The 241,241-nt window shown below is 47.2% G+C and overlaps 4 protein-coding genes and 1 long non-coding RNA gene across 12 annotated transcripts; 2 read left to right on the forward strand and 3 right to left on the reverse strand.

Annotated features, from left to right (window-relative positions):
• Window positions 1–1,813: 1,813 nt before the first annotated feature.
• Window positions 1,814–26,107, reverse strand: RBM5 (RNA binding motif protein 5). 3 transcript variants are annotated; one of them, XM_073352609.1, is made up of 25 exons: window positions 25,999–26,107; window positions 25,672–25,735; window positions 23,932–24,112; window positions 22,032–22,199; window positions 19,128–19,197; window positions 18,576–18,649; window positions 16,007–16,090; window positions 13,890–13,950; window positions 13,650–13,715; window positions 13,040–13,200; window positions 12,210–12,307; window positions 9,561–9,648; window positions 9,224–9,301; window positions 9,050–9,122; window positions 8,275–8,360; window positions 7,822–7,900; window positions 7,482–7,573; window positions 6,760–6,921; window positions 5,970–6,116; window positions 5,820–5,891; window positions 5,021–5,200; window positions 4,731–4,805; window positions 3,514–3,611; window positions 3,301–3,430; window positions 1,814–2,399 (listed from the first exon to the last, which is right to left on the reverse strand). In XM_073352609.1, exons 2-25 carry the CDS (start codon window positions 25,686–25,688, stop codon window positions 2,274–2,276), a joined length of 2,466 nt encoding a protein of 821 aa, XP_073208710.1. In that variant the 5' UTR covers window positions 25,689–25,735; window positions 25,999–26,107; the 3' UTR covers window positions 1,814–2,273. The 3 variants fall into 3 exon arrangements, with proteins under 3 accessions (XP_073208710.1, XP_073208711.1, XP_073208712.1); XM_073352610.2 differs by having other exon boundaries at window positions 26,007–26,100; XM_073352611.1 differs by lacking the exons at window positions 7,482–7,573; window positions 9,561–9,648.
• A 4,916-nt stretch (window positions 26,108–31,023) lies between these two features.
• On the reverse strand, window positions 31,024–175,203 carry RBM6 (RNA binding motif protein 6). Of its 5 annotated transcripts, none has more exons than XM_073352605.2 (22): window positions 175,120–175,203; window positions 157,558–157,669; window positions 151,340–152,660; window positions 150,598–150,687; window positions 149,319–149,388; window positions 124,626–124,699; window positions 58,583–58,657; window positions 55,643–55,703; window positions 53,810–53,878; window positions 50,290–50,538; window positions 49,047–49,207; window positions 47,401–47,498; window positions 46,388–46,430; window positions 44,846–44,906; window positions 43,764–43,855; window positions 42,297–42,440; window positions 39,634–39,723; window positions 38,580–38,843; window positions 37,521–37,595; window positions 34,479–34,576; window positions 32,851–32,980; window positions 31,024–31,271 (listed from the first exon to the last, which is right to left on the reverse strand). In XM_073352605.2, exons 2-22 carry the CDS (start codon window positions 157,599–157,601, stop codon window positions 31,146–31,148), a joined length of 3,435 nt encoding a protein of 1,144 aa, XP_073208706.1. In that variant the 5' UTR covers window positions 157,602–157,669; window positions 175,120–175,203; the 3' UTR covers window positions 31,024–31,145. The 5 variants fall into 5 exon arrangements, with proteins under 5 accessions (XP_073208706.1, XP_073208707.1, XP_078709869.1 ...); XM_073352606.1 differs by having other exon boundaries at window positions 34,407–34,576; XM_078853743.1 differs by having other exon boundaries at window positions 37,521–37,619.
• Window positions 78,258–80,412, forward strand: LOC140915293 (uncharacterized). The gene is made up of 2 exons (XM_073354875.1): window positions 78,258–79,146; window positions 79,736–80,412. The coding sequence occupies exons 1-2, from the start codon at window positions 78,564–78,566 to the stop codon at window positions 80,269–80,271; spliced, it is 1,119 nt and encodes a 372-aa protein (XP_073210976.1). The 5' UTR covers window positions 78,258–78,563; the 3' UTR covers window positions 80,272–80,412.
• On the reverse strand, window positions 140,939–149,287 carry LOC140914558 (uncharacterized). Its single transcript, XR_012159894.2, has 2 exons — window positions 144,048–149,287; window positions 140,939–142,218 (listed from the first exon to the last, which is right to left on the reverse strand). It is a non-coding gene; the product is annotated as an uncharacterized LOC140914558 (long non-coding RNA).
• A 10,238-nt stretch (window positions 175,204–185,441) lies between the features above and the next one.
• On the forward strand, window positions 185,442–218,344 carry MON1A (MON1 vesicular trafficking associated A). 2 transcript variants are annotated; one of them, XM_073352613.2, is made up of 7 exons: window positions 195,442–195,605; window positions 199,380–199,426; window positions 201,866–202,013; window positions 209,570–210,037; window positions 210,941–211,700; window positions 213,943–214,090; window positions 215,912–218,344. In XM_073352613.2, the coding sequence occupies exons 3-7, from the start codon at window positions 201,887–201,889 to the stop codon at window positions 216,050–216,052; spliced, it is 1,644 nt and encodes a 547-aa protein (XP_073208714.1). In that variant the 5' UTR covers window positions 195,442–195,605; window positions 199,380–199,426; window positions 201,866–201,886; the 3' UTR covers window positions 216,053–218,344. The 2 variants fall into 2 exon arrangements, with proteins under 2 accessions (XP_073208713.1, XP_073208714.1); XM_073352612.1 differs by lacking the exons at window positions 195,442–195,605; window positions 199,380–199,426 and adding an exon at window positions 185,442–185,708.
• The last annotated feature ends 22,897 nt before the right edge of the window (window positions 218,345–241,241 follow it).

Genomic DNA, 241,241 nt, shown 5'->3' on the forward strand with positions numbered 1-241,241 from the left:
GCCATTTATGGAGCAATGCAGATCATTCTGTATCAGTGACTGGATGCAGTTACACTGGTGTAAGTGGCTGAGACCTGTATAGATTAATCCTGGATGGGCAACTCACCTCCGTGGACGCAGGGAGACCCTGGCATTTCCTTCCCATCCTGACCCTTCCTTCCAGCCCACAGCCTGGAGCATTTTGTTGCCAATATTGTTATGGTCGATGCCATCTTTACGGGGGCGTGCATGAGTCCATAGGGGAATAAGCTACAAAGGAATAAAGCTCCTTTTGCCTAGCATGGTTGCATCCATACTAGGGCTTGGGTTGCTTTAACTACATGGAGTGGGGGGAGGGGGGAGAAATAATACTCCTAACTATCATGGAGACCAAGCCTCAGGAGAGGAACAGGGAGAACATGCGCTGTGACTGTTCAACAGAACCCAGCCCCCAGGAGGGGGCCTGTAGCGAAGGAGCAGAGACGCAATGCAAGGGGTACTCTGGGCTCTTTTCAAGCTCTGTAACAATTCTGCAAGGACACAAACGCACAGGTAGGCGCACGCGCACACGCACACAGCCGCAGCGCTGGACAGATTTCCCTGGTGGCTCCACTGGCTGACTTGAAAGCTGCGTGAAAATTCTTTTCAGCAAGTGGTGCTAGGAAAGGTCAAAGGGGAGGAGGGGTGTCATTTCCCAGGCAGGTGGGGGACATGGAAAGGATGCAGCCACTTCTTTAGGACCAAAAAAAGACATCCTCATAATACTCCAATGGTTGTGGAATCCCTACTCCTGTCCCCTCCTCCCCCTTGAGAGCCCCCCAATTTATTACAAACATTTGAGAAAGTTTGCTACAGTTCTGAAAGCAGGGCAGAGGAGCAGTAGAAGCTGCAAAGATCGCAGTACGAGAAACAATAGACATATACATGTGTCATCTTCAATCAGTTAGGGAATGGGGCAAGCCTCAAGCTCTGCCCACAAGACAAGCTCCACCCACCCAGATCAGTAGGAGATTCCACTTACAGCACATTCTGTGCCTTCAGAATACACCCACCCCCTCCTTTGTTGCCAGCACTCAAATAGTTAATGACACTGACAGCCAACATTAGGTTTCAGAGTCAATACAAAGTAGAGACAAGCTGGGGAAGGTCAAGCTTTCAGAGCTATCATTCCAGGCTATCTGCAGACCCAGGTACATACATGGTGCTGCATTAGTAGTTTTTCTTCACAACCAGACTTAATTCCAGAGCATAAGTTGCCAACTCTGCCACTCACCCCCCCAAACAGAGCCCTGGGGCTGTGACAGATCTGGGAAGAAGAGAGGCAAAGTCACGGCTGTAGCCCTTTTTAAAGACTGGATTCACTGGCAGGGGGGCTGGAACCTTTGTCCATTGGCTGATGGAAGATAAGCTGGAGCAGTAACATCGGGTGTGGTATGATGGGGCTTGACAAAGAGCAGGGAAAGCCGCTTGGTGTCCACAGTGGGCTGGAGAGCATCTCCTCCGAAGCCACTAGAACTTCTGGAAACCCATGGGCTCCTTAAATGCAAAGCCCAGCCCAAGCAGCCTGAAGGCATGGAAGGGGCCTGCCCCAAGTGGGGTGTGGCTAATTCACCCTTCCTATGTCAGGAGCCACCCATTCCAGAGTGCAGCATGCTAGAGGCCCAGAAACCTGCACCCACCCTCTGCAGCTTCCTAAGTAGTAGCTGCATCAAGCTCTACAGCTGGATGGTGAGAATCCAGCATAGGCTACAAAGGATGATTTGAGCCCATGAGGGTGAACAGAGTCAGTTTTGAGTGTTTTTCTTGTGGAAAGAAGCCAAACTGGCAACTAGAATCAAAATCTTCAAAAAGTCTATACAAAGGTATATCATACAAAATATACAGGAAAGTTGTGCCAAAAAAAACCAAGACAATACAACAAAGGAGAGCACAGACAGTGTCAAACCACAGCTAACACATCCCTCACCTGCTCCAGAGACCTGGAGTGACATTGACACTACGCACTCTGAACTCAAAGTACATTATATTACACTATGTACAAGAATGTATAAAGATGCAGCATCCCCTGTGGCCTGGCCACAAGCTCCCCAGCATGAAGGTATAGCAATTCAGACAGTCCCTCATAGAAGCTACATGGTGGAAGGGAAGACAGTCCAAGGGAATGAAATGGTTAATCCTAACCCATACTCAGAATACAGCACTGCCACCAAGGTCCCAAGGTTTAACAGTCAGTTCCAGGTAACAGACAAGTCAAGTGCTTTGGTAGCTCGTAAGCCTCGAGGGTGTGGAACTCATCATTCCATCTCAGTGAAGCGAGCAAACATGGCTTTCCGCACTGCATCCTTGTACGAGTCGGCTGTGGAGACTCCGTAAGAACTCCCCTTAGCTCCCAAGCCAGCTCCTCGCATGCGCACTTGAGCCTGGAAGGAAACAGGCACTTTAGGATTGGGTGCACAGTATCCTGCACACCACACCCACTATAGAAATCCCTATGCTCGCTACCTAAGGGAATCTACTACAGTGGGAAGTACAATACTTATCAGGTTAGGAGAGAGGGGAGATGAGAGATTTGTTGCATTCTTTTAACAGCTATTTAAGTCCCTCTAGTAGATTTATTACTAGGTGGCCTGTCTCTGGGAAGGACCCCCAAGTCCACAGATACAGCAAGAGCTACATGCTTAGCTTTCACCTGTACACAGCTGACCTGCTGCCAGGATACACGCTGTAACAGGATGAGGGAATGTGCCTGACACATTAGCCAAGCTGCTATTCAAAACAGAAAACATGGCAGACGCAGCCCCGCTAATAGAATCAGAACAGATGTTAGAACCATGTGCATAGAAGTGACCCACCTTGGAGCAGTACAATGGGATAAGCACCTCTAGCCTTGCCCACTTCCATGTCATCTTAAAGTCAGAGAAAACTAGATTCTGAATTACAGTAAATTTGGTGAAGTGCAAACTGTTCTAGCCCTTAACTTAACCCATGACCCCAACACTGACTGCTGCACTACATACATGCACAAGTTTACCTTCCTGTTAGACAGCTTTTCAAAACTACATGTATGTCATCCTGTGCACACAGCTGCGGGACAGTTTCAGGAGCCCTAATCCCACAATGGTGCAGATCCTTGCTGACTGGGGAGGGGTGTCACAGCTGGGGGTTCATGCCAGTTCAGACCTTAGTTGCAGCATATTCTGCTCCAACTGTCAGGAAAGTACTTCTTCAGGGCATCTAATTGCTCGGGACAGCCTCCACTGTAATTAGCAAAGCCAACAGATCATACAGCCAGTACCTTCTCTCCTCCTACACCATGCTTACCTCAATGGGAGCTGTGATACCCTGGCATTTCCTTCCGAGCCCCGAACCTTCCCTCCAGCCCATGGCCTGAAGCATTTTGTTGCCAATATTACTATGGTCAATGCCATCTTTAGTGGGTTGCTCATAATTCCTACACAAGAGAATAAACCATTAGATTAAGGAAAGCTTGTTATGTACTCTAGAAAGGCACTACGGTGCCTGGCAAATACATACACTGTGCCAGCATCAAACACCTTCTTGCGCTTCGGCTCAGGGGGTTCCGGGATACCATATTTCTCTCGCCGTTCAGCAGCTCTGTCTCTGTATTTCATCTGCAATGAGATATATTCTGTAGGACTGAGTGCAAATGGCTGTAAGTGGGATGCCAACTCCACCAGACACCCAAAGTCAAAGAATTCCCTCTTGGCACTTTGATACAGCAAGAGCTAGGTGCTCAGAATACTACAAGTTACTGTTGGTTTGCACAGCTGCAGGTGCACCAAGTTCTGGGTTAATTGTTTAAGCCACCCTCATCTTTCATGGTCTATAATACCAAGTACAAGCATTAGAGATGCTGCTTTTGGAGCAGGCTGAACATTAACAGGAAACACTTTTTCTCTGCACATAAATACCCAGTCTATTCAACTGGGCAGTTTTGCCAACTGAACGGAAGATAGTTGGGAAGATTCACAGAAAGCCACAAATAGGAATCTATCATTCTGAAAAGCTTTTAGCAGTAAATAGAGGATAGGAGCCGTGTGTTTGACGACTTTGCATTAGCACAGAGGTTCTCTCATACACTCCACCTGTGACACCCACACCAGCTCAAATTTTGCATCATGACCAAAATGCAGTTTATAGTCACTCCACTAAAACTGAGGGTTGGTTTGGTTGAAGGGCTTCCTTTTCTCCCCTCCCTAGTGCTTGCACTATGCCCTGGACTTGACACTTAATCATGGTGAGGAGCAGGACAAGCAGGATCAAGGAAACTGGCTCCTCAAGATGTCAGAGCTGTGCATCCCTGGAGCATAACATGATGTGGCACAGGGAGTAATTACACTGGGGTGCGACTAGCAGGGCAATGAGGACACAGCTACTCCCCTCCCGAGTCCTGGCAAAATAAACAGAGCTCTGCAGTTGCTAAGATCCCCCACTTCCCAGCCCACCTTAGGGTCACTACCTCCAGCGTGGGAGCCCATATATAAAAATACTGCTGTATAGCAAAGAGTGAAAAAGCCACCCTCCCTTCCCTGATAAACAGAACTTATGAGCACCTGAATATTCAGGTCTTATTCACTGGGAAAGCCCCCCAAGCTTGTCACAAGGCAGATGTTTAGGATAATCTAGCTCCTGGTTATCCCCAGCTGGTGACATGGAACTGGAAAGAAACATCCCATCCATCACAAATGCATGTTCATCTCTGGATCCTGTCTTGCCACATGGCCACTGACCTCTCTCTCACGCAGCTCCAGTGCTTCAAGTTCCTGCTCCGACAGCCTAGATCGCCTGTAGATATCCATGTTTTGCTGTGTCAAAGGAAGTACATCACATTAGGAGGATGCTCAAGGAGGCCACATGGCTGCTGTTTTAGAACAGTAACACCTTGGTGGTATACCTGACAAACAGATGTTGGTGGTTTCTGGAAAGCAAAGCTTTCTAGTACAAGCAGTGCCACAGTACCTTAACTCCATTGTAAAACACTGCAACCTCAGAGATGGGAGCTGCTCCCACAAACAGTTACCTTGTGCAGGTCAGAGAGCTGCTGGTGTCGGACCAAGGCATCTTTGTTTGGAAACTGCCTCCTACACAGCAGACAGGCCAGCTTCTTCCAGTCAGTCAGCTTCTCTTCCTCATTCTCGATTCTTTCCAGCAGGTCCTCCTCATTATCGCTATCTCCACTGTAGGCAGCCACCAGGCCACGCTGGAAGGCAGGCAGGGCCACCATTAGCAAAGGGAACATTGTACAGGAAGGCAACTGCAGCAGGTGGCAAGATCCTCAGTTTAAAGAGTGGGTATCACAGAAATGGGCACAACTGAAGGAAGTGCATCTCCTCACCAGCAAACTTCCTGACAAGAGTAGGGCAACAACATCATGCAAGATCTCATGCCCTCCCCAATGGGCACAACTCTTCAAGGTAGTTTCACAGCTTAACATCAGGGACACCACATCTAGAGTCCAGCAAATCCACGGACATCCATTTTATATCCGCAGATGTGGAATCTGCGGACCATGTTTGTGGACTGGATGCGGATACAAATTTTATATCCGCACAGGGCTCTAACCATATCCTAGAAGTGGGAATGCAGCAGCCCTGGAAGAACTAATTATTCCTTCCAGCTGGTCTGCTACAACACTAACTAAAAAACTGTTTGCAGGGCCAGGACCCTTACCTGAGCCTATCCCTTTGCACAAAGGACCCCAGGACTTCAAAGCAGAACAGTATCAGCTGACACTCAGATAAAAGCTGGATGCCATGTTCCCACCAGCATTATCCAAAGCTGCAGCAATATGGGAATGAGCTGAATGTGTGTACACTTACTTTGAGTGGATTCTCCTCCTCTCCATTCTTTACCACCTCTGGCATGACCTGCTGTCTCTCAGACAATGTGCCCTAGGAAAGAGAAAGACATGAGCTCTGGGCTCTGCACAGCTTGCCCTGCTCTGTAACCACGCTCCTCCACATGACTACCTTTTTCTCGAAAAGAGCAAAGCCAGCATCTGCTGCTGCCGATTCCCTCCTTTCTTCCTCCCTGGAGCAGAGTGGCTGGAAGCTATTCTTAAAATTCTCTTTCTGTTTGTTTAAGCTCTTTGCCCAGCGCTCCATGTCTTTAGCAATCTGAAACACAGACAACAGGGACTGAGTCAGACAACTCACTTTGCACGATGCCTCCTGGGACTTTGGATCTAGTCATTCCAACATCTCTACCCCCTGTAGGAGGTGACACACACACTTTGACCCTATGATCTTTTAGGATCTTAATAAAGCCCTGTTATAGGATCATATCATCATCCAACTTTTACAGTGCTTTTCTTTGAAAAGGAATTTTCACTGTCTACAGTATGCCAGAATTGAAATTTACCCATTGCCACTTGAAAGTCTTTGAGGAATCTAGTAACCAGCTTTGACTCAAGCTACAGGAAAGCAAAATCTAGTAACCAGCTTTGACTCAAGCTATAGTGAAAGCAACAGTTTACAATTACCTCCTTAGCCCAGACACCAGCCCCTGTAGGCTGCTAGTCAAAGACTGTGGGGTGCTCCTGTTGTGTTAGAACCCCTTGGTTTTCACAAAACTTTCCAACTCCTCCCCAGTTCTCTACTATGCCTACTCTGAGGTGCAGCTACCCATCCAAATGGCTCAACCCAGATGTCCCCTGCTTCAAAAAGAACCCTGAGTTTAAGAGGTTACATGTGACCATTCAGTTCCAGAAAAGCTCACAGATTTCCCATCCCAGCTGTGATCTGATTTTCTTCTCCTCACCTGCTGAGCGGTTTTACTCTTGGGTTTCTCTTTCTTCTCCTTCCCTTCTTTGCTGGAAGGTGCACTAGTTTGCTGGTATGTTATACCCTCTGCAGCAGGCATGTAGGTCTCTTTCTCGCCATCCCAGTAAAGGTACTGCTGGGTTAGGGCATTGTAGTAATACTGAGGGAGAAGTGAAAAATCAGACAGTTATCCATCTGAGATGAGCTAAGTGTACAAGGGACAACTGCTACTCCCCAACCAAGAGGAATGTTAGATTCAGATTGTTAGATTTGAGTCAGAGTTTTTCACAGTATCCCAAATCTCCACAAAGTGGTCAACCAGATATCAGCCTGTTAAATCCCCTGCTTGCAACCACATGCATTCTAACCAGGTAGCATTACAGGAAGAACTTTCTCCTCTACTTCACAATTTCTTTTGGGACACCCCACTAAAGCCCAGAGCTAGACAAGTTTAACTAGATTCTGCAGAGCTAGAAGTCACACCAATAGGATCTATAGTTAGAGGCCTATACTCATATGGGTTGTTCAGGGGAAAAAAAAGCAATGTGAAAAACTGCTACACTGTCGGGAACAGACAGCAGCCCTGAATCACTGTTGAGGGAGTGTGCAGCATTCACTATTTTACCCCCCTCCCAGGAATGTCAGTTTCACTCACAGTTGATGAGGCATGAAACTAACAGACCTCAAAAATTATGATGGATGGGAAGAACTTGCGTTTACCTGGGAGTTAGGATCATAATAGAGCCCTGTTATGGGATCATAATAATATCCTGAAGACTCATCGTATTGGTAGGTAGAGGTGTCAGGGACAGCTGTAAAAATCAAGAATTGAAACAGGTACCTTTTCGTTTCAGTTAAGACAACCGTGATTATAGCAACTACAAGGATAGAAAAGGCTATAAAGCACTGCCATCTCATCAACACACGTTGCATTACCCCCAGGGATGGCTTCACTGCCAACAACATGGGAAGGAAACACTAAAGCAAGGGAATATATTTATCTACTACCACACAATCACAGATGTGCTTCTGCCAACAAGTATGACTCAGCATTGCTTACCACATTTGGTGCCAGGGACCACACCAGTTGGAGAAGCTGACTGTGCCTGGGTGCTGGTGCTTGGCTGTGCTGTTTCAGTCTGGAAAGAATAGAAACCTCATTCAGGATGTCCTTGCAGGGTCCATGGAAATCAAGACCAGCAAAGCCAGCCACTAGCAACATATTAGTATGCACACCAGCTGTTCTTAACCCACGTGCTCTATATATTCTCTCTCTCTCAAAGAGAGGAATCAAAGCCAGTGTAGAAAGAATGGCAGATAGCTGCTCTTTTGTAACTAAAAGTTCCCGATAGACTAATTTCAGTCTACAGAGAGATTAAAGTTTAGGAAGAAATGATTCCCCAGTTTTGCTACATGCTCAGTTGCAAAGCAGCACAGGAATGCCCCATGATCAATTCCAACCCTGCCTGCACAGAAAGTCAGTTGCAAGAGCTCTACAAAGTTCTATATTTACCGGAGAGTCAGGAGAGTTGGGCTGTTGATTATATAGCTGAGGACTCTGGGATACAACAGCTGCTGTAGTGGTAGTAACTGGAGCACCTGCCAATGTATAGTTTGTCAGTGAACTTATTTCCTGGAACTCTTGGGACAGCACCTCATGCCAGAGCTAGAGTAATTCCACTTACTGAAGCATGTATCAGCTCCCATTATCACCTCCAATAGTCCCCTTGGGCAAGAGCATTCAGAGAATTGTCAGAGATAATGGGCATATAATTCAATCTACACTGACGGAGAAATACTTTCTTTACAGAAAGAGATATAAACAGACTCTCTGGGAATGGAACAGTTAATACAGCATGGTCAATACATGCAGGATCTTTCTTAGCATGAATGTTACGCATTTACTATGCCAGAAGGCAGCCACCTTGCCTACATGCAACAGTAATTCCTGGTAAACAACAGCTGCTAGCATCAAAGATTAGGCTGGAGCAGCTCAGGTGTGGTTTTGAGACAAATGCATATCTGAGTTCTATAGGGGAGTCCATAGCTGCCCTCCATTTTAAATGAGTTGCAACCAGAAGAGACTAGAGGTCCCTACATGCTCCATCTTGAGCAGACCTTGGCCACCCTGGTTTACTGGAGATCAGAGACTCCTTTATTCCAAATGGCAGAATCAGCTAGAACTGCTGACACTAAATGGGATTCACTTGATTCTGCAGATATTAATACTGCTACACAACTCACATAACCCAAAAAAGAGCTACTCGGAAATGTAAAGAAGATATTACCTGATATAATAGCTGCTTCTGTGTCCAACGCTCCAGCCTGACTCTGGTAGTACTGCTGGTAGTCCTGCGAGTACTGTGAAGGGAAGCAAATGACAAAGTAAGCATCCAGTTAAACAGACTTTTGCCTCAGACAACGAGTAAACACGGTTAACAACATCAATCAACATTACCCACCTGCGCATACTGGGTATAACCATCTTGCCCTGGCTGGAGATAGCTGTAGTCAATGGTGCCTCCTTCTCCGCTATGAGGCTGCAAATTCCAGCAGAGAGTTTTCATCAGAGACAAGTCAGTTCCTTTATTTCACTGTTTCTAAAACGTGCTAATACTGTATCCAAGCCAACAAGCTCACTAACTGTAGTGACCATTTCCTTCCTTAGTACTCTGCTCTGTATCTCCATTTAGCCAAGTCAGGAATGTTAAACTGTCATTAGCGGGACTAAGAATTCTCTAGTTTCATTTTAGCAAAAGTAACATGCTAGTGTATGGAAGCCTCCCCACCAAATCCTACCTGGGTAGATGACCACTGAGCTGCAGCGATGGCTGTGCTTGCCACAGAGAAGGCACTGACCCGGTTACCATCTGGGAGAAGCAAATCTCTGAAACCAGGAAGATCAAGTCACAAGAATGAGCAAGCGATGCTTTCTCTCGGTCAGCCTCCGTGCAGGAAATCTCCCTGTATTCTATTGTTCCAAGGGGATTCACTGACCACGATACATGTGGATCTCTAAAGATACCTACAAACACCCTCTCAGATGTCCCAGCTGGCTAAAGTGCAGCCTGGCAAGTTTGGGGGAACAGGGGAGTTACTTTGAGGATCACAACTGCAATCCAGAAATACTGAACAGAAATTATTTTGAGGAAATAATTCTGCATCTCTTAAAAAAATCAGTAGCAGTGGCAATGACAGGCTTGAAATGCAGAGGAATAAGCAGCCGGAGTTGATGATCGTATTTTCGCTTCATGTGATATGATGGACAAACAACAGCAGACACTGGTTGAGTGAGCAGAGCCATTTCCCCAAACAGAATGTTGTACTAACAGCAAAGGCCATGATGACACCTGCAAGTCTTAGGCCTGGTCTACAAAACAGGGGAGGTGTACACACTACAAAGCTACTTTTGGCAGCAAAAGTCTGCTGTTTTGCAGACAAAATAGAACCACTTCAACGAGAGGCATAAAGCTCTTTGCGGCAAAGTAAAAGCGACAAAGCATCGATGTAGAGACTGCTGTTTGTTTCTGACATAACTGGCTTCCACCAGTATCCCACAATGCCTGCCGTGACTGCTCTGCTCACTGTTTTGATCTCTGCTGCCCTGCAGGCATGCACCCCTCCACTTTCAAAGCTCCAGAAGTATCTGACAGCTGAGCATGCTGCTCTGGAAACTAACCATTAACCTGGAATGCTCCTGTTCTGCCCTGCATTAGAAAGTGGAGAGGGACATTCCTCAGCAGGGAGAGCTGACAGAGCTGCTCAGGATGCCGTTCCCTGCAGCTGAGGAGGCTGTGGGAGAATTTGGAGGAAACTACAAAACCATGACGAGATAACTGGCTCTGTGGATGAGGGGAAAGCAGTGGACGTGGTATTCCTTGACTTTAGCAAAGCTTTTGACACGGTCTCCCACAGTATTTTTGCTAGCAAGTTAAAGAAGTATGGGCTGGATGAATGGACTATAAGGTGGAAAGAAAGCTGGCTAGATTGTCGGGATCAACGGGTAGTGATCAATGGCTCCATGTCTAGTTGGCAACCGGTATCAAGTGGAGTGCCCCAAGGGTCGGTCCTGGGGCCGGTTTTGTTCAATAGCTTCATTAATGATCTGGAGAATGGCGTGGATTGCACCCTCGCCAAGTTTGCAGAAGACATTGAACTTGGAGGAGAGGTAGATACACTGGAGGGTAGGGATAGGATACAGAGGGACCTAGACAAATTAGAGGACTGGACCAAAAGAAATCTGATGAGGTTCAACAAGGACAAGTGCACAGTCCTGCACTTAGGATGGAAGAATCCCATGCACCGCTACAGACTAGGGACCGACTGGCTAGGCAGCAGTTCTGCAGAAAAGGACCTAAGGGTTACAGTGGATAACAACCTGGATATGAGTTAACAGCATGCCCTTGTTGCCAAGAAGGCCAACGGCATTTTGGGATGTATAACTAGGAGCACTGCCAGCAGATCGAGGGACGTGACCGTTCCCCTCTATTCGACATTGGTGAGGCCTCATCTGGAATACTGTGTCCAGTTTTGGGCCCCACACTACAAAAGGATGTAAAAAATTGGAAAGCGTCCAGCGGAGGGCAACAAAAATGATTACAGGACTGGAACACATGACTTATGAGGAGAGGCTGAGGGAACTGGGATTGTTTAGTTTGTGGAACTAATGAGGGGGGATTTGATCGCTGCTTTCAGCTACCTGAAAGGGTGTTCCAAAGACTGTTCTCAGTGGTAGTAGATGACAGAACAAGGAGTAAAGGTCTCAAGTTGCAGTTGGGGAGTTTTAGGTTGGTTATTAGGAAAAACTTTTTCACTAGGAGGGTGGTGAAGCACTGGAATGCTTTACCTAGGCAAATGGTGGAATCTCCTTCGACGTTTTTAAGGTTAGGCTTGAGAAAGTTCTGGCTGGGATGATTTAGTTGGGGATTGGTCCTGCTTTGAGCAGGTGGTTGGACTAGATGACCTCCTGACGTCCCTTCCAATCCTAATATTCTATGATAGGCAGGCAGACAAAGACAGCTGCTTCAGGAGAGATAGGTGTGCCTGCCGAGCACAGCCAGGGGCTGACATGGGGGGCACTGGGGGTTGTGAGAAGTCGGTCAGCCTGCTGTCTCTCCCGTCCCCTTCCCCTCAACCCTTCAGTTGAAAAAGTGGCAGACAATATACTAGTATGCCCCTGGAACAATGGAATTAAGAAACCTGTATCATGTGATGCTGTACCTGCACCATGAGGCACTGCAACCCCTTCCCAAAGCACCCTGCTCTCTGTGTCGATGCAAGAGCTGTTAGTGTGGATGCACTTTGCTGACACAAGGAGCTAGTGTGGACATGCAACAGCGTTTTTAATTAACAAGCTTTAATTAAAGCGGCATAACTTTTGCTGACAAAACTTTGTAGTGTAGACAAGGCCCTAACAGAGTTAGGAAAAGTTAAGTGCTTATAACTCACTTTCTGGCACTCTTTGCAAAATCAACACCAATTGTTTTGCCATCAATTTTCAATGGTGGCTGAAGACTTTGTAAAATCTGCAACAACTGAGATGCATCCTAAAAAGAGAAAATACCTGTCAGCACAGTACAAGCTACCAACTGAAAAAGCAAGGTATTATTGAAGATTCAGTAGTGTTCATCCCAATTAAGTATCAAAAGTGCCAAACTCTAAGGAAAAGATGGATAAATTACATGCAATTGCACATACTATTTGCAAGTAGCTAAGAATACAAACATTTCCCCACTCCCTTCATACTACATAAGGGTAGATTTAGTGCTCTTGAGAGATGACTGCACTGATCAAAACCATGGTCCGTGGACAAGCTCTGAAAGACTCCCAGATGCAGCTTTGTCAATGTACCTTCTTCCTGATCTGCAAAACCCCTGGCTCTTCAATTCTCAATTGGTCAAAATGGTCTGTAATATGAGGTCCACAGGGAACTTATCTGAGACTAAACTACCTGTTTTTAGTAGACATGATCAGGATTCAAACCTAGTCTACAGAAACCAGAGCACAGATCCTACCCTCTAATACCAAAAAGCTTTCTTTTCTCCTGTATGTACATGTTTCATTTAAGGATCTCTAGGTGCTTTTTCACCACCATGAGGATAATGCAGAAATAGGCAAATGGTTAAGTGATACACTCACTGTTACAGTGAACCGGGCAAACCAGGAAATAGCAGCCAAGGTCCTAATTCCTCATTTCAGTCACTAGCCCACGTTGGCAATGCACTTCTCACAAGGCTTCCTTCATATTTTTAAATCAAAGTGCATTATTAAAATCTCACCATTGCAGAAGACAGCTGCACAAATGCAAAACCCCTATTCTGCTGGGTCTGCTTGTCTTTGATAAGGCGAATGTTATTGACTGCCAGCGAAGCATATGGAGTCAGTGCAGTCATGATGGAATCTACCACTGTGTGGGGAGCTATGTTTCGTAAAATGATAGCTGAGGAAGAAAGAGGCAAAGAGTTACAACAGTTATAGTCATAATTACTCCTCACAATACTTTTAGTTATTATGAAACCAACAGCTGTTGGAAGGTCCCTCAGCATTAGACCTTAAATAGCAAAAAGAAATGACTATTTTTAAAGAAAATTTACGAGAAATCTCTCTTATCTAGGAAGAGAAGGGGGGTAACTTTTTTCCAAAGTTTTATGCTACATGCAAATAAAACCTGCCTACACACATTATTAAATTTCTGCTATAAGTCATACCTAATGAACATGCGTCATGGAGCACACTACGCTGAACAACCTGCATTGAAAAGGGAACAGGAAGTGGGTCCCAAATACATAGTACAACACAGACACTAGCGAGGATTTTTAGCACTGCTGTATCTCCTGCTAGATCATACTAACACATGAAGTCAAAGAAAAAGCACAAACACTAACTTACTATCGCAGTAGTAATCCACAGACTGAACAGCCTCTGCTGATCCAGGTGGTACCTCCTGTTCTGAATCTTCACGGGAAAGAGGAATAAATTGCTGTTAGTCATACAGCATGGACCTCTCACTCATAGTTAAAACAGACTCTTAATGAGCCAGCCTAGGACCTGTGATCCCATTTAGTTTCCAACTGTGACAGGAAATATTCCACGTAACAAAACGTGCTCAAAAAGCTGAAAGTGACTTACCAAATTTATCTGCTCCACAGCGGAAGCATTTTAACCGTCTCCTGAAGTTGTAAAGGCAGCACTAGGGGACAAAACAATGGTACTGAGATTTTACAGAGTTCATACCCTATCTGGCATGCTATGAAATGTCCATATGATGTACTGTATATCTTCATTATGATGCTATAGTCAAAGAGACTGAACATGCCAGATTAGATTTAAGATGCATCACAGCTGCTACGCCACAAAGTATTAGAACAGCAGTTGTTAACAGGTGATTCTACCTTAAATTAAATTACTCAGGTATTTGATAGCCTCCAGTCTATGATCCCAGACATGTAAAATATCCATGTACTACTATTACAGGCTCATGACTGCCACGCTAAGCCATCCCTCTCTGGTAGGCCACAATGTGCTACTATTGCTTACTTCCTGATTAACTAGACATGGTTTGATTTGCCATGGAGTTTTGGCAGCTTGGTCTTGGGCAGTCCAGTCTCCACTGCAGATTACAGCATGCACAGGTAAATGAGAGGCAGCAAGCACTGGCTGGTACAACCCAGGTCTCCATATGGTTAACTCATATAACTGCCAGAGACAGCTGAGAATAACTTTTCTGTAAGATTTCAGAGTAACAGCCGTGTTAGTCTGTATTCGCAAAAAGGAAAGGAGTACTTGTGGCACCTTAGAGACTAACCAATTTATTTGAGCATAAACTTTCGTGAGCTAAAGTGAGCTGTAGCTCACGAAAGCTTATGCTCAAATAAATTGGTTAGTCTCTAAGGTGCCACAAGTACTCCTTTTCTTTTCTGTAAGAGACAAGAAACAAGCTAGAGTGATGTAAAGCTTGCATGGAATCAACCCATCTCAACACTGCTGCGGGTAGACAACAGACAAAGTATTTTAAGTTTCAAAGATTGGTCCACTGAGCTCCACAGAGTGATCGGAATGGTTCTTTGGGGGCACAAACATGTTGCAACAGAAAGATCTGAAAGTTTAGTTTCTCCATTAAAAGCTGGCATTTGAGCCTAGCCTAGCCTGCTCAAGGCAGGCATCTTGCTGCGAAGCAGCATCAGAGTAGCTCCCATATGGGTAGGGTCAATGAAATCTGGCCTGCAGATTACCATTTTAAGACTTGTTATTTACACAAGCGTCACAGAAAGTTACATCAGCATTGAGAGAGACTGGAAACAGATTTACTATAACTGCTGCTTAGACAGATCGGCTATCACCACCAACACATCAAATTTAGTTTAGTGACCTATGTCTTAAATACATCATTTAAACTGTATGCTATTTGCTGTGCAACTTGGAACAAAAGATAAATATGAATGGAAGCTTTCTTTAGTGCCATGAAATGCCATGCTGCCAAACGTGTGACCCAGGAGGCTGCTCAGCTACAACATCCTGCCTGCGGGCCAGAGATCTAGTCATGCTCATACCCCCTTTAGATAGCGTTTTATTAAAATGGGGGTACAAGGCTGGGAAGCAATATGGACAGAGCAATCCAGTTTTTGTTCTTGCTGGGTCATTTCCACTTTGGGCTCAGCAAAGAACATGAGAATATTTACTACTGAATAGTAATTCAGTACTGGGTTAGGGCGGTCATATCCTACATTAGCACTCAACCTCTACTATAGTAGAGGAAATATGGAATTCAGCTGACGAATTCTTAAATCTGATGTCAGATGAGAGTCCCATTAGCTCATCTCAATCCTATGCCAAGATACTCAACCGAAAATCCTCGATCAAGATTGGATGCCTTTCTGAAAGATACACTCCAGTTCAGCCACAGGTTACTAGACTCAATGCTAGAACTGCTGAGTGAAATTCCATGGCCTGTGTATGAAGGTCACTTTATAGTAGTCCCTTCTGGCCATAATCTGTGAATTGCTGTCCATGTCACTCCAGGTCTCTCTTGACTGAGCACCTCCCTTTCATTTGATCTATGTTTCGTTTTATTTGGCCCCAGAGATGACACATTTTAATCTTATTTTGTTCCTTAGTATCATCTGATCTCACATGAATTGGCAACATCTGCAAGGTTAACATACCTCTTTGCCCATATCATTAACAGTGGTAAACAGAACGGAACCCCAATGTTGATTAGAACTCTTTGCAGAAACCATACATCTTACCTTGTTACAAAGCCAGTCTTCAAATTTAGGCCTCGGGTTGCTGTAGTGCATTGCAATCTGCTTCCCTTGAATCACCAGTTTTTTCTGCAAGAAAAGCAGGTTTAAGTTATCCCTGTATCGAGGCACACGTGTCCATTTTCCCATGGCAGAGCACACTTCGGAGGAATCAGTGCTCCTGAATTAAATGGACAACATATGGGGAGGATGTGGAGGACCAACCACCGCCACCTACGCTCTGCCCATCCAATCCTGCAGAGAGGAGGACGTGGGCAGTAAGAGAATGGGATGTGGAATAAAGGTAAACGGAATCAGGGAGTGTTGACCAAGCTGTCAAATACTAAACGCTGACATGGAACAAGGAAGTGTCTCGAAGGAGACAGAGTCCTAAACCTGCTGCATTCAGTATCGCCAGATTTTAGGAGTTTCTTGCACCCAAGTATTTCTACTTCTGGTATACCACTGAGCAGCTTTTTAACCGTGTCCTTACTGCTTCACTTCTTACCCTACTCCAAACACCTACAGCTTTAAATGATAGCATTTTGAATCTTTTTTCCCCCTCAAGTGCTTTCTTCAGGATGTGTCCCTTGGAAATACAGTAATTTTCCCAAAGAGACCCTGCTTAGACTTCTTAGAAGTTGGATTATAAATGCCATCAACTGAAACATAGCTCAAAATGGATGCCTTTGACTAATGCACCAGTTCATGTGAAAGCCTGTGTAAGAGGTTTGTGTTCTTCATTCAGACAGCCAGGAACTCTCTTCAAAATGAGTAACTAGACTGCGAGTAAAGTTCTCCAAGGCGTAAGAAGAGATCATACTGCTTTCATCAGTGTCCTCTCAGTCAAGAGTGTGACATTACAAAGGGGCTGGGAGTTTTAATCTATTTCAGCAGCCAAGGTTCTGAGCTTCAATCATTTCTGAACCCTATGTATACAGAGTGCCCTTTCAAAGTATGGCCATTTACAGGCTTACAACTTAACAGTTAATTCAGCTGCCTCTTTAAGTGTGGCCCCAGGGACATGTGTTGAGGTAGCATGGGCCAAACCCCAGACATTTTATTCAATTTCTTTTTTTTCAAATGAGGGTTAAGCTTTATTATACAGGCACTAAAGAAACATCAGGACCAGTCCTTTTGATAACAGGATCTGACAGATCTAGGGTGTAGCACATGAACAGGGCTCTCAAGTTCTGTACTGCTAGACAGGAGAAAGCTAATCTTGTCCTGTGAGCAGAAGGGAGGATTGGAGGGCCCAGTACTCGCTGGATATGCACACATATGAAACAAAGATGCTCGCATTTTTACAATACATCATCTTTTCGTCTAACAGTCAGCAGCAGGGCCACTGGGGAGTCTCAACTACTTTTTTCCCTACTGCTAGGGTGGCTCTGGTTCTTTCGGAGTGAATTTGGATTGTATCCATCTCAATAAATAATACATTAACACAGCTTTGTATACATTAAAACTGGGGTGATTTAAAAATTTTTTTTTTTGCTAAAGTTAATTTCTTGCCACCAGTAGTTCTGGTGCATATGCTGCAAGCAATAGACATTATGTCAGGAAAATATGACTTGAACATTTTGTTGCTGTGGGGCTATGATATGAAATGCATGACACTCTACTCTAGGAGGCTACATGTTGTGACTTCTGATTACTGACACAAGAAGTCTCAAAATCCAACATGAATTTAATTTTCTTAAGTGTTAAAAATAAAGGACTATAATATTACGTGTGCCTCCCTTTTAACTTTAATGGTTTTCTAACCACACAAACAGAGCTCTCATTATATTTTGACTCAATGTGAGGAGAGCAATTTGATGAATTTTGCTGCAAGGACTGATAACCAATATTAAAATGCAGCAGAACTAAACATTCCCATTCATGTGCAGTGTAACAGGAAAAGTTAATTGTAAAATGGAATGAACTTTTAAAAGACTTATCTATTTTGGTTTTCAGCTCCTATTATTATCAGAAAAGAGGCCAGAAATACACAATATCACTTTGAGAGAACTGAGCTTCTAGAGGCCTTTAGCAGGTCCCATGATTTGAACGGACTCCAATAAAGAGTTCCCCCACTAGAGAGGGAGCTAGGGTCTGTCAGTTTACAATCAAATGTCAGTGCCTTCAGGGCTAGTACCAGTGATGCAGATATTCAACGTTACTACTGCACTCCTTTTAAAAGGTCTGGTACTTTGTATGGCAACAGTGATATGGGAAATGTCAGGTGGGAATAAAGAAGGATGTTTCAGAAGACTGGTCTAGGTAAGAGTTTTAAGAGCCAATTAGAACTGTACTATATAATTAAAACACCAGCACACAATTAAAGCAGTGGTTTATGCCTATTTGTTTAACCAGGGGTGGTTCAGCATAGCCAATTATTTTTCTCCTCATACTATCCTTGTTCCACTGTTACTAATTTTAATATATACAAAGCCTTTATTCTTTTAAGTCACTGTTTTGGAACAAACCACTCCTTCCACCTTTTGTTTATTCCTTTTCTTTTCTTTTTTTTTTTAAACTGTACAGACTTGTTCCATTTTCAGGAATATCTAGACTTGGTGAGTGAAGCAACCTGATTGGCTTCCATCCAGCTGGTAGCATCTTGAAAGTGATAAAACTCCACGAAGGCGAAACCACGGCTTACACCTAGAGACAGCATTCAGATATAGACGGGATACTTGTGTTAGTCAGTTCCTTTAAAACAGGTGAATCTCTCTCCAACTGCTTCATTACGTCATGATAAAGCAGCTTTACAAATGCGACGTCAACTGCTGGGATCTGCTTATTTTGCCATGGCAAGGAACCAAGCTGCCTTAACTGGCTACATTTTGCTTGATTTGAATCCATGTTTAAAGGTAACCATGCAACAGACTACATAACTGTCAAATGGGTTTATGCTAGTGTTACTTACCGATACCTTTTAACAAAAATCCCTGAAGACAGAGGTCTTTTACAGTGTTCTTCAGCTATCTAAAACCTATCAAAAGGCCACATTCCTTAGCCATGGCAAACCTTTTATTTTGGTTTTGTGTGCTTGCAGATTTGGGGTAATTCTGGATGTTCTTGTGTGTCTGGGGGTGAGGGGAGAGGAAAATGGCACCAACAGTCAGATTAGAGCACTCACCTGTCTTTCTCTTCATCAGCCTCACGTCTGCAGGCTGAGGGCCTTCGAAGGACTCAATAAGCTCTCGAATCTGTATGGAGTTTAGTCATCAGACAGTTAAAGTTTCAAATCTTGACAAATATCCTTTTTCTCACTGTGAACTGATTTGCAGCCTTCCACCCCAAATATTTACTCTGAATGAGAATCATTGTGCAAAATCACACTTGTGATTTTACTTTAGACTGAACTGAGAGAAAAGTACCACCTCTGTGTAGGAACTAATTTAAGAAAAGTAATACTTACTACACCCAACCAATTCTCCCCTTATTTGTATTTAAGTATTGTCTAGGAGATCCAGTCATGGACCAGGACTCCATGGTGCCAGATGCTGTATGAACAAGACGACTGTCTCTGCCCCCAGGAATCTGCAATCCAAGATATAATCTACAATACTCTTGTCTGCAAAATAGCTAGACCTGTCTCCCTTCCTCTCAAACTCAGAAGACTGAAGGGTATTTATATAAATACTGATCTTGGCTTGCAGCCACCTTCTCTTTTTGACCTACTCTCTTCACATTCTCTCAAGGGGAAGAAAGGGATTTGTGCAGAATACTAACATCAAAGAACAAGGCTAACAGGTTAATAAGGCACCACTTCCTCAACTGTACTGAACCTGCTTAAAGCTCCAGAGATGCCCAACGAGAAAGATGAAAAAACCATCAGATTAGTAAGAAGTTCCCCAGAAGGGTGAAGAAAAAGGTTACTATTGGCAGAAACGTTAGAAAACGTATTAAAAGCAGATGAAAGAAATCCCAACGTGGCTCAAAAGAAAGATATGTAACAGCTCAAGAACAGCCCTTACAGTACAGTGAAACCCAAAGGCAGATTTGATCAACAAAGCACAAAGACAGTACATGGCCATCCTGTAGCTTTGCGAGTCAAACTGACCCATGGTTGACTATTGTTGACAGTGGTGTCCTTTGGAGCTGACTTTTACATACATCAACATGCCAAAGAAAAATTAAACAAATAAAGATAGCCATTGCAACTGTCTTCCCTAACCACAAGGGAAGGGCTGCAAATTTGTATAGCAGCAGTTGTTGCATTTTGGAAAGTGCAAACTCAAAACAAAATATGACTAACTGGTACATAAATTAAAAGCCCTACTTACACATTAAAGATTTGTTCAAATTAAATTCTGATTCTAAATGACTCAACATTTTTCAAAGAAACTACACTACAGTCACTTTAGCTGTTAGCAGGCATACAAATCAATATTTAAAAACTGTTCAATACAGCTCAGCTAAATCCATTTAAATGCCTCAGAACAAGTAGCAATTTCACACACCATTTATGCCCGATACTCAGGATTCGAATAAAATAAACATCAAACTTAAATAAAAGCATTTACTGAAATTTTATAAAATGAATTGTTTGTTTCATACAAAGCATATATATACTCACATCGAAACTAACCACTATAGCATCAGACTAGTCATGAAAATCAGAAAATAAACTGGACTGGCTAGTCACTACTTTCCTAGCTAAGTGAAATGCAAAAATTTAAATAGTAAAAGTGGCACACACACAAAAATCTTGGTTTTAATAATCCAGGGAGACATTACTAGAACAGACACTTCAGAATTACAGATGTAGTCTGGTTAAAAAATCAAATATGAACAGTTCTGCTTTTGTGGGTTTGGTATTATTTTAACAGGTATTAGGATTAGATTATTTTGGTTACCCGGCCAACCTGGCAGAAACAGAAGAGATAAAAGAACACTGATAACTCATCACCTCCAAAGACTATTGGAATTTGCATGAACACTGTAAAGGCTCGAGAGTTATCAAAAAAAAAAAAAAAAAAATCTAGCTACCAAGCCCCCTTGTACTCCCATCAGCATTATGGCAGCCATTTTACCACTCCAAGAGCTGTTCTGACAAGAAATCTCTGCACCAGCATAATCTAACAGGCTGAGAAGATAAGTAAATTGGTGTAAAACAGCCAACACATTATCTTCGGCCTCCATCAAAACAGGAAAATAAATCCATATTTTGTCCCTGGAAAAAATCTATGTCAGCTGCGTCTTCCCTAAATTTATGGAAAAGTAAATAAAGAAAAATAAGCAGAATTAGCCCTGTAAGTAGTTACTTAATAGCATCTTTTCCATGCCTTAGCCAGGGATGGCTAATAACCACATGCAAAAGACTTATTTTTAGATAGTTCTATTTTAAAGAGGCACACATGGCCTTAGCTGACCCTTTCCCTTATTTAATATACAACAGCTACAGTTTAAACCCCTTCAAAATCCAAGGTTAATAATGGAAATATTAATCAGCCCTTCAAGATAGGATTGTTATCTTTGCAACCTTCAGGAAAGAGGCAGTGATAAATTGTACCTTTAATATGGCATAAGTAAGGCTAAGTTTATGTCATAGATGTCACCTGACCTCCTTGACATTCTCTGCTTCATCCCCAGGGGCTGCTGGACTCTGGAGCTGGCAGCCAGCAGGGGCCCCCTGCAAGATTCCAGCGACAGGTGACAGACTCCTGAGGGGGGCCCTTCTCAGGGCTCCAGCAAAGGGTGACAGCCTTGCGCAGGGGGAAAGGGGGGCCCCCCTCAGGCGAGCTGCTGGAGGTGTCCCGTTTTCTCCTTGGGAAATACGGTTACCCTGCAGCTCCCAGCTGCCGTGGGTAGAGGCAGAACCCCACAGCTCCCAGTCACCAAGGCGGCAGGAAAAACAGTGGAGCCACAGCAGCAAGTGCCACAGACAGATCACAGCTTACGTGAATTTTTGTTTATTGCCCATGACTTTTATTAAAATTACCATGACAAAAATCTTAGCCTTAGACATAAGTAAACCAAACCAATTTGGATCTCTTGGTAGCCTAGGTAAGCAAAGCCATTTTCTCTGGATACTTACATCGTTTTCTGTAACAGTGATAGGAAGACCACGCAACATGATGGTCTTGCTTTCTTTCTCATCATTAATGTCATTCCTGTAGTCGTGCTCTCCATAGTCACCATCAGAATGGTACCCATCTTCTGATTTATCACTATTCCGTCTCTCACGCTCCCTCTCCCTGTCCCTCTGGTGAGTGAATATCCAGATTAGCAAACATGCACACTGCTAATGGAGAAAGCTTATCACCCAATACAGAAAAAGAAATCCTAAAAAAACTGGAACAAGCTCCAGCAGACCTGGAGCTTTAATTTGCAATCAGACGGTAATTCCAAAGAAATAGTAAGAGATGTATCTTAAGTAACTAGCGAAATTCCATTCCTGAGGAGAGTGGGTCTTACACGACTAATAAAAACTGTACTGGAAACCTTAGGGATGCTCTGAAGTGGTTGTTTAAAACCAGATTTGGTTTCTATCATCTCATAATGCCTTCTCCATAAAAGTGAACCTATCAGTTCTGCCAGGAAATGGCTCCACGTCTAGTTGGCAGCTGGTGTCAAGTGGAGTGCCCCAGGGGTCGGTCCTGGGGCCGGTTTTGTTCAATATCTTCAGAAATGATCTGGAGGATGGTGTGGATTGCACTCTCAGAAAATTTGCGGATGATGCTAAACTGAGAGGAGTGGTAGATACGCTGGAGGGCAGGGACAGGATACAGAGGGACCTAGACAAATTGGAGGATTGGGCCAAAAGAAATCTGATGAGGTTCAATAAGGATAAGTGCAGGGTCCTGCACTTAGGATGGAAGAACCCAATGCACAGCTACAGACTAGAGACCGAATGGCTAGGCAGCAGTTCTGCAGAAAAGGACCTAGGGGTGACAGTGGACCAGAAGCTGGATATGAGTCAGCAGTGTGCCCTTGTTGCCAAGAAGGCCAATGGCATTTTGGGATGTATAAGTAGGGGCATAGCGAGCGGATCGAGGGACGTGATCGTCCCCCTCTATTTGACACTGGTGAGGCCTCATCTGGAGTACTGTATCCAGTTTTGGGCCCCACACTACAAGGATGTGGATAAATTGGAAAGAGTCCAGCGAAGGGCAACAAAAATGATTAGGGGTCTGGAACACATGACTTCTGAGGAGAGGCTGAGGGAACTGGGATTGTTTAGTCTGCAGAAGAGAAGAATGAGGGGGGATTTGATAGCTGCTTTCAACTACCTGAGAAGTGGTTCCAGAGAGGATGCTTCTAGACTATTCTCAGTGGTGGAAGAGGACAGGACAAGGAGTAATGGTCTCAAGTTGCAGTGGGGGAGGTTTAGGTTGGATATTAGGAAAAAAATTTTCACTAGGAGGGTGGTGAAACACTGGAATGCGTTGCCTAGGGAGGTGGTGGAATCTCCTTCCTTAGAAGTTTTTAAGGTCAGGCTTGACAAAGCCCTGGCTGGGATGATTTAATTGCAGATTGGTCCTGCTTTTGAGGAGGGGGTTGGACTAGATGACCTCCTGAGGTCCCTTCCAACCCTGATATTCTATGAAATCAAGAATAAGAATGTTACTATATTTAGGGTTACAAGTTTTGAAGAAATTGGATGCTCATCAATAACTTTTCAGGCCAGTACATTTCATCACTAATAGTTTGCTAGATATGTTACTTATGATCCTCAATTTTTGCCTGTTTACAGGAAGGTAGAATTGTGTTGTTTTCTGTTGTCAGCTACCTTGGACTCTTAGCTAAACAGAAAATATCCAACTAAGACACTTAATCAAGTTAATTGTATATCTGATTAGTACTTGCAATGGCAAGACATTTCATTGATTACTACAGACAAGTGGCAAGATCTATACTATGCTAATGACTGTGTTATCAGAACACTATTAAAAAATTCACTCACAGTCTGAGTGAATGCAAATGTTTTCACTTACCTCAGGGCTGTCATAATCCCGGCTGTCATAGTCCCGGCTGTCGTCATATCTCTCGCTCCTGCGCTCCTCACTGGATCTCTTGTAATCAGAATCCCTTCGCCTGCTTCTAGAGTCCCGATCATCCCGATCCTCTCTATCTATGATAGAGCCGTACCTTCCACTCCGTTCAGTCCTACTCACACTGCAAAAGGGTAGTTTGTTCAGTTTGAGAATTCTCTCTCAGGGAAAAGCAGCAATTCAGGGAAATGCCATGGTTCAGTTTACTTTCAATACCATATCATCTGTGTCAGCTCAGGAAATTCTAGCATTATCAGTTCAAAATTAACCAAATAAGATACAACACTGCTAAAAATGAATCAACTACCACCCACTCCTCCATTTCGTAGCATCAGATTATTCAACAACACAATGGTCAAATTTGGATGAGAAGCTCTTGTACATATGGAGAGTACACTAGTGTACACATTATGTGGAAGTGCAGAAATGTGTAAATTGAAGAATGTGTGTAACAAAATATACAGATGAGAAATGCATTGACAGAGATAGGTTACTAGGCAACCTAACAGGTCTCTTCCAAACACCTCTGATAACAACCCTAATAACCTTTTGCTATTTTTCTAATAAACTCTTTTAGATAAACAATTTTGTATAGGTCACCAAGCCTCAATAAAACAGGTACAAAACATCACTCAGATGAGAGATCCGAAATCCAAAAATACATTCACGTTAAGGTTTTTAGTAGAAAAATATTTATCAGGTTAAAATGTGATAACTGGATATAAACCAGTCACATCAACTGGAGACTACTTTTCAAATACAAGAGTTGATACTATTTTTATTACTTCCTTCAGAGAGAAGAGCAAGTTCGCTGCCAGTGAGTGATTTCAATTATTTTGGTGGCACTGACTGCTTCTCCAGAGCTGTTTTCCTCCAACCCACATGTAAAAGGAATGTGGAGGGTCCACATCATCTGACATTTTAAGCAGTAGTGGCTAAACTATTATACTAAGTGGAAGGTGTTTTCTTTTTCCAATTCCTAATTAATCAAAGCTGCTACTAAGAGTATTCTCAAAAGGTCTTACTGATTTGAAAACTTAAGACACCCTAATGGTTCTTTAGGACTACTAGATCCAGTTATTGAGCTGTATTCACCACTAACCCTGCCCCATAATGTGCCCCTCTAGAACCCCACCGCACATAAAGATTACTATAGTCACACCCTCTCCAGCACCAGTAGCTAGCTTTTTTTTAAATGCCGCTAGAGACTTCCCTCCTAATAGCCCATATAGAAGAACCCAATGCCAAACTAGTACCAATTTAACACGTAGTTCTGTTAACAGGCTTCTCTCCTTTTGAGGGAGCAATCTTCTTTGCTTTAGATTCTAATAAAATTCTCACTGGCTTGTGACCTGCCCCTCTCGTGAATCCCGGGGTGCTGAGGAACACTGCCCTATAACAAGTGCATTTCCCTACGTATTGGCGTGAGAATAAGTCCTGCTTAAGCCCTAAAGAGAGCAGAAGGGTGGCCACAGGCTGCCCCATAAACTAGCGGATTTAGATCTCATTCAGCCATCGGTGCGCTCGCGGGGATGGGCCCGGCTCGGGGAGCTGCCAGCGGCCTGGGCGGCTGCTCGGCGGCGGACTCCCAGTGCCTGCCCTCCGCGGCCCTACGTTCAGGGCCGAGAGGGGGAGCTCATCGGGCACCACCGATCGCTCTCCCGCGAGGAGGGCGTTACCTACCGTTTATCGGAGCCCATGGTCCCACGGCCAGCTAGCCTCCCAGCCCGACACACGGACGATCAGCCTAACGGACAAAGAAGAAATAGCGTCAGACCGCGCGCACGGGAGCGCGCATGGAGGGCGCTCAGGAGCGGCGCGCGAGACTTACGGAACCCGGGAGCGCGCGGGACAAGGGCCGAGGGAGGTGCTATGGACCAGCGCGCGGGACTAGGGGCGGAGGAGCTCCGCAAACGCGCGGGTCAGGGCCAGCGCTGGCCGGGGAGGGGGGAGCCCCTACCAGGCAGTGAGGTGATGGGGGGCTCTCAAGGCCGGGCTACCCGCACTTACCGACTCACAAGCTCTACCGACCCTTCTCTGCCGCTCCGTAAAATGGCGCCCAGGAAGCTCACCGTCTCCTGCCCACAATGCACCGCGCCGGCCGCCTGGAAGCTTCCAGCAGCTACGCGGGCGCAATCCCCCTCAGCCGCACGGCATGCTGGGAACTGTAGTGCCGGCGGCTGGAAGCCTGGCCCCATCCCAGAGTTGCTGCTGGAGGCTCCCTGGGGAGACCCGTTCGCAACCGAGCCCAAAGAGGCGGCGGCCCTTAGCCTGTCCCCCAGGATCTCGCTCCCCCCTACCGAGCTCCCTGGGTCCCCTCCTGCCCCATACCACCAACCCCCACGGGGCTGGCCACTGGATGGCCACCAACAGGACATGAGGCGCCCCGGAAGGCTGGGGAGGCTAGTGGGGTCAGCGCACCCAGTGCTTGATTTGTGCCGGGGCCGAGCCCCGGGCTTGGCCGATCACAGCCGGGCACTTCTGGCTTGGCGCATCAGTTATGGATTTAAATATATTGCTTTAGCCCAGCCGCTCTTCCATTACACACAAAGCCTGGGCAAGGCCGGAGCTCGCGGGGTAAGGGCCACCCGCGACACTGGGTTGGGGCACTGCGAGAGCAACAGTCGAGGGGAGAGGCCAGGAAACTGCAGCCTGGTGTGAGCTTGCTCCTGGGGCGGTCTCTCAGTAACCCGCCGGGGTCAGGCACAGTTCGCGGAGCAGCAAAGCGGACAAGACCGCAGCTGTGTTAGCAACTCGCCTACCCTGGCATGCTTAGCCCTACCCAGAGCTCGCTGCCCGGTGGCAAGGGCCCAACAACGTGGCCCTTTGCTCCTCCTTGCGCTAGGGCCTGGCCCCAAGGCGGTGGCGAGCTATAGTGGGGCCTGAGGCCAAGGCACGGGGCTCTTCACCCTGGGAACCGCCTGCCATCGGCCGCGCCTATTGCCCGAGCTGCGCACAAGGGAGCTGGCAGCAGCCCCTGTGCCACGAAGGCAGAGGCGAGACTACAGGTCCCAGCCTGCAGTGCGGCGGGGCGGAGCATTGCATGCCGGGAACCTCCTGGTGTCTGTGTGCCGGCCAGCGCCAGTACTGCACTGCAGGGGGCAGGAAACGTACCACCAGAGCCACAGAAGGGACGTGTTGGGGAGAGGGGGAGAAATGCATCGGCCCTCAGGTGCGGGCGGGGGGCTGTGTGCCCCCTCCTTCCCCAGTGCTGTGCCCATACCAGCTTGTGAGCCCCACCAGTCAGTACCTGCAGAGTGGGGCAGTGCCTTCCCCCGGAGGGCGAGAACATACAGCAGCCCCTCCCTTTCTGTGCACGTACATGGAGCAGAGAAACCACTGCAGCAGCCTATGCTCCTTCCAGCAGGCTGGCACACCCCATAAAGGAAAATACTCAGCTAGCTGCACCCCGAGTTCCTGGGCACCCCGAGAACAGTCAGTGCTGTGCAGAGCAACAGTGGGGGTGGGGGGACGTGTGCAGTGTCATTGGCAACCATGGATTGGGGGACGGAGTTAGGAAAAAACGCTGGAAATAAGCCTTCTGGCTTCCTGTCTCCCCAGGGAGAAATCGCTGTAGGCTGCTTAGATGCAGCTGTATGGGAGCTAGATAATAAAACCTGCAGAGCCTATAGATTTCATACCAGCAAATCCTCTTTGGCTATTCCCCTCCCCCAAAAAACCTAGGAAGCTGCAGGGAGAACAAAAAATACTGTACCGGAAGAGACAATGTAGTAGCTTGTCAGCCCCTGGTTGTGCGAGTCATCGTGCTGTCATTCTAGTGGTGGGTTTGCAAAGCAAGAGCTATGTTCATTTTGAGGAGGCCCTCAAAGCAAAGAGCTATGTTCATTCTGAGGAGGTAGGGCTGCATCTAGCTCTTTGTAAAAATGGCAGGTTGCGGGGGCAGCACCGGAGTGGCTGTTTGCCTCGCGGGCTTTGTGGTAGGCATTCCGCAGCTCCTTCACTTTAATCCTGCACTGCAGAGCATCCCAGTCATGGCCCCTTTCCATCATATCCCTTGATATCTGCCCAAAGGTATCATAATTCCTAGGGCTGGAGTGCAGCTGGGACTGGACAGCTTCCTCCCACCAAACACTGATGAGGTCCAGCACCTCGCCATTGCTCCATACTGGGGATCGCCTGGAGCGTAGAGGCATGGTCACCTGGAAAGATTCGCTGAGAGCACTCCACGCCTGGCTGAGCAAACAGGAAGGGGATTTTCAAAATTCCCAGAGAATTTAAAGGGCGGGTCTGACGGTTGGTCACTTGAGGGCAGGGCAGTAGAGTTCAAAGTGATGACCAGAGTGGCTAGAATAGGCATTGTGGGACACTTCTGGAGGCCGATCAGAGCGCATTAACAGACCAGGGTGTGCACACAGGCACCATGGCGCTCCAGTGGGGGCACATCAAACGTTATTCCACTCGCCGAGGTGGAGTACCAGGAGCGCTCTAGCCACAGAGTCAGAGCGCTCTACGTGCCTTGCCAGTGTGGATGCGTCGTGAGTTAGAGCGCACTGGGCTGCTTTAATGCGCTCTAACTCACAAGTGTAGCCATGCCCTAAGTAGCAGTTCAAGCCCCGCAGGTCTACTATGGGCTGCAGACCGCCCTTGTCTTTGGTGATTAAAAAGTATCAGGAATAGAGCCCCTTGTTCCTGGACTCCACAGGAACTACTTCCACCACACCCAGCTGTAGTAGACCCTCCACCTCCTGTCCGAGAAGATTCTCATGAGAGGGGTGTGACATTGCACCCCATAATGCTTTATGGAAATATGCTTACGAATGTAAATATGTCATGACTGGAATATGTTTTATGCTTCATATGCCTTGTAACATATCTCTGCAAAGGTTATGATCTACTGAATATATTCCTCCTATTTGTATGCATGTATCATTTTTGTATTCAAAGTTATTAATATTTGGCTATGTACTTGTTTAATTTTAAATAGCCTCAGTGAAGCAGTTGGTCAGCTTCCTGAGAAAAGACTATTCTCAGTAAGTGCCCAATCAAGAAACACTTAAGCCAACAATAAGAAAAGGAGGACTTGTGGCACCTGAGAGACTAACCAATTTATTTGAGCGTGAGCTTTCATGAGCTACATGCTCAAATAAATTGGTTAGTCTCTAAGGTGCCACAAGTACTCCTTTTCTTTTTGCGAATACAGACTAACACGGCTGTTACTCTGAAACCTGTCATTAAGCCAACAATGAACTTGGAGACACCAGTCCACATCTGAGCTTTCCCAGGCATGTGGCTTGGCTGGTAAGGAACTCAGTCATGCATGGACATGTGACTTGCCCATATGACTCCAAAAAGAAACTGGGACAAAGGACAGTAACTGCAGGGGGTGTGAGTGATTACGGGACCCAGACTAGAAGGAGGCTAGTCTGTAAAGGAGGCTTATTGGAACTTCTCTGAGGGTGAGATTTTAGCTGTATTCAGCTTCTTACTGTATTAGGTTTTATTTTATTTTTCTTGGTAATTCACTTTGTTCTGTATGTTATCACTTGGAACCACTTAAATCCTACTTTTTGTATTTAATAAAATCACTTTTTACTTATTAACCCAGAGTATGTATTAATGGCGGGGGGGACAGCTTTGCATATCTCTCCGTCAGTGTTACAGAAGGCAAACAATTTATGAGTTTACCCTGTATACGCTTTATACAGGGTAAAACAGATTTATTTGTGGTTTGGACCCCATTAGGAGTTGGGCATCTGAGTGTTAGAGACAGGAACACTTCTTACGCTGCTTTCGGTTAAGCCTGCAGCTTGTGGGATGTGGTTCAGACCTGGGTCTGTGTTTGTAGCTGGCAAGCATGTCTGGCACAACCAGGCAAGGTTCTGGGGTCCCAAGCTGGCAGGGAAGGCAGGGGCAGTCTAGGCACATCAGTTGGCAGCCCCAAGGGGGTTTCTGTGATCCAACTCGTTACAAGGAAGAGGGACGGGGAGGGTGTGCGTGAAGGGAGGGGGGTAGAAAGTAACTGAAAGGTGTAACTCTGTGCCACCATACTGAGGACCCATCGGTCCAATATTATAGACGCCCATGCAGGGAGGAAGGAAGAAAGGCCTGTGATGGGTTGGATCACAGAAAACCCCTTGGAAACTGCCAACTGATGTGCTGGGACTACCTCTAAGCCATTTTTCCTGCCAGCTTGGGACTCCAGAACCTTGCCTTGTTTGAGCCAAACACTCCTATTACAAACCCAGACCCAGGTCTGAACCACATCCCCCAACAGCTGCAGGCTTAACTGAAAACAGCTTAAGAAGTGTTCCTGTCTCTAACACTCAGATGCCCAGCTCCCAATGGGGTCCAAACCCCAAATAAATCCGTTTTACCCTGTATAAAGCGTATACAGGGTAAACTCATAAATTGTTTGCCTTCTGTAACACTGATGGAGAGATATGCAAAGCTGTCCCCCCCGCCATTAATACATACTCTGGGTTAATAAGTAAAAAGTGATTTTATTAACTATAAAAAGTAGGATTTAAGTGGTTCCAAGTAATAACAGACAGAACAAAGTAAATTACCAAACAAAATAAAATAAAACATGGAAGTCTATGCCTAATTCAGTAAGAAAGTGATTACAGATGAAATCTCACCCTCGGAGATGTTCTAGTAAGCTTCTTTTTCAGACTAGTCTCCTTCTAGTTTGGGTCCAGCAATCACTCACACCCCCGTGGTTATTGTTCTTTGTTCCAGTTTCTCAGGTATCCTTTTGGGGTGGAGACGCTATCTTTTAAGCCAGCTCAATACAAAATGGAGGAGTTTCCAGAGGCTTAAATAGACTTCCTCTTGCTGCAGGACAGTGACTCTGTGTCTGCAGAGCTGGCGAAAAAATCACGTGTGCAACATTCTGGAAGTATCACTGAGACTTAGGCCCATCTCTGCCACTCTAGTCCTGCGCCAGTCACCCAAAGGGCAGCACGAGCCCCAGGAGAGATGAGGAGTCATCGGCCGGAGAAGTCTTGGGAAGGTTCCAAAGTGAGGTTTGTTTTTAAAGCAGAGACTTTGGGGAAGGAGATAAGGAAACAGCACTGACAAATTTTCCATTTTATTTAAAAAAAAATTCTAGCAGCAAAACCAGTAACAATTTGAAAACAAAGAGAGACCATGACACAGAAAGAGAGAGGGTTGGGTTTTGTGGGATTCCACTTCATTCACTCAAGTTCCTTGTAGCGGGCAAACATGACTCTCCTGACAGCATCCCGGTATGTTTCATTGGACTGCCTTTTGCTGGGCTTCCCTTGGGTTCCTAAGCCAGCTCCCTTCTTCTGACCTTCTGCCTGAAAACAACACAGACAGCTTGTTTTCACAATTCTTTGTGTTCTCCTCATCAGCTCAGGCTGCCAGGGAGATTGCGTTGGCTTTATTTGACAGCTGTACTAATGACCTGGAAAAGGGGTTACATGGTACACTAACATGCCCAGAGAATACAGAATTGAGAGGAGTTGCTGATGCTGCCGTGGACATAGAAAGCCAGACAGCAAACAATCTAGGAAGACAGACTCCAAAGCATGGGCAGTCAGTGGGGAGGGAACAATCCAGGAAGCAGCGATGCTCAGAGCACCAGGATGGGTGGGAGCGGACAAGAGGCAGTGGCAGCATGTAATACAGCCAGTAATGGAGGCAGTCAGAACCAATTTGATTTGAGGAGGACACTGAGCAAAGGAAAAGAGGCTGAATCTCAGATCTCACAATCTTTCTCATTAGCCTGTCTGAACATCACAACTCTCAGTTGCTCTCCCATCACATGGGATTCCCACAGGCTCTCCTAGCTTGCTCTGAATTCTGACCTTGTGAACGATCAGTATCGTAGAGCCAGTGATTGTATTATGCAATACTGCCTGCCTAGAGCGACCCAACTAATTATTTCCCACAGCGTGGGAGTTGTGTTTACTTTTCAATGCTAGTTATTTGGATGCTATGGGTCTGATCAATTCAACCAAGGGATCCAAGTCTCCAGAGGCTGAATGAAGCACAAGGCCCTGTATTAACACGAAATGGGAGGAGAGGACCTTCCACCTTTGTGGCTTCTCCTTGAGAGCTTGACAGGATTGTCATGAGCGGAGGAATCTTGTTTGCAGGTCAGCCTCCCAGGGCTCATCTGAGCTGGCTTTTCTACAGTGCCAGGGGGCAGCTGCAGGGGTCTCCCAGCCAGGTCAGAGTGAGCACCTGGGGACATTTTCTGACCATGTTTGAACTGGAGAGGGAATGGTGTGTTTGCTGCCTGGGACAATGAGCGTTCAAGCACATGCGTTACATTCCAAGCCTCAAATGATCTGCTTTGAATTATACACTGGATCAGAACATGCAAAATTCACAATGCATGCTATGTTGGGGAGTTAAATACATCCTCCATTCAGGGGACAGAAAAAATACCATGTGACATACGTAACCAATACCACACATATTTCACATATAGCAGCCAGCTAGTCACGTGCTAGTCTCATAAGGCAAAACATTTCAAAGAAATCCCCACATTATTTCAAACAAATGCCATTTGAGACTGCTTGAACTGCAAGGGGTAAAATGCAATGACTACATTGTTCATTATGGCAAACTCCCTCCACTGTACTTGTCAACCACCACTGGCACGTGATTGGGCTCAATGCAAGTGAACCGGAGTGAAATTTCAGTGCCTGTGCTATACAGGAGGTCAGACCAAAGGATGTAATGGTCTCATCTGGCTTTGAACGGTACAAATCTACGAATAGGGGCTATTTCCCTCTTTCAGAAGCTGTGCACGATTCTGATCTCACCAGGCGGATCCCTACCCCCACATTTCTTTCAGATGGGAATGGGAAATGCTACCAAATTCAGGATTGTACCATCTGATTTTAAAAGGAAAGGAAGGTGTTTCACCTCTACTGGCGATGTCATGCCCTGCTGCTGGCGTCCCAGTCCTGAGCCTTCCTTCCAGCCCATAGCCTGCAACATGCGGCTTCCTTTGTTATTACTATCGATTCTTGCTTTACTCACAGGGTTATGGTCACTACAAAAAGAAAACAACTATAAGTATCCATACACATCGCTTTATTCTATTTTCCAACATGGTACCATGGATTTCAACACAGAATTGATTGCACCTTGGATAACATCAAGGGCTTTTTGCAAAGATGCTCCCATATTGCGTGCATGAAACATGCTGTTTGAGGCTTATTTTGGGTTCACTATGGTGCATTATGCATGCATAATTCAGGCACATTTTGGAAAATGTAGCTCCTGAAGTCCAGCTTCAAGGTGATCTGCAGGGGAGTGGGAGGGGAAATGGGTGCATATCCTTAACAATATATTCTTTAAGATACCCAAAGAAGGCCTGAAAAGTTTTACGTACACATGCGTATACATACAGGGTTTGGTTTTTATATATAAACTTTGGAAATATCAGGAATGGGAAGTCTGGCCCCTCCTTTCTTACTGGAGCTTTTCTTCTGAACACTGAGCTGGGAGGAATTGGGATCACACTCTCAGATTTGAGCTGAAGGGGTAAAGGTGTCCAATTTTTAACAAGGAGAGTTTTTCTTTCAACTGTTCTCACTGATCATTAGCAAGAACAAATACCTTTCAACAGTCTGAACAACAATCACTTCCCCTTTCAGTCAGGTTCCACTTTTTAGGTATCTATGCTTTCACGCACACAGTAAATTCTCCAGTCATCTAATCTCTTCCAGGAAGAACGGAGAAGACAAAGACCTGACTTTCTGATCCACAAAACACACAGGGAAAAGCCTCCTTCCAAACCTTCACATGTCAAAAAGAAACAGGGAGCACAAACCCATTTCTCCTCTTTGAAGGTCACTTTTAAGCCAGCCTAGCAAACCCAAGGGTTTTATTCTGCCTAGGGTGCCTTGGCACCTGCAGACACACCATGGCGCTGTGCCCCAAGCACAGGCAGTGCTCTCTTTGTTCAGCCACTCTGACCGAGAAGGAAAAATGCCAAGTGTGTCTGTCTCAGCCGGAGCAGATGAAAACATGGCCCTGCTCCTCCTCCTCCTCCTCCAGCCTGTTCTGCTCCCTTCTCTCTCTCTGTCATTCCAAACTACAGACAGGAAGACAAGGAGAGAACCAGTTGGAACAACATCCCCTGAGGAGCCTGGGAAGGGACACTCACCTGTCCCAGATACCTGGCTCCCAATTTCCTAGGAACAGGGTAGCCAGGCTCCTCTCTTCACCAGCAAGGATCTGGTCCCAGCTTTAAATCCCCCCCTCCCCTGCCAGCACATGTTGCTCATTTCAAAGGGCCCCACTGTACAATTGGCATCGAGGCCACTGAAAGGCCAGAAAATTCATGAAAGGCTAAAACTCCACGTTGCTTTACACAGAGAATGCAGCCAGCTGTCCAACCCTTCCCCCCCTCCTCCGGCTGCCCTGCTGGCCTCATCTCCTCCAACTACACACAATGTGACAGTCTGGCGCACCCAGCTGCTGACAGCACCAGCAGCTCTGAGGAGTCCCGGATGCCCTGAAGGAGGCGGAAGAGCAGCTGGTACCTCTCAGAGTCCCAGGCCTCCTTCAGTCGTTTTCTCTCTGGTGAGTCCAGGCGCTGGAATCTCTCTCTCCGGTCATTTCCCTTGTCTTTAATCTTCCCCTTTACAGTGAGCAGAAGAGAGTTAGCATTAGTAGAGAAGCTATGACTGAGTCACTGCCCTGCCTGCAGCTCCACGGGGAGCAGAAGTCTAGGTAATTGACATGCTCCCCATCACCGTAAGACCCAATTGCCTCCAAGTATTTGTAAAGCCACAAAAGAGTCATCTTCTCCGCCCTCCTTCCCTTCCAGCCTGCAGGGAGATGCCTGGTTAGTGATCAGGGCGATATGTTTGGGGAGTGAGGGAGACTGCAGAACACAGCTTTTCCTCAATAAGTCATTGCCCTTCGTTCTGAGGGCAGCCAGGCCCCAGCGCCGCTTTTGTGGCATGAGTTCCACAGTCTGGGTCTGGTCCTGTGGAAATTCGGTTTCCCACACTCACAAACATCCCTCTGTCGGGGAGGGAAAAAGGCTCTCAGGTAGCTGGGACCAACCCCAGGGAAGATTTTGTTTATTAGACAAGAGAGCTGGATTCTGGGGAGCAGGCACAAAGGGGGACCTGGTACACACTCACCAGTGGGTTAGAGTAGCACACTGCATGTGGCCCAACAAAGCTAATAGATGGGACTGTCCTTCTGGGATTCCCAGGGATCAGCTGGAACTGCCGCTCAGTGCACAGAGAACTATCAACATGCGGCACCTGGGGCCAGAACGCTGCCGGCAGCTCCTTCGCTAGCCCTTCCCTCAGTTCAACCTCCAGTCTGGCGCTTGGGGACCTGGGCCTCCTGCGCTAAACCACTCGGCAATCTGGGCACAATTTCAGAGCTGGGGGCCTGCTCAGAAGGGCCCCTCACTCAGCTGCAGAGATGCATGGGCAGAGATACTATGGGGCAGGGTGCGAGTCTAAGACCAGAACAGTATGGGCGATGGGCTGTATCGATCAATAATGCTGAGAAGGGGGCCCAGGACTGGAATAACGGGGCTGCGGGTCAGGACTGAGCTGCACTGGCAGAGCTCTGCATGCTCCTCCCAATTCAGACTGCTGGGTGACAGAGCTCTGCCATGGTTAAATCTTCTGGCCTGCCTTGCTGCACCTCCCTGGCTGCCACCTTACTGTGGCCAGCTCTTCTCGCTCTCTCTCAGCCTGCACGAATAGCCTCTGCACGGCCCGACTGTCCTGCGAGAAAATCAACAGCTGCTGCTCGTGAGTACAGATCACAGCTGGTCCTATGGCCTGGAATATTTGTCCTCTCAGCCGCCCCACCATCAGACCAGGCTAACCATGACATGTTCTAGCCATGTGGCTGGGTTGGTGGAGAGCCTCTCAGACTGGCATCCTTACGCACATGGAGCTTGGCTGGAAGCACTGATATATCATCAGCTGGGCAATGCAACCAAGGAATTGAGTCCAAGCCCCCTGGGATTAAACAGGCCTGCAAGCTTGGCCCATTGTCAGTCACCTGCACTGATACCCTGTGTACAGCTGGGCTCTACCAGCCTGGTTTGCATCCAAATCACATCTGTGGGCAGTCTGGAGTGTGGGGCAGGGGAGCCGGGGTGGGCTAGAGCTCTCTGGCAGGTTTGCAGCTGGACTCCAGCAGGGCCTAAGCAACCTCTGACATCACCATTAAACTATTCTAGAGGCACCTCTAGGGCTCCTGTCCTAACAGTGCAAAGGTGGAGCTGCAGCCCTGCAAATCCATGTCCCAAGGTTGATGGGGGCTCTGGAAACTGTCACATGCTTTGAACGGAGTAACTAACCAGCTGGGGTATAACAGAAGAGGCTGGAGTTGCCCACCACCTTGATCTCATCTCCTGACTCCAGGGGCAGGCATTTCTCACTCCAGTTTATCCTGGGAGTAACCCCATTCTAATGATTGAGATCAACGTAAGAGATCCCTGAGATAGAAGAGATACATTGGATCCAGCCCATTCCCTTTCCTGAGCAAGGCAGAGAGCCAAGCTAGCAGACACAGCCACTTACTGTCTGATACTCTAAGCCAGCAGCTGAAGAGCTGCTTTCTTGGCCTACTGACTGACTGCTGGATAAATAGAAGGCTTTTATAGCCCTGTGTCTGGCACCATTCCACGGGGCCTCCCTCACCATGTCACAACATTGCTCCCAGCAAGTCCAGCATCCAGCCCACTTGGGATCAGACCGGAGCTTAAGCTGTGGCTGACACTGGATGGGGAGGGAGGAATATGGACATCAGCCACCCCTCCAGCATTGCAGACACCAAACTCCTGCTGCTCCCCATGCTCCATAGGGTGTGTGCTGGCCCCTGCTTCACAGACTGGAATGCTCCAGCTCACATGAGCACAGGGGCAGCCTGCAGGGAGCCCTGTAAGGCACACAGTGCTGGTGAAACAAGAACCACTTTACATCCAGGTGGGCTGATGGAAATCAAAGCAATTGAAATCAGTGATTTCAAGCCTTGATGTAACCCATCAATTTTAATCATGTTTTGCATCTGTACTTCAGTTATTGCCCTAAAGAGAGGCTGATTCTCATTGGTCGGAAACCACTAAAACATGTTGATTTGCAGGTAAACAGCTTTTTCACTAAATGTGATGCTACTTTTCGCTAACCAGGAAGATACCCAATATTTACATGCCTTTATTTAAGCCACTCGACAGCTGCACTAATTTTGCATACAAGTTAGGGTACCCTGAACATCCCACCAGCTCCAGTTGGAACCTCCTCTTTTTGCAAGGACAGCACCACACCAAGGCCATGCCCAGAGCCATTTGAGAGGAACAGCAGACTCAGGCTGTCGTCTGGCCGACATACTCATCTCTAAGGTCATACTTTGTACCAAGGGCCACAGCATAAGACTCCCCAGACTGCACATGGTTTCCAGGCTGAAATCTGAATGCTTACAACATGTGCATGGTGGCGGCAAGTGAACACTGGGGGTTGGCTGTGGGTTAGCGCAGGATCCTGCTTCGGCAGGGTGACAGATGTCGAGTGCTGAGCTAAAGCCTCCCCACCTCCACATGCACACACCTCTCGCTCTCTCCTCTCCAGATATGCCAGCTCTTGCTCGGATCGTTTGATCTTCCTGTGAATCTCCAGGTTTTGCTGGAAGGAGGAAAGCAGAAGTCTCTGTCAGTGGAGAAAGCAAACAGCTGGAATCATGGATTGAATCTAGATGATTTGATCTTTGATTTTGTGCCCAAACAAACTTAACCTGTGACCTCCTGCCTGAACTGCATATATTAGGCCATAACCTCCCACGCCGCTCAGCATTGCTGCTTTCATTTAATATCTATGCACTGGTTTCTGCCCTTGGACAGTCAGATGTCTTTCCTTTCTCTTCCCAGCAAAGCTGTAGAGCATAGAATCACCGTCAATGCTTCATAGCCTTTTGTGTTCAGAGAGCATGTGAATCTGTACTTACTGAAGTGAGCTGGCTGAAGCTGTGCAGAACGCAGGCAGGTACTGTCCTCGCTTCTGTCTCTGCAACTCTGCCTGCATCCCCCTCTGTGGCCCACCCCACACCCTGAACTGTGTCGCTGTGTGTAGAAAATAATGTCTAAAGATTCAGGTAGTAAGTGCTAGTTTGTATGGAGCACTCTCAGAAGTACCCAGCCAGGAATCCACATCACCCAACAGCAGGCTCTCTTCATCCACCCCATCAGAGAACTAGCTGGTAGCACATCCCAGGACAGGTATGCTCAGCCTTATCCCTTTAGCGCCCCATCTTGCTGAGGCAGGTTAGCCAATAACCACCCTACAGCACTGATGACTTTCTATACCTCATCTTCACACTATGTCCCAGGTGTAAAGGCACACAGCTCTCCTTAGGAACCCATGGGAGAGAATGCTCCTGTTAGCCTGCTGGGTTCTGCAGCCCATAATACCTCACTTCAGCTAGTTACAGAGCATCCATACATGTTGTCCACACACAAAGGCTCTGAACAGAGAGGCATTGCGGGCTACTGAGACAGCATCCGATCAGTTCCACCCACCCAACTCCTTCCCCTTCCCTCACAAATCACAGGCTAAGTCAATTGCAGCCCCGAAGAGTGGGACTAGCTGGGGCCCCCATAGGCCCTCCAGTACCTTGTGCAAGTTGGAGAGTTGCTGATGCTTGATCAGCACTTCCTTATTGGGGAACTGCCTCCTGCACAGTAAACAGGCCAGCTTATTCCAGTCGGTCAGCTTGTCCTCATCAAAGTCAGGCTTCCTGGGCTGCTCCTCCCGCTGCCTTGGCAGATGGGGAGGCTGTGGCGGCTGCGATTGCACCTCCTCTTCCTCCTCCTCCTCGTTGTCGCTGTCTCCTCCATACTCACCCAGGAGCCCTATCAGAGGGTTCACCACCTTGGGCTGCAGACAGAGCAGCAGAGGATAATGCCACTTTGCAACCCCAAGTCTGTTCCGCCCTGCCAGGCCCTGCTGCCTCATGTGATATCCCCACCTCAGTCTCTGCCTGAGGAGAAGGGGGTGGCATTTCAGCAGCATGGGCACCACATTGAAGGAAGCTAGCAGCTAAGTAGTCAAATGTCCCCTGTATTCCCAAGATGGGGTGCCTGGCCATTAGCTACCCAGCCATATATTTAAGCACAGGGGATTGCCTCTCCAAGTCAGGAGGGACTAGGGATGGGGTGTGCAGCAGGATGGCTCTTTCCTGTATGCCAGTTGCAGTGTCACTCTCCCTGGATTTCCCAAACCCTTAAAAAGAGGCCACGAATCTTGAGCAAAACAAGTTCTGAGTTAAACAAAACCAAAAAAACCCCTCTGCAGTTCTCTGAATGTTCCTTTCTCTGGCTGATGAGCACCAGAAGCAGAAGTCATCCTAAAGCCAGGGTGTAAATCAAGGGGGAGCTAAAGAGATGCCAGATGCAGAGACAGCAGCCTCCAACCCCACTCCATCAGAAGTCTGCATAAAGCTAAGCAAACAGCATGGGGAGGTGGGGAGCGGAGGAGAAGGGGGCCAAAGCTTTGGGATCTTTGTGCAAATGGAGGGACCCCCGGCTGCATTCCTCTGCACTCCATACCCTGAAGCAACGGGGTTTGTGCCAGGAAAGCTCAATAGAGGATCAGGTCAAGATTCTATCTAGTTTAATTTTTCACCACTAACAAGCCAAACAGCAACACATGCTACGGGGTGTCTTACCGGGGCGGAGCTCTCTTCCTTCTTCGCTATGGGAGGCAATGGTTTTTTAAAGATGTCTTCCGCAGGGGGCTTCTCCTCTACAAATTCATTCTGAAACATCCAAGATCAGGAGATAAACCAACAGTGTCCCGGAGAGCAAAGTGAGAGTCTCCAAAGAGCGGCTGGGAACTCACTTAGCGAGCATCCCTGACAGTCAGTCAGTCAGTCAGTGGAAGGACGGAAGGGTTTCTCTGAGGTGGATCACGGCTGCCAGCTGGTTCCATATTGCAGCTCCCCTCTGGGCACAGAGGTTAACAACTGTTCGTATTGCAATAGCACTTGGGGGCCACAGTCCAGATTCGGGGCCCCACTGTTCTAGGTGCTGTACAGAACAGTAAAAAAGGATGCCTGCCCCTGTCAAGGTTCCTTCCCCACTCTGAACTTTAGGGTACAGATTTGGGGTCCTGCATGAAAACCTCCTAAGCTTACTTTTACCAGCTTAGGTTAAAACTTCCCCAAGGTACAAACTATTTTACCCTTTGCCCTTTGACTTTCACTGCCACCACCAAACGTCTAACACCGGTATTATTATTATTAGGAACGAGTTCATTTGGAAACGTCTTTCCCCCCAAAACTTACCCCCTTTTTTCTGGGGAAGTTTTAACCTAAGCTGGTAAAAGTAAGGTTAGGAGGTTTTCATGCAGGTCCTCACATCTGTACCCTAAAGTTCAGAGTGGGGAAGGAACCTTGACATGGTGGCAGAGCGGTGGGATTAACTTGAAATCATTTTGAGATCAATTTGAGATTTTCTGAACCAGAAGCACAGATTTTAAAAGGGAATTTTTTTTTCCTTTGGGCTGCTGGAAAGCAGGTTTCCAACTGAAAGCAGTTAGAGTTTTTTTCTCTGCTTTGGGGCCAGAACAGAGACAAAAGGGAATTGTCTTTTGTGAGCTGGAGTTTTCTCTACCTAAAGGCAGGGTAGTTAACCTCCTACAGGGAAATTCACCAGTCTTCACAGACCTGAAGAAGATTTTTTTTTTTACCTAAGAGCAACCAGAGGGGTTTTCTGCCTATTTGCCTGGAGACAAAGGTGTTAGGGTTTGTTTTGTTTGGTTTTTTTTGGTTGTTGCTGTTGGTTTGGTTTTTTTTAGGATTTTTCCGTAGGCTGACAATCACTATCAGAGAATATAGGTATCATATTACAGCACAGCAAAATTTGTTTTCTTTCCAACTCTCGGGTATAAAGTTAGTTAAAAACAGAGAGGTTAGGATGACAGACTCCACAGTTCAACAAAAGCTGGAATTAGCCAGATTTGAGGCTGAGGAAAAACAAAAGGAACATGAAAGACAGGCAGAACTCAGACAGAACAGGAATGGAGTCTTAGAACTTAGTAAGTAATCTAGCTAGATATGCGTTAGATTCTGTTTGTTTAAATGGCTGAGAAAATAAGCTGTGCTAAATGGAATGGATATTCCTGCCTTTGTGTCTTTTTGTAACTTAAGGTTTTGCCTAGAGGGAGTCTCTATGTTTTGAATCTAATTACCCTGTAAGGTATTTACCACCCTGATTTTACAGAAGTGATTCTTTTTACTTTTTCTTCTATTAAAATTCTTCTTTTAAGAAACTGAATGCTTTTTCATTGTTCTTAAGATCCAAGGGTTTGGGTCTGTGGTCACCTATGCAAATTGGTGAGGATTTTTATCAAACCTTCCCCAGGAAGGGGGGTGCAAGGTTTTGGTGAGGATTTTGGGGGGAAAGACGTTTCCAAATGTGCTCTTTCCTAATAAAATAAAACCAGTTAGACGTTTGGTGGTGGCAGCGAAAGTTCAAGGGCAAAAGATAAAATAGTTTGAACCTTGGGGAAGTTTTAACCTAAGCTGGTAAAAGTAAGCTTAGGAGGTTTTCATGCAGGTCCCCACATCTGTACCCTAGAGTTCAGAGTGGGGAAGGAACCCTGACAGCCCCAAAGAGCTTACGATCTAAGCTCTGCCTGAACCGGCTGAAGAGTTTGTCCCCTCCTCCCTCCAGCCCAGGACTGCTGCCTGGCTCTCCTGTCCATTTGTGGTTTGGGGATATGGGCTGGTTGCTCAGGGCATGCAATTGGGCGCGACACAGAGATACATTTGCTGGCATGTTGTCTTTATGTACCATGGGGGTTTTGGTGGCAGTTCTGTTACGATGCCCAGGTGCCTTTGGCATTAGGGGCCTATGGGTTACAAAAGATTCCTAGACTCCAGGGCCTGCAGGGACCATTGTGCTCATCTAGTCTGACCTCCTGGAGAACACAGGCCGGAGAACGCCCCACAATCGTTCTTGGAGCAGAGCTTTTAGAGAAACAACCAGTCTTGAGTTAAAAATGGTCAGGGATGGAGAATCTACCACGGCCCTGGGTAAACTGTCCCAATGGCAAATGACTCTCCCCGTTAAAACACGTACGCCTTATTTCCAGTCTGAATTTGTCTAGCTTCAACTTCCCACCCTATAGCTGCGATCTAGCCATAAAGAACGGGAGGGTGGTCGTGACTCTCAGGTGGAGAATCCACACTCTGCAGTGACTCTTCTGCTCTTTCACTGCCCCTGCTCTCCCTCCTAGACCTTCAGGAGAGCCCCTCTTAGCTCCTTCTTCACAGCTCAGCTGCCGGGCCTTAGACACTGGACCATTCTGATCACAGAGACGATTTACCTTCGCTGAAGTACTTCTGCCTCTCTCCTTTCTGTCCCTGCTAGATGTCTCCTTCCTTTCGCTTGTCCTTTCATGGCTCCCATGCCTCCTTCCCCGGCCGTTCGTAGGGGATGACACTGCTTCTTGGCCCACTGTGACTTGTTTCTGAAATGGAGTGTGTGCAAGAAAGTTAGCGAAAAGCAAATGCCTGGATCCCAGCATTAGACTGATGAGATGGAGACAGCAAAGGAAAGAGATTGCAAGGGCAAAGGAACTGAAGGAGAATGAGACAGTGGGAGTGGTACTGTGGACTTGGCTGGAACGGGGGTGGGGAGTCAATGGCACAGTAACCCTGACCACAGCCACAGGATGCTGATGGCTACTGTCCGTGGGGAAACAGCCCTCCATGCGGTTGAGAAGACCTGCTCTGGATAGTGCTTTCCCAGCAGGGCTGTAGCTAGCACTCTAGGCTCTATGGACACAACAATGGCTCAGCCGTACAGCCAGAAGACGGAGCGAGCAAGAAGACCAGAGATAAAGCTTGGTTTTCACTGTCCATCACATAATGGTGGCAGTCATAGAATCATAGAATATCAGGGTTGGAAGGGACCCCAGAAGGTCATCTAGTCCAACCCCCTGCTCAAAGCAGGACCAATTCCCAGTCATGTGCTTTCAGTCTCTGGTGAGGTCCAGCAAGGGCACTCTGCCCATGGAATGTCTGATGAACAAAGCAGGGACACAGACCTCTGAGGTGGGACTCTAGGGGACAGGGAAGAGCATAGGCTGGAGTGAAGCACCCTTTAGAGCAGTGATACTCCGACTGAGGCTCAGGAGTCGCAAGTGGCTCTTTAACATGTCTCCTGAGATTCTTTGCAGCACGTGATATTAAAACACTGTGTGATTTCATTATTAACCAGTCTAAGTTATTAACCAATCAGGATGCTTTTACTATGTTATTAACCAATTGTAGTTAATAAAATAATACTTTGCCAGTCATTTTGCTGTAAGAATTAGACAGATTAGAAAGATTGGATTAAAAACTAAATATTTTCCTTGTCATACTGTTTAAGTATGACTATATAATACTATAGTAAATGAAACAATGAATTCACACGACTGTGGTCCTTTTGGGTAATGTCGATCACTAATTCAGCTCCTGAACCCCTGAGGTCTGAGTATCGCTGCTTTAGTGAGTTAACTGAACCAACGTGAATCCAATCAGTTCCAAATCTCTCCTCCCACCAAGTCAGTGCTGTGGACTCTCCTGGGAAGGCAGAGCTTCTTGAACTTTCAGGGGCACTAAGCAGGGGACAGGACGTGGAAATAAAGCCCAATCTGTATTCCCATATCCCAGACCTCCTTCAACTGCACCATCTGACTCCACAGGGGAAAGCGGCACCAACGCTGTGAAATGTGCTTCTTAGAGGAGAGTTCACACAACCTGCTATAAAACCAGCTAGGTGTATACTCCCCTGCCCACCCACTCACCTGTGTCTTGGGGTCGTAGTATAACCCAGCTATAGGGTCATAGTAGTTCCCAGTGTCAGGATCATAGATGAAAGTGGACACATCTGACGGAGCTAAATGGGAAGAGAGAAGAGCCAACATCAGATTCGCTCTAGGAGAAACTTTTACAAAAATACAGGTGTGCGCAAATATTGAGCTGGTGGAAGGACGACCAGCCCCGGAGATGGAAGCCCTCTCTCCACAGAGCACATACAGTGCAAGCTTCCCCACACTGCTCTGCCAATATCTTTCACTCCTCTAAGGCCGAGAAGATGAATTCGTTTTCATGACCCATCCAGCTCCGACTTTGGTGGTGCCAGTTAATGCAATGCAGGCACATGCCCACTGGCACCTGGACTGAGACCACCAGCTGATTTCATTTAAAGGGACACAGACAAGTTGAAATCTGGTCAGTTTCAAAAGAATGACTTAAAAGTGGTTTGAGAACCTGTCCTTGCCCCTACTTGACAGGTGTGTGCCTCTACAACGAAAGCCGCTCAGAAACAGGAGGGGAAACACTGATCCTACGGGGCGCCCATGAAACGGGCTGCACACAAAGTGCTGTCAAAGGTCTCAGGCAGGCACATCAAGGAATATGAAGAATTTTTTTTCTCTCTAATCACCATCAGTAACAGTGATCTGAGATGTCACAAGTAAGGACAGTCAATGCCACACAGAAGTGCAATTTTTTACATGCTATTTGTACAACCCTCCCATACAATTCCTGTAACTAAAAGAGATCGGGGGAAATATTTCTCTATTTTTTACACTGGATGATTGACTGTGTATAGTCAGTTTTGCTACTTTCCTTGTACAATCAGTTGGTTTCCCCCGTCTGTGTGGGTCTTCTACACACCGCAAGGGGGAGAGAAAAACCATAACAAAACAGGACAATGTGATCGTAAACCCAACAAAACTGGTAGGGGAACTGAGAGGCGAGAGTAGGACCAGAGCCCACTTTCAGCTCTTAAAAAGTTGATTGATTTCAAGTTGACAGTGCTCCTTTAAGCACCTATAAAGAAGAAGAGAATCCACTGTAAAAGCAAGGTAGAGCTTAGCCTTACACTGCGCTCGGCTGTGTCTCTGCGATTCGGCACCTCTCCTGTCCCTCATGCCCCTTTTGCCCTGGAACAAGAGAACTGTTTAGACACAGGTCACAAAAGGAGACTATCTGGCAAGCACTCCTCTCTCACATGGGCTCCAAGAATGCAGGGTGACATGCCTTCAGCCACTTCAAATGGAGGAAGAGCCGGCATCGCTTTTCCTCTAATAAGGGGAGAGATGTACTCTCCCAAGGCCTGATCCAAAGCCCACTGAAGTCAAGAGAAAGACCCATTTACTTCGGTAGGTTTTGAAAAGGACCCCAGTTCAACATACACAGTGATCTCCAACCTGTGCTGTACACAGAGAACATTCCACATCCCATCTTCCCCATGCCATACAGAAGAGATCCTGCCCCCACCTTGGATTGTCTGTAGCTGTTTTTTTAAAAGGCTCTTACGGGTAAGTACTTTTCTGAAGTTATGGCAGATAATGAGACAAGTATTGATTAATAGACATAAGCCAAGAGAGACTGATTAACTCTGTGAAGGCATTTCAGAGTACAGGCAACAACAAGTTCAGCAAACTTTGTCCTTGGACAGGAAATTGGCTAAGCAGAACAATACAAAAGCTACTGAATTTCTGTTGTGTGAACTGTAGACTAGTAAAGAAGACAGTTGCATTAGTTAGACTAGATGATCACAACGGTTCCTTCCAGTCATGGACTCTACAAGGAAAAAGTTAACATGATTACAATCCTTCTGGGAGGTGGTTTCTCGCAGGATGCTCAGTTCACCTTACACAGGAGGTACTTTGAAATAAACCCCCAAACCACTTACATTTATAGCACGTTTGCTTACAGCTTACAAATCACTTTATACATCTCTGATGATCCAACACACCTGTTTGCACCAATCCATTAGCTTACTGTTCTGTACCTGTCCTTATGTCACTTCTGGACACTACATTTGAAACCAGTTGCCTGTGAAGGTACTTGTCCACCAACGTAGAATGAATGTATTTTGTCTTTGACAGGCTTTTTCTTTGCTAATGTCAAAAGCTACGTTTAGCTTTGTGGAGTATTGTAGGATATATATATCTATCTTGACAAGAGTGAGCCAAGTGGACAGAATTGTGGTAAAGCCATAATATAATATGGTATGCCCTATGCTCAATAAGTGTGAACTGGCTAATACAAGCCAGACTATTCGATCCCTTCAAGTGTCTTCCCTGAACCCTCTACCCTAGGTACTGAAGGTCTGACCACGGTGTTATAGACTGAACGGTGCATGTTGCAATGCCTAGGAGTTTGGAGCAGAGCAGAGCAAAATGTAAGTTTCACCCTTGGCTTAGTGTTCTGCCTTCAACCCGGGGAGTTTTTGGCCATTCAAAGGAAGCAGTCTGGCAAAGGAAAGCCCAGTCCCCCTGCTGGGCACCAGCAGCCCAATCTCCCCTTCAGCGTGAGTGCCATCATAGCCAACAGCACAGATGACGACAACCACAACTAGCCCCTTTTGCTAGCTACAGGTAAGTCACTCCAAGATGCAGCATTGGTGCAGACCTACCGGGTTGTAGTAGAGTTTGTTGGCCTGCTCCCCGTAGTCATTTCTAGTGAGAGAGAAACAGAATTTTCTAATTAAAACTAGGTTAGCTTCATTTTAACCTCAGCATCTTCGAGAAGACCAGCAGGGCCACAAAGAGAAGAGGAAAGTCCTCTCAACCCACATGCCAGAGGTCATATTATAGCCACCATGGATCTGCGGGGCCGCTCCTCTGTCAGATGTGAGGGGTCATTCCAACTCCAGGAAAGTTGTTGACTCAGCAAAGTCTCTGGGTACAAGCAATGTATTGAACTGGATAACCTTGCCCCCGATGCGCTCGGAAATGCCGAAGCCCCATCTCCTAACCCCCAGGAAATGGGAATTGGTCAGTGGATACCAACTTTAAAGGCCACTTGACTAGGACAGTGGTTCTCAACCAGGGGTATGCCTTCACATAGGTCTTCCAGGAGTTACATCAACTCATCTAGATATTTGCCCAGTTTTCAACAGGCTACAGAAAAAGCACTAGCGAAGTACAAACTAAAATTTCATATAAATGACTTATTTATGCTGCTCTATATACTATACACTGAAATGTAAATACAATATTTATACTCCAATTGATTAATTTTATTTGCATATGATAAAAATGAGAAAGTAAGCAATTTTTCAGTAATAGCGTGCTGTCACACGTTTTCATGCCTGATTTTGTAAGCAAGTATTTTTAAGTGAGGTGAAACTTGGGGTCTGAAAGACAATCCAGCCTCCTGAAAGGGGAACAGTAGTCTGGAAAGGCTGAGAACCACTGAACTAGGACTCTTGCCATTTGTTTTTCAGACACCCAAGTCACCTTGTCAAACTTGGATGACTATAAAGTTCCCCTCTTAAACTTCTGGGAAGGTATCTAATTACCTATCCAGGCACCTGTGAGCTATTTGGGTGCTTAACCTTTAGGCATTCAAGTATGATAACGTGGCCTCAACTGGAAAGACTAAGGCACCACAGCCCGTCGTACACTGGATAGCGTTGCCTCTCACCTTCTCTTTCCTGTGGCTAGGTTCACAATTACGGTGTGCCCATCAATGCAGATTGGGGGATCCAGGTTTTGCAGAACCTTCACCAACTGCACCGCTTCCTGGGGAAAGAAGAGACAAGCTTGCATTCTTCAGAAGGAAACAGAAGCCCACTTCCAAAATCCAGCCATAACGGAATGAACTCTGAGGTTGTTCGGGGTGAGATGTTTGAGGCTGAACCCTGGTGAGAATACAAGTCACCCACCACACAGTGTAACAGGTTCCAGAGCTGACTGGATATAAACCAGGTCTTATAGTTTGATTACTGAATTCAGTAAATCCATATCCACTAGGGTCTCTGAGCTGCTAGGGAGAGTTTTGCTGGGCTGGAGGACTCGACCCAGACCCTCCAGGGAGGGAGCCCTCTGAAGGATGGTTTGAGCTGTGCAGGTAGCAGCAGGTTGGAGTACCGCCCTGGGACGATAAACATTACAAGAGCTCCGTCTCTTTTAAACATGTTTCAAAGACTCTTCAGATGTGAGAAAGGGGGAAGTGCATATTTGGGCTCCCTGCCCATCCTTCGGCCCCTTCACCAGCCAGGGAGTGAACTTGCCTGGATCTTGCTTTCCCTGAGGGCTGCTGTTGCCACTAGCCTCTGTGCAAGGCAAGGCCAATAAGGAGGGAGTATTGAAATGGTTCAGCCTGATACAAAGGCAGATCCCTGCAGCTGGTTGGTATGTGAAAGTTTGCATCTCCTAGAGCAGAGGTGGGAAAACTACGGCCCGTGGGAGCATCCTGCCCTTGAGCTCCCAGCTGGGGAGGCTAGCCCCCAGCCCCTCCCCCGCAGCCTCAGCTTGCCATGCGGCCAGGGCTCTGGGTGGCGCAGCTGTGAGCTCCTGCCGGGCAGCATGGTGGCGTGGCTGGCTCCAGCCGGGCAGCGTGGCTGCCAGTCCTGGTGCTCTGAGCAGCATGGTAAGGGGACGGGGGGTTGGATGAGGGGCAGGCGGTCCCAGGGCCAGTCAGGGAACAGGGGATGGTTGGATAAGCGTGGGAGTCCCGGAGGGCCTGTCAGGGGGCAGGAGTGTGGATGGGGTTGGGACAGTCAGGGGACAGGGAGCAGGGCGGGTTGGATAGGGGGTGGGATCCCAGGGGGCAGTTAGGGGTGGGGGTCCCTGGAGGGGGCAGTCAGGGGACAAGGAGCAAGGGGGGTTGGATGGGTCAGGAGTTCTGAGGGGGGAATTCAGGGGGCGGGAAGTGGGAGGGGGCCAGACTGTTTGGGGAGGCACAGCCTTCCCTCCATACAGTCTCAGAACCCCGATGTGACCCTCAGGCCAAAAAGTTTGCCCACCCCTCTCCTAGAGCAACTGATGCAAGAAATTCACGCAGCTTAACGGTATCTATGATGGACTAAAGCTCAGACGGTTTGTACTGGAGAGCAAAAGGAAAGATGAAGAGTCGTCAGCCATTCCCCACACCTAGGACTAGGGACTCGGCTAGACAGACCAAAGCGGAACTAGGAAAGGCTGAAATTGGCCTGAGACTGTTGCTTCTACTAGCAAGACAAGCCTTTCCAAGGTAACTGTAGCGTGAACCTGGATGTCTATGATAGGACTATGTTTTCTCTTGCTCTTTCTCTGCACAGACCTTGGGGAAGGGTCAGGGCCACTTACAGCATGCGAGTCCAGTTCCACAAAGCCATAGTTGTCACTTCTCTGGCTAGCCCTTTTCTTAATGATGCTCACGCTGGAGGTGGAGAGACGAACAAATGGTGCCAGCAGCCCCACGATCACTTCCGGAGGGGTGAAGCGAGGAATACGCTTCAGCATAATTGCTGCAGCAGCCCAGGCAGGGGGAGGGAGAGAAGAGAAGACAAAGAACATTGCATGAAGCCAGCCTCTTACCACCACAGTGACAGCAAAATGAAAATAAACTTGTCTGAATGACTCTGATACAGCTGCTTACACAGACAGGCTGCTCACTTCCTCCCCCAGGTATAGCTTTACGTGGACGAAGACCCAGTCTCCTCTCATTGTCTGTGCCCCTGCTATCTCCGGGCCCTGTAGAAATCTGGGTCTGCCCCTCCTGATTTTGGAATCACGCACAAATGCAATCACTGCTGAATTCATGCCAGTGAGCCCCTGGCAAAGACAGACAAGAAGCAGCCAGGGCAGAAGGAGTTGAGGTCTGAGCTGGTCACTGGACCCCCTAGAGGAGACCTGAGCCAGGCTATGATTAGCAGGAAGCCTCCCTATTTGAGGACACAGAAGGGTCCCTGGGAGGGAAAGGAGGGTGGGTGCAGAAGGGGAAGAGCAGAAAGCAAGGCAGGCCCTGACCTGCTAGGCTTTTCCCAGGCCCTGTGAGCAATGAACCATCCCAGCTGGCTGCCTCCAATCTCCCACCTCCTCCCTGAACAAACCGGGCTTCCAGGGCAATTGGACTCGCTCTCTGTGCTCCTCAGAGCAGAGGGGGAGAGAGGAACAGGGCGCCAGAGCCACTCCAGCAGCACAGACTTCCTTGGGGCAGCAGATCTGGAGCACAGCACAGGGGCGGGGCTGAGACCATGAAATTAATGGTATGGGGGTAGGGGCAGCTTGCCCTGAATTAATTTCATCGAGGGCAGTTTGGCCAGGGACCACTCTCTTTCCCCAAATCCTCTCTGAGAAATCCAAGCAGGGCCTCCCTCCCCAAATCCACCAGTACCTGAGCAAGCCAGGCAGAGACACCCCACTCCCCATCAACTACCCCACCCTGCAACAGATCATGAAGCTTACTGAATTCACACTGAGGAAGCATCCCTCAGACAGGTGGCATAGGGAAAAGCCATTGCACTCTGTCAGCGACGGCCCAACCCCCAGCCAAACCCGGGTGCTCTGCACTTTGGCCCTTTGTCTGAAAGCCTGAGACTCAACTTACTTTTACTCTCGCCCTCCTGAGGTGCGGTCTGCTCAGCTTCCCTCCTGGCAGCAGGCTCCTGGCTCTCCTTCCAGGGAGGGTACCTTTTCTCCTGCGAAGGCCATCGCTCTCTGCCTTCGTCTCTCTTCCGAGGCTCGGGTTCCTGGGGCTGGCTCTGCTGCGGAGGAGCTGCATGCTGGGGAGGCTGTTTCTGAGGCTTCGGGTGTCCTGATAGCTCTTGCTCGGGTTTTTCAAGCTTGGTTTCCGTTACTGGAGAAAAGAAATGGAATGAACCCATTTTCAGTGTCCCCCCCGGCACACACTACAAACCTTGTATTTTCTCCCAACCACCGGCAGTGGGCTGGCAAACTGACTCTGCTGTCCTTTGATTAGCCACGTTTCTGAACACTTAGCAGGAACACGAAAGCTTCCTAGACTTCAACAGACAAGACATTAAAGCTCACATCATCACATCCCTGCTCCAAGAAGGAGCTCATAATTTGGCCTCCCTTTTGCCTAGGCCTACTTTCAGGTTCAGCTGTTATCTGAAAAATGGAATCCCACATGGGTTTGGAGGCTACCTCCCGGATCTGGCACAGGATCACGCCCACCCCTTACATTAATCACCCGAGACTTTTATCTACACTTTTATCACCCGAGACTATTCTTGAACACCTGTAGCCAGGAAGTGTTAGTGATTGGCCACTGATTCTCCGACCTCAGTGTTCTAGAACAGCTGCGCAATCATGGACTTGTGTAACTACAGCACTGACGGGCAATGTAACGAGATTAATTATGAATTTGATAAGTTGCCTATCCATTCCAGGTGAGGAATAACCCCCCCCTTCCAAAAACTCTTCTTTTGATTTGACTTTTAACATTTCTTGTACTAATTAATATTTCAGTCTTGCCTCCCCTCCCCTATAGGCTGGATCATGTCCCCTCCTGCTGCCACCCCCACCTCCATCCTAGCAGCTACTCATGCTGCCTAGACAGGAGCAAAGGAGACACGTCAGGCCCTGGCCATATTCACTGCTAACACCTGTACTGCTTACTTGATAAGATCATGGTCTCACACCTTCCTCCCTTCTCACAATGTATTTCGTTCACATGTGTCACAGGGACAAGTGCACCCAAGATATACATTAAATGAGCCAGGGATGTCAAGATTACCCAGACTAGCCAGTCAGCCAGTCTGAATGCCGTGTAAACCATATCAGGGTGGTGCGAGGCCTGTGGAATTCTCTATCTCCTGAATTTGGGCTGATCATGTTACAAGTTGCAGAATCAAGTCCACAGTGGACAGGGATGAACTGTCTGGTTCCCTGGTTACAGAGTAGTGTCTGGAGAGTATGATCTTCAGTACCTGGATTTAGGCCAGTGTCACTCCCTGAGGTATTGGAGGGATTGGAGACACTGAGTACATAACTGTACTTTGGATCCATGTCCTTCCAGGCCAGAGAAGGGTTGATGGAGATTGCTTACATCTCCTCCTTTGGAAGGCTAGGGTCTTAGCTTCAATAAAGGAAGATCTTGTGCTACCAGCCATCCCGCAAAAGAGACACATGGTGGTAACAACCCAGCCAACTATCAAATCTCCTGCTCTTGGCGAACATTAATGGGAAGGCTGTGGAAGACAACTCTCAGAGTGCATGGTCACCTCACATCTCTGACTTATGTCAGTCTGGGGCCAGTCCTGCGTGCAACACCAACTGCTGTACAGACAGATCTGTCCGCTGTCTTCAACACTGGGGATTGTGAGGAGTGGCTGACTTGCCAGCAAACCCTGGCAGGAAGCAAGGGGCTTGCCAGTCAGGTGTTTTGTCCCTCTCTCTTGGAGACCCTCTCTGGTTTCTGCTGTGCACGGTTCCACAGAGCTCTGTCTCATTCAGGGTGTACAAGGGGCTCTTAGCAAGGCCAAGCAACAAACACGGAGGATCAGCTCCTCACAAATCAACAGAACTGAAGACAGCAGATGTAGGCTAGCTGGCTGAAGCTCAGTCCAGACAAACCTGAAGTGAGGCTGACAGGATGGGGAAAGCAACCATTCCATGTGATGGAAACATCTGCCTCCTTACTGAAGATGGATCCTCTGTGACTGTTGCTTGAGGTTAAAATCAGGGCTATGGGTGGACCCCCAGCTGCTGCTATATCATTTAGCGTCAGTGACAAGGAAGGTTTTTATCAAGCCGTGTCTAACCAAGAAGTTGCAAAGGTTTTTTTCAGATGTGGCTCTTGCTCTCATAATCAATGCTTTCGTCATCTCAATATCAAACTACTGTAATACGCTCTTAATGGGGCTGAACCTTAACCTGAAAATTCAAACTAATGCAGAAAGTGGCAGCTTGCTTTGTAAGAGGAATCTCTCATGACACTAGTGCTCCGTGGTTTGCACTGGCTGGCTACTGATTTTTGAGTGGTGTTTAGGGTGTTTTGAGCTATAAATTCCTACATGGTTTGGGATCCCAACACTTGAGAGATCACCTCTTTATTTATGTCTCACTGCCTCAGCTGAGGTTGGCAGAGGCGCTAGAGTTGGCGTTCCCTAGGTTTAACTTTAGGGCCCATTCGATAGCATTACTGCCGCATATTAGACTTGCTGGATGCATCCCCTGGGGCTGCTAAGCTCTGAGAGCCCTCCAGACTGCACCAAACATTGTTACAAGTGTGCTGTGCAAATCCAAGCACCTCAGTCCTTCTACTAAACCCCAGACTTCTCTTAGAGGGGAACTCGGAGGAGGCAGGGGGTGAGGTGGGATGGGAAGTGAGAATGAGCAGAGAACCCCATTTTTCATGATAAATAACCTCTTTCTATTCCAAGGCAGCCTCTGCATATGCCCACTGGTGGGAGTCTAGTGAGAAATACATATCCCAGGAAGATGGGCTGAGGACTTTTACCTAAATGAGGGGGAAGGAGAGCCCTCGGATGTTGAAGGACTCAGGCTCCCACCCCTGGCCATGCAGAGGACAGCCAGCATGCAGAGGGAAGGTCCCTGCACTTGCGGTAGGCCATGGAAAGGTAGAAACAGAGGTGGCTGCTCCACAGATTCAGTGCCAAGAGAAGGTCCTTGTGTGACCCCAATGGGCACCGCAGTCCAGAACATTCCCAAAGCTGTGCAGCATCTAGGGAACATCCAAAGAGGGAGGCTACCCTGATGCTAACTCACCGGGGACACTGATCGGTCAGATGGCTATAACCACATATGCAGCACAAATACTGATACAGTTACACACAGGCTTATTTTAAGTTAACACAACTCCTTATGATACAAACGTATACGGTACAGGTGAGAGAACATTTATTCATTCATATCAACACTGCAGCATGTAGCTGGGTTCAGAATGCTGGCTACATACCAAGGTTTTGTGCATGATTTGCACAAGAAATTACAGAGATTAAATGTCCAACTGCAGTAACTGCATGTGTAAATTATGCACGAGCATTTTCCCATGCATTTCTACAGATGGAGCCCACAGACACCTTTCCCTCTCTGAAAGAGCATATCCACAACCCCAGACTGTGTGATGGTGATTCTCTTACTGAAGTCCTGCTCGTCGTGCACATCCTCTCCCTCCAAACCACTTTTGGGCTCTGTCCCTGGTCTGCTCCCTACAAGAAAAAGGCATAGCAGGAATTATTTCAAGGCCATCAGCCACAAAACATGCAGGAATTCACCCAACAGCTGCTTAGAGAAGGGAAGGGGTTCTCAACTTTTTTCTTTCTGAGCTCCCAGCCCCCCCCCACCCCCAATGCTATAAACATTCCATGGCCCACCTATGCCACAAAACTAGTTTTCTGCATATAAAAGCCAGGACCAGCATTAGGGGGTAGCAAGCAGCGCAATTGTCTGGGGACCCATACCACAAGGGCCCCCAGGAAGCTAAGTTGTTCAGGTTTTGGCTTCACTCCCAAGTGGAACAGCTCAGGGCCCCAGGCTTCAAACCCATACGGTGAGACTTCAGCTTTCTGCCCTGGGCCCCAGCAAGTCTAACACTGGGGCTGCTTGGAGGACGCCCTGCAACTTGCTCGCTCCGGACTCCTGGTTGAGAACCACTGGAGAAGGGGAGAACCCTACCCCTTAAGACTGTGTGTCCTTTTTGTGATCCACTCCATCATTTAAAGACCAGTCACACAGGGTTAACCCTTAAAACACATGCATTCCCATGGCCATCAGCTAACCAGACTAGTAAAATGAGGCACACAGCCGTATAATGTTCAAAGCATCTGGAGGGGCCTGAACATTTAACTCGCTATACAGCTGTTTGTATCACCATTTGGTTAAGTTAGCCAAGAAGGCAGAGCTGAAAGGCCAGCAGTTTGAGCTCTGCTTCCATAACACTGATGGTGGGTTGCTCATGTTACAGTAACAGTGAGAGGGAGTCAGGATCTCTCTAAGGGTGGGGCTGCAGTGAATAAAGAGCTCTGAACAGAGCGCAGCGCATGGGGGCTAATAGGTATTGGCAGTTTGTTCTCTGGATCAACAGAGCTTGTAACACACACTGTTTGCCCAAGGTACGTAGACTTGCTCTGTAGGAGGCACAAGACATTCTGAATCTGCTAGCAGAAAAGCAGCAGCGCAAAACCTTGCACTGTGAATGCCTGGCTGTCCGACAGAAGTAGGGTGGAGAACCTGGTAAGACAGAGGTGACACGGGGAGGAACTGGCAGAATCCATGACCACAGACTATTGGGGGTGCTTGCTCTCCTGTCTCTTCAATTGCGCAGAGTCTCAGAGCTGATTGGACTCCGTGGTATTCCCAGACTCTCCAGCAATAGCAGCCAGCCAGACCTTTGACAGCCCCTTCCTGGGCTGGGCTATTGCAGTGAGAAGGCCAGACAAAAGCTCCAGTTGCTGCAGTATGCAGCAGCCCGTCTCCTAAGCAAGGCCGCTAGATGGGAACACATCACATCCACAGTCTATACCCTACACTGGGGCACCATCTAATTCTGTGTCTGCTTCAAGGTCCTAGCCCTCATCTTCAATGCCTGTGGCAGTCTAGCCTGCGTAGCCTGGACCAGCTCTCACTCAGCATCCATAATGTTAGGAATGAAGGAGAACAATGACACTGAAGGAACAGAGGATAGTACTATCAGGTACTGGCAGCAGGATGTTCTGGATGAAGGGCACTGTCCTGTGGAACTCCCTCCCACTACAGATCAGTGTGGCCCTGTGCCTTGCCTCGCATGCAGAGCAAACAGCCTGGCAGCATATCTACTTCCAGTACTGCTACTAATTCTCTTATATAGTACCTAGACATCCCACTGCATGGCACAAAGAAACCAGTCAACAGAGACATTCACTCCCTAGGGCAAACAAAGGCTTTTAATCTACACGTATAAAACCCAGTTTGGCACAGTGACAAAATATACTCACCATCTCTCGGGAGCTTGCAATAGGAGCAGGAAGATCTGTACCCCACAGTACACACTTTACACTGCAGTGAAAGACAGGCAGCATGAGGGAGAGACATTTAAAAGGCTATTGTAACAGCTATCAGCATGTTCCAAGTCACTGCTTCACTTTGAGAACGTAGCCAGGTTAGTTACATGAGCGAGTAACGCAAAGACTGTGTCTACACTACAAATTACTTTGGTATAATCCACAGCCCTAAGCGAGGTAAGTTACACTGACCTGGTGTAGACAGTGCTATGGCAGCTGGAGAGCTTCTCCCGCTGACATAGCTACTGCCTCTCCTGGAGGTGGTTTTATTATGTCGATGGGAAAGCTCTCCCCATCGGCATACAGCGTCTTCAACAAACACGGTGCAGCTGCAGTGCTGCATGTCTAAAAAAGCCCTAAGAGCCTGAAGGAGACAGGATGAGTGACGTTAGCTTGCAGAGAGCTGGCATGAAGGGTGGAAGCTGGTGAGGCACCCTGAGAACAGCAAGCGGGATTTTCAAGTGACTGAGGAGCACCAGTCCCATCTTTATTAATTTGCACCACTGGTTGCTAGAGCTGCATGCCTGGTTCCTGGGCAACTTTTCTAAGACTGGGCACTCCTCCTAAAAAACAAAACCCAGTGAAGCAAGGACCAAGTCGCTCAGCACATGAAAATGACTCTGCAGACCAGACCTCTCCTTGATTGCCAGCCACCCTGTACTTTGAAAGAATGCAGAGGTGCAGTTAGTTTTCGGTTTCTCAACTGATTCCTGAGGCAGGGAAGTGAAAACTCCCCCAACGTAAAGTGCAGTTTTACTGTGAAGGTATATCTACAGCATGGAGCCAACGCCAACAGAAAGACTGTTCCTGGCAGTGCAGGAACACCCCCTCCTGGATGACATTAACTATGACATTAACATGGGGAACAGATGGCCAGCCCTCTGTGGAGAAAGACGTGGTTAGGGACTATTTAGAAAAGCTGGACGTGCACAAGTCCATGGGGCCGGACGAGTTGCATCCGAGAGTGCTAAAGAAATTGGCGGCTGTGATTGCAGAGCCATTGGCCATTATCTTTGAAAACTCATGGAGAACAGGGGAAGTCCCGGATGACTGGAAAAAGGCTAATGTAGTGCCAATCTTTAAAAAAGGGAAGAAGGAGGATCCTGGGAACTACAGGCCAGTCAGCCTCACCTCAGTCCCCGGAAAAATCATGGAGCAGGTCCTCAAAGAATCAATCCTGCAGCACTTACATGAGAGGAAAGTGATCAGGAACAGTCAGCATGGATTCACCAAGGGAAGGTTATGCCTGACTAATCTAATCGCCTTCTATGATGAGATTACTGGTTCTGTGGATGAAGGGAAAGCAGTGGATGTATTGTTTCTTGACTTTAGCAAAGCTTTTGACACGGTCTCCCACAGTATTCTTGCCAGCAAGTTAAAGAAGTATGGGCTGGATGAATGCACTATAAGGTGGGTAGAAAGTTGGCTATATTGTCGGGCTCAACGGGTAGTGATCAATGGCTCCATGTCTAGTTGGCAGCCAGTGTCAAGTGGAGTGCCCCAGGGGTCGGTCCTGGGGCCGGTTTTGTTCAATATCTTCATAAATGATCTGGAGGATGGTGTGGATTGCACTCTCAGCAAATTTTGCGGATGATACTAAACTGGGAGGAGTGGTAGATACGCTGGAGGGCAGGGATAGGATACAGAGGGACCTAGACAAATTGGAGGATTGGGTCAAAAGAAATCTGATGAGGTTCAATAAGGATAAGTGCAGGGTCCTGCACTTAGGACGGAAGAACCCAATGCACAGCTACAGACTAGGGACCGAATGGCTAGGCAGCAGTTCTGCGGAAAAGGACCTAGGGGTTACAGTGGACGAGAAGTTGGATATGAGTCAACAGTGTGCCCTTGTTGCCAAGAAGGCCAATGGCATTTTGGGACGTATAAGTAGGGGCATTGCCAGCAGATCGAGGGACGTGATCATTCCCCTCTATTCGACATTGGTGAGGCCTCATCTGGAGTTCTGTGTCCAGTTTTGGGCCCCACACTACAAGAAGGATGTGGAAAAATTGGAAAGAGTCCAGCAGAGGGCAACAAAAATGATTAGGGGACTGGAACACATAACTTATGAGGAGAGGCTGAGGGGTGACAGTGGACTAGAAGCTGGATATGAGTCAGCAGTGTGCCCTTGTTGCCAAGAAGGCCAATGGCATTTTGGGATGTATAAGTAGGGGCATAGCGAGCAGATTGAGGGACGTGATCGTCCCCCTCTATTCGACATTGGTGAGGCCTCATCTGGAGTACTGTGTCCAGTTTTGGGCCCCACACTACGAGAAAGATGTGGATAAATTGGAGAGAGTCCAGCGAAGGGCAACAAAAATGATTAGGGGTCTGGAACACATGAGTTATGAGGAGAGGCTGAGGGAACTGGGATTGTTTAGTCTGCAGAAGAGAAGAATGAGGGGGGATTTGATAGCTGCTTTCAACTACCTGAGAGGTGGTTCCAGAGGAGATGGTTCTAGACTATTCTCAGTGGTAGACGAGGACAGGACAAGGAGTAATGGTCTCAAGTTGCAGTGGGGGAGGTTTAGGTTGGATATTAGGAAAAACTTTTTCACTAGGAGGGTGGTGAAACACTGGAATGCGTTACCTAGGGAGGTGGTAGAATCTCCTTCCTTAGAAGTTTTTAAGGTCAGGCTTGACAAAGCCCTGGCTGGGATGATTTAATTGGGGATTGGTCCTGCTTTGAGCAGGGGGTTGGACTAGATGACCTCCTGAGGTCCCTTCCAACCCTGATATTCTATGATTCTATGATAACCGCACAAGGGGATCTTGCACAACTGAGCATGCATCTAACTCCACCTCACTACCTTCAGAAAGAAAGGGGGCATGGGAAAAATAAGTGAAATAAATCCTCCATTGCCAAGTACTTACACGTTTGCAGCGCCAAAATTCCGGGCACGGCGTGTACTCAAGGGTCACTTCTTTACCACCAATCACAAGGGTTCCCTGTTGAGACAAGGGAGTCAGTGACTAACATGCCAAACACACTAGGAAATTCAACGGTGGGAAAGAGGCTAAGAAAGTCCCAGGATTCCAACCCAATGGGTTTTGTAAGCAAAGTAGGACAGCAAAAAAAGCCAAAATCACCAGCTCAATTACAGAGCTGGAGGTTTGCCAAGGAAATGAAAGCAGGGAACCAGCCTTTGCCCCTGCCATAGCAGTTGCACTGGACTGCTGACATGGTTAGTGCCAGAGCAGCTGGCCCAGAAAAGCTTTGGCAGCTCCTCAAAGTGCAACAGACAGAATACAATGATCCCAAGATAAACATACATGGGAATTGCTTCGACTCGCTGCAAAGTCAACGGGTTGGGAAAGGGGCAGCTGTCCAAACTGCTCCAACCCAGCCACATTCTTGTCTGCTGGATGGGCCTCAGGAGAGGACACCTTGCTGGCATAGACACTCGAGAAGGAACAAAAGGGAAAACACCACAACCAAAGGCAAGAGGATTTTGGTACCTGTGTTGGCCTCTCCGTCCTTCCTCAGAACCTGGCTTTTCTCCAAGGAAATGTCCCACCCCATGGGGGAGGCTGTTGGCTTGGGAGAAGGCACAGCATGCCACCATGTGGAGAAGGCAGGTTTGGGGCTGACTTTGAGCGCTCAGGCAGTGGCCAGACAAGAGCTGAGAGCACGGCAGGAGGTGGAGGGATAGAGGAGCGGACAGGACAATACATGGGGACTATCATGTGCCTGATCCAACTCTAGCACATTCATTTAGAGCTTCCCCTTGGGAGAAGACAGCAGTCTTGGCAGACACTTGGAGCCCTTAGGGACAACAAGCTCTGCTGCAATACAGCTACGTATATGGATTTAAAAGGGTAGAACTAAGGGAAGGTGAAAGTCCTAGATATCCACTTGGACCCACCTCTGAAACCACTAAGCAGTGAGGACTCCCAGTGGCATTCATCGCAGTCTCGCAGAGCCCAGGCTTATATACCCAGGGCGTCAGCGCTCACAAGAAATCCAGAGATTCGACTTGGCACCTGACAAAGAGTTTGGCTCTAGAATAGCTGGGAATAAGTCCCCTTCTCCTTTGATGCCGATTGGGCCAGGCTGTCTGTATCACCCCAGGTGGAGAATGGACAACCTGCACCCAACGCACACTGGCACATGGAGAAAATCTCGTGCTTTCTCTTCATTTCATGCTCTGGTTTTTGATGAGGAACACTCAAGGTTTTTTTTCAGATGCAGACTATCAGCCAGCTCTAGAGAACCCTGGGGACAACAATACTTCTACTTCCTCTCCAGTTTTCAGCTGAAAAACAAACCATGCTCTCAGCACACACCCACACTCAGTTAAAGCCCCTTTTCTCCAACTACACACAACCACCGCTAGTGCAAAACAACTGCACTGCTTCAATTTTTTTTTGGCTTTTAACTGCTCCTATCTTCAAAACTGCTTCACCTGTGATATCAGAACCCATTACAGTACGAAGAGCACCACAAGAACAGCAAACGCCAAATGAAACTAACGGATCCCACCAGCATGCTGGAGAAAGACAAAAGCACTTGTAGCTCAAATCATTACTCCAGAATGAACATACAACAGAAACCAATTTAGTTTGCAAAATCAAGTGCTCAACTCCAGACCTCCACCCGCTAGCTATCAATTTCTGACACCTGCACTCAAGCTCCTACTCTCTGGATCTCACACCTGCTGCTCTGGTCTGCACTCACATCTGGAAGACACATTGTAGCATAAGAGAAACAGAGCACAGGTACAGTAATAAAGAGAGTAACCTTCGGCCTCCAACACACAGTGATGGTCTCCAAGCACAATAAGCACCTCAGGATTTGTCACTCATGCTACAGAATTAAGTTAACCCAGCTTGCTTTTCTTTTTCATTTCCTCATTCAAGACAATCATTGGAAGGCACCCTGCGCCTCACCAAACCAAACTGTCTTCTGGCAGCACCCGGCTACTGCAGGATGACGCATCATCTCCCCTCAACTCCAGGCTCACTTTGGTTTCTAACAAGTCTGTGGGGTGTTTGCTTCAATCCCAGCAGACATAAATTCAGAATGTATTTGCAGTGTGGTGGAGTCCACCAGTGCAACCAGCTAATCCAAAGATGGCTCTTGCTCAGGGTCATTAATTACTAGCGTCAGCTGCTGGAGTCCAGTTCCTTAAGATGTTTAGACTCCGGACTGGATTTTTGTTCTGCCTAGCACAATGGGGTTCTGAGGTCCGGTTCCCTTCATTTGACCCTTTGACCACACTCCTGTCCCTGTTGTTCATTAGTTGTCCCCCGTAATTATTTGGTTTTCCAGGTCCTGTGGACCCCCCCTTAGGCTGGGAGGGATCCTTTAGCAGTGGGCGGGCAAAGCCCGCCCACTTCCTGGATCCCAATATGGACAATGGGGTTCTGAGCTGTAACTCAAGCTCCTATGCACAACAGTAATGCAAATAGGTAATAATAAAATAAAATAATAAAATAATAATAATAATAATAATAGAGATAGTCTGTCTATAGCAGCACCTCAAAGTTACAAATACCAGAGCTACAAACTGACCAGTCAACAACACACCTCATTTGGAATCGGAAGTACGCAATCAAGCAGCAGCAGACAAGAGGGGGAAGAAAAAAAAAGAAGCAAATACAGTACAATACTGTGTTAAATGTAAACTACTAAAAAAATAAAGGGAAAGTTTAAAAAAAGATTTGACGTGGTAAGGAAACTGTTTCTGTGCTTGTTTCATTTAAATTAAGATGGTTAAAAGCAGCATTTTTCTTCATTATTATAAAGTTTCAAAGCTGTATTAAGACAATGTTCAGTTGTAAACTTTTGAAAGAACATCCCTAGCGTTTTGTTCAGAGTTACGAACAGCCTCCATTCCCGAGGTGTTTGCAACTCTGAGGTTCTACTGTACCTAATGTACTAACATGGCTCCCATTACCATCATATCTGAGCACTCCACCTTCCAGAGAGGCAGGGCAGTCCTACTATCTCCACTGCACGGACAGGAGCTGAGACCCAGAGACTGAGGCCATTACACTATTGTGCTGCTGTAACGTCTCTTGTGCCGCCACTCTATGCTGGCAGGAGACACTCTCCCGCCCACACAGCACTGTCCACATTGGCATTTTTGTCGGTGAAACTTATGTCAATCAGAGAAGTGTTATTTTCACACCCCGACCCATAAAAATTTTGCCAACAAAAGTCCTAGGGTAGACGTAAACTAAGTGATTTGGCCACGGTCACACAGGGAGTGAGGCAGAGAAGGAATTGAACCCAAGCCTCCCACATTCCACACCTAGCATCCTAACCATTCGGCCACCCCTCAGTGGGTGCAGGCAGGGCAGTGGGAGCTGGGAACAGCCGTTCATTGTGGAACCCCGAGTGAACCAGCAGCCTCTCCAGGCCACCTGACCCAGGCGGCTAATTAGTGTTCGGAGGGATTCCCTAGCACATAAACACAGCAAAGCACATTCCTGGGGTTATTTTGCAATGTTAATGCTCAAACCTCGTATGCATTGGTTGCCCCAGAGAATGGGGCAGCCATAGGGAAATGGGTTTATGGGATGGCTGATCCTCCTACAGCCACTGGAAGAGATGCACTGAGGAGAGCTGGATAAAACAGAAATGGACCTGCCCATCAGGCATCACTTTGGGGGTTAGGCAGCCACCCCCCTCTCACTTTCCCTGCAGCCTGCCCCCTGTGAGCCAACTGCTCTCCTCCTCCCACTGGGCCCATCCCTGGCTGTCTGCTGGAGGTGCTTCAACAGCCCCTCCGCCACCATACAGACTAGATGAGCTTGGCCAAGCTGACATCTGTAGCTTTTGCTGACACCTTCCTTGTGCACCTAGAGCATAGCGCTGAGACCCACAAGCCAAAGAACCTCTTCAGGGGTCACGTGTGGCACTGAACACAAGCACAAGAGGAAGCATGCACCTAAGGCTTTAAGGCAAAGGTAAGAGTAAATATGGGAAGAAGAGGGGTACAGAAGGCAAAGACTATAGGAACACGGATGCCTCCTTCAGGCCTGACAGTCCTTAGAGGAGGGAGAACACTCTCTCTGGGACCTGTAACACACAGTCAGAGACAGGCACCTCCTGGAAAATGTCCTGTGCCTGAGGACAGAGTGGGTGTAGCAATAGGCAGAGCAAGGAGGTGGGCTGCACAACCTCCTAAAGGAAGCAGTGGCCCCGTCAGTGAACATCAAGGCAGATCTCTAGAGCAGCAGCCTGACAGATTCCTCAACACCCAGGTTAATGGCATCTAAGATATTGCAAAGGACGGGGTGGCAATCAATAGGGTTGTATACCTGTGGAATTTGGCCAAGCCATGTAACAGTGCTCAGAAATCCCTACAAAGCAGCACCCCCACCCACACCACCTGTTGATCAGACACTGAAGCCTGCTTTGCAGGGAGAGGGCTTGGGTGTTACCCTCAAACCCTTCACTCCATACTCCATCCACTATTAGTCACCATTAAAAGAGGGGAAGTCGATATGCCAGCTCCTAAGACCTTCCACCAGCTACCACTACCTTTGCCCTTAGCTGGCACACTCCACCTGCACACCAGGCAGCTGTTTACCAATCTATACAGCAGCATCTGCAGTTATCATACCAGATCCCACATTTGAGAGCCATACGGTCAGACGGCAACAGGATCACCATAAGCCATGCCACCATGACTCAACACCTCACCTCCTGCTGTGTAGGGGATGGACTGCATCATTCAGCCGAGATCCCTCTGAGCTTTGTCACCAAACTGATGATTCTGGGCCCTTTGCATGGCAGCAGCACAGACCACATGAGAGTAGAAGGGAAGAGGTGTCCTAGCATCACCCAGTCCCTCTTGACTGAGCTCTATGCCCTTCACCATGCCCAGGTGAATCGTAAGGATGTCAGGGGGAGGAGGGAGAAGATTTTGATGTTGCCGATCATAGAGCCATGGCATCAACTGGTCCCACGCTGGCCAAAGCAATGAACTCACGCTCAACCAACTCAATCTACTGCAAGCCAAGTAGAGAAGGTGCTGCCCTCTTGTGCGCCCAATATACTTTGCTGCAACCCGTAATCCCTATGGACAGAGGATGTTGCTGAATCCTTGGACTGTCATGTACAAAACATCACTAAGAAAGGTACCAGGATGAGGCCCCAGGAGGCAATTCACCTACTCAGAGCACACCAGAAAAGGCACAGGGCTCTGGCAGAGCTGGGAACCTGGCACAAAGGTCTCATAAACATTCAAAGCGGGGGGAGAGTGACTGGGTGGCACCCATCCCTCTAAGGACTCTGGGGAATCCGGCTAAACCCTCCACCCTATAGCATAGCAAGATCCCTACAGGGATCCGGAAAACCAGGACGTTGGACCCCACATGGCATGCAGGGGAGAGAGGTGGGAAGCCACAATGGAGTCAGCATGATCTCCTATGAACTGCTCCAAAGGCATGAGCCACAGGTCCAGCCATCCGACTCCTTCCCCACCCCTGTGGAAAAACTTTAGAGCCGACATGGACCAATCCTAGTCCTCCTTGCAGGTGTCTGGAATCATTCATTGAGGGTCCCTCTTGCAAGGGAGAGCCCCCGGTGACAACAGGCATGTGAGAAGCCATGACCTCTGTCCCCCACAAGCTCCTCGCCTGGGAAACATGCACAGGTTGTAATGGCCACTGTAGAGGTCTGCTCGGTCCTGCCCGTGGGACTGACATAGCAGCAGCTCCATACCGTGTCCCTGCCATCCACTGTCCTCTGCCATGCAGCCAAAGGAGCTGAGACTGCTCAGCACACTCACTCCGCAGTGCCGATAGCGCAATGAGGTGGCAGCGGCCAGCAGGAACAGGGCGCACAGTCGCTGTTGCTGCACCAACCCCACAGGCAGGAGGAGGGGAGCTGGTGTGTTAAATGAAGTGTCAATGAGAGCCAATGGGAAGGTAGAACTTTCAAAAATTGGGAAAGAAACTTTCCCTTTTTCTGTTGTTCTCAATGCTATAAGCAGGAATGCTGTGTAAAGTCTGAACCAGATATGAAAACCATCAGATCTTATCTAGAACTACTTTTAACAACCCAAATATGTAAGTAAATTAGGAATGTTCAAGAAGATGCAATTAGGTTTATTTCTGTTTATTTTTTAAGGCTTGTGGACTCCTCTGTGCTAACCCCAGATGCTTTTGTTTGCTTGTAACCTTTAAGCTAACCTCCAAGAAAGCTATTTTGGGTGCTTAATTTTTGGAATTGCTCTTTTAAAATCTAGCAAAAGCCTAAGTTCCAGATGTATTTTCTTCCTTTTTGTTTTTAATAAAATTTACCTTTTTTAAGAACAGGATTGGATTTTTGGTGTCCTAAGAAGTTTGTGCATATGTTTGATTAGCTGGTGGCAACAGCTAATTTCCTTTGTTTTCTTTCTCAGCTCTTCCTGGGGGGGGGGGGGCGTGAAAGTGCTTGAGGGTACCCCACAGGGAGGAATTCCCAAGTGCTCCTTCCTGGGTCCAAGGGTTTTTTTTTTTTTTTTTTTTTTTGCATTTGTGTGGTGGCAGTGTTTACCAAGTCAAGGTCAGAGAAAAGCTGTAACCTTGGGAGTTTAATACAAGCCTGGAGTGGCAAGTATTAATTTTTAGAATCCTTGGGCCCTCACCTTCTGCACTTGGAGTGACAGAGTGGGGATTCAGCCTTGACAGCTGGTCTGACCCGAGAAGGCCCAGTTGTTTTTCTACCCAACCCGACCTACACCTGACACTTGTAGTCGGGTCTCATCAGGTTGGACTCATAAGAACATAAGAGCAGCCACACTGGACCAGGCCAATGGTTCATCTAATCCAGTGTCCTGTCTTCCTACAGTGGCGCTTCAGAGGGAATGAACAGGGCAATTTATCAAGTGATCCAGCCCATGTCTAGTCCCAGCTTCTGCCAGAGCATGGGGTTCCATCCCTGATCATCTTGGCTAAGAGCCATTGATGGACCTGTCCTCCATGAACTTATCTAATTCTTTTTTGAACCCAGTTATACTTTTGGTCTTCACAACATCCCCTGGCAACAAGTTCCACAGGTTGATTGTGTGTTGTGTGAAGTACTTCCTTATGTTTGTTTTAAAAATCCTGCCTATTCATTTAATTGAGTGACCACTGGTTCTTGCGTTATTTCAAGGAGTAAATAACACTTCCTTATTCACTTTCTCCATACCAGTCATGATTTTATAGATTTCTATCATATCTCCACCCTCCACCCCATCAGCTCTGTTCTAAACTGAACAATCCATCTTTTTAATCTCTCCTCACATGGAAGCTGTTCCATACTCTATCATTTTTGTTGCCCTTTTCTGTGCTTTTGCCAATTCTAATATATCTTTTTTGAGATGGGGCAACCACAACAGTGTGCCGTATTCAAGGTGTGGGTGTACCATGGATTTATATAGTGGCATTATGCTATTTTCTGTCTTATCCTTTTCCTAATGGTTCCTAACATAGTTAGTTTTTTTGACTGTCGCTGAAAACTGAGCAGCTGTTTTCAGAGAACTATCCACAGTGACTCCAAGATCTCTTTCTTGAATGGTAACCGCTAATTTAGATCCCATCATTTTGTATGTACAGTTGGGATTATGTTTTCCAATGTGCATTGCTTTGTATTTATCAACATTGAATTTCATCTACCATTTTGTTTCCCTGTCACGCAGTTTTGTAACATCCCTTTGTAGCTCTTCACGGTCTGCTTTGGATTTAACTATCTTGAGTAGTTTTGTACCATCTACAAACTTTGCCATCTCACTGTTTTCCCCTTTTTCCAGATCATTGATGAATATGTTGAACAGCACTGGTCCCAGTACAGATCCTTGGGGGACACCACTATTTACCTCTCTCCATTCCGAAAACTGACCATTTATTCCTCCTTTTGTTTTTTATCTTTTAACCAGTTACTGACCCATGAGAGGACCTTCCCTCTTATCCCATAACTGCCTACTTTACTTAAGAGCCTTTGGTGTGGGACTTTGTCAAAGGCTTACTAAAAGTCCAAGTACACTATATCATAGAATCATAGAATATCAGGGTTGGAAGGGACCTCAGGAGATCATCTAGTCCAACCCCCTGCTCAAAGCAGGACCAATCCCCAATTTTTGCCCCAGATCCCTAAATGGCCCCCTCAAGGATTGAACTCACAACCCTGGGTTTAGCAAGCCAATGCTCAAACCACTGAGCTATATCCATTGGATCACCCTTGTCCACATGTTTTTTAATCCCCTCAAAGAATTCTAATTGATTGGTGAGGCATGATTTCCCTTTACAAAAGCCGTGTTGACTATTCCCCAACAAACCATGTTCATCTATGCATCTGATCTTACTCTTTACTGTAGTTTCAACCAATTTGCCTGGTACTGAAGTTAGGCTTACTAGCCTATAATTGCCAGGATTGCCTCTGGAGACAGGCTGCAGGGCTCTAGGCCACTGCCTCAACACCACTTCCATTTTTCCAAGTTAGTATCTTTTTTATTTCCTATTCATACTTCTAGCCTCCCTGAGTACCACCTTTGGAGTATTTCTTGGTCTTCAGTGGTGTTTGCAGCTGCTCCCAATTTAGTATCCTCCACTTATTTCATCCCATTGCTTTTTACTCCTTCCCCAGTCATTACTGAAGATTTTCAGTAAGGCTAAACCAAGCAGTGCTCCTTGTGGCTGTGCACACCAAATGAAACATCTCCCCTGCGACTTGGCACATTGCTGCTTATCATCACTTCCCTCTGCCTGTGGCCCTTCAGCCAATTTCAAACCCATGTGAGTGTTCTTATCAACTGCAACTTGAATAAATACCCATGAGGCTTTGTACCAGATGCTTTCCTAAAACCAGGATCTATCACAGCAACTATTTCCATTCACTGATTATGCCATTCTACACAGACATAGTCAAGTCCATGGTCTTCGTCCTTATCTTCAAATAACTCCATGGCCTGACCCAGGGCACCTAAAAGACCATTTAAAGCTGCGGGATGAAGACTGTGGTTGACAGCTTTGCTCCTCTGGCACAATGGAACTCTCAACAAAGGGTAACACTTGTTTGTGCAGGAAACAGAACCTTCCCTGGGGGGTGGCCCAAGGCTATGGACTAAACTCCCCCAGAAACAAAGGACCAAAGGACAGGACAGGACAGAAGCGACTTTGTCTGTACAAAGTGCAAGCTGGTCTCCATATTGGAAGAGAAGATTGAAGGTCTGGAGCAACAGATAACGACCCTGCGTTGCATATGGGAAACTGAGGATTTCCTGGACGAAACTCAGGATAGGCTTCTAGGGGCACAAAGCTCTACAGATACAGAGCAGGCTGCACAGAGGAGCCAAGAGGCCAGTGAAGAAGCTTGGCAACATGTGACCTCCAGAAGAGGTAAGCGGAATGTCCGGGTTCCAGCAACGCAGACACAGGTAACTAACCGCTTTCATGTTCTCTCCACAGGTATCGTTGCGGAGAGTGGACCAGATGATATGTCTGGGGCGAGAAAGCAGAAGGAGACTCCGCTGGTTGGAAGGCATGAGATGCGCTGTCCTGAGGTTGGGGGTTCCACGACCACCACTCCCAAGAGGAGAAGGCGGGTGGTGGTGGTCAGGGACTCTCTCCTCCGGGGGACTGAGTCATCTATCTGCCGCCCTGACCGGGAAAACCGAGAAGTCTGCTGCTTGCCAGGGGCTAAGATTCGCGATGTGACGGAGAGACTGCCGAGACTCATCAAGCCCTCGGATCGCTACCCCTTCCTGCTTCTCCACGTGGGCACCAATGATACTGCCAAGAATGACCTTGAGCGGATCACTGCGGACTATGTGGCTCTAGGAGGAAGGATAAAGGAGTTGGAGGCGCAAGTGGTGTTCTCGTCCATCCTCCCCGTGGAAGGAAAAGGCCTAGGTAGGGAGCGTCGAATCGTGGAAGTCAACGAATGGCTACGCAGGTGGTGTCGGAGAGAAGGCTTTGGTTTCTTTGACCATGGGATGGTGTTCCATGAAGGAGGAGTGCTGGGCAGAGACGGGCTCCATCTTACGAAGAGAGGGAAGAGCATCTTTGCCAGCAGGCTGGCTAACCTAGTGAGGAGGGCTTTAAACTAGGTTCACCGGGGGAAGGAGACCAAAGCCCTGAGGTAAGTGGGAAAGCGGGATACCGGGAGGAAGCACAGGCAGGAATGTCTGTGAGGGGAGGGCTCCTGCCTCATACTGGGAATGAGGGGCGATCAACAGGTTATCTCAAGTGCTTATATACAAATGCACAAAGCCTTGGAAACAAGCAGGGAGAACTGGAGGTCCTGGTGATGTCAAGGAACTATGACGTGATCGGAATAACAGAGACTTGGTGGGATAACTCACATGACTGGAGTACTGTCATGGATGGTTATAAACTGTTCAGGAAGGACAGGCAGGGCAGAAAAGGTGGGGGAGTAGCACTGTATGTAAGGGAGCAGTATAACTGCTCAGAGCTCCGGTACGAAACTGCAGAAAAACCTGAGTGTCTCTGGATTAAGTTTAGAAGTGTGTGCAACAAGAGTGATGTAGTGGTGGGAGTCTGCTATAGACCACCAGACCAGGGGGATGAGGTGGATGAGGCTTTCTTCCGGCAGCTCACGGAAGCTACTAGATCGCATGCCCTGATTCTCATGGGTGACTTTAATTTTCCTGATATCTGCTGGGAGAGCAATAAAGCGGTGCATAGACAATCCAGGAAGTTTTTGGAAAGCGTAGGGGACAATTTCCTGGCGCAAGTGCTAGAGGAGCCAACTAGGGGGGGCGCTTTTCTTGACCTGCTGCTCACAAACCGGGTAGAATTAGTGGGGGAAGCAAAAGTGGATGGGAATCTGGGAGGCAGTGACCATGAGTTGGTTGAGTTCAGGATCCTGACGCAGGGAAGAAAGGTAAGCAGCAGGATAAGGACCCTGGACTTCAGGAAAGCAGACTTCGACTCCCTCAGGGAACGGATGGCCAGGATCCCCTGGGGGACTAACTTGAAGGGGAAAGGAGTCCAGGAGAGCTGGCTGTATTTCAAGGAATCCCTGTTGAGGTTACAGGGACAAACCATCCCGATGAGTCGAAAGAATAGTAAATATGGCAGGCGACCAGCTTGGCTTAATGGTGAAATCCTAGCGGATCTTAAACATAAAAAAGAAGCTTACAAGAAGTGGAAGGTTGCACATATGACCAGGGAAGAGTATAAAAATATTGCTCGGGCATGTAGGAATGTTATCAGGAGGGCCAAATCGCACCTGGAGCTGCAGCTAGCCAGAGATGTCAAGAGTAACAAGAAGGGTTTCTTCAGGTATGTTGGCAACAAGAAGAAAGCCAAGGAATGTGTGGGCCCCTTACTGAATGAGGGAGGCAACCTAGTGACAGAGGATGTGGAAAAAGCAAATGTACTCAATGCTTTTTTTGTCTGTTTTCACTAACAAGGTCAGCTCTCAGACTGCTGCGCTGGGCATCACAAAATGCGGAAGAGATGGCCAGCCCTCTGTGGAGATAGAGGCGGTTAGGGACTATTTAGAAAAGCTGGACGTGCACAAGTCCATGGGGCCGGACGAGTTGCATCCGAGAGTGCTGAAGGAATTGGCGGCTGTGATTGCAGAGCCACTGGCCATTATCTTTGAAAACTCGTGGCGAACCGGGGAAGTCCCGGATGACTGGAAAAAGGCTAATGTAGTGCCAATCTTTAAAAAAGGGAAGAAGGAAGATCCTGGGAACTACAGGCCAGTCAGCCTCACCTCAGTCCCTGGAAAAATCATGGAGCAGGTCCTCAAAGAATCAATCCTGAAGCACTTGCATGAGAGGAAAGTGATCAGGAACAGCCAGCATGGATTCACCAAGGGAAGGTCATGCCTGACTAATCTAATCGCCTTTTATGATGAGATTACTGGTTCTGTGGATGAAGGGAAAGCAGTGGATGTATTGTTTCTTGACTTTAGCAAAGCTTTTGACACGGTCTCCCATAGTATTCTTGTCAGCAAGTTAAGGAAGTATGGGCTGGATGAATGCACTATAAGGTGGGTAGAAAGCTGGCTAGATTGTCGGGCTCAACGGGTAGTGATCAATGGCTCCATGTCTAGTTGGCAGCCGGTATCAAGTGGAGTGCCCCAAGGGTCGGTCCTGGGGCCGGTTTTATTCAATATCTTCATAAATGATCTGGAGGATGGTGTGGATTGCACTCTCAGCAAATTTGCGGATGATACTAAACTGGGAGGAGTGGTAGATACGCTGGAGGGCAGGGATAGGATACAGAAGGACCTAGACCAATTGGAAGATTGGGCCAAAAGGAATCTGATGAGGTTCAATAAGGATAAGTGCAGGGTCCTGCACTTAGGACGGAAGAACCCAATGCACAGCTACAGACTAGGGACCGAATGGCTAGGCAGCAGTTCTGCGGAAAAGGACCTAGGGGTGACAGTGGACGAGAAGCTGGATATGAGTCAGCAGTGTGCCCTTGTTGCCAAGAAGGCCAATGGCATTTTGGGATGTATAAGTAGGGGCATAGCGAGCAGATCGAGGGACGTGATCGTTCCCCTCTATTCGACATTGGTGAGGCCTCATCTGGAGTACTGTGTCCAGTTTTGGGCCCCACACTTCAAGAAGAATGTGGATAAATTGGAGAGAGTCCAGCGAAGGGCAACAAAAATGATTAGGGGACTGGAACACATGAGTTATGAGGAGAGGCTGAGGGAGCTGGGATTGTTTAGCCTGCAGAAGAGAAGAATGAGGGGGGATTTGATAGCTGCTTTCAACTACCTGAAAGGGGGTTCCAAAGAGGATGGCTCTAGACTGTTCTCAATGGTAGCAGATGACAGAACGAGGAGTAATGGTCTCAAGTTGCAGTGGGGGAGGTTTAGATTGGATATTAGGAAAAACTTTTTCACTAAGAGGGTGGTGAAATACTGGAATGCGTTACCTAGGGAGGTGGTAGAATCTCCTTCCTTAGAGGTTTTTAAGGTCAGGCTTGACAAAGCCCTGGCTGGGATTATTTAACTGGGAATTGGTCCTGCTTTGAGCAGGGGGTTGGACTAGATGACCTTCTGGGGTCCCTTCCAACCCTGATATTCTATGATTCTACGATTCTATGACCAGCACAAACTTTGCTGCTCCGTGCTCCAAGTGCAGGACATATTTCTTTGATCTTGCCTTTTCTTATATAAAACATACAGTCATAGGTGTATCTATTAATAAATAAAACAAACCCTATAAAAACAAGACACTCCACTGCACACACTTCTCGCTCTGGGGAGAGGATGAAAGAATAAACAATGTGTGACAAATGTACAGTCATGATGCTTAACATGCTACTGGAAGGCAGTCAGATATTACAAGGATGAGTGTGATATAAAAACCTTTATAGAAGTCTGTCTGGTGTGCCTGGTTCATCATAAACCCATGCTGATTATTGCTTAAGGTTCTTCCACCCAATATAATGGGGGGTGTCAGGGTAGGAGAAGGTGAGGAATCACTGCAACAGCATTAACAGATTGTTTTTTCTAATACTGGCTTCTTTATTTTACAAGAGATTTAGGCTAAACTTACCATAAGACTGGAGAAAAGTGACAGTGGTACCAGACTTCTGCAATGATCCCAGCTCTCAAGAGACTTAATTGTCCATAGTTCAATTACCTGAGTCACTAATTTCCTTAATACCCTGTATCAGCCAGACCTGCTGATTACATGCTTACTTTTTTCAAGTGCTTCTTTATCCAATCACTTCACCGCCACCAGTGTCCCCTTGTTGCCAAGAAGGCCAATGGCATTTTGGGCTGTATAACTAGAAGCACTGCCAGCACATCGAGGACGTGATCATTCCCCTCTATTCGGCATTGGTGAGGCCTCATCTGGAGCACTGTGTCCAGTTTTGGGCCCCACATTACAAGAAGGATGTGGAAAAACTGGAAAGAGTCCAGTGGAGGGCAACAAAAATGATTAGGGGGCTGGAGCACATGACTTATGAGAGGCTGAGGGAACTGGGATTATTTAGTCTGCAGAAGAAAAGAATGAGGGGGGATTTGATAGCTGCTTTCAACTACTGAAAGGAGGTTCCAAAGAGGATGGATCTAGATTGTTCTCAGTGGTAGCAGATGACAGAACAAGAAGTAATGGTCTCATGTTGCAGTGGGGGAGGTTTAGATTGGATATTAGGAAAAACTTTTTCACTAAGAGGGTGGTGAAACACTGGAATGCGTTACCTAGGGAGGTGGTAGAATCTCCTTCCTTAGAGGTTTTTAAGGTCAGGCTTGACAAAGCCCTGGCTGGGATGATTTAACTGGGAATTGGTCCTGCTTTGAGCAGGGGGTTGGACTAGATGACCTTCTGGGGTCCCTTCCAACCCTGATATTCTGTGATTCTATGATTCTATGATATTAGGAAAAAAATTTTCACTAGGAGGGTGGTGAAGTACTGGAATGGGTTACCTAGGGAGGTGGTGGATTCTCCTTAGAATCATAGAATATCAGGGTTGGAAGGGACCTCAGGAGGTCATATAGTCCAACCCCCTGCTCAAAGCAGGACAAATCCCCAACTAAATCATCCCAGCCAGGGCTTTGTCAAGCCTGACCTTAAAAAATTCTAAAGGAAGGAGATTCCACCACCTCCCTAAGTAATGCACCTCCTTCCTTAGATGTTTTTAAGGTCAGGCTTGACAAAGCTCTGGCTGGGATGATTTTGTTGGGGATTGGTCCTGCTTGAGCAGGGGGTTGGACTAGATGACTTCCTGAGGTCCCTTCCAACCCTGATATTCTATGATTCTATGAAAACAGCTCAGAGCAGTGAGGGGTAGCTAAGGGCTGTGTGCTGGGAGGGCTCCCCTGTGTCCCCTGTTTCCCGAGGGCTCTGCCAGCCACAGAGCCAGGGCCCCCCACCCAATCAGCTCTTACCGGCTGCGTGAGCAAAGCGGGCTGGGAGCTGAGGAGGAGCTTCAGTCCCCTGCAGCAGCAGGAGACGAGGGAATGCTGCAGCTGCCTGCTCTGTAGCACTAGCCAGAGCAGCAGCTGTCCCACACTGCCCAGCTCTGGCTTTCCGCCTCTGACCTGGCTGGGCGTGGGGGCCTGTGTGGAGCTGCCCTGGGACTGCCCTACTCTTGCACTGTAGGGTTTTTTTTTTTGGGGGGGGGGGGAGGGGATTGTAACACCCCCATGTACTCCCAACTCTGCTCATGAACTCAGGGCTTTCGCCCAGAGGGGAGCACCAGGGCTCGGAGCTCTGGAATTCAGCCCTGCTGCTCCTGGCTGCAACCCTGTGGGGGGGCGCCAGGGATCAGGGCTTCAACCCTGCAGCTCCTGGCTTCAGTCCCTTGGGAGGTGCATGGGCTTGGGCTCTGGGTTTTAGCCGCGGGGCCCCGTGGCCCCAGTAAAAGGGTTTGTGGACCCCCTGTTGAGAACTGCTGATCTAGACTTACCTCCTACATAACACAGACCACACGACTTTCCTGAATTAATTCCAGTTTGAACTAGAGCATAATTTCCACCACAACCTTTGATGAGTTGTTCCAATAGTTAACTACCCTCACTGTTAAAAAATTGTGCCTTATTTCCAGTCTGCATTTATCTAGTTTCAACTTCCAGTCACTGGAGCGTGTTAGACCTTCCTCTGCTAGACTGAAGATCCCTCTATTATCAAATGTATTATAGACTGATCAAGTCGCCCCCTTAACCACCTCTTTGTTAAGCTGAACAGACTGAGCCCTTGAAGTCCATCACTATAAAGAAGGTCTCCCAATATTTTAATGATTCTTGGGGTTCTTTTCTGAGCCCTCTCCAATTTATCAACATCCCTCTTGAATAGTGAGCACCAGAATTGGACACAGTATTCCAGTAGCAATGTGTCCAATGAACCCATCCCAGAAACCTCCTACATGCTTTCCAAGATGCACAAACACGGGAACCCAGGCCGACCCATCGTATCTGGCGATGGCACTCTTACTGAAGGAATAGCAAGACTCAGAAACCAACCTCAAATCATGCACCAGAAAAATGGCCAAATTCCTCCAAAGCCATCTTCCTTCCTCCAGAAAATCTGCAGCATTTACAACTTCCCCCAAAATGCCATCCTTGCCACCATGGATGTGACTGCTTTATACACCAACATCTGTCCCCATGACAGCATTAGCACCTGCCTCAGATATCTACAACAAACAATATTCTGAAATCACCCTAAACACATTGCCAAACTCATCCATTTAATCCCTACCAACAACAACTTCACATTTACCAACAAACACTTTGTCAAAACCATATATACTGGGATGGCTCCCCAGTATGTCAATCTCTCCATGGGCCACCTTCAGGAAGAATTTCTTGAAAAGTGCACCACAAACACAATGTCGTCTCTGAGAGATATGGATAATATTTTTATCCTCTGGACAGACGACCTAAACTCCACTATAGATTTCAACTTCAACCACCACTCATCCAAACCTATGGGTTCTTTTTGGGACTCTTCAGTCTTCTGCCATGTGTGGATTTAACAACAGTACTGGAAACATCTCCTCATCTCTGTTCCTGTCATACTCTGGCTATATTATGTTTAATCCTCCAAAAAAATTGGATTCTTGAAGTGCATTCTGTGAAACTGTTCCTTACCATGCTGAATTAAAAGTAGCTTGTGATCACCAGCACATTAAAATCTATATGAAATTTCACAGGTGATGCGACACAAAATAAACAAAACCACATGATAATGATATTCATGTGATTAATGGAATCTACCACAGCTCAACAATGTGTCATGGACCTATGACTAAGGTTAAGATTTTGTCATGGGTATTTTTAATAAAAGTCAGGGACAGATCACAGGCAATAAACAAAAATTCATGGAAGCCCACGACTTGTCCCTCCCTGACTTTTACTAAAAATACCACTGCTCCTGCAGTGAGAGCTGAAGCCGAAGAAGTCATGGAGGTCTGTTAAAGTCACAGAATGTGTGACCTCCATGACAAAACCATATCCTTACTGATGAACAACAAGCCTGCACTCTTCTCTGGCCATTAAGCTATCTCCACTGTACCTTAACATTCCAAGCTGCTGAGGAGCTTTGCCTTTTCTTTTTTAAAATCAAGCCACCAGAGAAAGGTTTCCTTGTTCATCCCCAAACTTCCCAGTGAGGAATTTCCTCCTCAAAATGCAGTGACCTAAAGACCCAGGACAGTCAATATACAGTCGTAGGCCAGTGAATATTTTAGGGTCCAATATGACTCTGCAAAGCTAGACATGGGAGCATTATATCAATGGCAAAGGGAAAAGCCTAACATTCCAATGGAAGACACAGCATGTGCTTCTGGTTCTGGGGAGTCCAGAGATATGGGAACTGAATATCACAATGTTAGTATATATGGGGAAACTATTTTAAGGTTATTTTTAAAAGTGGCAAAGAGTCCTGTGGCACCTTATAGACTAACAGACATATTGGAGCATAAGCTTTTGTGGGTTAATACCCACTTCATCAGATGCATGTAGTGGAAATTTCCAGAGGCAGGTATAAATATGCAAGCAAGAATCAGGCTAGGGATAACAAGGTTATTTTTAAGTGTTTTAAACATAGTTGCATGTATCTTCTCCCTCAGAGGTCTGTACAGTTGGATTCATGGTAGTAGGAGCCTGGTTTTGTACTTGATAGGATATAACACAGATAGCATAAAGGATAGCTGATGGTATGGTGGGGTAAAAAGTTATTACTAGCACACATCTGCAATGAGATACAGAACTTGATTGCAAGTTCACCTTTTGAGAGTAATAAGCCAATCCCAAGCTCACTCCAATAAAATCTTTGTTCCATTTAGTATATACTAACAGAAACAGCATTCAAACTTATGGGAAAATACAAGCTCTATATAGTATATTTAAAACCCCATTCAGTTTTTACTGATTTTTACCAAAAATTCCCAGGTTTTTCAAAAGCTGGTTTGGGGGGTTTATTAATTTATATATCACATTAGATGGACGGATATGTGTGAATAACAAATTAGTCTAAGTGTAAATGAAAAGCTGCCTATTAAAGTAAGGCAATGTGGTGGAAAATTAACAGTACATTGTGTTAATGTACGGTTCATTACATAAACCACAGGATTTACACTGGTTTTACTTTCAATACTCATACTTTCCTCTATTTGCTGCTTTACTTTTGTTCTAGCATCCCCTAATAGGAATCCCAAAATTTACCCAGAAAACTATTAAGTTAATTTTTTCACCCATTTTTACCCTTTTAAATTTTTTCTAACAAACAGATAAATTCCTGGGAAATTTTAAACAAAACAACATCCAAAAATGAAAGGTCTTGACTATATTTTATGGTGACATAACACAACAAAGAAAAAAATTCACTGGTAGCCAAGGAAAATAATTCAAACTGGAGAAATATAAATTTATCTAGAAGCAGTAAGGATTCCAGAAGCAATGTTATACATCGGCTGCATTGGCTAGAAGTTCCAAAAACACCAGTTACAATAATCTATCCTTGGGAAGCTAAAAATATCAATGTTTCAATTGCCTTGTCAAGCAGAGGTAATAGTAAATGAGACATCAAAAGAATAAGCACCAGCCTTAGTGATGGAAACAAAATACTTCTCAAGAGAGAAGACAAAAGCAATGCAACTCCCAGGGTCTTGATGGTCAGACATGGTGAAATGTTATCCTCAGAGTACTTCATCAGAGAAAGCTCTGTAGAGGATCAGGCACCAGAAAATTCAGTTTTATTGGAGTTTAATTTGCAAGCTCTTTGCCACTAAAGCAAATCATGATGACAATGGGATGCTCAGCAGACTGACAGAACTCTGAAGTAAACAGCAACGTTATCAGCATAGTAAGGTTTCAGAGTAACAGCCGTGTTAGTCTGTATTCGCAAAAAGAAAAGGAGTACTTGTGGCACCTTAGAGACTAACCAATTTATTTGAGCATGAGCTTTCGTGAGCTACAGCTCACTTCATCGGATGCATACCGTGGAAACTGCAGCAGACTTTATATACACACAGAGCATATGAAACAATACCTCCTCCCACCCCACTGTCCTGCTGGTAATAGCTTATCTAAAGTGATCATCAAGTTGGGCCATTTCCAGCACAAATCCAGGTTCTCTCACCCTCCACCCCCCCACACACAAATTCACTCTCCTGCCGGTAATAGCCCATCCAAAGTGACAACTCTCTACACAATGTGCATGATAATCAAGTTGGGCCATTTCCTGCACAAATCCAGGTTCTCTCACCCCCTCACCCCCCTCCAAAAAACACACACACAAACTCACTCTCCTGCTGGTAATAGCTCATCCAAAGTGACCACTCTTCCTACAATGTGCATGGTAATCAAGGTGGGCCATTTCCAGCACAAATTCAGGTTCTCTCACCCCCCCCACCCCCATACACACACAAACTCACTCTCCTACTGGTAATAGCTCATCAAAAGTGACCACTCTCCCTACAATGTGCATGGTAATCAAGGTGGGCCATGTCCAGCACAAATCCAGGCTCTCTCACCCCCGCCCCTTTTTTCCAGGGACACACACACACAAACTCACTCTCCTGCTGGCAATAGCTCATCCAAACTGACCACTCTCCAAGTTTAAATCCAAGTTAAACCAGCCCTGGTCTACACTAGGACTTTAGGTTGAATTTAGCAGCATTAAATCGATGTAAACCTGCACCCGTCCACACAATGAAGCCCTTTATTTTGACTTAAAGGGCTCTTAAAATCGATTTCCTTACTCCACCCCTGACAAGTGGATTAGCGCTTAAATCGACGTTGCCGGCTCGAATTTGGGGTACTGTGGACACAATTCGATGGTATTGGCCTCCAGGAGCTATCCCAGAGTGCTCCATTATGACCGCTCTGGACAGCACTCTCAACTCAGATGCACTGGCCAGGTAGACAGGAAAAGAACTGCGAACTTTTGAATCTCATTTCCTGTTTGGCCAGCGTGGCAAGCTGCAGGTGACCATGCAGAGCTCATCAGCACAGGTGACCATGATGGAGTCCCAGAATCGCAAAAGAGCTCCAGCATGGACCGAACGGGAGGTACGGGATCTGATTGCTGTTTGGGGAGAGGAATCTGTGCTATCAGAACTCCGTTCCAGTTTTCAAAATGCCAAAACCTTTGTCAAAATCTCCCAGGGCATGAAGGACAGAGGCCATAACAGGGACCCGAAGCAGTGCCGCGTGAAACTGAAGGAGCTGAGGCAAGCCTACCAGAAAACCAGAGAGGCGAACAGCCGCTCTGGGTCAGAGCCCCAAACATGCCGCTTCTATGATGAGCTGCATGCCATTTTAGGGGGTTCAGCCACCGCTACCCCAGCCGTGTTGTTTGACTCCTTCAATGGAGATGGAGGCAATACGGAAGCAGGTTTTGGGGACGAAGAAGATGATGATGAGGAGGAGGTTGTAGATAGCTCACAGCAAGCAAGCGGAGAAACCGGTTTTCCCGACAGCCAGGAACTGTTTCTCACCCTAGACCTGGAGCCAGTACCCCCCGAACCCACCCAAGGCTGCCTCCTGGACCCAGCAGGCGGAGAAGGGACCTCTGGTGAGTGTACCTTTTAAAATACCATACATGGTTTAAAAGCAAGCATGTGAAAGGATTACTTTGCCCTGGCATTTGCGGTTCTCCTAGATGTAGTCCTAAAGCCTTTGCAAAAGGTTTCTGGGGAGGGCAGCCTTATTGCGTCCTTCATGGTAGGACACTTTACCACTCCAGGCCAGTAACACGTACGCGGGAATCATTGTAGAACAAAGCATTGCAGTGTATGTTTGCTGGCATTCAAACAACATCCATTCTTTATCTCTCTGTGTTATCCTCAGGAGAGTGAGATATAATTCATGGTCACCTGGTTGAAATACAGTGCTTTTCTTCAGGGGACACTCAGAGGAGCCCATTCCTGCTGGGCTGTTTGCCTGTGGCTAAACAGAAACGTTCCCCGCTGTTAGCCACAGGGAGGGGGGGAAGGTTGAGGGGGTAGTCACGCGGTGGAGGGAGGCAAAATGCGACCTTGTAACGAAAGCACATGCGCTATGTATGTAATGTTAACAGCAAGGTTTACCCTGAAAGAGTGTAGCCACTGTTTTATAAAATGTGTCTTTTTAAATACCGCTGTCCCTTTTTTTTTCTCCACCAGCTGCATGTGTTTCAATGATCACAGGATCTTCTCCTTCCCAGAGGCTAGTGAAGCTTAGAAAGAAAAAAAAACGCACTCGCGATGAAATGTTCTCCGAGCTCATGCTGTCCTCCCACACTGACAGAGCACAGACGAATGCGTGGAGGCAAATAATGTCAGAGTGCAGGAAAGCACAAAATGACCGGGAGGAGAGGTGGCGGGCTGGAGAGAGTAAGTGGCGGGCTGGAGAGAGTAAGCGGCGGGCTGAAGACAGGGCTGAAGCTCAAATGTGGCGGCAGCGTGATGAGAGGAGGCAGGATTCAATGCTGAGGCTGCTGCAGGACCAAACCAGTATGCTCCAGTGTATGGTTGAGCTGCAGCAAAGGCAGCTGGAGCACAGACTGCCACTGCAGCCCCTCAGTAACCAACCGCCCTCCTCACCAAGTTCCATAGCCTCCATACCCAGACGCCTAAGAACGCGGTGGGGGGGCCTCCGGCCAACCAGCCACTCCACCACAGAGGATTGCCCAAAAAAAAAGAAGGCTGTCATTCAATAAATTTTAAAGTTGTAAACTTTTAAAGTGCTGTGCTTAAAGTGCTGTGTGGCATTTTCCTTCCCTCCTCCACCACCCCTCCTGGGCTACCTTGGTAGTCATCCCCCTATTTGTGTGATGAATGAATAAAGAATACATGAATGTGAAGCAACAATGACTTTATTGCCTCTGCAAGCGATGATTGAAGGGAGGAGGGGCGGGTGGTTAGCTTACAGGGAAGTAGAGTGAACCAAGGGGCGGGGGGTTTCATCAAGGAGAAACAAACAGAACTTTCACACCGTAGCCTGGCCAGTCATGAAACTGGTTTTCAAAGCTTCTCTGATGAGTACCGCGCCCTCCTGTGCTCTTCTAACCGCCCTGATGTCTGGCTGCGCGTAACCAGCAGCCAAGCGATTTGCCTCAACCTCCCACCCCACCATAAACGTCTCCCCCTTACTCTCACAGATATTGTGGAGCACACAGCAAGCAGTAATAACAGTGGGAATATTGGTTTCGCTGAGGTCTAAGCGAGTCAGTAAACTGGCCAGCGCGCCTTTAAACGTCCAAATGCACATTCTACCACCATTCTGCACTTGCTCAGCCCGTAGTTGAAAAGCTCCTGACTACTGTCCAGGCTGCCTGTGTACGGCTTCATGAGCCATGGCATTAAGGGGTAGGCTGGGTCCCCAAGGATACATATAGGCATTTCAACATCCCCAACAGTTATTTTCTGGTCTGGGAATAAAGTCCCTTCCTGCAGCTTTTGAAACAGACCAGAGTTCCTGAAGATGCGAGCATCATGCACCTTTCCCGGCCATCCCACGTTGATGTTGGTGAAACGTCCCTTGTGATCCACCAGAGCTTGCAGCACTATTGAAAAGTACCCCTTGCGGTTTATGTACTCGCCGGCTTGGTGCTCCGGTGCCAAGATAGGGATATGGGTTCCGTCTATAGCCCCACCACAGTTAGGGAATCCCATTGCAGCAAAGCCATCCACTATGACCTGCACGTTTCCCAGGGTCACTACCCTTGATATCAGCAGATCTTTGATTGCGTGGGCTACTTGCATCACAGCAGCCCCCACAGTAGATTTGCCCACTCCAAATTGATTCCCAACTGACCGGTAGCTGTCTGGCGTTGCAAGCTTCCACAGGGCTATCGCCACTCGCTTCTCAACTGTGAGGGCTGCTCTCATCTTGGTATTCATACGCCTCAGGGCAGGGGAAAGCAAGTCACAAAGTTCCATGAAAGTGCCCTTACGCATGCGAAAGTTTCGCAGCCACTGGGAATCGTCCCAGACCTGCAACACTATGCGGTCCCACCAGTCTGTGCTTGTTTCCCGAGCCCAGAATCGGCGTTCCACAGCATGAACCTGCCCCATTAGCACCATGATGCATGCATTGGCAGGGCCCATGCTTTCAGAGAAATCTGTGTCCATGTCCTGATCACTCACGTGACCGCGCTGACGTCGCCTCCTCGCCCGGTATCGCTTTGCCAGGTTCTGGTGCTGCATATACTGCTGGATAATGCGTGTGGTGTTTAATGTGCTCCTAATTGCCAAAGTGAGCTGAGCGGCCTCCATGTTTGCCTTGGTATGGCGTCCGCACAGAAAAAAGGCGCGGAACGATTGTCTGCCGTTGCTCTGACGGAGGGAGGGGCGACTGACGACACGGCTTACAGGGTTGGCTTCAGGGAGCTAAAATCAACAAAGGGGGTGCCTGTACATCAAGGAGTATTTCAGGCAGGACTTCACGGAGGGTTCCAATAAGAAATGGTGCACCTAAGTTATTGTCCTTATTGGAACAAGAAGGTTAGCCTGGCCTCTGATTGATACATGGCTAGATTTACCTCGCTGCACCTTCTCTGTGAGTGACTGCAGTGTGATCTAGAAGAATGAGTCCCCTAGACAGGGGAGGGGGGGAAGCAAATGAGTACAAAACAAATCTGGTCTATTTCTTGTTTTGATCCACTCCATCTATCTTTTACATCTTTGGCTGGCAGCAGACGGTGCAGAAGGACTGCATGCCATCCACATCTCATGGCTGCTCGGCAGAAGATGGTACAGTACGACTGCTAGCAGTCCGTATCGCCTGCCCGCTCACCATAAGACGGTTCAATAGGACTGACTGCAGGACTAAAGAGAATGACCTGGTCAAGTCACTCCAAATTTAGTCCCTGCGCCCATGTCTGCCCAGGCGCTCCCAGCCGACGTGGCCAGGAGCACCTCGGACATGACGATGACGGCTACCAGTCGTACTGTACCGTCTGCTGCCACAAGGCAAGGGGTTGCTGCTACTGTGTAGCAATGCCGTACCGCGTCTGCCAGCACCCAGGAGACATAGGGTGACGGTTACCTGAGCGGGCTCCATGCTTGCAGTTGTATGGCGTCTGCACAGGTAACTCAGGAAAAAAGGTGCGAAATGATTGTCTGCCCTTGCTTTCACAGAGAGAGGGAGGGAACGGGGGCCTGACGATACGTACCCAGAACCACCCGCGACAATGTTTTAGCCCCATCAGGCATTGGGATCTCAACCCAGAATTCCAATGGGCAGCGGAGACTGCGGGAACTGTGGGATAGCTACCCACAGTGCAACGCTCCGGAAGTCGATTCTAGCCTCGGTACTGTGGAAGCGCTCCGCCGAGTTAATGCACTTAATGCACTTAGAGCATTTTCTGTGGGGACACACACACTCGAATATATAAAACCGATTTCTAAAAAACCGACTTCTATAAATTCGACCTTATTCTGTAGTGTAGACATACCCCCAGAACGTCGGGGGGGGGGAGGAAAAAACAAGGGGAAATAGGCTCCCTTGCATAATGACTTAGCCACTCCCAGTCTCTATTTAAGCCTAAATTAATAGTATCCAATTTGCAAATGAATTCTAATTCAGCACTTTCTCACTGGAGTCTGGATTTGAAGTTTTTTTATTTTAAGATAGCGACCTTCATGTCTGTGATTGTGTGACCAGAGAGATTGAAGTGTTCTCCGACTGGTTTATGAATGTTATAATTCTTGACATCTGATTTGTGTCCATTTATTCTTTTACGTAGAGACTGTCCAGTTTGACCAATGTACATGGCAGAGGGGCATTGCTGGCACATGATGGCATATATCACATTGGTGGATGTGCAGGTGAACGAGCCTCTGATAGTGTGGCTGATATTATTAGGCCCTGTGATGGTGTCCCCTGAATAGATATGTGGGCACAGTTGGCAACGGGCTTTGTTGCAAGGATAAGTTCCTGGGTTAGTGGTTCTGTTGTGTGGTATGTGGTTGTTGGTGAGTATTTGCTTCAGGTTGCGGGGCTGTCTGTAGGCAAGGACTGGCCTGTCTCCCAAGATTTGAGAGAGTGTTGGGTCATCCTTTAGGATAGGTTGTAGATCCTTAATAATGCGTTGGAGGGGTTTTAGTTGGGGGCTGAAGGTGACGGCTAGTGGCGTTCTGTTATTTTCTTTGTTAGGCCTGTCCTGTAGTAGGTAATTTCTGGGAACTCTTCTGGCTCTATCAATCTGTTTCTTTACTTCCGCAGGTGGGTATTGTAGTTGTAAGAAAGCTTGACAGAGATCTTGTAGGTGTTTGTCTCTGTCTGAGGGGTTGGAGCAAATGCGGTTGTATCGCAGAGCTTGGCTGTAGACGATGGATTGTGTGGTGTGGTCAGGGTGAAAGCTGGAGGCATGTAGGTAGGAATAGCGGTCAGTAGGTTTCCGGTATAGGGTGGTGTTTATGTGACCATTGTTTATTAGCACTGTAGTGTCCAGGAAGTGGATCTCTTGTGTGGACTGGACCAGGCTGAGGTTGATGGTGGGATGGAAGTTGTTGAAATCATGGTGGAATTCCTCGAGGGCTTCTTTTCCATGGGTCCAGATGATGAAGATGTCATCAATATAGCGCAAGTAGAGTAGGGGCTTTAGGGGACGAGAGCTGAGGAAGCGTTGTTCTAAATCAGCCATAAAAATGTTGGCATACTGTGGGGCCATGCGGGTACCCATAGCAGTGCCGCTGATCTGATCTATTCAGAGGATAGACCTACCCCCCCCCCCGACGTTCTGGTTTAACTTGGATTTAAACTTGGAGAGTGGTCAGTTTGGATGAGCTATTGCCAGCAGGAGAGTGAGTTTGTGTGTGTGTGTGTGTGTGTGTGTGTCCCTGGAAAAAAAGGGGGGGGGGGTGAGAAAGCCTGGATTTGTGCTGGACATGGCCCACCTTGATTACCATGCACATTGTAGGAAGAGTGGTCACTTTGGATGGGCTATTACCGGCAGGAGAGTGAATGTGTGTGTGGGGGGGTGGAGGGTGAGAGAACCTGGATTTGTGCTGGAAATGGCCCAACTTGATGATCACTTTAGATAAGCTATTACCAGCAGGACAGTGGGGTGGGAGGAGGTATTGTTTCATATGCTCTGTGTGTATATAAAGTCTGCTGCAGTTTCCACGGTATGCATCCGATGAAGTGAGCTGTAGCTCACGAAAGCTCATGCTCAAATAAATTGGTTAGTCTCTAAGGTGCCACAAGTACTCCTTTTCTTTTTGCGAATACAGACTAACACGGCTGTTACTCTGAAACCTTACTATGCTGATAACGTTGCTGTTTACTTCAGAGTTCTGTCAGTCTGCTGAGCATCCCATTGTCATCATGATTTGCTTTAGTGGCAAAGAGCTTGCAAATTAAACTCCAATAAAACTGAATTTTCTGGTGCCTGATCCTCTACAGAGCTTTCTCTGATGAAGTACTCTGAGGATAACATTTCACCATGTCTGACCATCAAGACCCTGGGAGTTGCATTGCTTTTGTCTTCTCTCTTGAGAAGTATTTTGTTTCCATCACTAAGGCTGGTGCTTATTCTTTTGATGTCTCATTTACTATTACCTCTGCTTGACAAGGCAATTGAAACATTGATATTTTTAGCTTCCCAAGGATAGATTATTGTAACTGGTGTTTTTGGAACTTCTAGCCAATGCAGCCGATGTATAACATTGCTTCTGGAATCCTTACTGCTTCTAGATAAATTTATATTTCTCCAGTTTGAATTATTTTCCTTGGCTACCAGTGAATTTTTTTCTTTGTTGTGTTATGTCACCATAAAATATAGTCAAGACCTTTCATTTTTGGATGTTGTTTTGTTTAAAATTTCCCAGGAATTTATCTGTTTGTTAGAAAAAATTTAAAAGGGTAAAAATGGGTGAAAAAATTACAAGTACAGCATAGTAAGGTTACCCTAAATCATAACAATAAGAAAGAGAATAGTGTCAGCATACGTACAGCCCACCCACAATTGCAAGGACCCCAACAGAGAAACAGTTGTAGCATGCCAGAACACAGACCAAATGGATCAGACCTCAGTCACCCTACAGGTATGGTCACAGATCACAGAGAAAAATCTTTGCTGGTGAGGAAGCAACAGGAGATACAAAAACTTTGGTCACCATTATGGTTATTATATCACTTCCTATCTTAGTGTATTTACTGTAATATTCCTGCAGCAACTAAAGGGATTGTCCCTACCCCTAGAAAGGAACCTTGCCAATCCATACAAATGACTAGGAGAGCCAGTGCATATTACAAAATGTGTCTAGTAGAGGAACAAACCACACCTATGCTTAAAGTTGCCTCTCGCTTTCTTTTATAAGCCATTATTCTCAGTTGCTTACCACTGCCACACTTTAAACTTCATAGGCTGAAATTGTACGTGCTTTTCATGCGCCTCATGCTGTATCTTTTTGTTCGGGGAAAAACCTTTTTCCCAGTGCCAATATTTTTCTCAATAATTTCTTTAAAGAGCTTCTAGTATCTCCAGCTCCAAGAACAGCAGGTACCATACGCTAAGTAATCCTATTTTCTTCAAGTATGTGTCAGTGTAGATCCAACTGTAGGTGAATGGCAACCAGTCTCCTCTTCTAGACAGTGAGAGGGAGGAGTATCACTCATGTTAATTAACTAATGATTGAAGTTCTGCTCTTCTGAGCTTGGCACCTGAGCTCATGTGTACGATGTTTAATGAAAGGCAGCAGGTTGCTCCATGCGGCTGCCTTGCAAATCTCTGAAAACGGATCATTTCTTAAGCAGGCTGATGAGGTTGCCTATGCTCTGGTAGAGTGCAGCTTGACATGCAGTGGGAGAGGTTCACCAGCCAGCTGGTAACAGGTGGAAATGCACAATGTGATCCATTGGAGAGTCTCTTAGAAGAGATTGCCTGGCCTTTCAATACATCCAATGTAGCCATAAAGATGGGGGAGAGCCAGAAGGGCTTCCTCCTCTCTAGGTAGTAGAGCAGAGCTCTGGAACCATCCAGTGCATGAACTTTCTTTTCTACTGAAGAAGAGTGAGGTTTCTTGGGGTGTGATCTCATCACCGCCGTGTCCATGTGAAAGGACAGGTATGGCAATCCAGGTCCATAAGGGTCTGCATCTCGCTGACTCTCCGTGCCAACATGATGGCAATATTCTCTCTTTCTGGGCCAGGCTCTGAAGCTATTTGTAGACTGTACTGAGACCTTGGAAGCCAAATATTTTAGTGTTCTTTCAGTGCATGAGCTCATTAACAGAGTAAATGTGACATCAGAGAGAAGGATTAGGGACAAGTTCTTTGTATACACAATGAATGCTAAGCTCAAGGAACTTACTCAAGATACCATTGGAAGGTGTAAAAAGGACTCTATGATCTTTTATGAAAGAGCAAAGTAGTATCTGTGCAGATATGACTTCTCTCAAGGCAGCCTTCACAGTAAAGTATCCAAGCTAGCTCCTAGAAAACCCATCTGGTTTTATTAGCTAACATTTCTGCATTTGTGGTCATGGTGGTGGGGCCAGGGTGGGGAATGTCCTGTATTCTGGGGATGTATCAGTGGCCACCCTAGCATCAGGGGGAATCTGTGGGAAGACAGAGGAGACCTTGAGAATACTGAAGGGAAAAAACGTGTTTGGCAGACATCTTATGCTCATGATACCCCTGGAGCAAAAGGCTTCGCATCTGGCATTTTCCGTTGCACTGTACAGGTCTATGGTTAGGTCCCCTCACTTCTAGAATATCAGATCCAGGATGAATTTCTGCAGTGGCCATTCAAGGTTGGTTACCATGTTCCTGCTCAAGCAGTCTGAAAGGTCATTGTTGACCCCTTGAAGATGCAGGGCCAATAGGGTTAGTGTGTTGGTGACACCATTCCCAGAAATCAATTGCTTCCAGGCAAAGTGGGGACGAACACACGCCTCCTTGTTTGTTGATATAGTGCATCATCAACATATTGTCCATCATGATCTGCACTACAGAGTTTTATGGAACAGGCAAGAATGCTTTACAGGCCAGCTTCATGGCCCTCAGCTCTAGGAGGTTTATATGCAATTTCAGCTTGCCTGGGGACCACACAAGCCTTGCATTTAGGGCACATCTACACAGCAGCTGTATACGAATATGTACCCAGGGGATTGGGCAGGTTTGTATTCAGGCAGCAAGCCTGAGCCACCGCCAGTGCCACCAAAGCTCTATGTTTAGCGCACTAGCTCTGCTCAAGCTAACGCATGCCTGTCTACCTGTACTGGGAAGCACATTCCAGTAGCTGTGAGACATAGCCTGTCGCAATGCCCACAGGCGAAGTTTGGTAAGCAGCAGCATGTAAGTACATGGTGACACGTGTCCTTGGAGCGGTAGGCACATGCAAACCTTTATGGGCAGTCTCACCGGTGTCATGTAAAAGCTTGAAGGGACCTGACTGTCCCCCTGCAGACGAACTCACATTAACCAAGAATCAAGTCGAGTTCCTATGAACTGAAAGTGTGAGACACAATTTCTCATACTTCATTAGGAGAACAGGGAGAGCACTCATTCTAGGGCTGCCTCGGTCTCATTCTGGACTTGCACCTGATCAACCAGTCCTCCAGGTTCGAGAAGACATGAAGTATCCATTTCCTTAGATGTTCTGCTACCACTGCCAGGCACTTTCTGGCACAGTCAAGGAATTATGATCTGATTGGAATAACAGAGACGTGGTGAGATAACTCACATGACTGGAGTACTGTCATGGATGGATGGATATAAACTGTTAAGGAAGGACAGGCAGGGCAGAAAACGGGGAGGAGTTGCATTGTATGTAAGAGAGCAGTATGACTGTTCAGAGCTCCAGTATGAAACTGCAGAAAAACCTGAGAGTCTCTGGATTAAGTTTAGAAGCGTGAGCAACAAGGGTGATGATGTGGTGGGAGTCTGCTATAGACCACCTGACCAGGGGGATGAGGTAGAAGCAGCTTTCTTCAGGCAACTAACAGAAGTTACTAGATCAGAGGCCCTGGTTCTCATTGGGGACTTCAATCACCCCGACATCTGCTGGGAGAGCAATACAGCGGTGCACAGACAATCCAGGAAGTTTTTGGAAAGTGTAGGGGTCAATTTCCTGGTGCAAGTGCTGGAGGAACCAACTAGGGGCAGAGCTCTTCTTGATCTGCTGCTCACAAACAGGGAAGAATTAGTAGGGGAAGCAAAAGTGGATGGGAACTTGGGAGGCAGTGACCATGAGATGGTCAAGTTCAGGATCCTGACAAAAGGAAGGAAGGAGAGCAGCAGAATACGGACTCTGGACTTCAGAAAAGCAGACTTTGACTCCCTCAGGGAACTGATGGGCAGGATCCCCTGGGAGAACAACATGAGAGGGAAAGGAGTCCAGGAGAGCTGGCTGTATTTTAAAGAATCCTTATTGAGGTTACAGGGACAAATCATCCCGATGTGTAGAAAGAATAGTAAATATGGCAGGCGACCAGCTTGGCTTAATAGTGAAATCCTTGCTGATCTTAAACACAAAAAAGAAGCTTATAAGAATTGGAAGATTGGGACAAATGACCAGGGAAGAGTATAAAGATATTGCTTAGGCATGCAGGAGTGAAATCAGGAAGGCCAAATCACACTTGGAGTTGCAATTAGCAAGGAATGTTAAGAGTAACAAGAAGGATTTCTACAGGTATATTAGCAACAAGAAGGTGGTCAGGGGAAGTGTGGGCCCCTTACTGAATGGGGGAGGCAACCTAGTGACAGAGGATGTAGGAAAAGCTAATGTACTCATTGCTTTTTTTGCCTCTGTCCTCATGAACAAGGTCAGCTCCCAGACTACTGCACTGGGCAGCACAGCATGGGGAGGAGGTGACCAGCTCTCTGTGGAGAAAGAAGTGGTTCAGGACTATTTAGAAAAGCTGGACGAGCACAAGTCCATGGGGCCGGATGCACTGCATCCAATGGTGCTAAAGGAGTTGGCGGATTTGATTGTAGAGCCATTGGCCATTATCTTTGAAAACTCAAGGCGATCGAGGGACATCCCGGATGACTGGAAAAAGGCTAACATAGTGACCATCTTTTAAAAAGATCCGGTAAGACGGATCGGGGGAACTATAGGCCAGTCAGCCTCAACTCAGTCCCTGGAAAAATCATGGAGCACACCTCAAGGAATCAATTTTGAAGCACTTAGAGGAGAAGAAAGTGATCAGGAACAGCCAGCATGGATTCACCAAGGGCAAGTTATTCCTGATTAACCTAACTGCCTTCTATGATGAGATAACTGGCTCTGTGGATGAGGGGAAAGCAGTGGATGTGTTATTCCTTGACTTGAGCAAAGCTTTTGATACAGTCTCCCACAGTATTCTTGCCAGCAAGTTAAAGTAGTATGGGCTGGATGAATGGACTATAAGGAGGATAGAAAGCTGTCTAGATCATCGGGCTCAATGGGTAGTGATCAATGGCTCCGTGTCTAGTTGGCAGCTGGTATCAAGCGGAGTGCCCAAAAGGTCGGTCCTGGGGCTGGTTTTGTTCAATATCTTCATGAATGATTTGGAGGATAGCGTGGATTGCACCCTCAGCAAGTTTGCAGATGACACTAAACTGGGAGGAGTGGTAGATACGCTGGAGGGTAGGGATAGGATACAGAGGGACCTAGACAAATTAGAGGATTGGGCCAAAAGAAATCTGATGAGGTTCAACAAGGACAAGTGCACAGTCCTGCACTTAGGACTGCACTGCTACAGACCAGGGACTGAGCACCTAGGCAGCCATTCTGCAGTAAAAATCCTAGGGGTTACAGTGGATGAGAAGCTGGATATGAGTCAACAGTGTGCCCTTGTTGCCAAGAAGGCTAAAGGCATTTTGGGCTGTATAAGTAGGAGCATTGCCAGCAGATCGAGGGACGTGATCATACCCCTCTATTTGGCATTGGTGAGGCCTCATCTGGAGTACTGTGTCCAGTTTTGGGCCCCACACTACAAGAAGGATGTGGAAAAACTGGAAAGAGTCCAGTGGAGGGCAACAAAAATGATTAGGGGGCTGGAGCACATGACTTATGAGGAGAGACTGAGGGAACTAGGATTATTTACTCTGCAGAAGAGAAGAATGAGGGGGGATCTGATAGCTGCTTTCAACTACCTGAAAGGAGGTTCCAAAGAGGATGGATCTAGACTGTTCTCAGTGGTAGCAGATGACAGAACAAGAAGTAATGTCTCAAGTTGCAGTGGGGGAGGTTTAGGTTGGATATTAGGAAAAACTTGTTCACTAGGAGGGTGGTGAAACACTGGAATGCATTACCAAGGGAGGTGGTGGATTCTCCTTCCTTAGAGGTTTTTAAGGTCAGGCTTGACAAAGCCCTGGCGGGGATGATTTAGTTGGGGATTGGTCCGGCTTGAGCATTGGGTTGGACTAGATGACCTCCTGACGTCCCTTCCAACCCTGATATTCTATGATTCTTTGACTTTGGGGAACACTCTCAGTCCCATGCAGAGTCTGAAGGGCATAACCTTGTATCGGTAATGATTCTTCCCCACCGTGACTCGTAGGTATTTCCTGTGAGCTGGGGGGATAGCAACATAGAAGTACATGTCCGGCAAGTTGAGAGCCATGAACCAATCTTGGGTCTGCAGAGATGGGATTATGGAGGCAAATATTACCATCCTGAATATGAAGCATTGAATGCATTTGTTGAGTCTCTTCTGGTCTAGGATAGGTTAAAGACCCCTCCCCATTTCTTCTTCAGAATGAGGAAATACCAGAAGAAGCTCCTTCCCCTGTGTTCCTGAAGAGCCCCCTCCAGGGCTCCTAGTTGGAGCAATGAGCCCACTTCTGTTTGTAAAAGGCTTTCATGAGATGGGCCCCTCAGGAGGAATGGGGAAGATGGGTGGTTAGGGATAGCAACTGGATGGAATGGCTGCAGGCGATTACCTCAGCACCCATTTGTTGATGGTGATATCTGACCATGACTGGTGGAATGAGGCACAGCAGCTTCCACAAGTACTCACTTGAATCATCTTAGAGCTGTCAAAATTTACTGCCACGTGGACAGAGCACTGTGCGTGCCTGTGGGTGACAAGGATTGACGTCAGCCACTTCTTCCACTGATAGTCACCTGCCTGTAGTATGAAGGCATCTTTTGGCTCTGCTGCTCTTGCAGTATGCCAGTGGTGAGTAGATTCCCAGGGGCTCAGAGATTCCGAGACCAAAACGGGTAATTGTCTGACCTCTATAACACAGGCCAGAGAACTTTCCCAAAATAATTCCTAGAGCAGATCTTTTAGAAAAACAGCCAATCTCAATTTTAAAATGGCCAGTGAAGGAGAATCCACCATACGGTTAATTACCCTGTTAAAAATTTGCACCTTATTTCCCGTTTGAATTGGTCTAGTTTCATCTTCCAGCCATTAGATCATGTTAGACCTTTTTCTGATAAATTGAAGAGCTAATTATCAAATATCTGTTCCCCATGCAGGTACTTATAGACCGAGATCAAGTGACCCATAAACCTTCTCTTTGTTAAGCTAAATAGACTGAGTTTCTTGATTCTATCACTATAAGTCAGGTTTTCTAATCCTTTAATAATTCTCCTGGCTCTTCTCTGAACCCTCTCCAATTTGTCAACGTCCTTCTTGAATTCTGGACACAATATTTCAGCAGCAGCCACACCAGTGCCAAATACAGAGGTAAGATCATCTCTCTGGTTCTACTCGAGATTCCCCTGTTTATGTACCCCAAGATCACATTAACCATTTTGGCCACAGCGTCGCAGTGGGAGCTCACATTCAGCTGATTATCCCCACATCTTTTTCAGAGTCACCGCTTCCCAGGATAGAGTCCCCCACTGTGTAAGTATGTTCCTACATGTATACATTTACGTTTCCCATAGGGCTGCCTTGGAATCTTTTATTAAATGTCATGCACTTTTCATTTTCTCACTAAAAATCTCTGACCCTTCAAATGGCAAATCCTCAATTATGGTTTACACTTTGTGGGGAATGCAAAAAGCCTGGAACCAGGATGCCCTCCTCATGGTCACCACGGTGGCCACAGACCTAGCCAGAGTGTCAGCTGCATCCATTGCAGCTTGCAGGGATGCCTGTGACTAGTTGTCCCTCTTTTACAACATCCTTAAGCTCCTCTCTAGCCTTGTGGGAAAGCTTGCTGATGAACTGCCCCATGTTGGAACGTCATACTGCCTCACTCTGCCCCACATTGGAAGGTCATATTTGGCTTGGGGGGCTTGGCTATTGGCCATTTGTAGCTGGACCGATGCTGAAGAGTAGGACATTCTCCCAAACAGGTCCAATCACTTGGGATTTTTACCTTTGGGTATATTCTTTGCAGAGTATGATCTCTCTTGGATGGTGGAGACTGCAAGAGATTCAGGGCTGGGGTGTGAGTAAAAGTATTCGAACCTGGACGGTGGCACCAGCTACCTTTTTAAAAATGTTTCACTGTTGATGATACTGTGGCTGGCATTTGCCATACACATCTGGCTGGGCCTAGCAATCCCTCATTTATAGAGGTGGTAATTTGGGTGCGGCTGCGGCCAATAGAGTATCAAATTGTTTGCGAGAATTCTCAAATACCATTGAAATCTCAATTGCCATTGATTCATAATTAGAGCTCTTGAAATGCCCTGAAGTTATCAAGCATTGGCATCTATGCTGTGGTGACTGCCTCGTCAGGTGATGAGGGGAGCTCTTTAGGGGGTGACTCTGGGGCTGATGGGTTTGTGCCTCCCAGTATTCTAGTGTCTGTGGTCTTGCCAATGAGGCTGTAGGAGAAGGACATCTCTTTCTCAAAGGGGAGTCAAGCGGCTCTTTGAGGCTTGGGAAAGTGTGCCTCAGAAAGGCGAGGTGGCATCCTGTATGGGTACTGGTGGCTGACAGACTGCAGGTTGGGCCACTGCCAGTCCTGTGGTGGCTGAGTTCCAAAGAAGCCCTCTGGTCTTCCAGTGGTGCCACATAGGGACCATATGACAGACAGATCGACACCAGCAAGGAGGTATGCCTCACTGATGACAGGTATATCTTCGCCATAGAGGGTGTCCATGGGTATGGTTTTGTAGATGCTGGGATTGTTGTTGGTACCAAAAGGTCCTTCGGTGGATAGTTCTCTGAAGACGTCCATGCAGCGCGCAGCAGCAGTCAAAAAAGCAAACGGGATGTTAGGAATCATTAGAAAAGGGATAGAGAATAAGACGGAGAATATCTAATTGCCCTTATATAAATCCATGATACGTCCACATCTTGAATACTGCGTACAGATGTGGTCCTCTCATCTCAAAAAAGATATACTGGCATTAAAAAAGGCTCAGAAAAGGGACACTAAAATGATTAGGGGTTTGGAACGGGTCCCATATGAGGAGAGAATAAAGAGGCTAGGACTTTTCAGCTTGGAAAAGAGGAGACTAAGAGGGGATATGATAGAGGTATATAAAATCATGAGTGGTGTGGAGAAAGTGAATAAGGACAAATTATTTACTTGTTCCCATAATGTAAGAACTAGGGGCCACCAAATGAAATTAATGGGCAGCAAGGGTTAAAACAAATAAAAGAAAGTTCTTCACACAGCACATAGTCAACCTGTGGAACTCCTTGCCTGAGGAGGTTTTGAAGGCTAGGACTATAACAGGGTGTAAAAGAGAACTGGATAAATTAATGGAGGTTAAGTCCATTAATGGTTATTAGCCAGGGTGGGAAAGGAATGGTGTCCCTAGCCTCTGTTTGTCAGAGGGTGGAGATGGATGGCAGGAGAGAGAGAGATCACTAGATCATTACCTGTTAGGTTCACTCCCTCTGGGGCAACTGGCACTGGCCACTGTCGGTAGACAGGATACTGGGCTAGATGGACCTTTTGTTTGACCCAGTATGGCCATTCTTATGCTGACAATGGTTCTGCTGCTCATTCCCCCGGTGCCGGAGTTGTGACTGGCAGTGGTGCCTTTGAGCCCAGGACCATCATGACTTATGCCTCTCAGGTGGCAGGGATAGTTTGAAATATCTCTTTTGTTGGCCCAGAGTTTGCAAACATTCTTCAATGTGAACTTTACCATATTAACTCGTATCTGTCACTGCTAGACTACTTAAGGCTACCCTTGAAGACAACTCTGGACCTTTAATTGATACAGAATGTGGGTCCTGGCAGGTACATGAGTGCAACGCTTGGGGCTCTGCTCCGGTGTGATTCAAGATGTAGAATCATAGAATATCAGGGTTGGAAGGGACCTCAGGAGGTCATCTAGTCCAACCCCCTTCTCAAAAGCAGGACCAATCCCCAATTAAATCATCCCAGCCAGAGCTTTGTCAAGCCTGACCTTAAAAACTTCTAAGGAAGGAGATTCCACCACCTCCCTAGGCAACGCATTCCAGTGTTTCACCACCCTCCTAGGGAAAAAGTTTTTCCTAATATCCAACCTAAACCTCCCCCACTGCAACTTGAGACCATTACTCCTTCGCCTGTCCTCTTCCACCACTGAGAATAGTCTAGAACCATCCTCTCTGGAACCACCTCTCAGGTAGTTGAAAGCAGCTATCAAATCCCCCCTTATTCTTCTCTTCCACAGACTAAACAATCCCAGTTCCCTCAGCCTCTCCTCAGAAGTCATGTGTTCCAGACCCCTAATCATTTTAAAAAAAAAAAAAAGGAGTACTTGTGGCACCTTAGAGACTAACCAATTTATTAGAGCATAAGCTTTCGTGAGCTACAGCTCACTTCATCAGATGCATATCGTGGAATATGCATATCCACGATATGCATCTGATGAAGTGAGCTGTAGCTCACGAAAGCTTATGCTCTAATAAATTGGTTAGTCTCTAAGGTGCCACAAGTACTCCTTTTCTTTTTGCGAATACAGACTAACACGGCTGTTACTCTGAAACTAATCATTTTTGTTGCCCTTCGCTGGACTCTTTCCAATTTATCCACATCCTTCTTGTAGTGTGGGGCCCAAAACTGGACACAGTACTCCAGATGAGGCCTCACCAATGTCGAATAGAGGGGGACGATCACGTCCCTCGATCTGCTCGCTATGCCCCTACTTATACATCCCAAAATGCCATTGGCCTTTTTGGCAACAAGGGCACACTGCTGACTCATATCCAGCTTCTCGTCCACTGTCACCCCTAGGTCCTTTTCTGCAGAACTGCTGCCTAGCCATTCGGTCCCTAGTCTGTAGCTGTGCATTAGGTTCTTCCATCCTAAGTGCAGGACCCTGCACTTATCCTTATTGAACCTCATCAGATTTCTTTTGGCCCAATCCTCCAATTTGTCTAGGTCCCTCTGTATCCTATCCCTGCCCTCCAGCGTGTCTACCACTCCTCCCAGTTTAGTATCATCCGCAAATTTGCTGAGAGTGCAATCCACACCATCCTCCAGATCATTTATGAAGATATTGAACAAAACCAGCCCCAGGACCGACCCCTGGGGCACTCCATTTGACACCGGCTGCCAACTAGACATGGAGCCATGTAAGGTGGTTGTCATTTGTAAATCTTTCTGTATTCTGGATTCAGGCTCCCCTGCGACAGGGGAGGGTCCCAAAACCTGGGCTCAGACAAAGACCAAGACCAAGCCTGAACATCTACACCAGTTTTACAGCCCTGTAGCCCAAGCCCTGACATGGGACAGCTGTGTCTGTTTAATTTCAGTGCAGACATATCCTCCTCCTCCTCCAAATCCCTCAAAAAAGCTCTTCTCCTATAACCCCTCAATCATCCTAATTAATCCCTTCAAACAATAACTAAAATGTAATTACATGTCAGAATAATACAGAAATAATGACTAACACCAAGTGACTGTATCCCCTTAAACCACCCTTACTGTGTAGAACAATGCCTCATTCAGTGTATTTCTCCCTTTGCCTTACCTGTTACTTTCCCTAGTGTTGCAGTTGCTTGCAATCAGTGTGGATCGCAAGCTCTCTGGGGCAGGGGTCGTCTCTCTACTCATTATGTAAAGCATCATGAATACCTTGGGCACTAAATACCCACGTGACAGTAAATAAAGAAATACCAAGTCGGGAAAAAAAGTCAGGCTGGAAGGTTTTGAGATGGATGAAAGTCAGGTGAGAGCTCCTTTCTTCCCATGAGCGTCTCAGACAACTCGGCTTGTTACTGTGAACATCCAGTCTGAAGACCAAGCATACATGGATTTGCGTTTATTGGAGCATGTGGCCCTTAGATTGCACATTCATTCCATTCAGCCTGCCTTGAATTTAGTGCAGTATATTCCACAGAACAGATGCCAGCTGGACAGTGACAGGGGCAGTCAGGGGAGGAGTGCAGTTGAAAGTCTCCTCCAAGTCACTCCTCAAAACTCACCTCTCACTTAAGACAGAGAAAATTTCATAAAAAACAGCAGTCTGATGAGGATGAGGCAGGTGGTGAGTTGAGATCACTGCTCCTGATTGGCTAAAAATTGTGCCCATCCTTTAATTTTTGTAACCCTCCTCTACCCACTACTGCACCCCATGTGCTCATCTCATCCGCCTATTATAGAGGGTGGGCGCTTTGGATTGTCATCCATGTACAGTACCTAGCACAGGGGTGGGCAAAGTATGGCCCCTGGGCCGGATCCAGCCCGCCAGCCATTTTAGGCCAGCCCTCGAGCTCCCGCTGGGGAGTGGGGGCTGGGTTTGCCCCCCTCCAGCAGGGGAGCAGGGTCGGGGGCTGCTCCACACAGCTCCCGGAAGCAATGGCATGTCCCCCTATGTGCTCCAATGGCCCCCTCCAGCGCTCCAATGGGAGCTGCAGGGGCAGTGCCTGCGGACGGGGCAGTGTGGAGAGCTGCCCGGCCGCACCTCCATGTAGGAGCTGGAAAAGGGACATGCTTCTGCCTCCGGGAGCCACTTGAGGTAAGCACTGCCTGGAACCTGCACCCCTGAGCCTCTCCCCATGCCCCAACCCCCTGCCACAGTCCTGATCCTCCTCCTATCCTCCAAACCCCTCGATCCCAGCCTGAAGCACCCTCCTGCACCCCAAACCCTTCATCCCCAGCCCTACACCAGAGCCCTCACCCACCCCCCCGCTCCCCACCCCAGCCCGGAGTTCCCTCCCACACCCTGAACTCCTCATTTCTGGCCCCACCCCGGAGCCCTCCCACCTCCAATTTTGTGAGCATTCATGGCCCGCCATACAATTTCTTTTCCCAGATGTGGCCCTCGGGCCAAAAAGTTTGCCCACCCCTGACCTAGCACAATGGGGTCCCAACATAGCTGGCTTCTAAATGCCACCACAGCATAAAATGAGATGGCTAGACCTGCTGGGTTACTTCCAAATGCCAGCTAAAGGTCAGGGTAGTTAAAGAATCACTCTTCACCACAACCAACGCAGCACACCTTTAGGCAATACTGGAAAAGGCCCAGCAACACACACATCTTGCACCCTCTCCTGAGTAGCCAGCCATCTGGCAGTATTTTAAAGGTTAAATGCTGTGAGCACAGTGCACCACCAGGAGTTCTCCACACGGGAAACAGAACATTAGCAACTTCAAAAACAAACTGGGAGGAGGGTATTATGGAGAATGAAAGGAAGGGGCTGCTGGCCAACATGAGCAGGAAGTTCCAAGGATGAGTCTTCGTCCGCACATCAGTAAGGAAAATATTCCACTAGGCATTCACAATCAGCTGTTTTCAGACATTTGGAATTTATTTTTTTCCTCAACCAAGTTTTATCAGAGGAAGTGCAGCATATGGATGAGGGACATGGCCAGTTGGCATTTTTCAAATAAAGCCACTTTTAAGTTATTCAGGGCCAGAGAAACCCTGAACGGTTTCTTAAACAACAAGTATTTTATTTGATGCTAATTTTTTTTAAATGTCAAAATGAATTAAACTTTAAAAAAAACCTTTGGATTTAAAATGAATGGCCCAAAGGTGATTGTTCTGGAAAGCAGAAAGCAACTGACTATAGGAATGAAATCTTTCTTTTTTTTTTTTTTGTTAATATGTTTTTGTATAATTGAGTGCCCGTCTGATAGCTCTGAGACTGAAGTTTTCTGTGCATTCAGAGGCAGAGCAAGCTTCTCCCACAACATCCTTCCTGCAGCACCACTACCAACGTAACTAAAACCCTGACCTGGAGGGAGCAACTCTACGGGGTGAGAAGAAAGTTCAGCCTTCATGGACTTTTATTTCTTGGTCTCTCCTGTGAGATTGCACAGGACAAATATTCATTGATAACACAACTGTGACCAACCAATTTCACTCAAGCTAAACAGCCATCAGATGACAACAGCTTTTGATCACTAACATCTAGAGTTAGATTTGAACCAAGAAACTGCTTCCTCGACCACAGCTACGGTAAAATGCCGCTTCTGCAACTCCTTGTCTACACTAACGCTGTAAGTCTAAGTTACACCAGTTAAGTTACATAAGTTAAGTCAAAGTACTTTACATCGACTTAAAGCGGTGTCCACACCGTGCTATGTCGACAGGAAAGTGCTCTCCCATCTACTTAGCGCATCTTCACCAGACCCTCTACATCAACACCGGTGCATCAATGGCAGCAGCACCAATTTAGCACAGTAGCGAAGACAAGCCCAGTTTCAATTGTAAAGTAACACTCTTATGGGTCATTGAGGTACCAGTTCCAGGTCTGTAGTTAAGTTTGGTTAAGATTTGCACTTAAATCAGAGATTCAACCTGTTATGCATGAAGAATACAGCATATCTTCCCCAAAATTACAGAATTCACTCTGAGAACAGAATGGATTTTATAATTTATATGTGAATTGGTTAATTGATTTAGCAGTTAAATTTAAAAATGGGTCCTTTAAGAAATAGAGTACTGCATCAGAGTTTTTTCCCCTCCCAAATGATCGATAGAATATCACAGACTTGGCAAACTTCCATATAGTTGAAATGCACTGAAATCTTGTGCAGGGACTACATGTAAAGACTTTTTTAGGTTTAATGGCCATTTTTTGCCATTATTCTTCATAAGTGAAAATTTCTCCTCCAGCAGGGACCGAAAAATAGTGCTGTAGTTCAGAGAAGTTCATGTAAAATTGCCCTCTTTCAAAATAGCTTCCATCATCTCTTACTGTTCTCAAATGAGACTGAGGCCACAGGAGAGACTTAGCAAAGATAACTGCGCAGAGGGCTGCCATCTTCCTGGAAGGCAGCTTGGCTTCACTGCCACTGGGAGTGAATTAATGGCCATTTTGAAAGCAGAGTTCCTTTGAAGAAGGTTTCAGGTTCTATCCTCTGCTGACAGATACATGATTTAAGGTTGATACTATACATCTCTTAGAAATATCACATGGTAACCACATTTTCTGAATGTTTATTGTTCATGTATGAACTTTAATTTAAAAAGCCCAAGGAGAAACACCCAGAGAAAAACAACAGTAAGATGAAGTTGGAGAGAACATATCAGCAATTTAGTGCAAGATACATGACAGGGATGTTGTAATTATCCCAAAACCAAAAGTGGTAAAACCAGAAAACCGAGAGCTAAAGTTACATTTAAAATAAGTTGTTTTATACCAAACATGTTAAGGTATGAAACAGAATTGTTACTTATCTTGCAGTAAGTACGTTAATGATTCTTCCAGAGGTGTTGTCCACATGGATTCCACTTATGATTCCATTTTTAGTGCACATGCACCCCATGCAGGCAAGATCAGATTCTTTTTGCCAGCAACTCTGTTGGAGCTATGCCTGTGCCCTAGATATGCTTGCACCCTCTCACCTGACGGGGATTAAGAGCAGAATGGGCCCAACCGTCCCCCAGTTCTGCCAATACAGAACCCCAAAGGAGTAGGACTCGGTAGTAGCGGGGAAGGAGGACGGGTCGTGGAATCCATGGAGACAACACATCCAAAAGTTCCAAAGTTACTGTAGGATAAGAAACCATTCTCTCAGAGACTGTCCACACAGATTCCACTCTTGGTGACTAACAAGCACTGACTAGCTTGGAAGTGGGCAGTAGGAGTCCTACTTAGGACATGCCTACCAAAGTGGGTATCGAATCTGGAAGCCTCTACCAAAGAGTATGGATCTTGTAAAGGTGGATTAAGCTCCACGTAAACCTTCTTCAAGGAATGAGGGAGTTTGGAGAAATCTGGGAGATGAATAAACTGGTTCACATGGAATTCTGAAACAACTGTGAGCAGAAACTTGGGATGAGGCCAAAGAGTGACCCTGTCCTTATGACTAATGCGGGGACCACCCACCATAAAGGCCTGAATCTCCTCTACCCTTTGAGCTGCTCATGTAATAATCACTAAAGAGATGGTCTTCATCGATAGGCGGTAAAGGGAACAGGTTGCTAAGGGCTCAAAGAGTGGGCCCCATCAACTTTGCTAGTACTACGCTGTGGCCCCAAGAAGGAGAGGTCTCCTGAACTGAGGGGAGGAGTGGGACATGAATAAGGAACCTTATCACTGCAGGGTGGGAACATACAGCATGGACCTCGATAGGAGGGTGATATGCAGATGCTGCTGCTAGATGGTCTCTTTACGGAGCTGATTCCTAGATTCCAAGACCAAAAGGGACCACTGTGATCATCTAGTCTGCCCTCCTGCATAGCAAAGGCCAGAGAACGTCCCCAAAATAATTTCTAGAGCAGACCTTTTAGAAAATCACCCAATTGTGATTTTAAAACGGCCAGTGATGGAGAAGTTACCACAACCCTCAGTAAATTGTTCCAATGGTTAATTACTCTCACCGTGAAATATTTACACCTTATTTCCAGTCTGAATTTGTCTAGCTTCAATTTTCAGAACTGACTTTATCACTATGTATAGCGCCCATGCTTCCGGGTTTCAGCTCGCCACGTGCAGGGGCCAGGAAGGGATTCCCCTCCCCGCCCCCAAATTTATTCTGGTGTTTATCTCCTTCTTCTGAAGCATCAGGGATGGCTATGGCTGTAGATTGGACAGAGAAGAGGAGGGCTGAGAGGCATGCCTCAGTTTCTATCCATACACTGCACTGATACTAAGTGAGTGCAAAAGGGTTAACACTAGGGGGAATGAATATGCTCATTAAAGAGCTGGCTCAAACTGACCCACGTCAACAGAGGAGCCAGCAAGACACAGAGGTGCCCCAAGGTCTGAACAATCAACACCTGACAGCAGGAAACCCCAGCAGGAGGGACTTGGGAACTAAGTTCCCAAGACGTCAGGTGACTGGAAAAAGGGGCCTTTTTGGAAGGATTCAGGAGCCCAGACGGGAGAAGACAAGAAAGGGTGCCAGAGATGGAGTCCATCACAGCCTGGCTGGCTCATCACAGAACCGGTTTGGCCAGGGTGGATTATGGGTTAACTTCTGTCTCTCTGCTAATTTAAAACTATAACATTGCATGTGCCAGGTGACTAATAAATGTTTACCTTCTCTTGAAAAGGCTGCCCATGTCCCTGTAAATTCTCCCTGGGAGCATTGCATCCTGAATGGACATGATACAAGCCTCCCACAGGAGACTGGAATGGCAAGATTCATTGCAGGGAGCGAAACAGGAATTGCTGGTGTCAAAGACCCAGTCTCAGAATCATGGAGACCATGGGCCTGCCCCTGTGGAACTGTGTGGGTCCTTGGGTCTTGGCACACTGAAGGCTTCACTCCCAGCAGACTGGTTATAGGCTGGGGGCATAGACCAAACCCTGTGATTCTGCAACAATATCACTTAATGATTTCCCTGCTATTGTGGGGGCCTCAGGCATTAGCGACCTCAGTGCCTCGTATTTTCTCCCTGTGGCCCATATCAAGCCCCTGTGGGCTGTAATTTTGGTTGTCGGATTTAGTGTGCAGGTGCTGGGTAGTGACAGAGGTCTGTGATAGACAGGAGGTCAGACTAGATCTGGTGGTCCCTTCTGGCCTTAAACTCTATGACTATGAGATAGGTTTTCTAATTCTTTAATCATTCTTGTAGCTCTTCTTCTGAACCCTCTCCAATTCAGCAACATCCTTCTTCACTTGTAGATACCAGAATTGGGCACAGTACATTGTACACTGGCCAAACTGGACAGTCTCTATGTAAAAGAATAAATGGACACAAATTGGACATCAGGAACGGTAACATACAAAAGCCAGTAGGAGAACACTTCAATCTTCTTGGACCATTTTATAACAGATTTAAAAGTGGCCATGCTTGAACAAAAAAACTTCAGAAATAAACTTCAAAGGAAAACTGCAGAAATAAAATTAATTTGCAAATTTAACACCATTAATTTGGGCTTGAATAGGGACTGGATCACTACAAAAGCAAAGGACAGTTACCTGTTCCGTAACTGGCATTCTTCGAGATGTGTCATCATGTCTATTCCACAGTAGGTGTGTGTGCTCGCCACGTGCACCGGTGCTGGAAGTTTTTCCTTTAGCAGTATCCGTAGGGGGAGCGCTGCTGTGACCCTTGGAGTGGCGCCTCTATAGCGCGCTATAAGGGAAGCCGCACGCTCTCCCCACCCTCAGTTCCTTCTTGCCGGACCAACTCCGACAGAGGGGAAGGAAGGCGGGATGTGGAAAAGACATGAGCAACACATCTCGAAGAACACCAGTTATGGAACAGGTAAATGTCCTTTCTTCTTCGAGTGCTTGCTCATGTGTATTCCACAGTAGGTGATTGCAAGCTATGTCTGATGGAGGTGGGTAGGAGTTCACAGATTCCCTGGCTGAAGCACAGCTCTACCGAAACCAGCGTCATCCCTGGCGTGGGAGACAATCGCGTAGTGCGAGGTGAATGTGTGAACTGAGGACCAGGTAACGGCTCTACAGATGTCCTGGATATGGACATGGGCCACAGAGGCAGCCGATGAGGCCTGAGCCCTTGTTGAGTGCACCCTCACGATAGGTGGTGAGGGAACCCCTGCTGGGTCATAGCATGTGTGGATGCACGATGTAATCCACCAGGAAAGCCTCTGGGTGGAGATCGGTTGACCCTTCATGCGCTTGGCTGAAGCAACAAATAGTTGCGAAGACCTGCGGAACGGCTTAGTCCGATCCAGATAAAAAGCCAGTGCCCTGCGCACATCGAGCGAATGGAGGTGGCGCTCCCCGTAAGAGGCATGAGGTTTGGGGCAGAGGACAGGCAGGAAGATGTCCTGGCTCATGTGGACAGCGGAGACCACCTTAGGGAGGAATGCAGGGTGTGGGCGGAGCTGAACCTTGTCCTTGTGAAAGACCGTGTAGGGGGAGTCGCAGGTCAGGGCCCTGAGCTCTGAAACCCGTCAGGCTGACGTGATAGCCACGAGGAAGGCTACCTTCCATGAAAGGTGAGACCAGGAGCATGTGGCCAGGGGCTCAAACAGGGCCCCCGTGAGGCGGGATAACACCAAGTTTAGATCCCACTGAGGAACGGGGGTTCTAGCATACCGAAAGGACAGGTCTAGCCCCTTGAGGAAATGCCTGGTCATGGCATGGGAGAAAACCGAGCAGCCCTGGACCGGCGGATGCAATGCTGACATAGCTGCCAGGTGCCCCCTGACGGAGGAAGGTGCCAGACCCTGAGTTCTTAGGTGAAGGAGGTACTCAAGGATAAGTTGGAGCAGGGCAGACCCTGGGGAAGTACCCTGCTCGCCCGCCCACCTGGAGAACCTGGACCACTTTGCCAGGTAGGCTTGGCGTGTGGATGGCTTCCTACTTTCTAGGAGTACACACCTGACCCCTTCCGAACACCTTCTCTCCTCCGCACCTAGCCATTGAGCAGCCACGCTGTCAAATGGAGGGTGGCCAGGTTGAGGCGGAGGAGAGTAGGTCCGGGTGGAGCAGCAACCGCCACGGCGGGGCCACCAGCAAGCCCAGGAAGGTCCTGTACCAATGCTGCCGGGACCAACCTGGGGCGATCAGGAGGACACGTGCCTTGTCCATTTTCACCTTCTCCAGGACTTTGCCGCTGAAGGGGAATGGGGGAAAGGCGTAGAGGAGTTGACCTGACCATGACAGGAGGAAGGCGTCTGAGATCACTTTCCTCCCCACCCCCCCTCTGGAACAGAACCGGTGGCAACGCCAGTTCTGTCGGGTCGCAAACAGGTCTACTTGGAGTGCCCCATGCTCAGAAGAGCTGGTGAGTGACCTCCGAGTGGAGCAACCACTTGTGTTGGCAGGAGAAAACCCTGCTCAAGCTATCAGCCTGTGTGTTGTTGACACCTGGCAGGTGGAAAGCCTTCAGGGAGATGTCGTGGGCTATACAAAACTCCCAGAGCCTGAAAGCTTCCTGGCAGAGGGCCGAGGACCTCGCCCCGCCTTGCCTGTTGATGTAAAACATCGCAGCGGTGTTGTCCGTGAGTACTCTGACCACCTTGCCGCACAGTTGTGAGCTGAATGCCACACAGGCTAAGCGTATTGCCCTGAGCTCCCTGACATTTATGTGAAGGGACAACTCCCAGACCCAAGGGATGTGGTCGGCCACGGAGTTCCCTGTGTGGGCCCCCCAGCCCAAGTCCGACGCATTGGACATTAGGTCTAGCGACAGGGTCGAGTCCCGGAAGGGAATCCCCTGGAGCATATTGATCGGACAGGACCACCATTGTAGCGAGGCGATCACCGGCGCCGGTACCATGAGGACTTTGTCCTGCCTGTCCCAGGTCTGGGAGAACTGGCGTGGCAGACCACATACGTGCATGCCGCCATGTGGCCCAGGAGCTGCAGGCATGCCCTGGCCGTGGTCACGGGGAACTCCATGACCGAGGCTATGAGCCTCTTCAGGGTCTGGAACCTGCCCAGGGGAAGGAAAGCTGGGGCCTTGGAGGCATCCAGGAGAGTGCCTATGAATTCTATGCACTGCACCGGAACCAGTGTCGACTTGGCCCCATTTACTAGGAGGCCTAGGTTGGCACACACAACTAAGAGCAGCTCCACATGGTCCTGTACCTGAGACCGCGAGCTGCCCTTGAGCAGCCAGTTGTCGAGGTAGGGAAATATCCGGACCCCTCGGCATCTGAGGTAGGCCGCCATGACCGCCCTACACTTTGTGAATACCCTGGGCGTGGTGGACAGGCCAAATAGGAGGACTGTAAACTGGTAGTGGTCCTGTCCCACCAAGAAACAAAGGAAGCCTCTGTGCCCCTCGAATATATGAATACGGAAATATGCGCCCTGAAGGTCCAGGGCCGCATACCAATCACCAGGGTCCAGAGAGGGTATGATACATGCCAGAGAGACTATGCGGAACCGGCATTTGGCCATAAACCGATTGAGGTCTCGCAAATCCAGGATAGGCCTGAGCCCCCCTTTCGCCTTCGGGATAAGGAAGTAACAGGAGTAAAACCCTTTTCCCCGGAACTCCCTTGGAACTTTCTCCATGGTTCCCAAGCTGAGGAGCCAACCCGCTTCCTATTCTAGCAGGGGTACATGTGATGGGTCCCCCTGCCAACCCAGGGATGCGGGTGGGAGGCTGGACGTGAGAGAAACTGTAGTGTGTAGTCCTGGGAAATGGTGTTGAGGACCCAACGGTCCAATGTTATTCGGGACCATTCCGCAAGGAACACGCACAAGCGGTTGCTGAAGGCAAACGTTATTGGTAGGAGGGTCCTCTCGGGAGGCACCCGGGTACCCTCCTGCAAACAGTCAAAAACGCCTCTTGCCCTGCTGCTTGCCCCTCGAGGGCCTAGGCTGCGGGGCAGAGCAAGACTGCCTCTGAGGTCGCCTCTTTTGGGTCTTGGACCTCTTATAGGCGGGCTCGTATCTTGGCCGGGGAGCCGGGGAGGGAGCCTGCGGCTTAGGCTTGTCCTTGGCAGGCGGGACATAAAGCCCAAGGGTTTGGAGGGTAGTACGTGAGTCCTTCATGCCATGAAGTTTCACGTCTGTTTGCTCCACGAACAGGTTCTTGCCATAGAAGAGAAGATCCTGCATCACAGACTGCGCCTCCGTGCAGAGCCCGGACAGCAGTAGCCACGACGCCCTGAGCATGGTCTCCGCCGAGGCCATGGACAGAGCAGCTGTGTCAGCTGTATCCGATGCTGCCTGCAGAGCAGCCTTTGTGGCAGTGGCACGCTGCTCCACAAGCACCTTAAATCCCTTCCTTTCACGCTCCAGAAGGGAGGGTTCGAATTTGGGCAGTGACCCCCACAAGTTAAACTCATACTGGCTAAGGAGGACTTGGTGGTTGGCCACCCAGAGCTGGAAACTGGACTATGAATAAAGCTTCCTACCAAATGAATCCAGCCTTCTAGAGTCCTTATTCTTGGGTGTGGATCCTGGTTGACCCTGTCTCTCCCTATGATTTACAGACTCCACCACTAGGGAGTTGGTGGCTAGGTGGGTATAGAGATACTCGTGCCCTTTCGTGGGCACAAAATATTTGCGCTCTGCCGTCTTTGATATTGGCGCAAGGGAGGCTGGCGTTTGCCAGATGGCATTGGAAATGTTAGCCACCCCTTCGTGCAGCAGTAGGGCCACTCTACCCAGTACCGAATAGGAGAGGACATTGAAGGGCGAGTCTGACGGTCCCACCATCTCCTCAGCTTGGAGCTGGAGGCTCAACGCTACTCGCTTCAGTAGCTCTTGGTGAGCCCTGAAGTCCTCCTGAGGTACGGAAGGGGGTGGGGCTGCAACCTTGTCATCCGGCGCGGGGGAGGAGGCCGGTACGGAGCTCTGCACGTCGGCCGGCGCCACAGGATCCACCCCTTGGTCGGACTCTGCATGCGGTGCTGAGGATCCATGACCCGCCGATCTATCCCTTAGAGGCCTGGATAGTGAGGCGGAAGGAGCCTCTGATGCCCCTGCTACCGAACGAGCCCCTGGCTGGGTATGCACGGGGAGCCAGGGGGTCCACTGGCACCGCCATGGGGGCCCTTGCCACTGACCGTGCTGGGCTAGGATGTAGGGGGCTGCGTGTGGGTCGAGGTCGGGGTTACCAACGACTTATCTGTACCATCAGAGCGGTATGATCGATGGTGCCGAGAACTATGTCTGCCACGGGACTGGGACTCTGACATCGAGGAATGGTGCCGCCTCGAGCTACTACTTCTCGAGACTCCGCGATGCCTAGATCCGCAATGACACGGAGCTGGCAATCCCCGCCGGAAGTCGTGGGCACGGTGCCTCAAGGAGAGAGAGCTGGAGCGGCGACGGCGACCACGTCAGGAGCAGGTACAGTAGCTCCGACAAGAAGGGAAGCGCCTACGGTGCCTGTGCCTGTCCCGTCAATACTCTCTGCTCAGCGTGAAGCGGTGCCTGGAACTCCAATCTGACAGCACCCAACCAGACAACCTAGTGGGTGACGAAAGCGGAGGCCGGAGACTGTGCCCTGACAGGACACTGAGTGGCGAGCGGGCCCGAAAGTGGTCCCCTGACCGGGATCTGCATCGCGTCGGTATCAGCTGCTTAGAGCCCAGCGGTGGCTTGCCTCTAGAGCAGGGCCTGGGTGCCAGTGGTGCCCCGGGGACCTGCAGAGTCATAATGTCTCGGGCTGCCTGCAGGGCGGACATCCGGAGAGGCTTAAGTCGATGCAACTGGGCCGCTACGCTCGACATGAGTTGGAGCTCTGGAGCCCGGGGGGGAACTGGGGCTGCCCGACATAGGTCTAGCCTCTCCCCTTGCTTTCTCTCAAAGCCGCTGACAAGACGAGGCCTTTCTCTGTTTCTTAGACGGGGAGCGGTGCGTGGAAGGAAGACGAGGTGCCCAGTGCTGAATCCGCTCGGCGCACTGGGGTTGGGGCCAGTGCCGACTCCACGAGAAGGGCCCAAACTCTAATGTCTCTTTCCTTTTTGGTTCTAGGTTTGAAGGACCTGCAGATCTTACAGCGGTCAATAATGTGGGATTGATTCAAGCAGTGGAGACAGTTGGCATGCGGGTCATTTCTGGGCATCGAACGCCTGCAAGACTCTCACGATTTAAACCCTGGGGCACGGGGCATGCCCCGGACGCTAACTGACTGAACTGAACCTTGTTGAACTAACTAACACGGGTACCACTAACAACAAATGATGAGTTCTGGGACGAGCTGCAGCGAAGCACAGCTGGAGCAAGTAGTTCCGACGCATCCTCATTGGTGGCAAGAAGGAACTGAGGGTGGGGGGAGAGCTATAGAGGTGCTACTCCATAGGTTGCAGCAGCGCTCCCCCTATGGGTACTGCTAAGGGAAAAACTTCCAGCACCAGTGCATGCGGCAAGCACGCACACCTACTGTGAAATACACATGAGTAAACACTCGAAGAAGAACTTTCCCTCCTCATTGACACCTCCTCATCAATTATTGGGAAAGGACTACATCCACCCTGATTGAATTGGCCCTGTCAATACTGGGGTTCTCCACTTATGAGGTAACTCCCTTCTTTTCATGGGTCAATATAATAATGCCTGCATCTGTAATTTTCACTTCATGCATCTGAAGAAGTGGGTTTTTTACCCACAAAAGCTTATGTCCAAATAAATCTGTTATTCTTTAAGGTGCCACTAGGCTCCTTGTTGTTTTTGTGGATACAGACTGCTACCCCCTGATACTCTTTCACTTAGCTTCATAAGTCATCCTGGTTGAGGATTTCCTACACTGGAGTAGAATATTTTCAATTTTAGCTAAGTTTTTTCTTGGAGGTCTTCAGCCAGCCAGCATGCAGGCTCTCAGATGTAATGAAGGTCAGTTCAGGTGTAGAATCTGGTTGTTCTGTCAGACTGTTTCAGATAGGGCAGGTAAGGTGATGGGAGCTGTGTTAAGATATGCATGGATCCAAATCCCAGAACCCCTGGCCCATATCATCATCAGTCCCGGGGCTGGCATCATTAGTCCTGCATCTTGCCTTGGTTTCCTCAGAATCCTTGATATAATGAGTATCAGCAGTGGTGGTGGAACAATGTGTATAAAGGGAGTACTGAGAGCCATTGAATCAAACTGTAAACCCTGTATATAATGAAAACCACTTCAAGCCAGGGGGTGCTGCAGCACCTCCCACACCTTTAGTTCTAGCACCTACGGGTATCAGTGGAAATGCATGCATCAATCCCAGTGACCATGTGATGAGAAAAGCGTCTGTCTGTCCCCTTCCTATCTGACATGTTCTGATCTGAGGCTAACGGGTCTATTTCTAGAAGTCTCCACCTGCAAAAGATGTCTGCAGGACTGAGTCTTCGACAGATTTCTCATGGCTGTCTGACAACTGCCTGCCGAGTGGACCTGCTAAGGTGTTCTGAAAGCTGAAAAGATGTAGCATTGTTTGGAGGTTCATTTGGAATGCACAACTCCAGAGCTGATTGGCCCCCTGAGAGAGTGGCGACAATCTCAATCCCCTTTGTCTGTTGATAAAATGAAGAGTGGTGGTGGTGTCTGTCAGATCTTGGGTTGTGGATCTGAGTAGCACTAGGAATGCCTTGTATTCCAAGCAGATGACTGTTCTAGGATGTTGATGCGGCAACCACCTTCCTGAGGAGACTATAAGTTCTGAATTTGAAAGCCATCTAGATGAGGTCTCTTATCTCTGAGGAGAAGCGTTTGTCACCAGAATCTTGGTACTAGAGGTGTAGAAAAGATACTTCCTTGTGCACCTGAAGAAGGCCTTTCTACCAGTTTAATGAGAGGACTTCTTGTGGGGCTGTGACCATCAGACCCATGTGGTGCCTGCTGGGCAGATACGCTGATTTGTGTGAAGCCTAGGCAAAGTCTGGCACACTGCATCACACGAGGCACATGAGGCCATGTGTCTCAGAAGCCCGAGGCATGCACTTACTGATGTCTTTGGGTGAGCTTAAAGTTGGTTGATTAGGGGCTCTGTCGTTTGGCATCTTTGCTGTGGAAGGTAAGCGCTCAGCGACCTGGAATCTAATGCTGCTCCTACAAACTCTATGCTTTGAGTTCAAGAGTAGATTTTTCTGTTGGCTTTAAGGCCCACTGTGGTGCTTTAGAATTACTGAATTGAACTGAGTTGCTTACCTGCTGTGATGATCTTCCTCAGATCAGCCAGTTGTTGAGATATGAGTAAACCTGGATTCCATGTCTCCTTAAGTGGGCTGCTACGACTGCAAAGCAACACCTTTGGGGCTGTGGAAAGGCCAAATGGCAGGACCCTGTAATGAGATGTTCCTACTAGAGATCAGAGGTATTTCCTGTGGGCTGGATGAATGGCTACGTGAAAGCAGGCTGAGTGCCACGAACCAGTCTTGAGGATTCACTGAAGGGATTATAGAGGTCAGAATCACCCCTGCTGAATTTGAAATTACATGAATTTGTTGAGATGTTGAAGGTACAGAATGGGAATGCTAACTGGGATGAGAAAATAATGCCAACAAAACCCCTGCCCCTGAGGATGCTTTCTCCAGTGCACCAAGCTGTAGAAGCAAGTCCACTTCTTGTTTTAGCTCATGGGAAGGGTCCCTGAACAGAGCTAAGGAAGAGATTGAAATTGGATAGAATACCCCTTGTTTACAATTTACAAAAAACTCATTGGTCTGAGGTTGTCCAAGTCCAGGTTTTCTGAAAATAAAGTGGTGGCTGCCAAAATCAGGGAGCTGAAGGGAGGTGGCTGGAAAGGAAGAGATCCTTTGAAGGTTCTGTCAGGATCTCAAGATTGGTGTTAAACCTGTTGCCTGATAGAAGAGACAGAATGTGCAGCAGTAGAGGAAGAGGGTCGCTATCACTGAAATCTCTGCTTCTTTCTTGGTGACTCCAAGGTCCTTGGAGACTGGTAATAGTACTGGGCCGAGGGACGCTGCCTGAAGGAAGTCTGTGGTCTCGCTTGCTTCCTTCTTGGGGCTTTAACAACTCAGAGAACAAAGAGTTGCCCAACAATCCTTTAAGAAATAGAGGGCTTCATCTGCCTTTGATTAAGACATTCATTGCCCTCACAGGTAACGTTTGGACCTCCCTGTAAATCCCTGAACACTGGAACCAGGTAGAACGTCTCATGGCCGCTGGTGTAGACACAGTATGTGTCACTGTGTCGCATGCATCCAGTACCGCCTGTTAGGATGTGCAGGCTATCAGCTGTCCTCAGACACGATGGTCTTTAGCTCCTCTTGGTGTTCATGAGATAATTTGTCCCAATTAAAATAATTAGTGATTAGCCCCACATACATCTGGAGGCTGACAGATAAGAGACTGAGTCTGAAAAGTCCAGTCTCTTTGGGTCTTTCTCCCTCATTGTGGACCTGGGAGGCCCCTCCTGCTTCAACCTCTCTTGGACTGTACCTACAAGTGACCCTAGTACTAGGTGGGAATAAACTATTCAGATCCCTTGGAAGGAACGTTGTACCTCCTGTCAGGTTCCAGCAGTCCCTTTTGTTTATAGGTATCGTAGGGTGCACAATGTCTAGGAGTCTGAGAGGTTTCTCTTGAGCCACTTCCAGAGTGTTTACTGTGTACCTGATGAGCTCTTGGAATGCCTTGAAGTCATCAACTGAAGGAGGCGTTGAGGGACTAACTGCCTTGTCGGGAAAGATGAGATTGCAGCAGGGAACAAGTTGTTGTTCTCCTTGTAGATGTTGTTCTTAGTCACTTGCCTCTCCAAGATTTGAGCCTGCACTAGTTGATCTGGCTGTAATAACTTATATTGCCTCTTTGGGGAAGGGGGTAGACCCTAGTGGTGGCCAAAGAGGCAGACTTGCGTGAACAGCACTAACCCCCTGGGGCATCCAATAGGGCCTAGGCTGATATGGGCATAGGCATTGGAGTGGGACTCTCATAGAAGGTACCAGAGGAATGTTCCCTATGAGCCTTAGGTCATTCTCTGCTATCCCTTATTGAGTCCTCCTCAGAGTCTCTTCCCCCCTTGGGTAGCACAGTGGGAGTCAGGAAGCAAAGCGTGTAGGAGAGGAGTCCCTGTTGTGCTTTAAGGGGGATGACAAAAGGAGTACACCTGTTCCAAGCCAGGGGCCATCCTGTCAGGAGTGCCCTGGCTCTGTTGTGCTCTCCCTGGCTGGGCAGGAGGTGCAGGCAATACCAGAGATATTTCCTTTGCCTACTGTATTGACATCTCAGTAGCCAGCAGGTTACACCAGCCTCAACCCCTCAAGAAGAGGAGACTCCAGTACCAAGCCCAAAGATAAATCACCTTATATGTATATGCCCTTAGTACTGGTACAGTAGGTACTGACGCACTGGGCACTGAGAACACAGTTATGGGATTGCCGAGTGGTGAGGGATCAGTTCCAGGAGAGACAGTCCACCGGTTTAGTCGGCACTGCTGGCACTCTCCCAACACTCAGTACCAGTGCACCAGAGGAATTCAAAGCAGCCACTCCACCATGTGTCAGACCGAGCCTTGGGCCTTGATTCAGTAGGCACTAGAGAGGGTGAGCTAACCCTTGGCTCACCTCTGAATTTAAATTGTCAGAGGCTGGAATGGTGGCAGATGACCGAAATTTCTTGGCTGCCGTAGCTCAGGGTGGAATCCTTGCCCACTGGAGCACTTGTGGACAGGGGAAATGACTGGAGAACTGAGGTTTAACTATCTCCGAGGAGGCTTGCATAGAGTGCTCCAGGGAGAACAATATTAGATGGGCTTCTCTAGCTTTTTGAGTATGCTTATAGGAGGAGACACATATGTTACATTGTCCCTCTCCTAAACAGAACAGACACCTGGATTGTAGATCATTGAAGCTTCAGAGGAAGGACAGGTTTTAATTTCTGCCATTTTGCTAGAGCCCCTGTACAAGGGGGTTTCTAGCCTAAAAATCAGAACCTGACTGAAAAGAATAGTGTGTGTATCTCCAACAGGCAACAAGCCTACCGAAGCACCAACACTAAACAAGCACAGCGGGGAGAGAAGCAGCCAGACACTGCCTCGCTGCCAATGGGTAGTAAGAAGAACATGAGGGATAGCTGGGTCAACTCCACTCTTTATGCCTTTGAGTGTGGGGGATGCACAAACACCACCCATGGACACGGCTGGCCAAAATAATCTGATTTCATGTGCCTGGGACACGTGTACCAAGAGAGAAATCAAAATGGAATCCATGTGGGAAATCATGGAAGAATGCAGGTAGGGCACACAAACTACTTTTACTCTGTCCTGCAGTGACACCATTTGTGGGGGAGAGGAGATGGGGAGGAAGACCCTGTAAATCTGTAACAATGAGTTTAACCTGGAACTACAAACACTAAATTGCCTTACCAATGACCGCATATAGTGCATGGTTACACTGTCATGGTCCTAATCTGGTGTCCAACGTGTGGAGAAATGGAGCTGAAGCATGAAGGCTGGCACCCAATCCAGAACATTTTGGCCTCTCAAAAACACTCCACTCTGCATTATGTCTAATTCTAAAGGAGCTTATCCTTTGTAAAGTGCTTTGAGAGCACTGGGTGAAAAACACTATGTACTACAGATTTTTACCATCTCCTTTTCTCAGGCCAGGCAGTTGAAGGCCACCAGAATGACCCCCCCCCCCTTCCCCAGACTCCAAGATGCCATGCGTTTCTTCACAGAAGAGAGGGTCTCCCCCAGTTTCTCTGAAGATAAAAAAAAGAAATCTCTCCTTTTGCATACAAAGAACATCCTGAAGACAACACCCTTTCCAGAGATCAGATTCCTTGAGTCATGTGTCTAGAGCCCTGCCCTTCATTGAGAGTAAAATTTATTCGATGCCACGCTTGACGTCTGCGTACCTTTGAGAATCTGCTTCTGAAAGTGGCCTGCTCATCTTCTACAAGGCACTGAATGCACTCATCTAATTCGATTACCGATAAGAGAGACTTGGCCATGGAATCTGGTCGCTGTGAATGCAAACATTCAGCATTGACACCTATGAGGTGTCACACTGAAGCACTCAAACCAACATGCTACATTCTGTCTGTTATTTCATTGTAATTGGGCCTCATCTTTGAATCAATCATAGAATATAAGGGTTGGAAGGGACCTCAGGAGGTCATCTAGTCCAACCCCCTGCTCAAAAGCAGGACCCATCCCCAATTAAATCATCCCAGCCAGGGCTTTGTCAAGCCTGACCTTAAAAACTTCTAAGGAAGGAGATTCCACCACCTCCCTAGGCAACGCATTCCAGTGTTTCACCACCCTCCTAGGGAAAAAGTTTTTCCTAATATCCAACCTAAACCTCCCCCACTGCAACTTGAGACCATTACTCCTTCGCCTGTCCTCTTCCACCACTGAGAATAGTCTAGAACCATCCTCTCTGGAACCACCTCTCAGGTAGTTGAAAGCAGCTATCAAATCCCCCCTCATTCTTCTCTTCCGCAGACTAAACAATCCCAGTTCCCTCAGCCTCTCCTCAGAAGTCATGTGTTCCAGACCCCTAATCATTTTTGTTGCCCTTCGCTGGACTCTTTCCAATTTACCCACATCCTTCTTGTAGTGTGGGGCCCAAAACTGGACACAGTACTCCAGATGAGGCCTCACCAATGTCAAATAGAGGGGGACGATCACGTCCCTCGATCTGCTCGCTATGCCCCTACTTATACATCCCAAAATGCCATTGGCCTTCTTGGCAACAAGGGCACACTGCTGACTCATATCCAGCTTCTTGTCCACTGTCACCCCTAGGTCCTTTTTCGCAGAACTGCTGCCTAGCCATTTGGTCCCTAGTCTTTAGCTGTGCATTGGGTTCTTCCGTCCTAAGTGCAGGACCCTGCACTTATCCTTATTGAACCTCATCAGATTTCTTTTGGCCCAATCCTTTGGTCTAAAGCATTACCAAGCCGGGTGAGATCTGAACCAGAAACCATGAGAACATTGTACAATTATAGGGATAAAAGTTTGCACAATTCAGTGATCCCAATCAAGTTCATAGTACTTTCTTTCCACCTTCTGTAGGTGGAATTGAACAAAGTGAACCCAAACTTGATTGATATCTTGAGAACAAAACAGACAGGAACCAGTATATCAAGAAGTGAACCCAAATTCACACATCCATTTTAATGTCCCTATGACTCTTTGGAAAAGGAGCTAAATCCAGCCATAGCTTACATAAGATGACACGTGAGAGCTGCAAAGAGACAGCAGAGAAAATGATCCTGCCTTCCTCCATCCCAACTACTGTGTACAGGTTGAAGTTTCTTCAATCATTAGACTCACCAGCCTTATCTTACTGTTCCACACAATACAAGTGCCAATAGCTCAGGCATTAGAGGAGGGAACATATTAGCACCAAGGAAGCATAAAAACAAAAAATAAACAAACCTATGTTAAAATGCTACCCAAAGGTGAACATTCTTCTGAGCCTTGCCCTCAACATAGTGAGGTCTGGTATACAGGTAGATCCTTGAAGAGAGATAATCCAGAAGGATCTGGTAAGGTCATATCGCTCTAAAACTGGCTGGAAAGACACTACAATGCACTTGGTATTGTGCCCAATGGTGGGCTGGGGAAGATGACAAATACCACCTTTCTCACAATGTGCACACCACTGAGAACTGTTGATGGAAGATGGACTCTTGGCTGGGAAGGTGTATCTATCACCTCCAGACATCAAGCCATCATAACAGGAGAAATGGGTTCCATCTTCAGACATCTGTAGGGAATTTGAGCCAGGGTTCTGAAGTTCCCCTTATAGTGCCTCACCCTGCATCCTTCAATAAATCTCAGTAACATTATTGTCTCACTACTTGTCATGGCTCATGGGGATCTCTTGCTGCTTTGGGGAGGACTTTAAAAGCACCTAAGGCAGTTAGGATCATGAGTTCCATTGTCTTTCAGTGGGACTTTGCCCAAAGGATTTAGGAGCTTCTTTCAAAAATCTCCCCTATTAACTACTCTACACATACACAAAGGAAATTGACTAGTCTACTCCAAACATTAATACCCTACATGCTATCTTGTGTTCCCTCTAAGCTTTGTGGTCAGGCGGCCACCCAGGAGTTATTCAAGGGCCACGCACATCCAGCAGCATGTGTTCAGGTCCTTCTCCCCCCGCTGCTTTGTGGCCACGTTGCTCCTGCCCTCTGCCTTGGAGTCCCTGGCCAGCTGCTCCCGGGACCCTCCTACTGGCTGTGCAGAGTGCGGGGAGAGGGGGATGCTGATGTCCCTTCCCCCACCCCTGTACCTCATCTCCACAGAGCATGGGAGGGGGGACAGGGCTCAGGAGCAGGAAAGCTTCTGAGGTCTGAATGAGCCTTCAGAGCCATGAGTGAATGCCTTAAAGAGAGAGTGCATGGTCTCTCAGAGACTTCCCCAGGAGCCAGCACAAAGTCACACACACACAGTCTCTCACACTCACCTCCCAATACATATTTGTATTATTGTTGTTGTTACTCCTTGGTAATTCCTGCAATGCACATATATTCTCTGTAATTTTATTCTTTCAAAGTGCTGTTATTTTAGTGTTTTGACTGGTCTATGCATTTCATAATTTTTATTTCTCTTTTACACTTAAATTTAATTCTTTGAGTAGTGAATTATAAAATGCCTAACCTGTCTTGGCTGGAATTATTATCCCTATGGTAACTTTTTAAAAATATATATTATATCTAGGTTTTTTGTTTCTACTGGTGGCACACATCTGCAAATACCTCAGTGCACATAAAATTTATTCCGCATATGGATGGAAAAAATTAGAGGGAACATTGATGCTATCCCCCCTCTGCAGCACTTTGGTGCCAAGGTGATAAGCACCTTAGATATACTTAAGACAAAATAAATAATATCTACATTTATGGTTCCTCACACTGAGTCTATCAACTTAGTAGAAGTGCCTTTGAACTTGCCTTAAGATGGATCTCTGCCCTGACACGATGCTATTCCTTCACACAAAGGTCCTGCTTACACCCTGTAGGAGCAAGGGACCAGATGGCTACATAGACTGGGTAGTGTTTATATCTCCAAAGGTACACATAAGGCGCATCCTTCACAGTCTTAACGCAAGACAAAAATCTTAGCTACCAAGTGGCCTGAAGGAACAAGATGCCAAAGGCCGCATCACTTAGGAAGGGGCCTTGTATTATGACAATGGCTGAAACAGGGTTTTTCTTATTTTAACTTAGCCTCTGCAGTAAATCACATCCTACAGATGCTTACAGACCCATAAGAGATGCATGGAGGAGAGTTACCTGTGGTTTGCACTGCATGTAATATTCACTGGCGAAGGATTTCACATTGCTTCACTTTTTAACAATCTAGTCAATGAATATTGCACAGCATAAGGGGAGAGTCGAGTGCTGTTATTCAATGGGGGTGAACTGGAACGTTGCGAGCACTCGTGTGCAACCTCACTTCCACAGGCAGGTGCTACAGATGCACTCTAAAAAAGAGAGCTCTTATCCACTCCACCTGGCACTCAGTAAAGGCTTACATTATGTAACTGAGCGTCAGGCAAACATAATATTCCATGATGTTTGCCAGGAGAAAGACAAATGCTCCTCAAAAAAAGTGAGGGAGGAGACTGAGCAGAGCAGGTAGCTGCACAGCCCATCTGGTCGCAGCAGGTTAGTTTGGAACCAAGTTGGCTACTTTGGTTCCTTTGCTCCGTGAGCTAGTAGGGCAGAACACAGCTCCTCAGCAGGAGGATGCACACCTCACCTGGCAGGCTGGTGGAGCAGCAACATTGATGGGCTCTTGTCCTTAGCTGGGGAAGGGTCAATGAACTGTACAGCCTTTGGAGGAGGGAGATCCCAGAAGACCTCCCATGCAATAAGGGAAGACCTCAAATGAAGATTCAGGGGAAGAGACAGAAAGGCTGAGATTGTGGGAGATGAGAGAAGGAAAAGACCCAGAGAAATGTTAAATACTAGAAGAATGAATCAGTTTCTCAGTTAGTCAAAAGCCGTACAATGTGATGAATTCCCCTTAGCATAAGGAAGATCACTCTGGCGCACAAACATTAAATCGTCCCCCTATGCATAGATAAGCACACACTGCAGCCATGTCAGAATGCGAGAACAGATATATACATAGGCATCTATAGGATACCAGGAAGTACAACTCAACTAGCCAGCAAACAAGACTCGGGCTAATGACAGATCTATAACACTGCTGAACTAATCACTTCCCTTTCTCAGGAAATAAAACTCAAGTGACACAGTGATCTAAGGTGGCAGTTACCATGGTGAAACAAGCAGGGGTGAACAATCGGGTGACCCAGCAGCTCAAGACCCACTGAAAAGAGGCTGTGAGTCAGCTCATGACAAATGCATGTAAGCAACTTTGAATCAAATACAACAAAAGAAATCAACGACGTTGCTGTTTTAGCTGAACATCCTCTCATCCGAACAACATACAGCCCACTAACGGTACCTTTTAACAGCCCACTGGGCTACAAAACATATTGGTTCACCATTCTGCCTGCTCCTCAACTTGGTAGGAAAGTTTATGGGAGGAATCACATCACAGGGATGAGACACCTTCCTCCCACTCTACAAATGAGAACAAGCAGTACAGGAGACTCCAAAGGACACTGCCAGAAATCCTTATGGTTTAAACCAGGACATTTTGAATACAGAACACAACAGAGGGACACTTTCCCTTGCAACATGCAAAGCTGCAAAACACCCCCTGTGCTTAATACAATTAACAAGAAAAACAGGGTATGTTTAACGCAAACCAGAAAAGAACATGCTTCGTTTTTATCCCAGGACGCAGGTGCCAAGAGGAGTGTGTGACCTGAATGGGGCCTTCTCCTGCTCTCCTTGGGTGCGTGTGGGACATTGGAGTTTACACAGCATGCTGAGGACCTGTAACCTGGGCACGCTTACAAACATTACCACCACTACACACAACTGCAGGAGACACAGTAACCTGGAAAGTGTTTCCTTTGCTGAGCAAGTGAAGGGCAGAATGCCTTGCACCCAGGAGAAATATTAATCCTAGAAAAGGTATATAGAGAAGTCTGTTCTCCAATTACATAGAGAACATTTCTTCAGGTTTCTAGACCAATCAGAGGCCCCCACAATTAATACCTCCTGCCAATGCTAGACAAAATTCATTTCCAGCATTCACTTCTATGCTGGATAACAGTTCCCTACATGGATTACAATGTGCTTCTTGTCATGCACACAACGTGCCCCCCAAGACCACCCCACAAGTGCTTACAGATATTTTCAGGCTGAAATTAAGCAGCAAATGCATTGGGGACAATTATAAAAGTCTTCCACACTCAACGTGCTTTGGGCTGAGCATCATAAGTTGTTATTGCAAAATGCCTTCAAGGCCTGTAAATCTTAACCCCTCTGCCTCAAAGGAGGTAAATGGCAGAAAGCAAAATAGCAATCCATTGCTCTTCCAACAGCCACATGGATTTTAACAAACAGCTGTGGTGAAGTAACTGCTGATCATTACTAGGCTCTACTCCGCAGATATATTAGTTTAATGAAAGGATAAAGGAAGAGGGACACACAAGAGCAGAAAAAGTCTAGACGTTGATTCATCATTCTGATCTCACCAATGGGGGGTCTGCTTAGGTAAAGCTAAGGGCCTGCTGCTCCCCTCTGGTGCATGGCAAGAGGGGAAGGAGGCATCAGTGCATTAAGAAGAAGAAATGGGAACAGGTGTCACTGCAGTAGAAACTGGCAGCTCTTTGGTATGTGTCACCTACACGGACACATAGATCTCTGTGCAAAGTGAGAGCAAATCATGGAACAACCGATCTAGCATGTGCCCACAGAACTCCAGCATTATAGTAAGTCTGTCCAGGAAATTAACGCTAACCTCCCCTCCACAACTTCCAGACCCCTGTAAGGGAGCAGGAGCAAACAGCAGGCAAGGGTCAGCCACTGGCAGGAGGGCACACGAAATGACCATGCTGCCAACATTTCTTGGGGCAAGGGGCCTGGGAGAAGTTTAGTGTGGCAGGCAGGATGAGTACAGTCAAAATCAGTCATTTGCCCCAATTTTCCATTGGTTCTCCTGTCCACAAGTTTGACAAGTCACACACCTTGTCCCACACACATCACCATCAGCCCTATCTCACAGAGCGAAGAAAACATCCAAGTAGCGATAGATGCATCTTTTTGCTTCTCCCCTTCTATCCACTATAATGACGGAAGGGAGTGCAAGGAGAAAAACACTCCTAACATGCACTGGAAGGCTTGATTTCACTATTCACTGAACACAGTAGCTCCACTGTAGCTCAGATCCCTGCTTCATTTCCTCCCAGAAAAAGCTGATCATTTGGTGCCCAAGAACAAGTCCAGGGGGTTTTAAATGAAGCCAGCATTTATCCTGAAGATGAGAGAGCCCTGCCATGGAGTCACATTTCCTACAACGGACTGCAGCCCCTCAGATAGATCTAACTTAATACCAAGAAGCAGTGTCCTAGTAATTACTTCTTTCATGAGGCTGATCCTGAAGAAGCCAGAGCACTAATCCCACTGGGAGGAACACACCATTGTGCCTGGCAGGCAGCATTGAGTATGTACATGAAGAAGATCGACCTTACATACACAAGGGACAATTCACCTTCCCTCAGGTTTTAAAGGATGGAAAAGTTTTTTGGAAGAAGCCACATAAATCAGCAGCATTAAAGACCAACATAGATAAGTCCTCTGAATATATCCTGCATCTCACCAAAGAAGGCCAAGATTGCCATGTGAACAGGGAAGAAGTCTCCACCCTCAAAACGCAATGACGCAGACAACTGACAATGAAACCAACAAGAGCAACAGCTACCAACAGCATTAAAACAGAGGCGGCCAAACACAACCCAGGGAGTTCTGCAAAGCAGCTTGCAGCCAGCCTTCTCTAACACAGAGGTGCAGGCCCCTGGAGTTCCAGTTTGCAGCCAGCAATTCTCCATCCTGACCTGAGCAAGCAGGCAGGAGGAGGGCGATTGCAATGTTTCCCATTTCATACATATTGGAGGTGACCTTTGAGCTACTGGCAAGTTGCCAATGCAGCCATGAACTGAGCTGAGTTTGGCTGCCCCTGGATTAAAGTGACCTCTTTGTGTCATTAACCCCTGAAATGTCACCATGCTAATTAGAAATTGGGATGTTTTAATCCATTTAGCTACAGCTGTGAAAACTGTGGGGTGAGCAGTGGTATGAAAGGCATCCTTCCATCACAGAATCAGGACAGCACAGGAGAAGAGGGAAGTTTCTTCACCTCAATGCATTCAGTAGAAAGCCTCCTTGGAAACCCAATACACACACCCATGCTACATTTACTGGACAAATAGCTGGACCTGGTAAATCTGTGATTTGGAATCTGGAAATACCACAATAAACCAAATGCTAGTTTGTATTAAGTGAAGGGAACAAGGAAAAGAGTTGCCAAATTTTATACCGTCAGTGTCAGCGTAAGTTTCCTGCTTCTATGAAAGGCCTCACTCCTAGCACAGGAGATGGCTGTTTGGTAGTGGGGCTGTGGCACTCCTGGGGGAATAGCTCGGGGAAGTTATTAGTTCTTGGTCTAGCTATACTATTTGATTTGACTGGGGTAACCAACAGGTTTAGTTATTAGAATATTGTTAAAAGATTATCCAGGGCATCCAAGCCACTGCATAAGCACTCTTATTAGAGTTTGGACAAAATCAGATACATTCTCAACCTGGTGACATGACATTTTCTCCCTAACAACTCAGTCCTGGGCCCCACCCAGGAAGAGATTAAAATGGTGAAAGCTCCGTCTTGTGGGGAAGGAGAGATGACATTCCCCTGTCCATCCATCATACAAATGAGCTCAATTTGGACTCAGAGCTCAAAGGACAGTTACCAGCCTCACAGCAGGTATCACTGATTAAAAAAAAGTTTAGGATTTTGTCCTAAATTAGAGGCCATTTTCCCTAATTCTGTCAAGCACCACATACTGGTCACCCAGGAGGGTGGGATGGGGGAGCCCTAGCTGACCCAAGTCTCACCGAAGTCAGTGGGAACCTTTCCACTGATTTCAGTTGGGTTTCGATCAGGCTCATGCTGAGGAACACAACTTGCCACAAATTAACCACTAACGACTGTTGCAATGAACAGGACGCTGTCACGACTGGGAGGTTCTGACAGAACTGGCCTAAGAACAGACCTTGCAACGTTCCCATCGAGATGGTCATCTTCTAGACATTCTCCACACACGCTGCCAGCAGGATGATCAGAAGACATCATTACACAAGGGGCCTAGGAGGTGCCTCCACCAGGATGCACGTGGCGGGATGGATAGACTACCCAGGTGACTGCTGGCGCCCTGTCATAGTGGGGATGAGACGTGTGTCTGGGGTCTTGGAACATTTCCTCTGTGCTGCCAGCACTGCAGAGTGCAAGCAAGTATTGGAGGGGGGAAGGGAAGAATAGATATGCCATGCCAAGGGGCAGCCTGCGCATTTCCCCAATTGGACCCTCTCAGGTGTGTGTAGGGTAACTTCCCCGGATTCCTACATGAAACCTATGTGGGGTAGGAACACTCCCTAGGTGCCTACAGGTGCCCCATCACAAAGTGAGGGATGGGAACCTTACCGGGCCTTACCTCTCCTATTTGAACAAAAACAGACACCTGCTCCAGCATCTGTGGATGTTCCAACAGGAAAGTGGTCAAGCTTGACAAAGCCCTGGCTGGGATGATTTAGCTGGGGATTGGTCCTGCTTTGAGCAGGGGCTTGGACTAGATGACCTCCTGAGGTCCCTTCCAACCCTGATATTCTATGATTCTACCCAGATCGAGAGGAGCTTCCCAGGTGCCCAGGGCTGTCCCATCAGTGGACCCTGGCCACTGCAGGTAAGACGAGCTGAGAAGAGGAGAGCTGGGTGCATACAGTGGTGGTTTAGTTACTGTGCTGTTCACACCAAGTTATGTACAGGTTTTCCCATGATAGTGCGTTTTACATGGAAACCATCATGGTGGCAGTCAAAGCATGGGTGGCAACACAGAAGGGAAGTCAGATTTTAGCCTCACCCACTGTGAGAGATTCCATTAAAATGGTACAAATTCCAGAGCTCCCCTGCAAGCATCTTTTTTGCCAGGTGACCTCATCAGGGACACCAGCAATACTGGCATCACATCAGCCTGTGCACATTCCCATTGGCGTTAAAAATCAGAAGCCATAGGAGCATTTCTACAAACATTTAGCACGAAGTTTTTAGAACAGGAACATGCTCAGACTTTGCACTGCTATTGTAACTGTAGATATACACACACACGTGCCACATCTAACAGGTGGGCTGTATGCACATTCATACAATTCTAAAACTGTGACTCAGTTTTTAAGTTGTGTGGTTCTCCTCTGGCAGGGGAAGCCAGTCTTTAGGCAAGGAAACCAATGGTATTCCAAAGTATGAATGGGTTAGATCACTACAGCAATTTTTGCTCACATGCAAAACTGAAAAGGAGGTGGGAAGCCATTCTCCCCCGACCAGGGGCTAAGTGAGAGGGATCTAGTAGAGGGCAGCACTGAACTGCGATCAGGTAGTTGTCTCCCAGGTGATCAGTCAGTTCCCTGAAATTTCCAAGGAATGGATGATAACAGTAGATTTCAGTTCTTCTTGTCTTCTGTGATTTACAGCTTTTGAGGGTCAGATACTTGCATGGTGCCCAACAGCAACAGACTCAAACAATCAGATCTAAATTACTGCTATAGTTGGGAGCTTATTCCGTGAGAGAAAGGCTAAGAATTTTTTTAAATTTAGAGTTCAGAAACATCTAGGGTGACTAGACGTCCTGATATAATCAGGACCACCCCAATATTATGGGCTGTGTCTTATATGGGCAACTATACCCCACCCCTCTGATCTCTGAAAAATGTCCTGATTTTTCACACTTGCTATCTGGTTACCCTAGAAACGTTCAGATTTACCAGGTACAACTGTGCATAGGCCACCCTTGCAAATGCAACTCCAACTTGCCAAAGGACAACATGAATACAAAGAGAGACACATATATGAGGAATCCCCCCCACCCAGATGAGCCACATGGAAAAGTGGCAGGCAAGTAGCATTTGAACTCATCAGCGCTGTATACCCGAGGCCTCGCCCATAGCGACGCGTGTTTGTGTCTAACTCAAACCCTGTGTACAGGGGACAGATAATTACTGTGCACAGACAGGGCAGTGAGGAGTTTCACACTAGCAGAGCTCTTTCCAACTGTGAGTATAAACCCACAAAGGCAACAACCTGTACTGGGAATCTTTTTCATCTCCAAGCCTTTAAATCTAGCCAATCTGCAGGTGTGCTCAAGTTGAAACGGCAGAACATTCAGAGCCTCTTGGCTCTTTCACAGAGGCATTGCAAAGCCTTTTGTAAGTTTCTGGGAACACTAACATTTGAGCGGCAGTGTCGTGTAAAAACAAGAGCCGATCTTCTTTTGAACCATTTCAAAAATCACTGACTCTCCACCCGCCCCCAGCAAAACAATATTCTTCTAGCAGCATTCGACCGAAGTGTAAAGCAACCTGATTGGCTTCCATGCATCCGATGGCCTCTTCCAAGAGTGAAAACTCCACGCAGACATAGCCATAGTCGTAACCTGGGGACAGCATTTAAATACAGACGGGAGTCGTGTTAGTGCCTTGTAATACAGAAGAGCCACATTTAAACACCCAATTTCCCCTTCCCTCAATCACAAACCCTCCTACCACCACCCCAACCTCTCTGCAAAATAAAACACAGAAAATCAGTGGCTGACACTCGGGTGCTGTTTAGGTCCGTGGAGTTGAGCTCAAGTTTTGGTTAGACACAAAGATGCTCTAAGAAACTCTCATTTCCCCTTCTGAAACAAGACAAGTGTGAGACCCCCTCCTTAAAACAGGTAATAGTGTGAACAATGCGCATTTTTAAAGAAGACAGACAAGACACTGAGTCAGGTTTATAATAACTAGGAGGCGCAGGCTGCTCTGAAACAAACATTGATTAATCCACAACAATAACTTTAGTGCAAACCTGGCCAGCATGTATTCTGTTTTTCTGAGTGACTAGTATTGTAATCCTCAGGATGCCTCCAGGAAAGAGCTAAAGTGCATCCTTGGCCTACATTAACTTTTGCTCTTTAACAACTGCTTTTTGAGTCTCAAAGTCCTTTGCACTATGAGCAAAGGCACAGAAGCAGGGCTGAAAATTCCAACCTTTTCTCACTGTGGCTTTTAAGCTAAGCCAGTGCATTTCCTAGGCATGTTTTGTACATTTCACAAAGGGAGGTGGGGGTGATTCAAAGTAAAAACACATCTTCATAGCACAAGAAATATAAAATGCCATTACTCCTTTTCTCTTTTCTGAAAAAGCCCTTGGTCAGGCGTGAGGGATTTTATTTTGTAGTCCAACTGTCTGTGCAGTAATGCAGATGTTTCATAAAAAGGGTAGGGTTAATGTTACTTGGTACAGAATTAAGGCAATTTCTATAACATTTCACCCATCCCTCTCCCCAAACATTTCTTTCTGATGGATACCCTTGACCTGGAAGAAGTGCTTTGATCCCCTCTTCCTCCCATACTTTGTGGTTGACTGATCAGTAGGTTTGTGGAGAAAGCCCGTCTTTAGGCACTGTCTTGGTTGAGTGCTCCAGTTCCCACCCTCCCAAGAGCATCCTGCAGTGACTTTACCTCCAAACCAGCTACGATTCAAAAGGTCTCATTAAAACCATGAGTGATTAAGAGGAGAACATGCTGAACTAAAACAAAGGAAATGAACTGCATGACGCATATAGTCTGAAATTCTGCAAAAGCCAATGCACTTCCGCACCGTTCATTTCAGTACAGGCATGGTATTCCTTACCCTCACATCTCAAGTGCTTACCCACTCCTCGGCTTTCCCAGTCCTTTCCTGGCCTGTGATAGGGCAGTGTGCCAGAAACCCAGTATCTGGCATGGAGGGTCTCAGGTCATCCTCTCCCTTTGTCACCCTGGGCTCCCTCAGTTATACCTTTCAGATGACTTGGATACAGTACATTCCCTGCAAAGGTATTTATGTCCGTGTCCTTTTTCCTGGGAGATGCCAGTCTCTTAGGAAATGTCCAGAGTGCATTAGCCAAATCCATTCAGACTTATATTTGCTGCACTGGACATTTTTGGTTCCTGTATTTCTTGTATCACATTTGCAACATCAAAAGTTCTTTTGAAGTCGAAGCCACACAGTACAGTTGTCTCCTGACTCAACTTCACATCTTACTACCCAAATTTCACACTCACACACTCTGCACCTTGTTCTAGCCCAGCAACGCCGGGTTTGCATGTTTATTGTCCCAAGTATCAACCTGAATCCAGCTCCCTTTCTGCCTTGCATGTGAGCTTCAAAGAATAGGGCCTTGTATAGTCATATAATTCTCTTCCAAATCTCAGTTCTATTCTGTCAGTAATTAATATTTACTAGAGATTACAATCATCCATCATACTGTGCAAATGCAATTCAGATAAAAATTGCAGTTTGGGATTTAACTCAGTGAATGAAATCTAGGCTGGCACAGCACAAAAGCAGAATGGAACCAGTATCGTACACAATATATAGCAAGCACCTGGAATTGCAGACATAAGATCAGGCACTAGAAGAGACACCCAAGGTGAGAGGAGGAACAGAAAACAAATTAAGCCAGATGTTCCTGGAGTATCAATTCTGTTCTGCAATGCCTCAGTTGCATCAGGGCACCTTGCAGGGGAAAAAGTTCTTTGCTCCTAAGAAGAGGCAGGGCTCTGAAAAGGAGAGTCACTAAGAAGAAGCATTGCTGCCCCTCACTGGGAAACTACTTTGCATTCAGAGCAGACTCTGGTTTAATTGTTCACTGCATAGCGTTGTGGCTTACGTGATACATTTTTTATCGTGTTCAAATCCAGAACCCCACAATCACACACACACACACACCTCTTTCAAAAAGGGCTGCAAGAATGGCATTTGCAAGCACTTAACCAAGTCCTGATTCAGCCTGTTGGAAAGCATTTCAGAGAGTTGCTGTAATCAGAGAGCCAAGACCAGGATGCCGGATGTCTAATCTGTATATGTATATAAAGTAGACTGTGTCTACTGACAGGAAGCAAGATTGCACTACGTTTACCTCATGTTTTTGCCTCCCTATTGGCCCAATCCTGATTCAAATTCCTGTAAAGCTAACAGGCGCTGCAGGTGCTCAGCACCTCTCTGGCTTTGGCTCCACACAACAGATCTGACTGAGTCTAGGGGAAGGATGTCAAAAACAGAAGCCCATGCCAGTGATAACAATGTAAAGAACTCCCAACATTTGGAAGAATGTATGCTGCAGAGATAAGAGCCATTTCAAATACACTAAATGGAGAAACTTAAAGAGGTAGATTGTGATCTCGAGAAAAGGAAAGTGGAAAACATACAAGTGTCCAGTAAAGCGGGACACAGGGGAGGGAAAACTCGGCAACTCTGGAAGAATTTTGATTCACCTGCTGTTAGCTCTCCCTCCCTCTTGCATCCTTGCGGTAAGAAAAAAAAAACAATGGGGAACTGAAAACAGCGTGGTGCAGCCCTAGGATGTCCAAGCTGTGCCCAGAGAAAGCTCCAGACCAGATGTTCAGTTGACGAAAGGCCATGAGAACTGAAATCATGTCAGAAGCATTTGGGGTGATCCTCTACAAGTCACCCATGTGCAGAAGGTACTAAATTAGTCACAAAAAAGAACAGAGCAAGTAAAGTCAGGAGTGCGACGTTTCAGACTGCTAACAAAGATCAGCAAGGGGAAGGGCTGAGTTTTCTGTCTCTGCCCTGCCCCCAATATGATAGGCATGCTTAGTGTTATGAACTATGCCGAACAGCATTAGCATCTGACTAAGGAGATTGCCCCTGGCCAAAAGCACAATAAAATCAAATGCAGGAGCATCCTTTCTGACAAAGCCAGAAGAAAGTGTGCAGTATGTTCCAGTCAATCTGCATAAATAGCTATAAGCTAGAAACACAGGCTGACAGGGATGCAACAAAGCTATGGGATTCCTTCCACGTCCCCGAGAAAGGCACCAATCAATTAGATCTGGTAATTGCCTGACTCTATACATTAACTGTTGTACCCAGAGCATCAAACTCAAAATGAAAACCCAAGACTCGGGGAGTGGAGACATTTTTTGAAGTGCTAAAATCAAAGATGGCCAATAAAAGTAGAGCAGCAGCACAGTCACAGCAGACCCATGCCATGGCCTGTTTGAACGTGAAAAAAATATGTTCACATGCAATAGTTTGTGTTAAGATCACATGATAAAATCCAAAGTTGTCTTGACTTGATCTTTCACCCACAGATTAGAACTAGGGGGAGGAGGAAGCATTGTAAAGACCATCTTAGGTCTAATCAGAAGGGAAGAGGGCAGTTCTAGGCTCTAGGCTCATTTAAATGGTTCATTTAAATATGAAGCAGGTTTTTTGGAATGCCTGGCTTTTCTCCCTGCTGAAGAATTCTTCCCAGCACAGGGGCCTGGGGCAGGAGCTGAGCACCCCCACTCGGGAACTCTCAAAGTTGGTGCCTCTGGAGGCAAGGGATTTAGCTCAATTTCCCCAGCACCATTCTCTCATGGGAGAATTAGGGCCCAGGCAGGAGTGATCTCTTACTAGGAAGGACAGGCGTGTAGCCTGCACGAAGCCACATTCCTTAAGTTTCCAGGCACTCACGCTTGCCACGAATCTAGAACCCTATGGAATGAAAGAGCCCCAATGAGAGTGGCGGTGAGAGCAAGCCAGTGAAGGAATCCATGCAGCAGGAGTTTGGGATTAGGGAGTCATGACTAAGGAATAGTCTCCTCCAATACCAAAGGAAATCCCAATTGCCTAGAAATCTTAATTCAAACTTTTAAATACACTTCAGAAAAACTTGTCCACTAAAGTGAGGATAAAAGGTTAGGCAAAAGTTTGACACTAATTTCCAAGTGACAAAAGCTTCTTCTGAATTTGTAATAGTCATTTGGCAAGAAAATGCTTGCACAGGCATTAAAGCATGCCATTTAATTTTTTAAATCAGCAAATTTTACTAAGTATGCAGATATATACCAGGAAGTACTATTAACTTTAGCCATTGAAATAACTCATTAACATTGTAAAAGTACTACTTAACCTTCATACAGACCACTGAATCCATTCCACCTTCTAGACTTACAGACAGGAGATGTTTGGCTCTCAAACATAAGATGAAACCATTCCTCAACATCTGCAATGCTAGAAATAAATATCTAATACAGTGCACAAGATTGAGCTCTAATCCTTTAATCTTCCATTGGTTTATTGGATATTATGGATGAGTTCTGGGTTTAGCGATATTTTAGTACCTTTCTTTGTATTCTCATTTTTATATCTTTGGGTCCACAGAATTCAGTAAAGCTTATTAAACAAATTTCTTAAAGTCATATCTGTTTAAGAGTGACACATGAAAACTTTCAGTGTCTATTTGGCATATCACTAACTATAGTGTTAAAGACACAATCCTCTAATTTGGTCAAAATTTAGATTTATGATCTTTATGAAATTTAAGATTAATCATTTTTTTTAATTTCAACCAAACTGTTTCAAACCTCAAATATTTGGAGAATTTGAAAGTGAAATGGACTACGATGAGAGTGAAATTGAATTCGCTGATTCTCAGTGTCAAAACTAAAATAGACAAAGTAAGCCAGAGTATGTAGTGAAGAGTAACTTGGAATTTTAAAATGTTTTAGGCTTTAATAACCCAAGATGTTATCTGTAATGTAGGTAAGGAAATTTATCTCAAGTACATCTTAAATTGAGTCTCCCCTTTAACCAACTCAGATTATTTCCTTACATGAGATCGATGACATTTGCAAAGAAAAAATCATGCTATTTTGAACTTTAAATAGCATCGTAGAAAGACAGGAGTGAAAAGAGATTTTTTAGAATAAACCCCCTGTTCGTCCCAATGATTAGAAAACTGCCTTGATTAACATTGGCACAAATACTTAAAAACAGTGTAAGTTAGTTGTGAAGTAGTAACTAGAGAAGTAACAAGAGGCTTTTTTGATGGCCCCAAATTTTGGATCAATTTTACTAAAACCTGCTTCATTTTAGTCAAGTATGACGAGCTACCAAAATGTGACACTGCCTCCTCCCTCAGCAGCCTTATTTCCAAAGTTGAACTAGAGACCTTCCAAAGTGAGACTGCCAATAGCCTCAGGGCATGTCCAGACTAGAAAAAATGGCCAGGTTTTAATGTGTTAGCCCACAGCAGATGCATTTTAACTAGCAAATTAAACCCCATTTTACACCTAGTGTAGACTGGAAAAGTAGCGGTTTTAAAAGAGTTAACACTGACCACAACGTTATCAACTCTAGGCACTAAGTCGTATTTAACATCATGTAAATTTTTCAAAAGCATCTAAATCCCATTGTCCATTTATGCCAGAAGGAAGACACTGGATGTGGTTTAACTTTATTCTTAAATGTCTGGGAGTAGCTGGCAGATAAAAGTGTACAGTGCAGGTAATCCCATAATCCTTTCAATATATACCCTGGGGTCTTCCGTTGGCCCTCCACCTTACCCATCCTGGGACCTCACCATCCCCCCCATCGAATGTGGGTTAAAGGGGCTATAAAGAAGGGAGAGTTGGTTCCCTGCCATACCAGTCATAGGAGACCTGAACTCCCGTTTCTGCTCCTTTAAAGAATATCTCCTTTAAATGTTTTACCAATCCATGTATCTGGTCATTGTATCCCTAGAGAGTACCTACACTGGACATCCGCCACGTTTAAAATACAGGTTGCAACTTCATAGCCTATTTCCTTTTCATGTTTGCCCCAACAAAGCCCCCGCAAACCTGCTGTCAGGAAGGCAAAAAACCCTCCACTGCACCTTGGCCAATCTGGAGTTGAGGGAAAAATTCCTTCCCAGCCCCCCCGAGGAAGAAGCAACTAAGGCAATGCCCACAGCAGATGCTGACAATACCCAGTATCTCGCCACTAGTATAGCTCCTTCACTTAGTCCAGGTAAAAGAGGACTTTTCCAGCACTGGCATGCACCTATACAATCTCCCTTCTGCTGGTCCCTGGTGGATGAGGGGGATAGGTCTGAGTCCCCACACTAACCTGGTCTGCAGCAGAAAGTCACTTCCTGGCTCTCTAGCCTGTGAAGGGAGCACATATTTTCCAGTAAGCCAGACCAAGGCCATCACCACTTAGTTTGTGGTAAGGTTATTGTCCAACTATGCCAGAAGGAGGACAGGAGACACTGGATGTGGTTTAATTAGGCCTCAATTTTATTCATAAACATCTGGGAGTAGCTGGTAGAAAAAAGTATACAGTGCAGATAAGTCCATAATCATTTCAATATATACTTAAGGGGCTTCCATCAGCCCTCCTCCTTATCCACCCTCGTCCCCAGCCAACCCGCTGCTGGGACTTCACCATCCCCCCCCCCCTCGAATGAAGGGTAGGGGGGGCTACACAGGAAGGGGGTTCGCTCCCTGCCGTACCAGTCATAGGAGCCCCACACTCCCATTTCTGCTCCTTTAAAGAATACCTCCTTTAAATCCTTTACCAATCCATTTTATCTGATCACTGTATCCCTTTCCACCAGAGTACCTGCACTGGACATCTGCCACAAGGAGACACCAGCAATTAGCTTGACTGTCTCCCCCGAACACCTAGCTGGGTTCCCAGACATCTCCTAATGCCCTCTTTAATATCAGCCAAAAATATGTCAGCTCCCAAATCTGACAGGTAGACCCCATCCTCCCTGAATAATTCTGGTGCCCTGTATGCTATGGCTGGATGCGAAATTACCAACCCCCCTATGCCAGCCATGAATTTGGCCACCTCCCTATTCACATACCTCCTGGCCTTGTCAACCCGGGGGGGCTTCAAAGCTCCATCCCACACCCTGCGTTGCAGCATGTCCGACCACACCATTTTTACTCCTGGGAAAAGTTCAAGGATCTGCCCCAAGTCCCTCTTAGCTCTGATCATTAGGTCTACCCCTTTACACATTCCCAAATCATTTTCCCCAAGGTGAACCACAATTATATCTGGAGCCTGCCCATGGGCCCCCAAAGTGTGCAGAAGGGGCATCAGTTCGTCCCATAACATGCCCCTCCTCCCATGCCAGCTCAGGACTGCTTCACCACTGAGGCCCAGCTGCGGACCTCCAGCCAAACTGGAAGTCCGCCTATGCGCCCAATCAACAATACTGTGCCCGCAGATCCAGACCACCGTCTGCCTGGCCCGTCCACCAGCATCTGGAATGAGAACACAATGGAAAATTAACACTGATTCCCACATGGGGTCTCATGTACGTTCTGTACACTTCAGAACGAAAATGCCCAATTGCTTGAATTGCCCTATCCCCAGACCCAGCCGGACAACGGCCGCTGCTACCCCGATCCTGAATGAGCGAGAACTAAAATCATGTGCTGGGAGCCTCAACCCCACATGTCCAGGTAAAAGAGGGCTTTTCCTGCACCAGCATGGACCTAATACAGTCCCCCGCTCTCTTCATGCTGACCTGGCCTGCAGCAGAAAGTCACTCTAGCCCTTAGAGGGGCACACATCTTTTCCAACAAGCCAACCAACAGCCCTCACTGCTTAATCTGCAATGAGGTCACTTTCAACACTAACTTAGGCACTTACAAGCCAACACCCCATTGACTGTCAATGGGACTTAAGTTTTCTTTTCAAAACTGACTTTGATATCTTGGAGCCTAGGTGCTTTTACAAATTTCTACCAGTCACAACTTAAAACACAGACTTTTTTGTAATAATCTAAACATCCTCTAAAACAATGCTTTGGAAATGACAAAAACAAACTTAAAAACCACTCCATAAATCTGGATTTCTAACATAGGACACACACTGTCAGCATAAGTCACGCAACGCAGAAACTCAGATTCTCAGCCAGTCTGTTAATTTTGGATGCACCTTCTAAAGACTCTCCTTGCCTCAGACACTGCCAGTATATAAGACGCAGCACGCAACCAGATGGTTAAAGCTTAGGTCGCAACTTTATTAGCTAAGAAACAGCAACATAGAAGAGGTAAGAAACAGTGCTCCCAGCCCAAACCAGCCAGTAGCTAATGGTCCAGCCTGGCTCTCAAATGCTGATCATCCAGGCATCCCATACACTCAAGGGGAGGCGAAGGATTCAGTCCAGTATCTAGTTTGGGAGTGGCTGGGTCATTACACATATTGAATCTATTTCCCCATGTTAAGTATCCTCACACCTTCTTGTTGTCAACTGTCCGAATGGGCCATCTTGATTATCACTACAAAAGTTTTTTTCTCTCCTGCTGATAATAGCTCATCTTAATTAATTACAGGTTTCAGAGTAGCAGCCGTGTTAGTTTGTATTCGCAAAAAGGAGTACTAGTGGCACCTTAGACACTAACCAATTTATTTGAGCTTAAGCTTTCGTGAGCTACAGCATCCAATGAAGTGAGCTATAGCTCATGAAAGCTTATGCTCAAATAAATTGGTTAGTCTCTTTAAGGTGTCACTAGTACTCCTTTTCTTTTTGCTTAATTAGCCGCTTACAGTTTGTATGGCAACTTCCACCTTCTCTGTATGTATGTGTATATCCTCTTACTATATGTTCCATTCTATGCATCCGATGAAGTGGGCTGTAGCCCACGAAAGCTTATGCTCCCCTATAAATTTGTTAGTCTCTAAGGTGCCACAAGTACTCCTGTTCTTTCTATATAAGAAAAAGTCCCAAAAAATGAGATTGTCCCTTTAAAAACGGGACATCTGGTCACCCTACACTTATACATCCCCGGATCATATCAACCCTTTCTGCCAGAGCATCGCACTGGGAGTTCATGTTCAGTTACATGTCTGCTATGACCCCTAAACCCTTTCCAGAGTCCCTGCTTTCCAGGCTACAGTCCCTGTTGTGTAGAGATGGGCTGCATTCCTCAGTCCAGATGTCTGAGCTTGGATTTGGCTGTAGTAAAGACAACATAGCACACAAATGTAGGGTTAAAGCACACACCGCAACTTTATTATTAAACATCAGCGTCAGAGGGGTTAAGAAACACCACCCCTTACCAAATCTCCAGCACTAACAGTCCAGCGCAGCTCCCAATTATTGCTTTCCACAACAGCTCCCATCCCTGTACCCAGGTTTGGCACCTGGAAACCGGCCCCTGATATCAGCCGCCTGCTGCAGGGCATGTCAGCAATAAGCATGGATTTTCCTCACTTTCCCCCCTGCCCACAGAGTGGAAAGAAAATGCCCAATCCACCCTTTTAGGTCTGCCAAAAATATGTCTAAGCTCTCGGCAGACAGCTCCACACCATCTTTCCTGTATCTTTTACGGCCCACATAGCAAATCTCCCGATGGGTGATTGAGCCCCCCATTTCCTGAAGGAACTTTGCTACCTCCCTATTCACACCCTTCCTGGCCCACTCAATCCCAGTGATTTTGGTGGCTCCTGGCCAAATCTGCTTCTGGAGCATCTCGGATCACACCAGCTTAACCTACTTCAACAATGAGAAGCACGTCCCTTTTTATCTTGAGTACTAAGATAACAACAGTGGCTGTCACTAGGCCATTTTCACCGAGATGCACAATAAGAACCTGCAGTGGGCAAGAGTGAGCTGCTAAAGAATGCAGGAGTGGCATTAGCTGGTCCTACAGTATGCCTTCCCTGCATGCCAGAACACATGAATGGCTTCGCGTCCGAAGCCCAACTAGGAACCATTTCGACTGCTGGTGGCCCGCTTGTGGGCCCAACGAATAACACTGCGGCCAATTATCCAAACATCAGGCCGAGATGCTCCATCATTCCCTGCAAGGATAACAAAAATACCACCATATTTAACAGGACAACAGTTCTATCCTTCCCTTCCTGAAGGCAGCATCCCCCAGCCTGAGGGCGGAGGTTGCAGTCTGACTGCCAATGGCCTATAGACTGAATTGCAGGTGCATTGCAACCTAACGCGGCCTCAGAAGCAGCTGCCCCTCTTCCAAAAGAGAGGGAATCACAGACACCTAGTTTTCAGCCCAGAAATATAATTCCCATTTTAGCACCAGAGGGAAATGGAATCTGGTCAAGTACTTCACGTCTCCATGAATAAACTAATGGCTCCCACAGGATAGCTGGAAAGCCTGGAATACACACAAGGAAAGCAAATCCTTTCGTCATCACATTCCCTTAAAGTCTGGGATCCTCTGCCAGCCCCATCAATTTGGAGTCAGCACCGCAGATCCCAGGCCCCAATGGAGGTCATTCCAGACCAGACACATAACTGAACTATCATTAGCAGACATTGCTAGGATCTCACTTGCCCAAAGGCACCCAAAAAAAGGCAGCCACGAATGACACGTTGAAGAAAACAGCTTTGCAACGGCTAGCACATGTGCTTGGTAAGGCCTGAACCAGATCAAAAGAATCTGAATCATGTGACACCTGGGATCTTCAATCGCAACCAACCTTTAAGATGCCTCTGAACCACAAATCCCCAGGCAATAATCAGGGAATCCTGCAAGCACCACAAGGTCACCCATTGTGATGAGACTGTGCAAGAGCAAGGGGGATGTTAGGAACAGATTCCGTAGGCAGTCACCTAATTTTAGGGGCAGCTCCTGCCTGATTTTCCCATCAGTCAGACAGGGGAAGTGGAATGTCTGCCCCTTTAAGGACATCGTGAATATTACCAGGAGCTGCCACACTAAGGTGACTGGACCAGCCCAGCTGCCCCTTCCACAATAGCCAGGCAGGGAAGTGGAGGTATCTGATCCTTTCATTGTATCCTTGCACACTGCTGGGGTGGCAGAGCAGCTGCTGCCCTGGGCAACCATGACAGTGCTGCTCCAGCTCAGCCCGACTGCCATTTCCCCACCAGCTGGGACATCGCTGGAGGGTCAGGAGGATGGTAGTTTGCATCCTAAGAGCCAAGCTCTCTCCTCCAATCTGTGGAAGAGGCAAGCCTACAATGGACCAACAGCTTTGTGATCTGTACTTGCTGAAGCTCCAGTATGGGTAACACTCAAACACAGAACCTGGCAACTCCTAAAATTCAAACTTTGTTAAATCCACTTTGTACATCCCAAATACCTTTGGAGCTATAGATTTTTCTACCAATCCAAGAGCAGCTTACTCAAGGACTGTGATACCTGGACCCGGTCTCAGTTGCCTGAGGCATGTCGTCACCAAGTCCATGCAGATGAAGATGAAATTCCCCAGTCACACTCATCCTGAATAGGATTGGAGATCACCTGTTGCTTTTGTCCCCTAGATCTGAGGGGAAAAGGGTGACGAAACTTCCCTGCTGTTATTCCAGACGTCAAGGCCACAATCCACAAGGAAGGCCCCACTAAGGCATCTCAGAACCAGAGATCTGAATCAGAGGATGTCCAGAAAGTCAAGCGGCACCTCCTTCACCAGAGCGACAGGCCCAGCCACACTCCCACTCTATGTTGCATTCTCCCCCCTCTTGGGTATCTTCAACAAGGCACCAAATGAAACGGCAGCTAATGGCACCTCTGCATGGCCCATGAACTGGCCAATCCCAGCTGTGGGGGATAAACGGGCAGGGGGGAAAGGCCACCACACTGATTTAGCAAAACAAATCCACAACAAACAAACAGATCACCACATTTTAGAGCCAACTCTCTCACTAGATTAAAGAGGACAAGAGCACTCAACATTGCTTCCAGCTCATTTTACTCCTCACCACATGCAACTGTATTTAATGAGCTGGATAAGCAGAATTCAATAACCACATCAGCAAACTGGTTGTTCATGTTATCTGTAATCTACCAAGAACATATAAGTGCTTAGGTCTATCAAACGGTTAAATGACGAAAGCTAAACAAATTACAACAAATATACCTGTTACCTTAATGTCCTCCAAGTGCCTAGGCTCTGCATCACACTTCAGTCTCACTCAGACCTCAGCAATACTAATTACAAAAGGGGGAACTGAGAACGAAGTAGCACCCCTCATTCTAAATTTATTTTAAATTTACACATTAGACCCCAGAGGTTAATGCAGCTCTTCATAGTCATATGCTTATAGTCCAAAAATAATCATAAACGATTACAGCTGTATGGTTAAGATTTTCAAGGGAGTCTAAGGAATTTGGGCACCATTTGGCATTTTTGAAAATATCCAGCCATAAACTGGACTGAAATGCTTTTAACAAATGGTAAAACAGAGTAACAGCAGCAGCGGAACATGTACATAGACAAGCAAAGATATTTTAATTTTCATTATTTGAGCCACAAGGCATTGTACATTCCAAATCTACAACTCTGTCTACACACAAAGTTGCATCAGTTTAACTACAGGTTTCAAGCCAATTTAATTAAACTGGTGGAAGTGTGTGTATGGTGACTCACAGTACCTGTAATTTGCAGATGCTAGCTAAACCAATAGAAGTGAGGGTTCAACTGCTATAGGTGTCCATACAAGGGTTTGCACCAGCTTAACTTTATTTTAAACACAGTTAATTTAAACCAGTGCAACCTGTATGTAGGCAAACCCTGAGTTTAAACTTCTGTAGCAAGGTCAACTCTTGCTGGGGAAACAGAGAACCCTGAACTTGCTCTTTACCATGTAGTAAAATAGGAATTCTAACATTTAACTCTTTGGTTTCAAAGCATATTTGTAAGTTATATATTCTGCTAACAGTTAGGGATCTTAAAATGTGGATTTGGAGGCAAGTTAGACACATTTAACTTCAACTGTATCCTAATATAACTTGTCAGTTAAAAAAAATTTCTGGCCAATACACTGAACTAAAAAATAAAAGTGCTAATTAAAAACTTCCTCTTATTCTGCTGTCATCTAGATACCAGTACGAGAACATTTACAGCAGGCTATAATTTCAACAATTCTACACCAGTATTTTACACAGTGAGCAGATTTTTCTGAGAACACAGATCTGTCACAGGATCATATTAGCATTACCAGTGCAAACAGTCAGTGGTTTGAGGCATTTGGGAATGGACGAACTTAAACCAACAATACTAACATAGCGTGTGCCTGGGAGTGAAGAGGCTGGTATGGTAGAGAGAAGATCAGGACAAAAAATACTGAAGGTACCTGAAGAAAAAACTGAGTTTTTAGAAGAAGTCTTCAATAAATCCTAATTTTATATTACCTCTGATATAGCAACACTTCAGGCAGATATTTGTACTGATGCAGAGAAACCTCCCAGACCAATGAACCACTGTAACAAGCTATTTTATTTTGTTAACTTTTTTCTCTCCCTCCGTCCAAAAAAACAACAACTTTTAGAAGTATTGCATTAGACTTCACGAACATAAATTCAGACAGGATCAACTCCTGCTGTGATGAGTTCTGCATAAATATGCAGGAGTTCAAAACACTATTGTTACTGGAAGAGATGCACAATAGTACGCATTTAAGACTATATAAATGGCAGCACTGCCTGAGCCACTAAGTTCACTTACTATATAACTGAGGAAATAAATTCTGTGCTCCTAATCTTTGCTAAGGTATAATACACTCTGTGTAAATAATGTCTACACAAATTAATTTTTTTTCCATCCTCCATGTTAAAGTTTTCTTCCCGCAGAGGGTTCAGGTGATGTGATGATACATTAAAGGGGACTTGATAAGCTAAAACAAAAAAACAAACATTTGGCACATAATCCTAACCACCAGGATAAAGTTCTGAATTTAAGACCTACCTGGCCCCTGGCCTTTGCAGGTCCTGAAGTCCAATCCCACGGCAGATAATCAGCTTCTAACACTAATGCACAATGATCTCACATTTATCATAGGGCAACCCCATACCAACTCATCCCAGATGAACTTATTTATCCAGTACATGGGACGCCCATTTATAAACACAATATCGCAACGCTCATACATTTTATTTTTAAATAGTAAAATAAACTGGTTAAAAAAACATAAAACCATTAAATATTGTGAAACATATCAAACCATCTTTTACCCAAACCACACCAATTCTAACAGGGAATCACTAGTATAGTACATGCTGAAATGTCAGCAGCTGATGATTCTTGGTGGGACTAGAATTCAGAATATACAGGAAAAAAGTGCTTAGCATTTGATGTAATTCTGGGTTTATATGAATTTCTCTGCTAAACCTGTGTGCTACATAAGTCATATGTAAATAAGATAGACTTCTTTAAAGCCATGAAGAGTTGGATGGAAGGGCAGGGGCAGAAAAGATTGTTTCCTAGTATTGGATGATAGGTTATAACAGAAACCTTGTCCAAAACCCAAAAACTGAGATGTTGCTCCCTAGTTCCCTCCATACACCCCCTTTGCTCCTCTCCCAATCCTTTCTCTTTCTATTCCTTTGCCTTCTTTTCTGTTCTCCCCCTTATTTTGGAGGAAAGGAAAATCAATAAAATATAAAAAAGTAAATAAACCAGGTCCTATTTCCCAACCACTGTAGACTGAGAATACAAAACCATAAACTCTTTGCAAGGTAAAAATCTACCACTTTATTAATGATAAATAAGTTACTGCCCCCTCTGTACTGAAAGGGTAGCACCACACACACTCAAAATACAATGACAGGTTTCAGAGTAACAGCCGTGTTAGTCTGTCTTTGCAAAAAGAAAAGGAGGACTTGTGGCACCTTAGAGACTAACCAATTTATTTGAGCATGAGCTTTCGTGAGCTACAGCTCACTTCATCGGATGCATACAGTGGAAACTGCAGTAGACATTATATACCCACAGAGACCATGAAACAATACTCCCTCCCACCCCACTGTCCTGCTGGTAATAGCTTATCTAAAGTGATCATCAAGTTGGGCCATTTCCAGCACATATCCAGGTTCTCTCACCCTCTGCCCCACCCCCCCACATAAACTCACTCTCCTGCTGGTAATAGCCCATCCAAAGTGACCACTCTCTTCACAATGTGTATGATAATCAAGGTGGGTCATTTCCAGCACAAATCCAGGTTCTCTCACTCCCTCACCCCCCTCCAAAAAACCACACACACAAACTCACTCTCCTGCTGGTAATAGCTTATCAAAAGTGACCACTCTCCCTACAATGTGCATGATAATCAAGGTGGGCCATTTCCAGCACAAATCCAGGTTTTCTTACCCCTCCCCCCACCCCCATACACATACAGTTTGTGTGTGTGGTTTTTGGAGGGGGGTGAGAGAACCTGGATTTGTGCAGGAAATGGCCCACCTTGATCATCACACACATTGTGAAGAGAGTGGTCACTCTGGATGGGCTATTACCAGCAGGAGAGTGAGTTTGTGGGGGGGGGTGAGGGGGTGGAGGGTGAGAAAACCTGGATTTGTGCTGGAAATGGCCCAACTTGATGATCACTTTAGGTAAGCTATTACCAGCAGGACAGTGGGGTGGGAGGGGGTATTGTTTCATGGTCTCTGTGTGTATATAATGTCTACTGCAGTTTCCACTGTATGCATCTGATGAAGTGAGCTGTAGCTCACGAAAGCTCATGCTCAAATAAATTGGTTAGTCTCTAAGGTGCCACAAGTACTCCTTTTCAAAATACAATAAACAACAATGCTGCACCAACAGAAAGGCACTGATGCCAAAAGAGATACCAAAAACTTTTAGAAATATGAAGGCAAACATAACATATCATACAGATTAAAACAATTTTATCCTTAAACTACAACCAGTTCATCCTTTGAGAGAGGGCATGCAGAAATGACCCAGTCCAAAGAGGCAAGAGGGGTTGACCCCTCTTGCCCCTTCACTGGAGAAGCCCCAACCCCTTCAGCCTAGAGGGACTAAAACAGTCAAAGCTGCTAAGTACCCTGAAAGGGACAACACTTCTCCTTGCTGTGAAGGGTCACAGCCTAAAGACTTGATCCCGTGGGAGGGGAAAAAAGCCACAATATTGAAAGGTTGTACGTTTCAGCTTTATTAAGGACAAAATATTACAACAGTATATACACAGAATATCCCAGATTCTAATAAAGAGCAGGGACCATCAATAAAAAATTCCATAAGAGGGTTGGAAGCTGCTTATGAGGCAAAATGGGGGCAGAACAGGAGCCCTGAATTAAAATGCTACTAAACACTTTATCATCTCATACTTATCAAATGATCTGTGATGGGAGATTTTTACTAACTCATGTAGGAAAGAAACTAATTCAATAAGAAATGTTAACGCAGGCAGACTGCTGACTCATGAAGGGAATAGGAAGTTTCAGATTTTGTGCTGGGGAGGTGAAAAGGTTGAGCACAGCTGTATTCCAAAAACGTGTCGCAAAAAGCTGTGACAGTGTTTTATGGACAGCCTTGTCTGCTGCTGCATTTCAGGGTTGTTGTATAAATCGTTCTCTGTAGCAGGGCTAATCAGTTAGTCAAGTACCTCTGCACAGAGTCTATCAACAATCCATTGCCTACCTCCCAGACACCTCCCTGGGTGAGGATAAAGTCCCAGGGAATGCCTTCTACTGGAAAGAGGTGGACTACTACAGCAGACTTGTCAAAAGCCAATTGTCCATCCAGCTGGAAGGACCAACAAGAGCCAGTATTACTGTTCAGCAAGGACCAATGCTTTGGTCCTGGCCACTCTAGCTGGCTACAAACAAGATTCAATTGCTTCTCGTAGGCTGGCATTGAAAATACCTTCCCCGATCTCTGACAGGTGAACACCATCTGGGCTGAACAGCTCCGGGGAAGAATACATAATCTGGTCATGCCTTAAAACTGAGATCCCAAACATGCTGCAAAATTTGGAGAGTTCCTTAATAATCATCTTCCTGGACTTCTCTACAACTCCTGGGGGTTTGTCTAACACTGGCCATGTCCTAGGCAGTAGAGTGGACCACACAATCTTTGTCTTGGGAAACATTGAACACAACGTTGTAAGGTCATTTTTCATGCTCTTGATTAAGCCCAGCCTTGATTGGTGAGCCAAGTCATTTTCCCCTAAGTGTATAATTATCACATCAGGCAAAACACCCCTCTGCACGACAGACTGTATTAGAGACAACAACTCATCCCATAGCATGTCCTTCGTACCCAACCACGATACATGAGCCCTGATGGGGTCTATCCCTAATCGTGCTCCATATGGATGGCACCAACCCCTCTTCCACAGTGAGGTCACCACTGTGTGGCCACAAATCCACACTTCCAGAGGATTAGCCTGAGGGGGTCGAGTCACTCCTGAAAGGAAACAACAAAAGGCTTCAGTTTAGTATGATCCTGCCCCCCACCTCCTCCCAAACAATCCCCACTACCCAGACCATCATCTTGCCTTGCGATGCTATGTAGGGTATGTGAGCTTGCAAATATGGGTATTGTGGGGCTAGCAGTGTCAGAGTGGTGGTACTTGGAGCCTTTGAGAGGTGGTGGGACAGGAAAGTGCAGCAATGCCTTGTGCAATTTCACCAGCACCGGCAGGCTGTGATAATGCAAGGCAGCAGTTTAAGGAAGCTGCCATGTCCCTCCAACTACAATCATGGCTGCTATGAGGGATCTGGGATTAGGTTATATTGGAAAAGAGTACGCCAAAGTGAAGGGACAACAAAGTCCTCAGGACATAACAAGCAAGAGCTCTACTTTAATGTAGAGAGAGACCACTCTCCCTTCGCATGCTCCCTGGATGAGGAAAATGGAGAGCTTATGACCCAACGTGGGGATGCTCAGTCCAAGAAAGAAATATATAAAATCCCCACTGACAAGGTGTTAACTACTAGACCTACCATGAGCTCTTACCAAGTGAATAAGCCTTACACACAGAACACAATTTTAACAGACATCTACTGAAATATTTCTGACGCTAACCATCCACTGCTCTGATATACGGGATAGACTGCACCAGGAAGAATCCCCTTTTTAGTTTGCCTGTGGAGCCTACAAATTGAAACGTAAATGGGATTCCAATGTGACAAAGCTTAGCCAGAATGAGTGCGAAGTTAAATTCCTGGGTCAAGTACCAGGAAGAACTGTGTTAAACAACTGGTGTGGAATGGAGCCAAGGACACGGCGGCAGTGCACGTACTGTCCACCTGCCATGCCATTTCTGCAGGGCTATGGAGATCAAACACAAATTGGCGTGCTTGATTCCAGGGAAGGAAAGCGGCTACGTTAATATCACTCCCTTGCTGACTGGACTACAGAGCAGTACTCAAGGGACACAAACAAGGGAAAGAGCTGCAAAAGTCACTAAAAATGAGACAAAAGGGTTAAAGAGGGAAAGGATTCAGCGCCTATGAAAAAAGGTAATGGGAAATGGTCTTTGGTGCTGATGGCACTCATCAAAACCAAAAATTATTCCAAAAATATTAAAATATAATAGAACAGCTGCTATTAACAAGCAGCTTCTAAAAGAGGTCATGCACATTGTAAGGTAATACCATTAATTCCCTACACAGCACTATTGTTATTGGCCAATACAAATTTCCTATCCTCCACAATTGGACACTTGCACTCAACTGGTCCCTCTTCCTCCTCCTACTGGCAGGGATGACACCTCTCTTGTTTCCCCCCTGCTCTGAAGACTAAGATCATGCCTCTGGTATCATGGCACAAGTGTCCCCTCCATCCCCCCCAGCTCTGGTGCTCAGTCCTTCCATGACACCCTTGTCCAGTTCTTGCATCACAAATACACAGGGGCCCTTAGGATCATAGGTCTGCCACAGCAGTGTCTGTCCTCAGATACATTTCTGGGATGCTCCCTACCTCTAATACAAATCTAGTCAGCCCCGCTCCCTGCACCCAAGTCAGCCCTGTATTACTACCCAATTAAAAAGGTATTCCCAGCTCTCACTATACAGTGCCCTCAGGAACTTCCCTTCACTTCATCTTTCCACAAGTTCTCAAAGGAAACATTTATAGGATCTCCTTGATAAAAAAAAAGGGGGGGATTCATTCAAACCCCAAGTCTCCCTGCTTCCCAACATTTCTATGCAGAAATCATTTAAAATGTACTTAAATAGGCTGCTGTAGACCTCACTTCTCCCTCTACCAATACTACCTCCACCCTGGCTCACCTGATCCCTCCAGCTCCGCTTCACAGGACTCCTCTCTGGGCGCTCCGTTCTCCACCTCGGCCAATGTGTCCATCCTCCGCAAGGGTCTCCCAGCCCGGGAAGAACTCCTCTTGGCTCCCCAGATGCGCTCGTAGAGTAAGCTGGCACATCCTCACAGGTCTACCAGCAACCTCTCCTTGAAGCTCATTTCCCCTAAACAGCTTCCCCAACCGTCGGTACCAACCCTAGCACGAATCTCAGTTGAAAAACAGACCCTTCCAAGCTCTTTCCACCTCAGAGAGTTTCCAGAGGAACAATTCACTTGAACAGAAGGCTGAGGATGGTGGAGTATAGCCCACCTCATGCTCTCATTCATAACTTTGGTTTGTCTTTGTATTTGGCAAATACTGGTGCAGTGTTTCTTAAAGTAACATGACTCATAATAGGCAGCCAAAGGCCCTTCAAAATAAAGACAGCTCCTCACCCTCTGGTGGGCAGGGCATACATACAGTGATCCTAAACGTTCTGTGCACACTGGACACACAAGATCATTTCTCAGTCTCTTTGTTTTATGTTTAAACCCTACCTAGAAAAATAGAAATAAAGATTGAAGAAAAAAGTTTGGAGGAGCTATGTCTGGGTTTTAAAGTACAAGCAAGTTTATAAAGTGAAGAGTTGTGTTCATGTGAGATCCCTTGAAGACCTTCAAACTTTTCTGGCAGTGGCAGCATCATGTCAAATTTACAGGAAGTAACATGGGAAGAAGCGAAGCACATGACAAAACTGGTCCAGTGGCATTTCACACATGATTAAAAGCTCCACCACATACAACACACAAGGTTAGGTGTCCTTGAAAACCTTGACCCCTTCTGGGCCACTGGAGATCAAGTTATTCTGAATGGAGAAAAGGGAGCTATTAGTCAATTACATAACCACTTCTCACAAGGCTTTCATAAGCAAATCACTAGTATCTACCAAAAAGGCAGCTCATCTTTCACTCTGACTGGGAATGCATACTTATCAGAACAAGAAGAAGGGGTTTCAGAGCAAAATGGCTTCTAACTCTTGAGAAAACACTACAGACACCATTCTCAAGACATTAACTGAGCTGGCAACTGATACCCTCCAAAAAGGTACAGCCAGAGGAAGAGACAACAATCTAAACTATTAATGTACTTATTTTTGATGATATTATCACACATGATTATGGTGGGGGGGGATACAAAAAAAACCCAAAACTGTCCGAACAAATTTTCTTGGTACCTCTAACATGTAGGTACACGCATTAGCCCAAAAGTTAGAGGTCCAACTTAAACCACGTAAACATATGGAAGCTCATAAGATAGAACATATTTGGTCTGAATATTAGACGTCTAACACAAATCTGTGAATGTCCTGGGTTCTTGGGTTAAAGTCAGGTGAACTCATAATATAGTAGTTAAGCCAGTTCTCTTGATTAGTTTCTCTACTTTTTTTTAAACCCAGATAATTGTTTTACTGTTTGTATGCCTCTTAGGCCAAACTGTCTAAAGGGTAGATAGCCCATATGCACATCAAAATCACGCACCATTGTGTCAGAAACAGTACTGAAAGATCAGCAAGTGCAGAGATTAAAATGTTTTTCCCTTAATGCACATGCATCATTGTTAAAAATGCATCTTTATAGGCTTATATAAATTAATCAAACTACTAATCTCAGAGAAAGACTAACTACTGTAAAACACATTTTGTCAAATTAGTCTTGAAAAAAGTCACACAGCAAGACTCAGCGTAATAAAATAAGATTAGGGCCCTAACAAATTCACGGTCATGAAAAACGCATCCCGGACCATGAAATCTGGTCTCCCCCTGTGAAATCTGGTCTTGTTTGCTTTTACCCTATACTATACAGATTTCACGGGGGAGAGCAGTGTTTCTTAAACTCGGGGTCTTGACCCAAAAGGGAGTTGCAGGGGGGTCACAGTATTGCCACCCTGACTTCTGTGCTGCCTTCAGAACTGGGCAGCCGGAGTGCAGCGGCTGTTGGCTGGGCACCCAGCTCTGAAGACAGCGCCCCGCCAGCAGCAGTGCAGAAATAAGGGTCGCAATACCATACCATCACAACCTTATTTCTGTGCTGCTGCCTTCAGAGCTGGGCGGCCAAAGAGTGGTGGCTGCTGACTGAGGGCCCAACTCTGCAGGCAGCAGCCCAGAAGTAAAGGTGGCAGTACCACAACCCCCACAACAATAACATCGCAAATCCCCTCCACACACACACAAAACTCCTTTTCGGGTCAGGACCCCTACAATTACAACACCATAAAATTTCAGATTTAAATAGCTGAAGTCATGAAATTTATGATTTTTGAAATCCTATGTCTGTGAAATTGACCAAAATGGACAGTGAATTTGGTAGGGCCCTACATATGATAAAAAGAGCTTAACAGTCATTAAACTGTTCTGAACACTAATTATGGGACATTTATTCCACACTGAGTGTTGTTAGTTATTGGCCACTTCCTTTCCCCAATATCTGCAGTCCTCCTTCTCTCCAAGACACATTGCCAACATGAAGTGCACAATTAGACTCATTAATAACATTAAAATAATATATAGTTCTTGCTGTGTTGACACAGACGTTGCACTCTTACCCACGCATAGACGGACTTAGCACTAGCTCTTTTGAACTATGTTGTCTTTTTTTTCACCAAAATAATCAATATAGCTGGTGTGCATAGGTGTATTACCTAGCACCTTCCATGATGAAATTTGCAGCATGATGTTGCCTTTGATTGTATGCATATTTAAGCACACACACCATTACTGCAGTAGTAGAGTCCCAATCTTCCAAACAGGGCTCCTACTTCCAAACACACTTAACTTTTCAGAAAAACTAAACTTTGAGCTCAGTTTTTCTGTTTCTCAGCTCAATTTTTTTAAGTTGGGTTTAAGTAAGCTTTCACCTTTTTAGTTACCTGATCAGGAAAAGATGTTTTCCACATTTTTAGAAAGTTACTTTGTTGTCACACACATACACAAAGGAAAGTTACTGATGTGATAAGTTACATAACTTCTGAGATTCCTGACTGGTATTTAAATTCTCAGGCATGTTACAACAACATATTTTGTTTTGTATCGAATCTCAAATCTTTGGATTGTCAAAACAATGCATCTGGCTAAAGCATGGTTATGTGGACTATGAATAATTCTGCACTACTGCAGACAAGTCAATAGGAAGCAGGGCTACTGACCAATCAAACTAGCTGACACAGAGTCAAGCAACAATTTTAAGTAGCCCACAGAACATAAGCTACTTTTTAAAATGTCAACCCTTTCCCTCCCCAAAAAAGTATTTACTACTATTTTAAATTAACAGAAATACATTTCTTGCTAAGATGATGACATGACAACTGAAACAGAACATTTCATTTACAGAGTATAAGGGAAATTTGCACTTCTTGGGTTAAAGAATAACCATCAGTGGGCATTAAGGCCTCAGCATGCAGCTTCAGACATTACCGCCCACATCTGGACACCTCTGGAAACTGTGGGGCAATAGCTCTCTACCAAAAGCCTAACCATACATCCAAATTGATTGGAGGTGCAAGACTTGTGAAGAGAAGCCCAGGTTGGAATTCATTTTTTACTGAGAAGGAACATCATACTCCTGAGAAAGAGTATTAGACAGAACCATGTCTGTATATGTACAAACATGCAGTGTTGTAGCTGTGTTGGTCCAAGACATTAGAGAGACAAGGTGGGTGAGGTTAAAAAAAAACCAAAACATATTACCCCACCCAGCTTGTCTCTGTGTACAAATATAATGCTTGATAATTGTGGTGTTGCACTGTATTAATTTCATAAGCTTGATGTTAGCCACGCTGTGTTACACTCAAGGAGGATGGAAGGGAGCAGAGAGGCACTACCCATATCCTCAGTGAATCCTGCTTGTTAGGCAAAAGCAGGTGACATCACTATGGGACATTCGTTCGTTCAAGGGACTGAGGAAAGATGGAGGCACTCCTTTGACAGCTGCTCAGAACCAAAAATGTAATTAAAGCTTTCCCTTTGTGAAATACTCTTTTGTTCCAGGTTTAATTGTAAATAAGTAATGCATTGACCCCAGGCATTACAACTATCCAGCAAGTAACCCAGACCAGCAATGGTACAATGCAATGTCCAGCATAGAAACTTTACATTTTTTTTTGTTTGTTTGTTTTTAAATAAAAACACAAGAGTCTCCTTCTTTTAAGGGTTTGTAAAATGAAAAATTCACTTTGGAGCAGAAGCTGTTCAGTATCATCAGAGCAGGGAGAGATGCTTTCAGATGGTTTCCCATTGTATCCAGAATTTTCTTTCTATTGTAATTCTAACAACATCCCCAGGAATCATCCCTCATTCCCTACCATTGCACTTCCTTGTTTCGACACCTTTTTTTCCACCTAGAAAGGAACCCTGCAAGTCTTGTGAATACATGTCAGAAGCACAAAAAAGTGAACCAGGAAGATGAAAAAAAAGTCATCCTTTGATAAGAGGAAAGCCATCCTAATCCAGAATCTGGTACTTGTGTATACATACATATACACCGGACCCTCGTTACAACGTGGGATTTGGGATCCATATGCACTACCGCGTTAAAATGAATTGCAATTAAAGTAATTAAATTTGGGATCCATGGCCGTGACCGCATTATATGCGAATTCGCGCTATATAGACGTGTGCTCTAGCGAGGGTCTGGTGTGTGTGTCTATAGATATAGACACACACACACACACACATATATATAAAGTTACATTTTGACCTGTGTTTCATAGCTATGATGTACTACAATAGCTTGGGATTACAAAAATAACATTTGTCAGTGATGCAAGGTCTCATGAGAAGTCTATTTGTATAGAATTTTTTCCAGAGTGCAGTCACCTCATGGTTAAGACCGACTGCCCAATAAAAAGATTTAACAGGTAACCTCTATAGGGAACAAACATTGCCCACTGTGCATACAGGTTTTGTTCCTGAAGGAGTTCATCAGACAGTTTAGGTGCTTTCTGTCACTCACACATGGCTAGAGCACAGGTAGTACATGTGCTTAACTCTGAAGTACCAAATCTATGACTGATGCCATCAATCTTGAAGACGGCAAGAATATAGACTAGTATTTAGATGACTCAATAGGTATTTTCAGGCCATACTACCTAGGATTATGGCACCAAACAATTTAAATAAAAAGAATAAGTGAGCACCAGTCTGATAAAGGCCTCTTGATAACCCCACCCCAGCTCCCTAAGACCAGAAGCACTGAAAAAACTCTCTCACCTGAACTATAATCTTTTAGGCGCAAGTCTTTCACAGGTGTCCCATCAGGCGCTCGGAAAGCGTTGAGAATCTAGAGAGACAAACCAAGAGTCCACATCAGTTCCACAGCACACACCAAACCAAGGCTACTTTAGCAAGGCAAGATAGCTTTTACTGTACTCTACTTCCTCTCTCTAACACTCTCATAAGACTTCTGTCGGTTTTGGATTCCCAACTCCATTACAAAGTGACATATTTTCCCACAGAGTCTCCTTATCATCTGAGAACTGCCTTTTAAAGAGAAACACTGTCGTTACAGAATTCAGGTGCATGGAGCTCAGTTATTTAGGTTTTAATGACCTCTCCATTCAGTGTTTTCTTCTTAATGTGTTGCAATCACTTCTCTGGCCATTTATTACTATTAAAATCACTGATTGATAGTTACCTTTGAGATTGTTTGGGCCTTTATTTCCTCTAACATCCCACTATCTCAGGACACAGTAAGTTCCTCACCGGAGTTCTCAGGCACAATTCTCAAGAAGTCTGATAATCATAACCAAACTAAAGAGCACTACATTGCAAGAGGCTCACAGTCTGGAATTGCCATGAGATACACCCTGGGGCTGACTATTGGAGCTCTGTGGAAGTAACTTTTTCTACCACCTCACAGAGGAAGGCTAGCAACCAGTGTTGGCTTTTTGACTAAGCTCAAGTGTAGTACGAGATGTTTTTTCCGTCTCTCCAGGATACTATTTTAGCACCTCCCAGCTATTGCCCATGGAGCGGCCTGCAGCTCACTTGCATACTAACTCCCTTTCTGGCTACAAAGTGAATAAAGATGAGGTAATACAGGAATATAAGGCAGCCTGAAAGAAAGGGAAGTGAAAAGCCTTAGGCCCTCCAGACAGGCTTAAGCAATCAAGCTAAAGTGCACTACATTTCCCCACCTATGAGCACTCAAGAGTGTCACCTCTACATTACTCGCAGTCAAAGTCTCAACAACAAGAAAAAAGTAGCACTGTGGTCACCTCTAAAACCTGGGATTTCCATGTGGAAAAAATCATAAGCTGGTGTAAATCGCACTCTGCCCACCTCTTGGACACAAAAGGCCTGAAAATACATTTTAGATTGGCAATTGCTTATATTTTTTGTTTAAAAGAAACAAAAGTTGCTCTTCTCTAATTAAAAGTCTCTTCTGTTCTTCAGACCATGCTGGGAACTGCTTACAACATTTGGGATATTACATATTTTTGCTACAGATTTTGAGAAACTTTGGAGGAATTTAAAAAAACCCACTTACATCATCCTTTGTGGCAGTTTCAGGCACTCCCCCTAGCCGAATGAGCTTGCTTGGTTTCACATCTTTGGGGCAGGTCCTGTAATCTTGGTCCTTGAGTTCAGAATCAAGATAGTTTTACAATTGAGACACAGTTGTCCGTAAGACATAAAACAGTAACAAAATAAAGCAGGGTACAATTCATAAGCAGAATGGCTCCAACAGCTCTTTACAACAACAGTATGTTTTAGGGATGGGCAGCCATGTTGGCTGGTTGTGGCCTTTCAAACTTGGAGCTATTTCAAATGCATTTAGATTCCGCAAAGAAATTTCAGTTTAGTCCCAGTAAATACTTGTCTACATGCGATATCATTCAGAGTAACCCTCAGTCACTGCTAAGAAGTGGCCAAACTCCTGGAAAAATCATGGGCTCTAAAAGATTTTAAAGAAAAGTGAGACAAGCCAACATACAGTTTTGTTGTGCTCCTAAAAGCAGGAGATACTTGGAAATTTTAAAAAATAGCTTGAATTATTTATTTTGATATTACTTTGGACTAAATTAAATGTGTGGTACAGAGGGAATGAGTGGGAGTAGAAAACTAGAGGATGAGGAGGCATTCAGGGAAGGACCTATACAGGGATAAGACTGCTACCCCTAAGATATGGACGGAAATCTCCTTCACTACCCCTCCCCTCCTTTTTTCTCATACTTTAAATAAAAAAGGATCTGTTTTGGCTCATTCAGAGTTTTTACAAAACCACATACCTGAAGATCCTGCCTAGAATCTTTGCTGGGTTTTCCTTCTGTAAAGGACTTGCCGTGCTCATAATCAAACAGCTGACTCCCTGGCAGCCGGTGATCTACATCTCTGTACTCAATGTTTCTGTAATCAGTATCTTGTCTTCCGAGGAAATCCAGACCACCTTCGCCCTTTAGCACAAGACTAGAATCTGATCTTTGATGTTCAGTACCAGAAAGCTGCTGCTCATTTGCAAAGGTCTGAGGTGGCTCATCTCGGTCTTGAAGAGGCCCACGGCTATTCTGGAAATCTAGTGAAGACTCAATTTCAAGACCCACTCCAAGGGACTCTTCTCCTCTCGTTCTCAGCTCTGAATGTTGAAACTCTCCTTTCTGGATGCCAAAGGGAGATCTGTCTAGAATAAGATCACGCGTGGACTCTTCTCTCTTGTTTGTGCTTAAGGCAGATCGCTCTCTGTCTGTTAAAGGTACAGTAGACTGACTGCGCCTAAAATCTATAAGATTCTGATCCACAGGGGGAATCTCCCTGTCTGTAAAGTCCATAGTAGGAGCAATGTCTCTGCCCCTAAAATCCTGATCAGATCGAGACTTGTGCCTATTTCTGAAATCTGAAGGCTGTGTCTCCCTGTCCCTAAAGTCCAGATCAGAGGTACTCATGCCCCTGAAGTCCACGTCAGGTACATCCCTGTTTCTAAAATCTGAATAGGAATGCTCTCTGCCCCGATAGTGTAACTCAGGCATGTCCCTTGCCCTGAAGTCTGAATGGGCTCCATCTCTACCTCTGAAGTCCAGATCAAATGAACCCCTGCTCCTGAAGTCTGATGGGAGGTCCTCTCTGCCTCTATAGTCCATGGTATGAGCTTCCCTGTCCCTATAGCTCATACGGCTTGCCTCCCTATTTCTATAATCCATAGAAGAAACATCCCCACCCCTGAAGTCCATAGAGGGCCCCTCCCTATCTTGGAAATCTCCAGAGTACATCTCCCTGCCCCTAAACTCAGAAGAGGGTGGTTCCCGGCCCCTGAAGTCCAACTGTGAGTCGTCTCTGTTCTGAAAGTCAGACGGTGGGAAGTCTCTGCTCCTGAAATCATGATGACCCTCCCCACCTCTGAAATCACTCCGAGGTCCATCTCTAGCTCCATAGGTGAAAGAAGCTTCCTCTCTGTTGGCAAACTGAGGATTGAGAAGGCCTGAGAGTGCCTGGATATCAAAAGGAAGTGATTCTCTGCCAGAGAAGTTGCCAGAGTGTCTTTCTTGAGCAAGACTATCAAGGGAAGAAGGGTATTCCCTGTTCCACCCGGGAGCAAACCTTTCTTCTTGGCTCCCACTGTAGAAATAAAGACAGTATTATTCATAAAGTGCTCAGAGTCTGAGCTCTACACAGAAGAACATTCTTCTCGAAGCTCTAAGAGCCACAGAAGGCATTGATGTTTGGCAGTCTAAGATGAGGCAGCATACGACAGATGTGAAATAGTAAACTTGCATGCTTCCATTTCACCACAATTTCTAGAAGCACTCAACAGGGAAAACCTGCAATATTAATGGGTTAATGATGATAGCAATCCACATAACCCTGCACTATATGCAGCTAGGGAGCCAGATGAGGCTCCCTGAAGTGGTCTATTTGCTTGAGCATCATTTTGCTTTGGTTCTCTTAGCACGGATACAAAAGGTTATCTTACTAAATGGTCATGAGGTGGAGGTTACCTAGTCATCTCAATTAGTATGCTGTGTAATAGTTTGTCCTCTTTGCTAGGGCCTGATATTGCAAGATGCTGAGCACTCTCAATTCACGCTGACTTCAGTAAGAGTTTGGGAGTGCTCAGAGGTTCCTAGGAAAAGGTCAAGTGTTCAAAACTGTGTAGCTTGCTTGTGTCATACTAGTTCCCCAGCAACGGCACCTAATTTATGTTGCTAAAGCCATGGGCTCTAATTCTCTATGCACAGTGAGACTCAGAAAGAGGTTTTTTCTCAAGGAGGTGGGTTTCAGAGTGGTAGTCATGTTAGTCTCTGTTATCAGCAAAAACAACAAGGAGTCCTTGCGGCAGCTTAGAGACTAACAAATTTATTTGGGCATAAGCTTTTGTGGGCTAAAACCCACTTCATAGAATCACAGAATATCAGGGTTGGAAGGGACCTCAGGAGGTCATCTAGTCCAACCCCCTGCTCAATCCCCAACTAAATCATCCACGCCAGGGCTTTGTCAAGCCTGACCTTAAAAATATCTAAGGAAGGAGATTCCACCACCTCCCTAGGTAACGCATTCCAGTGCTTCACCACCCTCCTAGTGAAAAAGTTTTTCCTAATATGCAACCTAAACCTCCCCCACTGCAACTTGAGACCATTACTCCTTGTTCTGTCACCTGCTACCACTGAGAACAGTCTAGAGCCATCCTCTTTGGAACCCCCTTTCAGGTAGTTGAAAGCAGCTACCAAATCCCCCCTCATTATTTTCTTCTGCAGACTAAACAATCCCACTTCCCTCAGCCTCTCCTCACAAGTCATGTGTTCCAGTCCCCTAATCATTTTTGTTGCCCTCCGCTGGACTCTTTCCAATTTTTCCACATCCTTCTTGTAGTGTGGGGCCCAAAACTGGACACAGTACTCCAGATGAGGCCTCACCAACGTTGAATAGAGGGGAACGATCACGTCCCTCAATCTGCTGGCAATGCCGCTACTTATACATCCCAAAATGCCATTGGCCTTCTTGGCAACAAGGGCACACTGTTGACTCATATCCAGCTTCTCGTCCACTGTAATCCCCAGGTCCTTTTCTGCAGAACTGCTGCTTAGCCATTCAGTCCCTAGTCTGTAGCGGTGCATGGGATTCTTCCATCCTAAGTGCAGGACTCTGCACTTGTCCTTGTTGAACCTCATCAGATTTCTTTTGGCCCAATCCTCTAATTTGTCTAGGTCCCTCTGTATCCTATCCCTATCCTCCAGCGTATCTACCTCTCCTCCCAGTTTAGTGTCATCTGCAAACTTGCTGAGGGTGCAATCCACACCATCCTCCAGATCTTTAATGAAGATATTGAACATAATGAAGATATTCATCAGATGCATGGAGTGAAAAATACAGTAAGCAGTATAAATATTACAGCACATGAAAAGATGGGAGTTGCCTTATTAAGTGGGGGGGTCAGTGCTAACGAGGCCAATTCAATTAAGGTGGAAGTGACCTATTCTGAACAAATGACAAGAAGGGGTGAATATCAAGAGAGGGAAAATTACTTTTGTAGTGACCCATCCACTCCCAGTCTTTATTCAGGCTGAATTTGATGATGTCCAGTTTGCAAATTAATTCCAGATCTGCAGTTTCTCATTGAAGTCTGTTTTTGAAGTTTTTTGTTGAAGAATTGCCACTTAAGTCTGTTACTGAGTTTCCAGGAAGATTGAAGTGCTCTCCTACTGGTGCTCTCCTACTGGGAGTGGATGGCTCACTACAAAAAGTAATTTCCCCTCTGCTAATGACAGGTTTCAGAGTAGCAGCCGTGTTAGTCTGTATCCGCAAAAAGAAAAGGAGGACTTGTGGCACCTTAGAGACTAACAAATTTATTTGAGCAATGCATCCAATGAAGTGAGCTATAGCTCACGAAAGCTAATGCTCAAATAAATTTGTTAGTCTCTAACGTGCCACAAGTCCTCCTTTTCTTTTTCCCTCTACTGATACTCACACCTTCTTGTCAACTGTTGGAAATGGGTAACATCCACCTTGATTGCATTGGCCTCATTAGCACTACAAAAGTAATTTTCCCTCTCTTGATATTCACCCTTTCTTGTCAACTATTGAGAATAGGCCACTTCCACCTTAACTGAATTGGCCTTGTTAGCACTGACCCCCCACTTGATAAGGCAACTCCCATCTTTTCATGTGCTGTAATATTTATATTGCTTACTGTATTTTTCACTCCATGCATCTGATGAAGTGGGTTTTAGCCACGCAAGTTTATGCCCAAATAAATTTGTTAGTCTTTACGATGCCACAAGGACTCCTCGTTTTTTCTCAAGAGGTAGTTTCATAACATAAGAATGGCCATACTTGGTCAGACCAAAGGTCCGTCCAGCCCAGTATCCAGTCTGCCGACAATGGCCAATGCCAGGTGCCCCAGAGGGAGCGTACCTAACAGGTAATAGACCAAGTGATCTCTCTCCTGCCATCCATCTCCACCCTCTGACAGAGGCTAGAGACACCATTACTGGTGTCTCCTGGCTAATAGCTATTTATGGACTTAACCTCCATGAATTTATTTAGTTCTCTTTTAAACCCTGTTATAGTCCTAGCCTTCATAACCTCCTCAGGCAAGGAGTTCCACAGGTTAACTGCACTGTATAAAGAAGAACTTCCTTTTATTTGTTTTAAACCTGATGCCCATTAATTTCATTTGGTGGCCCCTAGTTCTTATATTATGGGAACAAGTAAATAACATTTCCTTATTCACTTTCTCCACACCACTCATGATTTTATTTAGCTCTATCATATCCCCCTTAGTCTCCTCTTTTCCAAGCTGAAAAGTCCTAGCCTCTTTAATCTCTCCTCATATGGAACCCATTCCAAACCCCTAATCATTTTAGTTGCCCTTCTCTGAACCTTTTCTAATGCCAGTGTATCTTTTTTGAGATGAGGAGACCATATCTGTATGCAGTATTCAAGATGTGGGCATACCATGGATTTATATAAGGGCAATAAGATATTCTCTGTCTTATTCTCTATTCCTTTTTTAATGATTCCTAATATCCTGTTTGCTTTTTTGACTGACGCTGCACACTGCATGGACGTCTTCAGAGAACTATCCACGATGACTCCAAGATCTCTTTCCTGAAGCTACATCCAAATTACCAATAGGTTTTATGGGGATGAAGCAATCTGTCTCATTTTAGCCAAGTCTGACTCCCACGCATTTTTAAAAAACTTAAAAGGTAAACAGAAATAGAGCAAGAATCTTTAAAGAACAATCCCAAATCCTGATAAATCAGTAGACATCTCCACTTCGGTAATCTTAGCAAATCAAGTTCACCTTAAAGTTCACAAAGATAGAAGCATTCACCAATGGACATGTGAGATGACATATTTGAATTTAGTCAAATTATCTATGGATATATTGAAAGCAGTAATGCAAAACAATTATTATAACTTGGATCAAGGGAAAATAAATAATTCTCCAACACTTGAAAGAATTATGCTAGTTCATTTTCAACAGGAAAAAAAACCACCAGGAAAGCATCATCATCTAGAACCAGCCAGAACAGTATTAGTTCAAGGGTAAAATAAAATCACATACAGCTACTCATATATAAAGCATACAAGTAGGGAAATGACTTCTTGGCAATCTCTCCTTGTTACTGACTCAAACAGCAGAAGTATTCTCATTACCTCAGAACCCTGTGGGGTAAATTTCTGTTGTGAGGAAGTACACTCAGCAGATTCATTCAGGCTGGACAAATAAGTGAGTTAACAAGGACAATGAAAGAACTAAGTACTAGTGACTAAACAGTGAAATAGCCTAGCTCCTGATACCTCTCTTTTTCTAACCCCAATTTCCTGATATCAACATAGGGTCTAAATGACAGCCAGAGGAATGTAAGCAAGGGAAACATTCCATTGTGTTGATACTTCTTGTTTGAGTGTAAGGACTGTTACAATGACATTCACAAGTGTCTCACTATTGTACATTCCACATTCTGAGCTGTACTCCCTTAGATTTCTCTCTCAATAGCGTGGAAGTACCCTAACCATTCACTACAAACAAGTGACCTTAAAGGCCGTGAAATTGCAGATATGTTTGAAACCAAGAAATGTTGAAACCAAGATCCAACAGGATCCACATGATAATCTTTAAAAATGCCTTAACTGCTTCTAGAGTCAAAGTCAGATGTGTATTAACACCTTATCTAACAATGGCTACATTAAATTTAAGTGTATGTTCAGCAAAGGTGCAAGGAGGAGAAGCAGAAATGCTAGAAGCAGCTATCTTTGCAGAAGAAATGACTAGCAGGAATTTACAGGAAGCTGGAACATTTTGTGTGGTAGAAAACAGGCAATTTGAGCCACTCAGAGTAGCTCCACAGTGGTCATATAGCTCACCCAAAAACAGTTTCACAATAGCAAGATGTGCAGTGAGTAATGACAAACAGTAAACAGAGAAGAGAGCTCCATAGCCCCTGTTACTTTCAACATTTCACATAAGAAGAGCCTTGAAATATAAACTCCAAATTCAAATGCTTACCGGAAAGGGCCCATTCTGTTGGCCGGCCGAGGGTCTCCCCACATCTTTCCCTGTCTGGTGGACTTCCAAAGATGGGTAAATTCCTTCCACAAACAATGACAGACAGCAGAACCTGTGGTGGAAATAGCATGACAATAAGCCTGTAGACATCTATGAAAAATATCATAGTTTAAACAAAGTTTTGTATATCTGAGATTCAGAAATATAAGCAACATGCTGCAGTGCAAGAACACAGAAATGCAACAATTAAACTCCTTCTTTTACTAAGTTTATATGTCCCAAACTATTCAACTTTTTTTTTTTAAATCAGATTGTCAGAATGGCAGGGGATAGTAATTTACAATTTATTTGTCATTAATACCACACTTCCCACCTACTGTGTATTCTAATTTACTATTCACATTCCAATTAGAAAGGAGAAAACACTCAAGATCTACAAATCAATAGAGCTGTAATTTAAAAAAAAAAAATCAACGTACAACATTAATTTTTAAGCCAGACACAATTTCTGACAGAAGCTCTTGGCTGGCTAAGTATGGAAACATTTCCATTCAAATGGTCTATCACAGTGGTTCCCAAACTAGGGGCACCACTTGTTCAGGGAAAGCCCCTGGGGGGCCGAACCGGTTTGTTTACCTGCCGCGTCCACAGGTTCGACCGATCATAGCTCCCATTGGCTGCGGTTCGCCACACCAGGCCAATGGGAGCTGCGGGAAGGGTAGCCAGCACATCCCTTGGCCCGCGCCACTTCCCGCAGCCCCCATTGGCCGAGAACGGCGAACCGCGGCCAGTGGGAGCCGCGATCGGCCGAACCTGTGGATGCGGCAGGTAAACAAATCGGCCTGGCCCACCAGGGGCTTTCCCTGAATAAGTGGCGCCCCTAGTTTGGGAACCACTGGTCTATCATGTTTATTGTGCTATCTAGAGGCACTTGGATTAGAAACAAACATCTTGCTCACAATTGATTATATAGGCACCACAAAAGTGCACAGTTTTAATCGGGATGGATATATCAGAACACAGGTAGTCTCATTTGGATCTCTTTCCAGAGGCTACGAGAACATCCACAGCAAGTCTAGCCCCCTATTATGTTTCATTTCCACTTTAAGATTCTTCTTGTGGTCTGATTATCAGCATAACCATCGGATACATTCATTGTGCTAGAAGAAAAGTGTCTGCCAAAAAAACTTGTAGGACTTGTGGAGAAGACCAGAAGAGGCCCTGACTTTAGCACCACCAGCATAGATAGCATCTTCCTCACCCCGACAACAAGACTAGTCTATAAATGCACAGCAGTCTTTTCTGGACAAATGGGCTGCTAAAAGCAGGAAGCCATGGCCTGGAAAAAGGGGAACATGACTACAGAGGATGTATTGCAGGCTCCTGATCAACCCCAGGAAAACACAGAACCCTCCAGTGTAAGTGAAGAGTGTTCTACTTTGGATGGCTCATCATGACAGTTTTCAAAGTGGGAAAGATCAGGAAGGGGAAGAGTTAAAGGAAATTGAGAGTGCATATGATAATCACTTCTGAAAAAATAGAAAAGTCCAATGGTCGGTCTGTGGAGTTATCACAAAAGTTGGTACTAGCGGGCAGAGAGTAGGTTGTCTCTCACAGCTGACATACTTGCAGTATTGCATAACAAGTAGGGGCAGACAGAAGAGGGCACTACAGAAGTGGAACCGGAGAGGTTCCAAACAGCAGTAGTGGTGCTGCTTAAAATTCCCATAGGGCTGTCTTTAGTGTTCCAGCACTGTATAGACAACTAGCAGAACAGAGCACAGCACCTGGTGAAGGACAAAGGTGATACTGGATATAAGATTATTTCAACCCTGAAACACATGGGTAATTTGTCCAATATATCAGCAGATGGCTAGCTATGGCTTTGACCTTAAACAGCTGGGTATCACACGTATGAAAAAACATTTCAAGGATATACATGAGGTGGGAGTGATATAGATACAGCAGCCTGAGTTAGCTGGAGAATTGCTCGTCAGCACTGCACAACGTTATCAAGGCAAGCACATTCAGGGCAATGGACGCAGACAACAATCACTCCCACAGCCACCTAGAATGGAACAGCAGACACAGAAGTTTGAGAAAGGTCAAAAATACATCTGAAGAGACCCTTACTGACTTCTGCCTCTGAAAAGATGCTTCGCCCATGTGGAAGATGAGGATGTCCAGAAGTTGCTGGCTACTGTCAAATCCAGAACATCCAGGTCCAAGCAGTTTCCCCTCCCAAACGAAAAAAGGCTATGGTAGAACTTTATTGAGCAGCAAAGGATGCAACACAGCTGGCAACGGACAGCTCCAAAGGGCGGGGGGGAGGGGTGCATCAGATTACAGGCCCACTAATGCACAGCAGGTCAGCCTTCGCAAACTGATTTGCCAGCATGAGATACACTGCATGTGTCGTTTTGAGAAGCAGCATGCTGTCAGCAATGTATTGGAGGAAATGCATACTGTCATACAAGCGTGGCTGCTCTCCCACAGCTTTCATGGCCTCTGACAGAGGACAAAGCATGAAGCAGCAGCCCATGTCAGCTGTTTCGCATTCATATCCTGCTTCACACTCCCTCAACCAAGCAGCACCGGAGCTTCTCTGAGGGAAGTGAGCAAATGCTGATCTGGTAATTATATGGCCTCCATCACAATACTATTTGAGATCATCAATGATTAACGAATGAACAATCAACATTAATGAATTTATCCTATTACCCCTGTAATTTACATACAGAAAACTGAAGTGTAGAGAGACTATGTGACTGTGCCAAGATCACACATGAAATCTCACTGAGCCAGGAACTGAACCCTGATCTCTTAAGGCCCAGTCTAGTACCCTAACCACACAGCCACCTCCTTTCTCCTCCTCCTTTTTGCCTGCATACACTTCAGCTGGTCTTCCACTGCATGTAATGTTCTCCAAGAGATTCAGATGACGCTGACTCTCTTGCCATCAGAAGCAGGAGATGGTGACACAACCAAACTGCATGCTCCATATGTTGCATCAGCTCAATAAGCACTGTGCTGCCCTCTGAGCTATACAATGCATTGTGCTGCACAGCTTACAGACCCAGAAAGACAGTAATCTGTATTTCATTTGGTCAGACTGGCCTCTTGAAAGGACTATGTGGCATTTAGAGACCAAGGCTTAACTAGCATTAGCTGGGTCATTGGGCTGATATGCCTACTAACGAAAAGTTCTGAGGTCAAGTTATACAGCCAGTAAAATGACAACATAACTGCAGCACAGGCCAAAAACACATTGCGCAAACTCAGAGGTAACTACCACCTCAGGAACAAGAGCACATAGTGACATATGTGAACTGCAGATTTAAAAATACCCTGGTTACCTTCCTCCTGTTGAGGCAAACACCCTACCAAAAGCAAAAATTAAAAACACGGACCAAGTACATTCAAGGGGACCCCATCCTAAACTCTTGCAGCAGCATCTCACTCAGACAAAAGGGCAGTAGCAGCTGCTCATATGGGAAGACCAGGCACTGTGGAGCAGCCTGAAGGATTTTGAGTTCATTAACATTTCCCCTGCAAGATTCAAATGAAGCCATCACTTCACAAACAGCAGATGGCTACAGGATACAGTTGTAGTGGCTGCTAACACAGACCCCTTATTATATTAGCAGCTCAAGAGAGATGCAGGGCAGGAACTCTTCCATGTAGCTGTCCCATTGCCTAGGCTGAACCCATTCCAGTGATTACTCCAAATAGCTTTTGGATACAGCAGGAACTATGGACACTGGCCATTAGACCTCCCTCTACAAAGGCTATGTTGAGGATTTCATCAAAATTATTAAATCCCTGCTTCTGTCTAATTATCAAAAGACTGACCGCATAACTACTAGTAGCAGCTGGGAAAAATAGCCTCAGACAAGCATAACACAGGGTGAATAGTAATATGTTCTCCCCGGCATGCCCCATGCAAGAAACTAAAACCTGCCAACTGCCTTATGAAGAAAGCACACTTTCTACCTGAGGACCATTACCAACCAGTTAAACGGATAGGAGATGCTAGATAGCACAAGCATTCCCTACATCCCCTCAGTCATCAACTAGTGCAGTGTTGCCAATGTAGTCATTTTCCATCTCCTGTAAATTCGAGCATCCCCACTAATTTCAATTCCTGGGGAAAACATTATGATATTACCCTCAATTCTTGAGGGAGTGGCCGTTGGTGTAGTAATCCTGACCCTGCTAAAACTGTGATACAGCAGCATAGAATACTGTCCTGGGGGGAGAGAGAGCCAATGAGAGAGCAGCTCAGCTGGGGAAGCGGCTCAGAATTAACCTGACGGGCGGCTGAGAGAGAAAACAGAGGAAGGAGAAGAATCTACATGCTGAGCTAGCAGAGAATAAAAGTAGGGAGTGAGAAGGAGGAAAGAAGGAAAACAGAAAAGTTTTCAGGTCAGGAGAAGAAGAAAAAAACAGACCTGGGCATGGAAGCAGAAACTTTTAAAGAAGGGAAGTAGAGGGAAATAAAATCTACCGATGCACAGGAGAGCATCAAGGGAGAAAAATGAAAAAATTTAAATGGTGAAAATGGGAATTGATCAAGAAGTTGTGTGAGATGAAAACAGATCCTGAAAACATTAAAATGGGAATGTCACCCACAAAGGACATGAACAGAGAGAATAACTGTTTGAACATCTATTGAAGGAACACAGTCCAAAGGTGCCTAATGGACAAGTAAGGGCACACTAGGTGAAGAAACCCAACTTGTAAATAAACATGGTGCAAAGAGGTACAATCACAGGAACACAATCTAAGGAGCACTCCAAGCCAAAAAGAAGAAAAGGACAGCAAGAGTGGAGCTGGACTTACAGCCAAGGAGAGGAAAAGTTGATTCTTCTCTGAAGTGACACAGGATATTGTTGAGTAATTGCTTTTGTTCTTGCATTTGTAATTTTGGTTGCTCTGGATTACAAATGGAAAGATTAATCTTTATTTTTTGCACACACTCTGCAAAAGGGTACATCTTCCAGAGCAGGACTGTGAGCAGAGAGCAGCCCTAAGGGTCTATTTACTGTGGACAGCAGCTGGTCCCTGCCAGTATTAAAGGGATCTTGAAATTACAGCCCTGCTGGCTGCTCTCCTTCTTGCCCTGCATTATATACAATGCTGAAGAGAACCATCATTCTCCCAAAAAGAAAAGGAGTACTTGTGGCACCTTAGAGACTAACAAATTTATTTGAACATAAGCTTTCATGAGCTACAGCTCACTTCATCGGATGCATAGCTCATGAAAGCTTATGCTCAAATAAATTTGTTAGTCTCTAAGGTGCCACAAGTACTCTTTTTTTTTGCGAATACAGACTAACACGGCTGCTACTCTGAAACCTATCATTCTCCCGAGTGCCTGGGCTCAACTTCCTCACACTAAAAGGGTGCTGATACCAAATGTCTCATTACCAGTAACTTTAGAGAAGTGAGTTTACACTAAGGGCTCACAGGTATTCTTGCCCTACACCTTTCTATCCCCTCCTATAACTCCTGATGTCATATGAACCTTCCGTTTGTTCTCTTTTCCCCCCTCCTTCCTCTTCTACAACTCAGTCTTCACTCTCCTCCACAATCTCCAAATGAAATTCTATAACGGTGGCTACCCTACTTTCACTGATAAGTATCTTACGTTCACAAGAAGAGAGGTGTGAACATGTTAAATCAAAATCCAGTTTCTTGTTTGCAAATGCTATTTGATAGCGCCACTCTGGAAGCAGCAGAAGATGGTGAAATTACTTCCCAACACTCACGCCTCCCCCGCCCCCTCAAAAGCCCTATACTTGATTATTAAACTGCTCCGCACATAGCAGTGGATGTTGCACAGCTCTGTCAGCTTTGGTAGAGTCCAGCTGACATGAAACTGATGAACAGGCACTTGTACTCAAGTTTCCAGTTATACAAGTTTCACTAAAATATGAGAGGTAGAACCAAGCACCACCAATCCATTCTTTTTGAGAGCCTTTATAAACAGAATCCCATGTATTCCACAATTCCACAAGAACTGAATTCACTTGCTGCCACAGAACTAAGCACCAGAATCTCAGCTTTCATTTTAAAAAAGCATTTCTAGTCCTTACTGTTGCGAAGATAATTTGAAAATATGACTCAAGGGTAACTAGAGGATTATATACACTTTTTTGCTTCTGTAGACTGAGTCCATTGCACATACCAGGTTCCCCTAGTGCCATCCCTCCCCAGGTGTTGTGTACCCCTCATTCCTCCTCCTCCACGGCAAGGGTTTCATATGCCTCCCACATTTTCCCCTTGCCACATACCAGGCACGTGTCCTTCATGTCACCCTCACACTATACCATCTCCCCCTTCTTCCTCCACGCCAGAGGTTCAGTGTGTTCTAACCCACCCCCCACATTCTCCCCATGCCAAGGTCCCCATTTCCCCCTTCTCTTCATGTCATGAGCACTGGGTGTGCCCCCATTCCCTCCTCTCTACCACCTCTTTCATTTCTTTGGTTTCTGTTTCTGAGGGAAGTCTTTAAGGATGTCCACATTTTTAGAAACTGTATTGGGAGAATCAGCACAGCTGAGATGGGTGAGTATATTATGTTGGAATGTTTTGATGACAGCCAGCAACTAGTTCTACAGACAATTACAGAAGTGATCAAAGCAGCTGGGTCTGCTAACCAGAAGCCAGAGGCTTCATGTGTCCCACATTTTCCGCTTTCCAAGTTTTTACCAAAATCAGAGTTCTGCCTACTGATGCTTAGAACAGTCCCTATGCAGTGGTGTTGTAGCCATGTTGGTCCTAGGATGTTAGAAAGACAAAGTGGGTAAGGTAATATCTTGTATTGGACCAACTTCTGTTGGGGAGAGAGACAAACTTTCGAGCTACACAGAGAACTTCTTCAGGTCTGGGAAACGTACTCTTGAGTGTCACAGATAAACACAAGGTAGAACAGATAGCTTAGCATAAGTAGTTGGCACATATTCTAAGATTCCTTTCAAGGCAAAGAGGCCTGTTAACACCCATATAGTGATAGGGCAAAAAGGGTGGTTAGTGGGTTACACGTTGTTGTAATAAACCATAAACAGTCCCTGAAACTTTGGAATTGAACTGATAATGGCCTTCAAAATTTATCAGACTGAAAAATGCCATCAAATTGATTGTCAGACCTCACTTTGCTTGGCCAACCAAAGTACTGATACCCTTTTCAGAACGTACAGAGCATCAAACAACAGCTTTAAGAGATGAGAACATTCCCATTCATCTCAACCAGAGCCATGTAGACTCTGATTCCTTGGCCATGGCATATATTTATTTGTTTGTCTTTTGAGATGCCACAAAATTCTGCATTTTTGCTTCACAGTTTCCCATTCTGCTGTAGCCAGGTGCTCATCAATGTATTTTCTGTCTCCCTGACTGCAGTGGCCTTTGGGTCTCTAGTGTTCCCCACAGGGGAAGTTAAGTGGATTACAGTGAGGACAGCATCCATGGCTACAGGCAGCAAGAATTTGGAGAGCCAGAGCTGAAGTCCAATGGGACAACCAGAAGCTGGGCTGCCTGGAAGGATAAGCTTCTGAAGCCAGGCCCCTCCACCCTCAGCATACACAGGGACAGAGGGGAGAGGTGCTTCTGAACCAGGCAGACTGCAGGAAATCGTAGGAGCCAAGGCTTGTGGAGTGGAGCCAGGCCACCTGGAGAGCACAACAAAAAATCCTATCCTTAAAAATATCAATGAACTTTACACCAAATAGTATTGTCAACTGTGAGCCATAGCAGTGCATGTGAAGGGGATAGGGATGCAGGATATTACACAGTAATAAAAAATATTAATGTTAAGGAATTTAGGATTGTGCCTAAAAATTTAGTCCAATTATTCCAGAGTCCTGATTTATAACTCCTTTAAAAAGAGCAGCTATCACTCCAACTACAACGAACATTCAGGAGGTTCCATCTGAACACAACAATATGGGACTCAAATATAAAAATTATAAACACTACGTTACTTTATTCTCTTCCCTCCCCCACCTACAAAGTGCCCCCCAAACTTCCTAGTGGAGACACAGAAAAGGGATCTCTCAAAGGAAGGAGGGGAGGATAGATGACCCTTTTGAGGCCCCACGAGAGAATGACAAATGGGCCAGTGGAAAGAGGGAGTCAGTGAATGGACCAATGGCCCTTGACTCTCCCAGTGGATGGTGGGGGGGGGGGGGAAGGGCAGGACTGATAGCAACCTGTCCAAGACACTGCTCCTCATGCTCACTCTCCCTCCTTTGCCATTACTGTAAGAACTTCCTCATGTGAACATGAACCATGTGATGCAATTACAAAAAAAGTGAATATTCTGAGGTGTTGTGATGCTTCTTGGGGGTACCCAGGGTAGGTGGTAGTGAGGTACCTCACAACTCTTGGTGTGAGGAAGGTTTGGGTCAGCTCCCCAACTCCAGCTGCCATGGCAACCAGCCCTGCCCTCTAGCAATCACAGGCCCGGCTGTCATTCTACAATGACACATCTGGGTTAGGAAATTGCATGTAAGGCCATGAATGTAGGGCTGGGGCAGGGGGTTGGGGAGCAGGAGGGAGTGCGGTGTACAGGAAGGGGCTCAGGGCAAGGGGTTGGGGCGGAGGAAGTGTGGGAGGAAGCTTAGGGCAGGGGTGCAGAGAAAGGGACAGAGTGTGGGAGGGGGCTCAGGGCAGGGAGTTGAGGTTCAGGAGGGGTGCGGCAGGGGGCTCAGGGCAGGGGGTTGGGATGCGGGATCCAGCCCGGCACCACTTACCTGGAGCAGCTCTGGGGTGGCAGTGGTGCACAGCGGGGCCAAGGCAGGCTCCTTACCTGCCCTGGCCCCATGCCGCTCCCGGAAGCGGCTGGCACCATATCCCTGCGGCCCCTGGGGGGAGGGTGGGGGGCAGAGGGCTCCGCACACTGCCTTCACCTGCAAGTACCTCCCCCAAAGCTCCCATTGGCCGTGGTAGAGACTGACAGCTCACGGCCCCCCTGAGGGGTCCAGACCCCCAGTTTGAGAACCCCTGGACTAGATGATCATGTTGGTCTCTTCTGACCTTAAAGTCTATGAGGCAAACTGACAGCATACATTTCTCACTCAGACTTACAGACTGGCTGTAAAGCGCTGCTAGGATATTGGGTGAGGTAGATACGAGGTTATTTTATTAATGAAATCTATGCTCTATAATGCATGTTATGATTTTATTTTACACTAGGGCTGTCGATTAATTGCAGTAAACTCACACAATTAACTCAAAAAAATTAATCGAGATCTAAGTTTCCTGTAAGCTGCGCAACAGGCTATCAAGGGCCACACAGGCAGGGAGAGGTGCCCCTCCCCCAGCCCCACTCTGCACCACCAGAGCTCCTGCAGCCAGGATAACAGCCAGGAAGAGGCACCTCTCCCCCCGGCCCCACTGGAGACGCCCTCCCCAGCCCAGCTCCACCAGAGCTGCCACAGCTTTGGAGAGGCACCCTTCGCCTGGCCCAGCCGAGCCAGAGCTGCCGCAGCCAGGGAGAGACAGCCAGAAAGAGGCACCTCTCCCCCAACCCCGCTGGAGCTGCCATGGCCGGTGCGCCCCTTCCCCTCCCCCAGCCCAGACCAACTCTGCTGGAGCTGCCACAACCTGGGAGAGGAGCTCCTCCACCGGCCGAGCCAGAGCTGCTGCGGCCATTGAGAAGCACCTCTCCCCTGGCCCGGACCCAAGCTGCTGTGGCGAGAGAAGCTCTGTCCCAGCCTTGAGTCCCCTCCCGCACCCCGAACCCCTCATCCCTGGCCCCACCCCAGAGCCCGCATCCCCATCCAGAGCCCACATCCCCTGCACCCCAACCCTCTGCCCCAGTCCTGAGACCCCTCCCACATTCCAAATCCCTCGGCCCCACACCCACCACACATCACCTCCATATTGGTGCACATTACAAAATTCATTCCCCACATGCACATAAAAAATTAGAGGGAAGACTGATCACAATTTTAAAAATTAATCGCAGTTTTAATCACCCTGTTAAACACAACACCAATTTAAATTTATTCAATATTTTGGAAGTTTTTCTACGTTTTCAAATATATTGATTTAAATTACAATACAGAATACAATGTGTACAGTACTCACTTTATATTATTTTATTAAAAATATTTTCACTGTAAAGATGATAAACAAAAGAAACTATTTTTCAATTCACCTCATACAAGTACCATAGTGCAATCTCTTTATCATGAAAGTGCAATTTAGAAAGGTAGACTTTTTTTGTTACATAACTGCACTCAAACACAAAACAATGTAAAACTTTAGAGCCTACAAGTCCACTCAGTCCTACTTCTTGTTCTGCCAATCACTGAGAAACAAGTTTGTTTACATTTACAGGAGATAATGCTGCCAACTTCTTTTTTTACAGTATCACCAGAAACTGAGAATAGGCATTTGCATGGCACTTCTATAGCCGGCACAGCAAAGTATTTACGTGCCAGATATGCTAAACGTTCATATGTTTTGGCCACCATTCCAGAGAACATGCTTCCATGCTGATAACGCTCGTTAAAAAAAATGCATTAATTAAATTTGTGACTGAACTCCTTGTGGGAAAATTGTATGTCTCCTGCTCTGTTTTACATCCGCATTCTGCCATGTATGGTAATATCAGTCTTGGATTATGACCCAGCATGTTGTTTGTTTTAAGAATACTTTCACTGCAGATTTGACAAAATGCAAAGAAGATACCAATGTAAGATTTCTAAAGATAGCTACAGCACTCGACCCAAGATTTAAGAATCTGAAGTGCCTTCCAAAATCTGATTGGAACAGCATGCTTTCAGAAGTCTTAAAAGAGCAACACTCCAATGCAGAAACTACAGAACCTAAACCACCAAAAAAGAAAATCAACCTTCTGCTCGTGGCATCTGACTCAGATGATGAAAATGAACATGCGTTGGTCTGCACTGCTTTGAATCGTTATCGAGCAGAACCTGTCATCAGCATGGACACATGTCCTCTGGAATGGTGGTTGAAGCATGAAGGGACATATGAATCTTTAGCGCATCTCGCACATAAATATCTTGCAAAGTCGGCTACAAGAGTGCTATGTGAACGTCTGTTCTCACTTTCAGGTGACATTGTAAACAAGAAGCAGGCAGCATTATCTCCTGCAAATGTAAACAAACCTGATTGGCTGAACAAGAAGTAGGACTGAATGGACTTGTAGGCGCCAAAGTTTTGCATGGTTTTATTTTTGAATGCATTTATGTATTTTTTGTACATAATTCTACATTTTTAAGTTCAACTTTCATGATAAAGAGACTGCACTACAGTACTTGTATTAAGTGAATTGAAAAATTCTTTTTTTACAGTACAAATATTTATAATAAATATAAGTGAGCACTGTACACTTTGTATTCAGTGTTGTTATTGAAATCAATATATTTGAAAATGTGGAAACATCCAAAAATGTTTATATAATAGCATTTTGTTATTGTTTATTTGCACAGTTAATTGCAGTTAAACCTTCTAATTGCTTGACAGCCCTATTTTACACATAACCTTTTGAATATTTCTATTCACTATTACTCGAATCTCTATGCTTTGTTAAATAAACATACCCTTGATTTCACTATAAACCAGGGTGGATTTGATTTAATTCACTAGTGAGGAAGACTCAATTTAATCATGGATTTCTACATAAAAGTGCATTCTTGTTGGCGGTTATAACCTTAATACATATTCTTCACAACTCAGAAATAGATATGTAAGTTTCATTTTTAGAAAGTACGCACTATACATTTTTAAAGTGATTTATTTTGAAAACTTTTCAGATTAGTTTTACAGCTATACCAGAAAATGAATGATTGTTTGGTTATTTCATTAACCAAAGATAACTGAAGCAGATATTTATGAAGTCATTGGGAGGTGAACTATCTCCAATTCAACAGGTTAATCATTAATATTTGGAGAATTTTCTTGCCACGATGTATTAGGAGGAGAACATCACCAGACAGACATTTAAACTGTTTTATTTAACTAAAACAACAAACTTAGGTGTTCTGGATTTTTTTCTTCAACAGCAAACCTATGATATTTTAACAAAACAAGCATATGAATTTTTGAATTTAGTTAAACATTGAAGTTTTTTTAAATCAGGTTTGTTTTTGTTAAAATTCTTTTTAACTAAAATAGTTAAATGAATTTAAAAAAAAATTATATTGACTGTCAGTCAGGTCATCATGAGAAACTTAAAAGATTGGCTTCTGCAGCTAACTCAATTGTCTTCATCTTCATGTTCCTGTTTGTTCATAATCTGGAAAAGAAAAACAAGCTTTCCTGCTTTTTCAGGTGCCAAACGATTTCTCAATTTGGAATGAATTAGTCCAAAGGAAGAAAATATTCTTTCTACACTGACAGAAGCAGCTACTGCTGATAAAAGTGAGATTATCACTTCAACAGTCTCTGAATCCAAGTGCTTAAGTGCCTTCCACCAGTTCGATAGTGTGACTTTCTTTAAAATGTAAGCAAACATATTTCTTGAATGGTTCTTATTCCCAAACTGGGTCTCTTTTACGGCCTGCTGCCATTATAGGTTTCCCCTTCTAGTGAGAAAATGGAATGGTAGATCTCAAATCAATCAAGGCTACACTCTGAAAGACCTCAAGGCTTCTGGAATATGCTGCACAAACAGTTTCACTTTTGTTTCTACTGCTTGTCCCTCCCTTCTCACATTTATCTCCAGACTTCTTCTCCTTGTCCAGATCTACTCCATCCCCAACAATCTTCTATTCACTGAACTTTTTGAAATTTTGCACCTTTAGAGAGAGGTAAGGGACTGACTCTGTGTACACAAATTTGCAGAATGACAATAGGGTTGAGGTCTGTTATTTCTCAACTCTATATATTATTTATTTATTTTAAAATATTTTTGCTGTTAACAAGCATGTTATCTCTGGAGAGACAAATCCACAGTTTGAGAACTGCAAAACTAAGCATCTCTGATGGTATCTTCTAGACTGAGCATTGAGTCCCATTGGGTAGATAAAAAGATTAGCCTAAATAATCTATACAGAAGCCCCTGGAACTCCATAAGATTAGGTCCCTAACCGATGAACTATTGGAACTCATTTACAAAACTTTTCTTAAACATTACATGAATATATTGTCTCATACTATAGAATTAGAATTTATAATCCCTAGTCCATGATGAGATATCTTTAAGATATAATGTATCTTGACATTGATTTTTATCCACCCTGCTATAAACAGATCTAAGTGCTGTGAGTTAAGTGGAGCAGTAATCTAAGATAAAACTGGTAAACTGGGGAGTATTGCTTCTTTGGAAGTAGTGAATCAGTAAATACTGCAAGTGTCCAGCGGACCAGGGGTTAGACACTCCAGGGAGATGCACCCATTGCTGGTGGAGTTGGGGAGATGATCCCCGGCAAGCTAAGACAAGGCTTCCTAACGCTAATTGTAGGTGGTAGCGAGGTGCCTCACAACTGTGGGTACTCCCGGGAAGGGTCACAAGTCCCCAGAATGACATTAGCCTTTTTTTGTAATTACATCACTTTGTTGGCACATGTTCACTTTGTGATTCACTATAACCCCTTGATCCTTTTCTGCAGTAGTACTGTCTCCCCAATTATTACCCATTTAGTAGCTGTGCGTTTGATATTTTCTTCCTAATGCTTTGTCTACACTATGACAGGTTTCAGAGTAACAGCCGTGTTAGTCTGTATTCACAAAAAGAAAAGGAGTACTTGTGGCACCTTAGAGACTAACCAATTTATCTGAGCATGAGTGAAGTGAGCTGTAGCTCACGAAAGCTCATGCTCAGATAAATTGGTTAGTCTCTAAGGTGCCACAAGTACTCCTTTTCTTTTTGTCTACACTAGCACTTCTATCGGCAAAACTTTTGTCAGTCAAGGGTTTTACACCCGACTGACATAAAAGTTTCACTGACAGAAGCGTCAGTGTGGACAATGCTATGTCAGCAAGAGACACTCTTCCGCCGACATAGTTACCGCCACTTGTTAGGGGTGGTGTAATTATACCAGCGGGAGAGCTCTCTCCTGCTGGCACTGAGCAGCTACACAGTGGTGCAGCTGTGCTGCTGTAAGGTCTGTAATGTAGACATAGCTCAAGTGTACTACTTTGTACTTTTATGTACTGAATTTTATCTTGTTGATTTTAGACTAGTTCTCCAATTTGTCAGGGTAAAATACTTGCAACCCCTACCACCTTGGCATCATCTGCAAATTTTATAAGCATACTCTCCACTCCATTATCTGAATAATTCATGAAAATATTGAATAGTATCAAACCCAGGACAGACCCCTGCAGGACCCATTAGATACATCCTCCCAGTCTGACAGCGAACCAACGATTTCCTGCTTGCTTTTCAGATCTTGTGATAGACTTTATGCCCATGGCTACAACTGGGGAATTTTTAGAGCTCTCCCACTGCCATGCTATCAGTATTGTAACCTCTGCTCTGGAAGGACAAAAGGAGAGTCATCTAAGCAAGGGCTCCCAACATTGTTGACATGATCCACTAATGAAAAGCTAGAAACCAGCCTTCACCATCCTCCAGTACGGGGCAGAAACCATACCATCCACATATTACCCTCCATTTATGGTCCCCAATTTTGAAAATTATTTTGGGCTGAATACCCCACTCTATCCCATTCACTGCCCCAATAGTGCCCAGAGATGATGCTCTCCTGATAAGAGACCAGATCATCTTTTTCCACAGCCCAGATTATGTCCACACTGACCCTTCGTCCAATTTTTCTTTTAAAGACAGCAAGCTCTCTAAGGTAGAGACTGTCTCTTCATACATGTCTGTACAGTACCTGGCAAAACGAAGCCCTGACCTTGATCAGGGCCTTGGGGCACTACCATAACAAATTATAAAAACCTTAACTACAGACATTTCTGCTCCACCAAAAAGAATAATAGTCTGACTTGACTATACAGGCATCAGATCCCAATACAAACTCACAAGACCAGACAGAGATCCCCTTGTACTGTTGACAGAATAAAAGTTTAATGCATGTTTGTTTCATGAAACAATTAGCAATGTCCTCCCAATAGTAAGGGAGGCAGTATAAAGATTGGTTTGGAATTCTGAGAGAAATTTCAGAACGAGATTTTTCATACTATAACCTACTTTCCTCACTTTCAAATGTCTGTTATACTACCGCATTCCAATAAGGTTCTAAATAAATATTATATGCAAAAAAAAACTACATTAAAAGAAAGTAACAGTTGCAGTTAGTTACTCAAGAGCCAAAAAATGTAGAATTTTTTGGTGAACACAAGTTTAACTCTCCCCCCAGTGCATATGCATCATGTGTTAAGTTTATTCCTAGGGGCTCGGGCTACAAAGTTAGACTCACATTCTTCCCCATATTCATAGAGGATATGTCACTATTGACAATAAGTTTGTACAAAGATCCAGTGTCGAAGTATGCATTAAACTATTTATAAAATTACTGCTGTATCCAGGATTGTTCAGGAGAGAAAATACCGGACTCTTTCAGTCCCAGTCCTTTCCGCCCATCATTTGGGCATCTGAGAGTACAGTTACCTGATGGACACAGTGCAATTGTGTACACAAGTTATTAAAGCAATTGCAAATCTAAATCATGTGAACTCATGGGTACTGACAGCAGACAGTGAATTCATGGGTACAGTGCATCTACAGGCCATTGTAATGCTGTGTTAATCTGAAACTTAGGTTACATTCAAAAATCTATTTTCATACCCATAAAAACCAGAATGAAACTTAGTTTCTGCAGTGTTAACCTATTACAGAAGCTGATCAAGCAGACTGGAAGTCTGGTACCCCAGGTCTATGATTGCGTGCCATTCCAAAAACAATACACAAGTTTTCATATAACCTAAAATACAAGCTTTACACCTGTATTAGCAATTATTATAAATATACATGTTAGACTGCAGAAACACCCATATTTATAGTATCATACAATAGGCATTAAATCTTATGCATGCACATTCCAATTGGCCTGGCAACAGACACTGTGAGCCAGTAGGGCCACAATTCAACCTTACTGCAAGCCCTCATCCCCACTAATACACCCTAATGTTTTCTTCACTCAACCCTGACAGTCCCATAAGGATCCTTAAAAATTATCTGTGCTGTCCCAGGTCCAACACCTCCAGGGCTATGAACCCCCGGAACTGAAACATCCCAGCTCCACAGCAATTTACCACATAGCACCCTGGCTAGGAACCCCACACAGTGGGAACCCCTTTTAGCCCACTGCAAACCCTGTAATCAGCCCACCTCAACCAAAAGCCGCTGAAATCCCCCATGGCCAGCTGCCTACCCAAAAATGGCACCTTCCTAGCCAGGACCCTGCACTACCAAACTCCCTGAAGCTGGGAACCCCTTGGCAAGACCCCTCAATTCCCACCCTGTTCTGCAAACCAGGATCCTGCAGGCTGCCCTCATGACCTGAATCCCTCCCCCCCAACCCAAAGACTGCAGTCTCCCCAGCAAAATGTCACAGGCAGGAAACTCCTATTAACAAACTGACCCAACCCCAGCCATACTTCCTCACACACCACAACCACACCTCAAACAAGAGCACCTGCCTCTCCATGGCAAATCCCCAGCAAAGCCCCCACCCCCCACGAGCCCTCCCCAAGGCCCATGATGATTAACCTCCCGCCACCCCACTATGACCCCCTCCTCCAATGAGACCTATGGGGCAACCCCACCCCACACATAGAGACCCCCCACCCTGAGAACTTGCATAAACAACCACACATATCCCCAACTGAGAACCCACATAAGCGATGCCTCCTAGTGCCCTCTCCCGCCCCTGCCAGGAGCACTCCCACTGTTAAAGCCCCTAGCCCCCAGAGAGCCCATATGCCTGCCACCCAGCTGGAGCCAGCATGCCCCCCCACCCCAGAGCTCCCACCCAGGAGCCCACATGTTCTACCCCCCACACCTCCAGCGCACCCCTCCCACACACACACATTTCCAGTACCCACTGGACATCCGACTCCACACACACACACCCCTCCAGCGGCCCCCCCCGCATGTCCGACCCCCCTAAACACACAACCCCCCGCATGTCCGACCCCCCCTACTCTCACACAGCTCCAGCGTCCCCCCCGCATGTCCGACCCCCCCAAACACACGCACAGCTCCAGCGTCCCCGCCGCATGTTCGCCCCCCCACACACACACAACTCCAGCGTCCCCCCCGCATGTCCGACCCCCCCAAACACACGCACAGCTCCAGCGTCCCCCCCGCATGTTCGGACCCCCCCTACACACGCACAGCTCCAGCGCCCCCCCCCCGCGCATGTTCGACCCACCCCAGCGCCGGGAGCCCACATGCCCCGCCCGCCCCAGCGCCCATCCGCCGTGAACCCAGCCCGCCCCCGGGAGCCCCCCAGCGCCCCGCCCGCGCTCCGCGTGCCCCGCCGCCAGGCCTGGCCTGCGCGGGAAGCCGGAGCGGAATGGTGCCGTTCGCCGCCGCCTGCCCGGGGGGCGGGGTAGTTGGAGGCTCTCGCGGCTCCCGCTGTCGCCAACACCGCAGCAAACCGGGCGCCCCCTCACCTCAGACACCAACGGAACCGCCGCCCCAGGCCCGCAGCAGCGCCGAGAGGAAACCGGAACTTCCGGGGCAGCGCCCCCTGGCTGCACCATGGGACACAGAGTCCGGGCGCGCCGCCGCACCACCACTCCCAGCATGCACTGCACAGCCGCCCGCCGCGGCCGCTATGCGAGAGGCGGGTGGCGGACTACAGTTCCCAGGTGCCTTGCAGTTCATGCACGGACTCCGGCTTCTCCGATGGGGAGTCACCCTGCAACTTAGCGTAGAGCATGGGGCCAGGCGGGGCAGGCACCGAGCCGGGCAGCGCTTCCCTTTGCAGCCAGGCAGTTCAGATTAGCCCGCAGCACGCACAGCATTCACGCAGGCCTATGCAGCGCCCCCCCTGCCCCCCCGAGGCAGCACGCGGGCAGGCCACCCGCTCTGGTGGCACTAGCCCTAAAGCCCCAGCTCCTAGAGGCATGTGATTCCACGCGACTCCCTGCCAACATTAAAAGACAGGGAGATTCTAGCCCTGGTGGTTGCAACGAGGCAAATAAAGAAACAAAAATTATGATTTCAAGTCAATCTCAATATTTTGGGGGCTACCTCTCGATTTTTTAAAGTTCAAGGTTGGCAAATACCGCAAGAGACATAATTGTGAAACACAGCCACAAATCAATGTGAAGGCAATTGCCAATGAGACACATGACTAGAGGGGGGAAAGGGATGGCAAGAATGTAAGTTACTTCCCTAATAACATCAGCATGGCTACAGAAATGAGTGATTGACAAAGAGAAACATAACAGAGAAGACAACTGGCAGAGCTGAGAACCATAGGCACTGATCTCAGTGGAGCTGCAGATTTGGGCTTTGATGGAGCTAAAGCAATGTCTGGGTGCTACACTCGACTCGTTTGCAGCGAGTAAGCACTTGCATGATACATTCACTGAGTAAGTCGCTGTCTAAACCTGGCAGTTATTAAATCACTGGTAACTCAACCAGAAGAATGATCTGTCTAGAGCATCGAGACAGAGTGATTCTGATTACAGCAAGCAAAGGCCTCTGTTCTCTACTGATACGCAATGGTTCCACAGGCATGATGCTGTCATTACCTTCCACTAACATCACCTATGTTTTGACCTTCTGGAGGATATAAAAGGTTCCAGCTAGTGGCCTTGCCCATTTCATCTCATCCCAGCTCTTGCTTCGGGATTTGCTAATCTTAAGAACAGCCCCATGCTTGGCTGGCGAATGAGACCCCTTCGTATAGTAAATGGGGGTGCAATGAGGAGCACCCATGCCTCAGTTATTGTAATAATAATATCTAGCTCTTACGTACTGCTTTTCATCAGTAGATCTCAAAATGCTTTAAAAACGAGGTATTATCCCCATTTTACAGAAGGGGAAGCTGAATCACAGAGAAGCAAAATGACCTCCCCACAGTCACAAGCAGGTCTGGTCTCCTGAGGTCCCATCCAGGGATTTATTGATTAGGTCACATTGCCTCCCTGCTGCCACTATAGAAGTTGGAAAGTGTATAGGCAGGTGTCCCTCAAATACTTTCTTTGTTCAGCACTGGGTTTGGATGATGTGCAGTGAATGAAGTACAGGGCCACATATAAGGATTAGGATAACAATAAATATTGAACTGTTGCTTCCTTCGCTGAGCATTGTCCATACTGCGAATTAAATGAGGCAAATATCCAGTGGAAAAAATAGCTTGTGACAATGCATTTAAACACTGTGATCATGCAGTTATGCAGATGCACAAGGAGGCAGAGTTAAGATTCTGCAAAGCACATTAATTTAATAATTTCCTGGCTTTTGAGTGCTTCACTGTTCAGCCTTAATGTTATTTTAATCTCATTTTCTGTATGGAACTTCCTAGTCTTATTAAAAAGAAATTGAAATTCTTGTTACAAAAGAACGGCCATATGATATGGAAAGGCATGTGTGGACAGATCAGGGATCCTGCCTCAGTTATTGCATATGCAGTGTATTGTAGAGCATTCTACTGAGGTCTAGCACACAGCACAATATTTTCTTCTGCCCTTCAGTTAATGTTGTCAAAGAAATTAAGGGAAATAAGAAAAATTTTGTCAAGTGTATTAGCAGGGGAAAGAAATATTAATTAATATTAAGATAAGTTCATGGAGGATAGATAAATTCATGGAGGATAGGTCCATCAATGACTATTAGCCAGCATGGGCAGGGATGGTGTCCCTAGCCCCTGTTCATCAGAAGCTAGGAATGGGAGATAGGGGATGGATCACTTGATGATTACCTGTTTTGTTCATTCCCTCTGGGACACCAGGCATCGGAAGACAGGATGCTGGGCTAGATGGACCTTTGGTCTGATACAGTATGCCCTGTGACGGGTTGGATCACAGAAACCCCCTTGGGGCTGTCAACTGATGTGCCAAGACTACTTCTGCTCCTGCTTTCCTGCCCTGTCAGCTTAGGACTCCAGCACCCTCTCTTGCTGAGCCAGACACACCAGTGTGCTCCAACACAAATCCAGGGTCCAAACCATGCGCCTCAAAGCTGCAGACTTAACTGAAAGCAATTAAAGAAGTGTTCCAGCCTTTAACACTCAGATGTCCAATTCCCAATGGGCTCCAAACCTTAAATAAAGCTGTATTACCCTGTATAAAGCTTATACAGGGTAAACTCATAAATTGTTCACCCCCTATATCACTGACAGAGACACACAGACACACAGCTGTTTGCTCCCCCCAGGTACTAATACATACTCTGGGTTAATTAATAAGTAAAAAGTGATTTTATTAATTACAGAAAGTAGGATTTAAGTGGTTCCAAGTAGTAACAGACAGAACAAAGTGAATTACCAAGTAAAATAAAATAAAACACGCAAGTCTAAGTCTAGTACAGTAATAAAACTGAATACAGATAAAATTCTCACCCAGTAAGCTTCCTTTTACAGTCTAGTCTCCTTCTAGTCTGGATCCAGCAATCACTCACACCCCCTGTAGTTACTGTCCTTTGTTCCAGTTTCTTTCAGGTATCCTTGGGGTTAGAGAGGCTCTCTCTTTAGCCAGCTGAAGACAAAATGGAGGGGTCTCCCACGGGCTTAAATAGACTTTCTCTTGTGTGCAGACCCCCTCCTCTCTCCTATGCAAAGTCCAGCTCCAAGATGGAGTTTTGGAGTCACCTGTGCAAGTCATAGAATCATAGAATATCAGGGTTGGAAGGGACCTCAGGAGGTCATCTAGTCCAACCCCTGCTCAAAAGCAGGACCCATCCCCAATTAAATCATCCCAGCCAGGGCTTTGTCAAGCCTGACCTTACCATTACCCACATAGTATCTTGAATGTCCGCAGGAAGACTTCTTATGTGGACTAGAGCCTTCCAACATCCATTGTTCATTAAAGGCTTCTTGATTGGGCACTTAACTTTGCAAATTCCTTTCTAAAGAAGCTGACCAAGTGCCTTACTAAGGTTATTTAAAATCAGACAAGTATACAGCCAATATTCATAACTTTGAATACAAAAATGATACATGCATACAAATAGGAGGAACAGATTCAGTAGATCATAACCTTTACAGAGATATGTTACATGGTATGTGTAGCATAAAACATATTCTAGTTATGTCATATATACATTCATAAGCATATTTCCATAAAGCCTTATGGGGGGGCACCGTCACATGCCCATTCTTATGTTAATCAGAAAGTTGATCTATTTAATAAATGAGGGTGTGTGAAATTAATGAGGGTTCAAAAATGGTTGTAATCCTAACAAGAAAACAAAGAAAGGCTGGGATAATTGACCAAGTCAAGCAAGACCCCTCACTAGAGTTACCACCTGGCTGGTATTTGACCAGCCTGGCCTGTTTTTTTATGGATTTGCCAGTTGCCAGAAAAACAATTTAATCTGCTGCGGTTTTTCACATGGGTCTAAATGTTTGCATTATTATCACAATACACTGGGATAGCTAATGTTAAAAGGTTCTGTGTCCCGCTAAAAATGCTGCAGTTTTCCCACTTCCTCGATTTAAGCAATACCAGATCAAAACTCTTGAAAATATAGCAGCTGCCTGCCCACCAACACGCAAGCACACCTCACAGGTGTGAGAGAGGGTTTGAGTCACATATGTGAGACATTATCAATCTTATCAGAGAATCAGAGAATCATAGAATATCAGGGTTGGAAGGGACCTCAGGAGGTCATCTAGTCCAACCCCCTGCTCAAAGCAGGACCAATCCCCAACTAAATCATCCCCGCCAGGGCTTTGTCAAGCCTGACCTTAAAAATATCTAAGGAAGGAGATTCCACCACCTCCCTAAGTAACTCATTCCAGAGTTACACCACCCTCCTAGTGAAAAAGTTTTTCCTAATATCCAACCTAAACCTCCCCCACTGCAACTTGAGACCATTACTCCTTGTTCTGTCATCAGCTACCACTGAGAACAGTCTAGATCCATCCTCTTTGGAACCTCCTTTCAGGTAGTTGAAAGCAGCTATCAAATCCCCCCTCATTCTTCTCTTCTGCAGACTAAACAATCCCAGTTCCCTCAGCCTCTCCTCATAAGTCATGTGTTCCAGTCCCCTAATCATTTTTGTTGCCCTCCGCTGGACGTTTTCCAATTTTTCCAAATCCTTCTTGTAGTGTGGGGCCCAAAACTGGACACAGTACTCTAGATGAGTCCTCACCAGTGTCAAATAGAGGGGAATGATCACGTCCCTCGATCTGCTGGCAATGCCCCTACTTATACATCCCAAAATGCCATTGGTCTTCTTGGCAACAAGGGCACACTGTTGACTCATATCCAGCTTCTCGTCCACTGTAACCCTTAGGTCCTTTTCTGCAGAACTGCTGCCGAGCCATTTGGTCCCTAGTCTGTAGCGGTGCATGGGATTCTTCCGTCCTAAGTGCAGGACTCTGCACTTGTCCTTGTTGAACCTCATCAGATTTCTTTTGGCCCAATCCTCTAATTTGTCTAGGTCCCTCTGTAGCCTATCCCTACCCTCCAGCGTATCTACCACTCCTCCCAGTTTAGTGTCATCTGCAAACTTGCTGAGGGTGCAATCCACACCATTTTCCAGATCATTTATGAAGATATTGAACAAAACCGGCCCCGGGACCGACCCTTGGGGCACTCCACTTGATACCGGCTGCCAACTAGACATGGAGCCATTGATCACTACCCGTTGAGCCCGACAATCTAGGCAACTTTCTATCCACCTTATAGTCCATTCATCCAGCCCATACTTCTTTAACTTGCTGGCAAGAATACTGTGGGAGACCGTGTCAAAAGCTTTGCTAAAGTCAAGGAACAACACGTCCACCGCTTTCCCCTCATCCACACAGCCAATTATCTCATCATAGAAGGCAATTAGATTAGTCAGGCATGACTTGCTCTTGGTGAATCCATGCTGACTGTTCCTGATCACTTTCCTCTCCGCTAAGTGCTTCAGAATTGATTCCTTGAGGACCTGCTCCATGATTTTACCAGGGACTGAGGTGAGGCTGACTGGCCTGTAGTTCCCAGGATCCTCCTTCTTCCCTGTTTTAAAGCTGGGCACTACATTAGCCTTTTTCCGGTCGTCCGGGACTTCCTCCGATCGCCATGAGTTTTCAAAGATAATGGCCAATGGCTCTGCAATCACATCCGCCAACTCCTTTAGCACTCTTGGATGTAGCTCATCCGGCCCCATGGACTTGTGCTCGTCCAGCTTTTCTAAATAGTCCCGAACCACTTCTTTCTCCACAGAGAGCTGGTCACCTCCTCCCCATGCTGTGCTGCCCAGTGCAGTAGTCTGGGAGCTGACCTTGTTCATGAAGACAGAGGGAAAAAAAGCAATGAGTACATTAGCTTTTCCCACATCCTCTGTCACTAGGTTGCCTCCCTCATTCAGTAATGGGCCCATACTTTCTCTGACTTTCTTCTTGTTGCTAACATACCTGAAGAAACCCTTCTTGTTACTCTTAACATCTCTTGCTAGTTGCAACTCCAAGTGTGATTTGGCCTTCCTGATTTCACTCCTGCATGTATGAGCAATATTTTTATACTCATCCCTGGTCATTTGTCCAATCTTCCACTTCTTGTAAGCTTTTTTTTTGTGTTCAAGATCAGCAAGGATTTCACTATTAAGCCAAGCTGGTCGCCTGCCATATTTACTATTCTTTCTACACATCGGGATGGTTTGTCCCTGTAACCTCAATAAAGATTCTTTAAAATACAGCCAGATAAAATCTTATCTCTATGTGTGAACTCTCTAGATACTATAAGTGGCTGTTGGAGGGGGCAAGGGTTATGGAGTTGCTTTGTGGTTGGGGTTATGCCAGGCTTGCCTTGTGGGAAGGGTGCTGGGTTTTTTGTATTTCAAAAGTGGTAACCGTCCCCTTTCCCCCACTCAGGCCAGCCCTCCACACTCCAGCTAGATCCCCACACTCAGGCCGCTCACCTCCTGCCACTCTGGCTAGGCCCCCGGAGCCAGGCCCCTTGCCACCTGTACTGTAGCCAGACACCCACAGCTCCTTCACATCCCCCCCTCACTCTGGCCAGCCCTTCCAACCAGACCTCCATTTGCACTTAAAAAGTGGGATAACACAGGGAGCTCGACCTACATGATGAGCAATGAAGTGCACCACTCTCTAGCAGAAAGTAAGGAAGACTTTGTAAACACAGTTATCAATAGCCTAGAAATGGAGAAGGAGGAACAGTCAGAAAATAGAAAGGTATGGAGTACATGACACCTGTACATGGAGCCAATTTACCTTAGACACTGCACTGGGAGCAGAACCAGGGATTGATAGCACCTAATGGCAGATGAAGCCCAGCTGGGAAGGAGCTGGGATAGGATTTTAAAACCAGGAAGGGAGCACAGGGATGAGGTTTGCAGTTGTTCCTTATGTTATTTTGGCAGGTGACGTTGAACCTGGGACTTCTGGAGCTTTGTACCTGAACCTCTACTGTATGAGCTAAAAGCCATATATATGGCTCTTAGTTAAGGCTGTAGAGCAGACTCATTAATCTCTCAGTGGTCTTGGTGCCACTGGATGGGACAGAATATCACACCCAGAAGGTGTGTGGGTTACACCTAGAGGGCAGGGGAGTTGGCTTGGGACAAGGAGGTGCTGTGCTGTAGAGGGAGAATAGGCCCTGGGGTCCTGCCTGGACTAGGAGTTGTACAAGAGGCCCAGAGGGATGAAGTAGCCATGGGAAGAGAAGGAAGCTGTAGTGGTAAACCAGGAGATAGAGGGGAAGTGGGGAGGAACCCAGGAAAACAACAATATGGCCTGAGACTGAGCAGACCTATGTTTTTAGTCCTAGGCCACCTGGGCTGGAACCTGGTGGGCCTGGGTTTCTCTACTAGCTGCTGCCATAGGACCCAGAGTTGGGACAGAAGACTACCTGAGGTGGCTTTTGGACAGTGTCCAGGTGGACTCGGTTACCCTTGAAGATGGGGAGATTACATGGTGACCTGGCCAAGGGGCTGAATCACAAAGAGGGAGCACCTTGAGTCATGGGAAGCGAGAGAGAGGGGCCACAGCATGAGTAACTGATGGAAGAGGGTGCCAGATGGGAGCAAGAGCTAATTCCCAGACCTAGCCCAAGGAAGTGCACGTGCAGTGAGTGGAACCCCTTCACGATGCCTGATGCCGAACTCATCCCTACTGTAACGCCCCTGGCTTTGGTGAAGTTACCCTGGGCATGAGCTTGGCCTCTAGAGCATGAAGAAACAGAGGAAGATGTTTTTGAGAAATCTAGGAAAGCCCCGGGATGGGAAGAGAAACAAGAATGCAATTCTGAGCTCCAAAAAAGGACAGGAGAGTGATCTTGGCAATTACTGTCTGGCAAAATAATGGAATAGCTAAAAGTCTGCAAACATAAGAATTCCTAGGCTGTCTCCGAGCCAAGGTCCACCAAGTCTGGTATCCTGGGGCTGACACCAGATGCTGCAGAGGAAAATAAGAATCCTGTGCAGTAGCAGATGTGGGATAACCTGCCCCCCTCATTAGGTCTCCTCCTGGCCTCTAATAGAGACAGGGTTAAGTCCTGAAGCATGAGGTTTAATTACCCTGTCCAAAATTTGTGTTGTCACTAATTATGTCAGCTATGGATAGTCTTGATATCATATGAATAACCAATCCATTTTTAAATCTTAATTCTTTGCCTCAGTGACATCCTGTGGCAGTGACTTCTGCAGTCTAATTACAGACTGTGAGGGGGAAAATTCTTTTTAACAGTTTCAGATTTCCTACCTTTTAACTTTGTGTCCTTTGTCCTTGTATTATGAGACAGGGAGAACACCTGCTCCTTATCTGCCTTCTCGAGACCAGGTGGGTGACGGAATAACTTTTATTGGACCACCTTCTGTTGGTGAGAGAGACAAGCTTTTGAGTAACATGAGAAAGCTCTGTGTAGCTTGAAAGCTTGTCTCTCTCATCAACAGAAGCTGGTCCAATAAAAGCTATTACCTCACCCACTTTGTCTCTCTCATATCCTGAGACCGACCTGGCTACAGCTACACTGCCTACAATTCTCTAGAATAGATCAGTCATTATTTTATATGTGTTTATCATCTCCCCCCTTATTCATCTCCTTTCTAAGGTGACAGTCTCAGTCTTTCCAATCTCTCTTCCTGGGAGTTTCTCCAGACCTTGGATCATTCCTGTTGTCATTCCCTGAACAGCAGTTCTGCAATATCCTATGTGAGATGGGGTGTCTAGTACCACACATAGATGGGGCAACACTACTGCTTTATATAAAAGTAGTAGAATATTCTCCATATTCTTCTCCATCCGATTTCCTATGCAGCCAAACAACAGCTGGGTGAAATTTTTCAGCAGGAAACTTTTTTCCATCTAAAAATGCAGGTTTGGGTCAGCTGAAACATTTTTCAAATGCATGTCAAAGCTACTGAATTGTTTTGGCGGCAGGCGGGGGACAAAATTTGTAAAAAAAAGAGTTTAATTTGGACATTTTCAAAACAAAAGTTTTGATTTTTTTATTCAAAATGACTTTTTGTTTAGAATTTTATTTCTTTTATTTTAAAGTGGGGGCAAATCGAAACAGAAACAATTTTAGTTCCAGGTAGAACAAAACATTTAATTCTACCTGACACAAATTTCTTCTTTTTCATTTCAGCCACTGAACTGAAGAATCAGTTATTTCCACAGCGCTAACCTGAACATCTCATTAGCTTGTTTGACTGCACCTGCCCATGGAGCAGCAGTGTCCACTGAGCTGTCGTACAGTGACACCTAGATCCCTTTCTTGTTGATGTAGTTAAATTGGACCCCTGAAAGACATCAGGTAGCTTAACATTTGCCAACAGTGAATTGCATTTGCTGTCATATTATCTATTTCCTTAGCTTGGTTAAGTTTCCCTGAAGTTCTGCGCAGTTCCCTCTGGTCCTAACCTAAATAGCTTTGTGTCCTCAGCAAACTTTGCTACCTTACTGCTCACCCGCCTCTCCAATCATCTCTATAGAGCCATAAGAATTACAGAAAACAAACATTGGTAAAACACCTCAGTGATGCCAGAGCTCAGGCGTACAGATCCTAGTGCAGCGAATTGGCTGTGAGTCACTGGTGCAGGCTTCTCTCTGCTCTCATCAGAGTTCAGGCTGCTGCTCTGCTTCACTCTCTCATCAGAAAGACTCCTTGTACGGAACTTATTCCTCTCCCTGAAACAGGGTGACCAGATTCCCAGTGCAAGTGGAACCATCCTGATATTAGGGGCTTTGTCTTATATATGCAACTATACCCCTCCCCCCTGGAAAAATAGCATACTAAATTTTCCACACTTGCTATCTGGTCACCCTACCCTGGAAGCAGAGGTATGTTATTAGACAGGCATAGCCCCTGGGTTTCGGTCAGCCTCTGGGTCTGGTTGCAGCCAGGACCACAGCTGAGCACAGTGCAATGGAAATAGAGGAGAACATTCACACAGGCTGCTCTGTGCTAAGGGTTTCACAGCAGCAGCTTGCATCAAACTGTGCTGGACAAAGCACTGGTGCCCGCTGCGGGGACCAATGCTGCACTAGTCCCCAGCGTGGGGGAGAATGGACGGCCCAGGTGACCCGTGAGGCCTTTTTCATCTGGCAAGTGTCATAGGGGAGGGATAGCTCAGTGGTTTGAGCATTGGCCTGCTAAACCCAGGATTGTGAGTTCAATCCTTGAGGGGGCCATTTGGGATCGGGGCAAAAATTGGGGATTGGTCCTGCTTTGAGCAGGGGGTTGGACTAGATGACCTTCTGAGGTCCCTTCCAACCTTGATATTCTATGATTCTATGATAACTGCCCAGCAGACTGCATCGAGTCCTTGTGGACTACAATCCCCAAGCTGCACTGGGGTATGTGACACTGGAAACGGACCTAGAGCGAAGCAGCTGTGCAGTACTTTCGTGGCTGGACTCTGCAGAAGCAGGAGCAAGCTCAGCGGGCCGCCCTGAGCAGTGTGTCTGCGATTACAATGACAGTGTGTCCAGAGGAGGCAGCAGCAGGCAGGCCGAGGGCCCCCCCGGGCATTCCTCCGTCCCACTTTGTCTAGGCTTTGCAGAAGCAGCCACTGACGCTGGGTTCCTGCCAGAGCTGCGAAGCAGGGCCTCCTGAGCGCAGCTGGGAGAACCGCACAGGTTGGTCCCTTTGAGTCTCTCTCTGTCCTTGCATGTCCCCAGCACTGCTCTTCAAGGTCCAGCTGTCCCGGGGAACCTGCCCCCTCTGGCTGTGGCGCTTGGGCACCGAGATGCCGCCACCTCCAAGACATCTTCTAGGCATAGCGAGTGGGGTCTTCAAGGAAGGGTGCCCAAGTGAGAGATGTGCCTGATCTCCCTCTGGCAGCGAGCTGCCAGCATTCCTGTGTGGGGAGGGGCTCCTCCTGCATTGGGAGTGAAGGCAGGATCAGAGTGGGGGCAAGGACAGTGAGGGGAAGACAGGAGCGTCCCTGCACCCCTGGCTGTGCTTCCGTCTGGTCTTACCCCATCTCAATTTGGGAGCGGGTGGGGATGATGAGGGCAGACAACACAAGCCCAGATCGGTGCTGGTGGAAGCTGCCAGGCTGGGAGCCCTGAAGCCTAAAGAACAATCACAGCCCCCAGGGGCACCAGGGCATGCTCCTCCCTTGCCACCCAAGGGCCCTCATGCCCAGGTGCTGGGCCATGCCAGTGACAGTGGTGGGTTTCCAGTGACCATGGTCTTGATGTCAGCACCTGCCCACAAAGCCTATTTCCCACAGCCCACCTAACTATCCTCAGTTGGGAACCGCGATCCCAACCATCTTGGGCCAAAGTCAAACTGGCAGCCCAAAGGCTCCACATCCCATTCCCTGTGTCTGTCACTGGTGAAATCCCACTGCTGGGAAGTGACCAATGAGACCCCTCAAGCTGAGTGCAGCAGAGACCTCTTCAGCTGCTTTCCAGCTGGGCCAGTCAGAGAAATCACTGCAGCCCCTGGCCCTTGTGGTGCCAAGTGATGCCTCTGCCCGCCAACTCCGCACTGGGGAACCCCTGCTGCCAGCGCCCAGAGAAGCCATAAGTGGCTACTTGACAGAGGTTTGGAGCGACTGGAAGGGGAAGCAACAGGGCTTAGAGTTAGATCTGCCATGGCTGGAAAACGCAGCTGTGCCGGACAGTACCTGGTGTGCTAGAGCAGGGCTGTGTGAGAAGCTTCCAGCATGCTGCACTTTTTAAAGAGAACTAAAAATTCACTGTAACTTAGGTACACATGACCATGACTTGATTACATTTATAACATGCATGCAGAGTAATGATCAGACCAATGATATGTACCCTTGGTGCTTTAATAGTGCTGTATTCACAAAGCTGAAAATAATTATGAGCCAAATCAGCCAGGAGGATGAATTTAATCAGAAAAATGGGAATGATAACAGGGAATAATTTCAGAACATTTGTTAGCAGATGCCTGAAAAGCCACAATCAAGGAGGGAAGGCTGTACTGGTTAAAAAAGCTGACTTGGTTTAGAGGGAAAGTGAGGACAGCTATAAAAAAAATACAACAAATGGAGGAAAAGGGAAGTTGATAGTAATGAATATAAATCAGAAGTTAAGAATTGTACAAAACTGATAGGGAAGACAAGGGACACGAGAAATCTATGACCAGCAGAGTTAAGGACAATGAGTTTTTAAAATATATTGGGCATAAAAAATGTCCTGGTAATGGTCTTGGTCCATTACTAGATGGACACGGTGGAATCATCCGTAATAATGGCAGAAGTGCTCAATAAATATTGCTGTTCCATATTGGAGGGGGATCAGATGATATAGTCTCATCACATAGTAATTACACTCTTTCCATTTCACTAGTATCTCCTGTGGATGTTGAACAGCAGCTACTAATGTTAGACATTTTAAAATCAGCAGGTCAAACTTGCATCCAAGAGTTTCAGAAAGGCTGGCTGAGGAGCATGCTGGACTATTAATATTGATTTTTTTAAATAAAACTTGGAGCTTTAGGGAAATTCCAGAGGAGTGAAAGACCACTAATGTTGTGCCAATTTTTGAAAGTGACCTGAATAATTATAGGCTGGTCAGCCTGACATGGATCCTGGGCAAGAGAATAGAGCAAGAGAATGATATGGGACTCGGTTAATAAGGAATTAAAGGAGGATAATTAATGCAAATCAATGGGTTTATGGAAAATAGATCCCATCAAATTACCTTGATATCTTTTCAAGTTTGGTTAATAAAGGTTGATGGAATATAGTTAGACTTTTCTAAGGTGTTTGACCTGCACCACGTGACATTTTGGTTACCTAGGGAGGTGGTGGAATCTCCATCCTTCAAGGTTTTTAAAGCCTAGCTTGACAAAGTCCTGGCTGAGATGATTTAGTTGGGGTTGGTCCTGTTTTGAGCAGGGGGTTGGACTAGATGACTTCCTGAGGTCTCTTCCAACCTTAATCTTCTATGAGTCTATGATTTAAAAAAAATAGAATGATATAAAATGTACATAACCCACATTAAATGGATTAAAACCTGGCTAACTGACAGGTCGCAGTGTAACTGTAAACTGGGAATCGTCATCGAGCCGGTGTGTTTCCATTGGGGATCAGTTCTTGGCCGTATGCTATTTAACATTTTTATCAATGACCTGGAAGAAAACAAAATCAGGGATAAAGTTTGCAGATGACCCAAAAATTGCAGGAGTGGTAAATAATGAAGAGGACAGGTCACTGATTCAGTGTAATTTAGCTTACTTGGTAAACTGGCTGCAAGCAAACAATATGTGTTTTAATACAGCTAAATGCAATGGTACACATCTAGGAAAAAAAGAATGCAGGCCATACTTACAGAATGGGGGACTCTATCACGGGAAGCAGTGACTCTGAAAAAGATGTGGGGAGTGTGGTGGATAATCAGCGGAACATGAGCTCCCAGTGTAACAAGCGAATGTGAGTCTGTAATGCATAAACAGAGGAGTCTTGAGTAGGCGTCAAGGTTATTTTATCTCTGTACTTGGCATTGTTACGACCACTGCTGGAATCCTGTGTCCAGTTCTGGTGCCCACAACTCAAGCAGGATGTTGATAAACTGGAGAGGTTTCGGAGAAGAGCCATGAGAATGATTAAAGGAGTAAAAACTATGCCTTATAGTGATAGACTCTGTCCATTTAGCTTAACAAAGAGAAGGTTGAAGGTGATCACTATCTATAAGTACATGGAGAACAAATATTTAATAATGGGCTCTTCAATCTAGCAGACTGCACTATACAGCTTGACAAATTCAGACTGGTAATAAGGTGTACATTTTTAACAGGGAGTGCAATTAACCATCGGAACCATTTACCCTGGGTCGTGGTGGATTCTCCATCACCGACAATTTTTAAATCAAGATTGGATACTTTTCTAAAAGATCTGCTCTAGGAATTATCATGGGGCCTGTCCTATGTGGGAAGTCTCGATCTTCACAGACAAGGGCAGCTCTCAGACTGCTGCACTGGGCAACCCAGTATGGGGAGGAGGTGAGCAGCCCTCAGTGATGAAAGAACAGGTTAAGGACTATTTAGAAAAGCTGGACATGCACAAGTCCATGGGTCCTGATCTAATGCATCTGAGGGTGCTGAGGGAGTTGGCTGATGTGATTGCAGAGCCATTGGCCATTATCTCTGAAAATTTGTGGTGATCGGGGAAGGTCCCGGACGATTGAAAAAAGGCAAACATAGTGCCCAAATTTTAAAAAGGGAAGAAACAGAACCCGGGGAACTACAGCCTCACTTCAGTCCCCAGCAAAATCATGGAGCCGTCCCTCAAGGAATCCATTTTGAAGCACTTGGAGGAGAGGAAGGTGATCAGGAACAGTCAACATGGATTCACCAAGGGCAAGTCATGCCTGACGAACCTGATTGCCTTCTATGATGAAATAACTGGCTCTGTGGATATGGGGAAAGCGGTGGATGTGATATAGCTTGACTTTAGCAAAGCTTTTGATCAGGGCTGTCCCTAGCCATTCTGGGGCCCTATGCAGCCCCCCTCATGGGGGGGAGAGGGGACTAGCCCCAGGCCTCCGTGCGGGGACAGGAGCAGGCTTGGAGGGCAGGGGGGAACCGCCCCTGAGCACTCACTGGTGGCACAGCTGGGGCCAGGTTGCTGCACTTCCCGCCACTTCCAACCCCGATGCAGTCCTCAGTGGAGTGGGGGTGTGGCTGGTGTGGGAAGGGGCAGGGCAGGGGTGGAGCAGGGTGGGAGATTTGGGTAGGGGTGAAGTGGGGGCGGGGCTGGGGCAGAGCAGGGGCGGGGGCCATGGGGAAGAGGCGGAGCAGGGGCTGGAGCAGCACGCAGCTGTGCAGGGCACCAGGAAATGTGGTGCCCCAAATTTCCTGGTGCTCTACGCAGCTGCGTACTTTGCGTATGGATAGGGACGGCCCTGCCTTTGATATGGTCTCCCGCAGTATTCTTGCCAGCAAGTTAAAGAAGTATGGATTGGATGAATGGACTATAAGGTGGATAGAAAGCTGGTCAGATCATTGGGCTCAACGGTTAGTGATCAACGGCTCAATGTCTAGCTGGCAGCCGGTATCAACTGGAGTGCCCCAAGGGTTGGTCCTGGGGCCAGTTTTGTTCAACATCTTTATTAAAGAGCTGGATGATGGGCTGAAGTGCACCCTCAGCAAGTTCCCAGATGACATTAAGCTGGGGGGAGAGGTAGATATGCTGGAGGGTAGGGATAGGGTCCAGAGTGACCTAGACAAATTGGAGGATTGGGCCAAAGAAAATCTGATGAGGTTCAAGCCCTGGCTGGGATGATTTAGTTGGTGTTGGTCCTGCTTTGAGCAGGGGATTGGACTAGATGACCTCCTGAGGTCCCTTCTAACCCTGATATTCTATGATTCTATGATCACAAGGGTCCCTTCTGGCCTTGGCATCTCAGAATCGAAAGCCCTTCCAAATGGGAGTCGATTGATAGGGTGCATCTGATACTGGTAGTAACAGATACACACTTGTCTAGCAAGTGCTGCCTTTCACTTCTTGCATTTGGTTTTGCTGCAGAGAACTGTGAGTGAAGGCGGGAGGAAGTATTTTAGCACAGGAATTGAGGAGGACAAAAGTTTGTTTGTTTAGCTGTTTATTACCCCAGAGCCAATGCCACCCTCATTAGAGCTGTAACTCATTAAACAGAATGACAGCTGTAAGATGTCTTCAAATAATCAAAGGGAACGTGATCTGAAAGGGGGACTATACATGGAGATGTGTCACGGACAAATGGCTGCATTTCAGAATTGTGGAAAATCAGTTAATCCTTTGGGGCCCCAGCCAGGATCTGAGGTCAGAGCTTCCCCTGTAATAGCTGATGCCTTGTCACCCTTAACGCAGCAGGACACATGTAGTTCCTTGAGTTGTGCTAAGCATTGTGCAAGCCACTGTTGGAGAAGCAGCACAGAGCCCTGAACTCTGGTCTTTTCAGACTGTGTTTAAGGACAGGAGATGATGCAAACTGTTGAGACAAACTACAGAGCTCAGAGTCTGCACTGTGGCAGCTGGCCTCACACACATGCCCCAAATAAAGACAGTAAAGCTAAAGTACCAGAGCTAGTCCCAGATCAGGTTCATGCACTGCCTTCAGGTCCTGCTTTTGCTTTCAGTTCCCTTTGCTAGTTCCCGAAACGTGCCTGTTTCAGAGCGAAGAGAAGAGTCTGTTTGTCTGCCTGAGTATGCAGTGTTGTTGTAGCCATGTCGGTCCCAGGATATTAGAGAGCCAAGGTGGGTGAGGTAATATCTTGTATTGGACCAACTTCTGTTGGGGAGAGAGACAAACTTTCTAGCTACACAGAGTTCCTCTGCAAGTCTGGAACAGGTACTCAGTGTCACAGCTAAATATGAAGTGGAGAAGGTTGTTGAGCACAAGTAGCTAATGGTCCCTTGCAATATGTGTTAACTACTTATGTCTGTCCTTAGTGTAATTCCAGCCAAAGCAGGCCTGCCACTTTGTGCACCGCTGTGATAGACGTTCATTGATCCAGATTCTGTCACAGCCTCTGCTCTGCCCATGAGCAGAAAATGAATGAGTCTGATACCCAGCCTCCAGGGCTTTACATTCTGCCATTCAGAACATTTGGGCCCTCTAAAATTATAAGGGGTTACCTACCACCCCACTGAGATCAGAGGCCAGTAGCTGGTTGGCTGATTAGCCCTGCTGCTGCACTTGGGAAGAGACCTGCGCCTTAACTGGCTGATTCTCATAGAAGGAGGAGCAGAAAATGGAGCAGGGGCTGCAAGAGGCTGTGGCAAGTGTTGGGTGGAACTGCTCTAAGAGTCAAATGGACAGCGCCAGACTGTGGGAAGTCCTGTTACCACAAGGCTCTGAGGTAAGAGCCAGGAGCTTTTGGGGTGATGCACTTACAGATATGAGGGACAGAGGTGGGGAAGATTGATCTTGTTTGTTGAGAAGACTTGCAATAAAACAAATAGAAACCACCTTCCCTGGGCTCATTGAGAAGGTTTAAGGCAGAATTCCCCCAGGGAGGGCACTGGCCCAGCAATTGCAAGCCTAGGTCCAGCCAGACGGGGGTGCTATGAGGCAGGCCCCAATCATTTAAAGTGTTAAAGGTGGCAGCTCAATTCTCCCCACAGGTCTTGAGCCTGCCCCCATGACTTCAGTGAGCTCAGACCGCCCCCCCCCCCATGTGTTCATGTGCCACTGCTGTGCTGTGACTCCTGCATGTGAAAACATAAACCATGCCACTGTGCTCAGTGGCCCATGCTCTTACTTGATCTCTGCAGCCACGTGTGGGATCCATGGGCTCACCTGGCATCAGCCTCACTTAAATATTTGCATCTGACCATTGGTCCTGTTCACCTCACTTGCAGCTGAAATCTGGCTGCCCAACGACATCTTGCCAGCCTAAGCAGAAACGTTTCAGAGCTAAGTGACAGGCCTGGGCTGCCCAAGTCATGTCCCAACATCATGCTGGCTGTGGCCCAACACAAATCAGGCTGTCTTGCAGCATGGCAATTCCTGATGGGTCACCACCCTCCAGCAAGGCTGGGGGAGGGTCTTCTGTGCAAAGCATCACTACATGCTGAGTTAGCAGGTGTAAGCTGTGGATGTGACCCCCTGGGGTTGTCACATGCTAGTGACCTTGCTTACGTGCAACTTCATTGTGGGACAGAATCCTGCTTTGGAGGGGGGAATCCAATTGGACCCCAAGTAAGGCAGGAAACTCAGGTCCCTGCAACGCTCACCATAGTAATGATGATAAGGGGGGTGGTCTATCTGGGGTGCAGCGAAAGCAGCCCTGCAGGGACAGCCTCCCTCCAGCAGAAGAAGAGAGCGTACCCAACCCAGAGCAGGGGCCGGTGACTCCAATGCATCTTTATTATGAACTGTAGCACCTGAAGACTAGAAGTCCCAGCATCCAACGCTTCATGCTCGGCTCGTGTGGGAGCAGGGCATGCTGGGAACTGTTGTCTCTTACAGCAGTCTTATTAATCTCTCCTCATATAGAAAGCCGTTCCATACCCCTAACCATTTTTGTTGCCCTTTTCTGAACCTTTTCCAACTCCAATATATCTTTTTTGAGATGGGGCGACCACATCTGCACACAGTATTCAAGATGTGGGAGTACCATGGATTTATATAGAGGCAACATGATATTTTCTGTCCTATTATCTATCCCTTTCTTAATTATTCCCAGCATTCTGTTTGCTTTTTTGACTGCTGCTGCACATTGAGTGGGTGTTTTCAGAGAACTATCCACAATGACTCCAAGATCTCTTTCTTGAGTGGTAACAGCTAATTTAGACCCCATCAGAGGTAACTCAACCAATCACCAACTGTTACTCTATAGCTAATTTGCATGTGACGTTTTCATTGGCTGTATGAGGGAGACTTGCACAAATGGTGCAATTGCAACACCTGTGAAGCAGCAGTGGGCTTTGGTCTATGGCCCAAAGTGCCAAACTGGAGCTGTGAGAGAACCAGAATGTCTGTCCCACGTGGAATTTCCAAAAGGAGTTTGTTCCAGATCTTTCAGCCTGTAGCCTGGGGAGCTGAGCGCGCCGGCTGCCCACCAGTGCAGGAAGCCAGCTAGAACTGGCTACCGATCTTTCCCAGGAGTCAGGAACCTGACAGGCTACCACGGAGCTGGAGTTTTCTGATGAGAAAGCCATTCTGGGAATTTTAAATTGCGTCCTCTAAAAAATGTAGAGCCCTGTGAGTGACCTTTGTTTTGCGTCATGAAAGACGTTAACACTGAATTCTGCAAAGCCTACACTGGAAGAGTTTCATCCCAGGATCATGGGCTGTTTTTTTACTCTGAAGAGCTGTTTGTTCGATGGGACTGACATTATTGCTAGCTCATGAGTCTAGTGGTTTGGGGTGGGGTTTTGTACGTGTTGTGACGGCTTTATGGAAATATGCTCATAAATATATATGACATAACTGGAATATGTTCCATGCTACATATGCCGTGTAACATATCTATGTAAAGGTTATGATCTACTGAATCTATTAATCCTATTTGTATGCATGTATCATTTTTGTATTCAAAGTTATGAATATTGGCCGTGTACTGGCTTGATTTCTAAATAACCTTAGTAGAGCATTTGGTCAGTTCCTGGAGAAAGGAATTCGCAAAGTTAGGTGCCCAATTAAGAAGCACTTAAGGAACAATGGATGTTGGAAGCTTCCAATCCACATAAGAAGTCTTCCTGAAGACATTCGAGTTACCATGTGGGCAATGGCTTCTGCCTGTAAAAACTGTGAGACATACATGGCCATGTGACTTGCCCAGGTGACTCCAGAACTTCATCTTGGAGCTGGACTTTGCATAGGCGAGAGGAGGGGATCTCCACTCACAAGAGAAAGTCTGTTTAAGCCCGTGGGAGACCCCTCCATTTTGTCTTCAGCTGGCTAAAGAGAGAGCCTCTCCACCCCCAAGGATATCTGAAAGAAACTGGAACAAAAGACAGTAACTACAGGGGGCGTGAGTGGTTGCAGGACCCGGACTAGAAGGAGATTAGTTTGTAAAAGGAAGCTTACTGGAACTGAGGAAGCAAAAGTGGATGGGAACCTGGGAGGCAGTGACCATGACATGGTCGAGTTCAGGATCCTGACACAAGGAAGAAAGGAGAGCAGCAGAATACAGACCCTGGACTTCTGAAAAGCAGACTTTGACTCCCTCAGGGAACTGATGGGCAGGATCCCCTGGGAGAATAACATGAGCGGGAAAGGAGTCCAGGAGAGCTGGCTATATTTTAAAGAATCCTTATTGAGGTTACAGGAACAAACCATCCTGATGTGTAGAAAGAATAGTAAATATGGCATGCGACCAGCTTGGCTTAACAGTGAAATCCTTGCTGATCTTAAACACAAAAAAGAAGCTAACAAGAAGTGGAAGATTGGACAAAATGACCAGGGAGGAGTATAAAAATATTGCTCAGGCATGCAGGAGTGAAATCAGGAAGGCCAAATCACACTTGGATTTGCAGCTAGCAAGAGATGTTAAGAGTAACAAGAGGGGTTTCTTCAGGTATGTTAGCAACAAGAAGAAAGTCAAGGAAAGTGTGGGCCCCTTACTGAATGAGGGAGGCAACCTAGTGACAGAGGATGTGGAAAAAGCTAATGTACTCAATGCCTTTTTTGCCTCTGTCTTCACGAACAAGGTCAGCTCCCAGACTACTGCACGGGGCAGCACAGCATGGGGAGGAGGTGACCAGCCCTCTGTGGAGAAAGAAGTGGTTCGGGACTATTTAGAAAAGCTGGACAGTCACAAGTCCATGGGGCTGGATGCACTGCATCCAAGGGTGTTAAAGGAGTTGGCGGATGTGATTGCAGAGCCATTGGCCATGACCTTTTGAAAACTCATGCCGATTGGGGGAGGTCCTAGATGACTGGAAAAAGGCTAATGTAAGTGCCCATCTTTAAAAAAAGGAAGAAGAAGGATCCTGGGAACTACAGGCCAGTCAGCCTCACCTCAGTTCCCGGAAAAATCATGGAGCACGTCCTCAAGGAATCAATTCTGAAGCACTTAGAGGAGAGGAAAGTGATCAGGAACCATCAGCATGGATTCACCAAGGGCAGGTCATGCCTGACTAATCCAATTGCCTTCTGTGATGAGATAACTGGCTCTGTGGATGGGGGAAAGCAGTGGATGAGTTGTTCCTTGACTTTAGCAAAGTTTTTGATACAGTCTCCCACAGTATTCTTGCCAGCAAGTTAAAGAAGTATGGGCTGGATGAATGGACTATAAGGTGGATAGAAAGCTGGCTAGATCATCGGGCTCAACGGGTAGTGATCAATGGCTCCATGTCTAGTTGGCAGCCAGTATCAAGCAGAGTGCCCCAAGGGTCGGTCCTGGGGCCGGTTTTTTTCAATATCTTCATTAATGATCTGGAGGATGGCGTGGACTGCACCCTCAGCAAGTTTGCAGATGACACTAAACTGGGAGGAGGGGTAGAAACTCTGGAGGGTAGGGATAGGATACAGAGGGACCTAGATGAATTAGAGGATTGGACCAAAAGAAATCTGATGAGGTTCAACAAGGACAAGTGTAGAGTCCTGCACTTAGGACGGAAGAATCCTATGCACGGTTACAGGCTGGGGACCGACTGGCTAAGCGGCAGTTCATAGAATCATAGAATCATAGAATATCATGGTTGGAAGGGACCTCAAGAGGTCATCTAGTCCAACCCTTGCTCAAAGTAGGACCAATCCCCAACTAAATCATCCCAGCCAGGGCTTTGTCAAGCCTGATCTTAAAAACTTCTAAGGAAGGAGTTTCCACCACTTCCCTAGGTAACACATTCCAGTGTTTCACCACCCTCCCAGTGAAAAAGTTTTTCCTAATATGCAACCTAAACCTTCCCCACTGCAACTTGAGACCATTACTCCTCGTTCTGTCATCTGCTACCACTGAGAACAGTCTAGATCCATCATCTTTGGAACCCCCTTTCAGGTAGTTGAAAACAGCTATCAAATCCCCCCATATTCTTCTCTTCCGCAGACTAAACAGTCCCAGTTCCCACAGCCTCTCCTCATAAGTCATGTGTTCCAGTCCCCTAATAATTTTTGCTGCTCTCTGCTGGACATTTTCCAAATTTTCCACATCCTTGTTGTAGTGTGGGGCCCAAAACTAGACACAGTACTACAGATGAGGCCTCACCAAAGTCGAATAGAGGGGAACGATCACGTCTCTTGATCTGCTGGCAATGCCCCTACTTATACATCCCAAAATGCCATTGGCCTTCTTGGCAACAAGGGCACACACTCATATCCAGCTTCTCGTCCACTGTAATCCCCAGAAGCTGGATATGAGTCAACAGTGTGCCCTTGTTGCCAAAAAGGCTAACGGCATTTTGGGCTGTATGAGTAGGGGCACTGCCAGCAGATCCAGGGACTTGAGGCCTCATCTGGAGTACTGTGTCCAGTTTTGTGCCCCACACTACAACAAGGATGTGGAAAAACTGGAAAGCGTCCAGCGGAGGGCAAAAAAATTATTAGGGGACTGGAACACATGACTTATGAGGAGAAGCTGAGGGAACTGGGATTGTTTAGCCTGCAGAAGAGAAGAATGAGGGGGGATTTGATAGCTGCTTTCAACTACCTGAAAGGAGGTTCCAAAGAGGATGGATCTAGACCGGGGTCCCCAACGCGGTGCCCGTGGGTGCCATGGCACCCGCCGGGGCATTTTTGTGCACCCACAGGACACCCCGCCGCTGAAATGCTGCTGAGAAGCATTGTCATTTCTCGGCGGCATTTCGGCGGCGACATTTATTGCCACTGCTGCTTCTCGCCGGTGGCATTTCGGCGGCGGGGTGTCTGGCGCCCGCCACAGTCTTCTGGCAATAGCAATATGATCTAGACTGTTCTCAGTGGTAGCAGATGACAGAACAAGGAGTAATTGCGGTGGGGGAGGTTTAGGTTGGGTATAAGGAAAAACTTTTTCACTCGGAGGGTGGTGAAGTGCTGGAATGCGTTACCTAGGGAGATGGTGGAATCTCCTTCCTTTGAGGTTTTTAAGGTCAGGCTTCACAAAGCTCTGGCTGGGATGATTTAATTGGGGATTGGTCCTGCTTTGAGCAGGGGGTTGGACTAGATGACTTCCTGAAGTCCCTTCCAACCCTGATATTCTATGATTCTATGGTGAGGTTTTGTCTGTATTCAGTTTTATTAGACATAGACTTGTGGGTTTTATTTTATTTTGCTTTGCTTGGTAATTCACTTTGTTCTGTCTGTTACTGCTTGGAAACACTTAAATCCTACTTTCTGTTTTTAATAAAATCACTTTTTACTTATTAATTAACCCAGAGTATGTATTAATACCTGGGGGGAGAGGGGGCCAACAGCTGTGCATATCTCTCTATCAGTGTTATAGAGGGCGAACAATTTATGAGTTTACCCTGTATAAGCTTTATACAGAGTAAAACTGATTTATTTAGGGTTTGGACCCCACTGGGAGTTGGGCATCTGAGTGTCAAAGACAGGAACACTTCTGTAAGCTGCTTTCAGTTAAGCCTACAGCTGTTAGGGAATGTGGTTCAGACCTGGGTCTGGGTTTGCACCAGGCTAGCAGGTCTAGCTCAAACCAGGCAGGGCACTGAAGTCCTAAGCTGCCAGGGTAGGAAAAAAGCAGGAGCAGAAGTAGTCTGGGCACATCAGGTGGCAGCTCCCAGGGGGTTTCTGTGATTCAACCTGTCACATGTGTCTTATGGAAATATGATGAAAGGCGTGCCACCAACTCATGAATTTTCTCTCATTCAAAATGGCCACCTTTTCCCATTCCTGGCAATGGGGCCTCCATTTCCCTACAGGCTATCTGCATGAGAGTGGAAAGCTGCCCTGAATAAAGCTGGCTGCTCCCTCCCACTGTTTTCAGTTAGATTGACGCTATGCCCACAGGCCCATGGCTGCCAGTTTATGGCTCAGGGGGGTGGATGGGCCAAAGAGCCTGTGAGGAGCAGCAGAGACCCTGTGAAAGGGGGATGGGGAGCATGATGGGGAGCAGGCATGGGGGGCAGGGCAGGAGGCAGGTTTAGGGGGATGTGGGGACAGGAGGCAGGCTGGGGGGTGCAGAGGACAGTGATGGGAGGCAGATGGAGGGGACAGCCTGGCAGGTCCCCCAACCAGGTGGGTGAGGGGAGTCCCCTCCTGGCAGCCAAGAGAAGGCAATATCAGTGTTGCCAAGCCAACACTCATGAACTGATTGGGAGTCACAGGGTTTGACACATACAGGGGGTCCAGGGCAGCAAGAGGCAATGGAGGGGGTAATCAGGGAAGAGCTGCTGCTGGGTCCAAGGCCCTGGACCCACCAGCAATGCCTCCCGCTGCCTCAGCACTTCTCCTTGCCTTGGGATCCAGGTAGGAGAAAAGCCCCGGGGAGCAGCAAAGCCCGGGACGGGGAGTCAAGCCAGTAATAGGCACGGGATGGCAGCTCCCCATCTGAGGGGTGCGGAGAGGGTAAGTGGGGGCTGCCTCTGAGCAGCCAGGGGGAGGCGTGTATTTCAGTGTGTGCTGGAGGTTGCCTTGTCAACCTGAAAGGATCACACATGCAGCGCCACAGGAATGGAGGGAAGTTAGAAAGGCAAAAGACAGGCTGGGAACCATGGTCTGAGGATGTTTTTGAAGTCCCATGATTTGGGGGGCCAACCGCATGGTATGTGGGGGTCCACTCATGAGTTTGGCTCTCCTGAGGTTGGCCATACTGGATAAGGAGGCTGGATGAATAATAATATTCAGAGAATTCCACAAAAATCTGCCCACTTTCAAAACAACTGTGGTCTCCCACTGTTCTCCGAGGGCCACAGGCTGCCCATGTCTCCATTCACCTGTTCCTCACAGTACTTTTCTCTTCCTCAGCATGGGAGGTCCACCTTTCCCCTGAAGGCAGCTTGGTTTCCCTCATGGTAAGAGGAATAGGCGATGGTGGCCGTTCTGAATAAAGGCAGCTAAGCTGAGGGAACCCTGTGGCCTCAGTCCTCTTTGAAGCCCTAGGAGAGAGTGGCCAATTCTCCATGGGTTTCTCTGAAGATTTCATGGGCCAGGTTCTGCTGACAGATGAACTATCAGTTATGAAAAATGGTGGCCAAACATGAGCATATTTAATCTAAAAAACAACTTATTGCACCATGAGGGAAAACAAAGTTGAGGGTCACACATGGCATTGCTTTTGTAGGCTGCACTTGGTGTGTTATCCAACTTTTTATGTGACAATGGCTTGCAGGTTTTCTGGGGGGAAACCCCCGCTATCCAATGAGATAGACTATCACTGCTAGCAACTTTACAGGCTACTGCAGGGTGATTCAGTGGACTGGGACCCCGGAGGCCTGGGACTAATATTTGGCTCTGCCACTGCTTTGCTGATTGATCTTGGGCCAGTCAGTCCCTCCCCGTGCCTCAGTTTCCCCATTAGTAAAATGGGGATAATGGTACTGACCTCCTTCTTAAAGCACTTTGAGATCTATCGATGAAAAGCACTAGGTAAAAGCGAAGTATCGTTATTGTTCAGTTGGCTAAGCCACTCCTTCTCTTTTCTGTGCTTTATCCATTTCAAATACACACACCGAATGCAGGGAGAGGTGAAGCAGTGCCAGTGCAAAGGAAAGACTGCCATCCCTCTCTGGGCAGAGAAGCCAGCGCATGGGCTAGTGTCACAGGACTCCAGTGTGGTTTGAGTGGTGGCTAGGCACTCACATGGCACAGAGGTGAATTCAACCCAAACCCAGGACAAGTAACAAGGGGACCAGTGAGTTGGCCTCAGGCCCTAGAAAGAGAAAACCAATGGGATCAATTAAATGGGACTGTGGAAGAGAAGAAACCCTGCCGGTATTAGAGCAGCTTTTGTGACGCCTTTCCAGGAGCTTTGTTCACCCCAACTGAGTCAGGAGAATTAGGCGGTGAATGCTAATGTGACCAAAATCTCAGCTCTGCTCAAGGTCTAGTCAAGGAGGCTGAGCTCTTTTATCTTTAGCTTTCAAAGTGTGTTACAAAGAAGGTCAGCATCATCCCCATTTTATAGATGAGGAAACTGAGGCACAAGGGCGGTCACCCAACAGCAGAACCAGGAACAAGAGCCTGCCTCTTCTGAGCCCCCCTACAGCGCTCAATTCACTAGGCCACCCTGCTCCTGTCAGAGTTTGAGCCTTGTCTCTAGCCATTTCAGTACATCTTTGCTTGACACCAAGAAAACAATCAGTAGCAGTGGTGGGATGGTGCTAGTGACAGGCCTAAGAACAAGGGGGGCAGGGGTGGGCATGGACAGGACACCCATCTCTTTGGCCTCCTCTGTGCTCCCCCATCACTCCCCAGCGAGTGAGTGGCTGGGATGGATTCTGCTTAAGCTAGCAGTGTGGGGAGCTCTTCCTCATGAGAGCCAAGCCTTTTGGAGCGTGAGTGAGGAAGCGGGGGGGGGGGGGCTGGGGGGGAGAAATTCTCACACCAGAATGGCTCCAGGCTCCACGCCGATTCCTCCTGCCCACATTCTCCCACTGGACCGGTGAGGTGCTGGCATGCAGCTGGTTCAGGAGTCTGGTCGGGATTGGGGCCAGCCATGGGGAAGTGACTGAATGAGCCATGCTTGACTAACTCCCTATGCCAGCTTCTCACCCTTCCCACCCAGCTCCCACCCGCTTTCATTATGTTACTGCTCTGAGGATCTCTAGAGCCATCACCTCCCCTCATTCAGACCGACCAGCCCCATTAATGAGGGATGGGTCTTGTTCCCTCTGACCACTCTTCCCCACTCGGCTCCTCCAACTGGCCCTTCTGGCCCAAAGCAGCCAGTAGCGCTCCAAGGATCGTCCCAAGGCTTCTGCTCCACATGCCCCCATTGAAAGCTTGTCAGGGCTTCTCAGAGGACGTGCCCTTTCCCTTATCACCCTCCCCAGGACCTGCCCCCATCTACCACTGTCCCTTTTGTGGCATGGCTCCCACAACGGAAGAGAGAACTCCAGGCCCTTCCCATGGCTGAGTAACGCAGATGTAATCTCAGCCTGGGCGTAGAAGAGGTACCTCCTGTAGATATGTCCCACCTGCGATGGATAGGTGGTGCAGAGATGGCTTTTACACTCCTGCTCCATGTGCTACCAGAGACATACCCAGCTGTTACCTCCCCCTAATGAGCTCCAGACCATGATCAAAGAGAACTGAGCTACTTACCCTCTGGCCCATTCCCCATTGCTCCTGTCATCCCACTCAGACATTCCTGGTTAGGTTTCCCCCCTCACCACTGCTCTGATGTGATGCTCACTATGACGTGGTGCTTCCGTCTGCCCACGCTGGGGAGCAGCAAGACCAGGCAAGAGAGCAGCTGGATGTGGAGTGCTGACAGTCTTCTTTGTGTGCAGGTCGCTGCCAGCCTCTGAAGAATGGCTGCTGATGTTCACAAGAAGAAAGGCTGGGAAGTCCCCAACGGGTCCTTGGTGCCAACAGATGGGCAACCCATGGAGAGGTCGGAGAGCCCCACCCCAGGGCTGGTTCAGGGCACGGAACCAGGTAGGGGCAGGGGATTATTGCATGGTTCATAGGGGCCATGCTCACTCCAGCTGTGTGATTGCTCTGCTGTATTCGGGGGGAAGAGGGCGAAAACAACTTCCTCTTCCACTTCCCGGGTTAGCTTGGGAAGGAGACTGGGAGGAGCAGGCCACCTTAGCTGAGGTACCGTGACTGGGACGATGGACAGGCGCACAGGCCAACCAGCAGGAATGACGTGTGTGAGGGCCCGTCTCCGGGCTGATCACGTGACGTTATCCCCATGGATTAAGCTGTCCCATGCATAGGCACGGGAACTAGGGGTGTGGGGAGTGCCTGCCACCCTGCGCCCAGGATCCCAGCTGCCAGCCCTGCTCTGGGGCTCTGCTCCCCCTGGCCCTGCACGCAGGCTCCCAGCCCTGCACACAGGGCTCCACTGCCAGCCCCGCCTCTGCGTCCAGCTGTCGCACCAGCCTTGACCACTTTCCCCTTTCCGGGAGATATGGCCCCCTGCTCCCAGCCCCAGATCTGGGGGGAGGGGGAGAAACAGACAGGGGTCAGGCTTTCAGCACCTCCACTATTAAAAGTGTCCAGTGCCACTGATCCCATGGTGGCAGAGCTAGAATTGGGAGTGACCCTGGAGCCAGCATGGGGAAGAGTCACCATCCTTGCTCTGAAGCTGCTATGGGATTAGAACAGACATCATAACTGAGCCGCTTTCTCCACCTGGGAACAGATCAGGAGAAGGGGCCCGACTCCACAGCTGGGAAGATCTCTCACTCTGACTGGCGCCCCAAGTCATGCCTACAACAAAAATGGCCGCCTGACCTTCTACCCTGTCCCCTCCTGATCCCACATAGTGAATTCCTTCATGAGATATCCTGGGTGGAATGATGGGGGTTGGCTGGTGTAACGATGCAGCCTTTGATGGGACATTACTTTGAGAATATCAATTCAGGACAAATTGCTTAGAGTAGGGCAGTTGCAGGCCAAGGCTGCGTTTTCTTTGCCATTAAGGCACACCAAACCAGCCAAACAGAGAGGACTTTGGTCTCACCCCACTGGCAATTCCCTTAGACAAGCAATTCCCTTAGACACTCCAGTTTCCTAGTATCGCCACCAGTGCCACTTGTTATGGGGACGAATGGTAATGAAAACCAAAACCCCAGTACAAGAAAAAAGGTTCTCCCGATCCCAAAGGACCAAGCCCCAGACCCAGGTCAATATACAAATCAGATCTTACCCACAAATCACGCTGTTGCCAATCCTTTGGAATCTAAAGTTTTATTCATAAAAAGAAATATAGATGAGAGCTAAAATTGGTTAAATGGAATCAATTACATACAGTAATGGCAAAGTTCTTGGTTCAGGATTGTAACAGTGATGGAATAAACTGCAGGTTCAAATCAAGTCTCTGGAGTACATCCACAGCTTGGATGGGTCATTCAGTCCTTTGTTCAGAGCTTCAGTTTTTAGCAAAGTTCCTCCAGAGGTAAGAAGCAGGATTGAAGATAAAATGGAGGGGTTTCCAGGGCCTTTTATATTCTTTCTCTTGTGGGCAGAAACCCTTTGTTCTCCTTGCAAAATCACAGTAACAAAATGGAGTTTGTAGCCACCTGGGCACGTCACATGTCCATGAATGATTCAGCTTTTTGCAGGCCGACGCCATTGTTTACGTGTTAGTTTGAACGTTCCCAGGAAAGCTCAGCTGTGGATTGGCGTCTCCCAAAGTCCATGGTCATTTAAGTGTTTCTTGATTAGGTGCTTACTGAGAATAGTCTTTCTCAAGAAGCTGACCAAATGATTCACTGAGGCTACTTAGAATCAAAACACATTGAGATACAAGTACATAGCCAATATTCATAAATTCAAATACAAAAATGATACACACATACAGACAGATAATCATAACCAGAAAACTACAACCTTTCCATAGACATCTCACTTGACAACCTTTGTACAATATTTGCTGCAAATATATAACAGTGATTGCAACAATGATCATACAGTTTATGTCAATAACGTTACAGCTCTGTGATGGAACGGGGACACATGTCAGAAGTCAAGGCTGCCATGTTTGCTGTGGGATGGTTGGTGGGGCAGCCATCCAGCCCAGGGATTTATAGGCGAGACAGCATCCCACAAGCCCTCTATAGTTAATGAGAACTAACTGTGCAGTTGTTATGCAGATCAGATGCTCCAGCCAATCAGCAAGCAGGGAATTGCAGAAGAGGACAGTGAGCATAGGGTGTTGCGAACGTGTTCAGAACAATGGCACTAACAGGCCTGTGAAGGGCAGGGGACCTGCAGTGACCCCAGTGGCGAGGATTCTGGGTTGGTGTCTCACCACCATGGGCACGGTGGAATGGAGCTAGAGAGGTCAGCTTTCCCCATGGAGTGACTTGCCGGAGGGGGTGGGGCTGAGACAATCATAGAATATCAGGGTTGGAAGAGACCTAAGGAGGTCATCTAGTCCAATCCCCTGCTCAAAGCAGGACCAACCCCAACTAAATCATCCCAGCCAGGGCTTTGTCAAGCCGGGCCTTAAAAACCTCTAAGGATGGAGATTCCAACACCTCCCTAAGTAACCCATTCCAGTGCTTCACCAACCTCGTAGTGAAATAGTGTTTCCTAATATCCAACCTAGACCTCCCCCACTGCAACTTGAGACCATTGCACCTTGTTCTGTCATCTGCCACCATTCAGAACAGCCGAGTTGCATCCTCTTTGTAACCCCGCTTCAGGTAGTTGAAGGCCGCTATCAAATCCCCCCTCACTCTTCTCTTCTGCAGACTAAACAAGTCCAGTTCCCTCAGCCTCTCCTCATAAGTCATGTGCCCCAGCTCCCTGATCATTTTCACTGCCCCACACTGGACTCTCTCCAATTTGTCCACATCCTTTCTGTAGTGGGGGGCCCAAAACTGGATGCAGTACTCCAGATGTGGCCTCACCAGTGCTGAAGAGAGGAGAATAATCACTTCCTTTGATCTGCTGGCAATTCTTCTACCAATACAGCCCAATATGCTGTTAGCTTTCTTGGCAACAAGGGCACACTGTTGACTCATATCCAGCTTCTCGTCCACTGTAATCCCCAGGTCCTTTTCTGCAGAACTGCTGCTTAGCCAGTTGGTCCCCAGCCTCTAGCAGTGCATGGGATTCTTCCTTCCTAAGTGCAGGACTCTGCATTTGTACTTGTTGAACCTCATCAGATTTCTTTTGGCTCAATCCTCTAATTTTTCTAGGTCACTCTGGACCCTATCCCTACCCTCCTCCCCCCAGAGAGCATATCTACCTCTCCCCCCAGTTTAGTGTCATCTGGGAACTTGCTGAGGGTGCAATTCATCCCATCATCCAGATCATGAATGAAGATGTTGAACAAAACTGGCCCCAGGACTGACCCCTGGGGCACTCCACTTGATACCTGCTGCCAACTAGACATCGAGCCATTGATCACTACCCGTTGAGCCCAATGATCTAGCCAACTTTTTGTTCACCTTATAGTCCATTCATCCAATCCATACTTCTTTAACTTGCTGGCAAGAATACTGTGGGAGACCATATTGAAAGCTTTGCTAAAGTCAAGCTTTCCCCATATCCACAGAGCCAATTATCTCATCATAGAAGGCAATCAGGTTGGTCAGGCATGACTTGCCCTTGGTGAATCCATGTTGACTGCTCCTGAGGTTCCACTGAGGGGAGCAGGCCCCTGTGGGGGAGGCCTAGCAGCAAGGAGCTCCATTCCGGCTGGGGACGCCCGACCCTTCCTCTGGGACCTTGGCAGTGCAGCTCCAGTGGTGACGCATTGCCAGCCCTTTTAACGCACCCACCCCACTGCTGCTCCAGGAAACCTCCTGACAGAGGGGCCTCAGGCAAAGGGTAATGCAGGCTTGGGCTGCAGGGAGTTTGCTGGACTGGCTGTCAAGTGAGGGGTGAGGAACAATCTGTGCCCGCCCCTAGCCCATGGGGGGATTTAGATAGCACGGTTTGCAGAGGGCACTCCCTGGTGAGGGATGGTGCCATGGAGTCTGGCGTGATCTATGGGAAAAACCAAGTTACTGCCCTGGTGCAGCACTGGCCCTTTAAATGTGCGAGTCACAGCATCACAAGGGCTGTCATTCGGTCCCCGCATCAAGGTCGTGCCCACTGGGAGGGAACCCCACTAGGAGCATGCCATCTGGGCCCTTGGTGGCTGGTTTACTCTGCTCAGTCACCCCCTGCTCCACGCTCCCTGCAGGGGCTGGCCAAGGCTCCCTCCACCAATCCCCAGTGCTGGGGCTGGCTCAGCGGGCAAAGGCTGCAGGGGCTGGGGGTTCCCTTGCCCTGTGCCCAATCCCCTGTGTTATGCCTTGGGCAGCATCTCTAAATCACAGCTCTGCATGGCCTTGGCAGGGTGCCTGCCTCCCCAGCCCAGACTAAAGTCTCCCCACAGCTCCGGAGCAGAGATAAGAGAGGCCATAAAACAAGGCGCCTGCCCCAGGCTTGTGCTGGGATGGGAGGGGGAGGAGGTGGTGGTCACACTGTCTGGAGAGGCTCAGGACTGTGAGTGCCGACCTCAGGACAGACAGTCACAAACAGGGCAGACACCCCAAGCTGGTGGTCTGGTCTATAATCAGATTTCACCAAGCCAGTAAAAAATGTGAACTCCTGGATCACTGTCACAGTCTCACCATGGAGTCACAGAGTCCTGCCACTCAGACAAACTGGACTTAGTGATAAATGGTCACTTACATCAAAAATCACACCACACATTTGGGTTGCTCCCAGTCCCAAGAGACCAGTCACTTACCCCAGATCAGTTGGTTCCCTAGATCTTACTCCAAAGACAACGCCTCTGGTCAGTCCTGTCATTAGCAAGCTAAAGGTTTATTAACTAGGAAAAAGGTATAAGGGAGTTATTTACAGGTTAAAGCAAGGGAATATATCCACACCAATGAGTTACCATCTAATCCTAAGAGCGACTGAGTTGCAGTGATCTGTCAATTCAAAATCTCTTTCAGGGTGGACTCAAGAGGCAGCCCCTGGGGATCTCTGGCTTCAGGTTAGGCCATGTCTACACTAGCAAGCTTACAGAGGCACAGCTGTCCCAATGCAGCTGTGCTGCTGTAAGAGTGCTTCTTTAGCCGCTCTATGCCGGTGGGAGAGAGCTCTCCTGTTGACATAATAAAACCACCTCCACAAGCGGTGGTAGCTGTGTCAACAGGAAAAGCTCTCCCACTAGCACGGCGCTGTCCACAATGGCGCTTCTGTCGGTGTAACATGTCGTTCAGGGTGTGTTTTGTTCACACCCCTGAGCGACATAAGTTATACTGACAAAAGTGGTCACGTAGATGTAACCCTTCTGCCAGGCCAAGTTGATAGCAGCAAGGGCCGGGTTCAGTACACAGGGGTTCCCTCTCATCAAAGCAAATGCAAAACTGGCTCGAGCCCCCACCCAGTGACCTGGGAAAATCTTACACACCCCCTGGGTGCCTCAAAGAGGCAATACTTCCCCTCTCGCAAGCACAGAGTCTTGGTGTAGCAGAGAATCTTTAATAACATGAGGTAAACGACATCAGCGTTAAATTGGGGAAACACCACAACTAGCGTTCATTAACCAAACCATGAGCAAAGACCCACCCCAGAAAATTAGGCCACATCCTTTCCTTCGAATTCTTGAGTCCCACAACCCAAACGTCTCTTGAGTCCAGCAATCCACAAATCACCCAAAGTTCAAAAAGTCCAGCCCCAGAGTTCAAAAGTTCATCTGCAGAGTGTTGCTCCCCAGTCTGGCTAAAATGTGCCTGTGTGGGGGGAAAGAGGTAAGGGGCACCTTACGTGTCCTGAAGCTGACTGCCCCACAGGGCTCCGCTCCACCACAACCGGCTCCACTCTGCACAGCTTGCCATCTCACAAACACTTCTCTCCGCCATTTCATGAACACATCGCTGTCTCACGATCAGCTCCACCCTGCACAGCTCCCCTCACCATCTCACGAACACTCCACCAGCCTATCCACAAACAGCACCACTGCACTCTAGTTCTTCCAGCTCCCCACTACTTGACACAGTGCTCAGTGATCCCAGCTCATGGTAGGGGGAGCCTTAGTGCTGGTGCACCATAAGGCCAAAGTGAATTCAGCACAGTACCTGTAGCAAGACTCTTAATAGACCCAAAATTAGCTCTGACATTCCCCAGTAGAGAGAGACAGAGGTACAATTGGTGTTTCAGGCCCTCACAAAGGGGCCTACACCACCAGGTACAAATACCTGTCTCAAGCCTCTCTCTCAATTCACAGAGTTTTGGAACCCATGTCCCTTGCCTAGCGAGTGCTACTTAGTTGATGGTGAGTCCCTCCATCATAACAAAAGGCCAAGTACAGTTCCAAGCACAGTTCCCATAATACGGGTAATAACAATTTATTCTTCCCGCCCCAGTAACAGAGACACTGGGGATCCCACAACAGCCAAAGTGACCATTTGGGCAGTTATGGCCTCATTCTAGGTGGGGTGGGTGTGCCTATGCAAATGAGATCAGCCCCTGAAGTTCTTTTCCACAACTTGCAACACCTCACCACCAGATGTCAGGGTGGAGCTCATCCTGACTCTGCTTACATAGACATGGCCTTAAGAGTCTCTGTCCCTTCAGATTTCAAACAGCCAAAAAGATGGAAAACTTTCCTGTGACTTGGTTTTATTTTCTTCATTCAGCTTCCAAGTCCACAGGACAAGCTTCCTTGCAGGTAGCATCTCCAAGGTGCGGATAGGACCGTTAACTAATCCTTTGGATTGAGATGTTTCTTGATGGCCCACCTGATTTTGGAAGGGTGGGGGGACAATTCCTGTGCCTGGGTTCACAAGTTCAGAGCAAACATTTTCAAAGTTATAAAATAAAACTTACCTCTCTTCTTATAGCCTGGGATACAGACATTGCAAGCGAGATTATTGCAGGCAGCAACTTACAAGCATTTCACAGAGTCAAAACACCCAATGTCTTATAAGAATGTAATACCTCTTTTGAGCAAAACTACCATACAGGTGAAGTGGTCTGGTCTTCAGCTATGAGTTTGTCAGTTCTTAGCTAAAGCCTGCAGCCTGGAAAAAAGCTGGTATCTGGCCTGCCAGCATCACCAGGGGTGCAGGGGTTTTGTGTGCGCAGCCCCAGTAGGGCACAGATAGGTCTGGCAGCACCATTCTGTGGCAGCAGTCAGAGGACTGCTAGGCTCTTCGGTCAGCCATGTTGCTTTCTCTTTGCAGGTGCCTGGACAGCCCGATGGCTGAGCCAGCCGGGCCCTGGGTGCAGGCATTAGAGGTGCTGGCTCTGCTTTAGGAGTTGGCCTGCTCTGCTACAGAGATGGGGCTCTGGCACAGGGTGGGGTTCGGAGACTTGGGGCCTCTCTCTAGCAGGGGGATGGGGACACACGAGCCTGACTTTGTTATTGGTCCTGCAGGGCTCAAGTGGGGTTCCCCTCCATTTGTGGTGGTGTCTCCCAGGGTCTGGCTTATTTCTCCCCACCATCCAGCTGACTGTCCTAGCTTGTCTTAGAGCAGCCATCTTGGCACTGGAGAGGAGAGGCTAAAGCTCTCCGGTGTCTTGGTTTCCAGGGGCAGGCCAGGAGGGGGGAATGTTTGTTCACACCCGGTCCTATGAGGACCTGACAAGCCCCGAGGATGGAGACGTTGCGTCCAGGAGCCCTGAGGAAGGGCGAGGGGACCAGGCAGACCAGACCAGCATGGCACATATCAGCAAGGACTTCAGTGAGCTCAGCACACAGCTGACGGGCATGGCATTAGACCTGGAGGAGGAGATGAGGCTGAGCCAGGAGAACGAGATGGATCTTTCGCCACAGACGGCCCGGAGGGACTCAGCACGGTCAGAGAAGGAGGATGAGGACGTGACCATGGAAGCCTGGCGCATGCATCAGAAGCATGTGTTCGTGCTGAGCGAGGCGGGCAAGCCGGTGTATTCCCGCTACGGCTCAGAGGAGGCGCTGTCCAGCACCATGGGAGTGATGATGGCCCTGGTGTCCTTCCTGGAGGCAGAGAAGAATGCCATCAGGTCTATCCATGCAGGTACCATTGCAGGCAGGGGCCACTTGAGGGCACATGCTGCCTCGGGGGGTATTAGCTGGATCTTAGACGTGATGCTCCGCTGACGACCGCTGCACAGAGCGGCTGGAGCACCAGCTTGGACAGGAGCTCACTGCTGTCCTGGGAGCAGGGCAGGCACTGGGCCCAGCCTCCAGCTGCACACACAGCTGCCTGATTTGCAAGTGCATTTACCACAGCTGCATGTGTGAATCCAGTCATCTGCTGTTGGTGAGTGCTTTGAATGTGCGTGCAAATTGGGGGCATTGTGAGATGGTTACAGAGGGAGGCAGATGAGGAGACCAGGGGCCTGTGTGTTGGTGTCTCCCTGGAAAGGGCATACGAAAGCCCGTGGCTCTGACACAGTGCAGGGGAAGTGCTTGGTTTCCCTTCCCTAGCGAGGTCCAGGAGCACTGGGTTGCTGGAGGAGCCTACCCTCAGTGTCCACCTCACTGCAAGGCAGCCATCCTTGCTTCTCAGGCCTGACTGACACTGAAAATGTAGGTTGATTAGCTGCAAAGAGATGGTAGCTAAGTCTTCCATTGGCCTAGATGCGTCTACACCAGGGGTTAGGTCGTCATAGCTATGGTGCTTCCCATAGTTACGACAACCTAACCCCTGGTGTAGATGCAGCTAGGCCAACAGAAGACCTACCCACCAAACTCAGGGAGGTGGTGTTCCTACACCCATCAGTTGGTGTAGGCTGTGCCTGTGCTACGGGGTTGTGCTGGCATAGCTATGACAACGTAGCTCTGACACTGTAGTGCCTGTAGCACAGACATGGCCTCATTTGCTGACCCTCCGGAGCCACGAGAGCTCCCTGGTATTTTCCAGCGGTGTGCTGCCCTGGGCTGATGTGTCCCTCTCTCTTCCTCCTGTGCCGAGCAGATGGCTACAAGGTGGTCTTTGTGCGCCGGAGCCCCCTGGTGCTGGTGGCCATGGCCCGGACGCGGCAGTCGGAGCAGGAGATCGCCCATGAGCTCCTCTACATCTACTACCAGATCCTCAGCCTGGTCACCTGGACCCAGCTCAACCACATCTTCCAGCAGAAGCAGAACTATGACCTGCGCAGGCTGCTGGCGGGCTCTGAGCGCATCACCGACAACTTGCTGGACCTGATGGCTCGGGACCCCAGCTTCCTGATGGGTGCCGCGCGCAGCCTGCCGATGGCAGCAGGGCTCAGAGACACCGTGAGCACCTGCCTCCAGCAGGCCAAGGCCAAAAGCCTGGTGTTCTCCATCCTGCTGTCCAGGAACCAACTAGTGTCTCTGGTGAGGAGAAAGGACCAGTTCCTGCACCCCATTGACCTGCATTTACTCTTCAACCTCATAAGCTCCTCCTCCTCCTTCCGTGAGGGTGAGGCCTGGACTCCCATCTGCCTACCCAAGTTCAACTCCAGTGGCTTCTTCCATGCCCACATCTCATACTTGGAGCAGGACCTGTGTCTGCTCCTGGTCTCCACCGACCGTGAGGACTTCTTCACCATTTCCGACTGCAAGCGCCGCTTCCAGGAGCGCCTGCGGAAGCGTGGCGTGTCCCATGCCTTGCTGGAGGCACTGCGCACCCCCTTCTACAGCGTCTCCCAGGTGGGGATCCCAGACCTACGACACTTCATCTACAAATCCAAGAGCTCAGGGCTCTTCACCAGGTGAGTCGAGGCGGGCATAGTCTCCATCGCCAGACACGGAGCTGAGGGGAGCGCGCACGGCTGGGATGAGTCCCTGGGGCTGCTCTGTGCCCATCAGAGCACAGGGGTAGCTCCCAGCTGTGGCCATGCCAATCAGTGCCAGCCAGGGGTGCTTCCCTGCCTGCCAGATCCTGGGGTGCCCCAGAGCCACCACTTGTGCTTACAGCTGCCCTTATATTAGAGCCACACGCGGCACCTCGTGCACCAAAGGGCAAGTCAGGGATACACGAAGCCCTGGGGTATGTCATTGTGGGGTAGAGTGGATCTCTCTCAGGTGTGCCCTGAGTAGTGGGCTGTGGGGGGCATTCAGTGCAGAGGGGATCCCTGCAGGCCTGGCACAGGGCTCCAGGGTGGCAGCTCCAAGGGGGTGCCCAGCAGCCAGAGTCAGGGAGCTCATGAAGTAGCTTCCCCACCCTGACAGTGATTGGTGCTCGGGAGAAGACACCCACCGCACCAGCCTAGGTGCCTCATGTTCCCACTGCTGCTCCCACCAGTGCAGCTTCCTGCTGCCGGCCAAGGTAGGCCAGGCTCCAGGCAGCTGGTGCCAGTGGGTCTAGACCCTGTCTGCACTAGTGCTCCCAGCACTGCTCCAGCTCGGGGAGCTGCGTCACTGGTGGCATGATGGGAGGGGGAACACCCAGCCAGGCTGCAGTGTATGACTCCAACTGCAGCCGCCTTCCTAATGGATTGCTCTGGAGGGCTCACTTACACCCATCCCCCAGACCCGTGCTGGGCCCAGAGTGCTCCTTGGATAGCAGCCTGGACTGTCCCTCATTGGGGGTGGCACTGATTCTCAGGGACCTCTGTTTCTGGTCTAGGAACAGCTGCCAGGCTTCCAGGGCAGTGCCATTTGGAAGGTCCCCTTGTGTGTGGCTTGAAGACTGGTGTGGACTGGGGGGGCATAGAGAGGCCTCCATGGCAAATCCTGGCAAAAAGCAAACACTGGGAAGAGCTCCACTGCAGTGATCGAGCAAGGCCTGTGTGTTCATTTGCATCTTACATTACCCAGACCTCTTTGCACCAGAGACAGGGAGTGGTGAAGGACATGCTCTTCCTCACTTTGCAGGCTAGCTGCTCTTCATAACTCCTCATGCTGGGTCCTTCATTGGGTCCAAGCGTTTCCTTGAGAGGAGCTGGCAGTGACAGGCAGGTGCCAGCTAGTGTGCAATTTCCATCAGAGTCACCTGCAAGGAGCTGGCAGACACAGGTGGGTGCTGAGATCTTGGAGTCATTGTGGATAGTTCTCTGAAATCATCCACTCAATGTGCAGTGGTAGTCAAAAAAGTGAACAGAATGTTAGGAAATATCAAGAAAGGGATAGATAATAAGAGAGAAAATATCATATTGCCTCAGTATAAATCCATGGTATGCCCACACCTTGAATACTGCATGCAGATGTGGTTGCCCCATCTCAAAAAGGTATATTGGAGTTGGAAAAGGTTCAGAAAAGGGCAACAAAAATGATTAGGGGTATGGAACGGCTTCTATATGAGGAGAGATTAATAAGACTGGGACTTTTCAGCTTGGAAAAGAGGCAACTAAGGCGGGATATGATAGAAGTCTATGAAATCATGAGTGGAACAGAGAAAGTAAATAAGGAAGTGTTATTTACTCCTTCTTATAATACAAGAACAAGGGGCCACCAAATGAAATTAATAGGTTGCAGGTTTAAAACAAACACAAGAAAGTATTTTTTCATGCAACGCACTGTCAACCTCTGGAACTCCTTGCCAGAGGGTGTTGTGAAGGCCAGTACTATAACGGGGTTCAAAAGGGAGCTGGATAGATTCATAGAAGATAGGTCCATCAATGGCTATTAGCCAGGATGGGCAGGAATGGTGTCCCTAGCCTCTGTTTGCCAGAAGCTGGGATTGGGTGACAGGGCATGGATCACTTGATGATAACCTGTCTGTTCATTCCCTTTGGGGCACCTGCCATTGGCCACTGTCAGAGGACAGGATACTGGGCTTGATGGACCTTTGGTCTGACCCACTATGACCGTTCTTATGCTGGCTACTGGTGATCTCCATCACTGTGCAAGGTGTGTGGGTGGTCTGCACATGCTTCCCACTGGGCTCAGTAGCTTTCTGTGACCCAAGGGGGTGCCCAGAGGACAAGAAGTTCCATTGCTCTGTTGTGTGGAGCTTACCCTGGTCAGGTTAATGTTCTGGGGGGTTAATCAAAGGGCAATTTGTTTTTCCAGCCCTGAGATTGAGGCTCCCTATGTCAGCGAGGAGGAGAAGCAGAGGCTGCTGGAGCTATACCAGTACCTGCACAGCCGTGCCCACAACTCCTCCCGCCCTCTGAAAAACATCTACTTCACAGGACCCAGCGAAAATCTCCTGGCTTGGGTAAGAACCACTCATCCTTCCATCAGCTGCCCCACATCTAGAGAGGTCGTAATGGACCAGCCAAGCCTCTGTCATTTGAGCTAAAGGACTAGTGCTGTCAGTGGTAGTAGACTTTTCTCCTCTTATTAGGACCAGCCACTAGAGGGGGCAAAGACCAATATGCCATAATGGGGGTAACAAGCTGAGATAGGAGAGCTAGAGTACACTGAAGTGATCTGGTTAGCGTGTATGTTCAACTGTCCTCTGCATGGAATTTCCTCTGCATGGAACCTGGATACCAACACACTGTTAGGATAAGTGCCTGGGAAATACCTGGGGAGAGAGAGAAAATAAGAACTGCTCAGGTGTGTCATAAGCCCTATATTGTTTGCTGCTCAGGGGAATCTCCTTTAGTTCAAGTGGCAGAGTCCTGGGCTTTTGGCATAGGCAGGCTGATCTGAGTTCCAGCCCTGCCCCATCACAGAGTTCCAAATGGCCATGGTTTTGCAACACAGTGACAACCATGATGTACCAGGTAACCAGGGGTTTCATAGATGATTCCATCTAGTCTGCCCCCCTCTGTAGAAACTGCCCCCCAATTATCCCTGTTTGAACTAGGGCAAATATTATAGAAAAACATCCCATCTGGATTTAAAAATGGTCAGTGATGGAGAACCCACCACAACCCTGGGTAAGTGGTTCCCACGGTTAATTCTCCTCACTGTTAATGTACACCTTATTTCCAGTCTAGATTTGCCTACCTTCAAGTTCCGCTCACTGGGCTGTGTTAGACCTGCTGGCCTGAAGAGCCCATTGTTAAATATCTGTCCCCCTTTTAGGTACTTACAGACTGTGATCAAGTCACCCCCTCACCCTTTTGTTATTAAGCTAAATTGATTGAGCTCCTTGTGTGTCTCACTATAAGGCAGGTTCTCCAATCCTTTAATCAGCCTCCTGGCTCTTCTCCGAACTCGCTCCAATTTGTCAACGTTCTTCTTTGCTGCCGTACTCTTTTGTTGCTCTTCTGAGAGGCCATCTCTAGCGTGCATCCTCACACAACAGCTGTGTGACCTTTAGGTTGTAGCACAATGATGCTGTGGGACCCCATGGTGATACAATGTGAATACATGGCAGGAGACTTCTAGTGTTGTTCTGCAAGCCTGGGATTGCCCCCTGCTCTGGCTTTTGTGGGAGAGCCCTAGCCTTGTCGGGGTCCTTGATGTGCCAGGATGCACCTATTGCAGCATGTACCCATTGCAGCATGCAATGCTCCATACTGAGCTGAGATAGTTTCCAATATGCAGTGCAGCAAGGCCTTTCCACAGGCCTCATCTCCATGTTAGAGGTGAGGGCTGCTGCGTTCTAGGAAAAGTAGCTGCTAGTATATGGCATGAGTGGGCATAACTTGAGCATCTGCCTGGGATGGAAAGGTTAAATCCATCGGTTTTTAGTACAAATCCAGGGAGCTCCTGGGGGGAAGGGATGGCCCTTACAGGGTTTAAACTTTCATAAGTAGAATGGACAATGATGATTATGGAAACGTGCCAACAACCTTTGCTCCCCAGTTAGGAGGTAGAAAGCCCTGTCCACTTGCAGTCTCTAATGTACATATCTTCATTACCCACCCATGCAGCAGTGCTGCCCTTCCCATTGCTCAGATGGGGAAACAGGCCAGAGAGACTACATGATCTGGGCCGAGGTCTGTAACAGGGCAAGGAATTGAACCCCCATCTCCTAAGTTAGTGACCTCATCGCTTGGCCATCCTCCGGACCCTTCCTGGCATCTGGAGGTAGGCTCTGTGCCCAGGCACTGACTGGGATTCGCTCTCATCCCTTCCGTAGGTGACCAGTGCCTTCGAGCTCTACGTGTGCTACAGCCCCCTGGGGACCAAGGCAGCCGCTGTCAGCGCCGTCAACAAGCTCATGAAGTGGATCCGCAGGGAAGAGGACCGACTCTTCATCCTGACACCACAGACCTACTGATGGGTGCTGTGCCGTGCCAGCCATGCCCAGAGCATTCCCAGCTCTGATCAGGACACCCTCCAGGGCAAGCCCCGCTCTCCTGGTGTGCGTGGGGGATGGCGGGAAAGGGAGACCCTTGGGAAGCAGAGCCCTCTGCCCCCAAACGCAGGGAAAGCACATTAATGGGGTTGTTAAATAGCAGATTTTAGAGACCCTAAAGCTTCCCGAGTTCCCCTGTGCTGTGACCAGGACCCAATGGAGACCCCTGCTACTGAGGGGCCACCCCACCTGGACACGCATTCCCCACTACAGCCTCCAGCCAGTGCTTTTACCTTACCTGCCACTTCTCAGCCTCTCCACCCTGTCCTGCTTCCCTCCCCTGTAGCGACACTCATCTTCATTCCTGGGTTATATCCTTCAGTCTCGGGTGGAAGGGATCTACCCGTTGCTAGCTGCCTCCATGGTGGGCAGGGGAGGGGTGGGCGCTCAGTCTGCACTGGGCTCCTAGGACCCCTGGTTCTTCCTGCAGCACCTTTCCTCTTTTCTCCATCATTAGACTATTCCCAGAGTGCTGAGGTGGCATCTCCACTGCTCCACCCCCACCCCCCTACCCCTGGGGTCCAGGTCTCTGAGCCAGGGGTCACTGCCTGGGAGCCACAGAACCTCTTGGCTCCAACTCCACCCTAGCCATCTGCCAGGCCCGGGCATTCGGCCTGGCTCCCCAAGGGACAGGTTCTCAGGGGCGTTGGTGGGCGGGGCACATAGGGCGACTTGCCATGAGCAGGAAGGGCCCCTTGGTGTGGTCCCTCTCCCTGCTGCCTTCCAGCTTTCCCCTGCTCCTTGCATCTCCACACCAGCGTCTCCCAGCCAGACCAGTCTGGCAGCATTGGGGGGCTAGAGGCAGGGACCCGGACAGGAAGAACAGACCCTCTGGGCTCCAAAGTGAGGAGGCCTCCATGTTGCCTTGTGTTGGTGGGGTCACCCTGGGGAGGCCAGGGTGGCTGGGTCTCCAAGCCCAGAAGGATTCACCCCCAGGTCTCCGTTAGTCAGTGCCGGCCTCTCCCGCCCCCAGGTATTCCCTGGATCTTGCCCAAGCCCAGATCGCGGGCAGTTTGCCTGTCCCTGTGGCTGGGTTTTCGGAGTCAGCTCAGCAGCTGATCCGTGTTCATGGCCACAGCGCACCAGATCCTGGGATGGGGCTGGAGGAGGAAACCAACATCACTGAATAAAGGCTGCAGAGAAACAACAGTGGTTTTATTGCAGGGAGATAGCCATGTGGTGGCAGCAGAGGATAAGAGCGGGGAAGGGCTGGGGCCAGAGTCTGAGGTTAAAGTCAGTTTCCGTTGTGAGCCCCATTGGGACCCCTGTTCACTGTCTCTGAAAAGCCAAACGATCTTCATTGTAGCCCAAACTGTCTCTGGTGTACCCTGAACGTGCTCGGCACAGCTGGATGTCCTGCTGTTCTTCGGTGCTTTACAATGATTATCAGTTGTTCTTATTTTCAGGAATTTGCAATACTACAGCCCAGAACAAATGTCCCATGTGGGGTTAATAAAGTGGGTGCCATGGCCCAGCAGGGGCAGGGGCCTTCAGCAGCCCTGCAATGTGCCACTGACCCAAGCAGACTTTGGAATTGCACCCGGATGGTGCCAGTGGTGGGCCCAGGCCAAGCCAGCACCATGTGCTTGTCCACGGCCACACCTTGCTCCTGGGCCCTGCCTCAGCACAGATAAGAGGAATAAGCTATAGCGATACGAGGCACCTTGATCTTATCCTCTCGGTGTAGCTGCAGTGGTAAGATCTCACCCCCCTGAACTGCCAGTGACCCTGGGCCAAGAGGAGAGGATAGAGCAGCCCTGGCTGTCCTCTCGGCCTGCTAGGAGATGTGTCCCTGGGGAACAAGGAGTGTGACTAGCAGGTGGCCATCACTGATCTGTCCCAAGAGACCACAGGGCGGGGGAAATCAGGCCCCCAGCTCCAAGGGTGGAAAAGGAGGATTTGTCTAAGGCTTGGAGGTTCTTTCCTTCACTTGTTCACTGTGGGCCCATGCGTGTGAAAGGCATTTTGGGAACACAGGGAGCTCTCCATAAGCACCGTACAGGGCTGGGGAGACCATTGGGAGCAGCTGGTGCCTGCTGCCCAGTGGGGAAATCTGGACTCCAGGATCTGCACAGTGCAACTATAAACCACATCCTCCCTGACAGATTTCACAACCCTGCCAGTCATTGCTTCATCTGCCCTGAACCTTGGCCTACAAAGCTCAGCAGTAAAGGGCACCCATTCCATGCAAACCTGGGCCCCCCTTCACCGCAACAAGCATGGTGAGTCTCTAGGGGGCTGAGTTCTGGGGTGTCAGTGACCTGGTTTGAGAAGGGCAGCCTTCCTTCTGCTTTTTCAGGCTCTGTTGCTATCTTGGGTACCTGGCCCCCATGACCAGCGTATCTGAGCCCCTCAATCCAGAAGAGACTTATCCTCATGCCCCACCCTCCCATGCACAAGAGCTGTACTCGGGTAGCAGCCTCAGCCATGGGAGGCCCGTGGTGAACTTCCTGGGCTGTCACAGGCCTCTGGTGTGACCCTGGGCAAGTCACTTAGCCTCTGTGCAGTGGGGATGCTAGTCCTGTCCTGCCTCATGGCGGTGCAAGGGAAATGCACAACAATTATGCCACGTGTTGAGAGCCACTGATGCTCTCTACGAGGTATAATTATTGTTTTACAGACGGGAACAGAGGCACAGCAACCAACCAAAGCTCACTCAGGGAGCGAACCAAAGCTGGGAACTGAATCCTGGTCATCTGGCTCTCAAGGTAAGGCCTAGCCACGGGGCCAGCCTTCCTCTCCATGCTCAACCTCTACAGTCCAATTCCTGAACCTCTGACACCTTCCCCTTCCTTCCGCTGTGCATGACGCACTACCAGGCCTGGGTCCAGCACAGCGACTCTCTTTCGGGGAGTAGTCCCACTGGAGAATAGGGCGAGGGCTGCTCCCATGCATGTGGGTCTGCAGGGCTGGGCCCTTTGCAGAGAAGGGTAGCAGCTCTCAAATGCCGACAGTGTTACTGCTCCAGTGCGTCGATGCACTCAGCATCCTAAGAGTGGTGGTGTCTCAGAAGCAGCCAGCAGGGGATGGATGAGGCCAGCAGGAGGGGACGGCTGGCAGCGAGAAGGGCAGTGTGAAGACCAGGCTGTGGATGGGGTTCATTGCCCTGGGTCAGAGAGGCTGGCCCTGCAGGAGGACCCCTGGGGAAGAAGACTCAGTGATGCGATCCAGAGCAGATGAAGGACTCGGGGAGGTGGATGGAGCCAGTGGAACAGGCATGCTGGGGGTTACAACATGGCAGTGCCAGGCAGAGCCTTCAGGAAGAGGATGAGGTGCGTGGGCTCACTGGGCGAAGGCTGGAGGCCGGTGGGTGGATCTGAGCAGGGAGCAGACAGGACCCCCATGGTGGGCCAAGGGAGGAGAGTTTGGCTGCAGTGGGCAGAATAGGCTGGACAGGGGAGGGGAGGAAAAGAAGGCTGCAGGCTTCAGGCGAGGCATGAGGCGCCCAGGGTGGGAGAGAGCTGATCCCAAGGGGACGGGGAAGAACAATGGGGTTTGGCAGCAGCCAGGCCAAGTTTGGGGAACAGGGAGGTTGAGGGGCCCCAGTTTTGCTGCGTTTAACCTGGGGAAGCTGTGAGACCTCCCTGAGGAAATAAGAGGTGTGCGGGGAGGGGAGCCCTGGCAGAGGCAGATCTGAGTCAAGGGCACCGAGAGAGCAGCAGCAGCACCCTGGGGGCAGACACACTTGTCTGGGGTGGGGGCAGGTTTAGAACAGGGGAGCAAGCGCCAGCAGCTCTTGGGGAAGGAGGAGCCCGCTGGAAGAGGGTCTGAGAGATACAGGGAGGACGGGAAATAGGAGAGGGCAAAAGCATGGGGAGGGGCAGGGGGGGCAGGAGAAGGGAATCTTGAGGGGGGAGGGATAATCCCGAGGCCCAGGACAGAAGAGGAATGAAGGGCAAGCATGTGGCGAGGAGACCCCTTGGCTCAGCGAGGGGGGCTAGTTACTCCGGGGAGGGCTTGTGGCACCTTAATCATAGAATCATAGAATCATAGAATATCAGGGTTGGAAGAGACCCCTGAAGGTCATCTAGTCCAACCCCCTGCTCGAAGCAGGACCAATTCCCAGTTAAATCATTCCAGCCAGGGCTTTGTCAAGCCTGACCTTAAAAACCTCTAAGGAAGGAGATTCTACCACCTCCCTAGGTAACGCATTCCAGTGTTTCACCACCCTCTTAGTGAAAAAGTTTTTCCTAATATCCAATCTAAACCTCCCCCACTGCAACTTGAGACCATTACTCCTCGTTCTGTCATCTGCTACCATTGAGAACAGTCTAGAGCCATCCTCTTTGGAACCCCCTTTCAGGTAGTTGAAAGCAGCTATCAAATCCCACCTCATTCTTCTCTTCCGCAGGCTAAACAATCCCAGCTCCCTCAGCCTCTCCTCATAAGTCATGTGTTCTAGACCCCTAATCATTTTTGTTGCCCTTCGCTGGACTCTCTCCAATTTATCCACATCCTTCTTGTAGTGTGGGGCCCAAAACTGGACACAGTACTCCAGATGAGGCCTCACCAATGTCGAATAGAGGGGAACGATCACGTCCCTCGATCTGCTCGCTATGCCCCTACTTATACATCCCAAAATGCCATTGGCCTTCTTGGCAACAAGGGCACACTGCTGACTCATATCCAGCTTCTCGTCCACTGTCACCCCTAGGTCCTTTTCCGCAGAACTGCTGCCTAGCCATTCAGTCCCTAGTCTGTAGCGGTGCATTGGATTCTTCCATCCTAAGTGCAGGACCCTGCACTTACCTTGTTGAACCTCATCAGATTTCTTTTGGCCCAATCCTCCAATTTGTCTAGGTCCTTCTGTATCCTATCCCTCCCCTCCAGCGTATCTACCACTCCTCCCAGTTTAGTATCATCCGCAAATTTGCTGAGAGTGCAATCCACACCATCCTCCAGATCATTTATGAAGATATTGAACAAAACCGGCCCCAGGACCGACCCTTGGGGCACTCCACTTGATACCGGCTGCCAACTAGACATGGAGCCATTGATCACTACCCGTTGAGCCTGACAATCTAGCCAGCTTTCTACCCACCTTATAGTGCATTCATCCAGCCCATACTTCCTTAACTTGCTGACAAGAATACTGTGGGAGATGGTGTCAAAAGCTTTGCTAAAGTCAAGAAACAATACATCCACTGCTTTCCCTTCATCCACAGAACCAGTAATCTCATCATAAAAGGCGATTAGATTAGTCAGGCATGATCTTCCCTTGGTGAATCCATGCTGGCTGTTCCTGATCACTTTCCTCTCATGCAAGTGCTTCAGGATTGATTCTTTGAGGACCTGCTCCATGATTTTTCCAGGGACTGAGGTGAGGCTGACTGGCCTGTAGTTCCCAGGATCCTCCTTCTTCCCTTTTTTAAAGATTGGCACTACATTAGCCTTTTTCCAGTCATCCGGGACTTCCCCGGTTCGCCACGAGTTTTCAAAGATAATGGCCAATGGCTCTGCAGTCACAGCCGCCAATTCCTTCAGCACTCTCGGATGCAACTCGTCCGGCCCCATGGACTTGTGCACGTCCAGCTTTTCTAAATAGTCCCTAACCACCTCTATCTCCACAGAGGGCTGGCCATCTCTTCCCCATTTTGTGATGCCCAGCGCAGCAGTCTGGGAGCTGACCTTGTTAGTGAAGACAGAGGCAAAAAAAGCATTGAGTACATTAGCTTTTTCCACATCCTCTGTCACTAGGTTGCCTCCCTCATTCAGTAAGGGGCCCACACTTTCCTTGGCTTTCTTCTTGTTGCCAACATACCTGAAGAAACCCTTCTTGTTACTCTTGACATCTCTCGCTAGCTGCAGCTCCAGGTGCGATTTGGCCCTCCTGATATCATTCCTACATGCCCGAGCAATATTTTTATACTCTTCCCTGGTCATATGTCCAACCTTACACTTCTTGTAAGCTTCTTTTTTATGTTTAAGATCCGCTAGGATTTCACCATTAAGCCAAGCTGGTCGCCTGCCATATTTACTATTCTTTCGACTCATCGGGATGGTTTGTCCCTGTAACCTCAACAGGGATTCCTTGAAATACAGCCAGCTCTCCTGGACTCCTTTCCCCTTCAAGTTAGTCCCCCAGGGGATCCTGGCCATCCATTCCCTGAGGGAGTCGAAGTCTGCCTTCCTGAAGTCCAGGGTCCGTATCCTGCTGCTCTCCTTTCTTCCCTGCGTCAGGATCCTGAACTCAACCAACTCATGGTCACTGCCTCCCAGATTCCCATTCACTTTTGCTTCCCCCTCTAATTCTACCCGGTTTGTGAGCAGCAGGTCAAGAAAAGCGCCCCCCCTAGTTGGCTCCTCTAGCACTTGCGCCAGGAAATTGTCCCCTACGCTTTCCAAAAACTTCCTGGATTGTCTATGCACCGCTTTATTGCTCTCCCAGCAGATATCAGGAAAATTAAAGTCACCCATGAGAATCAGGGCATGTGATCTAGTAGCTTCCGTGAGCTGCCGGAAGAAAGCCTCATCTACCTCATCCCCCTGGTCCGGTGGTCTATAGCAGACTCCCACCACTACATCACTCTTAGAGACTAACAAATTTATTTGAGTAAAAAGAAAAGGAGTACTTGTGGCACCTTAGAGACTAACCAACCTACTTGAGCACAAGCTTTCGTGAGCCACAGCTCACCTCATCAGACGCATACTGTGGAAACAGTTTCCACAGTATGCGTCCGATGAGGTGGGTTAGTCGCTAAGGTGCCACAAGTACTCCTTTTCTTTTTGCGAATACAGACTAACACGGCTGTTACTCTGAAATTTATTTGAGTATAAGCTTTTGTGAGCTACAGCTCACTTCATCGGATGCATTCAGTGGAAAATACAGTGGGGAGATTTATATACATGAACAATGAAACAATGCGTGTTACCATACACACTGTAAGGAGAGTGATCACCTAAGGTGAGCTATTACCAGCAGGATAGCGGGGGGGAAGAGGGGGGAGATGGCGGTGGGGGGAACCTTTTGTAGTGATAATCAAGGTGGGCCATTTCCAGCAGTTGACAAGAACATCTGAGGAACAGTGGGGGGTGGGGGTGGGGGAATAAACATGGGGAAATAGTTTTACTTTGTGTAATGACCCATCCACTCCCAGTCTCTATTCAAGCCTAAGTTAATTGTATCCAGTTTGCAGGGGCCGGGGAGGGCACGAGTACCCACTGGCGCTGACAAGAGTTGGCACCTGTGCATATAGCAATACAAATGGCAAAAACCCCGTTGAAGCTTGGGGCACCTCTCTGCTGGGAGTAGTTGGTCCCAGTGTCAGGGATCCTGGGCAATGAACTACTTGAAAATCCCCTTGAGTGTCTGATTGACTCTTTCCCTTAGGCCATCTGTTGTGGGGGTGGTACACGGATGTGCATCAGGGTTTGATTTCTAATAGTTCCCATACCTCTCTCATCAGTCGGGATGTGAAATTTGTCCCCTGGTCTGTTAGGACTTCTTTGGGAAACCTGACCCTCGCAAGGATTTTCAGTAACTCATTGGCTATTATCTTAGCATTCGTAGACCGTAGTGGTATAGCTTCTGGGTAACCAGTGACATAATCCTTGATGACAAGTATATGCTGGTGTCCCGAGGTGTTCTTCTCTAGGGGGCCTATAAAGTCAATCCTTATCCTTTCAATGGGGGCATCCACCAAGGGGAGAGGCAATAGTGGGGCTTGCAGGCTTTCCTTAGGTGCTGTCAATTGACCTCTGGGACATGAGGTGCATAAATCCTTAACCTCCTTAAAGATTCCTGGCCAAAAATATTGGGCCAGGAGCCTTGATTGTGTCTTGTTTTTCCCCAGTTGTCCCCCACACATGGTTGTGTGGGCCAAACACACTAACCCACAGCAGTATATGCGTCGTACTAGCAGTTGCTTCCTTATCTCTTGTATCTGCTTGTCTTGGTCAATGCGATATAACCAGTGTGCCCTCAGGGCAAAATGTGGGTACTGCCGGGCCTTTAGGGGATCCATGTCTTCGTCATCTGTTGTGACTACTTGTTCGAAGGCTTGACTCAAGGTCTCATAATTTCTTTGTTGCACGTGGAAATCAGAAAACCTAGTTAGATTCTCCAGGTTAGATTCTTGCAGAAGGGGTGATGTATTGCGGCCCATGGATGTTTCTTCTCCAGGCTCATCTGCCTTGCAGGCATCAGTTCCAGCATTTGTGGCCTCCATTACACCTATGGAAGAGACTGCCTCTCTCACTTCCCTTTGCTCTCTCCTCACTATCCATTTCTCTGTCTGAGATTTTCTTTCCTTGGGTCAGGAGGTCAGGATCCTTAAAAGGGAACAAGACCCCCCCAGCACCTCCTCTGGGGTGTCTTCTTTGGGTCCTGGTGCTAGGGGAAGCTTCTGTAAGAGCTTGGAGAACTACAGCCAGTCCTAGCCTAATATCTCTGAGTAGCGGAGGTCTGTAGATACACATTCTCTCGTCTGACCTTGGTGCCCATCAACAGTTAGTCTTATTGTTGTGATGAGGTACTGTAATATATCTCCATGGATACATCTGATTGGGATTTTCCCCTTCTTGAGTTTCCTTGCCACCTTGGCTATTCATTCCCAGATACATGTTTGATCACACATTGAGTCTACGAGGGCCTGTGTCTTTTCACCCTCCACTTCAACTGGGATTGTGAGTTTCCTCGGGCTTTTTCTTCATGCCCTAGTCTCTCTGGTCCAGATCACTCCAAAGTTATACTCCATGTAGTGGCAGTCGCAGAATCTGTGCCCCTGCTGTCTGCAGGAGTAATAGATCATTACATCTGTCCCTTGTCTTCTGGCAGCTGTATTACCTTCTTTCTGAGTTGCAGCGAGCCAGTTCCTGTATAGATATGAGATGAGGAGTTGGTAGGGGAGTTAAAGGCATGGGCCTATTGTTGTGGGGAAATCTGACCCATGGACCTTGAGGTATTTTTCTTCCCCTTAAGCTGCCAGTCAGTTGGATAGCAGTCTACGTCTTCCTGGAGTTCACCCAAGAGGGACCACCACTTTTGGGTCCCTGGCTCATTTCCTTCTGTGGTATATCGGGAGCCATCGTTCCCTCCAAGAGGGAGGAGGCCTCAGCTAGGGTTAGCGGCAGGTGTCTGCAAACCCAGTCTCGACCAGTGAGCAGAAGAATCAGTATGAACTGTTCTAGGACTATGAGCTCGGCTACTTGGGGCCCCATTCGAGTTTCTGGTTTTAACAATCACCATTAGGAGTCCTTCCGCCTCTGGGCAACTGCCCGGAGCCATGCCTTATGGGGGGAAGAGGTGGTAGCACTGATGGTGAGAATGCTGACAGTAGGCCTCTTCATCTAGGCCTAACCTATCCAATATGGCTGCCTTCACTTGCTCATAGTCTTGGGGTGCTGTGTCATCCTGACCTCGATACGCTGCCTGGGCTTCCCCCATGAGGAGTGGGGTGAGCCGGATTGCCCACTGGGCTGGGGGCTAGTTCGGTGCCGTGGTTATCCTCTCAAAGGTAATCAGGAATGCTCTGGGATCATCATCTGCTGTCATCGTGGGGAGCTTCGGGCCCGGAGTGATCCCTGGATTGGGGGGAATGTGTTTCCCACAGAAGCGGGATGCTGGGGGGTAGCAGCTGATACTAGCAGCCACTCGTTTTAACAGCTGTTGCTGGTGAGCTGCCATCTGTTCAATCAGCTGTTATTGGGCTGTGGAGTCTGCCAGCTATAGCAGGAGCTGAGTCATCTCCATAGTTCTCAGGTGTAGGTAGAAGGGGGAAAAAAGGAGAGGAGGTTCTGTTTTGTTTATGGCTTCCCATCTCTGCAGGGAGGGGCCTCTGCACACAGACCCCACTTCTGGTACCACACTGTCTCCAAGTCGCAGCTGCCCTCGCCGGGACCCCCTTAGATTGCCCCTGGTCAGGGCAATTCTTTGACTCTTCACTTTCCTGAGTCCAGAAGTGTGCCTCACTCTCTGAGTTGTTCTCGGGGAAGCAGCCAGGAGCAGGGGTGCTGCCCTTCTGCTGTCCCGGGTCCTTCTGCCTCCCCTTCCATCTCTGCACTCTCCCCTTTGTAGCAGGTTTTGTTTCCTTCAATGGGCGCAGCTGGGTGCCCGCCTCCATGACTTGCAGCTCAGGCAGCTGTGCGTGGGTGTGGCTGGGCTGCTTGCCCGCAGACAGGAGAGACTCCCCTCCCCCTCCTGCCTAAGCTCAGTATGTGGTCTATAGACCCCATTACATAGCCACTGAAAGTCATTCTGCAAACGGCAGGGGGCGAAAAACCTCTGCATGCCCCTAGCCACAGACATTCAGATCCAACCACCAGATTTGTGGCCCATCCAGCCCTCACGGTCCTTGCTGCTTCCCCAGCCTGGCTGGACTGGTGCTGGACACTGGGCCCAGTTCTGTGGGCCTCATTTGAAAATGGATGTTGAAAAATTGCAGACAGTGCCCAAAGGAGCCATGACAATGACTTGAAGGCTGGAGAAAGTGCCTGAGAGAGACTTTGAGAGCTCGACTGGACCACAGCAGGTAAGTATCTCCCCAGGGAACATATCCCAGGTACTGAACTCACCAAGAAAGGCAGAACCAGAACCACTGGCTGGAGTCACAGCCAGACACGTTCACATTACAAATATGAGAGGGACACACTTTCGACAATGAGTGCTGCACAAACTCCGCTGGGCAGTGCTGGATTCTCCGTTCATTGGGATCTGCAGATCCAGCTGGGCCAAACACAAGTCACTGGGCTCAATGCAGGGGTAGCTGCGGGACATTCTCTGGCCTGCCCTGTCCAGCAGCTCAGGTTAGATAGGCTCGTGGTCGCCTCTGGCCTTACGTTCTATGAACATGACTGCCTAGGACTTCACAGCCCTCGGTCACTGGTGTGGAAAGAGAATGAGTGATACTAGAGCTCAGGGGAAATGTGAAATGCACAGATGGGAGTCGGCACAGGGCTTAAAAAAGGTCTGTAAAAAGAGCTGGGGTGGGGAGAGGCTTCCTGCTGTTGCCAACACTGCTGCTCACAGGGGGCAGAGCAGGCCCAGTGCACCTGTGGCTAGCTAAGTACCACCTAGGAGAGGTCACAGGGGGCGTGTGAGCCCATAAGTCAGAGAGTAGGGAGGAAAACAGGAAGTGTCAGTGAGGGGGCCTTGAAGAGGATGCGCAGGACCCCTGGGGTTGGGGAAGGCAGGTGAACCTGGGTGCAGGAAGGGAGCCTGTCTCCAGGGAGAGCACTGGGAGTCACCACTTGGTAACAGGGGGGCTGTATTGGGCTTTTATTGACTGATGAGCCTGCTGTGAGGGAGGGGATCCCTGGAAGCTCCAGCTGTGGACACTGTATTGCTGGGGTTGGGACCCTTTTTGAGTATGCATGCCTTAAGGCCTGGGTAGGTGCCCAACTCTCATTGGCTCTCTCTGGGACTTAGGGATCTAGCTCAACTTTATGCCTCTGCAAACCTCCCCCTGTATCCTGTGTGGGCTGCAGCCGCTGGAGAACAGCATGCTTCAGCAGCGCTAGCATTGCCTCCAGCTGGGGCAGTGCCTTGCACCAGTCATGCACCATCCTGTACTACCAAAGCCTGTGCAAGGGAGAAGCTCCATCTGCTCCATGCACTGAGGCCTCCCTGCTGCTCTGCATACACTGTCCCCGAGTAACAGCATTACAGGTCACCGCCACTGTGCAACACAGCGGATCCTCTTAATTAATAGGAAGTCACTGTGGCTGCTACGATTGCACCATAGGGTTAAATGACCTGGTGTTGTTGGAAGGGGGCAAAGTCTGGTACGTTACTGGAAAGAGCTGATGGCTTTGAGAACCAGCACTCCTTGTGAGGTCTGTATTCAATACATTTGAGCTGTTCACTTCCTCTTGGCAAACCGTCTGCAAACAGATCCAGCCCTGGGGATGTCTTCCTTCTCACCATGCTTTTTTCAGAATTGATCAGGCTTGGTGACCAGTCACATACATCAAGGATTGGGGGAAAATGGGGGTGGGGGAATGGAAGGAAAAAATAGGTTTGGGGAGATTTCCTTCCCCTCTCCCTTGTTTGTTTAATTCCTTTGCTCTGAAATATTTCTGTGAACTCAACATTGGTGTGAAAGACAGCAATTTCAATTGATGGAGGAAAACTTTAAACTCTTCTAAAATGTTAAGAGACGTAATTGGAACACCCGGGGTTTTGTGCTACGTGTCTCTGTGAAAACTAGAACCCAGCCAACTTCGTCCGTTTGAATTTAGGCTTTCATCTCCATGCCTGTGTGTGTGTGTGTGTGCACTCTGATTCGGGATTGTCACAGACTCACAGGTTGTGCCCACTCTTGGCCCTGTATGGTCCCTGGGGGGAACCCCCTTCAGTGATACAGCCCTTCTCAGGGGTCCACTCTCTCTCAGGAGTTAAGCCCCTCCACCTCCTGGAACTGCACCTCTCTGAGCCTTAGCACGTCTGTCTCTTGCCGTGGGCCCCCTCAGGGTGTCCACTCGCTCTGGACGCCCGGGGCCTCCACTCCCAGAGAGAATAATGCAACCCTGATCTCTAGACCGGAGTGACTCTCAGCCAGTTTAAAACAGGAGAGTTTATTGAGCGTCTGAACACAGCATAGGAAACTCTCTGGGCCCTCAGGCCTGGCCTCTCTCAGCACAGCACATTCAAGTCTCCCCTGCATCCAGGTGGGCTCTGCCTGGTCTCTCTCTCCAGTCCCAAGCCCCCCTGCTTCCCAGGTTGGCATTTGATATCACCTCCCTCAAGTCCTGCCTCTGTCCATTGTCTTCTACACAGGTAAACAGTGTCGCCTGGGCCTCCTCTCCTTTCTTCCATCCTCTGGCCCTCTGGCTGGAACCAGCTGCTCAGGTCACCGGGGTCCTCTCTCCACAGCCCATTGTCCTCCCACTGGCCAGAACCAGCTGTGACTCCTGAGCTGGGCCTCCCAGTCACCAGGTCACCAGTTACTGCGGTATCCATTCTCCTGGCCATTGGCTGGGGTCTCAAGTTTGTCGCTGGTCCTCTGTAATAACAAACTCCCTCTCCCATCCCCTCGTTAAACCAGTAACACCTAGGGAAAGTGAGTCCATCCCCCTGTTGCCGGCACCCAGTGCCGAGAGGCTGAACAACAGCTTGAGTTGGTTCGTTACCCGGTGTTCTACACCCAATAATCACAACGGGGTGGAGAAGCAGAAAAGTTTATTTGAAGCTTCAAATAGGTACAGGGAGATTTGAATCTCAAATCCTGTACCCAGAGCAGGAAGTTACACAAGCTTTTATACATCCTTTTCCCAGCATACTTATCCAATAGCAAGCTGCCCCAAGTATCCATATAGCCAGCCAATCCAGTTCCCAGCTAGTTTCCTGGTTCTCTGTATCATTTGTTAAACTATACATAAAGCTGCTTTATTCAGCATTGTTCTTCCTGCCCTGTGTGGCCTTGCTTAGTTTCAGGCAGTCTGACTCTGCAGCATATTGTTGCAGATTCTCAGCATAACTGCTGTGTGTGCCTCCAGGCGGGGGGGCCAAAGACACTTGGGCCTAGTACGCAGAGCTGCTGTGAGTGCCTCCAGGCGGGAGGGGGGGCCAAGGACACCTGGGCCTAGTGCGAGGGGGCTTCATCGACACTCGTGGTCTTCCATCCCCTCGAGTTACCTAGTGGCCATGCCCCAGTGTCCCCAACACCCCTCTGCATGCAAACCATTGGAAAAAACAAGGAAAGACCAAGAAAACCTCCGACTTTGTCACAGGGATTAAGAGGGTTCTGTTTCTACTGACATTAAACTGATTAAAAACTGGCTCCCATTATATTGAAAGAGGACATTTTAATCTGAAGGACAAGCGCTGAAATAACGAAAAGCGTGAATTCACACTGGTGGAGTTCTTTGGATTTATTCCAGTTTGCAAGTAACCGAGCCCAAAGTTACGGAACTGGCCTGGCACCATGAGCAGAGAGGAAGTGGGTAGTAGCTCTGATGATTAGAAAGGAGTTTGGCCACTGGGTGGAGTGTCCTCAGGCAGATCCTGCTAGAAGCCTGGTCTGGCCTCAGCACTCCTGAAAGAGAGAGATAACTGCATTTTACCCACATGTCTTATCTCTGTATGTAAAGCAGTGTCACCAACCCTTGTGATTTCATCACCAGGCTCATGATATTTGGTGTTTTGGAAAGCCCCAGCTGCTGGAGTCAGGTGATTGTGGGAGAATTGCAGTTTGCTTTTAAAACTATCCAGCAAATTTCTGGCCCTTGTGGGTGTGAAGAAACAGCTGGAAAATGTAAGCCAAGGTTCAAAACCCAGAAGGCAATACACAGAGCCCCAGTGAATTGCTGGTTTATAAAATCTCATTATTTTTAAGACAGTCTCAGGGCTGGGAATGGCTGGATGTCTGATTTGTGAGTACTCAGGGTTGGCAGTGCTATTAAAGCGATGCTGCCAACTGGATTTTGTCTCCTAGACAACTCCTGGAAGAGCATGTGTGTGGGTCCCTGGGCTCCCTGTAGCTGTTTTGGCCAGTTCGGAAAGCAAAATCACACCCATCCTCCTCAGATGCGCCCCTCCCTCCATTCACTGTGCAGCTCTCTGTCTGCTGCTTTCGGTTCTGCTCTAGCTGGTAACACACTTTGGCTGGGCTGTGGGAGCAGGGATTGTGTCATCATCATCAGCACAATGTAACTTACAAAGTACCCTCAAATGCACAAAGGAAAGTCTCTATCTCTCTACCTCTCAGCTCTAGCAATCCCAGGGGGGATTTGTTACAATCATTAGTACAAGCATTTTCAGATGGAAATGCAATTCTAAAGACAAAGGTCCTTTAAATCAGGTAAAGTGTTTAACTCATGCATGCTAGGTGTTGGCAAACTCACTGGCTTTGCTAACTATTCCTCACAGACAACAGCAAAGGGCGTGTAATACCACACTGTTATGGCTGCCAGTTACTGCCTCTCCCTACCCCCATCCCCCACCCCACAGCATACCCACAATTGCTCAAGCTACAACACTTAGTATCAAGTTTTTAAGAGACCTCGGCACATTGTGGGGCTGATCCCTTTGGAAAAGTAACCCCATAAAGAATGCTGTTTGCCACAGATCTGTAGAGGGCTTGTGGAGAAACAAAACCAATCAGTGCTGCAAACTCCCAAGATTTTATTATGTCTCTTGCAATATTAACTTAATTTTTAAAGCTCCAGCTCCTGGACTTATGTTATTTCACGAGAATCTCAGCTCTGATTATTTTTAAGCTCTCACCATTTTTAAGCCAATCTCATGATTTTGTGGGGCCTGACTCATGCTTTTCGAAGGCTCAGAGTTGATGCTAATGTGGCCCCCTGCTGATCACCATCAGAAATGTTTAGCCAAGAAAGTTAAATCTTGTTCCTGTGATCCTCCTGCCTGCACATGGGGGGCTGCCTCCCTGATCAGGGTTTGCAGAGGGGGTGCCTGCGAGCATTAGGGATCTAGCTATTAGTTTACTGTCCTAAGAACACCTAAGCGGAGACCACATCTTCTTCTATGTTTGTACGTTGCCTAGAACAATGGAGCCCCAAATCTGAGTGGGGCCATTGGACGCTATCCCAATATAAATAATAGCAGTGCTTCTCGACAGGGGTTCCTTTGGGGGCACCCTGAGTGGAAAACTTTCCACTGCCAACAGCTGATCAGAAATTTATGAGCTCCAAAGTCACACACTCAGAGGCTGACGGCAGAGCCTAATGCAGCCCCAGTCCAATCTCACAGCACTGCCTGCTTGCAGAATGGCCAGGTGGAGCAGAACCAGAGGACAAGAAAGAGGAAATCAGTTCTAACGGCTCCTACCCACCTCTGGACCACGGGAGAGAAGCAGACAAGCAGGACTGGATGTAGGGGATGTTGCTATAGTAGTCATGTTGTAAGGTGCCAATATACCATGGTGCTGGGTCCTGTAGAAAAACCGGGTCAGCCCCTAGGCTGGTTGGGGCAGCTGGGAAGCACTGAGTATCCTAGTGTGGCCTCACCCCGAGACTAATGGGGGCACAGACAGACTTCTCCATTGTTCTCTGGTTTCAGAGTTTTCTCTGGTGGTTTTACCATGTGTTTCTAGCTGTTATGGCTTCAAAGCCACCTTTCAAAGCCTGGAGTGAGTGAAGCTGATACAGTGAGCTGTGCCAGAGTCTGCAGAGAGCCTGAGACAATAGCTATGGGGGGATGGTTCCATTTATTTCAATGAGTGCTAACTCAAGGATACTTTACATGTCAACCTTGCTAACTACATCCCTCCTCACCAAAGCAGGGATGTCATAAATATAAAGGGAAGGGTAAACACCTTTAAAATCCCTCCTGGCCAGAGGCAAAACCCTTTCACCGGTAAAGGGTTAAGAAGCTAGGATAACCTCGCTAGCACCTGACCAAAATGACCAGTGAGGAGACAAGATACTTTCAAAAGCTGGGGTGAGGGAAAAACAAAGCCTCCCTCTCTCTGTCTGTGTGATGCTTTTGCTGGGGACAGAACAGGAATGGAGTCTTAAAACTTAATAAGTAATCTAGCTAGGTATGCGTTAGATTCTGTTTTGTTTAAATGGCTGAGAAAATAAGCTGTGCTGAATGGAATGTATATTCCTGTTTTTGTGTCTTTTTGTAACTTAAGGTTTTGCCTAGAGGGATTCTCTATGTTTTGAATCTGATTACCCTGTAAAGTATTTTCCATCCTGATTTTACAGAGATGATTCTTTTACTTTTTCTTCTATTAAAATTCCTCTTTTAAGAACCTGATTGCTTTTTCATTGTTCTTAAGATCTAAGGGTTTGGGTCTGTATTCACCTATGCAAATTGGTGAGGATTTTTAATCAAGCCTTCCCCAGGAAAGGGGGTGTAGCGTTTGGGGAGGATTTTGGGGGGAAAGACGTTTCCAAGGGGGCTCTTTCCCAATTATATATTTGTTAGACGCTTGGTGGTGACAGCAAAATAAAGTCCAAGGACAAAAGGTAAAATAGTTTGTACCTTGGGGAAGTTTTAACCTAAGCTGGTAAAAATAAGCTTAGGGGGTTTTCATGCAGGTCCCCACATCTGTACCCTAGAGTTCGGAGGAGAAGAAGGATCAGATGTGCAGCACAATGGGCCCTGCTGCTCCATGACTGGGGCCGTTGTGCTAAATTAGATGGAATAAATAGGCCAAGAGAGCACGACCCCATCACTGTCCAATGCTGAACAGCTCACCAAGGCTCAGTTAAACTCCCCATCTGACAGTTGATTGGATGGTGTCATAGGTTGCAGTAAGTGTCCTTTTTGGGGGAAAGAGAAGCAGGGAGTTGAGATGGGCTGGAGCTGTTGTGAGCCCAATCCCATTTCCTGACAGACAAAACAAGCCAAATGCACACAAACAGGGGAGAGGAAAAAAGAAAATGCAGCTTCTGTCTCTGGCACTGCTGGAGAGACACAGGCCTGGCACATGCTCCGAGCAGCCCCTGCGAGACCTGGCAAACCTGTACCCGCGCTGGGTGGTTTAGTACATTGCTTTTAGCTGCTTCCTGGGTCCCACGAGTGTTACAAAACACAGTCTTGGCCAGTTCAGCCAGGTCTTAGTAGACAGAAGGGAAAAGGAGAGCAATAGGAAGGAGAAGCAAGAAGGTCGGGAAGGAAAAGAAACATAAGAACATAAGAATGGCCCTACTGGGTCAGACCAAAGGTCCATCTAGCCCAGTATCCTGTCTTCCGACAGTGGCCAGTGCCAGGTGCCCCAGAGGGAATGAACAGAACAGGTAATCATCAAGTGATCCACCCCCTGTTGCTTATTCCCAGCTTCTGGCAAACAGAGGCTGGGGACACCATTCCTGCTCATCCTGGCTAATGGACCTATCCTCCAGGAATTTATCTAGTTCTTTTTTAAATCTTGTTATAGTCTTGGCCTTCACAACATCCTCTGTCAAGGAGTTCCACAGGTTGACTGTGCATTGTGTGAAGAAATACTTCCTTTTATTTGTTTTAAACCTGCTGCCTATTACTTTCATTTGGTGATCCCTAGTTCTTGTGTTATGAGAAGTAGTAAACAAAACTTCCTTATCTACTTTTTCTACACCAGTCATGATTTTATAAACCTCAATCATATCTCCCCTTAATCTCTTTTCCAAGCTGAAAAATCCCAGTCTTATTAATCTCTCCTCATATAGAAAGCCGTTCCATACCCCTAACCATTTTTGTTGCCCTTTTCTGAACCTTTTCCAATTCCAATATATCTTTTTTGAGATGGGGCGACCACATCTGCACACAGTATTCAAGATGTGGGTGTACCATGGATTTATATAGAGGCAACATGATATTTTCTGTCCTATTATCTATCCCTTTCTTAATTATTCCCAGCATTCTGTTTGCTTTTTTGACTGCTGCTGCACATTGAGTGGATGTTTTCAGAGAACTATCCCCAATGACTCCAAGATCTCTTTATTGAGGGGTTAACAGCTAATTTAGATCCCATTATTTTATATGTATAATTGGGATTATGCTTTCCAATGTTCATTACTTTGCATTTATCAACATTAAATTTCATCTGCCATTTTGTTGCCCAGACACTCAGTTTTGAAAGATCCTTTTGTAGCTCTTCGCAGTCTGCCTGGGTCTTAACTATCTTTAGTAATTTTGTATCATCTGCAAATTTTCCCACCTCACTGTTTACCCCTTTTTCCAGATCATTTATGAATATGTTGAATAGGACTTGTCAGGGTTCCCTCCCCACTCTGAACTCTAGGGTACAGATGTGGGGACCCGCATGAAAGCCCCCTAAGCTTATTTCTACCAGCTTAGGTTAAAAACTTCCCCAAGGCACAAATCCTTTGTCCTTGGATGGTACGCTGCCACCACCTAGTGATTTAGACAAAGAATCAGGGAAAGGACCACTTGGAATTCCTATTCCCCCCAAAATATCCCCCCAAGCCCTACACTCCCTTCCTGGGAAGGCTTGAGAATAATATACCAATCAAATAGGTAAACCAGAACTTTTCTTTTAAAGAAAAAAAAAAAAGTAAAAGAAGCACCTCTGAAAAATCAGGATGAAAGGTAACTTTATAGGGTAATCAGATTCAAAACAGAGGATTCCCCTCTAGGCAAAACTTTAAAGTTACAAAAAACAGGGATAAACCTCCCACTTAGCACAGGGAAAATTCACAAGTTGAAAACAAAAGTTAATCTAATGTGCCCTGCCTTATTTACTTACTCTTTTTGCAATATTGAGACTCACTATAGGTTGGTTTATAGGAGAAGGAGTTTTCTGACCTGGGCTTCTCTGCTTCCCAAGAGAACACACAAACAAAGAGCACAAACAAAGCCTTCCCCCCAGATTTGAAAGTATCTTCTTTCCCCATTGGTCCTTTTGGTCAGGCGCCAACCAGGTTATTTGAGCTTCTTAACCCCTTATAGGTAAGGAGGAATTCTAGGCTACTCTTAGCTGTATGGTTATGACACGCCCCCACAAATCACAGACTGTGCTGGACAGCCTGTACCACACTGGCTGTGATTTCTTCCTGGAGCTCAAGGAGAAAATAGAGTTTATAAGACACATGCATCTCTAGATACACTACTGATTATATAAAAACTAACAATATATTCCACATTTCAAGGACAATTTTAACCAGTTGATTCTGGGATACTTTCACAGGAGAGTGCATCAGCCACTTTGTTAGAAGTTCCTGGAATGTGTTGTATTTCAAAATCAAAATCTTGGAGAGCTAAACTCCACCGAAGAAGTTTTTTGTTATTTTCCTTGACGGTATGAAGCCACTTCAGTGCAGCATGGTCAGTTTGCAGGTGGAAACGCAGTCCCCAAACATATGGGCGTAGCTTTTCCAGAGCGTACACAATGGCGTAACATTCCTTTTCACTGATTGACCAGTGGCTTTCCCTCTCAGACAGTTTTTTTGCTCAGAAACCCAACAGGATGCAATTCTTGATCTGGACCTTCCTGCATTAAAACTGCTCCCACAGCACGCTCGGATGCACTGAACTGCATTTGGCTGGTTCTTTCTGGTTAGGTCGGTCAGTGGGGCAGCGATTTGGCTGTAGTGCGGTACAAATCACCTGTAATATCCGGCCAAGCCTAAAAAGGATTGGACCTGTTTCTTTGACTTTGGGATAGGTCACTTTTGGATAGCATTCACTTTGGCCTGTAGGGGATTGATAGTTCCTTGACCCACCTGATGTCCAAGGTAAGTCACTCTGTTTAGGCCTATTTGACACTTCCTAGCCTTAACAGTTAGTCCTACCTCTCGTATGCGCTCAAAGACCTTCCGGAGATGCTCCAGGTGTTCTGCCCATGAGTCAGAAAATATGGCCACATCATCAAGATAGGCAACTGCAGATTCTCCAAATCCCGCTAGGAGACTATCTACAAGTTTCTGGAAGGTGGCGGGTGCATTTTGCAGCCCGAAAGGGAGCACATTAAATTCATACAGCCCTACATGAGTGATGAAGGCTGATCTTTCCTTGGTGGATTCATCTAGCGGTACTTGCCGGTACCCCTTGGTTAAGTCTAAGGTACAGATGAACTGGGCATGTCCCAGTTTCTCCAATAGCTCATCTGTGCGAGGCATTGGATAGTTGTCTGGGCAAGTCACAGCATTTAGCTTACGGAAGTCCACGCAAAAGTGTATTTCCCCATCTGGTTTGGGGACTAGAACCACTGGAGATTCCCATGCACTGTTAGAGGGGCAGATCACACCCATCTCTAGCATATCCTGGATCTCCCGTTCTATAGCAGTTTTGGCTTGAGGAGACACCCGGTAAAGTTGGGCTCTAATTGGGTGAGCATTACCTGTGTCAATGGAGTGGTATGGCTGTTCGGTCAGTCCTGGGGTGGCCGAGAACATCGTCACGAATCTAGTGCACAGCTCCTTGATCTGCTGGCGCTGCATATGCCCAAGGGTCATGGAGAGGTTTCACCTCTTTCACGCCACCGTCACTATTTCCTTTGTAGTAGACACCTTGAGGCCACTCAGCGTCATTTCCTCCTGGGCTGTAAACTGACAAGCCTATAATTCTCTGGAATAAAAGGTCTTCAGAAAATCAACATGGTACGCTTTTGGCTTTAGGTTTGAGGTGGGGAATGCTATGAGATAGTTAACAGCTCCCAGGCGCTCTTGGACTGTAAATAGCCCTTCCCATGACGCTTCCCATGACGCTTCCATCTTATGGGCCTGAAGTGCCTTCAAGACCATGACCAGGTCCCCTACTTTAAAGGAATGTTCTCTGGCATGTTTATCATTGTCAAGGTTCCTCCCCCACTCTGAACTCTAGGGTACAGATGTGGGGACCTGCATGAAAAACCTCCTAAGCTTATCTTTACCAGCTTAGGTCAAAACTTCCCCAAGGTACAAAATATTCCACCCGTTGTCCTTGGATTGGCCGCTACCACCACCAAACTAATACTGGTTACTGGGGAAGAGCTGTTTGGACGCGTCTTTCCCCCCAAAATACTTCCCAAAACCTTGCACCCCACTTCCTGGACAAGGTTTGGTAAAAAGCCTCACCAATTTGCATAGGTGACCACAGACCCAAACCCTTGGATCTGAGAACAATGAAAAAGCATTCAGTTTTCTTACAAGAAGACTTTTAATAAAAAAATAGAAGTAAATAGAAATAAAGAAATCCCCCCTGTAAAATCAGGATGGTAGATATCTTACAGGGTAATTAGATTCAAAAACATAGAGAACCCGTCTAGGCAAAACCTTAAGTTACAAAAAAGATACACAGACAGAAATAGTTATTCTATTCAGCACAATTCTTTTCTCAGCCATTTAAAGAAATCATAATCTAACACATACCTAGCTAGATTACTTACTGAAAGTTCTAAGACTCCATTCCTGGTCTATCCCCGGCAGAAAACCCAGCATATGACAGACACACAGACCCTTTGTTTCTCTCCCTCCTCCCAGCCTTTGAAAGTATCTTGTCTCCTCATTGGTCATTTTGGTCAGGTGCCAGCGAGGTTACCTTTAGCTTCTTAACCCTTTACAGGTGAGAGGAGCTTTCCCCTGACCAGGAGCGATTTCAAAGGGGTTTACCCTTCCCTTTATATTTATGACAATCATACCAGGCCTTTTGATCTTCCTGAGCATCTTTTAGGTTTTCTCTAGCAAGGGCTAAAGAGGTTCAGAGGGTATTTTGTAGGTTGTTTACAAAGTCCAGAATGTTAGTTCCTGGAGAAGGCATAAACCCCTCCCATTGCTGCTTCACCAACTGCAATGGCCCCTTAATCTCACGGCCATACACAAATTCAAATGGTGAAAACTCTAAACTGGGATGTGGTACAGCCCTCTAGGCAAAGAGCAATTGCTGTAACACTAGGTCCCAATTGTTGGAGTGCTCATTTACGAATTTACGTTTCATGGCCCCCACAGTTCCATTAAACTTCTCCACCAGGCCATTTGTTTGATGGTGGTAAGGGGTGGCAACCAAGTGGTTCACCCCATGAGCTTCCCACAGGCTTTTCATGGTCCCTGCCAGGAAATTAGTTCCCGAATCTGTAAGGATGTCGGAGGGCCAACCTACCCTGGCAAAATGTCTGTTAATGCCTGGCACACACTTTTAGCCCTGGTGTTGCTTAGAGCTACTGCATCCAGCCATTGGGTGGCAAAATCCATGAAAGTCAGTATGTACTGCTTTCCTCTGGGTGTCTTTTTTCAGAAAAGGACCCAGAATATTCACAGCTACTCACTGAAATGGAACCTCAATGATGGGGAGTGGCTGGAGAGGGGCTTTGACCTGGTCTTGGGGTTTTCTCACTCTTTGGCACACCTCACAAGACCAGACATAGGTAGAAACATCCTTGCCCATTCCCTCCCAGTGGAATGACCTCCCCAAACGGTCTTTCATCCTGTTCACCCCAGCATGGCAACTAGGATGACAGTGGGCTAAGCTTAAGAGCTTTACCTGGTACTTAGTTGGAACTACCAACTGTCTCTGCAGATGCCAGTCTTCTTGGTGCCAACCAGAAAGAGTTTCCCTGTATAAAAGTCCTCTTTCTACAACAAACCGGGATCGATTAGAAGAGCTGAGAGGCAGTGGGTTGCTCCGTGCCGCCGTCCAAGCTCCCTGGAGGCTTTCATCTGCTTCTTGTTCAGCTTGGAACTGTTCCCTTGATGCTGGAGACATCAGTTCCTCACTGGATTGTGGACTTGGGCTTGGTCCCTCTGGAAGCGATGCAGGTGATGGGGTTGTTTCTGTTGACTGTGAACCGCTCTCTGCTGGTGCACTGTGGGGTATTTCAGGCTCCGGCTGAGCCTTTTGTGTAGGCTTAGCTGCTGCTGCCAGTGCGGGCTTGGTGGTGCCCTCTGGTGTTGGAGCTGTAGACTGGGTTGGAAACGCTGGATTCAGTACTGGCAATGGTTCTGGTGCTGGTTGTTTTGCCAATTCTGGATCTGGGACTGGCTCTGGCTGGGTCTCTGGGACTGGATCCACTATGGCTGTTGCCGTCGTTGGTAGGGGATCCGGTTCCATCACCATCGGGGTCTCTAGTAATATCGACGGGGCCCTGGTGGAAGGCTCAGGAACAGGGATAGGTGTGAAAGCTTGCTTAGCCTGGCTGTGGGTGACCATTCCCACCCTCTTGGCTAGCTTCGCATGGTTGGCCAAGTCTTCCCGCAGCAGCATGGGAATGGGATAATTATCATAGACTGCAAAAGTCCACATTCCTGACCAGCCCTTGTACTGGACAGGCAACTTGGCTGTAAGCAAGTTTAAAAATTTTGACATGAAGGGTTGAATCATCACTTGGGCCTCTGGGTTGATGAGTTTGGGGTTGTCAAGGTTCCTTCCCCACTCTGAACTCTAGGGTACAGATGTGGGGACCTGCATGAAAGACCCCCTAAGCTTATTCTTACCAGCTTAGGTTAAAAACTTCCTCAAGGTACAAACTTTGCCATGTCCTTGAACCCTATGCTGCCACCACCAAGCGTGTTAAACAAAGAACAGGGAAAGAGCCCACTTGGAGACGTCTTCCCCCCCAAATATCCCCCCAAGCCCTACACTCCCTTTTGTGGGGAAGGCTTGATAAGAATCCTCACCAATTTGTACAGGTGAACACAGATCCAAACCCTTGGATCTTAAGAACAATGAAAAAGCAATCAGGTTCTTAAAAGAAGAATTTTAATTAAAGAAAAAGTAAAAGAATCACCTCTGTAAAATCAGGATGGTAAATACCTTACAGGGTAATCAGATTCAAAACATAGGGAATCCCTCTAGGCAAAACCGTAAGTTACAAAGACACAAAAACAGGAATATACATTCCATCCAGCACAACCTATTTTATCAGCCATTAAACAAAAGAAAATCTAATGCATTCCTAGCTAGATTACTTACTAACTTTTTACAGGAGTTCTGAAGAGCATTCCTGATCTGTTCCTGGCAAAAGCATCACACAGACAGACAGACCCTTTGTTCCCCCCCTCCAGCTTTGAAAGTATCTTGTCTCCTCATTGGTCATTTTGGTCAGGTGCCAGCGAGGTTATCTTAGCTTCTTAACACTTTATAGGTGAAGGGGTTTTGCCTCTGGCCAGGAGGGATTTTATAGTTCTGTATACAGAAAGGTGCTTACCCTTCCCTTTATATTTATGACAGGGGTCCACTAAGGATTGGTGGATAGCTGACACCTGTGCTCCAGTGTCCCTCCACACTGTAACCTTCTTCCCACCCACACTCACAGTTTCCCTTCTCTCTGAGGTACCTGGGAGGCATCTGGGCCTGAGGACCTTTGGTGTGATTCTGGTGCAATGAACTGTAATCTGTTGGGGTTCTTGGGGCAGTTGGCCTTCACATGCCCCAGCTCATTACATTTAAAACATCGCCTTGCTGACTGGTCACTGGGGCGAGGTGGGTTGCTGGAGAAAGGTGTGGTGGAACGATAAGGTGTTTGGGTTTTAACTTGGGATGTAGGTGGGGCCTTGGGCTGCCCCCGGTGATAGGGTGTCATCTCGGGTTTCCCCTTCTGATAGTCGCTCCAACTGCTACTAGTTTTTTTCTTTTCTGCCACCTCCACCCATTTGGTTCCAATCTCCGCTGCCTCGATTACCATTTTGGGCTTCCCATCTAGGATGTACCTTTCTATTTCTTCAGGAACACCGTCTAAGAACTGCTCCATTTGCATGAGGAGAGACAGATCTTCCAGAGATTTAACGCTTGCTCCTTATATCCAGGCATCCCAATGTTTCACAATGTGGTAGGCGTGTCGGTAAAATG

Source organism: Lepidochelys kempii, chromosome 7 (assembly GCF_965140285.1).
Source record: "Lepidochelys kempii isolate rLepKem1 chromosome 7, rLepKem1.hap1, whole genome shotgun sequence".
Classification (NCBI taxonomy): Eukaryota; Metazoa; Chordata; order Testudines; family Cheloniidae; genus Lepidochelys; species Lepidochelys kempii.

Excerpts from the sequence above, each read along its gene's own strand:
- MON1A (XM_073352612.1), top strand. The coding sequence starts at position 201,887 with ATGGCTGCTGATGTTCACAAGAAGAAAGGCTGGGAAGTCCCCAACGGG. Across the intron at positions 210,038-210,940 it reads CATCAGGTCTATCCATGCAG|ATGGCTACAAGGTGGTCTTT; the intron begins GTACCATTGCAG and ends TGTGCCGAGCAG. Across the intron at positions 211,701-213,942 it reads AGCTCAGGGCTCTTCACCAG|CCCTGAGATTGAGGCTCCCT; the intron begins GTGAGTCGAGGC and ends TTGTTTTTCCAG.
- LOC140915293 (XM_073354875.1), top strand. The coding sequence starts at position 78,564 with ATGCAGAGCTCATCAGCACAGGTGACCATGATGGAGTCCCAGAATCGC. Across the intron at positions 79,147-79,735 it reads AGGCGGAGAAGGGACCTCTG|CTGCATGTGTTTCAATGATC; the intron begins GTGAGTGTACCT and ends TTTCTCCACCAG.
- RBM5 (XM_073352609.1), bottom strand. Across the intron at positions 18,650-19,127 it reads GCTGATGAAGAGAAAGACAG|GTGTAAGCCGTGGTTTCGCC; the intron begins GTGAGTGCTCTA and ends TGCTGTCTCTAG. Across the intron at positions 7,574-7,821 it reads GGTCCCTGGCACCAAATGTG|CTGTCCCTGACACCTCTACC; the intron begins GTAAGCAATGCT and ends TGATTTTTACAG.
- RBM6 (XM_078853742.1), bottom strand. The coding sequence starts at position 157,601 with ATGTGGGGAGACCCTCGGCCGGCCAACAGAATGGGCCCTTTCCG. Across the intron at positions 152,661-157,557 it reads AACAGAATGGGCCCTTTCCG|TGGGAGCCAAGAAGAAAGGT; the intron begins GTAAGCATTTGA and ends TTATTTCTACAG. Across the intron at positions 43,856-44,845 it reads GAGACACAGCCGAGCGCAGT|CTCCGTCAGATGTGTCCACT; the intron begins GTAAGGCTAAGC and ends CTTCCCATTTAG.